General features: G+C 40.8%; 4 protein-coding genes, 1 long non-coding RNA gene and 1 other non-coding gene across 14 annotated transcripts; 2 read left to right on the top strand and 4 right to left on the bottom strand.

Moving 5' to 3' along the window:
• Nucleotides 1–42311: 42311 nt before the first annotated feature.
• On the top strand, nucleotides 42312–190061 carry SRGAP1 (SLIT-ROBO Rho GTPase activating protein 1). Of its 3 annotated transcripts, none has more exons than XM_027682219.1 (22): nucleotides 42312–42979; nucleotides 116259–116454; nucleotides 120235–120397; nucleotides 126574–126636; nucleotides 136336–136518; nucleotides 136907–137035; nucleotides 143939–144160; nucleotides 144940–145041; nucleotides 146527–146724; nucleotides 146844–146928; nucleotides 151025–151052; nucleotides 154196–154298; nucleotides 157984–158044; nucleotides 158191–158268; nucleotides 159298–159432; nucleotides 169659–169764; nucleotides 173123–173347; nucleotides 174434–174513; nucleotides 183855–184035; nucleotides 184597–184731; nucleotides 184852–185197; nucleotides 186972–190061. In XM_027682219.1, exons 1-22 carry the CDS (start codon nucleotides 42913–42915, stop codon nucleotides 187347–187349), a joined length of 3264 nt encoding a protein of 1087 aa, XP_027538020.1. In that variant the 5' UTR covers nucleotides 42312–42912; the 3' UTR covers nucleotides 187350–190061. The 3 variants fall into 3 exon arrangements, 2 of the variants coding, with proteins under 2 accessions (XP_027538020.1, XP_027538019.1); XM_027682218.1 differs by lacking the exon at nucleotides 154196–154298 and adding an exon at nucleotides 154816–154849 and having other exon boundaries at nucleotides 42313–42979; XR_003534043.1 differs by lacking the exons at nucleotides 154196–154298; nucleotides 169659–169764; nucleotides 173123–173347; ... (3 more) ...; nucleotides 184852–185197; nucleotides 186972–190061 and having other exon boundaries at nucleotides 159298–159335.
• A 15437-nt stretch (nucleotides 190062–205498) lies between these two features.
• LOC113966994 lies at nucleotides 205499–212509 on the bottom strand. Its single transcript, XR_003534042.1, has 2 exons — nucleotides 207286–212509; nucleotides 205499–206820 (listed from the first exon to the last, which is right to left on the bottom strand). It is a non-coding gene; the product is annotated as an uncharacterized LOC113966994 (long non-coding RNA).
• A 384-nt stretch (nucleotides 212510–212893) lies between these two features.
• Nucleotides 212894–221493, bottom strand: CUNH12orf66 (chromosome unknown C12orf66 homolog). 3 transcript variants are annotated; one of them, XM_027682207.1, is made up of 4 exons: nucleotides 221223–221493; nucleotides 219094–219167; nucleotides 218879–219015; nucleotides 212894–214209 (listed from the first exon to the last, which is right to left on the bottom strand). In XM_027682207.1, exons 1-4 carry the CDS (start codon nucleotides 221455–221457, stop codon nucleotides 213393–213395), a joined length of 1263 nt encoding a protein of 420 aa, XP_027538008.1. In that variant the 5' UTR covers nucleotides 221458–221493; the 3' UTR covers nucleotides 212894–213392. The 3 variants fall into 3 exon arrangements, with proteins under 3 accessions (XP_027538008.1, XP_027538009.1, XP_027538007.1); XM_027682208.1 differs by having other exon boundaries at nucleotides 218879–218997; XM_027682206.1 differs by having other exon boundaries at nucleotides 218879–219167.
• A 1564-nt stretch (nucleotides 221494–223057) lies between these two features.
• Nucleotides 223058–226631, bottom strand: RPL18A (ribosomal protein L18a). Its single transcript, XM_027682147.1, has 5 exons — nucleotides 226513–226631; nucleotides 225909–226088; nucleotides 225215–225344; nucleotides 223626–223735; nucleotides 223058–223203 (listed from the first exon to the last, which is right to left on the bottom strand). Exons 1-5 carry the CDS (start codon nucleotides 226528–226530, stop codon nucleotides 223111–223113), a joined length of 531 nt encoding a protein of 176 aa, XP_027537948.1. The 5' UTR covers nucleotides 226531–226631; the 3' UTR covers nucleotides 223058–223110.
• Nucleotides 224473–224604, bottom strand: LOC113967052. The gene has a single exon (XR_003534076.1). It is a non-coding gene; the product is annotated as a small nucleolar RNA SNORA68 (small nucleolar RNA).
• An 18-nt stretch (nucleotides 226632–226649) lies between the features above and the next one.
• XPOT (exportin for tRNA) lies at nucleotides 226650–256137 on the top strand. Of its 5 annotated transcripts, XM_027682144.1 has the most exons (26): nucleotides 227677–227800; nucleotides 230114–230226; nucleotides 231185–231317; nucleotides 232961–233043; nucleotides 234177–234233; nucleotides 235772–235841; nucleotides 236996–237214; nucleotides 237780–237964; nucleotides 238307–238475; nucleotides 240150–240386; nucleotides 240667–240705; nucleotides 243828–243890; nucleotides 244881–245005; nucleotides 245867–246011; nucleotides 246164–246283; nucleotides 246456–246550; nucleotides 247313–247382; nucleotides 247680–247918; nucleotides 248418–248703; nucleotides 250491–250680; nucleotides 251817–251933; nucleotides 252019–252134; nucleotides 252614–252661; nucleotides 254523–254594; nucleotides 255128–255184; nucleotides 255661–256137. In XM_027682144.1, the coding sequence occupies exons 3-26, from the start codon at nucleotides 231258–231260 to the stop codon at nucleotides 255685–255687; spliced, it is 2889 nt and encodes a 962-aa protein (XP_027537945.1). In that variant the 5' UTR covers nucleotides 227677–227800; nucleotides 230114–230226; nucleotides 231185–231257; the 3' UTR covers nucleotides 255688–256137. The 5 variants fall into 5 exon arrangements, with proteins under 5 accessions (XP_027537946.1, XP_027537944.1, XP_027537943.1 ...); XM_027682145.1 differs by lacking the exons at nucleotides 227677–227800; nucleotides 230114–230226 and adding an exon at nucleotides 226650–226695; XM_027682143.1 differs by lacking the exons at nucleotides 227677–227800; nucleotides 230114–230226 and adding an exon at nucleotides 226717–226820.
• The last annotated feature ends 2781 nt before the right edge of the window (nucleotides 256138–258918 follow it).

The following is a 258918-nucleotide window of genomic DNA, read 5'->3' as shown; positions in this document are numbered from 1 at the left end:
AAGCTCCAACAGAAACTCCGTGACATCCAGAACAAGTGGTGGACCGATCTAGCTGCAAAAACTCAACTATGTGCAGATACAGGGGATCACAAAGGATTCTATGAGGCCCTGAAAACAGCATGCGGGCCTACATACCAAGTCCAAAGCCCATTACTCAGTGCAGATGGTCAAACACTTCTGACAGATAAAACCTCCATTCTGAATAGATGGTCTGAACACTTTCAGACTATTTTCGGTACCAACCGTGTAGTACAAGACTCAGCAATTCAGTCCATCACACAACAACCGGTGAAACACGAATTGGATACTGCCCCCACTTTAGGAGAAACCCTCAAGGCCATACAGCAGGTGAAAATCGGCAAGGCAGCTGGGGTTGATGGAATTCCACCCGAAGTCTGGAAACATGGGGGCCTTGCACTCCATGCTAAATTTCATGAGCTTGTGGTGCGCTGTTGGGAACTAGGCAAACTACCTTCAGACCTTCGTGATGCAGTCATCATCACCTTGTATAAGAAGAAAGGTACCAAATCAGACTGTTCAAATTACTGTGGTATTACTCTGCTCCCCATTGCTGGCAAAATCCTGGCAAGAATACTCCTGAACAGACTAATACCTGCTATAGCAGAAGGAATTCTACCTGAAAGTCAGTGTGGCTTCAGAGCCAACAGGAGCACCACAGACATGATATTTGTTCTCAGACAACTGCAAGAGAAGTGTAGGGAACAGAACAGAGGTCTCTATGTAACCTTTGTCGACCTCACCAAGGCTTTCGATACTGTGAGCAGAAAAGGTCTTTGGCAGATTTTGGAACGTTTAGGTTGTCCCCCCAAGTTCCTTAAAATGATCATCTCACTTCATGAGGATCAGCACGGCCAAGTCAGATATGGCAACACACTTTCTGAGCCCTTTCTAATAAAGAACGGTGTGAAACAAGGCTGCGTTCTCGCTCCTACTCTATTCACAGTCTTTTTCAGCATGATGCTCCAAAGGGCCACGGCAGACCTCGATGATCAGGACGGTATCTACATACGATATCATACTGACGGAAGCCTATTCAACCTAAGGCGACTGAAGGCCCACTCCAAGACCCTAAACTATCTTGTCCGGGAGCTGCTTTACGCTGATGACGCCGCCCTTGTTGCCCACACAGAAGCAGCTCTGCAGCGTTTAACATCCTGCTTTGCAGACACTGCTGAGCTCTTTGGGCTGGAAGTCAGCTTAAAGAAGACAGAAGTTCTCTATCAACCCGCACCTCAGGAAGTCCCCCATCATCCCCACATCACCATCAGCCAATCAGTGCTCAAATCAGTCCAGCAGTTTAATTACCTAGGCAGCCTCATCTCCTCGGACGGTAAGATTGACAGGGAGATAGATAACAGGTTAGCAAAGGCATATAGTGCTTTTGGAAAGCTTCATAAAAGAGTCTGGCGAAATAAACACTTGAAGAAAAGTACCAAGATCAGTGTTTACAGAGCCATAGTGCTGTCTACTCTTTTATATGGATCTGAATCATGGGTCATCTACCGCCACCACCTGCGTCTCCTAGAACGCTTCCATCAACGCTGTCTCCGCACAATCCTAAACATCCACTGGTCAGACTACGTGACCAATACATCTGTTCTTGAACAGGCAGCAATCACAAGTATTGAGGCCATGTTGCTGAGAACACAGCTGCGTTGGGCTGGGCACGTCTCAAGGATGAAGGACCACCGCCTCCCCAAGATCCTGCTTTACGGTGAACTTGCCACTGGCTGCCGCAAGAGAGGAGCCCCAAAGAAAAGATACAAAGACTCCCTGAAGCAACAACTCAGCCTTGGCCATATTGATCACCATAACTGGTCTACTCTGCCTCCAATCGGGAGGCCTAGAGACAAACCATTTATAACGCTGCTGATGCTTTTGAGAAAGCACGCAGGATCACCCTTGAGGAGAAAAGACAACGCAGAAAGAATCGAGCCTTACAGAATATACCACCTAAGGAGTCTTTCTGCTGTGTCTTTTGCAACCAGACATGCCTTTCTCGTATTGGCCTTTTTAGCCACCAACGCGCTTGCAAGAAACGGGGGTAGAGCCCTTCCCAAATCTTCGTTCGCGAAGCCTAGCCATGACAAAACTGCAGAGCAATGATCTAGAACAGTATTTTTCAGCTTGTCAGCAGATCCTTCGGCACTCCTCCAGGATTTCAAGGAACTGCAGAAAAAAACTCCGAGAGGGAAGTCTTAACCAGTCAGCTGAGATTCTTATAAAAAAGGCTGCAGCTCCTAAAAAACAGTGGTATGCAGGTTCAAGTCTGAAAAACAGTTCAGTGTGTTACTTGGTCATCAATAGAAGAAACATGCTGCCACTCATGCATTCATTTCTAAGTAAATGTGTGAGTTTTTCTTAAGGGAGGCCAAGATGCATCAAAGTTTTCACAGAATTTCACATTGCAGCTGTTTGCCTACTTTGGGAGTTCAAAGGGAAATGATTGGCACTTACCTGACTCAAATTCATGTTCTTCAGACCAACAGGAATTAGCACCAGAAGGAAGTTTTTTGTGTTGTATTTTCAGTGCTAATGGAACAAAGAGAGCAAAACATCTTGAAGCCAAGGGAGGGTTTGTAATACATTAGGCAGGTTGTGAGTATTTTGTTTTCTTATTCCACTGTCCAATTTGAGGGAGAGATTGTAGTTCTCCTGTTTTTATTCCCTGATACTTACTCATTGGAAAAATTGTCTACTCTGTGCTCTGTTTGGATCCAGAGATGAGAAAGACAACAAAACGGACTATGGGAAAGAAAATGTGAGACTGAGAGAGGAAAGACACCAAGGAGTGGAAGAAATCAGACAGGATGTGTTATCAGTGATAGACGAAACTGATTGAAGAGAAGCGGTTAAGCCACTGGCAAAAAAAAGATGGCACAACACGTCCATGTAGGAGTAGATAGTATCTGCTGTCAGTGGGAAGACGGTAAGTAAGTTCAGTTGTTTAATACTAAGAGGAGAATGTATGCTCTGTTTTTGCAGTTAGCACTCTGGTTCAAGTCTGGGATGGTGAAGCACAGCTTTTCCAGAGCACAAAACAATGCCTCATAGCTGTCCATGGCATCTCTTGGAGAGAGACTTCTGCAAGAACTGAGCCTGCCTGGAGTCAAGAATGCCATTTGTAGCATCAAATGTTACACAGATTGTTAACTATGCGGTGTTTTGCATCATGCTTAGATTTGTATGTGGAATCTATAACTACCAGTTTTGTTTTCTGAAGTATTTCCTGCTGGTGAAGACTTTAAGCTGGATTACCTTGCTATGAGAAGAAACAGATCCAGCTTGTCCCAATTTAGTGTAACTCTCTCTCCTACATTATTTGGAACTCATTAAGAGTGGCTGCGAACATGTGGTGTAAACAATTTAAAAGATCATCTTCTAGAGAGCAATATGTTTTCAAAGAAACTTAACCAGTCTTCACAACTGTTTGTAATACTGTAGATAAGGAAGGGGCTTGCAAAGGATCTGGCTGCCATTTGCTTACCATTCTTGGATATTTGAGTGTATTTCAATAGTTAGGTTTTCTGATATTTTTGGATATCATCCTTCCATGACTGAAACTTACATAAGGAGTGATAAAACTAAGAGTTTTCTAGAAGCCTTTTTCACAGCAATTACTAAGTGTGAATTAGGAATACCGTGTGCCGGAATCACCAGTTTCTCTCTTGGCTTACTGCTCTCACCAAAACACTTGCAAAACCACAGAAATAAAATCCTGTTACTTCTTGACAAACTCTGCATGTTAGTAATAACCAATAAGAGCTGGGCAAACTCAGGAGCAGCTTCCATGGTAGTGAGTCCTGAAATATTTCCAGGAATTGTTCTTACTGTGATTGGAAAGGTGAAGGATGATTGAACAAAATTTTGCTTATTTTGGACTGTTCATAAAGACTGACGCTGGGAGAGGCAAAAGTATTTCAAATGCAGTTTTAACTGTGCCATAAGAAACTGTTGCTTCCAAGAAAATTGCTGCCATAAGGCATGTTGGGCCATTTCCCAGTAGCTAAGGAGTTTAATGCTTATGTAGTGCTGTGAATCCTGCACAAAGGATTTGAAGAGTCAGACAAAAAGAAAAGAGCTGACCTGATGAAAAAGTGCCTGAAAAGGTAATATACAGTCTGCATGGTTTACCAGGACTTCGTGTTGGTCGAGTTTTTTGCTCTCTGAATTCACAAAGGTGAATTAAGTAGTTTGTACAATAAGCCCTTCTGGGATCACTTCAAAGTGATGCTATAAAAACCATGCCATGCAGCAAAAGCAATAGTGGTTCTAAACTCTTCTAATTCCAGCAGCTTATGCCATTAGAAAGAATTACATGGATTTCTTACTCCTCACCAATCCATAAATCATGTCTGATAATCCTCTGATAAAGAAATAGCTGCAAAAGGTTATGTTACTGATTGATATTTAAACTCTTTGGATGGGTCAAATTTCAGGATTTCTTCAGCATCTCCTGAACAATAAAAACTAGTAAATGGTTGTCAATATATCTTACGAATCTAATTTTTGTTCACATCTTTACTACTAATATGAACATGGAAGACTGCTTTGAGTGTTAAAATCTCTCATGTGACTCTAGTTTTAAAGAATGTAAAAGCTGAAAAGGCCCTAGAGGTAAAATCTGAAGGTCAAGAGGAATGCTAAAGAGAAAAAGATTGATGCCTACATACATTTTGGATTTATTTAATTCAAGGTTTTTAAGAAAAAATCCGTTTGAGGACTGTAACTACATGGCAGTAAAATGGTGAAGCAAAGAGTTTCAAAACATGAAACATCAGTCCCCTAGGGTCTAGTGGCTAGTTTGAGTGATACTTTAAGTGTCTTTGATTCAAGGTCCCATAAAAAGGCCTGGGTCTTCAGAAGAAACTGCTACACATGTTGAGAATCAAGACCCTGTTAAGATCGCTGTAGTTCAGTGCCGAAAAGTCAGTGCCTGCTGTTGAGAAGCTGGCCACACAGCCAGGTATTTATTTGTACAGTACCATCTCTTGCTTCCTAATTGTGTTGAGTGCCTTCCTGCATTGCTATTTACATTTTTTTCTCTGAACACCCTTGGTATCTGAGTGCAACTACGTGAGTGCTGTTATAGTAGAATACAAGATATTTCTGATCCGTATTCTCACAAGACAGATTTGTCAAGCATGCCATGATATAACATTACTCGTGCTCTTAGCCAGACTTACACCAGCTTAATCACACAAGGATAGGTTTAGGTAAGTATCCTCAAATTGCTTCCCATATTCAGCACAGTCCCATTTGACAGTGCAAAATTTCTGGATTTCACATGATACCATTCACCACTATGGTCTTCATTTTTTTCATCTTCAGGAGTATATAATTAGTAGCTTGGGCTGCATTTTGAAACAAACAGAACTGAAGTACTATACAGTGTTTCCATTAAATGTGTGCTTTCAGAAGATATGAGATGCAAAATGAATGCATCAAGCAGAAATGACTTATTCACTAAGATCCAGATGAAGACACAACCTACTGAAAGACGGCAAGTTGTGCAGGTGGCCACAAATAAAAAAAAATAAATCTCTGAATGACTGAAATTAGCCTGGTTCTTTCAGATGAAGTTATTCAAACAGCATCAGTATATCTAACAGAGTTAGTCATATTTTGAAGTTTACTATATCAAAGGGGTTTTTTTCAGGGCCTAAAATGCAAAGTTTCTCCGTAAGTGTTTTCTTTCTTTTCATGTTTTTCCCTCTGCAGTGGAGTTCTTTTCTGAAGAATAAAGGTAGTCCATGGCCATGAGTAGAGATCCACTCCAATATGAGATGCTGAAACATCTTCCTCTGTGGCTGCTTATTAATTATATTTTAGTATTTGTGACAACCCTTGTCACTAATGGTCAGCAATGGGGCTACTATGGTGCTATATCTTAATGCACAAACTACTCTGGGATGCGAGATACCCACGTTCAAGCCTTTGGTCCAGCTTGGACATGGACACTGCCACTGCACAGCTGCAATTCAGAAACAAAACCACTGGGAATTTCTGTTGAATCTCTTTGTTCCTACCTTTGACAGGGGGCGGGGAAGGATGGAAAGGAACAGTAATAGGCTACTGGGGTATTGTCATTCTCTCTGAATATGGAAATGGAGAATTAAGGACAGCTCTGTTTTCCACAAGGCTAAATGGAGTGTACTGATTAATTGTTGTAGGAATTTAAATGGTCCTTTACACTTCCCTTTAATGTTAGTATCATCATCATCATGGCTAGGCTTCGCGAACGAAGATTTGGGAAGGGCTCTACCCACGTTTCTTGCAAGCGCGTTGGTGGCTAAAAAGGCCAATACGAGATAGACACGTCAGGTTGCAAAAGACACAGCAGAAAGACTCCTTAGGTGGTATATTCTGCAAGGCTCGATTCTTTCTGCATTGTCTTTTCTCCTCAAGAGTGATCCTGCGTGCTTTCTCAAAAGCATCAGCAGCGTTATAAATGGTCTGTCTCCAGGCCTCCCGATTAGAGGCCAGAGTAGACCAGTTATGGTGATCAATATGCCCGAGGCTGAGTTGTTGCTTCAGGGAGTCCTTGTATCTTTTCTTCGGAGCTCCTCTCTTGCAACAGCCAGTGGCAAGTTCACCATAGAGCAGGATCTTAGGGAGGCGGTGGTCCTTCATCCTGGAGACGTGCCCTGCCCATCGCAGTTGCGTTCTCAGTAGCATGGCCTCAATACTTGTGATTGCTGCCTGTTCAAGAACAGATGTATTGGTCACGTAGTCTGACCAGTGGATGTTTAGGATTGTGCGGAGACAGCGTTGATGGAAGCGTTCTAGGAGACGCAGGTGGTGGCGGTAGATGACCCATGATTCAGATCCATATAAAAGAGTAGACAGCACTATGGCTCTGTAAACACTGATCTTGGTACTTTTCTTCAAGTGTTTATTTCGCCAGACTCTTTTATGGAGCTTTCCAAAGGCACTATATGCCTTTGCTAACCTATTGTCTATCTCCCCGTCGATCTTACCGTCCGAGGAGATGAGGCTGCCTAAATAATTAAACTGTTGGACTGATTTGAGTTCTGACTGGCCGATGGTGATGTGGGGATGATGGAGGACTTCCTGAGGTGCAGGTTGATGGAGAACTTCTGTCTTCTTTAAGCTGACTTTAACATCTGCAAAGCAGGATGTTAAACGCTGCAGAGCTGCTTCTGTGTGGGCAACAAGGGCAGTGTCATCAGTATAAAGCAGCTCCCGGACAAGATGGTTTAGGGTCTTGGAGTGGGCCTTCAGTCGCCTTAGGTTGAATAGGCTTCCATCAGTACGATATCGAATGTAAATACCGTCCTGATCATCGAGGTCTGCCATGGCCCTTTGGAGCATCATGCTGAAAAAGACTGGTGGCCTAGTGGTTAGCATGCGGGACTCTCACTGCTGCGACCCAGGTTCGAATCCCAGTCCCCCAGGCAGATGGAGCCCATTAGCCCTGTGAGGCCATCCATCTATGAGAAGGTCACTCTAAACAAACCTACATCCTGAGGACCTCACTGCCATTGTCCAAGCTCGCTTGGCCCCGGCAGATGAACCTTAGGATTAAAGGGTGGGCTCAGTTCAGCGCATGCTGTGTCTCACCTAAAAAATCCATTGCACAGGCTGGAAAGGTAAAAGACCTTTCCCAAAATCTTCGTTCGCGAAGACTGGCCATTATTTAATGCTAGTATAGCTTTAAGACAACCAGTGATGTGTGTTCTCTGGTATGGAGTCTTTAATTGCATATCCCGTTTTGCTGGAAAGTTCAGTTTAATAATTTAATAGTGTTTTATCAATGTCTGTCAATGCAGCCCTTGGTGGTGATTGTGGAGTATCATGAGTGTTTTACAATGAAAACTAAATAGTCTTACTAATGCTAAAATTGAAGACAATACTCCATCTGATGAGTACACAAGCGGGGATCTGCACATTATGCCATGTTGTACCAATTTTCCTTCCTTCCCCTGCTTAATCAGACTGATTGATTCTTCTTGTGTGTCTCTTTTCTTTGCTGACCTTCTTTTCACATTGTTATTTTCAGATTATAGCAAATTACTTTCTATCTGGTAGGGATATAATTTCCTTGTCCCCATGGAGAACTTCCACCGACTACCCAATCTCAGTATAGATGTAATTAGGCTTTTGCTGAATTTCTGTTATAGCAAAACTCATGCTGGTTCACAACATGCTGCCAAAACATCTCTCTGTGGGCTATTATGTCATTTGAATGCTTGTTTCTTAAACATTTAGTCTGTTGTTTAAGATTTTTGACTGACCGTATTAAGAGTTCAATGAAAAGGATTATGTATGTAGGAGAGTATAGAGGAGTAACTTCAAACATGTCTTTGCCTTCCATTTTACAGCAAGGAATGTTCCTCATTCCCTGAATGAAACTTCACATGTAAGTATAGATATCTAATCACAGCTTATAGTGTTTGACACCAGTTTTAGACATTGGTTCATGACTTTTGGAATCTGAATTCAGTTCCACACAAGTAACCAAGGGCCAAATGCACCAGAGGGTATTCACATCCAGTATAAAGCCTAGGGCAGATCATTTCTGCATAGATTCACTGTCCAAAGGACCAGTCCTTTCAACTGCTGCTAAGACAGCCTGTGGTGCTTGGCCTGCTGGTGAGCTGTGGAACACCACAAAGTGGTCGTTAAAACTGTAGCTTTTATTGTTTCTCAATAGCTAATGCACATTCCTCACAGGCATATAAACAAGAAGTTCCCTTGCTGCCAGTGTGAAACAAGATCGCTTCCTTTGCTGTTGGTTTTCATTAAAGAATTTACAAACCCGACATACAACTTTATTAAAAAATTATCTATCTGGAAAGCATTTTGCTGTTATTTCCTCCATCATCAAAAAGTATGATGTAAGGTGGAGGATAGGCTCTCCCTCTGCTGTGCAGCTGTGTGCTCCTTTAAAACCTATTGGTTATTCCAGAGGTCCCAACTCTCACCAGTGGAAACCTCCTTACTTTTTGTGCCTCCACATGCCCTGAGTCCCCTGGTCTGGTCAGGGCTGAACAAATCCTTGCTTTTCTCCATCCAGCTGTCACTCCTCAGACTATGCATTCTTGTGTTCATTTCCCTCAGAGCCCTTACACATGGCCACAGCATGCCTAATGCACACCTTTTGGGTTGGGTTCTGCAAAAAGGAAAGGCAGTTGGTTTGGTTCAAAAAGCAGTACCTCTCCAAAGGACGGGATTGTGCCTGTTCTTTCATATCACTGTTCAGGCATGAGAGCACTTCCCCAAGGCATGTGGGCTTGCTTCCCTTCTCCACCTCTGAAAACTTGAACCCACACATTCCAGCTCACAGAATGAAAAATGCACCAGGTGTCATCATAGACTGGAGTTGGTCTTTCTCCATTTAAAGTCACCCCACTCTTCACAAAACATTCCAGTACTCACTGGAATAGCAAATTGTAGTGGGTTGGCCTTTGGATTTTTCAGGCCTTCCTTAGCAACAGGGGTCAGGAATCTAAGGAAGTATTCCATATCATCCCTTTCTGTAACACAACATATAAAAAGGCGCAGATAAGAGAGCTCACTCTCTTCTCTCTTCCGGTGGCTGAAGGCGACAGGTCTCTCCCGCAGACGGTCTTGGCTTGTATAGGCCAGGGCCTGACTGCCGTTATCTCTGGTCCCTGCGGGAGGCGTGGGGGAGTTAGTTGGTGCTTCACACAGTTCTGCTGCCTCGTTCAGGGAAGTATTTAATTCAGGGTTTGTATTTATTCGCTAGCTCTCTATTAATGGGTATATTTGGAGGATATTTGTTTTTAGTTGTTTTTATCCCTGTTTCCCCCTCCCTTTTCCCCTGTTTTCCCCTTGGGAGCTCCCTATTGTGTGTACAATATATTCAAATTGTATATATAATTGTAAATATCTATTTTTGCTATAGCTTTGGCTGTTCAGGTTTTTTTCCTTCCCTCTCTGGGGAGTAGGCTTTTTCGCTGGGTCTTGGCAATTTGGCGGAGAGCCAGCTCCAAACTTACATACAAATACACATGTATTTGTTATGGCATCCACCTAGAGGACAGGCATCCCAGGTTCCCGTCTCTGTTCCAGATATTCATGTATTTCACATAGGATAATCATTAGACAACACCACTTTTCCATCACTTATTGCTTCCCCCCCCCCGTACTTTGTACGGCAACTCAGTCCTTCAGGGACTGAGACACATAACTCAGTACTGGGAGCTGCAGATCACACACATAAGCTGAACACCACAACACTGAGCGTGACACCACAGCAATGTCCTGGCCAAACCCAACCCAGCACACCTCTTTGCCTCTCATCCAGTATGAGCAAGGGACACTACACCTATACAGCATAAACCAGGGCAAGGCTATAAGCTTAGATCTGAAAGCTGTAACACTACCTCCCTTGTGCATCCAAATGCGTCATGTGCACAAGCCTCTCAGGTTCACAAGGAGCAGCAGCACGATGTGCACAGCAGTCCCTCGGATATCATGCCTCTGGCTCCTGTTCTTGCAACATGCCCACAATGGCAATGTAAATGTGTAGTCAAATAATGTTAATAAAAATGGGCTTATAAACATTTTAGAAAGAAACAGAGCAGCAGGAGGACTGTACCTAAATAGCAACTTACAAACTCCTGAGTTTAGTTCTGGCTCCACAAAACCCTCTCTGCCAGTTTTCCTGTTTATAGAAAAGTAGTATCTCCCCCACTTACCATGGATGCAGCTGCTGTGAAGCTGTACTGATCTGCTGATGTTTGGTCACTAGGCCAACGATCCAGAGTGTTGTACAAATCTGTACATGCAATCCTTGTGTTGGACAACTACAGATTTTGAAACTTGGGGAGTTTGAGCGTGCCTCTCTATCACTGTCCCAGCAATTGGTTAGTATTGTACTTGGTTAGTATTTTCTGATTGTGATTTTATATATGGTTCACAAATGCATATAAAACAATTTTTCTTAAACAGAGATGACAACTGGATATAGTACTTTTCTGTTTAATACTTAAATCAAGCACTTTAACTTGCTTCTGGGTCTATAATCAATAAGACATTTCTGCTGCAACTACCAATCTCCCCCTTTTCCTCTGTTGACTTTGAGTATTTCAGTTATTGACTGAACCTCCTTCGCACAACATTAAATTGTGTTATCAAAGGAGCATAGCTTTTCCCTGTTGAATTCACAACTACCAGTAACACCCTTCCCTCCAGCATCTTGATTGCTCTGATCTTTCATTAGAGGCGGTTCTTCTCCTTCAGGGCTTTGACTAATTTTACTTCCTCAGACTGCAAAGTCATACTGCAGGTCTACCCATGATCATGGCTATCCTTCTGCTACCTTCTGCTACAAATAGAGGTAACAGATGATACTGAAGAGAGGCATGATTCTGTTATGATCCAAAGTCTTGGAATGACCACACATCTTTTTGATATACCTAATCTCAGTATGAGAAGTAAAAATCTCTCAAAAACTTTGCTTAACGTAGCAAGTGTAACATAATGTTCACATGAAGGATGTGTTAGACAGCTGACTTACAATAGTTCAGGAGGTGGAAAAGAGAGAGAGAGACATGCACTCACTGTATATTTTATGAACTTGCAGCAATACTTTGACAAGGAAACATTTAAGTTGCTAAGAAAAAAATACTACTGCACCAAAACAAATATGAAGCTTTCACCCTTATGTTTTCTAATCACCCGCAGTCAAATAGCAGTCTGAGTTTTGGTGACCTTGTTGATAATGTTTTGTAGCTTGCATTTCACATGGATGGGATTAGGGGATAAGACTGAAGGAACAGAAGGACAGAAACCTGAGGCCACAACAGCATGGGAGAAATGAGGCCTGGGGATAGAAGTAGCAAGCTCTGCTTTGAATATCTTCAAGCACTGCCCAAGACAGTAGCTTCACTTCCACTCTAAGAAATTTGGCAGCATGGAATTTTTACTAGCCACATTAAGTGGGGACCACTATTTCTATAGTCACAGGTGAAGTGACTCAATAATATGGTGTACTAGAGACAAAAGACTGCCATTTGAGTAGATTTTACCTGGGTTTATCCCAGACATGCTTGAACTCCTGTGTTGGCCTGGCTGAAAGGTAGGTACATAGGCTCTGAAGGGAAGGTAAGCATTCACCAGCACTCCCTGATACATCTGCATAAAGAGAACCACAGACATGGACAGTTGTTGTGGGTTGACAGCAGCTAAGCACCCACAGAACCCCTCCTCAGGACAGGGGAGAGAAACGGAGGAGTCAAAGCGAGAACACTCATACGTTGAGATAAGAACAACTTAAAAAGTAAAGGAAGAAGAAAAAAAAAGTAATGCAACAGCATTCATTCACTGCCCCCTACAAGCTGACCAATACTGGGCCAGTCACAGAGCAACAGCTGCTTTGGAAGAAAAATGCCCCATTTTTCAGTGTTGAGCATGGCATCATCTCAAAGGAAATATCTTTATGGCCAGTTTGGGTTAGGTGTGGGACCAGATTTCTTACCCAACCCCATCCTACTCACTGCAGGGGAGGGAACAAAGCAAGAAAGAGAGACGGCATCAACCCTGTGCAAGCGCTGCTCAGTAACAGAAAAATGTTGGTGGTGTCAAGTCTGGTTTAGTTGCAAACCCAAACCACAGCATCACAGGGGCTGCTATGCAGAGTGTTAACTTATCCCAGCCAGAGCCAGTACGATATCTTCTGCTGTCTGTCTTCCCTGAGCATTCTCCTTTCCTAAAATGATCACTGGTAGCTTTTCATGGCTGACTGCAATTCATATAAAATCAGGTGGAGGAAGTCAATTTTGCTTCAATGCAGTTATCTCATGAATTTCACCTCTGCCAGATGTAATTTCCAAGAGACTTTGGAGAGAAGCCATATTGGAATAATTACAAAAGTGTCTCTATTCATTGCAGTAGAAAAAGACTAGTTTTATGAAGTCATCCCTTGCTGTTCACTGAAAACTGAGTCCACTGAGGCTGCAGTGAACATAATGGTATTTACAGAAGGCCAGTGATCCAGAACAGGCATTACTAACTTATCTTAATACCCCATGTACAAATGCCTTTGACTCAACTCATCAAGAAGTGCTTCCACATCACAGGTCCACTGGTAAGTCTTCTACAGTTTAAACATCCCTGGCAAACAACACTTGGAACAACAAAGGAAAAGTTGGACATTTCACAGCATGAGATCTTTGTGGACTCCAAACTAATCAGTCCAGATTATCAGTAGGTACATCGAACAAATAGACAGTTTGTCACATGGGCAGCACCATAGACATTACATGCTTGTCTGTCCTTCACAGCAAGTATCTGAGGGAGCAATGTGAACTCAAAGAAGATACCAGCTGTGCTCCTACATCCATTCCCTGTTTATCATCCAAGCTTGTTGTTCTTGTTGTACTTATGGCTGGTAATTCTGGTTTGTGCTTCTCCTGATAAAAGCTGAATCAGGAATGAGGAAAAAATTCTCACAGGTTTCTTGTTTAAAGTCACACTTAATTCCTTTAATTGAAAGTAGATGAACTCTTGCTCACCCTTTTTTTCCCCACAGACTTTTCACGGAAAGAACTGCTTTGCTCGAGAAACTGAATAAAAACAAATTGCAGAGAGCAGAGCTTTAATTTAAGCAATAAAAAAAGCAATACTGCAATCCTTAATTAAAGGAAGTTTGAGACAACTATGTGGTTTAATGGTCTGGTGGAAGCCTTGTATTCCAAGAAGAGCTACATTTGTCAAGAAAGGAACAATCAGGTAAATATATCTAGTTTATCTCACAGAACCACTATTATCTCCTGAAAATAGCAGAGTTCTCCATTTAAAAAAGTCCATTTAGATTTAGCTTTCCCAGTTCCCTCTGAAAAATGCCCATGGGGATTTTATACAAGAAGACATCACCTGTCTGGGAGCATCTATTCTCCTTCGTCACCTCATCCCAGTTAAGTTAGCCGTGCAAGATAATAAATTGCAGCACTGTGGAAGAGTATTGCAAAGAGCACTTGGCAATTCTGATTTACTATTCTGTGTAGTTACAGAACTGTTTCTCCAACCCTCCTTCGCTCAGCTCTCTTCAGCTCCTGATCCCCCCAGGGCATACATGTATGAGCTGCTTCTACACAGCAAGATGTCCTCTGTCTCCACACTGGTAACATATTCTCTATCTCGGGTCCATGATCTTTCCTCGATAGCAACTTGCCTACGAATGGCAATGGGAAGGGACTTGTAGAAAAGCACTCATATTCTGCTTTAGAGATGTTCCCCTGCAATGCCCTGAGCAGCTCTGATTAGCCAGAGCAATATTATGCTCCATTATGTCACAGACATGTGACAACTATAGCAACAACTTGTGTTCTTTAAGATTGTTTTGTCCTAGAAGAGGATTGAATTTCTCTCTTACTTTTTGGTAAGCAAAATGCCTTTCTCAAAGCAGCAGGTGGCTGGAACTATTTACTCAGGTTGTAATTTTCCTCTGATGATCACATTTACTAATGTCTAACTCCTGGGAAGCTAATGGGACACATGCTCGTGTATTAAGAGTGCTCCACAAAACATTGGGAGATATGTTTTCTGCCTTCATTTTTTTAAGGAACAGAAACAGATGCAGCCCTGCCAATTGGCTTACTCCTGGAACCACTCTAGTTCATGAGGAATATTTTAAGAACTGTTTTATGAATAGTATCTATAAAGATCATGAAATACACACCAGGAGAGGATTTTTTTGTACTATCCTTGTCTTTTTGGGAATCCCCATAACTGCTAGGATATTGGACTACAGGTTTTTATATGTAGCATAAGTAGAAAAGACATCCTTTCAGATGTTACAGAAAAAAATGCTGGTATCAATTGGGAATATTGAAGTTGCTCTGGGTTTCTTTTCATCCCCAAATTATTTAGCATAATTGTGTGTAGCCAGGCCAGTTTTTATACAACACCTTTTCACCAGAGGGAAATAGCACTTTATGATATGGCACTTTTCAACAGAAATTTTATGTGTCTTTTTCTGGAAATCCTCTCTCCCTACATATTTTGATGTAAACCTCATTTATCTAATGCTTATTTACATAACAAATTCGAGCTGTTTATTTCAGCTAATAAATGGCTGAATAAATTAGCTGAAGGCTCTCGCAGATATCGACTCATCCACACAGTGGAATAAAAAGACCTGTGCAGACCAAATGTAGCAGATCTGATGGGTGTCTCAATAAGGTCCGAGATTACCCTTCATACCTGTTAGATTAAACCAAACAACAGTAAGGCTGGACACTGGCTGTACTGTTGACCAGGTACACTCATGAAGTGGGACATAATGAGCCATGATGAGAGGAGAGTAGAAGATCCGCCTTGCCAGATGCACACGGGATGTCCAGCATGGATAGTGGAGCAGGACATCCTTTGTGAGGCTTGTCTGAGGGCAGCTGCCAGTCAAGCAGGAGAGCTCTCCTGGGGTATGTGTTCTGCTAGAAAGAGCAAAGCAGATCATCTCATATGGGATGAGCAGATAGCAGGAGGGTGCTGAGGGGTTCCCGGAGCTGGCTAAGGCAGTGCTGAATGCAATTTGAGCTGAGAAAGTGAGGCTGCGCTGATGGCCGTGTGCCATGGCCTCCTGCACAGCCCATGCCCTCAGAGAAGTGTAGAAAGCAGAGGAATATTGAGACCACTTTGAAGCTTCCTCTGTGCCTCTGTCATCAGAAGAAGATTAAATTATTTCATAGTCACTCCCGATGTGATGGAAATTGTTGGTGCAGGCACAGCCAGTGTTGGGGACACTCCTGACTTCTGACTCTCCTGCCCCAGTTCCCACTGCATCCTGTCAAAAACATAAAAATGAGCACTGATTTCACCTGAACTCAGGATGTCAAGAACAAGAACTGATGTAGGTACTAAAGAATATAAAGGAAAGAAAGAAAGAAATTGCAAGAGGAATTAGAGCTCTTCCTTTAAGAACATAAATTCTGGCTCCTTGGTGTTTTTGAGACCTGTAGGATGATTCAGACCTCGATGATCAGGACAGTATCTACATCTGATATCGTACTGATGGAAGCCTATTCAACCTAAGGTGACTGAAGGCCCATACTAAAACCTTAAATTATCTTGTCCGGGAGCTGCTTTATGCTGATGACACCGCCCTCGTCGCCCACACAGAAGCAGCTCTGCAGCGTTTAACATCCTGATTTGCTGACGCTGCTGAGCTCTTTGGGCTGGAAGTCAGCTTAAAGAAGACAGAAGTTCTCTATCAACCCGCACCTCAGGAAGTCTTCCATCATCCCCATATCACCATTGGCCAATCAGTGCTCAAATCAGTCCAGCAGTTTAATTACCTAGGCAGCCTCATCTCCTCGGACGGTAAGATTGACGGAGAGATAGACAACAGGTTAGCAAAGGCATATAGTGCCTTCGGAAGGCTTTATAAAAGAGTTTGGTATAATAAACACTTGAAGAAAAGTACAAAGATCAGTGTTTACAGAGCTATAGTGCTGTCTACTTTCTTATATGAATCCGAATCATGGGTCATCTACCGCCACCACCTGCATCTCCTAGAACGCTTCCATCAACGCTGTCTCCGTACAATCCTAAACATCCACTGGTCAGATTATGTGACTAACACATCTGTTCTAGAACAAGCAGCAGTCACAAATATTGAGGCCATGTTGCTGAGAACACAGGTGCGTTGGGCAGGACAGGTCTCAAGGATGAAGGACCACCACCTGCCTAAGATCCTGCTTTACGGTGAACTTGCCACCGGTTGCCGCAAGAGAGGAGCCCCGAAGAGAAGATACAAAGACTCCCTGAAACAACAACTCAGCCTTGGCCATATTGATCAACATGACTGGTCTACTCTGGCCTCCAATTGGGAGGTCTGGAGACACATCATCTATAACGCTGCTGATGCTTTTGGGAACGGACGCAGGATCACTCTTGAGGAGAAAAGACAACACACAAAGAATCGTGCCTTGCAGAATATACCACCTAAGGAGTCCTTCTGCTGTGCCTTTTGCAACCAGACGTGCCTATCTCGTATTGGCCTTTTTATCCACCAGCGCGCTTGTAACAAACGTGGGTAGAGCCCTTCCCAAATCTTCGTTCGCAAAGCCTAGCCATGATGATGATGATGATGAGGATGATTCAGACGATTAGAGTATTAAAACAACGTCTTACAGCCTGCTGAAGAAATACAGAGAAGGCAAAAGGGAAAATGGAGTAGGTCTCTGTGTCTAACATAGAATCACAGAATGCGCTGAGTTGGAAGGGACCCACAAGGATCATGGAGTCCAACTCTTAGCCCTGTACACAGGACACCCCCAAGAGTCACACAACGTGCCTGAGAACATATCACCATTTCTCTCAAAGTCACTAACAACTTGAAAATAAATTGCCATGGTTACACTGGATTGGTGCTCTGTGAAGGCAGAAAGAGCCTTGTATGTTGGTATTTGCCACAGACCATCATATCACTTTGGTAAACACAACCACCATCACATAAACAGCTGTAAGATGCAGGGAGAAAAACCAGCATTACTGTGAGTAATATAAACAAAAGACTCATAAAGACAGAATGAAATATCCTTGCAATTCTTCAGCATTGTAAATGATGATTTGCTAACTAGCAAAATACTGCAACCACTATCAGGGGATTCTAGTCTTGTAAAAACTTCATCCTGCAAAAGAAAGGAAAAAAGACTGTACAACAAAAAAGCAATAGTTGTTTAGGTTACACTGTTTTGGTTACACTGTTTAGGTTACAGTGTTTTGGCCATAAACAGCCTGTTTGCTGTGGAGCAGAATCTCAGCCAGCCCTGCAGACTTTGGTGATTGCCCCCCAGAAAAAAACTCTGTCTGGGTTTGGGGGTGTTCCAGCACTGCAAGTATTTAAACCAAGATCGGAGCCTTTTGTGAAAAATATGTTCTGTTCCAGTCTGAACTACTGGACCTGAAGCAGCCATTAACTCCTGAAATCTCATGCTCTTTATAATGCAGCAGATCAGCCCAGGAGATCCATGGTGACTTCTTAGTAACTCAGACTTAATAACTATGAGCATTAATGTAGGCAAGTGTCATAATTTACTGGTGATGCCATGTGCCCGAGCACTTTATATTCTCAGTGGAAACACTATAAGCTAAACTTTACAAATGCAGTTTAATTGTAATGTTTGAGATTCTTTATATACCTTTACCTTTAGTAGGAGGCGCTCAGTTTATATTTTGCTATATAGGCTATATTCTACTTGGACAGAGATCAGCAGTCTTTTCTAACACCCAGATGATGTGAAGTATCATGGTAAGCATAATGAGAATTATTTTCATACAAGTAAGACTAAAGAAGGGAATTATCATCCAGGGAGTCAATACTCTATTGATAAGTAATCCTCAGGGACCATGAGCCAGCATGTTTACAAAAATAAAGGAGGAACCAGCACAGTGTCAAGCCACTCTAGAACCTACACTCATCTGTCACTTGCTTTTCATTGTCTTCTTTTGACAGCTTTAATTTTTTTATTCCTAGGCAAGACAAAATGTCAGGTCCTCAGAGCTTTAACCACATATTTAGAAACTATGCACTCTTAAAAAAATCGAACAACTTTAGTCTGACATTGTAGGTTCAGCATTGTGAGGATGAACTAGTTACATTCTGGCTTAGCATTGAGATGCCTAGATTTTATAGAATATGATTAAATCAACATGTGAGCTTTATAATAATAATAATGGCCAGTCTTCACAAACGAAGATTTGGGGAAAGGTCTTTTTACCTTTCCAGCCTGCACAATGGATTTTTTAGGTGAGACACAGCACACGCTGAACTGAGCCCACCCTTTAATCCTAAGGTTCATCTGCCGGAGCCAAGCAAGCTTGGACAATGGCAGTGAGGTCCTCAGGATGTAGGTTTGTTTAGAGTGACCTTCTCATAGATGGATGGCCTCACAGGGCTAACAGACTCCATCTGCCCGGGGGACTGGCTGGATTTGAACCTGGGTCGCAGAGGTGAGAGTCCTGCATGCTAACCACTAGGCCACCAGGGGTCCCCTTGTGAGCTTTACTGTTACAGATGAATACCAAAAAGGAGCTTGAAAGGTTAGTAGAGCTGGCAAAACAGGGTCCTTTGTCTATCAATCGACTAGATCAGCTAATCAAAACTCCAAATGGTCTTTTATTTCTCTGTAACTTTTGAATCATTCTTTTAGAAGATACTATTACACTACTCAGTGCTGTCAGAAATACTGCCTTGACTCTTGTAAAAACAACATATTCTATATTTCTCATCAACTGTACTTCCTAATGCATTTTTATTTTAATCAGTCACAGGAAAAAATTAGCATAAAATTTTATATAAAACATCCAGTTTGAGCCATTTTGAAATAAGCAGGACCATGCTGATAACGATATAAAGAAAGTGAGCTCTAAGAAAGCACTGAATAGTATTCAAACTCTATTCTTCCTTAGCAGGGTCTCTTAAATTACATTCATGGGAGGAAAAGTCAAGTCACCCTGAAGTGGAAGAAAAAGATTATGTCTTTTCTGGGAGAAACACTCTTCAGAAGCATTTCTTGTATCTTAGCGATATACAGATATTCCTCATGTGTATTCTTTAGAGATTAATGTTCTAACCCCACTGTAAATTATGAGAGGCTATCTGTAATCTACCACTGACACACCTCAATGCTTAAAAGTCTTTGGCCTCCAGCCGTGGGCATATCAAGAACCAAGTTTGTTTTTCTTTGATCATCCTGATCACTCCCTCACAGCTCAGTGCTCAAGGGCCGAAATCTGCCCCCACTGAAGTGGAAGGCAAAGCTCCAACCTTAATCAGTGTTTGCAGAAGTTTAAGCCTTTTGGCAATCAAGACTTTTTTGTTTCACAAGCACAAGGTCAAATTAAGCACAGGGAAGGGTCTCATATCACTTTATGAAAACAATTGGGATGGTGGAGAGAAACCCAGACCTGATGACAGTTTGTGGTACTGCCAACGGGTCTCCATAACTTACATGTACCAAGTACAGCTACACTGTTAATCCAAGCCTAAGCTGGCTTGCTGTAGCTGCTCAATTGTGCCAGCTCTCTCTCAGCTTCTTTTTTCAAGACAGCTAAATTTGCATTTACACTATAGATGTTGTTTCACGGCACAACTTTCCACATGGCAGGTGATTTTCTAGTAAGATGACATTTTGTTCTAGAGAGATGACATTTTGTTCCTAATTAACGTATGCAGTTCTTCGCTCAGGCTAGGTGATCAAAACAAGTCCTGCCAAGAAGAAAGGAAAAAGGAATTCACAACTTGAACACTAGACCAGCATTCCTAACTGTTTCAGGCAATTAGTTCTGAAGATGATTAAAATGCATCCTTCCTTCCTGTTCCTCTTACATCTCTTAAAATATGATTATATTGCCTTCCTCAAGATAATGGGCAAGGTGAGACCATTGGAGAGCGAGATGGTCTGGGTGATCTAAAAGGAGAGGAAACCTCTCTGTTCTTCCTTTTCTTCCTCAGTGAATTTTCATTCTTGTATAATGAATATGAATGCTGAGCTGCTGTGTATCAGCAGAGAATTTACAAGTCCATCCATGGAAAGGAGATCTTGAAAGAGGATAACCTTTCCAAGTTCATGATCCCTTTTGAACGATGGAAACCAGAAGACAGTAGGTGGCAATAGGTGTTGGCTAAATCAGTGGGCTCTGGAAAACCACTGGAAACAAGGTCTGCGTCTTTTAGAAGTTGGGAAAGGAAAATTGGTGGAACATTTTGTTTACTAAATCCTGGTTTCCAACTTTGACTTTTAGATGACCACTGCATGGCTGGGAGATGTTCCTGCTTAGCACCACACCTGTAAAACCCACTGCAGGTTGGTCATCATGAGCAGTAGGTCAATTTTCTTGCCAGAAGTTCATGTTCTAGAAGGCAAGCTGGAAATGGCCTTATGTTATGGTATATCTTGAGACTGAAGTGCAAATTAGACTACATGTGTGGAGACTAAGCCATTATTCACATGTGAGTGTGCAACATGACTGATTCAGCCTGTCTCCAAGTTTGTCATGAAGGAAAAGCCAAACATCAATGCAGGACAAAGGTATCCTCACAGCATGCATGCAGCCAGCTGTGCCAGGTACAGTACAGGCTAGTAAATCATTTGACCCACGCTCAGCTTTGAGTACAGCAAGGACGTTACAGCCAGGCTGACAGGTCCTTGGTCCAGACAGAAAGCACGTAGTGACAGCTTGGTGTCTTCCTGAGGCCAAAGCACTAACTAAACAGAAGACATGACTTCTGTGTCTCTGGTCGCTGTTCTTAAATGGAGCATTGCAGAACTTGTCTCTCCTCGCCAGGCCTTGGCAAGGACTGCCACTGAAAGAGCTTCAGATGCTCAGGAGGTGCTGTGGTAATGGCTGTGTAAGTACCACAGACACAAAGTACCTCCATTGCTCCTTATATTCAAAGGTTTGTTGCTTCCTCTGAACTGTTTTCTTGAATGTGCAGTTTGCTTTAGTCACCTGGTTAGCGCCATCCTTGATCAGTAAAGAGGGATGAGCATGTGCTACCTGCTCTGCCCTCTGATGACCAAAGCCTGTGCCACTGTGCCCCAAGGCTTGTAATTCCTAGCCAGACACTTGGGGGATGCTTTGGGTACATCTGCATTGTCATCTTAGCTCAGAGCATCAGCTTGCAGCCAGCCAAAACTCCCTGCTTCCTACCATGCTCTGCTTCACTCTGTGCCATTGTCTGGTGAAAGCCAACTGCTGCAACCCTTCATGCAACTCAGGTAGCCCAGCAGAAAGTGGCACTGGCCCAAGGGTGTATTCAACCCCCCTGGATGCAGTAATGGCAGCTGTTTCGGTGATGGGTACAACTTAGTGCAATTAGCAGGAAACCTCATTTGCCTCTAGAAAGTGGAACATGCTTCCTTCCCTCCTAGGGCAGGATGGTCCTTTGTAACACCTAGTGAATGAAGAGGACAAGGTAGGTGTGTGGTGGGTCATATACAGGCCAGAAAGGGTCAGAAGAGGGATTGAGCTGACTTTACAGACCTAGTGACTTGGGCTTACCACATACCTGGAGAGGTAAAGTGGCAGGTGTGTGCCCATGGAGGCACAAATACCCATAAAAGGGAAAATAAACAGAAGAGAGAGTAGCACAGAACAAAAGTGAAACAGATTCTTCAGATGAAGAGGAACTATTATTCATCTAACACTAGAGCCTCTCCTCAAAGGGTTTTTTCTTTAATTGCTCCCACTACAGAAGGAAGTTATTAAAATATGAAAAGATGCTGTGATAAAGCACATACATCAGTGTGTGCTCAATTTAAAAAATCTACACCAATATCCTAATCAACTTTTAGCTAAGGCACAGCAGTCTCTTCTGCTTACCTGGTACTGTGAGGAAAATGATCTTATTTGTCCTCCCAGAATGATTCATCTACAAAAAAGGAGATTATTGGGTGTTTGCCATTATTAATGGCACCCACATAGAATGAGACTTTTGCCCCCTCTGTGAGCTAAAGCTTAACTTGCAGAAGGATCCTTTTGAACACAGTGGTGCTAAACTTATTGGTGGCTGAGTACAAAGCATTTTCATATTGCTTTGAAGCTGTTTATGAGGGTCTTTCAGTAACTCAGAAAAAAGTTACCTTTCTCTCCTATGTGCTCCTTCATTAAAAGTTCCCCAAGGATCATGGAGAAGCAAGGAAAATAATAAATATTCATTTCAAAAAGTCCAGTTAAAACTTGTGCATGAAGACTTTCAGTGGGCTTATACAAAAGCACATTGGAGACTTTGCTGTGTGTCTGTACATAAAGCCCAGAATATCAACAACTCAGAAACAGTCATGGCTCTCTCTTTTTCTAAATCATATTGCAAGACCTTATTCCTCATCTACTTCATCTTTTTATCATCAGACAGCTTTTATCTTGAGAAGATTACAGGGTACAGTGGACTAAATATGACATGCAATAATCCTTAAAAGTTTTGACATAGGACTATGAGTAAAACTGCCTCTCTTTAATTATTTTTATACCTTGAGAAATTCCTTCTTTAAAGCATACGTGTTTTCTTTTTTATTAAAGTTAGTAACCATGCTGAATCACATTGCTTGGTTTTGGTCATATATTATGCAGAGTAGATTTTTTAAAATGTGACTTTACTTCCCATTTAATGCCTCACATGCCCGAGTTCGGTTCAAGTGCCTGGGCAGTACAACCTTTATTCTTTGCTTTCTTTTCAAAGCCAACTCTAGTTTCCTCCTTTTGAGGACTAAAAAAAAAAAAGGAACAAGATCACAGGATTTGGTATTTTTTAACTTTTTCTTATTACTTTCAGTAATAAAGGACCTCCAGTTTTCATCATCTAAGCCACTATGGCACTGCAACACTTCAGACAGCACAGTATTTTGACCTGGGCCTCCATGACATGCCTTCTCCCACCACCACCACCCCCATCCTTATGTGTGACGTGGCTCCTCAGGCAATGGAGCTTCCGGATGTCTCCAGCTGGAATCCAGCCATTTGGCATCCAGCCCTTTGTTTTTCCAGCACCCAAACATGCAAGAGCCCTGTCCCTGGATGATTTGAGGGAAGAGGGGTCTGTGAATACAGTGTGTCTGTGTGACAGACTACAGGCAGGAATCCAGAGGGATAGAGAAATTGACTCCAGCTTGGTGATGGGGTAATTTCTTGGGGGCACAGTGTGACAGGAAGGTTTAAAGGTAATGTGACATTTGCAAAAGCCCTAGAGGTGCAGCAAAGTGGGGATGGAACACTCTCTCTCAATGAGGCAGAATGCTAGTGCCAAGATTGGTAGAAATCCCACTTATGGGCTCTTCTCCTGAGAGGGTAGTGTTGGGGGCAAGAAGGGAGAAGGATCAGGGTTATGAGAGCTACCTCCTGCCTTCTCTTCCTGGTCACCCTAGGAGTCATCTCCAGTGAGGAAGTGCAGTGCTGGGAAGACAGGAATCTGTGTCCTACTTCTCATTTTGTCTTACCAGAAATTCAGTCATCTTGAAAAACAAGAATTAAAAAGGCTTACTACTTAGTCTGATATAAGATGAAAGAAAATATACTTTCTGGCTGGCATATAAGAATCAGACTTTGAAAAGATTTGAACAATCCTGAAGAGCAATGTGAAAGCTGTAGTGTTGTGACAGGACACAGCGATTGAGAATGAGATGAGGTCTCAGGTAACTGAACTGAAGCTAAATGGAACAAGGGCCCTGATCCAGCAAAGCCACCTGACACAGGCACTGCAGTTCCCGTGCTCTGTTCTAACAGTGAGGTTTGGCTGGGATGTTGTGATTACTATTTAATGTCTCATTTAATATCTTAGTGAATGAGCTACTGATGGCATAGCTGAAGATGGAAATATGGTTTTCCCAGCAAAGAGAATAGAGAATATTGACAAATAGAGAACTGCTCTCACCAGAGTGTAATTTTCTCTTCACCTTTGAGCCTGCTTTCTGTAAAAGGCATTAGCTTCATACTCCCTTGGCAAAAGTCAACAAACATCCCCAGTTTGAGCTGTGCAATATAGGAACTCCAAAATGTTCATTTTCAGTGTAGTTATTTCACACTCACAATTTCAGTTGCCATGTTCAAAAATGTTAATGAGATTTCTGGCAGTGAAAGAAGCATTTTGGATAAAATGCTTTCTAAACATTAGATATAGACATTGTATTCCTTTCTAAAAACGAATATCAAACCTTTTCTTCTCAGTTCAAGTTGTAGTCACACTTTCAGAGAATTTTTGGGTTGACTTAAGATATCTTAACATAGAAACTGCTAAAAAGAAAAGTGACAGAGGGTTTTCTCACTATCTCTGTTTTTTTAAAAGAGCTAATGGAAAATAAGCTGGTGAAAATTCTGTTTGCCTGAGGCAGTCAGCTTTTTTGATGTGTGTGTAAGGTATGATTATTTTTTCATCATAGTAAATATAGGGTGAGTTGGACTGTGTGCCTAGGCTTGCAAGTTTTCATGACAGCTTTGCGTACTGAAATGATTCATGTAATGAAATAATGCCGGAAATTTAAAAAATAAATGCATCTTCTCCTGTCATCCAGATACTCACCAAGATACAGCCTCTTGAAGTCAGTAAAATTATTTTAAATCAGTTCAGCAGCTTTGGAATACACATATAAAGACCAATTCAAATTTTCCTTCCATGTTGGTACCTGCTTTGTGTGATTACTTATCCAGGGCATTGTTCTAGCAAAAGGAAAGTAAAATACTTGTTTAACACTAAAGATAAATTAATCACTCCTGTTTTTCATTAGCAAAATAATGAAAATTCAGAAAAAGAGACAGCCTACCTCTAAATTCCAATCTGGACAGAGTCCTGTCCTAGAAGAGGATTAAACAATTGGCCAGACACTTAACCTTGCTGCATATACACTTGTCTGCCTGACCTAACAGTCCCCTTCATTCCTGCTTTTGGACACACAGAGCATTTGACTCATTTGAGCAGCAAAATAAGTGTTCTGGACCTGTAATAAAACAGATCCAGAAAATACAGGCTGCTTACTCAGAGAAAGGAGAAGAGGAAACAGAAGGTTTAATGTCTACAATTTATACAATGAGTTCAAACTTATGCACTGCGGAGCTCAGTGTAGGATGTCTGGGCCCCAAAACAGAGTCCAGGAGCCTCTACTACAGCTTCATATTGAATGCTCAGAGTTAGTCAGGCATCCCATTTCCTACTGGCTACTACTATGTTGTCCTACTCACACATTGGTTTTATAGTTCTCCAGCCTGATATAATTCATTCTGCATAGACACTGCATATGTGTTCGTACAAACTTGGGAGATGCCTGTCACAAGCCTGTTTTGCACCCCAAATACTTCAAGGCCAGTACATTATCTGACTCAGCAGCACTCAAGTCCTCTCTTGAATTCAGCTGAAGGAAGTAGCAGTTGAAATCCATGAAACAGAAAATTGGACTTGAGAAGAAAAGGAAAATTTTAGCTGCATGGATAAATGTCAATATGCTGTGGGGCCTTTGGGGAAGACGCAGCTGCAGTTGCTGATGTTCTTGAGGGATCAGCAAAAGCTGGAGCTCTGCAAAATGAACCTGATTTAACTCATTCCCTGTGGCTCCCAGAATTGAGTCATACTGTTAAGTATGTCCAGCTTTGGTACAAAACCTGTTCATTACATCACCTCCAGGTCAACTATGCAAGTAAAACGGACATGACACACATTTTTAACTTGCAATGATTGTTTTTGCTAACTTTTCCTAATTAGTGCAGATTCTCACTGCGCCCTATTTTCAGGAAGCGAGCAGTTCAGTCAGGCCTGGATGATAAGAGCCTGTATTTTTACTTCTACAAAATAATGGAAAGCTGATCAAGTTTCCATTTAGATGTTGCTGCTGCTGCTGCAAAAACAAGTTATAGGTACAAAACAGGACACTTATTTTCAAGGTTAAACCTTGAAAGCCCTCGAAGTCCTCAGCACTGCAGACATTTTTAATCAGATCATCTCTTCTCTATTTCATCTCCATATATCTATATAGAGCAGATGTGACTCCTCCACCTCAGTTTCTCACCAGACTTGCTGCAGAGTAATGCTTGCTCTCATTTTCTTTCTCTTGTGGTCCTGCTAGTTTCTTCTTCAGTGAATCTTCTTATCCTGTCTGAGCAGCCACACAACTTTAACAGGTGCACCAGAAACTACTTCCCTGGACACAATTGCCTACAGTCTGGTGTTTCTAGTTACTTTCTTGGGCAGTAAGAAATGTGCCCGTGACTCCCCCAGGTTACGGCAGGGACTTTCTAAGGGAGGACTTGCACTCCCATGCTGGAGAGCTGAGGAGGGATTCCAGGCTTACTCCCATGCCTATGTCTTCTGGTCCACACAAGGCAGCTCCCACACAGCACACAGGATTTTCTGGGCAGTCGCTTCTCCCCACACACTACGAAAGGGGAGTGAACCACTAGGACTGCATTTGGCATTAGGCATTTCAGTACTTGAGTTGTAAGGAATAAAATCTTACACTGGGCCAATTTGACATATATGAAAGACAACTTCTGAAGTGCGCTGATAATCTTATATCTCTGCTTCATAGTTTTCTTTATGAAAAGAGATATAAAGTCCTCCCAGTCTAACACAATTTCAAACAACAAGAAATTTTCCAACAACAAAAAAAATAATCTTGTGCTAGGTGGTTCTATCTTGCTCTGTCCTGACTGCTCAGGGATGCATCAGCTGCTAGTCCCACAGCTTAGTGTGACTTTGGGACCTGGCCATAAGGCTCTGGATTTAAGAACTGGCTTTTCGCTCTGCTCCACAGACTGAACTTGCCATGTCATGTCCTATTGTTTGGGTTTTGAGATGGATTTCTTTTTTCTCTGTAAGTACTTTCAAGTTAGCCTAGAAGGTTTTGGAGGAAGGGAGAGAAAGAGGCAGATAGTAATGGGGTCTTCTGATCAGATTCCCTTCACTATATGTTTCAGAGAAAAACAGAATGGTTGAGGTTCTAAGGGACCTCCGGAATCATCTGGTCCAACCCCCCTGCTCAAGCAGGGACACCTACAGCTGGTTGCTCAGGACCATGTCCAAACATTTTCTTATTATCTCTAAGGATAGAGACTCCACAACCTCCCTGGGCAACCTGTGCCAGTGCTGAGTTTAATAAAGTATATGTTCATATTTATACTAAGTTGAGTGCATTTCTTACACTTTATAAAATTAGGTGAGGACTACATGCACATAGAATAAAAAAGAAAAAAAAAAAGTAATATGAAATTAGTGTTCAATATTCTGAATGAGAAGCAACAGTGTCTTACAAAATCTGGTCTTTGTTCTTATGTTACCATACAGTGAAAAAGCTGTACAGAACCGAGTATGATATGAGTGGGTACTCTTAATGCCATCCTCTCTTAGATGGTCTCCCAGGGCTATTTTTTTTAGAAGGAGTGATCTACCACTCAGTTATTTCTCAAAGGTTTCTTAATAGACAATTAGGTGTAAAAACACCAAAAGAGCACAGCCTCAATAGGGCCCATATATAAAATAAATTAACAAAATAAAATAGGGTTTTGATAAAATATAGAAATAGGGTAGAACTGAATACCTACGTCCAAAAACTCAATTCAAAGAACACTGCAGCAGCTGGTTAGTAATCCTGAAAGGTCCTTGCTTCACTAGAAACCTGCCCATGCACCTTGAAAATTTTTGTTTGGTGTAGCTCTATTTTCCCATTTTAGCAGAAGGAATTCTACCTGAAAGTCAGTGTGGTTTCAGAGCCAACAGCAGTACCACAGACATGGTATTTGTTCTCAGACAACTGCAAGAGAAGTGTAGGGAACAGAACAAAGGTCTCTATGTAACCTTTGTTGATCTCACCAAGGCTTTCAATACTGTGAGCAGAAAAGTCTATGGCAAATTTTGGAACATTTAGGATATCCCCCCAAGTCCCTTAAAATGATTATCTTACTTCATGAGGATCAGTGTGGCCAAGTCAGATATGGTGATGCACTTTCTGAGCCCTTTCTAATAATGAATGGTGTGAAACAAGGTTATGTTCTTGCACCAACCCTATTCACAATCTTTTTCAGCATGATGCTCCAAAGGGCCATGGCAAACCTTGATGATCAGGACAGTATCTACATTCGATATCGTACTGATGGAAGCCTATTCAACCTAAGGAGACTGAAGGCCCACATTAAGACCTTAAATCATCTTATCTGGGAGCTGCTTTATGCTGATGCCGCCACCCTCATCGCTCACACAGAAGCAGCTCTGCAGCGTTTAACATCCTGATTTGCAGACGCTGCTGAGCTCTTTGGGCTGGAAGTCAGCTTAAAGAAGACAGAAGTTCTCTATCAACCCGCACCTCAGGAAGTCTTCCATCATCCCCATATCACCATCAGCCAATCAGAGCTCAAATCAGTCCAGCAGTTTAATTACCTAGGCAGCCTCATCTCCTCGGACGGTAAGATTGACGGAGAGATAGACAACAGGTTAGCAAAGGCATATAGTGCTTTTCGAAAACTCCATAAAAGAGTTTGGCGAAATAAACACCTGAAGAAAAGTACAAAGATCAGTGTTTACAAAGCTATAGTGCTGTCTACTCTTTTATATGGATCTGAATCATGGGTCATTTACCGCCACCACCTGCGACTCTTAGAACGCTTCCATCAATGCTGTCTCCGTACAATCCTAAACATCCACTGGTCAGATTATGTGACTAACACATCTGTTCTAGAACAAGCAGCAGTTACAAGTATTGAGGCCACGTTGCTGAGAACACAGGTGCGTTGGGCAGGACAGGTCTCCAGGATGAAGGACCACCGCCTCCCTAAGATCCTGCTTTACGGTGAACTTGCCACCGGCTGCCGCAGGAGAGGAGCCCCGAAGAGGAGATACAAGGACTCCCTGAAACAACATCTCAGCCTTGGCCATATTGATCAACATGACTGGTCTACTCTGGCCTCCAATTGGGAGGTGTGGAGACACACCATCTATAACGCTGCTGATGCTTTTGAGAACGCATGCAGGATCACTCTTGAGGAGAAAAGACAACGCAGAAAGAATCGTGTCTTGCAGAATATACCACCTAAGGAGTCCTTCTGCTGTGCCTTTTGCAACCGGACTTGTCTATCTCACATTGGCCTTTTTAGCCACCAGCGCGCTTGTAGCAAATGTGGGTAGAGCCCTTCCCAAATCTTCGTTTGCGAAGCCTAGCCATGGATTTTCCCATGCATCTGGGATTTCTTGCCTATAAGCAACTAAGCATCTCTTGAAGTCTCTTAATAGGTCAGTCCAAATGGCTGTCTCAGAGTCTATTTAAGGCCCTAATATAAGCAGGAGTCCACAAAACAGAGATGTGAAATTGTGACACCTTTTCTATGACCCACCTTCTGGTTAGAGTATTCACCTCTATAATAGAAGAGCTATTCCTAATTCAGTTCATCAAAGTGGGTTTGAATAGAGAGGTGACTCCCATGTTGCAGGGTGTTCCATACAATGTGCTTCAGGGAATTGTTGACTTCTTTCCTGCTGAAGCTTGATCTGCAAAGATTGATGATATTTTACAATTTCTTCTCTAGGTATATTCTTCAAAAAGGCTAGTGCACTGAAGACTGTGGATTAGACCGTGCATGAGCTCAATGATTTTGTAAAGTGTTTTACTAATGTGTTCCACCCTCAGTATTTTTAAAATACAATGCAGGAGTTATAGTTTACAGAAACCTGGGAATATAGTATATATGGGATATCATTTTTTAGATGTACTTAGCTTACCTAAATCTAGATGAAGGGTATTGTAAACTACTGATATGTGCCAAGACGGTCTGCAAATTAGTGGCTTTCCTTACACAAGGTAAAGTCCAAGCCATATGAGAGCAAAATAGCCCCACTTTCTTGTCTCTGTGAGTAGAGAGATGTAAGAATATACTGATAGAGAAAAAAGAAGGAACAGTATTCCATGACTACATGAAGGATGCTTTATAAATTCTATAAATCCTGAAATATTCAGAGAAAAGAAAACAGCTTCTGCATAATTATTCTTGAACTGCAATACTGTAATCTGTATTCAGGAACAATACCAGAAACACAAAATGCTTGATTGAGGCAAGGCATATTGATGATTGGGAAAAGGAGCTTTATTTTTTAATAAATATAATTTTAAAAGCAATCAGGCAGAGCCAGTGTTCTTAATTCTACGGTCATACAGTATCACAGGGACATAATTAAAAACAGTTACTTTGCCAAGCTGAGAGACCTGTAGTTGCCAGGCAACATATTATATGCCTTGAGAACGTATAACACTGCACATGATTTATTTAGCGCTGCTGCTGTGTCTCCAGATGCTGATACAATTGTATCTAATGCAGATTCTCATAGACTAAGCCACCACCTATCTATAACCGTCATGCTGAAACTATTCCTTGGTTTGCCAGCACCATCCACCAGCTGCAAGCCCATTTGTAAACCTACAGCTTGAATCACTGCTGAACATAGTCAGTAATGTGAACAGAAGTTGATTGGGATGGAGCAGTAATGAACTGCATTAAACTCCTTTCATTACTTTTCTTTTAATATGAAATTATCCATCCAAAAATTATTAATATAGGTTGTGGGTTTTATTGTATTTGTGAAAATTAAAATATTTTTTAAATGCTTATATCACAAGACATCATCTCCCCAGAAGCCAGATTCATGGGATATGAAAGTCACACAAAAAATGACACCCAGATCTCTCAAAATAATTGTTCTGTGTTTTCAGGTTTCTTGGAAAGAAAGAACACATTTCCATTCTGGATCTGTTAGCTTGGGCTAGACTTTGTCATTCACATGGACATGACTTCATCCACTGTCACACTTGAAAACTCATAAAAGAAGGCATCAGCTCCTGTAAAAGTTCAAAAATACCAGTAATCCATGTTATGAAAGCAAACTACATCGAGTTACATAGGTTCAAATGAATGATGTCATTTGTGTTGGATTTGTTGCAGTTGTTTGATGTTGGAGAATGATACTTGCATGATGTAAATATAGGCAACATTCCTTATCTTATTACATCTCGGGCATTGTGATTTCATAGGTCATGCCACCCAACTCCACATGAACAACTGTATTTACATGGCAGTCAACAGGAAATAATTGGTTTGAGTCTTCACGAAAACCTGATCCATGTATGTTAATTTTCTCAGATTTTATACAAATCTTTGCTTCAAATATTTTTACAATGTGAAGAGAGAAGAGAGAATCAGGTACTGCATTCAGGGGGGGAAATAAAATTAAATTTAAAAAAAAGTGGTATGAATATTTTCTGTTTAAGGTTTGGAAGCTTTGGGTTGGTGTCTGCAGTGGCAGTAGCCTGCTGCCCACTTCATCCCACTGGAGGGAGCTGTGACATCTGAAATACATCAACAGCCTCGGCAGGAAACTGCCCTGGAGGCCCCCAGGAAGGATTTTCTACACCTTTTGTCTTACGCACTTTTTAAAACTATAAATCATCTTCAACAAATATTATCTTTGGTCAAAATGAACTTTTGAAGCAGTCAATGTTAACAGAAAGCTTTTTGTTATATGCATGTGTTGAGATATTTTTACAGACTCTGTAAAAATAATTATTCATTTGGAAACAAGCACCTTTGTGTAGTTTGTGATATTTGCCCACCCAATTATTGTGACATTGGGCTGCTGAACAGAAATAACAAAAGGAAGCTATGACTAAGAAACATTCAATCACATGCCAAAAATGAAAGAAAAATTGCTCTTGAACTCCTTACTGATTTTCTTCTGTGTGGGACACATATTCTTGGACACTGGAACAAAAGCTTAAAAGCTTTACTTTGAAGCCACAGTTGTGAGGCTGAGACCATTATATTTTACCTTTGAACTATTGTGTGTCTCCTGTTGATGAGAGCCAGCAGCCCAAGGGAGTAGAGAGGGTCTGCTGCAACTTGAGGATATGACAGAAAGCCAGATCTAACAATGGACATGGGTACCCACAGTATTGCCTGCCTCCCAGCCCCGGTGACTCCAGGAATCATGGTTTGAAAAGGCCCAAAATCCCATTCCTGATTCCTAGCCCCCCTCCCACATCTCGACCCCATGTGAGATGGGTTTTCCAGACAAAAACACAAGACTCAATATGGGGGAAAAGGAATATATTACAGGACTGTACAAATAAATAAATACTTATACTATAATACATTACATATAATCTTAACTCTATTTCTATCTCTACCATGACAATAATATTTACAGTGGGCCAAATCTCTTCTCCCTCCAAATAAAAGTCCAGGAGAGAAGAAGAAGAAAAGACCCCTTCCAGTCTCTGAGCAGCAGGTCTCTCTCGGCAGCAGGCTCTCTGTGTCTTTCATGAAGCAGTTGCAGCTGGATCCTTGCCAATGCACACAAGGGGGGTCTCCAAGCCCCTCTCGGCCCCTCGACGCCAAACGAAGGGTCTTTCCGTGGGCTGCTTCACCCCAGACAAGGTTGCGTCACCACGGTCATATCACGAAGCACAGGGGTCTTCGTGACGGTCTGGTATCCTCAGGGGAAATCAAGCCCCTTCACAGAGCTCCCATGCTCTGACTCAAAGATGGCTGCCAGCTTCTCTGAAGCCTGGCAGCAGTGGGGGGAGCCAAGGTCACCCCACACACACACATTCCTTTGGCCGTCCTGGCTTTAGCTCTCAGGAGGCCATGAGCTTCTTGCTCCTCTCTGCAGTGCTTGCTGCACTCCAGGACTCCTCTCAGGTGGGAGTCCAATCATCCTCCTCTCTCTCAGAGGAGTCTCCAGTAAGTTTGGGGAGTTTGGGGGTTTTGGTTATTTAGTTCTTACCCCAACAAACTCTGTCCCTGCTGCTGGCTCGGTTCTCTTCCTGCTGCTGCTTTTCCTTCTCCTCAGACAACTCTGTGTCTTCCATGCAGCATACCGGCTTCTGTTGCTTCTCTGGTTCTTATCTGTTGGCTCTTTGCCACTGCTCTCGGACGCTGCTGTCCCTGCTGCTCTGTCTGCCCACTCGTAGTGGAGCAAACTCCTCCAACTTCTCAGCCACAGGCACTTAGTTCAGTTCAACACCATTCCAAGTCCACATAGCCCCCCAGCCGGGGGCTGGGGGGGGCCAAAGCCGCCAAGGGGCTCCTCGTGGCCTCACCACAACATGGCCACCTCTTCTTCTAACAAGTACCACACCTTCTTTTCCAGTGGAGAGATATGTTTATATTTTGCAGGAGCACTGATTGGGTCAAACCCCAAGGGTCACCACCCCCTGGGGGTTACCACTTTCTGAGTTTCAGGGGGAAAAAACCTGACTCAAACCACTACAGCACCTCAAGATTCAACCGGAGAGGAAAACTGCAGCAAGGAGTGCCTTCCCGGTACAGAATCACACTAGCACCAAATCTTTAAAAGAACAGCTTTCATGTTAATCCTTGTCTTTTAAAAATCCAGTGGCAGGGGAAGGACATTGGCATGTCTTTTAATAGAGGGGGACAGCAGGCCAAGAAGCAGGTCTGGATTCAATTCCTTCAGCAGCCTGAAATCATTCCAGCTGATACCACCCAGCTCACCCTGGAGTGCTCTTGGGCCATGCTAGCAGATGGGATTTTGAGTGAAGTTAAACTGGTATTAAGCAAAATGTAGAAATACTGGGCCTCCCCAGGCCCAGTTTGGTGCCTGTATCCCTTCCTACCTCTATTTGCCGAGGTATCACCACCTTTAGCTGTCTGGCACCCCTCCTGCATAAGTCTGGTTTGTCTTTTTGCCACTGAGAAGGCAAAAGTAGCAGAGGAGAAAAAAAAGAACTCAGGAAAGCAGCATCATGCTACTATCAATAATCAAAAAATAACATGCTACAGAAATAGGCTTTCTTTTTCCACTCTTGCTCCTCTCCACATATGCCTTTCTCTCTGGCAAGGGATCAGCCAGAGGGTAGACCAAGGGACTGAATCAGAGAAATGGCAGCATGCTGGGTAGACCATTAATAGCCAGGCACCTTTTGAGCCAGATAGGCTGCAGCTGTTTCCACCCCTCTAGCCACATTAATGAATAAGCAGACTATCTGGATGCTTCTGAGAAAAAGAACAAGGCTGACATTTGAAGTGTCATTGCTGGGCTTCAAAATTAATGCCCTTTTGAGATAAATGGGGGCAATTCACAACCTTTAAACTACTGGCACAGACTGAAAGCAGAGATTCCTGGATGGGAAATCTGGATGGCCCATGAAGGCCATAAAAGGATAGCAAGACCAGGAGTTGCATTCCCCTATCTAAGTCCCAAGGGTAAAATCCAGCAGCCTTATTCATAGAAGCATTCCAATTAAAATCAGATAACAGCAGCCTGATGAAGTACATAGGACTGATTTTTAAAAATGTGATGTTCTTAATTATCTGATGCTGCTTCAAGCAATTTCTTCTCCTTTTAAACTGAACCCAGCTTCTAATGTTCTCCATTCAAAGCCATTAGCATGAGAAGGTCAGGAGTAATGAAGTAGCAGAAGTATTTTGTTTTTAGATGAGAACGGATGGAACAAACACAAACAACGCAAGTGGAAAACTAAATCCAAGTTTTGAAACTAAAAGCTGTTTATCAGAGTTGCAATTATCTGCTCATCAAAGACTTTAAATACCACTAACATAGACCCTTAGGTTCACTTTGAAGAGTCAGTGTTGCCGACTCACTGGTGTTGCCTCACCAGGCTTGGAAAGAAAACCCAAATCAAAATTAATCTTAATGCCTCCCTGGACAATATAGCTCTTAATAGTAAGATAAAGATCCAGAATAATGCTAGTGCATGTAAAGTGGCAGGTGTAAGGCACATACCACTATCTAAATTTAGGTGTGTGAAGCTTACAAATTAAGCATTCAGCATATTATGTTCAGAAGCAGAACACCAGAGTCTCAAAGGCTACCAACAGAACAAAAGTAGGCCCACAAAGAACACAAACCCTGCAGTGAGGATGTAATGACTTCTATATTTCTTCTCCTTCAAAATGGCAAGACTGCCTCGGTCTCTTCTCATTAAGTGAGAGAGTTATTACTCGGAATTCATTACGCTTTGTAATTACTAATTGGGAAGTGAATAGCAACACCACATAAAGAAAGGATAACATTCTTAACAGTAGAAGATGTAAAGCAGCCTCATCACTTTCTATATGTTAGTTGTGTCATTAGTCCTATTAGCATTGCTCAGAATGAACAAGTTAACAAGGAAACATTAAAATGCACTTCGCAACTGTAAAGCCAAATGACTAAATATTGACATATCAATTATTAATTTCTTCAAACAAAATAGCAATTAAACTAATGTGGGAAGGTTTGGGTTTAGTGCTTTTCTTTCTGCTTTAGAAGAAACACAATGCTTATTCATGTTGCAGACTCTCTCGGTCCTCCAGGGCTGAAATCTTACCTTATTGAGCCAGAAGGATCTCTTAGCATTTCAAGTCAGTGATTTTGCTTGGAAGATTCTTTTTTTCCTGTGATTTGAACAATTCTCCACTGGATTCATATGTATTTCATGCTGAGAGAGCTATTGCATGCATTTGAGCCCTGAGATTAGCTCAGTTGATTAGAGCATGGTGCTAATAATGTCAAGGTGGTGGGTTCAATCCCTGTAGGGGCCAGTCACTTAAGAGTTGGACTTGATGATCCTTGTGGGTTCCTCCCAACTCAGAATATTCTGTGAACGTGGCAAACTGGCTGTATACACACATGAATGCACACACATAGATAAAAAAGGTTACCGAGTGGTTGTTTTCCTGAATCCTCCTTCAGATCACAGGCCAACAGGATTACTTTCCTACATAACTGCAATTAGTAAATGACCAAATGCAGTGTGCATACTCTTAGCTGTGCATTTTATTCAGAAGCAAAGGACTATAAATATTCCTAATAGACAGTTGTTAACATTCAGCATATTACATTCAGGTTTTATGAAGAGGATATAATTCCTGTCTTATATGACCTCTGGTTATGATAGTAAGGAAAATGGGAAGAAAATCCATTCTAAACAAAGTGTCTAAAATAAGTGAATTTCAAATGCCCACTTCTTTTGAAGGAGGTTAAATGACTTGGTTAAATCACAGGATGGGTAAGATTGGAAGAGACCACTGGAGAGCATCTAGTCCAACCTCCATGTTCTAGGAGGGTCCCCTAGAACATGTTACTGAGGATTGTGTCCAGACAGCTAGTTTTTTATTATCTCCAGAGAAGGAGACTGCACAACCTCTCTGGGCAACCTGTTCCATGGCTCAGTCACTCTCACAGTAAAGAAGTTCTTCCACTCAGGTGGAACTTCCTGTGCATCAGTTTCTGTCTGTTAACTCTTGTCCTATTGCTGGGCACTATCGAGAAGAGCCTGGCTCCATCCTCTTGGCATTCTCCCTTCAGATACTTATATACATTGATGAGGTCTCCTCTCAGTTGTCTCTCCTTGAGGCTTAACAGGCCTAACTCTCTCAGTTTCTCCTTGTAAAAGAGATGCTCCAGTCCCCTAACCATCTTTGTAGCCCTCCACTGGACTCACTCCAGGAGCTCCATGGCTTTCTTCTACTGAGGAGCCCTCATTTGAATTGGGCATATGACTTCAGTTGCCTAAATTAAGGTGTGTAATTATGTCCAAAAGAAACTCAGTTCAACAGACAAAAAAAAGCAACCTGAAGGGTACATAGTAAAGTCTATGGCTTGAAAATGGTCATGGACCCTGGCATAGCATGAATTTAAAGCATATTATCGATTCTATATACTCCACCTGTAGACACTTACTGTGAAGTAAGAATGCCTTCTCTTCCTTTATTCTGATTCTGGAAGAAATTGTGTCCATGTGTCCTTACAATCAATACGCTTGTGTCAGTGTGCTGGTTTAAAGGTAAACCGGCGGGGGAAATGAACCCAACTCAAAAGACATTATAAGTCAGAATTATAATTTAATAAAAATAATACAATAAATACAATTATACAGATGAACAATTGGTTTTAGCCCACAAAAACCCAGATGTATAACCCGGCACCCTGGGCCATGAACAGAGTGGTGTTCGTTGGCCCCATGCTGAGCCCCACATGGTCCCCTGAGTACAAAATTAAAAGGAAAGGAAAAAACCTGTTGGTGCGAGTGATGGTTGCAATCTGGTTGAGAGTAGTGGTCGCAGTCTGGTCAAGGTTCTGGTCCTCCTCTGGATCCCACAAGTGGTACCAGAAGTCCCAAGACCCCAAGATTGTATACTCTCAGGTTCAGGCAGGAATGCCCAGTACCTCCCCCAGGGCAGGGAGTTCCACAGTGGGTGATTGTGGGTCATGGGTGTGAGGACAAGAGCATCCTCCTATCTCACAGGCCTCTTAACACCCAGCTTATAGCCTGAGGGGTCAGGTGTGCTCTGGGCAGCTGCTGCAAATGCCCTATTATTAACAGTTTCTGGGAAATGACATAGAGGGTGTAGAATACACAGTTTGGGTTACACCCACACAGTGATGAACTAGTCCCAGCTATTCTAACTAGGACAGTCAGTGGTCAGAGTACTATTCCTGGAAATTAAAGGTGAGTGACAGCTTAGGCTCACAAACGCAGGTGAGGGAAACATCTCTCCTGAACTACTGAAGTTTGGGCAGCTTGCAATCCTCATTTCATTGCTGTGAAGGTCCATCTGAATGCTTTAGAGCCACTCACTTCTAGGTCAGCCAGGGTGAGGTCCCGGCTCTTCTGCAGCCTGTGACAAACCCCATAAGCCCAGATTTCATCTCCATGTTTCAGGAGTTTATAAGCATAGAGCAGCATTAAGTGCTGCACTGGTTGGGGGTAGGGGAGAGAAAAAAAGCCTCACTGGTTTTACATTGTAGATAAGCAACTGTATTTGCCAAACTAATCTCATTCCAGAGCAAATAGTTTTGATTCTATAGAAATGTGCATCTTATCAGTGACAAACATTTGAACAAGCCCTTTCAATGATGCCTCTAACTGATTTTTCAATAATAATCAAATGTTTCATTGTTTCAATTAAAGCTTGGTCTTTCACTTAGAGACTTACTGTCCAATTTTAAAATTACTAACTGACTGCAATTATAAAAAAAGATTAATTATTTCTGTCTTTTCTTCAGACTACAGAAAATTGGTGTAGGGTTTTATTGTTTAAGGGGGTTCATGCGTTTCATTATGTGCTCACAGAGAACAGCTTGGTGATATTCCAGCAGCCAGCTGTATGGACTATTTTTATTAGCAGCACAAGAAAGCAAATACTGCACAGCTCATCAGGCTGTGTAAATGAAATGCAATAGTGAAGTTCTCAAGCAAGCAGAATGCCCGCATTATTCCCTTTTTGCAGTAAGTGTATGAAGTATTGCAGGAACTGCTCTCTGTTTAAATACATCTCTGTTCTATCATACATAATTCAGGTTTTCCAATTCCCCAGTGGAGTAGATTATCTAACTCCATACGCTGAGGTACGGTCCACAAACCCTGCACCAGTATTGTATCACAACAGTACTGTACCACACTGCATTATTGATACAACTCTGTCTCTTGCAAGAACATATGTGCCCTCAATCAGCTTTATCTTAATACTTTTTAAATGTCTATCACATCCTCCCTGCCAAGACCTGAATATGCTCTACAAGAAATAAGTTAGAGTTCACAGAACAACACTGGATAAACATGACTTCTCAAGCATTATCCACGAGTGCACAGGGGTTCACATAACAAGACTGTTCCACAGCTCTAGCACTGGCTGCTCTTGAAATTGATGGGAACTCTGTGGGGACCTCTTCAGGAACAGGTCTCAAATGACAAGTATTTCTATAATAATATTCTATATCCTGTAAGTCACCTCAAACATGGCATTGCAGAGCCCAGGCAGGGTCTGTTCCTCTGCAATCACCATTCTCACAATGGGATTGCAGGCTGTGTAAATCAGTGCGGAATTGAGTCCGGAGACTTGAGCTGCCATGAACATCTTAAAAGAAGATTACACGCATGTAATAATGCACAATCCTTTGCCAATCCCTAAAGAAGGATGGGGGGTGGGAAGGGGAGGGCTGGGGGGAGGATAGGGACAGGGGGATGGAATCAGATTTCTCAGCCAGCTCAATCCTGGTTGTCCTGGAGTCCAACTCTAACTCAGGGATCCAGGATCTGTGCAGCTTTGAGCCCTGCACACGCAAGCCGGGGTCACTGGTCCATCCTTGCTCGGCGGTCCTGCCACGGACACAGCCCTGAGCCAAGCAACTGAATGCAGGGCGATCAATCTCCAGAGCCAAAAGATGATTTCTGCATCTTCACAGGCAATTGCCTTTGCAGAGTAACAGAATTGCTCCATCTGCAGCCTCGGGTTTGGCTCTGTGGAGCCAGGCCCATCCTCTGGCTACATGATCATGGTGTAGGCATTGGTGTTCAGCCTTCCTCTGCACCCTTCTCCTGGGCAGTCTTTCCCAGCATAGGCTCAGTGGCAAGAGGGGGCTGTGTCCTTCAGTGCCCAGGAGAGGAGGAGGGTGGTCTACACATCCAGCCACATCTTGAGCAAGCATGGTTTACATGCCCAGGTCCTGAGCAAAGGAGAAAGGGACTGGCCTGGCTGCAGGTGCCAGCCTGCACAGCCTCATGCAGGGACCTGATCACTGTTCCCTGTCTTCACTGTTTGCAAAAACATTGTGCTCTGACAGACCAGGCAAGACTCAGAGCTAACCTCCAGTTAGTGCAATGTCTCCAGGGACCATGTCCTACTGTCTTGCAAATCAGCCAGTCCCCAGCCAAAAAGATGAACTGGAACATCCAAGATGCAAGATGTTGGGATCAAAGGCTGAAACAAAAATGAGAGTGGTTGGGATTATGGAGATAACTGCTCTTTTGAGGCTGGGCCTTTTATTCAAGGGATGTAATTTGACCATCCAACTTGGAGTTAAATTGGTTTCAGACAATAACCCCCTGTACTAAGATTGCTTTAGGTGGTCTGAACTGGGATCACCACCGGAAGAAGATTGTGCTGGGAGGGCAAGAGGAAGAAATGTAATAAAACTACAGAGAACACCACATGAAGAGGGAAAGGGGAACAGGAATCCTGTTACCCTGATCCTGTAGCAGGGAGAGCATGGTACCTAATAAAACTGAAAGACGAGCTTTAAAGTACAGATGTACACCTACTGCTGAAATGCAGAGGAGTGGAAGTGAGTGACTGCAACACCAAGTCAACGGGTTTATAAGAATTAAATATAAACACAAGCAAGAATGTCTTCATGAGTACAGTTAACTGTGCCATTGCCCTCCGAGTGCCAGGTCCCCACAGCACTCAAGCTCAAATCCAGCCAAATTACTGAGTAGCTGGCTTGAACTTTCCCAGTATCAGATGATCCCACCATTCCCTCTTGTTTGTCTTGAAGAGTCAGGTCCTGGCAGTGCCAGGACTAGCTGTCCAGGATAGGATCTCTGGGCATTTTCACCACACAAATCATACAGGAGTTATCTTTGGAAACTCCTTATGAATAGCGTGCAACTTTGTTTAATCACTCCTAGACATACCTGACATCAGTGAAGCTCTCTGTGCCTCCAGAAAGTCCACTGCCTGCCTTTAACATCCTCAGAGCTGACCTGCCTGCAGCCCAAAGTCTGCAGCTGTGGCCTTGGGGTTTGGTTTTTGGCTTTGACCCATGAGTGACAGCCACATTCTTTGCTCATCACCAGCCAGCAGCATCCATCACTCTGCTTTTTCAATGTTTTTTTTAGAAAACTCTTCTCTGGCTACGGCTTATGCAATCTGAGTCACATCTGATCCCTTTTGCATGGGATTCCCAAGCTTAGAGCCAGGGACCTTGGAGAAGTGTGGCTACCATCCCTGTGAACCACTGTGCTCGACTCCTGGCACGCATGGCCTCAACTGCACCTGCAGAGCTGGCAGCCAGTTCTCATCCTCTGCAGCTTCCAAGGGGTGAGCCAGGTTCCAGCTCTGCAGGCAGAGGAGGCTGTCCCCACCGCTGCTGGAGGCACTCAGGAGAAAAGGCATGCCTGGGTCACCTATGCCTTTTGGCAACTCGCCCCACGCTCCCATTTTCCGCTATTCCTGCCCTTCAGGACCACCTTTTCCTTTTTCACAGCCCCAGCTTTGTAGCGAGGGCTGCACACCATCCCTTGCTGGGCTGGAGTCCTTGTAATGCCCTGTCAGATAGGGTCAGCCTTTGATGGGTGCCATGCACAACAGTTCAGCAGAACAGTATTTTAGGTGGCCTCCCGTCTTGCTTTGCTTGTTTCCCATAGGAGCTTGTGGGGAGTGCACCACATAGGCACGCTGGCACTGCTACCCTCGACAACAAGCTGCGTGCGAAGGGGAGCTCCATGCGATCAAGGACGGTGGAGGCGGCTGTGCTGAGGGTGCAGCTCTCCCCTCGGTGCTGCTATGCGCTGGGTCCTGGTCCTCAGGCACGCCGGTGCAGCCGCGGTCCCGCCCGCCCAGCACAGCCATGCCCTGCCTCCGGAGACACCGGGGAAGAACACGGGATCCCCAAACGACACATGTCCCCTCCGGCCTCCCCCCTCCCCGCGTGGTTTGGCGCTGAAGGCAGCAGGTTACTTCAACTTTCCACGCCGCATCAAAGGCCTTCTGTCACCGTACCGCGACCTTACATCCCCGTTCCCTGAGGGGGCCCGGCCACCATATGCCCAATGCGGGTGGTGGGGCGGGGATCTCCCTCCTCCCGCCCCCGCCCGAGCCCGAGCCCCCCGGGCCTCCCGCCGCGGACCGGCCAGGGCAGGCAGGCGCTGAGCCCGCGGGGCCGGCCCGCGGCGCCCGGCGGCTGCCAACGGGGGGGAGGCGGAGCGGGCGGACACAGCGAGCGAGGAGCAGAGGCGGGCGGGCAGGCAGGAAGGGAGGAGACAACGGCGTGAGGGCGGGGAGAAGTTTATTCCCGGAGACACCTCTCCAGGGCGCGGCGGCGGAGTCTTCTCGAGTAGGCGGCTGCTCGGTCTGTGGGCTTGGGACATGCGCTGCGGCGCTGCCGGCCGGGGTTAGTCACGGCAGGGTGCCGGTCCTGAATTCCCACCCAGGCCAGCGCGGCGGCAGCAGTAACTAGTGCCTCTGGCGTACGGACCGAGCGCGGCCGCCTCCCGCCCACCGCCCTCTCCCTGCTTCCCTTCCCCTCTCCCGGGCGCGTGAGGAGAGATAACAATGGTGGGGCGCAGCCGCCGGGCCCCCGCCCTCGCCTAGTGGAAGCTGGTGCCCCGCGGCAACTGCTCCGCCGCCCCGCCCTGCGGCGGCCCCGGGCCGCGGACCGCGTTGCTGCCGGCGACGGTGCCGGGAGGCGATGGTGCCCGCGCCGGGGTTAGTCTGATCGCCGCTCCCCGCCTCGCCGCCTCCGGTGCCGGCGGCGCTCCCGCGAGGCCAGCGCCCGCCGCCGCCCCGGCCGCGCTCCTCGGGCTTGCGGCCGTCTGACCCAACTTGGGAGCTCCTCCAGAAAAGGAAGAGTAATTAGTGATAATAATAATTTAAAACAAGGGAAGAAGCAGAAGAAGCGAGTGGATAATGTCAACCCCGAGCAGATTCAAAAAGGACAAAGAGATTATAGCGGAGTATGAAAGTCAAGTGAAAGGTAAGCGCGGGGCGGCGGCGGGAGAGCCCCCGCGGGAGTGGGGCGTCCTGCCAACCCCTTCCCCGGTCCGCCGGCCGAGCCCCCAGCGCCGCCCAGGCGGCCGGTCCCAGCTGCCCGAACTTCGTGGCGGAAGGAAGCGGGGAGGGGGCGGCGGGCACTGCCCTCCGAGCGCCGCCAGTGGGTGCGAGGGGCCGGGCGGCAGCGGTGGCGGCTTGTCCGCTGCCCAGCTCCGGCCGAGCACCTTCTCTTCCTCCACCGACTTCGGTAATAGGAGGGTGGGGGGAAGGGGAGGACAAAAAAAAAAGGCTTGGCAATTACTGAAGCGAGAGACAATAGTAAGCCATACCCCTTTCTTGAGGCACATGGCTGGTGTCCCCCACCCTCCCCTCAGGGCTGTAGTTTCTATGCTGGGCTGTAAGATGGCTAATAAAGAATTATCCTTGATTATTGAATGAGCCCATTCAGCCACCCCAGAAGTATTTCAGCCTCGTATCTCCCGGCTGTATTGCGTCCAACTGTTGTGCCAAGGACAGCGTCGGTAGATCCTGGCTTGAACTACCGGCGCTTCCAGACCCTCGAGTTTCCTCGCCTGTCGTTTTCCCTCTGCCGGTGGCTTGGGCGAAACAGAGACTGGGGAAGTAGCGACATGGGCAGTTGGGTGTGGGTCTCTTGGTGCTCGTCCTTTTTTTCTGGGTGCTCTCGGGGAAAATATTGCATAATACACAAATTGCAGTAAATCCGAGGATGCAAGCAAACCTTAAATGCAGTGTTTAAAAAGCTATGCTACACCTGAGCTCTGTTTATTAAAATGATGCGGGTGTGCTCTTCACATAGGGTGTTTCCTCCTTGATGCTTCCCACGGTCTGCGATGTGCAGAGATAGAGCGTGCCCTCACGCAGGTCCACGGACTTCGGAAACAGCCTTCGTGCGCCATGCAGGCAGGGGCTGCGGACCTTCTAAACGAGGCATCTGAAACAGTATGGGAGGGACCACTCCTCAGCTGTTCAGATGTTTATTGACTTTGTATAATTGCACAATATTTTTCCTCTTACTTGATCCTGTGAGATGAATTTTTCAAGACAATTCTTGGAGTTTTGTTGGGGTTTTTCCTCTTAAAAGGAAAGAGGTAATTTTGAGGCTTTTTTCTTCCGAAGCTTAACTTTTTGTGAAAAATACCTGTCACCTGTCGTTTTTGGTCCAGGAAAGGATCTAGGCTTGAAATAAGAGACCTGTCAGACAGGTGGGCAGTGAGGGGTCTTCTCTGAGCTGGCAGGTAGGCCATGCTTCAAGTGTCTATCTGATATGGGCAAGACCAAGACAGCTCTGGCATAGCTGGTGGGTTCACTACCATCGAACCCTTGGAGGATTGGTGCTTTTGCCTCTCTGTGGAGATGGTGTAGATTTGTCTTGATCACTGATCAGAAAAAATGTTCAAGATCTTAAGCTTGTTCCAGAGTGTGCAGACTGTTCTTTGCCTCCTCCTAACTTGATTGTTACAGGCTGAGCCTTTATTTTCTGCAGCCAGTTGCTATGTAAGTCATTCTTCTCTTTTGAATAATGAAGAAAAAATACCATCCCTTCAGCTACATAGATCATCTCAAAAGACATCGAAGATTAAGGTTTAAAGTACCTTTGATAACTTGGCTCTCCTTTGGTGTCATGGTCCCCCATCATAATTGCAGAGGGAGGTGATGTTTGTAATTGTAGTTTATAGAAATTTTAACTTGCTTTACTCCTTTGTGGTGGTCTGGGGTGTGTTCAGTCTGGTCCCAACTGTCTCACCTGAATTGTTGATTAGCAGCTGTTTGAAAAAGTGTGCTCGGCTAGCAACTGTAGCCAGAGATGATTTTTCTTTAACCAGTATCACAACAATTGTATTTCAGGTGGTATGAACTGTTTGTACTAAGACATTTCTGCTTGAGACCAGCTCGGTGATACTGTAAAAAAGTAGTGATACCACTGTGTGATACCTTGAAAATATTTTTTATATTGAGGGGTTCAAGGGCTGAGGAATCAGCCCTAATTAGCCAGCAAGGTAACTTTAAGGGAATGTAAATGCAGGAAAGTCAGGTCCCTATATACCGCTTGGAATTTCCTATATTAAGATAGGAGAGAGGGTGTGGCCAGACCACTTTTGCTGCTTATGATTTATGGTGCTTACAATGGCTAGCTGATTTCTCACTGCTGATGTGTTTAGTTGCCTGAAGGATGTGCACAATTCGTCAGCAAACTGACCATTTGAGGTCCTCTGGACAGGCGTGCACTCCCTTACCTTGTTGTGGGAGTGCATTCAGCTCAGCTTGCTGAACATCAGCCTTTATGGATTCAGAAACTGACACTGATGTGTGCATTTGTAAATCCTGTCCTAAGATGTCTGAATATTGATACTGGAGGAAGAGGGGGCCATAACATACATGGCCTATAGGGTATGTATATGGTGCCATATTTGGAAATGACCATTTAACATTGCCATTCTTCACATAGCTTTTCTGTTCTTAACCCCTCAAATAGGAAGCAGTAACAGATGTTAATTGTTCTGCCTGGTTCCTGAGTGGTGTAAACTGATATCTGCTCTTTGGATTTTTAGCAGTATTACTAGATTGGCTCTTGCTTTAGTGGAGGTCATACAGGAACGGTAGAAAGCCTGCAAATGTTACCTGTTTGTCAAACTGAAGTGGACAAAGTACTTCTGACTTGCTGGGCAGAACATTTTATTGCATATTTTTTGCAACATCCCTGTTCTTCAGCCTAACTTCTGTCAGGAACTGTCCCAATTGTAGCAGTAAGGTAATTATGTTCACTTCCCTGCACGTGGTATAGAAAGCACGATATTTCTTATGAATGTCTTAATACTGAAGTTAGATCTGTCTAGCTGAATACCTATACCTGTTGTTTTGGGGGATGTAAGAATATTATGGTGCCATAGGTACCTTACTTTGTAGACATAAAGGTGCCTGGGAAGTAAAATAATTAATAAAATATCCCTGATGATTCAAAATATCAGTTGTATTCTGTTTGTTTTTCTGAAGGATGTGATAATTTTACAGGCCCTCTAAAGTCATTAGAGGTAGTTTTAGCAATCTTGCAACTGGGGTGGGTGATGGAACTAGAGCTAGAAGGTGGACAAATACTTTTTAGATGAGCAACAGACTGATGATATAGTTCTGAGCCAAGTATTAACTTTCTGCTATATGACCCTACTTAGGTTAATACACAACATTCCTTAACTCTAAGCTCAATTGACTATAGTAGCCTATTATTGTACCTTTTGTATTCTGAGGATCAGCTGCTCCTTGGTACTGCTAATAATGTCAAGTTGTGTCTGTTGATAAAGTTACTGAGCAGTCCACAGCAGTGAAGAAATACTAGAGCATCCTCTGATGGCTGTGTGGGTGTCTTGAGTATGGTAAAGGGTGTGCTAGTGAGATCTTGAATACCTGTCTCACTTCAGAAATTTATCCCTCTGAAGAAGAAATCTGTTGTAGTAGTGGAGGATTGGGGATGTACTGCTTCATAGCTTTATGATCATTCAAGCGTTAAACTGACATTTACCTTCTTAAGACTTGTAACTGGCCTTCCATGCACAGGATAAATGTTCTTTGACTAGGCAAACATTGTACTGACTAATTATCTGGGCCTGTCTATTCAGTGAGATCCTCTGTATGGTTTGAACTGTTGAGAATCTTTGGAGTTTAACAGTCTTTTGACCTTCTTATGCAACAGGATCTCCAACTGCAGTGGGCTGAGGGAAGAGCTACTTAGATGCTTCCTTTTTCTGCCTTCATTTTATACATGGAATTGGCTAGTAAATACAAGCCCAAAAGCAGTTTGGGAAAGAAGACATTTCCCTAAGATCAATATTTTTGTGGTCTTCTTTGGAACAAAATACTCCTATTTTTCCATCAGAAACAACTTGATAGCAGTCTGTATTATGTTGCCTAATTAATTTTCATGGAAAATGAAAATTCTGAATTGTGAACCGAATTTCAACTTCACATTAAAAACAACACTAGAAGCCTCTCTGAGAAAATGCTGAGTTCTGAAGTACAAATTGGGTTGTCATTTTAGTAAACTGATAGCTATTTTGAAAATAATCTTTGTAATGAAACATTTGGTACCTTGGACAATGCCAGAATTCCTGAGGTTTATTTCAAAAAGAATCTGGTGAATAGATGCCAGTTTCCAAAGTTCAAGTTTATCGTGTGGTTTAGCAGAAATTTTTCTGGTCCAAGATCTTGACCACACACAGAACTTTGTCTGATACAGAACGGATATTGTTCTCTATGCTGTTTTTCAATTGGAGTTACATACTGTGTAATGAAGGCTAGTTCTTTACCTTTTTCAGCCATCACATTCTTCCTGCTCTCTGATCCTTCCTTGCAGAGTACAGACTTCAGTTGTCTAGGTAAATGTTAATGAGTTTGTAGTTGACTATGTAGCTGAAAGGGTTGTCTGCAGGTTTAGATAGTTCAGTCATAAACCAACCGGGGGGTTTCTCTGGTTGGTTGGGTTGGAGTTTGAGTTTTGTTTTTTTTTTTTTGTTAACCAACATCTTCAGTACTCTTACTATTCTCACAGCTTTCTTGGAATGGAAACTAAGGAACTTGGTTTAGTACAACACTGTGCACCAAATTATTTAGAGCATGGGGGAGCCCTACAAAAAGCCTGCTTCCCAAAGGTCATGATTGAGGAACTTGAGATGTTTTGGTTTTGTAGTCTTTCTGTATAATTAAAGAAAAAATGCCTTTTCTTGATACCATTTGAAAATATGGCTAAGAGTCAGGAAAGTATGCTTTCTTTTTCCTGGTTTGACCACACAGCTGGTATGTCCCTGCACCACAGTGAAGCCACATGTATTGTTTTACTTCAATTTAAAGGTGAATAAAGTCTTGATGGCTATAGCACACATGAAAAGGTAAGCACTGAATAGATTGTCTGAAGAGTGTTTCTTTCTGGCAGTATGGCAATTCTTATGCATACTCAATGTGTATGTTTTGTGCATCCTTGCATATTTTTGTTAGTCTCTAAGAAAGTTTTAGTTCACCTTTGACTCTGAAGCAGTTTGGAAACTTTTTAGGATCACTTCTCTGAGGCTTTATTTTTTCCTTTCCAAATGTACTTTCAGTGCAGTTTTGCTGTTGCAGAGCAATGCTCTAAGTCACGCAAAGGTTCATTGAATTTCCTGCATTATCTTTTATTGGTCACTTTTTTATGAACTGAAGTTCTAGTTGCTAATAAAATTAAACTTATAACTTTGAAGTGGTTGCAGTAAGGCAGAATGGGATCCAAATTTCTTCCCATTCTCTGCCTCAGATTTCACTTGGGTTAGGTTTTGCCTTTTGTGAAAACTGCTCTTCTTGTCAGTCAGAGGTGATGGATGGTAGTGCTGGAAAAAAGTGGGTCAGTGCTTTTGAGACTGGATAAGAAATCCCCTGCTGACCATTACACAGCCTGTTAGAAATCACTGACCATGACTTGACAGAGCAGCCTGTTTAATCTCTGTTTTGGACAGGGATGGACATGGGGGAGAGCTCAAACGGAGCCAGGCAGATGTCAATGAAAGATCCTATGGTGCTTGTTCTTCCCTTTACCTTTTTTTTTCAAGCCCTTGTTACATCTGCCTGTCATGCTATCCCACATCTAACCTTTCTGGTCTCCCTAGTGGAAACCGCTGCTACCTTAGCCTGTATTAATCCCTATTAGAGTCTAATCTACTCTTACTGCTCGGCTTTCACAGAGTAAAATAGGCTTTGGAGTGTGGAGGTTTGTTTTAGTGTGTGAGTGACTAGGCTAAATGTGTACCAGGGCTTCCTGTGTTCTGGGTGCTGCCCCCTCTGCTTCCTGCAGGTTTTTGCCTCATGGCAGCATTTCCTCTGTGACTGGCTTCTCCCACCTTGCCATGTACTGACCCAACCCTTTCCAGGGATCTGCCCTGTGCTCTCTGCTCTGAGCTATCTGGGCTGATGTGAACAAGTGCTGACTGTCTCTGAGGCAAGTCTGGCTGACCTTGCTCTGTGCTGGTCAGTCTGGGAGCTGTGAGTCATGAATGGCCTGTTGTGCCTGAAATGATTTTGTCTTTTCCTTCCCCACTTTTTGTTTCTCAGACACAATGCCACACACTCTGAGGTTCAAGAGATTGTGGGGGTATGTGCGTCTGTAGATATGTATGCATGTGGAAGAAGAGCAACAGCTGAAAACTGGAGGCAGTGATTGAAGGTGCAATGACTGGCATCACTGCTCGTGTACCACTAACAGGGATGAGGCTGGTGGGCTAAGCAATGCCAGATACTTGGGATGAAGCAGAGAGGACCATAGCTGATGGGACCATCTCTTGGGTAAGAGGCAGAGCTATCTGCACAGGAAGACTGCTTGTTGCATGTCTTTTACATTACCAAGGCTATATCTGGCACCAAATCCAAAGGAGTTGGTTATCACTGCTTTTTCCTTTGTTTCCAAGACTTAAACAACTGCAAACTATTCTGGCCATTTGTGTGGTGGCTTGGTCCTATGGGAGTGCTCTAAGACAAAAAATTCACTTTGATCTGTTGTACTGGAGCCATAATCCTGAGGCACTAGTTCCTCTGGAATCTAGTGTTTTCTGCAGCTTGTTGAAGTTATCGTCTAGTAGACATTGCAGTGTGTCACAAGTCAGTTACAGCCACCTTGTAGGCTAAAGGTAGTGTATTACATTTTACCTATGCTCTGCCTGCTAATCCATCTTGTCCAGACAAAGCACTCATATTCTCAAGCCATTTTCTGTTAGCTTTAGCTTAGTAACTGATCAAGGAAAATCTCTTCCAGAACTTCTTCCATCCCCTCTGTTCATGTCACTACTTCTCAGACATATAGATATATGAATTTCAAGATGCAGTGTTCAGTCTTGCATCATACAACCCACTGGACCTCGATTTTACCTGGAGCTTACTCTTTGATAAATCCTGAGATTGAGATGCAATCTCATTATGGAAAATGATGAATGTTTTGGAAATAACCCCAAGCAAATCTAATGTTCTGTTTCTAAGAACTGTAAGAATTAGTTTGTATATGGGCATGACTATGACTTCATATTGCTCTCTCCAGTCAGTGAATGCAAACATTATGATGAACAGTTTGTCTTCTCTAGAAGGGTTACATGCTTGTTTTAGTTCATGGTTGGCACAATAAAATAATCCTGGCTTTAGGTGCACGTTAATGAGGTAGGAAGGGAAAAAACACTAAATGCTCTCACAAAATGCTGAGGAGAAAGTCTGTGATTATGATTTGAGTCTGTAATAATCATGTCTGTGAAATGAGTTAAAGATGACCTGTGTCATTTACTTCAAACTCTATCCAGTGCAGGACAGTGCAGTTGATCTGACTTTAATGAAGTCCCCCCTAAGGCATGTGGGTTCTTTACCTGTGTTTACCTTGATCATAGCATTTGGGGGGTTGATTTTAATTAGAGTGGTGAGAAAGGCGAAAAAAAAATTTCTTTGTCTATTTATCCAGAAGAAGTTTCAGTAGAACTTGCTTAAAAGTGTGATCATGGATTCATCAGTTAGAATACTTCTATTAACTTTGTTATGTTATCTATTATTGACTGATAAAAAACCTGCTTGAGTTTCAGTTGCAACCTCCCGAGACTTCCCGTTATAGATGTACCAGAGCTGACAAGGGAAATGTATTAGCATATTAACCAAAACATTCTCAAAATACACTAGACATAAGGGTTTTTTTGTTGCGAAATAGAAGTTACAAAGAGTAAATTAGAACACAGTGCAGTATTTCTTATTAGCTATATTGGGAATAAAAAACAAATGCAGCTGGCTTACCGGATGATGACTTCCAGGAAGTAATGATTGTAACCCTTTACATAATTAGCTGTTGTGGGAAACATAACTGACTACTGCAGATTCATGTAAACTATCCAGACTCCGTAACTGACTCAGTGCTTATTCATCTGAATTACACTGTGTGTAGAATCTGTTAGCAGTTTGTTGGTCCTATCTTACTTGGGGATTATTCAAGATGCTGCTTGTTTCTCTTAGGGTTTCAGAAGTGGGGTGGTGCACACCTTTGGCTTTTCTCTGTATGTTAAACTAAATAAGGAGACGTGCTGATCCCCTTTCACTTTCCAGTGTACATTCTTTCATATGGTAAAAGAAACCAGTCTCTACTGTTCTAGCCAGTTCCATAGTGTCTGCTTTCTGAAAATTAGAGGAATCTGCTTGTGTTTACAAACCACAGAGTACAGCAGAAGTCTAATAAGATTCAGTGATAGCTCTTATATGGCTCTGTTCTTTCAACAACCTGTCTTCTTTCAAGCCTTGCTGTTCTCTGCTTTTCCCCTCTGATTCTTTTTTTAAGAGAAGAGAGGATAAACAATCTAAAGCATCAGTTCAGAGGGAAGATAAAATAAGTGTTCATTCAGTACCAAAATAAGCAGGCATCTGAACTGAAACTTTCTAACTCAACAATTAAGTTACTGTTTTATACAATAATAGAGTAACTGAAATATTACCAGCCACTTAATTGCAGTTTTTATATTATAGAATAAGATTATCTGCTATTCTACTTGTTCTACTAAAAAAAACCACCAACCCACAGTTTAGCCTTTCATCATACACTTCAGTACGAGCCTGGGTACCAAAACATGCTGTGACTAAGTTGCTAGGCATAAACTTACTCTTACTCCTTTGACAGTATTTATGCAGGCATTCCAAAGGTATACTAAAAAGAAAAAAGTTTTTACTCTTATTGTAGGATACTTAACACACCAAGGTTGTTACAAGTGTTTAGACAATACAGCAAGCTCTACCTCTTGCAAATCACTAATTTGATGATGAATAGAGATAAAAGTGGATAAATTCTTGTTCATAGGTGCCTTGTGTATATGGCAAATTGCTGTCTGCATTCTTGGCATAAATAATGCAAATTCAAGCTGCGTAACAGAAAACTAGCGCTTGTGTGTGTTGTGTTGCAAATGGATAACTGGTATGTGTAAGAATTTGACTGAAGTTTAAGAACTTGACAACTATGCTGTTTTTGCTGTCCAGCGGACTATTTGAGGAGAAGACCAATGTAATAGGGTTGTGTGCATTATATGCCTTATTTTAAGGCTGCCTTCATGTATTTGTGCTTTCCTAATTTTCAAGTAACAGTGCATAAAATTAGTGAGATTCTTAATGTCATGACAGAAAATAGAACCAAAGTCTTAATACCTTTGTATTGAAGTCACAACCACATGGAGAGTGGGAGAAGGTTCCCCTGTGCGGAATGATGAGAGATGAGGGAGCCCACTGACGGTAGCAGGTCCTCACCTGTTAGGGGCTCCTGTCCTCCCAGGGTGCCATGGAGGAGCCCAATGACAGCGAGCGCTATCACTTCTTCCCTGGCAGCCTGCGATGAGCAGTCTGTGTGCATCTGCAGCTGAGCTCATCGGATTATCGTTGAGTGTATTGTAATCCGTTAATTGCCAGCCACTTCTGATGACATGATATTGTAGTTGTGGGTCAAATCCCCTGCTTCTTAAGCAGTATTCCCACTGCCATCTTTAATTTTGCCTGTGGGATGGTAAAATACACCATACCTCGTGAACTTGATCATGTGGCCTTAACGAGATAAAAAGCAACCAGGAACATACTGTTTCTTGTAGCTCATTGCAATCTAGACAGACAACTATCAACAAACTTGTTTAAGCTAGAACATATAAATTGGGAATATGTAATAAAACGTTACTTTTTGAGGTTTCTTTGGGGTCTGAGAGGTTATAGGGTATGAGAATTTGGGGCTTTATTGTGTTTCCTACAATCATCCTGTGAGACTTCTTCCCACTTCAGGTGCCTTCTGCTAAGGTTTTAATGCATTATCATAACCGTTCTGAATAAAGGCATCTGAGGAAGGTATGATATCTGGCTTTTTGGAGATGTCTCTGGTACTTTAAGTAAAGAAAAATATGAAAATGTTAATGGAAAAACCGTGGACAAGAAAAATAGTCTGTATTTGAGCAGGAATCTAGTGCTGCATCTACCTGCTAACATATCAGAACAAAGGGAGGTGAATACTGAATTATGCGTGGCTTCGGCTGACTGTACGTACATACAGAAAATTGGAACACATTTTCCTTATGAGACTGCATTTATGTCTAAAAATACCTGGTGAAGTATATGTATATTACACTGGGCTGCAATGAGGCATGCAGTACTGAGAGCCTGGTGAAAGGACAAGGATGACTCTTAACTGCCAAAGACCAAGTAGTTAATGTGCGTAAAATTTGCTTTGCAGCTTTTGCCTGTCTTTCAGAACATAGAATGCTTTGGACTGGAAGGGACCTTAAATGATCATCTAGTTCTGACCTATGTCATGGGCAGTGATACCTTGCAGTAGACCAGATTGCTTAAAGCCCTATCCAACCTGGCCTTGAACACTTCCAAGGATGGGACACGCTCAACTTTTCTGGGCAACCTGTTCCTGTGCCTCACCACCCTCACAGTGAAGAATTTCTTCCTTATATCTGATTTAAACCTATTCTCTTTCAGTTTGAAGTCATTACCCCTTTTTCCTATGACTACATACGTTTGTAAAAATTCCCTCCCCAGCTCTGTTGTAGGCTCCTTTTAGGTACTGGAAGGCTGCTCTGAGGTCTCCCTGGAGCATTCTCCAGGCTGGAGAGCGCCAACTCTCAGCCTGTCTTCATAGGAGAGATGCTCCAGCCCTCTAGTCATCTTTGTGGCCCTGGTTTGGACTTGCTCTAGCAGGTCCACATGTTCACATCCTTCTTATGTTGGGGCGCCCAGAGCTGTGATTCAGCGTTCCTGGTGGAGTCTCATGAGAGCAGAGTGGAGGGGGAGAATTCCCTCCCTCAGCCTGCTGGCCACACTACTTTTGATGCAGCCTAGGATGTGGTTGGCTTTCTGTGCTGCAAGTGCACATTGCCAGGTCACTTTGAGCTTCTTGTCAATCAGCACCGGCAAGTAGTTCTCAGGGCTGCTCTCAATCCACTCTCTGCCCAGTCTGCACTTGTGCTTGGGATTATCCTGACCCACCTTCAGGACCTTATACTTGGCCTTGTTGAACTTCATGAGGTTTGCACAGGCCCCCCTCTCAAGCCTGTTAAGGTCCCTCTGGATGCCATCCCTTCCTTCCAGTGTGTTAACCGCACAGCTTAGTGTCATTTGCAAACTGGCTGAGGGTTTGCAAACTTGCACTCAATCATATTGTCCGTGTCGCCAGCAATGATGTAAAAAAGCCCTGTTCCCAATACTGACCCCTGAGGAACACCACTAGTCACTGGTTTCTGTGTGGGTATCAAGTGGTTGACCGCAACTCTTTGAGTGAGACCATCCAGCCAATTACTTATCCACCAAGTGGTCTATCTATCAAATCCATGTGTCTCCAGTTTGGAGACAAGGATGTCGTATAAGACAGTGTCAAATACTTTGCACAAGTCAAGGTAGGTGACATCAGCTGCTCTCTTTTCTACTAGTGCTGTAACCGTCATAGAATACCACCAACTTTCTCAGGCACAATTTGCCCTTATTAAAGTCATGTTGGCTGTCACCAATCACAGTATTTTCCCTGTGCTTTAGCATAGTTTCCAGGAGGATCTGCTCCATGGTCTTGCCAAGCACCGAGGTGAGACTCACATCTTTGGGATAATCATAATGTTCAAATGCTTCCTGAATTCTGTCAGGCTTGGTGCTGTGACCTCTTCAGTGGGGAGTCCATTCCAGTGCAAAAACACCCTCTGGATGAAGAATCTTTCTAATATTCAACCTAAACCTCCCCTGACACAACTTCAGGCCATTCCCTCAGGTTCTGTCACTCATCACCACAGAGAAAACATCAGTGTCTGCCCCTCCTCTTCCCCTCACAAGGAAGTTGTAGACTGCAATGAGGTCTCCCCTCAGTCTCCTCCAGGCTGAACAGACCAAGTGACCTCAGCAGCTCCTCATATGGCTTCCCCTCAAGGCCCTTCACCATCTTTAATGCCCTCCTTTGGATGCTCTCTAATACCTTAATATCTTTCTTATATTGTGGTGCCCAAAACTGCACACAGTATTCAAGGTGAGGCCACACCAGTGCAGAGCAGAGCAGGACAGTCCCCTCCCTTGACCAGCTGGCGATGTTGATGCCCCCCAGAACACAGTTGGCCCTCCTGGCTGCCAGGGGACTGCTGACTCCTATTCAACTTGCCATCAACCAGGACCCCCAGATCCCTTTCCGTGGCACTGCTTTTCCACATCTCATTCCGCAGCCTGTATAAACATCCAGGGTTGTCCCATCCCAGGTGCAGAATCCGGCATTTTCCCTTATTGAACTTCAAATAGTTGGTGATTGCCCAGTCCTGTGATTTGTCGAGATCTCTCTGCAGGGCCTCCCTGCCTTTGAGGGAGTCAACAGCTTCTCCCCCTCCCAGTTTGTGTCATTTGCAAACTTGCTTAGTATCCCCTCCAGTCCGGCATCCAGGTCGTTTGTGAACATGTTGAAGAGCACAGGGCCCAAGATGGAGTCCTCTGGAACCCCACTAGTAACAGGTCACCAGTCTGATGTTACCCCATTCACTATTGCCGTCTGTGCTCAACCCAAGAGCCAATCGTTCACCCACCACATGATGTGTTTATCCAGCTGTGTGCTGGACATTTTGTCCAGGAGGATCCTGTGAGTGACACTATCGAAAACTTTACTGAAATCCAAAAAGATTACATCAACTGGCTTCCCTTGGATCAGCTAGGCGGGTTACTTTGTCATAGAAGGAAATCAGGTTGGATAAGCAGGAATTTCCTCTCATGAAGTTGTCCTGGGTGTGACCAATGACTGCATTTCAGGTGTTTTTGAATACCTCATAGAAAATCTCTGTAACTTTACCAGGCACTGAAGTGAGACTGACAGGCCTGTAGTTTCTGGGGTCCTCCTTCTTGCCCGTCTTGAAAACTGGGACAACATTTGGCAACTTCCAGTCAGCTGGGACCTCTCTGGATTCCCAAGACCGCTCAAAAATATTTGAGGGAGGTTTTACAATAACTTCAGCCAGCTCTGTGAGGATTCTGGGATGAATCTCATCAGGCTCCATAGATTTATAAGGATACAGCTGGAGCAGATCCTGCACAATTTCAGGGTTGACTGGGAGTTGATCATTCTCACAGTCATGGTCCTCCAGCTCAGGGCACTGTGACTCCCTTGGTCCATTATCTGTGTTGAAGACAGAGGCAAAGAATGCATTAGGCACCTCTGCCTTATCTCTATCCCTGTTTGTGAGGTGACCATCCTCATTCTGGAACGGGCCAGTGATATTTCTGTTCTTCCTTTTGCCATTAATGTATTTGAAAAAACTCTTTGTATTGTCCCCCACGTTTCTGGCCAGCTTAAACTCCAGCTCAGCTTTGGCCACACAAACATTCTCCCTACAGCAGCAAGCAGCATCTGTGAATTCTTCTCATGTTCTTGACCTTACTTCCACTGGGCATACACCTTCCTTTTTTTGCCTTATCTCCAAGAGAAGATTCCTGTTCAGCCAAGCCGGCCTTCTGCCTCACCTGCTTGACATACGACATTGGGAATTGCCTGCTCCTGTGCCCTTAGGAGATGATGTTTAAAAAGTGACCAGCACTGATAGACTCTGGCACCTGCAAAAACATTTTTCTTAAGCGAGAAATACCCTCTTTTGCATATCAAAAGGGTAAAAATTAATGAAAATAAGAGCCAAAGTATAATTCCTCCAATATATATACCACCCTGACTAGCAAAGTAGTGGGTTACTGGTGAGAGGGGATGGGTTGTCAGATGGTTGGCTCAAGGGGATTCCAAGCACATGCTTTCCTAGTGCAAAGCAACTTCTGGGCAGTTCAGTATAGCTCTGTCTTGTTTCCTTGTGGTTCCAGGATGGACTGTGTACGCAGGGGAGGTCTCTGCTCATGCTTAAGAGGACAGACTTTCAGGCTACAGTAGCAGTTTTCAGTCTTTGATGAGGGCTGAAAGAGGCTTAGGGTGAAAAATATCCCATGGAATTAAATCCATAAAAGAACTCTAGCTCCTGTCTTTGCCTTTCAGATACCACATTTAGTTCCCCTTTGGCTGCTGCCTCACTTCGGAGGCGTCTGTGGGTATGTTTATGTGACTGCATATACTGGCTTACATGTTTATTCTGCAGTATAATTTTGACACACCGCATCTCTAACATTGTTCCCTTATTTATAGACCAGAAACTGCCTTGCCTCCAGCTGGCAGAGACAAAAGTGCCAGCCTCGTCCATGCTGGTGTCATCTGAGTTGCCACCAGAGTAGACTTAAAAATGTTAGCTTCTGCTGAACCATGTGAAAATTTGTATGAAATTAAGGAATCAGGAATCTGAGGAATTCATCCTTCCTAGTGATCAGAGCATTTGCATGAGGAGTTTGGTTTCACACCTTCATCTTACTCAAAACTGAGTTTTGAATACAGCTCACTCACGCTGCAGATGGTTGGTCTGAGAACTAAGGAACTGAGTATTCTGGTACAAATCTCCCTGATTTCTTGTTTGCTGAAGCTCTTCTGCTTTTTCCCAGACTTAATGAATATTTAATTATTTACAGAGTGATTATGAATCGATTACCTGGTAGTTAAAGCAGTCACCTGAGAGATATGGCTCTTGCTATGTATTCCAGCCAGAGTGCGTTCCTGTTCTACTTGTTTTATTTAAAGAAATGGAAAAGGAGGAGGACTGTAGAATTGAGATATTTGTGTGACCATTCTAATTTACGAATACTTTATCAATCTGGAGGGGGAACTATTCATAGGATACCTTAGTTATTCATTGCATATGGTATACAGTATACAGAAAAAAACCCCAACCCTTTCCTATGTAATGATTTTTAATCTTAATGCCCTGCCAGCATTTATGGTAATTTTTGGCAGATTGTCAGCAAAACTAGAGACAATCTGTGAAGAAAATGTTTGCTCAGAGTTGTTTGAAAGGTTCACAAGTGAATGTCTGTTTGTTTGAACCTTTGCTTCAATGACTCTTCCTGCAACATTCCCTCCATACAGCATAGTCAGTCCTCTCTGTCCCATGGCAGTTCTGCTCCCCAGGTTGCAGATTCACAAACAGCTTTTTTTGCAGCCACCAGAAACTTACTCTGCAAATATTCCTGAGTTACTTCGTATCTGTGAAGAGCAGGAATTTGTTTAGGGTTTTTTTTGAGGGCAGAAAAATTGCCTCAACTGATGTTTAAGGAGGAAAGAAGGGCAATGGGTCTGCAAATATTACTGAGGCAATTCTGCAGTTGTTAGTCAAATAGCAGTGAATGTTTTGGGGTTTAGAGACTAGAGGTGAATGTTTACAGTGCATTAATATAGCTGTAAGGAGGAACTCTGAAGAACAACTGAAGAACTCTTTACCAGTCATGACAGTTGATCAGGTTATTTCCTTTGCAGAACTGTATTGTAGGGCAGCAAACAGTCCTTCAAGAAGCCAAGGTACTTGTTATTGATTTGGGGCTTTACTTGAGTGTATTAACATGCCTATTCTTTACTTGTACTGCTGCAGCTGTATGTGGTGAAGTCAGATTGTGTGAACAGCCGTATGCAAAGTACTGTAGCTGAGAATCAGGCAAGAAGATGGAAATGTCCAAATTCTTTTTAACCTAATTTAAAAGGGGATTCAAGACGACCCGTCAGGTATGCTTCTGAACTTGTACACTGGCATGTTTTGCATTGGAAAGAACAGTTTGCTCTTATTTCTGTTCTGCACTTCACTTGGTTATCCAATAATTTATCTCACTAATTCATTTGATGGTTGTTTTTTTTTAAATTATAATTGACTGTTGGATAAAATGAATAGCTGATACATCCTGAATCAGAAGTAGTTCCTACTGGATAAGAATATGCTTATAAGCTTCAGAGATACTGTAAATAAGGAGATAGCATATATGTGAAGACTTAATAGAAACTTCAGATCCCTAAGTAAGTATTTATATGTAATATGTTGTTTTTTCAGTTGTAATATCTGACTTGCAGAGACATGCTGTTTACATTAGGTGGCTTTGTTTTTGCTTAGCATTGCTTATGTTAGGATATTTGAAAGTTAATTTAAATACTTTTTTATTATGTCTCTGTAATTAGTTTTTTTTCTTAGTTTGTAAGATACCAGTAGTATGTGAGATCATGGGATTAGCTATGATCACTGAAAACTCCACCTTACTTGTAGGTCTGTTTGCAAGATACTCTGAGAAAGAGCTTTTTAGGTTGCAGCTTGAACATTGTATAGTGCAGTGGGGATTCAGACCTGTTACTAGGATCATAGGAGCCATTATTCCTGTTACAGTGTGTTTATAACCTTGGAATTACCCCTTTGAATCTCATCTCAAGAGTCTGTGATTCTAGGAAAACATACCTCTTCTGTAGTTCTTGTGCAAACAAACCTGACTTAGTGGAAAAAAAACCCCAAACATCTTTGGTCTCTTCTAAGTCAGACTGATCTAACTTGAGCAAGAGGACTTAATTTAAAGAGACATATTAATTTCAGGGGACTGAATGGACTGATAAGAGTCTCCTTAAGTTGACTGAAGGTAGATGTACTTGCATCAAAAAATGAGTACCAAGTTCCTTGTAATTTGATACAGACTTTACAACATTAAATGAGTATTGATGAAACTGATGTTTTTCTTTGTGAATTTTATTTTTCCTGTGATGGCTAAGATTTTTGCCAGCATCTGATATTTAGGTAGTTTTCCAAGTGATGAGGTGGGCCTTGCTGAAGCAGTGCTCCACATAGATGAGGTGGAGCTGGAGCCCTTAAGTGCTGAGGAGACTTCTTAACTGTGTATAGACATGTTAGCATTCTCTATTGAGCCTGGACTACAGGAAAAGCTTGAGACCCACTGCAGTAAAATTTCAGTCAGTTAAAGCATTAGGCTTTGAATGTATTCAGTGCTTTGAATAGTTGCTAACTAATGCAGGACTGGAGGGACTAATGAAGTGGTACTGCTTTTACAAGCAGAATAGTAGCTGCTGTGTTTCCTGTTATGCATAGCCTTGTTTACTTCACACACATGAATTTGTTGACCTCACTAGAGCTCTTAACCTTCCTAGGGCTACTAATCTCCATAATGTCTGCAGGATTGGGCTTAATTTTGTCGTGGGAATATGCAAAAACAAATGAATCGAACTATGAGTCATCATTTTTTACAGTAAAACATTCAGACCTAGTCCCACAGTTATGTGTGTGGCTGATCCTTTCTTGAGAGCTTGTAGGATCTAATCCATGCTTTGGGAATCCTGACTTCTTAATTGCAGCAGAGACTATTCTGAAACAAAGGAAATGTAATGCAGAATATACTGGAGCAAAGCAAGAGCTGTCACTTGACTCAGATGCAACTTCCAAAATAAAATCAGTGTAAGTAGTGGACAGGATTGTACAGACGTTGTAGAACATTTCAGTAGTACTCAATATGCCTTGTAAAAACTGTAGTGGTGATGTTTTCAGTTTGCTGACTCTTACTTCCTTTTTGCATATAGCTTAACTAAAACATGGTTTAATAAAATAAACTTGCTTTTAAAATTTATTGGCAGCACTGAATTGTGGAGGTAATGGAGAATGATGTGAATGTCACTTTCATGTCTGCACTATGAAATGCAAAAGCACAAATGTAGTAACCACAAGGTCCTTTTTGATGTTTTAATCTTTTAAACCTTTGAAATGTTGGTGTGCTTGAAAGGGCTTCTAAATCCATTGGTTAGTCTGCTCTGTCTCGTATTGTGTTCAAAATCATAGCAGATAAAGAAAGAGTGATCTGAAAGCTTAATGTAGTCAGAGCGTCACGACCTGTTATGTAAAGCAGCATTTGGCAGGGCCTTCCCAGCTGCTGTAAATGAATGTTAACAGCGTTTTATCATCTGCTTTCACTGTCTTTATTACATAATCTGAATATTTATGACCCTATTAATATGTTTAGCTGTGAAATTGCAATATTGATGGAATGGATGTTCCATAGAATATTGAATAAGAACAATTTTTGCCTCCTGAACAAAAGTTGTGTTAATATTAAACAACTTTGAGTTTGTATTTCAAATAAGTTTGCTGAGTTGCTTTACAGGTGTATCATTAATTCCCTAAATTATTTATTTTTCTAAACATTGTCATAGGAAAAGTATTTTGGTGACAGGATCATGTTGCTGAACATTGCCTGTGTATAAAATACATAACACTAACCAGAAAGTGATGATTTTTTTTACTTGTAATGCAAGGCCTTGAATCCATAGTGATGATACTCTGTAGCCTTGAACAAACATAGCCAACCTAGACTAGATCCAGGCTATCAGAATCACCTCCATCCAGAGAGCTGCTCCAGGTAGGATTCTGGGGCAAGCTGTGGGCCAACTTATTACAATGTGTGGGGGGGGTGGTTGTGGTTGTTTTGTTTGTTTTGTTAGTTTGGTTTTTTTTGTTGTTGTTTTTGTGTAACCAGATTCTTACTTTGTCTGCCACAGTTACTCACAAACCTACATGTCTTCCTTCTGTTATAACTACCTTTACTGTTGTCTTCTGACCTGAGATGCATATCACGTAATTGAGGCATGCGTGCACCACATTAGGTGGTTGGGGACTGGTTACAGATGCTGTTCCACTACTGAATGTGCACTTGCCTATATCATGATCAAACTTGGAATTACATGTAAGAAGGTAATATGCTTGGTCAAGAGATGAATGAGAAACTGTAAGGCATTTCCCTTGTGAGCCTCTTAGATTATATTATGTCCCCAAACAGAACTGAACACCACCATTTCAGTAGTCATCTGCAAATTTCTAACAAGATGTGTTCAGCAGGTTGACACTGTTGTGGTCAGTGGCTCCCACCTATGGCATTTACGAGTGGTATTGGTATTGTGGTTCTTTATCATCCTGCAGGCTAAATAGCTCAGTTAGCTGCATGCTCATATTTGCAGGTTACCTACAAAAAGCAAAGCTGGGAAAGTAAGTTTTGCACTTCTTTTGAGTGGGGTGAACTTTTTGGTCACTTTTACCTTTGAGTGCAAAATCTATAGCCTGTCTGAAAGCTGCTGTCCTAAATGTCTTGCTGCTCATTGCCAGGGCTAGAGTTTGAGATATGCAGCTGTTTGTGGAGATCCCTTTTGTTTCCAAAAGTCTCGTGGGTGGTAGTGCAAATTCTGTGGTGTGTTCTGACGCTGACATGTGTCTAATTCTGAGTAACTCTGTCTTATAATGGTCTGTACGTCCACCCTCTCCACAGTTCAAACCTTGCAAGCTGGTACAGGAGGCAGCTGCACATGACTGTAAGTGTACAAAATCTTAGAAGTGTAAAGATCAGTGGGTGTGGAGTGTTAGAGTTGGGAAGAAAGTTTAGATTAACACATTTTTTAATAGTATTTTGTCCCCAGGCAAGGTTGTTATAGTTACTGCAGAACTCCAAATGGACTCTCTTCCCTTGTGGGGATTAGAGATTTAAATATGTATTGTTCTTCTGGGCAATATTATTGAACAGTCAAGTAAGGTTCATAATAGAACAAGGAAATCTTTAATTAGGACAGGAGTTTCAATTGCATTCTTTTTTGCTTTGTGTAAGAGAAACTTGTGTTAAATCAGATAAATAAAACAATGGATGGGGTGAAGGAAGTTTGGAAGAAGCAAGTCTGTTTACAAAGTTAAGTGCTGAGTTTACAATAAACCAGTAATTTTTACTTGGGAAGCTCTTAAAATAAGATTTACCTTGTCCCCATCCCTGAGCATCTGAGTCAAGATATTTTACAGTGTTATTCAGTGTTTTGGCTTGTGGTTTTCTTGCTCACTTTAATTTTTCATGTAGGAAATACCTTTATTGCAATGTAAAATTAATAGGAGTGTTTAAATTGTTATAATATTTTGGGTTTAGGTTGGCACATACATTGTAATTGCATTCTTCCGTTGCTCATCTTTATACTTAGTTTGTGTAATCTAAATACAATGCAGTATTTCCTTTAAATATGAAGAATGACAATAAATCTTTTCTGGTGTGTTCTGGGGTGTACATTGCTCTGTTTTGTTGAGGTCTTGAAGTCAATAACCTTCTGTACAGTCTCAGCAAGTTGCCAGTGAGCAATAAATTTTAAAACTGGCATCTTTAAGGAATAATACATAGTAGTTTCAAGGGTTCCTTAATTTGTCTATGAAATTACCTTCGGCAAAAAATCTTAACTATAGTCTCCGCTTCCCAACAGATACTGGTAAGAGGAAGCCTAGCAGATTTGAAGCTGATTTTCTTTTGCACTGGCTTGTCTAATGTTTACTGGCTTATTATGTGTGATGAGACAATTGAATAATCTCCTGTCTTAAATGAGTTCTTTAAAGGAACACCTCAAAAAGATGGTTGTGCTTAAGCATTGGCCATCTGTCCTATGCTTGTCCTCTGCAGTTTAAACGCCAAATCCAACAATGACAAAAGACTGCTGTTGTCTGGGAAACGATTGATTCTACTCCTTGTTTGGGTAGAAGAGCTCTCAGACATGGCTTGAGATAGTTCATTTCCCTAATTATCTATCTCTGGGTGTTTTACTGCCTTCTGCTCTTTCCTATGAAGAGAGTACTTTCCAGAGCAAAATTCATGTCCCTTTAAAGGACCTAACAAAACTCTTAAATTCAGAAGAAAGCAGCTATTGATTTCATTGGACTTTTGGTCAGACTTTTGAAAAAGAAGGGCATAGCCTTTTATGTTAAATAACTGATGTGATCTTTGTTGCTCAAAACTTTATTTTGTGGACTGTTCTAGAAATATAACATTCCATTTTTACGGTGTGAGCAGCAAACTCCATTTAAGTGCAGAACACAGTGCATCTTAGTTGCAGACGTGTAAAGGATACTTCATAGTAGCAGTGTACTTGAAACTTATTTAAATCTCCTGCTCTGACCCACATCTTGCATCCCCTTTACTGCATCCCAAATGAGTAATATATTTGCCAAAGAAAGCTATTGTCCTCCGTCCCCTTGGAACAACCTCAGCTGGCATGTGGGATTCTTTACCAGGAAGGAGAGGCAGGGACATTGTGTTGCATTTATAGAATGTGCGACTAAATGGCTCTTCCTGTTGCTTGACTTGATCATGGCTGGTTCTTGTTTGTCACAAGGATTGGTACAATAATCTCATGTAAGGGAGATATTAGTAACTTGATAGTGGAAATTAGAAAGGTCTTTTTTTCCCCCGAATATCAATTAATGCATGTTGCATCTTGTTCTTTCCATAGGCATCACTGAGAAGTGTTTGGCTCCATCTTCTCTCTTCCTTCCCTCTGTCCCCCACTATATGTTTTTGCTTATTGTTAAGATCCACCTTGAACCTTTTCTTCAGAATGAATAATGGTCTAGTGCTTTAATAATTTTTGTGGTCCTTTGCTGAACTCACTCTCGTGTGCCCATTGTACTGGGAATCCCAGAATTGGACATAGCACTGCAGATAAGATCTCAGCAGTTCTGAGCAGAGACAAAAAATCGCCTTCCTCGACCTGCTGGCAGTGCCTTCCTAGTGACAGCACAACCATATGGTGTATCAACGTGCTCTTCTAAGTTTTGTATTATCAGTAGGCTTGCTAAGGATGCACTCTGACCAATCCTCCAGGTCATTAATGAAGATGTTATAGAGTACTGGCCCCAGTATCAGCTGCTGGAGTATGCCACTGATCACTGGCCTGCAGCTGAACTTCAGACTGCTGATCATAAACCTTTGAGGTTGACAGTTCAGTCTGTTTTCAATCCACCCCAGTTTTTGTTGATCTAGCCCATACTTCTGTCTGCTTTTCCATGAGGTTATTGTAGGGGAACAGTGCTGAAAGCCTTACTAAAGTCAAGATAGACAGTATCCACTGTTCTTCCCTCATCTGCCTAGGCAGTCATCTCATTGTAGAATGTTATCAGTTTAGTCAAGCCTGATTTTCTTTCATAATTGCATACTGACTACTCGAAATCACCTTCTTGTCCTTAACATGTTTGGAAACTATTTCCAGAATTACTTTCTCCTTCACCTTCCTTGGGATCCTGTTGAAACTGGCAGAACTGTAGTTCATGGATCTTTCTCCTTTTCCTTCTTGAGATTAGGAGTTGCATTTGCTTTTTTCTAGTCCTGAGTAACCTCTCAATAGTTGTGACCTTTTGAAGATAATCAAGAGTTGCCTTGTAGTGGCATTAAGCAGCTTTCAGCATTCATGGATGTGGCCCATCAGGTCTAGTGGATTTAGGTACATCCAGTTTGCGTGTTTGCTAGACTAATTCACTTGTACCAAGGGTAAGTCTTGGTTGCTCCTGACTTTCCCTTAGGTCTCAGGAACCTGAGAATGCCGAAGGGAAATCTTGCCACTCAAATCTGAAGTGAAGATGTCATCAAACATCTCTGTGTTTTCGCTGTCCTTTGTCGCCATGTTCACTGCTCCATTCAGCAGTGGCCTCACATTTTTCCCTCATCTTCTTTTTGTTGTTGATACACTTGTAGAAGCCCTTCTTGTTGTCCTTCATGTCCCTAGCAAGATGCAACACCAGACAGGCTTTGGCTTTCTTAACTTCCTCCTTGCATGCCTGGATGGTGTCTTTGTATTCTTCCTGGGTCACCTGTCCCTGTTGCCTCCCCTCATATGCCTTCTTACATTTGAGTTTTGCCAAGTTTTGACAAGAGCTCCTTATTCATCTGTTTAGGCCTCCTGCCACTCTTGCTTGACTTTCTGCTCATCAGGGCAGACCATTCTTGAGCTTGGACAAGGTGATCCTTGAAAACCAAGCAGCTGTCCTAGACCCTCTTCTCTCCAGGACAGTGTTCTGTGAGCTGCTAGCAGGTCCCTGAACAGACCAAAGTCTGTTCTGAGGTCCAGAGCTGTTGTCCTGCTATTTGTCTCGTTCCCTCCTCATATGATCCTGAACTCCATCACCTCATGATCATTGCAGCCATGACCACTCCAGCCTTCACATTCCTGACCAGTTTTTTCTGATTTGTAAGTATGAGGTCGAACACAGCATCTCTCGTTAATTGACCCCTTGATCACCCGTGTCAGGAGGTTATATCCGGGTGGTCCACAGACTTCCTGGATTGCATGTGCTTACCCTTCCAGCTGCCTGTACTAGCACTGCAGCCTCCCTCCAACCGTTGACTCTCCAGAGCTCCAAAGTGCTGACTCTCCAACTATTCTTGCCAGGTTTTCCAGGCATGGGGGAGGCAAACTATGTTGAAGGGTGGCCTGTGGCCACATGTCTGTCCTGTGGCCACATGTGTTTTTTCCATCTGCCATCTCAGTTTGGTCCAGTGGATGGGACTTGGGAAGTTCCCCCTCGTTGATTGGTTTAACCCAGGTTTATCAGTATTGTTATTGGCATTCTTCTTGGTAAAAAAATATTTTTTCAGTTTCATCTGGGCTTATTTGGTCTCTCTGTTGGAGAAACCAAGGGTACTGTATCCGAGGGAGGAGACTTCTGTCCAAGGTCTCCACCCCTCCAAATTGTCTCAAATCTAGACACTGACCTTGAACACTTCCAGGGATGGGGCAGCCACAACTTCTCTGGGCAACCTGTGCCTCAGTATCTTCACAGTAAAGAATTTCTTCCTTATATCTACTCTAAACTTACATTCTTTCAGTTTGAAGCCATTGAACCTTGTCCTGTCATTACCTTGTAGCAAGTCTCTCTCCATCTTCCTTGTAGACTCCCTTCTGGTAGTGGAAGGTTGCAATAAGGTCATCTCGAAGCTTTTAATTCTCCAGGATGAGCAATCCCAATTATTTTAGCCTTCCCTCATAGGAGAGGTGCTCCATCCCTCTGGTGGCCATCCTCTGGACTCGCTCCAACAGGCTGATGTCCTTCCTGTGCTGAGGACCCCAGAGCTGGATGCAGTCCTCCAGATGGGGTCTCATCAGAGTGGAGTAGAGAGGCTGAATCCCCTCACTCGACCTTCTGGCCACCTGCTGCTTTCGATGCAGCCCAGAATACCATTGGCTTTCTGGGCTGTAGGCAGACATTGCTGGCTTATGTCCATCCTCTCATTCACCAGCACCCTAAGCCTTCTTGGCAGTGCTGCCCTCGATCTGTTCATCCCCCGGCCTGTATTGATACCGGAGATTGCCCTGACCCAGGTGGGTCTTGTGACTGCTCTTCAAGTATCTGTGTAGATTAGGAGATTTTGTTTGTTTGCCTATTTTTCCCCAGCTCCAATATAAATCAGTTTCTCACCTTGATCCAAATGGGACAGATCGCATGGTGAGGATGTACTGGCAGTGAATGTGTGCTTATGATGGATGGATTTATGCAGCTAATTAACAAAATTTCATACAACTTAGATTACATAATTAAATCAAGCAGGAAAATACTAGTACATAGCTGTTAAAGCTATATACTGCACTGATTCTAAAGATTTTGTGAATTAACCTTTTTGTTTAAGCGGTAATATTTCTCCCTAAACTTTTTAAACCAACCTTGCACTGAGTAATTTTCGAATAAATTCTTCAGGCTGCATTTAGTATAAGAATGTTCCTAGGTCAGTGACACATGCTGATTATAGTCTTTGCAAGAATTTATGAACAACTGGGGGGAAAAAAAAGTGCATCTTCCATCTTAATTGAACCCTTGAAATTCATGCCTACAAACCAAATGAAAATGGAAACTAGACGTCTTGTCAGCAAATTGCAAGCTATCAGTCACAGCTATGGATGAAAGCTAACACGACCTACATCTGTCGTGTTGCTACAATGGTGCTGGCATTACAGTTCCATTGTTTAGGTTTAGGGTCAAGCCTGTTGAGACCTCTTTTTATTCAGCTTTGAATGTATCCATTTTCATTAAGTGTTTCAAAGCCATATGAAAGGCTCAGCAGGGCAAGATGTGGCGATGCCGAACCTAAGTTAGTCTTGCAACTATCAAACTGTCTCATAGTTGCAGATGGTCACTGCGATTGTCCACACCAATCTACCACCAGAGCTGCTATTGAAAGGGCACAAAACTGATGGTACAAAGGGACGCCTTTTTTCCCACCAGTAGATGAAGCAAGCGTTGCTCTGAGCCGGCATTGTCAGAGGTTTTGTGCAGGAGAGGAGTGGTTGTTGACAAACGAGTTTCCTTGCTGAAAAATGCTACTCTTGTTCCCTAAACTCAGAGATCTTTCCTTGGTAAACTCTGACTAATATTGGACTGGCATTTTGCAAACTATTTTCGTTGATTATTTGTATGATGGCTGTACTGGGAGGTCTAATGCTGACAGCAGTAAAGGCAAGCTTGTTAGTATGCCTAAAGAAGACACACTTCTGATTTGTAATTCCATTAGAAGAAAATCTCTTTGACTGTACACTGATAAAATGTTGGAAGTTTTAATTGCCACATTTCTGTTTTCAATCCTCAAATGTTAGTATCCTTACATAGATTAAAGAAGCTTGGCCAGTTGTCACTCTGAGTTATGTAACTTGGTTAACCAAGTACCAAATATCTTGCTTTTCATGTTATAAAAATGTAAGGTTTTGGAGCTAGGAAGTGAATCTTCCAAGTGTTTCTTATTGGCAATGTGAATGTGCTCTTTGTTTTGTTTTTCTTTAAACAGAACTGCTTTTTCCATTTTCCTACTACCATTTTCTAAGTATCATTTTCTTTCTTTTCTGGTACAATGGGGTGAAAGGCTCTGCACAAATGACCCGCCTGTTTGTTAACAGCCTAGAGAAAGTTCTGGTGAGATTAAAATAGTTCTTGCCTGAAAGAACAATAAAAAGCAATAAAGCTGCTTCCTATTTTATGGGATCCTTTTACCACTGGCAGAGGAACTCTTAAAATTCAAGCGGCCACAGTGATGAAATGCATGTTTGTTCCTGAATGCAAAATATCAAGCCTCTGTGGACACCAGTTGAATTATTCACCCCATAAAGTTTAGAAATTATACTTTAATTATTAGGGTATGGGGGGTTTGGGTGGGTTTTGTTTGTTTTGGTCCCCCCCATATTCCACTGAAGCTGCCCACCGGTTAGCCTCCTGTGCTGTAGTGGACTTTTTCAGCCCCCCCAAGGCCCTCAGTAATTTCTGAGTGGCCTGTTGCCCCAGGAATTTCATATCTCTCTGAGTACACGAATGTTTGTTTGTTTGGTTGTGTCCCTTCCTCTGGCCTGGCAGTCTGTAGCGACATGAAATGCCTTAGCCAGACAGGTATAAGTTACAGAAGAGTATATTTCTGCATGTGACAGGTAATGAACCTGGTAATGTACTTCAGTTTGCAGTCACTAGAATGAAATACTTCAGTGCCGAAGATGGAACTGAAAAATAGGAATATTTTTCCCATAAGATGAAAATCACCTGCATAGAGATTGATTTGACTGTTCCAGAAAGAAACTTTCAACTTTCTTCTGCCTTGATTATTCTGTTAACAAGGTAATCTAAAGAATGAGACTTTTTGCCAGGAAAGGGATGAATACTGATGATATTCAGATTTTGTAAGAACTGAAAGGAATTTGACACTGACCTTAAGCTGAGTCACTTGTGTAACTAGTCCTTCTTAATGACTTTGGTCAATATGTCCTCACATCTATGATCATGCTTTCTGCTGCCTTGCTTGCTCCCAGCTCTGGTATTATTTTCCCATTTCTGCCTTACAGTATACTGCCTGCAAATAATTCCTTAAACAAATGTGATGTAAATTATTAGAATTTCTCAACAGTGACTTCCTGGAAGCTGTGTCCTGTTGGAGAGGCGGTTTCTAGGCTTGTGGTTTCCTTTCTCATAGCTAGTATGTGTTTATTGGGATGTCAGTGTAGCTTATGCTGTGTATTTTTTCAGGCAGAAGCTTTTTCCTATTGTTTCTGATGTAACAGGTGCTGGTAGAGTAAGCAGTAAATGTGCTTGGGCCAAATAGTACAAATTTCACAAATTGAAAGCCTTGTGCAAAAACAAGTCCGCCTCTGCAGGCCATGGACTGCAGAGCTCTGAGGGATGGGAGCGGGCAATGCTAGGTATGACACTTGGATGATGTGATCCCAGAGCCTGGCCCCTCCAAAGCAAGGTCGAACCAGCTGTAGCTGCTTCAGCAGCCTCTGTGCTCACCTCCTGCACGTACCTGATATGTGAAAGGGCTTTTCTGACTCCAGCTGGTTCTGTGTTCTGGGACCCTGCCAGGTATGGATAAACAACCTATCAGTGAACTGATCAGGTTTAATTACTAGTTTGAGTAATACTGAAGAAGAACTGGTTTGGATTTTTCATAGTCGCTGTCAGAACAGAAATGGCACTTCAGCCTGCCTTTTCAGCTTCAGTCCATGAGTTGCACCAACACAAGTACTTACTGCATTTCATTTCAAGATGTTGTTTTCTGGCTTTGCACACAGAGTCAGATTTCTAAGAATAATCAAAAAACTCTGGAGTACAGAATGCTCTGGTGAGGGAGTAGTTCTGCTACATCTGGACTGGTTGTGCCTTCTGTGTCTGGTTTCCAATACAGCTGTAAGTTAGGTGGAACAGCAAATCCAGATAAACTGTTAGAAGATCTAAGGGGTCAGGTGTGGTTTGGGTCATAGTATTTTCTTTTTAGCCTTACATTGCAATAGAGGAAAATCTGTCCTATTAGTTATCTCGCAGATGTTAAGGTATTAAATAAATTGTACTGGCTGCATAAATTATATTGAGGTTTAAGAGAACAGCAGTATCTTGGAAAAAAAAAAAAGAGGATTAAGGTTTGGATGCCTGAAGAGAACTCTTCCTCCTTTGTGAGGAATTACTGCTCTGCTCTTAGAGCAAAACCAATGTGGTGCTGTTCACACTGCAAAATTAAGCACATTTACATTGTCCCAGTGTCATAGGAATATTCTACCAATTACCTACTTAAATGCTCAAAGAGATTATGTTTGCACTTCCTTACTGTTCTAGTGGGTTTTATTAAAATGTTACTTTCTTATCCCGTGCCATTTCTTTTAGAAGTTACTTGTAAAATCAAGTTTGTGATTCCACATACAGCAGACTCTATGGTAACTTTTTTGTAGATTGTAAAATAGCTTCTGGATGTTCATGAACCCCAGAACGGTATGGGATTTTTTACCTTATCTGATGAGATAGCTAAAGCCCCTGCAGCACCTTAAGAGAGGTATTACGTTCTACAACAGATTTAAAATGTCTGTTAAGTGTTCTGTCTGCTGATTATTACCAATGTCATTTCCTTCAAAACACCAATTTCCAATAACCTCTCCTGCATTATGACTTTTCTTTGGAAGAAAAGGAGAGATTGTACTCCAGGTAATTGCGTTCACCCAGACCGTTTTCATACTGTCTAGGAGCCAGAGGGATGTTTTAGCATTCCAGCCTAGCAGGAAAATACAAGATCCTAGACCTCATAAGCTTGGGGCTGTTGCTACATGAGCGCTTTCAATGTGAGGACACTTGGGACTTCATGAACTACTTGTAAGGGGATCTGCAGCCAGAAAACTAGGAAGACAAAGCTGTTGATAACAGGTTTATATTTGCTGTTTTTATGTACCTTTTCTGCAAAATACTTGTGGAGTTGCTCAGCTCAAATGGGACTGAAATGCAGGGCAGCCAGGGTACTGCATATTTCTATATGCCTCAGCCTAGAATATATTTTAACTGCTAGGACCGTTTCTCACTGTTCTGTGATGCCTCCTTTCTTTTATGTTCACTCCTTCTGCATGCTGTGTCTCAGAGGTGGCTATTGCTACCCTTTTGCCTGAGAAATGCTGGCAGAGTCTCACCTCTGAGCTCCTCCATCCAAATCCTTCATCAAAGAGTCTGCAGTGTGAGAGCAAGCATGCTGTCTCTGTGTCTCCTCTGTCAAGAGCACTGAGTTGATGTGAATGGACGATGCCTACTCTGTCTCTTTGGCCACAGAGGGGTTAAGTGTCTTAGTTTTAAATGTGTTCCTGTGGTTTTGGGGCGTCTGCTATTGGTTATCACTAGTTAGATAGTTCTGTGTGACAAACTGCCACTACTTTTAAACCTGTCTTCCCTCCATCCCTTGACTTCCTTTCAAAAATACGCAAAAAATAAATGCAAATCTTTCAGGTGCTGTTGTTGTTAGCAATGCAAACCTTTCAAGGCATTCTCCTGAGGGAAATTAGCAACACCTTATTCATCAATGTACTTGACAGTAGTCTCACTGGCACAGGGGAAAACTGCATGTTTTATGAGTGGTTTATATCAGGAAAAACTGGAATTTGCTTTCACTCTTTAGGCAGGTAATTCCTGCATAAATTGCTTATTAAGTTAAATGATTAATTACAGCTGGAGCCTTACATAAAACTGAGGAGTTGTTGAGAGTAAGAAACTTACAGTAAGACCTTGAAAGCAATACATTGCACCTTGAAAGTGGTACATTGCAATGGGAGCTGGAATTGAGCCCCATGCTTCCCGAAGAGGTGGCCAAACCTCAGTGCTTTAATTTTGTCAGCCTTGCTGTGTGGTGCTGTTTGAAAGTAGTTGGAAGTTTGATTTTTTTAATTTTTTTTTAAGGTGGAGTTTAAAGTTGCTCAGTACATTTTAAAAAAAAATATTTTTTGAAAGTGTGTGATATAACATCTCAAAATGAAAAAGCACAAAGGAACTTCTAACTGCTTGAGCTGCATATGCTTAAAGTTTATGAAAAGAGGTATTCAGGGGCAGGGTGCAGCGTTGTGTCTCGCATCCTCAACGCAGCTGCTTAGCAGCGATAAGGAAGCAATGCTCTATTCATGCTGACCTTGTTTCCAAAGAAGCCTTATCCTATGAACTACTGAAAATAAGGAAGAATTTCCTGTGACATGCTGCTCATGTTGGCTTTTTAAAGGGGAGTAGAATAAAATCTCTGAGCACGACACATACTGTATCTAACCACACAGGATTTCCTGTGCTGGAATGGAAGCTTAGTGGAAGCCACATTTTTCTCTTCCTCTTAATTCATTCAGAAAAACAGAGGTCAGCGTCATGAATTGATATGGCTATAGTCGCTGCTAAAAGCTAAAATCATCAATTGCTAATGGACACATTGTGATGCCACGATGACTGCAAGGCAAATTTTTTTCCCTTTAACACAATAAGGCCCATACATAACCTGGTTACACTTTTAAACTCTCATAAAAGAAGAGTTGTGCAATTAAAAATTCCACCTTACTGAAGGTGAGAAAAATAATACATATATTGCATTAGACTTTAGTGACTTTTGGTCGTAGGCTTTTTGCTTGATTCAGAATTAATAGATATGAGTTTGGAAAGACACGGAACAACACTTGGATTTTGCCTCTAAAAACACGGCTGAATCTGAAGAGGATTGAAAATATTTATTTTTCCTTAAATTTAGCTTCATTTTATAACACTTTAGTTAAATAAAATTCCCAGTGTTTTTCTTGTCTGCTGCTCATTTGCAACGTTATCTTCCTGGTAGTGTTTCATTGGGTTTGACTGGTAAAATCAGGGCTTCCTGCCATAACTGCAGTGAAGGTTGGAATTATGCAATGGATTTTATTAGGACAGAGTGCATATATTTTTACTCCTAGTTAAAATCACCTAACATTACAGTAGATCTTCAGAGACTGAGCTAACAACCTGTACCTTTTCCTCATGTCCTGCCTGTGCTTAATGGCAAGTCATCCAGATGTGCTCACGCTGTGTCGTGGCACCATGCAGACTTGCTTTTCTCCAGAGCCAAGCTGACCAAGCAGCCTTCTGGACTATGCTGTCTTAATGGTCAAACCCAGGCCTCCTTGGTACGTCTTGGCTTGGGTTCAGTGCTTTTAAGTTAACACATTTTTATCCTTCCTTTAGTCCAAATTGTGGTCTGCTGTCATCATGAAATATAGGTAAGAGTGTTTTTACTGACTCAAGTTGCTGGTGTGTACTCTCTTACTGTAAGTCTTCTGCTCAACTACGGCGTTCACAGTGGAGAGTGATTAATTCCTCTATAGTTTTTACTTTTACTCCAAGTGATATTATTTGTATTACTTTATTGTCATTTGGATTTACTTGGGCTCATGCCCATGCATTTTTTTTTTTTGTCTAAGAAGCAAAAGTTTTTTTACACCTGGAATAGTTCTGCTTCTCTCTGGCAATTCTGAGACACCATAGCTTAAAGAGCTCTTTTTCGAAGGGGAAGAAGTCATCTCATGGCACACCTACAGCAGTTCTGCTTGGTAGAGTCTCTGTGCTTCTTCATTTTCTTCCAGAGTATTCATAGCCTAGTACTGCAGGCCCCCAACGTCATGAGAGCCAACAGATGGTATATGCAAAAGGCCTGTATGGATGGACTCAACCTGCTTTATAGCACACACCCTTTTGCCATGTTTTCGTGTTACACATACCAGCCTGGCACACAGCTGTTTCTGTATGATGTCTTTGCAGTTCAGTCTTTACTTGAGTTGGGATTTTCATTTGTATGTTACTGAGGGGATACTTGAATCTTGTATGTCTCATTTAATTGATTGAATATTTTAATATCAAAGCAAAATCATAAGAGGCAAAGCATTAAGGAATTTTTCTGTATGTTTTACATGAGGACTTCCTTCTGTGCTGCTTTACATATATTTCAATTGTGTACCTATCTTGAAAAAATAGAATGATATTCTGGAGTCACTACAGACAGATGGGTCTGTAAACAGTTTGCAGAAGCAAATAGAACTTGTAGCTGAGAATGTTTCCACTGAATTGAATGATCTGTTAAATAAGGCAGAATTTAAAGGCACTTCTAAACAAAATGAGATACAGTTTTTCCCCTCTTGCTCTCTTGCTTGCTCTCACTCTCTTTCCACAATCCCCAGATTGTCCCTGGATAATCATTTGAAAAAGTGTTGTTCTACTTGTTACTGGAGTTGGGTAGTTGCAGAGGGAATTTTATCTTTTTTATTTTGAGTTCACTATAACATAGATATATACATAGATATACATATATGCAACTATTTGGAGTTGCATAGAGAAAAGTAGTATAGATTTTAAAAATATATCTTACTTGGAACACAAGGTATCACAGGCTTTTAAAGTGACAATAACTTAAAAGTACTGTATATCTTGCAGCACATTTGAGAATAGAGGTAATGTCTTTCAACTTTTCCTCCAAAGAATTTTTCACCTTTGGTTTTTATATCGTACTGTGTGTTGTACTCTGGGTGAGGATAGTAGCGTACACTGTTTAGCAAGACTGTAGGTGTGTTGGCCCAGCAGGAATTGTTTGGCAACTTATGATAAGTCCTAGAAGTACTTCATTGAGAGGAATAAAGTTTTCTCAACCTTTCCAAGGGTCTTACTAGCTTGGGTACCATTTCCGTGCTTCCTGTTTCTTTGGTCTCTAGACATGCCTGTTCACCAGGTGAATATCCTTTTCTAAACAGTATTTATCGATTTGCACAGCACAACCAAAACTAAAATCCAGTATTTATGGGTCTGCCAAGCACTGCTTGTCTCAGGTTACAATTTCTCTTACTTGCCAGTCATTTATAATAATGCAGCTAAATTTGAGCAACTGGTTGTACCCGGTCTGTGAGAAAGCACCTAGTGCACGTATGCTGTATTTTCTGAACCTTTCCATTTAACTAAAACTTAGCTGTGCTAAGAAGATACAAGTAGCCTGTGTTTCCATTTACAGCTCCTGGGCTTCTGACTGACAATTCTTTTGAAATTCTGCAAGCAGTGCCAGGCACAGCTTGGCATACTCTCATCTGAACTACAATTTGACTTTAGTGTAAAGTTTTGCAACTATGTACTAAAATAGTGTGATAATTATGCTCTGTACCTGCCTTTAAGGAATTAAAAGTAGTTTTAAAGTGACAATTTGCCATTAGCAACAATGAGATCAGGTTTTATCAACTCCATGACCTTAAGTGAGATATCTGAAACTACACAGTGTGTATAAGTCTGTGTGTGTCCTACTGGCTTAAAGGGAAGTTCTGCTATTTACTGTTTACCACATGCACTGAATTTGTGTAAAACATCAGCACTTATTATGCTGGTTGATGACCTTTCTTTCAGTACTGCTTAATGAATGAGTTGTGAAGAATGGCTTTGCATCTGCAGGTTGTGAATTAAACATTGGATTCCATATTACCATGGTGGCCTTCCTGTGTGGCATTTAGTTGCTCAGAAACAGTAGCCACAATTTCTTTTGATACTTAATACATGCATTCCTTTGTGTGTGTGATTTTATATATATATATATATATGAGATTTGTAGTATGATGATTTCTTTTGATACTTGATACATACATTCCTTTGTGTGTGTGATTTTATATATATATATATATATATATGAGATTTGTAGTATGATGATGGCATTTTAAATATATGGTTTTCTTTTACTGTGTTTGTGGTAACCCAGAAAACCAGTAAAAAAAATAATCTAGTGTACTTGGGATTCATATGGTAAGCCTGCTGTATCAGCATTTATTTGACATCATTTGTGTGGATTCCTGCTGAAGGCTGCATGCCCAAAGGTTGTGAAGGGCAATGTGGGACATGTGATGGCCTTTCTGGGTATCAGACCAACTGTTACTGGGCAATTATGTTTAATGTTTGCTGTGAAGATGCTGAAGGGCAGATACTGAATATTATTCCAGCTCACCTTTCTTTGTATTTTTTCCTCACTTGTTTGAAGACAAAATAAATCTTGGTGGAAGCCCAAGAAGCCGGTCTGACAGTGACTTCTCTTCTTGCTTGTTAAACAGTTTATCACTGTTGCCCATCTGGGAAAGGTACACTAGCACAGTTATCTGCAAAGGAAAGAGACACTTATCAACACTGTAGAATAGACACAGTGGAAAGAAGACAATAAATATTTTAAATTTAATTTGAAGCCTTTTCAATTTGAAAATGTAAAATCATTATTTTTACTTTGTAGTGGCAGTGATTGATTCATGTTGCTTGTAAACAGAAAAATTAATAAACATGTCAGTCTATTAGCAGTTGCATTTGTGTTTTCTGCAGGTACTTACATATGATAAATGGAAGACAAGAAAATATCCCTGTATTGCCATATAGGGATCAGTAAGGACATACTGCCAAAATTAAAACTGGAGAATATTTTGTTGAGTAATAGATGAAGTGAGGAAGGAGAAGTATTTTTGTGTATCCACTGTGATGTGTGTGCTGTATTATGTGTTACTGAACAGGAAATCTTTGATGTGGGAGCACCTGATAAGGATTTCATTGCTTCTTTGGGATAATACTTTGTATTTTCTTTGCATTTTTACTGAGTTGTTATTGCTACTGTCAATGAAAACAATTGCTAATCAGCCTAGAGAGTCAGTAGTTTCATTTTTTTTTTAAGTAGACCAGGATCATCCTCTTATACCCATTTCCAATTTCACCATTGGGTGCCCCAGTAAATTCTGCAAGGTCCTACACACACACACTTTAATAAATAACAAATGGCAGGTGCAGCTGGTCACAGATGTTACCAGGTTTGTCTGTCTGGTCAGATTGATGATGTTATGTTGAAGCCATGACACAGAGTAAAGTGTTCCCTGGTGCCTGTCAGGTGCCAAAACATCTTTGGCAGGCTGGAGTCACAAGGTACATGTGGACTCCTTGGAGAAGAGAAAGTTTTAATTATATTCAGGGAGGACAACATCTTCTGGTAGATTGCTTGGTTAAAAGAGATGCAAAACTTTCTTCTAGAAATGCTCTGGTTTAGGAGTTGTCATTTTACCAAAGCAATAATTCCTAGAGTCCACAGCTTGCATCTTTCACCTTCTCTTTTGGACCACGTGGGAGGGTAGGCTGCAGGCCACAGTTAATTGTCACAGATGACACTGTGGTTCCTTCTGTCCCAGGGGACCTGTTTCCCTTCTGCTGCCACCAGAATGCTAAGGCTCTGCCATCATGTGCCAAATACGCATCCTATCACAGAGGCAGATATATGTGCAAGACACCTGCATTTGGGCAGATGGTAATTACAAGCAACATACAGTTGTATGCCCGACTGCACCTCCTGCCACCTCCTGGGTACAGGAATGCCTACAAGCTATGAACTTAACACTTCTTTCTCCAGAAGGTTTTCTCTACTGGAGGAATATCTAGAGCGCCACTACTATAGGCAAAAAGTTGAAAGTATCCTGGAAACATACCAGAAATAGTGTGGCCAGCTGGACTAGGGCAGTGATCGTCCCTCTGAACTTGGCACTGGTGAGGCTGCACCTCGAATCCTGTGTTCAGTTCTGGGCCCTTTGCTACAAGAAGGACATTGAGGTGCTGAAGCGTGTCCAGAGAACAGCAACAAAGCTGGTGAAGAGTCTGGAGCACAAGTATTATGAAGAGTGGGTGGGGGAGCGGGGATTGTTTAGCCTGGAGAAAAGGAGGCTCAGAGGGAACCTTATATTTCCCTACAACTACCTGACAGGAGGATGTAGCAAGGCAGAGGTCAGTCGCTTCTCCCAAGTAACAAGCAATAGGACAAGAGGAAACCAAGTTGCTCCAGGGGAGGTTTAGATTGGATATCAGGAAAAATTTCACCACCAGAAGGGTTTTCAAGCATTTGAACAGGCTTCTCAGGGAAGCGGTGGAAGTGCCATGCCTGGAAGTGTTCAAAAAATATGTGGATGTGGCACTTGAGGTCATGCTTTAGTGGTGAACATGGCAATGCTGGATTAATGGTTGGACTTGATGATTTTAGAGGTCTTTTCCAACCTTAATGATTTTATGATTCTATGGAAAAGAAAATTATTGTTACACAAGTGTTCATTTTCTTTTCATTATACATTACTTGTAGCTACCTCAATTTTTAAGAAACTTTGAAGAACAGAAGTCACAGAAGCTATTTCAGTATCATGTTTAAATTTCATATATATTTATATAAATGTAGGTAAAATATATATTTTATATATATATAAAAACCTATCACAGGCTTTTAATGTCTTCCAGCCTTGAATTCTTTTTATCTGACCTTTAGACTCTGGTCTAGTTTCTCATCTTAAAAATGATTAAGATACCTAATACAGTCTCTTGAATAAACAGAATCAGGATTAAAAAGAGGAACCCCAAACAAAACAGTGGTAGGAACTTTAATAGATCAGAAAGGTGAAGAGGACCTACTGAATTTGGAATTTTACCTTAACTCATGTTACTAAAATACCATTGCATACTATTATTTATTATTTTTAACACTAAGATAGGATGGAAATTATGTTCTCTGTTTTTTAATGAGGACTATAAAACCATAATGACATTCTTCAAAATATCTGGCTTTGCTTTTTGAATCAAATCATAGGAGATAAATACATGTTCTTTGCACTTGAGAAGTAACTATTGGTAAACTATTTTATTCATTCTACACGTTACAAGAGTTCACAAAAGTTCTGTGTGTTTTTAGTTCAGAAGTGCAATTAGTTTTAATCAGAAATGTAGCAGATCTGGGCATGGCTATTATTGCCTCCAGCTGAAGAGGCTCGATATCATAGTTCCCTTACCTAATGAGGATGCCCTCATCATCAGACAAAAGCCTGTTGGGGTGAGAGCCTTTTGCCTTTCTTCTGGCAGCACTTAGCTTTCCATGGATTCCTTGTAATTGTTAGAGTCTGTTCTCCCTTTAGGGAGAATGACCTCTTTTTTAAATTATGACTTTTCAGTGGGAATTTTTTTACAAGCCTCTTACCTATAAAGAGGGACCTTACCTATATATATTTTTTGGCAAAGGCTAGGTGTGACCACTAGACTGTGGTCACTGATGGGCTTTTTCTCCTGGTCTCTTGAGAATCTCTGACTCTCTGAACACAGGCAGCATGAAGCAAGACGTCTCAGTATAGATTTTAGGACAAACTGACTCCCATTTCTTTCAGACAGGAGAATTTCAATGTAGACTGGGTCATACTTGGTGACCAGTTTTCCCAACAGGCTTTTGAATACCATCTCATTTTGTCTGCTTCTCTTAGAGTTAGAAGTTTGAATTCTCTCTCGAAGTGAACACCTGCAGTATCTATCTCAATGCAGGTTGCTGTTTCTGAGCCTCAGATACAGGCTGCCAAGCCCCTTCTGTACCACAGTGGATGCAAAAATCTTCATTGTGGAGTCTGGAAGCACTGTAATTGCATTTGCATGATACTGTGTTGGAGCAAGTAACTCTTACTTCTCTACCCAGTCCTCTCTCAACCTAAAGACTTGAAAAAAATAAAACAATGCAAACTACTGTGTACTTTTGGATGCAAACAACTGTGTACTTTCCTATGGTAGAAAATGAAAAAGAAATTCTCTGGGATGAACGGGTAGAAGTGTTATCAGGTTTTATCAAGAAAAAATCTGACAGTTTTACTTAAACAGAGCACATAAAAACAGATAATCAAACCAAGACTGAGTCTGCAAGTGCTTCTGTACAAGCCTCTGTCAAACACTTAAAAGCTAATACAAATGGATTGGTGTGTCTGAATTTCATTTAGGATACTTTCACAGTGAATATTCCAGACTTGTAATATTGGTTTATATGTCATAATAGAAGTGGGTTACAACATAAGAATAATGGCTTTGTGCTTTAAGGACAGTGAAACTGGATAGTATTTATAGACCAAATGTCACCAACAGGTGACTCAGTCCATGTGGATAGAAGTTGGATGAATATATAGCAATTATCCTGGAAATATACCAGCAGTTGTAACACAAAATGGTGATCATGATGCAGAATATGGAGGAAAGTGAGGATTGCTGTGACATTAGAAAATAATAATGTCCAGAGAATTCAGTTACTTCTCCATGTATTAGGAAGAAGTTACAAAAGGTATGATGTGGAAAAAATAGTCAAGTATCAATGATTTCATTGGAGAACCCACAAGAAAAATTCTGATTTTGTCCTGGGGCTTCATTCATTCATTCACAATTTATATGCTGAAGAGTTATAATAGATGATGTAGTGTGTTTTAATTCAGTTTTCTCATTAAAAAATGAAAAGGCCTCCCAAAAAACCCCTCATTTCCCACTATAATATTTCAGAAAGGAAGTAGATAAAAATGAGGAAACAATCAAAGGCATGTTAAAAGGAGCAACGGAAAGGGTAAAATACATAATAGACTATGAATTAAACCATGGATTATGCTATTAAACTATGGCTCTGGTTTAATGTGTTTTCTGTAAGCGTTCCAGGTTTAATAGTATGCTACGTATCAGAAAGAGTTTGCTATATAAACCAAGGTGCAGAACTTCTTGAATGCTGTATATGATTGTAGTCTCTCTATCTCATAATGAAGGTGGCATAACTCAAACTGTTCAAAAGAAGTGGAATCACTTTGGTGTGAAGGTGATTCCAGATAACCTGGGAACAAGCGGCTGGGGAGGGAAATGGGAAAATGTGTGTAGCTGAAGTCAGCAATTGAGATCATGTAGAAGGAATGACTGAAGTGGCATCCATTCTTCCTGGACGTTTTAAGTATGGAGCATGCATGGGATTCGGAGGGAATCAGACAATTATTAGCCCTCGTTAGAAGTGTCCAGTGTGAACAGTGGTGATCTGTAACATGGGAAGCATCTGCCAACTCGCAAGTTCTTCAGCCACCAACTGAAAAAAAATGTGTGCGCCCTATGAATGTTAAATAGTTCTGACGTGCTGTGTTTAATTCCTTACTAAGAAGAGAATGTTCAGTTCAAGGATGAAAACAGGTATTTGAAATGCTGGAAAGCCTTTTACTGTGAAAAATGTCACCAATTCAAAAGCTAAATTTTAATTTTTTTCAAGAGAGCATGTTTTCTAAGTGTTTCTGTACTTCGGTAAGGTCACTTGCTTGACAAGTTTCTTAAAACTACTTTTCTTGGTGGTGTTAGCATTTGAGCAAATTACCTGAAAATACTGCTTTATAATAGAAATGGGAAGGACCTGGTTCTGGACCTCTTTGGATAGATCTTCAGGGAGCAGTTGGACTTTCCTTTTAACATTTTTTTCCTCTAAATTGGCCTCCCATTAAGTAATTTTGCTGGTATATGCAGTATGTTGATTACATACTAGAATAGTAAAACTTAGAATACATATTACTTTAATATGAATGCATTCACATTTTTATTCCGGAAGAATTTTCTTCCTAAATCCTAAAACTGTCCTGCATTCCTGCACAAACCTTTCTACATGGACAGAGGCAAAGATTTTTACCTTGAGTTTTGTTAGGATGATCTGATTATGCTTGTGTTTTTGGATAACACTTCTTCCAAAGGGTAATACACGTAGCAGCATAAGTCGGTGGCTGTTGACCTTGTCAATATTAAAAATGTTCGAAAAAGCTTTTAATATGCCCCAGTGCATTTCAAGTAAGCATAGTTAACAGTTACTGCCTTTACAGAACTCTCAGGGAGGTCTAGATGTCCTCCTGATACGGGCAAATTGTGCGCACAGCAATATTGAGCATTTTTATTTTGAGAATTATTTTTCTTCTTTCCAAATGAGTTTAGCATATGATTTTGTTCATTTGAACAAAATTCCTACTTGTCTAGGACACTGTCTACAATCCAAGGAAGAGTTCAGTCCAGTTAATTTTATTTTGACTGTGATTGTGTAGCAAAATTATTTACTGAGAAGTACGTGTATGTGGAGAAGTTGTGTGTACACTTTGCTTGTGAACAGGCTGTTTATTTCTCAGTCCCTGTATAGAATTGTGGTATAATTTAGGTTGGGAGCTATGTCTGGAGGCCATCTAGTCCTGCGTGTTCCTAGAAGCCCCTTAGATGAGATTCCTCAAGGCTGCTTGCACTTGAGCTTTACAGATGTCCAAGAATGGAGATTTCACTATCTCTCTGGGCAACATGTTCCCTTGTTTGACCACCGTCACAGAGAAAACTTTTTCCTTGCAGCTAATCAGAATTTTCTGTCATGCGGTTTGTGTCTACTGGCTCTCCCCCGTCACTCTGCACCTCTGGGAATACCAGAGCCTGCCTTCTGTATGTATGCCTTCCCATTAGGCAGCTGAGGATAACACTAGTGTCTTCCCTTGTTTTCTAGTCCGCAGCGTGAAAGAGAAAAAACATTCAAGTTGCCATTTGGTTCTCCTGTAGGAATTGAAGTGTATCCCAGTTGAAGTTGTCCATTAGACAATAGTGGAAAGCACAAAGCACTTGAATTACAGTTCTTTGAGAATTACAGTTCCATTTTAAATCCAGATATTTTCAGCTTGAAGTGTCAGATTTTTTTCAGGGTCTCTTCCAACAAAGAAGATTGTATTTAAACCAATCTTTTACAGGAAGAACTTGAGCTTTACCACTCAATATAAAATTTGGTTTTGACTTAAGTTTGCCGGAAAGCTTTTAAACACATGTCTAATGCATCTTAATACAGCTGAATGCATTTCTACTGCTGCCAGAGGAATTGTACCCTAGTGTTTTTTGAACATTATGACCTTAATCATGTTTCCCAAGCCCTCTGAAAGTTCATCTTTTGTGTATTTGCGTCAGTTTCTGATGTTCCAACCAATTTTGATTAGGTTGCATTTGTTGACTGTTTTCAATAACCAGCTAATTTTTCTTTACTAGCACACCAAGAAGCATAAATGAGTGTAGTTTTTGTGTGCTTTTCAAGTATTAAACTTGAACTTTCTTTGGAATATCCAGGAGATAAAGCAAAACAAAAAAGAAGGGGAGATTGTTATATTGAACTGCAGTGTTTGTTTTTGTCAAATGGATTCAAACAGGTTTAACTGCTCAAAACATACCATGCATAAGTATACACACTGCGCTACTTTGACAACAGGACCTTACTACCTTGGTATTACAGAGCAAACATTAAATAAGATGGTTTTATCTTCTAAGGTTTATAAAGAAGCATTTTGTTTGCGTGTTGGATGACTATATGACTTAAAACATAGAAAATGCTGGTATTTCAAATGAGTAAAAGGAAAGAGAATCCAATATGATTTATTGTGGTCCCTCACACAGTGAAATTCAACTTGTTCATATTCATAAAATATAATGAGTTTCTTAGGGCCCAGTATTTGAGGCTGATGAATATGGCTCCATGGCTTTAGTTTACTTTGCATCATACCTAGTTGTGTTTTACCTGGTTTGAGCCTTTTAAGAGGACAAGACACTTTCATCTTTTCAAGTTCGTTCCATGGAGCGCAAGTTTTGAAAAAGTCTTTTCATCTTGAAGGGTTTTAAAATGGCTCGTTGTGGCAGGAGGAGGCAAACCCTGTGCAGTGCTTGGATTCCCAAAGGAATGAGAGCAAACATTAGAAGAATTTTACAACTTATTTTTTATGGATAACAACACTGATAAAAGTAAATACAGCTAAGGTTAGAAGGACTGTGTGAAAGCAGTGAAAATTTCTTTTCAAGTATTTCTCATGACACACACTGAAAGTGCTCATAGCAACTATCACCAGGGAGACCAGTGAAATCCTGAAAAACCCTAAAGTCAGATGTGAGCACCAAGAGACATTCCATCTCGATTAACTGGGCTTTGGACCAAACAATCCCTTTCCCCCCCATTTCAATGTTTTTTTTAAATGGTTGAAGAACACTGTGCCTTAGAATAAAGTAATTCTTCACTGCTGAAAAAGGTTACACAGATACAGACAGTATTACGTAAGGCTAGCATGGGGCTGGCATCGTAATGATCTCAGACTTCAGAGTAAGCTGTCAGGATATCAAATGGCTATGAAAATTAGCTGTAATGGACATAGTTAATGCATATTAGGCACAAGTCCACAGTCTAACAGCTTGCAGCTTCTTTTTTAACATATAATGGCCACCTCCTGCGGGCACCGACTTTTTTTTTTTTTAAATTTAATGGGAAATTTTAAGCAACATCAGCAAATTTCTGTTTGGGGTACCATGACACAGAGTTGTTAAATGAAAAGCCTGGAAATATGCTGAAGAATTTGTTGTTTGTGTTTGTTTTAATCTTAGCTTGTAAATTAGGAGGAAGTATTGCGCAACACTCTCATGAATATTAAGTAAAAAATTATGTTAGAAATTCAAAATGTGTAATTGGCAAATCCTGAGACCATTTTTTCATGATTTTTGAAAGGGTGACTGCTGGATCCAAATGCCCTTTTTCTCTGTAAACTTTTAAACAGTGTGTATGACATTCTTGGTGGTATTGTCAGAGATTTTTATTTTCTTTTGGTACATTCTTGAAAGAGAGTGCCTTTGCATCTTTTCCTTCATACCTTTTAGTTGCCTTCTTTTTTTAAAGTTTATTTTGCTTTGTCCAGGGCTTCACTGTATTTCATTGCAAAAAGTCTTATGTATATTACTGACTTGAGGTTTATCTGTAGCTTTTGCCAATTTTATACTTGAGTTCTGGGAAATGCACAGTGATGGACGTCATGCTCTGGCTCATTCTCCAGCTGGTCGCCATCCTCCACTCATCCGACACATCTTTTGTTTTGTGGCCTTTTTATTGCTGCTTTTTAAATTGAGAGCAATAAATAGGCCAACTGGCATAAAAAGTGGGGATAGCTCTTTTCTGCTATTGATTAACTTACGCATGACCACACTTTTTAATTTGTGTGGATAAACAAAAATGAAGCAGCCGGGCCAGCAGCTCATTTCTTACGTAACCTTGCCAAATGAGTCTCTTTGGGCTGCAGCCTAGATCAGTCGGTCTGGCCTGTATTGATGAAACTTAGCAGTAGTGGAAAGACGTGGCAGCTGTTAGTGTTGTCACTGGCTTCACGGATCTGTGGCCTGATGAGCTCTATGTAAAACAAACAAGTAGAAAAGTCATTGCAATTTGTTCTGTGGTGGGGGTATCCTTTCCATTCAGGAATAAATCAGATCTCACTGTAGTGACTGCTATATTTAAGTTTTTGCTAAGAGGGTCTTCAAGGTGACCTGTGCCACTGTTAACAAGAGGTTGCAGAGCATGCTCTTTGAATGCCGATGCCCTTCTGCTGCTGCCTTCCTGATCCCCCATAAATGCCCTGACAAGCTGACAGGGTTTTGCAGTTTTTGGGGAGCAGTTGCCAAGCAGCTGTGCTGCTGCAGCCCAGCTGAACCCATGGCAGACATGGAGAGCAGGCCTCCAGTGGGGACTTGATGCTTTGTGCGGGGGTCACCTGTCCAAGTGAGGCCAACCCAACCAGGAACCCTGATGAGGCTGGCAAATGGAAGGCAAAACAAGTGAAGGCCTGTGTTCCTAAAGGGCTGGGATAGATCTACTTTCCTTGGGATGGTGTTTATAAGAAGAAAACATAGAAGGAAAGCAGAATGCATTCTTAAAGAATGGACCAGATCTGTGTCTTAGTGTTGTATCACTTTCCAGTGTCAGGATGAAGTGTAACACTAGAGAGATTTTTATGCCTATAGTTGCAGGGTAAGTACCAAAGGATTTATGGCATTTTCCACTAGATTTAATGTGCTTATACTTCTAAATTATTCAACTTTGGTATACAAAAAACTCAGTATAGTTCAGAGCTATAAATGTCTACAAGGGATGTCTTAGTCAAACTACCCCTGATATTTTAGATTTTGCCTTAAAACTCAGGTGGCTTTCAGGGGGCACCATCGTAATTGTGTTATGTGATATCCCCAGCTGCCTTTGTGCTGATCTTCGTTTCAGCTTAGAAAAAGGTTGAAACTTCTCATTGAAGTTAATGATGCTCTTACATATACACCTTAATTCAAGCCTAATAAGGGATTGTAGTTTTCAAGGAAAGAATTGATTTTGTTGTGAAAATATTTTTAATACTGATCTTTCCTGCTGCATGAAAGAACAAACTGACTTGACCTTAAATTTTATTTATGTAAAACAAAAAAGAAAAAAAAAATCTGAATTTTAATACCTCTTATGTCATTTGCAAAGCTTTGGGGTTTCGTCAAAGGGGATGGATGGTTCACCTTGGGTATTCATAGTAGAAGAACAAAACACAGGAGTAGGATATAGCTTTTTATTAGACTTCTATAAATGCCTATGGTATGCCTTTTTTAATGGTATACCTGCCCATTCTAATCAAATAAATATCATGACATTTGCTGAGAAATACATCTTGTACCATTTAATATTTTAGCTTTATAACAAAATGCTCATGAAAAGAATGCATAGTTGCATAAGAATATGTTGTTTGCTCTCAATAATAGGAGGAAGTGCTTGTGACTTAATAGACATTTTTTATTTTACTGATGGTGATGGTGGAAGTATGTTCTGTGAGATAGATTACAGTCTTCTCGAAGAACATAGGAAAATAAATCTTGCATTTCACTAACTTGCTCATAAGCCATCATCAGTTTGCTTGTCAGGGTTATAAGATTCAGTGAATTGGGTTGGTTTGTTAACTTTGCCTTTTAAGTATTAGATTGTTTTCTGCCGTGATTCTTAATGAGGAGAACATGATAACTGTACAATTAAAAAGGACTGGGCTGGCACTGTCACGTTATTGGTTAATTTATAATCATTATAAATTACTGAATTAATTGCATAGATGATCTATGTGTTCTCAATTCTGATGACAGCAGGGATGGTTATGACTTTGGAGGATTGCTTTTGTTTGGATTTATAAACTGCATCTCAAGCATTCTTCACATGGGTTTAGACTGAATCTTGCTAGTTGGTTCACCTGCACACATATTCATAGCAGACTTCGTTCCTGTTGAATGCTCATTTTGCTTGCCTCAAATGATACTGTATGGTGCAGGGACCACCACAAAACACACATCCCAAAAAATCTTGATTGCTGGGTGGGCAGCAGCCTGCCTGTGACTTCCTGGCGTCTCCAGTTGTACCTTGTCTGAGCAGGAGACCTTGAACCCTGCCCAGCTCCAGGAGGAAGCCTACAACTCTCCCACGTTTAGGCAGGACCCTGCGTTTCAGTCCTTCAATGATAGGTTCTGGTTTCCTCACCAAGCCTAATTTATTCCCTAGACTGTGTAATTTTGTTCTTTTTTGGAGCAAGGACACACCGGATTTAGAACAAAACCTGTACAAAATAAGCTTCGGCTTCAAAAAGGGTAAAATTGTTTAAATGCAGTGCATGTTTAGTAAATGTTTAGCCAGCACTGGATGAACTCGGATCCTTCTTTGGAGCTCCCCTCTTTGCTACCTTGTTTCTTGGAGGGCTGACACCTTTGGGAACCCCTGGCAACTCATCCAGTCTTTGTGGCAAAGGTGCTTTTTGTCCTGTAGGGTAAGCCTTTGGTCTGCTGATGCCAGCTCTTCCCAAGCAACATTTGCACCTAACTGGAGACAGAGAAAATGAATTCCTTGAAGCAGCTTGGCCAGGAGCACGCTTAAATGTTCTTATCCAGGAACCCATTCTGTTGCTTCCGTGTTTGCTCTTCCCACAGCCCCATTGAATTTCAGCATTTAAGACATACAATAACTGGTGTATTAGACTGCTGAGTTAAGGGAGTCTCAACAACTGACTTACGGTGCAATGCCTTAACTATTTTTTCCATAGCAGCTTTCTTAGTACACATAGCTTTATTGTGTATTCTTAGCTGTATTGTGTATCAGTTCTGTTTCACAGTTTGTGTCATCCCTCGTTTGAATCATGGCCGATTAACTGATACATTTGTTACTCCAGGGGCAGAATATGATTCTGTCATGACATTTCTAATAAGTATGCTGGACTCAAACAACACAGTATGTTTTTCTTTATGACTAGTTTGCAAAATGTGTCGTATTTCTGTCTTTGTAAAAGCAAAGACTGATCTCTGCCCTGCATCTACTGGAATTTATTGAGACCTATCTCTGCTGGTAAACTGCTTTCATCATCTCCAATAAAATGGACATTAGTAATCATTACAATAAGCCACTCAGAACAAAAGCTTAAACAGTTGCAATTAGAACAGAAAATGACAAAATGACAGTGAAATGTATATGTTAATAGTAAGTATGGCAGGGGCAGGGGGAAAGAGGAAAGTGGGCTGGCAATACAAGGTGAAAAGGGGCGAAGGAGGTCATACTTTGTGAGAGTTGCTAGAGCACTCACTGAGGGAAGACCTCAGTTTCATCCTGACCGTGGCTGGAGATTGTGGTTAAATCCATTGTATCAGGTCTCTGTAGATGTGGATTTCTTTCTCATCTTACCTGCGTGGCTTGAACAATATAAAGTACTTTCTTTCCCTTTTGCTGATGGTAAACTTTGGGAGAATGTCATGTGTTACTCTCTATTTGCTCATTGTTTAGTACAGTGGTGTTTCTTCTCAGCTGGAGTTTCTGGGGGCTTTTATGCTAAAGGCATAAAATAATTTTATTTACTTCAATTATTAAACCATGCACATCTTCAAAAAAATTAAGATGACAGCTAGCTTTTCTTGTGCCATGGAAAAAAACTTAATACACTTAGCTTATTTAAATATACACTAGATACTGAAGAACATTATCCTTGAATGGAAATATCCCACCAAATCTTTTACACTCAAAACCTGCTTTGAAAGAAAGAGTTTTTAGTCCTCTAATGTGGAAAGAGGCTATTAAATTATATTCATGAATCTCATTAAAAAAATACATCAAGACGCTGTCGGTATCGGTGCATTCTAAAAGTATTCACATTGAAGATGTTCTTTGCAGGGGGCACTGACTAATCAGGTGAGCTGTAGCTTTTTCCAATTGACAGAACTGGGCAAAACCTTCTAATTACAGAGTGCAATAGAAATCTTCCAGAGGATTAGAGTGAAATCAAGCTTCTCATGTAAGTATCAACATCCTCTAGAAAAAGCCTCTTGCTGATTTGCATCAAGAAACCCCAGTTCTGCTTGTGTGTAATAATGGGATATCAAGCCGGTGTGTTGTACAGTACAGCAGAAGTCTTGTATCTTCTTCGTGAGGTTGCTGTGGTATATTCTCCTCTACCCACTTTCTAAGAATCATGCTGGGAGCATAGTGCAGGTTAGATTAGCTACTCCAATAAAAGCAACCAACTCTGTCTCCATCATGTAACAGAAATGAAGATGGTCCTTGTGCAGCATTGCCATTTATAAAATCACAGAATATTCTGAGTTGGAAGGGACCCATGAGAATCACTGAGTCTAACTCAAGATTCCACACAGGGCAACCTAAAGGTTAAACCATTTATCTCAGTGTATTGTCCAAAGGCTACTTGACCACTGACAGGCCTGGGGCCATGACCGTTTCCTTGTGGAGCTTGCTAGAGTGCTTGACCACCCTCTGACCTGAACTTCTTCTAGTGTCATGACGATACAGAAGATAAAGGAACCATGCATGCTTCAGGAAAGAAGGTGATGAGCAACACATTTCCATGAAAACTGCCGATAACTGCAGGACACTCGGGAAAAACAGCCACTGGGAGGCAGCTACATAAATTACTCTGTTGGCAACAGGCTGTTTATGCCCAAACTTCCTCCTGAAGCTCTCCAGCTCTGAGCAGCCTTGAGCCCCTGTGACATCCAGAAGCTATCTGAGTCTCCTTCTTCTTCTGGTTTTAATATCTCTGATTGTATTCAACAGTTGTCCCTGAGGTGCCTGTGGCTGTGCTGCTTCCTCATATGTGAGGTAGCAGCCACAGGAATAGGGCTGTTGTTTATATGATTTTTTTCCAGTTGCTGATGAGAGATGACAAATTTAAACAGTTCAACTCACATTTATTAGATGGCAAATATTCAGGTGTAAAGTGTATTCTGTCTCCTAACAAGTTTCGAAGAGCATACTGTTGGTTGATAGTAACTGGTGTGTTCACATCTATAATTCTGGATCTCCTTTCTTGTCACTTTTTGTCTAGGAAAAAGAAAGATAATGATGATTGTTGTGTTGATGGCCAGAGGCAAGACCTAGTTCTGGGTGTTACTAGACTTTAAATTTGTGTTGCTACAAGATGTGAAGATGAAGAACCATGAGTGGGGACTTGATGCTTCCTTCTTCAGCAGAGGCAGCAGTAGAACTTGCTTTGGTTTCATTGATGCAAAACTGTATCTTAAGTGAACAGTAGTCTCTTCATTCTTCCATGTTTGTCTTGGCTTTAGTTTTCATTGTTTTCTGAACTGAAAAATTTTAAGTTCTAATTAATATTAATTCATAGAACTGTTCAAAAAAAAAGCATCAAAACAGAGTGAGAACTATCCTTGAAATATTGAAGGAACTGTGCACTGGATTTGTACTGAACTGTCAGTAGTGCCTCTGCAAGACTGTGTTGTGTCTCTGAATTGCTTATCTTGAATCTTAGATGTGTTTCTTCCTACATGAAAACTGAGATGCTTAGGTGATCTATGTGAGATTAACTAAATTCCAATGCATGGAAAAATTTCCTAAAGGTAAACTTTCAACAAAATAAACCATTATAATTTTATTATTCTTGTTTTATTTACTCGATTTTTTTAATGTAAGAATGTAAATATAGTGCTGCCTGGGGCACTTGGAAGTGTGGATCTTTCTGCTCTCGTTGCGTCATACAAACTAGTTAAATCTGTTAAAACTCAAATATTTCTATTTGCAGTCTGGAGCACCCACTTCTTGCACTGGATTTGGGGAGCAAATTTTTGTGGGGGTCAGACTTTCCTGAGTCATTGACCAACTGAACAGTGAGCATATGTTTCCCTGCATGTGCCTGTAGCCCCACTGCTGCCAACATAGTTGTGTTATTCATGCTGTATGAATGCTGTATGAACCATGTATGGTTCTTCACAGGGTCATGGCTGTGTAAGAAATTTTTATATTATGTGTGAAAGTTTTTGTGTGGTAACTGCCAGTGGATTTTGATGACACTACTGCTATGAGCATCAGAAGTAAATTATGGTTTAGAAAATTGGATCACTTTAGAGTTTAAGTTCATACTTGCTTTTCTGACTTCCTCAAATTGTACAAACACAATTATGCTGGCATTTTGAGAAGCTCTCTTAATATTTTCAGTTTTTAAATATGCAAAGCTAACCATCAGCATTTCAGTTTACCTCTCTTAAAGCCAGTTCCCATTTTCCTCTTACAAGCTTCAGATGATGATTTGTTTTCTCTTAGTATAAGAGGGACTTGCCTGTTTATATTCCTTTATCCTTCAGATTTTTAACATGTTTTCCCAAGAAAATAGGTACCATGAGATCCTGCTGTGTCCATCCTTCTGACTTGCTGCCCTTCTCTCTCCAGCACCTTTTCAGCTTGTGGGCAGATGGGTCAGAGGGTCAGCAGTCTGAGAGACAGGATGCCCCTTAGAGCTTTTGCAATATGCATAGGTGTCTGTAGGAGGGAAGTTTTATTCCTGTTCCAGCTGAGGGGTGTGCTAATTAGCTCATCTTTCATTAGCTATCAAGAGACAGAAGCAAACAGGTTACATCACTTCTGCTTTTATTTTTCCTTTTCCTCTGCCCTTGCCTATACTTTTTGCTGTTTATTTCCCCTCTCCGAACAATGCTGCTCTCATGGGAGATCCTGTTGTTTGTCATCCTGTTATTTTGACAATAGTCTTGTCTTCGCTCCACAGCTGCTTATCTTTTGAACTTTGCTTACCTAAAAATTATTGAAGATGCTGCAGGGAAACCAGCTGGGAGTCAGAAAAGCCATCGGAGCTGTGAGGTCTGTCAGGAAACAGGAAACCCAAGTTGCACTGTGGGGGTTCTCTGCTGCAAGGCTGCAACCAGTGGAAAGTCTAATCCTGCCATCCTTTAGTCAAGTGACTAATCCTAGAGTGCTCAGGCTCTGAGAAGTCAACAGAAGCTATCTGTGTTTGTAAAGAGTTGCTGGACCAAATCCTTATTTTGAAAGGCAGATCAGTTGTTTCTTGTCTTTGAAACTGGTGCCAGCAGGAGCAGTCTGTGCACGCTGAGAAAAAAGATGTACTTCCTTGAGCTAATCGCTTGAATGTTCAACAAATGGCTAAGTGGTAAACTTTAAGCAGATTATGTTACACTGATTGTTTTCCCTGTTTGTTTTTTTTTTAATGTCAAATATATCACAATGTAATTTATGAAGACATGCCTTCGAGTAGAACCACAAACACTTATAGGGACACTTGCTTCAGACAACATATGGCACATCCTATGAATTATGCACAGCTGACATACGGAGAATGGAGACAGCCTAAGGAAATGATTAGACCTGTTATTGTAGCAGTAACTGTATATTATTTTCACTTGACTGGGAAAAATGAAAATTTACTCCAAGACTGTTACTTCCAGGTGCAATATATTAACAATGCATAGGGATATTTCTAGGAAATGTGGTGGTTTAGTTTTGGCTACAGCTTTAGATCATTGAAAACCTAATTTTCTTCTATGCTGAACTGGGTGTTTCTGATGTAGCTGTTACAGTCTTGTTGCAAGAGTAGCAGCATAAAAATAGATCTTAACTTTTGTAAGTGTATTATTGTAAAACATTAGGTTATATACCAGCAAATACTGCACTCCAGATGGGTGGCTTTCAGCAAGTTTGCATTTACCGATTCCTGCTTTTCTTGTTCTGAAAAGTAGATTTTACGTTTTTACTCTCACGTTAATTACATTGTTCCACCAACAGGATCCTCCAGCGGAAATGCTGTTAGTAAAATGCTGATAATGCAGAGTTTGGACTGTTTCTGGGGTGAAAGGCCCAAAGGTTTTTAATTTAAATCCTGGCTCTGCTTCTGAGGGTTGTCAGATGTCTTCCGTAGCATCTACTTCCTGAAAAAATCACCTAAAACTGGCTTGTTACACTACAGCCTAGCCCACCGTGCTTCCCTGCAACTGTAGAAGTCCCCAGGGGTGACTGGGCACCCAGGACATTTGAGACAGCTATAGAAGTCAGTACTGGGTGGCCTTGCTACTCCCAAAATTTCTACTACAGTTGAGAAAGAAATTCAGAGGTGACATTTTAAGTTTAGATGGTTCCAGTTTGCATTGCAGAAGTGAAAACCTTCTGAAACTTTATCTGTGTGATTCAAGGATTGCAAAACCAAATAAACAAAAGTCATAGAAAAGAATGACTGTCTTTTGCACCTCAGGGTTTCCAGCCAGACTTGCTATGCACTGGGAACCTGACAGAAATTTGAGCACCAGACTGCTGCTCACAAGCCTATCTGAAAAGCACTTGTGCCATCCATTATTGCCTCTTTTCTGATAGCATTAGCCATTTAATTCTTCCCAGCTGACTGATAGTTAAATAGGTGTTCTTCAGCCTCTTAATTAGATGTTTTCCATCACACTTTCTCCAGCCTCCTAGGAAGTGCTACGTGCTGATAACGAGCTAAATCAGAATCCTTACTCCGTGTTAACCGTCTTACTTCTGTCACTGTCGTTTTCAGCACTCTGTATATTAGGCATGTGAACATATGTTGACGAAAGACAATAAAGCATCTAGTTTTTACACGCTGTGTATCCATAAAACTCATGTGATTCCAAAACACTGGTGATGCATTCTGGCTTTACTTTTCCTGAAGACATCTGTCAGAGCACAATATAATAGCTTTCACAATGAATAATTCACAGGTGCTTCACAACATTTATTTGCAAAAAATTTATGGAAAAGCTTTTACCTCTTCTGTGGAGGAAGAAGAGTAAAGGGCAGGAAGTGTCTCAGTCAAATGATGAACATTACTATTTTTGGAAGGGGAAATTTATAAGTAAAACTTCATGTCCTTGTGTCTAGGCCATATGGTAAAAGATATAATCTGATTGATTCTCCTTCAAAAAATTCAGGGCACCTTCCTTTAGGAGAAGTTGGAGTGAACATGACTCTTCTCCTTTTGAAATTATCAAGAGTAAGAGCAGTGCTGCCTTGCTCTGCATAGGTGCATGTTAAGGCATGTGTGCCCGTAACGATGTTCAAGATTTGGATGTCACATATGCAGCTGTAGATGATGTAACTCTTAAAAGATGTTGAATTTATTCAGTGTGATGCCTCTAAAAATTGAGATCCTAGTTTTACTACAAATCTGGATGTTTTCAGAGTTTTACTACAAATCCGGAGTCTGGGATTCTGTACGTTTTTTTATTATTATTCATCATGTCAGCATCTATAGAAATTATTATCCACACTGCAGGAAGATCAGAAATTCTGCCTTGCAGTGTATTAAAGAAGATCTTTTTATAGTTAGTCAAAATTCAGCATAACATTTGAATGGTTTAAAATCAGGACAGAATATTTTGATAATGTCTTTTAAAAAGCTCTGACTGAAACACCCTTCTCCTGTGTTGTGTTTAGTGAGGTCGAGATTTTCTAAGAGAAAATTTATTTCAATGTCTTCAATCACTTTGTTTTTTTCTGTTGCTCTGACACTCCTGCTGAGCTTGGACTAGCCTTAAGTTCTGGATCTCTTGATAAAAATAAAATTTCTAAGATGGGATTATGCTTTTATGGTAATATTTCTTACTGATTATCTTGATCATTGGAAAAATACATTAGGATATTAATGTGAAAAATTGGAAAAATTAGGATTAGAGATGCAATGGACTTGAAAGTAAGTGAACAGGAAGGTTATTTGTTCAATGGCACTCTTACTAAGAGGCACAGTGGCCTAGGAGCTAACCCTGCAGCTCTGCTGCCTGCTACAGTGCAAGTCACCAGGCAGGCTTGTAATCAGAAAAACATCCTTTTGCTTTTGAAGCAAATATGGTTTTTCCTCTATAGGAGGCAGTGAGAATATCACCGTACATTTTAGATGTGCATTTTGATTGAGAGTCACAGAAGGCTTTATTTCTGTGAGTCTAAGGATTTGAACTTTTAACTTGGGGATTTTCCACAATACCTTCTCTGCTCTGAAAAATGCAGTCACCTTGCTGAGTTTCTTCAATCAAATTGAAAACCTTCAGGAGGACAGTTTAATAATAAATTTTATTTGTAAATCAGATTTGTCTTTAACTGCCGCTTTTCATTTCACTAATGTATGCATCCACTCCTTTCCAGATCAGATAGTATTTTTCAGACTGGAAGCAGAAAATGGTAAGGCAACTTCTTACTATTCAAAAGCACCATTTGAATATCTAGTTAGCATTTTAGACTTGCACCCAAGACAATACAGAATAACTACAACTTCATTTTGGAGCCTTCAAAGATGAGTAAAGTTGTGAGTTATGAGCAAATCATATTATAAGTGTAGATTGGTTGAAATGTTGTCTCACAATTTACTGAGGATCTTTTTACATGACTGTTGTCTAGTTGTGTAGTTCCTTTTTTTTTCCTTTCTTTCTTTCTTTCTTTCTTGTTTTCAGGCTATTTGTCATCTGTACTGGAACCTCTTGCACTCTCCTCAAAGGTAGCACTTATTTCCTCTTGTAGCCCCAGCTGCTGAAAGTAGAGGTGTAGAGAGCTGTAGGGCTCTCCTACCTTTGAACTTGGACAATTAACTGCTTGTGACTATGCAGATGTTTGTTTTGTACACTGAAGGCAGCATTGCACACAATTTCCTCTCTTCATCCTGCAGATGTCTGCATATTTGAATTGTAGAAATGGGCTTCTTGACACTCAGAACAAAATGTTTCCCTTAAGAAGCAGGAGGAAGTTATTAGTATTCAAACCCGCATCTGAGCTTTCAAGTGAGATGTTTCAGAAGTACTAGTATGCAGGTAAACGTCTCATATTCTCTCTCTGACCAAATTGTTCACTCCTCCTGGATTTCTTTTGCTGTCAATGCTAGGCAGTTTGTCTGTCAGCATGCTGTGGGGCCAAGCCTGTATTTGGCAGGAGAAGGTGGTTTTGGTGTCAGAACTGCTCTCGTTCACAGCTTCCTGTGCTGCTACTCAGCTATTTCTTCACTGTTGTGCCCTCAATTCCTCAGGTGGGACATCAGACAAGTCCTCTTGCCCATGGCTGCCTTAGTTCTCCAGGCACTGCACCAGCATACCAATAGCTGCCTCACTTTATACAGTGCTTTGTTAGAGATGGTGCAGAAGTTTACTGTGATATTAACTGTATGTTGTTTTAATAAGGGCTACCTCTGTGAGTCACAGCAGATGAGCACCTGTAGCTTGGGGGCTCGTGTTAACTGCAGGAGACTAGAATAGAGTCATGGTGGAGGGGAGCAGCTGATGAAGGGGAACTGATTGCAAACTCTGACAATGAGATGCACCGTGATCTCTGTAGCTCTTAGGTCCCTTGTACCCATCTTCATTAAGGTCAGGACAAGGAAACAAGATACTCTGATCGTCTCAACACCTTTTCTCCTCTACTGCAGTGTGTGTGGGGTGACAAAACCACTCTTTCCTCCTCAGTATATGATGGCACCAAGAGGAAAGAGACTGTGTCATCTCTTTTTTACTCCCTGGCAGCAGGCAGAGAGGAAGAGATGAGATGTGTAAGCCTTCTCCCACACGGTCTCCATGTCCAGTAGCATGAGAAAAGCCAAGGAAAAAATTAAGGGGACAGAAGCATAAGGGACTGAAAATGAGCTTTCAAGATAGACAGCTGTGTCTTTGGACCACAAAAGGCAGAGGACATGAGGGACAGGAAGAGTAACACTTGAGACCAGCAGTGTAACACTGTCTGGCACTTGGCTGTGTGTAATATGGTAGCTCTGAGCCAGGGGTCCATCACATGCTCTGCTTTGATGACCAGCAGCTGGTGCATGGTCATGACAGACACCTGGAAACAGCAGCAGTGAATCCTCGAGGGAAACACTTAGCTCAGAAGGTTAGAGGGTGCAATGCTTTTCAGTCTCTTGGCTTTTGATCCCTGTGCATTTCGCACCTAGTTAGTTTTCTCTTTTCATTTATAGCATTGATTCCCCAGGAGTTTTTTCATTTTTTGTTGGGGAGTATGTTTTTAACGTGTCAGCAAAAACCCAAAAAACCCATAAAGTTCAGGTCACAGATCTTAGCCTGGGTGACTCCTTCTGATGGCTTGGAGATTGACTGAGTTGAAGTTGGTGGTGTTCCTTTAAGGTTGGAAATGATGAAGGAAATCAAGCCAGGCCAGCTGAGCTCTGTGGTGAGGCAATTCTGGGAAGATTATCAGCCCATTAGAGCTTCTTATTCTGCCATAGTTAGGGTCTTGTTATTACTGTGGTTTTCTAGCTATCCTCTTACACCTGGAAAGCATTAACACACAATTCAGTTCCATGTAGAATCCCCTCAAATATGTCTGTTTGTGAAAGTAAGTTATCTGTTGCATTTGATGTGACATAATAATTATAATTCCTTTCTCCTTGTTTTGTTCTTGTGGATGTTTTTTTGCTACAGCAATTCCTTTCTGATATATTTGTTTTATAGTTTTAAGTCCCTTTGAACAAAGAGATACTTGGTTTTGTTCCTTATTTAATTGCCATAGTTACACTCTTTCCTGACTGGTATGTTTGTAGGCATTCATAACTTCTTTTGTGTTAACATTCCAACATCTGGACTTAGAGGTCCTTGATAAGTGCCTCTGATCCATAATAAGTGCTGGCTGTCATCTACCATGGAGCTGTTACTTAAGCAGTTGCCTTAGGACATCAAATATTGCCTTCTGTCTTCCTTACAGAGGAAAAAACAGATTTGGAAGGACCAGTAGCAATAAGGGAAGTGTTACTGTAGTTAAAAAAAGTATCCCACTGGTGTGGGAGAGGTTGTCTCCAGTCAGTGTGCTTTGGCACACAGCAAGGAGGCATGTTTCTACTTCTTCAGAAAAGATCAGTATGTGTCCCTGTCTGGCATGTCTGTTATCCAGCTAATGACCTAGCCAAGCTCCTGCTTGACAAATCTGTCCTTTTCAAACATTGATACATGGGCTAATCGTGTACCCAGCTGTTCACTAGAGGGAGATGCCCCGAGCAATGCTATAAATCAATGTCCTACCTCTCTGGGACTAGCTTTTTCAGAGAGCCAACTCGTGTAATGGGAGTCTTTTCTCCCTCTCCAATAGAAATAACTAGACATACAGGATAAGGTTATTTCCTTTTCCCGACACTGAATAACATCCTGACACCTCCATGCCTCAGGCTTAACGCACACATGAAGCAATTATATGACTGACCATTTCCTCCCTGGCTTCCATGATGCAATTGTTTCACATTCCCATGTCCTCTCAGCACTGGTTGACCTGTCCCTTGTTACAGGTGTCCCAAGACCCTCAGGACTGGTAACATGCAGAAAGGTGGTGGAGGAGGTATTCACTCTGGGCATTGTACCTACTCTGAATTCCCCGGAGGAGAATTTCTTTCATAGTTGACTGCATGAGGAATAATTAATTGCGTTCCTGAACTAGGCACTGCTATCTTAACACAGGTGCTTTCCTTTTTGAGGCACAGCATCCTGTGGATTGCTGCTCTGTACCACTGCAAACCCAATAGCAAGATGGGTGAGCTAGATGATGGTCTGATCCACAAAACCAAAAGGAAATTCTTCCACAGTAAGTAAGGTGAAATATGTGGTTGTACCTGCTGCAGGCTTTAGGCAAGAGAGTCATTTATCAAGGAGGAAGCTGTATCATCCTTCATGTTAATGCTTTACACGTGCATTTTTACTCAAGTGCTTGATGATATGCGTTGTACTTTATGGCTGACAGTAATAGAAATCACCCCTGTGCTGTAGGATTTGGACTGGAAGACAGTGAGCCCTTGGCATTAGTGCCAGTATTCTTGCCAAGGCATTGGAGTGTCACTTTTAGGGAAATGTATCCTTGCAAGTACTTCATTGGAGTGTCTAATACACACCTGACAGGTAAGACAATGCCTGTGCCAGGCACTGCCAGAAATGGCAGAGCACATGATCAAATTACAGTGTATTGTGCAGGGCAAAGAGGACTTTTCTTGACCCTTTTTTTCTGACATGCAGCTGCATATCTGAATAATTTGGGTGAATTTTCATCTGTATGCTGCTGTGCCTGTGTTCAGTTGTTCTTTCTGCTCCTCCCTGACTCACTGGTATGGGGGGCTGCCACTTGCTGTTTCAGGTGCTATTTCCCAATGCAAAAAAGTGGATTATATGGAGATTAGTGGTTTGTAGTCATCAAATCTTTTTGGAAAGGGGCTGGTTTATCTGGGTTCCCTCAGTCCTCAATGTAAAGAGGAGTAGCTCTCCCACAGAGCAGACCAGAGCACATGGTACTTGGCTGCTGCTCTGAATCAGTGGCTGAAAGAGAAGCAGGGTGAAAGATGAACTCTTCTAGGACAGAATGAAAATGTAATGCTTTTATAAGGGAACCCGCATGGATGGAAAACAAACCTTACCTTCTGTACCCTCACCTGATTTTTTTTCTGGTTGCATTCAGGCCTTGATCTAACAGATCATGCAGCCCACATATGTCTTACCTCTGAAGGGTCTAGAAGGAAAGAGAAGGGGTGAGCAACCACGGAGAGAAGGGAAGGAGGGCCCATATATTTCCTTAACAGCGCACACTCAATCAGCTAACAGAGATCAGCCAAAGCTTCAGTCTTCAGCACTTTAGGTCCATGACTGATCTGGTTTGCAGTAGCCTTCTTAGCCCCTGTCATATGTTCTTGCCTTTTCCTTCATCTCACAGTGGTATTGAGAGCTGATATGAAGGATAATCTTTTTTACCTCGTTAATTTTTAGCGAGATCAACATCCTAAGCAGGCATAACACGTTAGCACAGATGCGTTGCTCTAGATCCAGCTTAGGTCAGCTTAAGTTGCACCACTGCAGTGTGCAAAGGGCAGTCAGATGGAGATTGTTGTTTAAGAGCAAGTGCAAAAATAGGCAGTAAGGTTTCACCTCTCTCATAACACCAGATTTGCTATAATATTACTAACAGTTCTGCTTTTGATAGTGCTTGTGGCAAATAGGATGGCTGCTGGATTTTTGTTCTGATGGATTTCCTTTTTTCCTCAAAGAATCACATAGGTCTTGTTTCTAGAACACAAAGGTGAACTCATCCTTCCCCTTCATTACTTTCTCTGAATGTCAGAGCTGGGGTTTGCCTCCCTGCTGCTGTCTGAGGTCAGCTGAATTTTGAGTGGCCCATGGTAGAGAAAGCATGACCAAATACAGTCCTGTCAAACTGAAGAGTTTTGCTTTTATTCACAATGACCAATCTTAGATGCCTTCATCTTGAGCTAATACTCCTTCATTTAAAATTGCTTTTTTAAAAAAGTACTTCAGGTTCTTTGTAACAATCAAACCTTGTACTGAAATGCCCTTCTTCTTACTTAAACAACTCACTTCTTTTTTTTTCTGGTTTTTTTTTCAAGAAATTTAAAAATTGAGAGTACAAAAAAAATTTGAAAAGGGTGGATAAATTACAGGGCCACTGTGAATTCAGTCCCAGAAGAAAATAAGACATATTCTCCTTAGATCACACAAGAATTTAGTGAAAGCTGAGAATAAAATCCCCATTTCCCAGGTGTTGTGTTTGTATATCGTCTTCACCCTCATCCAGGCAGCTTCTGTCTTTTGTGCATGGGTTCTGGCATGGGATACTTAATGCCACATGAAAAACACATTGCTCCTGTATGTGGAGCATTTGTTAAACAGTGGTTTGAAATTTAGATGGACATGGTTGATAGAAAGGTCACCATTCTGTACTGCACAAGAATGAGCACGACTGCGCATCCATTGAATACAGCTGCTGTTGAGAGCTGTAAATGGCTTCCTAGACCAGACCTTAACAATAGATGTCTCGTATTGAAGAGGGTGCAATATTCTATATTTTTATGAAGAAAAGGTACAGTTTTCTGAGCTAACCTGACCTTTACTGTATTTTTTTCTTAAATAGCCTACCAGTGTTCAGATGTTTATATCTATAGTCTTTAATAAGGAATGCCATTAATGTCACAAAACTTTGTTCCGTATTTTTGCAGAAGAGTTTGTCAGTCTTTCAGTTAAAAATCTCATGTAGTCATCACATAGATTTGTCTGTCCTCTTCTGCTTATCCAAATGTTTCCTATTTAAGCTGTCTGCAATGGAACAAATGATTCTGCTTCTCTGAATTTATTTTTTAAAAACCCCCAAAGCAGGTGGGGAATACAGAGGGAGCATATGCCTGCTAAGTAAAACACCTTGGTAAATAGAGAGGAGCATCCTGCAAACCAGAGTGTTGTACGTGGCTATCTAGTGCCTGTGTAAAAAGATAATGAAAGGATTTCATTTTGCCCTCAAACAATTAAGATTTTTGCTGTTTCTCCTTCCCCACATTCAGAGAGCATCAACAGAGGCTCTTGAGCGATGGCAGAAGGTGTTGGGATGTCCGTATAGGGCTGGGGGAATATAGTGAAGGCATCCAAAAACCCATTTTCAAAAGGAGACCTGAAACTGTTACCAGGGTGATGTTGGATTCATTTGCTTGGGAGCACCATCCTGAAGACACCCTTGCACAGAGGAGTTCAGAGGAAGGATGTAGGTGGTGGTGAATCCAGCGCAAATCAGAGGCAGATGTATTTGGCATTATACAAGCAGTGACTGGCCAGACAGTGTGTTCTCTTGCATAGCTAATGAGTACAGGTTTCTAATAAGACCGGGTGCCTGAGACAGGCCACACTGCTGAGCTAATGGAGTATGCGCTGCATGGCAGCACAAGGAACAAGGACAGCACTTTTTCTTGTTATATTTCAGTGAAGAAATACATAGATCTGAAGGTGCAAATTGGAAAAAGTCTGGCACTCAAGAGAATGCTTGTCAAGTATTCCACTTTCAGATGCAGCCTCTGCAAGGCTCCCTATTCTCCTGGATCTGGTATTGTTGTGTCATCGGAAGCTTTCATTTCTTACCTTAAATTTCCTTTGGCAGCAGTTGTTTAGGTCTTTTTACTTGGAGATTTAAATCATAAAATTTCTGTCTAAATCATACTGAACGTTAAAAAAAAATCAGGATTTCCCTCCTGAAGGAAATGGCAATGTTTGGAACTTTAGTTTACATTGTAATTACAAGGTTTTAATAAATCAAAAGACTGAAACTTTGCAGAGGAGAGAAGTTTTAATTAAAAGCATTAGGTGCTTTAGAACTGAAATGTGTTTGTTCTCCTTCATTAAATGGGAATGCTTAAGGGCTTTCCTCATTTGTTTAGATTTATTTTTTTTAAATCACCTCTGTCTGCACTGTCCATGCATCCTCCTGGGTTGAGATATGCTTTGAAAGTATCTTTCATGTTCTTTCACAACCGTGGTGGATCTGCAGCTCTGGCAATGATACTGTCTGCAGAAGTGAGCACTGTGCAGGCAGAGCCCAGAAGTCAGGATCTCCATATTGGCGTTCCTAGCAAAACACCTGAGGGATGGAGGCAGGTCAAGGTGAGTGACACCCTTGATAGGACAGCAACAAGAAGGTTTTTTTGAGAGGAAGGATCCTTTTTTGGAAGTTTTAAGTGTCCTACCCTGAAATTGAAATCTGATACATTTCTATCAAAATGCAGTTTTTACATCTAGCCTTAATGGTGATTCAAGAAACAAGTAATTATTCAGAAGAGTTAAAATGTTGCAGATGTACTTCTCACTCAAGGATGATAGTTCTCCAGTCGCCATCTTCTCATGTTGCTTCTATCAGAGACTACACTAATTCTGGGTGGCTTTTTTGCCCTCTCTGTGGAGCTCAGGCAGCTTGTTCGGCTTGAACGTGAACTGCTTGTAGGTCTGCTGGCAAACTTTTTCCTAGGAAGCTGGCTTACAGCCAGCTTTTTCTGTTCAGGCTGCTGGATTTTCTGATCTGAATCTCTCCATCAAGAGTGATATATACCTGTGTGATTAGGGGACTCTCTCTATGGAAAGTGAGAAAAGCTTGCTTGGCTCAGTGGGAAAAGGAGGCTGAGCTCAACAGCCTGTCTGGATGTCGTGTGGAATGATATTCCAGACCAAGGGAGGCTTTTGCCAACTCGTGTCTCTCAAGCAATCTTGTAAATATGGATCAAGGGGGAAAAATATGCCTAGTTATAACTTCTCATTAAACTTCTGTTATATTTACAAGCAGTTTCAGTGTGATTGACACAGTTTTGGGCAGGATTGGTTGTTCTCCAAGCGAATTCACTGTTGTTTGGAAGTTAAGAGAGCTTCTTGGTGAGGTTAACTGTGCTCATCTGCAGCAGGATCTGGGTATTACAGTTCTGTTGTTTTCTGACAAGCCTTTCATCACAGCTGGAGTTTTTTATTTTCTCAAAATTTGACCTCATTGGTCAAAACCAGTGCTAATTTGGGGTGAAACTGGGTTTTATGGGCAAGGAAAGACCAATTACCTGGAACACCATGTCAGCAAGACTTGACTTGCAGAACTCTTTAATACTTTTTTGCTTTTCATTCTAGGTAAAAAGTTCTTTCTTTTTTTTTTCCTCCTATCAGCATTTTATTCCTTCAAAGTAGATAAAAGCAAATGATACTCAAAACCCTTTCACGGCATCTCCTCGCTATCCTACTGCAAATAGCAAGGTCCAAAAGACTGAAGTCAAAAGGCAAGTTACAAATTCTAAACAAGTAATGTCATCAAAAAGCTTGGAGATGTATTTTTATATATGTTTACACAGATGTTCAGGTTATGAGGAACAAGAGTAGGATAGCGTTTAGAAATACAGTGTGACACCAGGATCACATAATTTCCAGCCCTGCATGAAGGTAGAACAAAATTTACTGTAATAGTCTTGTACCATTCTGAGCAGTATTTGTGCACATGCTCCCAAACAAGTCATGGCACTGCCTACAGTCTCATCTGAGTTTGGCACTTTGTTCAGCACTGAGTGGGTATACAGTAAGTTGGATGTAGAAGCTGTGTTATAGATGACTGTCCTGAGGAAGGTGCAGCTAATTGTGAAATGGTTGTTGTTGGATAGAGAAGCCACAGAGGAGGTCTTTCAGATAATACCCAGTTTGGACATGATAATCTACAGTTTTCAACTGAGTCAGCCAGGACGACTTCCCCTTTGTGTGAATGTAGTCTTCATTTCTTTGTTATGTTCACATGACAGAATTATGACAGATTACCACCAAAGTGACAAAGCAATAGATTAGCACTAAGATGAAAATGTATATCCAGGTAGAGAGGACAGGACTGATACTTCAGTAAACACTCTCTGTACTGATAGATTAGGTGCAGGACGGAAGCTGCGGCCAAAATGCAGGTTTTGCCAAAACTGGAAAAATTAAATACTTTTTAACTGGTTTATCTGTATTTTTGTGCCCTTTAAGGTTTGTTGATAGATTTGAAATGGGACAGGAATAGAATAATTTGAGACAAAGGACTGCAGGTAACTCGAAACTGAAGGTCAGCTGAGCTTAAGTTATCCACTATCTGTTGATGAGCTCAAGTAATTCTAATGGCTTGCCACTGTACAGTTTTCTTTTCCAGGAACTGCCCTAGTTTCTCCTTATCTCTCTACCTAGTTTTGTTTTATAAATATTTCTGGTGAGAGTTTCAGTAATTTACTTGATGCAGAAATAGCAATTTACTTACCTAGAACACACTGGCATCTCTCTCTGCTCGCCTTCAGCCTTTCCAGGAGGAAAGGTTCTCCTCCAGTTCTTTGATCACAGCAACCACTTTCAGGGAAAGGGAATATATTCTTGTCACCAGTTTGGCCACTGCACCTCTGGCTTCATCCAGGCGGAGTAGGTGTGCACTGCCCACACCTCACGATCAGTTAATCTTAGTTAATCTTTCTGTTTCAACTCTTTTCCCAGTACTCCTGAGTAACTCTAACTCATCTTTGTTTTAAAAGAAAAGAGCACCCCTAAGGTAAACATCTGGAAATATAGCACCATTGTAAAAACCAGTATCAGGAGTATTTAGAGTATTCCTGATTAAGAAAACCTAACTGAGGATAAAGCCCCCTTTAGCTAATTGTCAGAAGCCTGTGAAACTTGTATTGTTTGCTGGCGTGTCTGGTTTGTCCATCTGACTACCCTTGCTTTTTTCCCTGATTGGTATCTGTGTTTACTGCATATATTCTTTCCAAAAAGTTTCCCTAGTATTTTGCTTATGTCTGGCGGATGGGCTACTTACAGGATGGAGATTACTCCGTTGTAGATGTCTCATCTTTGATTTCTTCACTGAGTTGTGCACCGCTTTCTGTGAATTACCCATGTTTTTTCCCAGAATAATGAATAATTATTTCTGCAGGTTACCACTTTCCCATCCAGCTGCTGTGGCTGCTGATGTGCTTCTCAGAGCTAGCACTTTATACTTACAAAAATCAAGATTCAATTTCAGTTTAGCCCTGCAAGGGGCCTAGGAGCTACAGATCCTGCCCTGTCCATTGCAACTCTTCTTCTTTACCCACTCCAGCAGGGCTTTTGCTACAAGAATGCCTGCTTCCAAGTGGAGCTAGGCTAAAAACATAGGCAATAATAGGATTTTTATGGCCTTATTTTATAAAGGAATCCTGAACTAAGTATTAGCATGTGAAGCATTCGTCCCTTTGCCATTCAGTGAAGGTGCCTTAAGTGGCACATCTGTTTCCTACAGCCGTTCTTGGTGTCTTTGCTTCCATAGAGCAGCCATCAGAGCCCTGCTGGAAACCCTAACCACCCTTGTGTCTGTGGGAGAGAAACATTTGCAGAATAGACAAACCAGGGAATTAATATAGGAAGACGATGCAGATACTGGGTTCTACAAATCATCAACTTCAAATTTTGTTGGTTCTGATATTTCATTTTGTTAAAGAAATATGATTTTTTTCTTTTTTGTAAAACTTCTAACAGATTGAAGACTGTTTCCAGGGGACCAGGAAATATGCAAATATTTTAGTCCAAAAGTTCATTTACCAGCAGATACTATTCTTCATCTTACTATTGAGTGAGTGAGCAACAGTTACCTACAGTCTCACAGGGTATATTTTTTTCTATTCCCATTACCAGGAACCTTGGGTGGTGAGAGCTTTCTTCTCCTGTAACAACTGAAGATCAATTTAATTAAATGTGGTCCACAACTGAATTTATACTTCCTCGTAGCAGGAAGAATCTGCTCTGTGACACTGAAGGATTTGTTTTTTTCCCAGATGCTGCTAGTGGAATTTGAGGCTCTGAGTAATTGGGTTCAAATTTGTCAGAAAACCTTCCTTTGAGGTAGGCATTTTATTTCCTCGCTTAGAAATTACACCTTTTACCAAATCAGATCAGTACATGTATTAAAATACATTCAAATACATACATGTATTTGAAGCGTGGAAGAATTTATATCATCTTATTAGTTAGGTGCTATATAAGAACACCTGTCTGTTACAGCTACTCGTTTGATAGTTATAATCAACCAGCATGGTGATTATCTTTTTTACATTTGTTAGGACTCCCACAGATGGAAAAAGTTATCCCATCATTACAGGAGTTATTCTTTTGTTTAATTATTAAAAGTACAGACTTCTACTGCTCAAAGTTTGGCATACAGACCTTTTTTTTCCCATTCCCATAATGCGATGTTGTCCTGTTTCTTAAATCATCTATTTAGTCAAATTCAGTATTATTTGCTATGTGAAAATGAGACAAGACACTGAGATTTATTTTTTTGATAATGTCATAGTCGTGCTCAGAAGACCAGTAATCCCACACTGGGAGTTTTGCAGTTTTGCAGACTCAGTCAAGTCTCTGCTAAAAAATTATGCAGATCGAGGTCCATCTGATCTGACAGACATATTCCCCAGCAAGACTAGCATTTTTACATTTAAATCTGTACAAGAAGTATGAAGTGTGGTGATATGATTTAGTTCAAATATTTGCTGTGTGCTAGACACCATGCTTCTGAGTGAGGGAGGAGCTCTAATCCCCCACTGCCACAGGGATACCTCACCAATGCAGGGCGATGGGGACAGTCCCTGGTCCGTGCTGCTGGCAAGGAGGGTGCTTATGGGCAGGGAGTAATGCTCTGCCCAGAAGTGTGACAGTAACCAAACCAGACTGCAGCTCTGGTGTGTTGCCCAAGACAGTGTCTTTGCCCCCTTGATTGGCTAGGGTCAACAGGACCTTAAGTAACTATGTGAATGTCCTCAGGTGAGTAATTAGCATGGGATGTGGACACAAAGTTTTAAAACTGGTATTGATGGCATCTCAGTGGCATAGCTGTTTGTCTCAGTGAAAAAGAGAAGCATCTGAATGGATCTGTTGCAGCAAAAAAAATACAAATTAGTTTAAGAGGAAAAACACGAAGGTGCTCAATATATTAAGTTTGTAGGGTTTAGGAGTTAAATGTGTCGAAGCTAAATGAGCAATAGTGATGGTGTATGTTAGACAGGTTGGACTGAAAAGGGAAGTGCGTAAAATCCTGGCACACAGCATAGATTACAGTTTCCTTTTTGTCTTTAACTGGACTGTTACTTCACCTTGGGACTTAAAGAGCTGTCATTGAAAGTCGTGGCTGGGTCAAATGCATGCTCTTATTTATGATATGCAGCAGGATGTGTGTGTCCTAAAAATGTTTTCTTGACCTCTTAATGATGTGCCACGCATGGAGAAACATTTTCACAGGATGTAGGGAGGGCATTTTCTCTAGTTATTAATTCCTGAGTCTTATTGCAGTGATAATCATCAACGTACAGGAGATACCGTATCTGATTGATGGCTTTCTTCTCGTCCTGCTGCTCAGAAGTTCCTGCCCTGCACTACTACCAGCATAACTCTCATTTTAAGAACTATGTCACCTGCCAGAGGTTCAGAATAATTAAATTTTTGTCAAGACAAGACACATCTCTCAACACTTAATTTCTAGAAAAAGCCTTCAGACACTTGTCAGCTGGTATCGCAGGTAGACACCTGCGATATTAAGAAGGAAGGAAGGGTTTTGTTGTGACAGAGCTTAGCAAAATGAAATGGTGCTGGTCTGGATGCAACCATGCAGCGTGGTCTAGGATGACCCTGCTTGAGCAGGGAGGTCGGAGATGAGCCACTGTGGTTCCTTCCAACCTTATCCATCCTGTGATTCTGTGCTCACATCTGTGTGATAGGGAGGTTTCTGCTTCTCTGGAGGTAAAGGATGTGTGCCAGTACTAAGCCTGGAGTTATTTCAGGGTAGTGTCGGTGGACGAGTGATGCATTGTCTGTTGCAGAGTGGATACTGCTGCTGTCTAGAAGCAGCTCCATCCTCAACCTTGCAGCATCTGAGGCAGGATCTTAACCTGATTTCACCCAGTTTACAAGTAGGGAAGCTAATTAAGCACATTAGGGTTTTATTACTGTTCAGATTGTGACAAAATGGGTTTTCTTCCCTACTGAACACCCTGGTTGGGTTTTTGATTTTCTCGTAGAGTGCTCATGTCAACCCAGCATTCCAGATATTTTGCAAAGAATGATTCAGAGGAGAACCGTGAGTCATTTTTCTGTTCTACTGGCAGATACCTCACTGGTGAGACGATAAGAAAGATTTGGGCATGCTGAGTTTCTTTTTCATTTTCTCTTGTGCCGAAAATTTAAGTCTGCAAGGAAAGGCTCATGGTATCTTTAACAAACATTAAAAAAAGGGATGATCGAAGATCTTCAGAAGCTTCAGAGTAAGTTTTCGCATAGGTCTTGACAGTTTAGATGCCCTAAATGGGTTGTTAGACACCTACTTAATGATCACCTGTCTACTTGGAAGACAGATGTATGGACGGCCTCTCTCTCTCCCTCTCCTTTTATTTCCTATGACAGGATACAGACCTTTGCCATGAACACCACTGTTGGGGTAGTTTCTGCTTTCTTTTGTTCCTACATGTGTTCTGGAGCTTATTTGTTGGTGTGCTGGTGGTTTGCAGAGCTAATTTGCTCATCTAGAGGTCAGGCCGTTGTATCTGCTCCAGCAGCAGGGGGAGAGGGCTGGGTCACACTGGTGGAAGACCTTACATCGGAGCATTGAGGCAGAGGAGGCATCTTGCCCTTTGCTCTCTGCTTTTCTGGTTGGTGCTGTTGTGAGATGAGCTGAGGTTTCACTGTTGGGCAAAACAAAGTTCTCTCTCCTCTGATGGACAGAAGTTTTTGTCCTTAGAGTCCCAGCTCCTGTGACCCCAGGGACAGAGTAGGCAGTGCTCAATATTTGGTAGGACATATTGCCAGCACTTAGTTATGTGTGCAAAGGAGCAGTTGCCGCAAAAGCAGTGGCACTCAAAATGTGGTGCAGGCAGACTGCCTGCTTAAATCCACAGTGCTTGGCAGTAACACTGTGGCAAAAGTGTCGTGCCAAGTCACAAGCTGGCACACTGCCCTCCATTTAGACTTGGACTGTAGGCAGCCAAGTGACCAGCAGCTGTGGCTGTGAATAGCAGGAGGGCGTTAGTCCAAGAACAACAAGAAGAAAAGTTTCTTCAGCTACATCTAGAGGTTTTCTTGGCTCTTCCAGACATGTCTTCCCATTTCAAAGGGAGCTGGAAAGTGGAAGGTGCCCTAATGCAGCTGCCCCTTTTGAATCCTGTCCACAGGGATCCCCCAGTTACAGATTCTGTTTGGGGACATGTTGCTCAGTCTGTGACTGAGCAGTAGATAGGAGTGTGTTTGCTTGAAGGTATAGAATGAAATTTGCAGCTGCAAGGAGAGAGCTTGTTGTTTCTGTGCTCTCTTTATTTCAGCACGACAACTGAAGTGACCTGTAAACAATTGTCTGCTTCCTGCAAATGGCTTCTACATGAGATTTCCTGCTAATGGCTGCACAAGGGCTGTTTATATCTTAAAGCATGCCAAAGTGCTTGAATGAACGTGGTTTACAGTTTTTAAAGGGGTTGACAGATGTCAACAGGGGCTTCAGATTCCTGAACAGCCCTTCACATACTGGGCATGATCCTCACTCCCCATCTATTTCTACGCTACAGCCTGAAGACATGTTCTGTCATAGGCAACCTCAGCCACATACTCTAAAACCCCAAAACAAACAAAAAATCTGAAATTAATTCTCTGGGAAATAGCACAAAGTCAGACATTAACTTTAGTGCTGGAATGTGCATTGCAGAGGTCACACTTAAAGTGAGGACATGTATAAAGCTTTATGCTCCATGTACTAAGTGAAGTTGTCAGGGGTCAGGGTAGAAAAAAGTCCATAAAAGCCCTGCCTTTGGAAGCTGAAGGGCATCACTGTCTCTGCAGCCACACTTCTAGCATGCTTAATACAGGGAAGTGACTTTCAGTGGTCTGTCATAGAAGGTTAATGTTGTGGTACATGCTCGTGATCTATTTAAAGGCATTTCTGCAGCAGCCTGTGAGACCCTCACCCCAGCATCTCACATCTTCTCTCTGCTGTCTGGTGGAATTTCCCGGCTTTTGAAGTGGATTTTCCTGCTTGTGGTCAAGGAAAATGCCAGCAAGGACCTGGGAGAGAGCGTGAGCCAAACCCCATACTGACCACAGAGCTTCCCTCTCCATTTGTCATAGAAATATTTAAAAAGCTTTCTAACCGTGGCTCTGAGAAATAAAGACTTGCTCAGCACTAGTAGCTTTAGGTTGTGTATCTCAGAGAGAAGTAACAACAGCTGGGTCTCAGCACCCACCATGGGTCTGATACCTCTCATCATCTTTATCTTCTTATCTGTTGAGAGGAAGGATAATGTCCCTGAGAGGTGTGGGAGCACTGATCTTAGGGGTGACATGGTATTAAGGATTACTAGCTGTACACAGGAACACCTCCAGTCCTCTCTCAGTGATTCCTGATGCGGTTTCTCTGCTGGCAGCATCCCTGGTGGGCTGGACATAAGTGCTTTCCTGAAACAAAACCTAAACTGCAGATGTTGGCCAGCTGCATGCAGCTGGACCAAAGCTCTGCTCATCTTGGCAGAGAAGACGAAAGCAAGTCTGCATAAAGGCAATGGCCATGATGAAATGGGAATGATCAGTCCCCCCATGCAGCACCCCAGCTTCTAGCAGCAGGCGCAGACATGAGCAATTATTAATGCTAAATAACTGAGGCTCAATGAGAGGCATGTAAGACTCAGGTGTCTTCAAGAAGGAACTGCAAGATGATTAATGCTCCAGTAGCTACTTAATTACGAGTGCATGTCGGTCACCAGATGATATCTAGGCTGAAATTGAGGTCTGAATTTTTTTGTATGATCTGAATATCGTAAGCATGACAATGAGGGATATGTGTGTTGATAGCTCACTGGGGTAAAAAAACCCTACTAAGTCTAATGGTTTGGAAATACAAAGTCTAAGATACCATATATTGTTTTTAGTGCATTTGATGAGACATTTTTGAGTGTTTTAAAACTAACTTTTTTCTTTAATTTTTTGTGAAGGAGGTATTTGAAGAAAGATAGGAGGTGATACGGCTTTGTCTGTTTACCTGAGCAGACAAAACCTGCAAACATAACTATGCCTTGTGAGAGCCTCTTTGTACTCTCAAATCATTCTGACGAGTTGCTTGCTTTTGTAATCTTTTGCAGAGTGAGGCTCTGAGGCTGTTTGTATTATTTCAGTAATACTACTAGATTAATGTGTCTGCATAGTTTGTATATTGTAATCATGACTTAAATGTAGCTCCTTGCCAGGCAGGATGAGGCAGCAGGTGGGAGGCTTGCAGTGCAGCCGAGGGGGTGACCAGGGAGATGCATCCAGCTCTGTGACACCTTCCAGAGATTTTAGCAAACACCAAAACCCATGCCAGGGCTGCTTTGCAAGCACAAAAGTTAGTTCCACTTAAATGGGAGCTAAGGGTGACAGGGCTACAACAGCTCATGTTGGGGCTTGGGCAGGAAGCATCTTGCAGCAGGCAAGCACCATGAAGCGTTCATTAGAGTTGCTTTACTCAGTAGAGTTGGTAATGAGAGTTCATGGTGTCTGAAAGGTCTCCAAGGTCTGAAAGACTAGACATACACTAGTGCAGCATGGCCAGAGCACTGCAGTACCGCAGGGCAGGGATGCCAGTGGGCCTTGCAGTGGGGAGTTCTGCAGCGGGGTGGCAGTCTGCGTGCCAGGGGTTGGTCTGTCAATGGGTTAATTTGGTTAATACTGTTAATACTGTGTGCATTTATGAGTTGTGCTGTTGCCGAGGTCAGGAGGGGTTTTCCTGTGACTTTTTGGAATGCTTGATGGAGCCTGGTGTTTTTTTGTGTGTGGAAGTGAAGGTGAAGAACTTTGTTCCGTGTGGGTGTGTACCCAGCATCATTGTATGTCACATGGTAATGTATCTCCCCACAGGTTCCTTAAGGTGAGGCACTAGCCTATAAGTGGTTACACATATCTTCTCCAGGGTAATACGGTGCGTTACTGCAGTGCTATGTAAGTCGTTATTTGTGATACTGTACTGTGTGCAAAGAGGTAACCTTGATGAGTTATTTCTGGTAATGATTGGGTGATGTCAATAGTTCAGCTTCATCCGCCCTGACTTAACTTTCAAAACAGCTATAATCTTGTCTCATTTTGCTTTCCATGGTGCATGGATTTAATCTCTTGTCAGAAGAAAATAAAGATTTGTTGAAAGGTTAGTTACATCTTCAAGACTGGTACAAACAAAACCTAATTTGACACTTAATGCAGTAATTCTGGAGGATGGTGTAAATGAGGGCATAACTGAAATAATTTTTAACATGAAAATCTTTAGATAAAACTTTACTCAGAGTTTACTGATTTAATTGCTTTCTTGCTTTGGTCTTGTGTTTAAATCTTGGGCAAAGGGTGTGGGTGGGCTTTTTCCACTTGATGTGATTTCACTTTGTTCAAGGTGCAGTAGAAATGGATGGGATTCCTTTTGAACCAGCCCCTGGCCAGAAAACCAGTGAGTATGACTCAAAGCTCCTAAGAGGATGAATAAGTTGTTAACTCATCCAGGGTTTAAATGGGCCTGTTCCTGGCACAAAATAGCCTGGCAATTTGACATCAGCCACCCTGCAGAACAGAATAGGACAATGTCATTGTCCATTACAGCTGATACCAATTCAATTTTGAATTTAAATGTGCCAGCAAAATAGAATAAAGACAGGCACCCTTCTGTTGCCTGCTGCACTCGTCTCTGTATCTATGGAGTTCAGAGTCTACTGCTTTATAACTTGGTACCTTCTTGTATTGGGTATTTGTTTCTTTGAATATAGTGCAGCAATTTTCCATGCCACTCTTTGTAGCCCTAGGGAAATCACACATGTGAACTCGATGCATTTTGCAATAGCAGTAGATAATGGGTAGTCTTATGTTAGTCAGTAGTGCTTGGACAGTTGTGATTTTGCCATACACAGCCACTTAGGCTGCCTGGATGTTTTGCCAATGTTTGTTGGGGGGTTTTGATAGTTGCTAGGGTTTTTTTAAATCCATGGCTCTCTCTCATCAGAAAATGGAAATCACAACATTTGTTGATCTGATTTCTTATTCATTGCCATCTCCTCAGCTTGCCAGTATGACATTACACATTACTAGTAAAAGAAGAATTAGAAAGTGCAGGAGCAGAATGACCTGAAAGACTAGAAGGAGAACTGCTATTGAAGTCACTTCTGGACTGACTGTGGTCAGCTGGCATGAGTGAAATATGCATCTCCCCTTTTTCTCCTCCAGCAGGAGGCCAGAGGCTCAGCCTGTCGGAACCAACATGTTCTTCATCTTTGCCGAGATACAAATAGCCAGAAATTTTAAATCTTTTTTTCATAAAGCTGCAGTCCCCCTATACCCCAGCTTACCACCTTACTCAGAGCTTGTACATCTCTATCAGCTTTCAGAGATCATGCTTCAATTTTGTTTTCTAATACTCAAGTTTGAAGGAAGCCACTATTGTCCACTGGAAATCCTGACAGCATCAAAAACCTAATGCAGTTTCTCTTATTCTATCTGTTGTCCCTTGTTCATTGTTTCTTGTATTTCTGTTCATATATTCCTGTTTCTAAAATCTTTCTCTTTCCTGTTGCTATGGTAAAAGCCTGCCTAAAAAGGAAGAATTATAGCAGCAAGATACACTGACCTACAAAATAATCAGAACATAGTTGTTCCATATAGAGCTTTGCTTTTGAAATAACTGCTAGAAAATCTGTAGTGGGAAAGGGAGATGGCCAAAGTATAGGGACCATGTACATGGATCTTAGTAAAAACTCCAGCTTATGGACAAAATTGCTGCTTTTGATCAGTGAATTTGTACAATTGGTTTCCCATACGCTGGAATTTTCGATGATTGCAATATTAACAGTAGTGGACACCCAAAAAAGTGGTTTTTGAGGTTTTGTTTCTGTTGTTAACCTTCCAGCTCCAATATGGTTTCCTCCTCCATGTGGAAGAATGTCATTGATATAGTGTTGTATTACAGTGGCTCATCCTTGCTGGAGGCATGGTTTCTCTTCCAACAAACTGATTTGAAATGAAGTGAAAAGCAAACCTGAATTTTTTGGTTCACCTCCCAGACTATAAAAATGGATGGTCTCATTAATGATTGACACAGCAGCTGGTAGCTCAAAGGAGATCTGGAAGAAAACACTGCAGTGTCTCTCTCCTCCAGTAAATATATTGGCTGAACAGTTTTCTGTGCTCATATTACTTTATTTCGGTATACACATTTGAATCCCAGCAGGGTGGATCTCTGCCTTCATACCTGTTTTAAGATCAGTAAGGATGCATTACATCCTAGTTGCATCAGATCATTTTTGGCAATGTTATTACTACTTACTGGTTGGCAGTTCCATATGATGTTAGCATGATTTCTAGAACACTCTTCTATTTCAAACTGTGCTGCGGGCATCTAAGATTTCTAACATCTTCTAGCCCACAGCATGGTTACATCATTAAGAATCAAATAAAAGTTCACAATAATTTTGCATTTACTTGGACATTACTTCTGGTTGGTTTGCTATCAATAGGTCCTTGTTATAGCATTAAACTGTTTAAAATATATACATACATTATTGCCACAAAATGTGTACTCCCATGTTTACTCCAAAGTATTGGGCTATGCTGTTCCTGGGCAGCTGACAAAACTGTAATGAACCCTAAAAAACTGCAGGAATGTTTCTAGACTAAGTGTTCTCAAAATGAGATTAACTGCTTAGCACTCAGGAAATAAAAGTGCTAATAACAAAAACAAAACCCCAAAATGAAACCCGTACCACATAGTAATTGTGCATTTGGCCAACAGTGGTAAGAAATCTGGAGGCTTTTCCCTATTGCTCCAGCAGAGAACTGTGAGCGTATATTCTCTTCTAAATTTGTTTAATGTTAAAAAATATACCATGGTCTCTGGGACCTTGTACAAATTTTCAAGTAGTTATCTCCGAATATAAATACACTTTTTCCTCTATATTTGCTATAAAATATTGGTGAATTAATGTATACTATATCAGTTCCCTCCCTGGCAGAGATGGAGCAGATATGGAAGCTCACCTGTGCAGAGTTACAGTGGATAATGGCTCCAGAGTTTATCACAGGGTTGTTTCCATGATGTGCATGATGATACCAACAAGCACTGTCCACCTGGCAGTCAGCAAGCTGATCCTAGCCCAAACAGTGCATCTTTATCCTGCCATTTATCAGGGCGGTATAAGGAGCTGCTGCTCAAATGGTTGCACACCATCTCCTGCAAGGAGATCACTCCCAGCTGAATATTGTGCTAATGCCAGGAGCCTGGAAGAGGATGGAAAGTGGAGCTGGTCTTCTGCTTACCTGAGCCCAGCAGAGTCCTGAGCCCCTGCCATAGCTATTTGTGAGACAGACAGCAAGTGGAGGATGCTGGGCATAAGCATGTGGTGGCAGAAGTGAGAGCTGCCACTGCTGCATTCCACCACAGGACCTGAAATCCATATCCGGCTGGTGTAGCTGTGAGGCTGAAGTGTGCTGGAGCGTTTGTAATTTTGGTTGGTAACTCTCAATTCTCATTTGCTTTCACTGACCTGACTGGTTCTGTGTTTCGTTCATTAGAGATCCGAGCTCAACTTGTTGAGCAGCAGAAATGCCTGGAGCAGCAGACTGAAATGAGAGTGCAACTTCTTCAGGATCTGCAGGATTTCTTCCGCAAGAAGTCAGAAATAGAGATGGAGTATTCCCGAAACCTGGAAAAACTGGCAGAGAGGTTCATGGCAAAAACAAGAAGTACAAAGGATCATCAACAGTACAAGTAAGAGAGATTTGCTTCCCTGTCGCCCCCATGTTAGCTGTTGCTACAGTGCTGCACCACTCTGCTTCTGCTGGTTTGGACTACTGCTAGGTTTGAGCCCAGGTTCAAAAGCCTATTTAAAATTCCCACTCGTGTTTAGCAGTGTAGCAGTTCTCACTGCAGTCAAAGGTAGATGAGTGCCTAAATACTGTTGTTGATTTGGCCCTTTGCAGTTATTCATATAAGCTTCTGACAAGTGGTTTCAGTTTGTTAAAAAGTCATCATCATGGCTAGGCTTTGCGAACGAAGATTTGGGAAAGGCTCTACCCACGTTTGTTACACGCGTGCTGGTGGCTAAAAAGGCCAATACGCGATAGACATATCCGATTGCAAAAGGCGCAACAGAAAGACTCCTTAGGTGGTATATTCTGCAAGACACGATTCTTTCTGCGTTGTCTTTTCTCTTCAAGGGTGATCCTGCGTGCGTTCTCAAAGGAAGCAGCAGCGTTATAGATGGTGTGTCTCCAGACCTCCTGATTGGAGGCCAGAGTAGACCAGTCATGTTGATCAATATGGCCAAGGCTGAGATGTTGTTTCAGGGAGTCCTTGTATCTCCTCTTCGGGGCTCCTCTCCTGCGGCAGCCGGTGGCAAGTTCACCATAAAGCAGGATCTTAGGGAGGCGGTGGTCCTTCATCCTTGAGACCTGTCCTGCCCAACGCACCTGTGTTCTCAGCAACGTGGCCTCAATACTTGTAACTGCTGCTTGTTCTAGAACAGATGTGTTAGTCACATAATCTGACCAGTGGATGTTTAGGATTGTACAGAGACAGCGTTGATGGAAGCGTTCTAGGAGACGCAGGTGGTGGCAGTAGATGACCCATGATTCGGATCCATATAAAAGAGTAGGCAGCACAATGGCTCTGTAAACACTGATCTTTGTACTTTTCTTCAGGTGTTTATTATACCAAACTCTTTTATGGAGTTTTCCAAAAGCACTATATGCCTTTGCTAACCTGTTGTCTGTCTCTCCGTCAATCTTACCGTCCGAGGAGATGAGGCTGCCTAGGTAATTAAACTGCTGGACTGACTTGAGCTCTGATTGGCCAATGGTGATATGGGGATGATGGAAGACTTCCTGAGGTGCAGGTTGATAGAGAACTTGTGTCTTCTTTAAACTGACTTCCAGCCCAAAGAGCTCAGCAGCGTCTGCAAATCAGGATGTTAAACGCTGCAGAGCTGCTTCTGTGTGGGCGACGAGGGCGGTGTCATCAGCATAAAGCAGCTCCCGGACAAGATGATTTAAGGTCTTGGTGTGGGCCTTCAGTCACCTTAGGTTGAATAGGCTTCCATCAGTACGGTATCGAATGTAGATACCATCCTGATCATCGAGGTCTGCCGTGGCCCTTTAAAGCATCATGCTGAAAAAGATTGTGAGTAGGGTTGGTGCAAGAACGCAGCCTTGTTTTACACCATTGGTAATTAGAATTCATATAAGCTTCTGATGAGTGGTTTCAGTTTGTTAAGAAGTTGCACATATATTATCCCTAACCTACCATATGGATTTTAAACCACCCAAAATACAGCCAATATCTAGAAGAGATGCAGAGCCCCAGAAGTGCTTGAAAGCTGTATACTGATCTGTACTGGAGTTGATAAAATTTTTGAAATGTCTAAATGAAGGTCAGTCAACATTGCAACAAAGGAAGACGATTTTGGCCAAAAAAGACATTAAGAAAGAAAACTGTTTTGATTTGTTATTGCATGTGAACTTTGCTGCCTCTTGACCCCTCTGATTCATGGAAATTAGGATGGTGTGAATTTTATGCCTTGCTTATGATTTAATGTATCCCCTTTCATGGCATAGTATCTTTTGTGCAGAACAGAAACGGTCAGGTCTGGCTAAACCTGTATACGGTATGTTTTCTGAAGTATTTCAGGTGCATTACTTGCTGACATAGCTCAAGTCAGGAAAATAACCAGATGAGACTGATTACTGAATGCATTTGTCTGGCCCTGTTACGCTTAGGAGTATAAAACAATATTTTACTGTTTGTAAAATTGAAAAATAAGTACCTTTTTCCACTGTTCACTCAGTGCTGTGCTAGAGATAGAGCAGTTGTTTCAGGACAAAAGTCTTTTCCAAATACATCTGGCAAAGGAAAGGTTAATCCAGATACAGCTTGTACAGTTCAAAGAGCATTAACATGTATTTCTTGAAATTCATTTAAGTGACTCAATGATTCTCTGAAATAACCAACCTGTGCATATGTCACCACTTCAAAGAGGGCCCTGGCTTCTGTTCTGCTTGTGGCAAAATCTTTTCTCCTTGTGCATACAAACATCTTTACTTGTTCTTAAACATGTGAAATCTAGACTGGCAGTTGTGCACGGGGGTTATGACTGGAGTCCTGCCTTTGGCTTTGTTCTGCAATTCTCTGCTTTGAGAAGAGGTTACTGCAAAAATCACTTTAGCTGTTGGTCCCCAGAGCTGTTCCCACCATTCCCTCCAGAAGAATCAGTCTGTGGAATTGGCTTTGGGACATGCAGAAGCAATAAGGACCAAGTAATATCAACATGGTCCTTTGGGAGCGCTCATGTTGGCTGACCTGGCTGACAAAACCCTGAAGCTCCTTGCTATGATTAACACTGTTAAGATGTCCATCTCAAATGGAGGATGTTTCCTTAACTCACTTCTGATTGATAGCAAAGAAAACACTAATGATTAAGAAAAGACTTTTGTCTGTCAATTATTTGTTGCTGCTTTGATTCTGAGGGTGAGAGCTAAAAGTAGACAATTAGATAGGAATTTAAGGACATATTTCTAACAGTGAGAATAGTTAATTATTAGAACAATTTACCAAGAGCTGAAGGAGTTTCAGTTCATCACCACCTCTACCTGTTTTATCTTCACATACTTGATAGTTTTGACTATAGGATAATCCCTATATAAGAAGAAAAAAAAAGAGGAGCAAGTTTCTAGAGCAGTTAGTTGAAAGGCAAACTTGATAATAAAATTTCAGCAAAATCATAAGACGTGTTACAAATAGTTTTTTGTTGTCCGTGAAACAGTTGTTGAACTACCTGTATTTTTATTCTGCTTTATGTGAAAGAAATGAGAAGTCATTTGTGATTTCACTTTTCACTGTATGAAAGCTTGGAGTGGGCCTACATTGCAAAAAGTCTGTCACAGGAATTCAGAACTGGATGACTGTGGAAAAAGTCCAGTCCTGCTGTTTGTCTTGTAATTGACCTCTCTAGGGCTAGCAGTAGCAGTGTATTTATGAATGCTGATCACAGAATATGGATACTTGTGACATTTTCTTCTGCTTTTACAGCAGTTATACAAATCCAGTGTAGGGAAACAGCTACGCCTGCAGTTTTACTCATGAAGGATTTGGGATGTGCTATCCAGTGCTTGTTTATTTCTAGTGTCAAAAATTAATTACTGTTACTCTTTTGGCAGTGACCTTTATTGATTTTGAATATTTACATGGAGTTCATCTGTAAACAACTGTAAGCTTTGTGGCAAGATATTTTTATACTTTCAGGTGACTTGCAGTGTTCTAAATTCTTATACTTTTTCTATATTTTTGTATCCATGCCTCATGAGACTTGTAGAATGCATTTTAAAAGTAATCTGAGGTTTGCCTAACCCGAGTTATCCCAAAAATTGATTGACTGTTCAGAAGCAGCTATTTTTACATAACAAGTTATGACTGTAAATGTCAGTGAGATGTTTGTGTTAATAATGTAACTTTCTCATTTCTATACATAATACATGTGTGCATCTCCTTTCTTAGGAAAGACCAGAACCTCTTGTCACCAGTGAATTGCTGGTACTTACTCCTGAACCAAGTGAGAAGAGAAAGCAAAGACCATGCAACGTTGAGCGATATCTACCTGAACAATGTGATCATGAGGTTCATGCAGATAAGTGAAGACTCCACCAGAATGTTCAAGAAGGTAATATCTCTCCTGCAGTCCTCCATCCGGGCTTGTAAGATGCATGAGGGAGGCAAAAGTGTCCTAATAGGTAGCCTTTGAGGAGAAGATTCAGCACACATAGCATAAAATCTGTTTTAGCATACATATAAATTGTTCATGACTGTTCTCACAAACCAAATCCTTAGCACTAAAATGCCTGGGATCCTGCTGTATATATGCTGGTGACCTTAAGAGCTGAATTACAGATATCCAAAAGGCAGGGAAAAAAGCCTGTCCTTCTCTCAAAAGCACACTTGCCTACCCATGCAGAAAGGAAACAGTTTTCACTTAGGACTCCAAAAATAGTAATGCTCTATTAATGAATTATTTGTAAAAACAGTATTTCATTGTGAGTGAAACAGATTGAAGCCAGAGCAAGGGTTTGCTGTGTAGTGCCTTGACATAAAGATGGTAGCATATGCTGCAATTCTCCTAAGTGTTCCCTTTCCTTCCTAATAGTAAATATGGGCATACACTTTCGATAACATAACTACTATTAGATCATTAAAGCATTGTTTCTGTATATGTTTGTCCTTGTCCATGCCTGTTATGTATTTTCATAACACATACAATGTGTAAATCCCTCATGTGCTAAGCAAGCACTCTAGGCAACCTTAGCTCAAGATCTACATAATGTATTTGCAGTCATTGTTGTTATAATATTCAGAAAGAAAAAACAGATTATAAATGCATATCTGTTAGTCACGGTGGCATACTGGTAGGCAAGTGTCACACAAAAGAGTTCAAAAAGAATAAAAGTTAAAAAACATAAAGTGTGTTACTAAATGATAGCAAAGGTACCATGTTAATGTTTTCAAAAGAGAAAACTGATTGAAGTTTATAGTTTCTCAATCAGTAGTGGTCTGTTTGTATAGTATGTCATATTATATGTTCATATAATACATATAACTATAATTCAATAACCACTAAACTTAGTAATGTGAAAGATTATTATAGAAGTTGAACAGATAAAGGGAAAAGTGATTTGAACGTACTGCAGTACTGTCTATGTAGAGAGATCTCAGAGTTGCAAACCAGTAGAGGTTTTTCTGGTATTGAATCTGGAATAGTTTTTCAATCACTTATGCCCTAGCTCAGAAATATCTTCTTCACTAGGTGTGCATTATTACATTAGCCTGTTTGCTTTCGGTGTAGTTCAGTTCTTTGTCACTGGAAATCCAGGAGGATGAGACTTCACATTCTGCTTCTCAGTGTTAGCTGTTACTGGCTTTTTCCATCTTGCTGGTGGCTCATGTTTGTTCTCAAATGAAACTTTTCCATGAAGTGAGCACAACATTTTCTAGAGGGATGTGGTTTGAATTCTGTCTTGAGATTGGCTCCGGCTTGAATTGTAGTAGTGAAAAAAATCAAACAATTTCCTCATTTCCTGGCCATGCTTACCACTAGAGTATTGTTTTGTTCCCTCTCCTGTGTGGGATAAAGCACAAGTCATAAGTCTGTAGCAACCCCTTTCTCTACTCCTGTAAAAGGTGTGTGCAGTACCCAATGAGGTATCTATGAAATGTAGTGATAGGGTGTCTGTAGCCCTTAGTCTTTGTACCTTTTCCTTGTCTCACTCTCTGTTCTTCCTCATTCTGGTTCTTCCTTTTGTGTGCATCTATACCTCTGTCTCAACATTTGGATTCCTTTGGGGAAATGGTCCCTACTGGTTCTAGCTTACATGTTCTGATGAGACAGGATATGTTGTATTCAGATACTTGATTGTACAAGGCTTTGCTGTCTAGTCTGGCCTACTTAACATGTAGATAGTCATTATTTTTGTTCTCCCAGGAGCTATTTGTCATTCCTTTTTTTCCAGGGGTCAGGAACTGGCATCTGTTTAAATGTACTAAATGTAGGACAAAGATAGGATCTAGTTCAGGGATTTTGTAGCATTTATATGAAGACATTATGTCAGGTCTCATGCTTTCAGATAGGCACTTAAGCTCTTCTTTGTTTTAGTTGCTGGCGTATAAAAGCAGTACATATTGCTGTTCATGCCTGACCTTCATGCTGCACGTAAAATTACAAAAATAAAGTAGCAGAGTTCAAACCTTGCATGCTTGTGTGTTTCTTCAGGCAGATGGGGTAGCTGGCCTCATGGGGACAATTAAAGAATAAAGTAATAAGGAAAAATGTCAAGCAGAAGGGAAAAGTATTATGCAAAACATTTCGTGCAGTGATTCTGGTTACCCCAGCATTAATAATCAACTGTATAAACACATACCCACAAAATCCTTGAGCACATTTGTATATTTATAATTTATAAACATGTATTTTCTTTGGACAGAAATCTAAATGAGCCAAGATGAACATATCTTCCAATCTTTGCAGTTAAAGATGCTGGAGAAGCCAAGCACAATAAATATTTTAGTTCCATAATCTGCCTATTAACAAGGAATATGACTACCTGCTGCCTCTATTTGATGTTATAAAGATTGTGGCATACATAGAGATTTTTTGCTTCATTTTCTTAAACATTTGAATGTTTAAAGGATAACAAAGCTGTTTGTTTGCTATAGACTGGCAAATCTGGGACAAAATTTTGCTACCAGTTGGTTCTGTCAGTGTCACCACAGCTTATGAAAACTCCTCAAAAGAAGGGTTCTCACTTCCACTAGGAACCAGTAGCAGACTCATTTAAAATTAATAGTCGCAGAATATTTTCCCTAAATGATGTAACTGAGATTAGCATTGTGCATGCTAAATACAAACACTAAAGAGTTCCAGGAAGAACTGAACTGACTCTTAAATTTTAGTTAAAATAGACAAAGAAGTAAAGTTTGAGTGCCAAATTATGCTCTAACTGAAATGGATGGAAAAATTCTAGCAGACTTCAATGAAAATGTATTAATGTGGAATAAAAATTTAAGTTTCTCAGACATATAAATCTCAATAACACCAGTAGGACCACTGATGTGCTGAAAGTTGAGCACATACTGAAAGGGGGGTTTAGATGCAGTTGTCTGTTGCATGGCTGCAATCAGGTAAAAAAATACACTACTGTCTCTTATTGCCCTTGAACCGGATTAGTAGCATATATAATATTTTTAGCAGGAATTTGCATGTGCTCTAACATTTTTGTGTTCTTTGTTCTTTTGCTTAATAGGTGCTCGCCCATTTCTCTAGGACATAGTGAATAAAGAAGCACTTCAGTGATTGTTTGTCAGGTTTTAATAGCCTGATTAGAGTTATCAACTCAGCGCCAAGAAAATGAGTGCTGCATCTTACATTCTGTTGTTTGGCTACCCTGAGTACAGGCTCCTAGAGGAGCATGCCATTCAGACATGCTGAACTACTGCAGGGAGTAGGTAGCATAAAAAAGAAATAGGAGAGTCATTAACCACTGAAAATAAATGCACTTCTTATCTGGTGCTCTAACGCACTGTATATTACACACTAAAACCTGTATTGCTTGCCTCTCAAGTCAGTTTTTCTTTATCTTGAATGCTAATGTAAAATGTGTTGGTTCTTGAAAATTAATCCCTTTTATACTGCTGAGGTTAACCAAATTTCCTGATTTTTTTTGACTACAAAATCTTTCATCAGAAAAATGCAACAACTTGTTATCCATCACTACAGGCACCCTTTGTAGGTTGGAGTCCACTGATGAACTGGTGAAAGGATGATTCTTCTATGATTGCGTGGCATTGCTAGGCTGTCTCTTTTCAATTTTTACTCTTTTTGCTGATCACCTCCCTCCTTCTCTTTTTGCTTCCCATTTTAAAGCCTATTGTCCTTTTCTAAAGCATCTTCCTCTTTCTCTACAGTGATCTATTCTGTTCGCTTTTAAATTAACCATTGATCACTGTGTTGCCCTGGAAAAGTCTGTGTGTGCATGTTGGCCAGTAAATCCTGAGCAAATTGAGGGCTGGACCGCTTGTGTTTCAGTGCTGGACAAAGCTCTAAAGGAGCAAAGAGAAGAAACGGGCCTACTAAATAGTGATCATTCACTAAATCCTCGACTCATCTGGTGTCTATTTGCATTAAGGTGTAACTGCATTAAGAGCAGAAAAGGAGGGTGCCTCCTCCAGTGAACTGCTGTGTGCTTACAACAAAATTTGCAAGGGATAAAGAGAAAACTGGTTTGGTGTTTTCTGTCTCACTTTCTCAGACTTTTGCACTACCAGGTTAAGGCATCTTGCCTTAGAATCACTGTTACTGTATTTGGTGCTTGACTTCTCACAGCCTCGAGATGGCTGTGACCAACAGTTGAAAGGGATAAATTGATTGAAGCTAGAGTTCATTTAGAGTTTCCTCCCACACGTGTATGCTTTCATCTTAATGTCAAACATCTTATTTGTATGTTTTGCCCTTCTTTCTTCTAAAGTAATTTAAAAAACAGACCACTCATACTCAGCACTATAGAAGCAACTATCCAAGAAAAAGCAGGTGGCCTCTACTTGGAGCTTTGAGGAGGTGTGTAAGCTGTGTTAGAGCTGTGCTACTGACTTTTAAAGGCAGGGTGCCAATGTAAAGTAATGAAAAGCAATTCAGAATTTTTGCTAAAGCTTTTAGTGCATTTCCCTACAGCAACTTGCAAATCTGCAGTCCTTTTCCAATTCTTCACAAGCACTCTGTGTGCTGTTACTTATATGAAGTTTTGTGCTTAATATTAGATTAAAATAATCTGATATACGCAAAGAAATGGAAGTAGTAAGCCTTTTGTTCTAGGCATTTCAGTAGTAATGCATACCTCATGAAGAATACCAGACTTTGAAAAGTATAAACAATAAGGAAAGTTTCATAGTAATTCCGTGTAACTCAGCTTCAGATCAACCGCCTTACTGTGCCTTAGCTACTACTGCGAATGCCCTTGGGAATACAAGAATTTCATTGAAGTGGTTTTTATATTGTATTCTTAGCTTCTTGTCAGTGAAAAATTATCTTGCATATAAGGATTGAGTGAGTACTGCTAAGTGATAAGACAGGTGCCTTAAAATACTGCCCAAAGTTAGAATATGTCAGTAGAAATAGGAGGGAAAAAAAACCCACAAAATTTTCTGTTCGAGCTACTGTATGTGTCTGTTTCATCCTGCTGGAAGACACAGTGGGTGGGATGTGTGGTGTGGTTCTTCCTCGTGCGTGGGCGTTGTGCTGGAAATTCTCATTCAGAAACCATTATTCCTGCAGGTGTTTTAGTGATGGCCAAGTATGTGTTAGCGGCTTTGGAGATGAGTCGTCCCTGAGGATTTTCCTTTGGCTTCTGTGCAAATGCAAAGTATTTCTCATAGCTAAGGCCATTGTCTATCATGGAGGTGGAGTTTTTAGAAGCCAGACTAATTATCAATTCATTCACAGAAAAAAAAAATCTGATGTTTTCATCATGGATGTGACAATGCTGAGCATAACAGAAAAAATTGTAGCCAGGCTGTTTGCCAAGTCCTGTAGCTCTATTCTATAACTGTTTTCCAAAGGCTATGATACAAACATCTTCAACTCTTGCACAGTTGCCACAATTTTCATCAGATTGAACTGCTGTGGACAACTAACAAAGGAATATATTTGAATGAGACTCCAGTTAAAGACTCTTGTTTTGACATATTTGCTTTGTTAATAACTACTGCTAAGTATTTCTTTTTTTTTTCTGGGTCAGAATGAAAATAAAGACACAGTCCAGAAAAGCTAAACAAAGCTGGTTCAGCAACCCACTCTGTGGAATATTGTGCAGATGGATGTCTGTTTCAAAGAGGAGCCACGATTATTTCTTGCATAAATATTTAGATAGTTGCATGTATTGAGAAACAAAGACTATCCTAGATGTAAAATTGGGTGGGATGTCCTTCTAGAATATCACATTCTGCATGGTTTAGGATTTGTATGTATCATAGCAGTTATAAAACAGTACACAGTTTCTTCCATTAAAAACATTAATCTTGAACTTTACCCTTTCTGTTGGCACCTAATTTCCTGATGCTTTATGGGAAAAACATCTCAAATTACTTCTGGGTTTCCTTTTAGCCTCTGTCCAGATATTATCTGTCTACCTCTGCATCTCTGAATCACTCTTTTTAGTGCACTGTAATTCTGTCAGAATGGTCTTTGTGAGCAAAATTGCATTCACTGTCTAGGATGAATGATGAGTACGAATATCAAGAAACAAATGTATGCTGCAGTTTTTACGTGACTTTTTCTAATTTTTTTTTTAATTACAGAGCAAAGAGATTTCATTTCAGCTTCATGAAGACTTAATGAAAGTACTTAATGAGCTTTACACAGTAAGTACAATTACTTACTTAGCTTATCTTATAAAAATGCCATATCAAACTACTTCTGTAAGCTTTAAGTCGCCTTTTATCGAGTAAGTTACCCCCCAGTGGAGATGTTTATTTTTGTCTTTTACACAAGTCTAAACTAGATTTTTGGGAAGACTACTCACTTTTTTAGAATACCTATGCTAACGCTTTCAGGATTACTCTTTACTTTCAACCCTTTTTTCCACCCAGACTCTGCTAAGCCAGTTTAAGTTTTGTTGACTATTAATGAGACATTTCTACTCCGAGGTTACCAGAGCAAAGCTTCTTTCTTTTCTGCCTTGTTTTTGTCCATGCTGCCATCTGCTTGGTTTGACTCGTGGACTACAGTCAGTAAAAAATCATAGGTGTTTGCAGATCCAGTGCTGTGCTGTCTAAATGTTACTTATGTGCCCTCCCCCGTCCTTGACTGGGATAAGTAAATAATGAAAAGAAAAACAGAGGGGTTTATAGGCTTTCCGTACCATTTAGAGAGGTCAAGAAAAAACCACTGTGAGCATTCTGGCAAACTGCTGCTAACCCAGAGGAAAATCTGAGAGAACTTAGGTCTGGACCTGTTTTCTTGTTTGAAACCATTCTACACCACTCGTTACTGCAAAATGATGTTTTGTCTACTAATAACTATTTCCCCATGTATTTTTTGAGGGGACATGTTCTGATAAAGAAAAAAAGCAAGAAGTACTTTTTTTTTTAAACATAGCTTTAGAATGAAGAGGAACTAATGATATCCACCTCTTATTAAAGCATGTTGATTCCTGCTGTTTGAGGAAGTTGTGCATCCAGATTCTCTTTTGGAAGAGCTTGAAACATGTTCCTCAGTACCCTGCATAACAATCTCTAGACTGCTCCCTTTTCCATCCTCAGGATTTGGAGGACTATAAAAAGAACTCACAATATTTATATCAAGGAACAATTTGTGACCTTAAGGAAGTTTAGGAACTCCACAGGCAGAGCTCAAACATTACTTTTGTGCATCTTGACAGTTTTTCTTTTGACCTAGGGAAAATAGTGCACCCGTAAGTAGATGGGTTGAAAAATATTTGAACTCAGGAGCAACTTAGGTGGCAAAAAGGAGATCCAAAGAAAATTAGTCTTGTCCTACTGCCTTGAGTTCTTTTGAGTTGTAGTTACGGGCACAGATTCCTAAAGCCTACCTAAACTACCACTTTTTTTTCTGAGGGATTTTCTTTGGGGCTTTTTTATCTGAAACCACCACTGATTTTGTAGGGTACTGTACTGCAAAACCCTATTGGCTCAGGCCTGTTGTCGGTGAAGTATGCTGGGATCAGCTTCTGCAAAGTAGCGATAGCCACAGGCAAATTCACACAGCTGCTGGGGATCAGCAACTGTAGGAGCCATTGCACAAGTGGGACTTCAACAGTGAATAGGCGCTGAAGATACAATCTTGTTTCAGTTAAACAGTTGCCTGATGAGGCTCGGGATTAGTGTCTGTGCTCCCAGGGTAGGGAAACGGTGAAGCATGTGCTGAAACACTTTTCTGAATCACTAGTGAAAATCTTCAGGACTGGCCTTCAATATTTTCACTCTTTTTCTTCACACTAGTGCTACGTCTTCCCGCTGATGGTTACAGATTTGTTCAGGTATTAACTTCCATATTATGGCTTCCAGTGAATGCTAATTCCTTCCTCAGAATTTAAGATAGTTTAAAATGGGAATATTTTGGATGTTAATAAAAATTCCGAACTTGTGCACAATTTGAGTCAGGCTACTGTTGCAAGATGGTTTCTTGGGATGGAATTTACTTCACCTGATTTTCAGACACCTGCAGTATAGATACAAATATCTTAGCTTGCTATCTGGGTTCCAGTTATAGTCACTGGAGATCTAATATGGGGAGATGAGACCCCTTTAGTCAGATGCAAGAATCTGCTTCAGATTAAATGATCTATATTGTTAACTCCATTGTCCGGCTTTTCATTGTTTGCAAAGGACTTGGTCAGCTGTGCATGTCCATATTTAGCTAGACACAACCCACACAGTAAAGTGACAATGTGGTACAGAATAGCATCTGTTTCACCACTTGCATGTTTAGAATGTTCATCAGCATATCTGTCTATTATATCTGCTCGTGTACATAAAGATAGAACAATATCTAGACAGATGGAAACCCCATGCACAGGTTTTTAATTCTGTATGACATTAACTGTTTACAGGACAAGATCATAGTGGCCTTAACCAAAATTAGTATCTACAGTTCTAATCTCCAGCAGGCACATTTTTCAGTCACTTACAAAACAGAGACATCATCTTCTTGTTAGCCCCATGATTTATAGAGGGGAAAAAAGTAAAAGAATTCAGTCTTACTATTGTGAGATAAATTTTGTGTTCAAAAAAAAAAAAAAAGCAAATTAATTTCAAGTCTGCGAGTGATATACTAATAGTGAAATCTCTCCCTACTACTTTCTGGTTTTTTGAAAGGAATGGTGCCTTCATGAAGTATAACTTAAAATGTGAAGCCTTATTGGAATTTAACTACCTCTAAAGCCTTTGAGTGAGGGGCAAGTAGCAGAGCTTTTAATGTGTATGAAGAGGGTTTTATAATCTGGTTATTTCTTATCATCATTCCTTATCTTACAAGAAAGGTCTGTAAATTGTGGCCTTTGCGCAGAATTAAAAACCACAGGGTTGTGCACAAAAGTGTGTTAATGAGAGAACAGAATGAAAATTACTAAGAGCTGAAGTAGTAGGAGGTGCTTGTTCTGAGGCACAGGTATGTGGTCAATGTAAAGAAATTGCACGTTTTATTTGTTACTCTGAATTTCTCAGTTAAAGATTGTACCTATTAGGCACACATATTCAGAGGTTATATGCCTGGATTTCTCTAATGCTGTGGGACTAAGGGCTGAATTAAATGCTTGTTTCAAACCCAAGTGATGAAAAGCTCTACCTCCTGCCTCTAACATGCCTCCCATCTCTAGCATGCCAGTCAGATCTGAGGCCTCAACAAACCTACTTGCAGACTTCTTAAGCACCAGATATCTCAAAACCAGTTTATCTAGAATGATGTGGAATAAATGAGGTGTTTAAAGGAATTGCCACTGATTTACTCCAAATATTTTTAACGGATAGGTTCAAATGTAAGCTACCAAGTATCAGTAGTAACTGACTTTTCTTCTGTGAAAATGTTTTTATCAAGTGTCCTAATCTTCTGTATCATAGCAAGTGCCAGAAAAAACAGGTGACTTTGGGACCCGTCTCTGAATATCTAGCATTGCACTTTTGCCTCAGAAAATCCTTTTTAACCTGTTTATAGGGCCAGATCTAAAACCTGCTGTAGTTAGGGAGTTATGTCCATTGATTTTGACAGGGTTGAAATCAAAGTAGTCAATAAGCAGTGCTGTAGACTTTGCAAAGAAGAAACTGCTCTAAGAGAAGAAAACAAGAAATCGCTGAGAAGTCTAAGAGACATGCCAACTTCCACTAAGAGTGCATTATGAAGATTTTCAATTAAAAAGACTTTCTGCTCAAAGATATTTTTTCACTTGTGAAAGTATGACCCTCTGCCTTTTGAGAAAGAGACTAGAAATTTTAGCTATTTATTTAATGTAGAAAGGCTCAGAGCTGCAATGAAGTGTCAAAAAAATCAGTAACTTTGCAGTATTAGATGCCTATTGTACTTTAAAAATGCACAGTAATAAGAGACCTTTCTCCATGCTTACACTTTATATAATTAGTTTCTTTTCCCATTTTTGCTACCAGGAGTTATCATGGAAATTGGAGATTTGTACCATAGGTCTTCATTTACTCCCTGGAGTAGCTTAGCTTTTGTTGACTTTGGCCTGTGACATCCTCATTAAAACTACACATCATGTACATGATTGTTGAAAAAATAAGAACAGAAACAGGTGAACCACAACTTCAGAAGATTTTCTTAGAACCTATGAGCAAAGCAGGCTTTGTGTTAGGGAAACCACAGTTTTTCATTTTCCATCTCTTTTATGTAAAGGTTTTCTTAAATGTTACATTACGTATTTGTATGTTTTCTAAATGTTTTATGACTAGTGAAAATGGATTTTAAGACTCTGTATTTTCAATTCTCAGTATTTTATGTACTGATTTTAAAATTATGACTGAAAACATCATGGTAAAAACAATTGAATAGCTAAGCTTCATTCTGTATCTTTGCAAGTTCAGTAAACTATGAGTGGCAAGTACTTTTTAATTATGCATGACTTCTCCCTGGCTGTACCAGCCAGTCAGTATTTTCAGATTTGCAACATTCCCAATTCCTAGCAGCTGCACTCCTGTCTTACTCCTCTCCCTACTACGCTTTCAGCCAGTGTAGGCTAGTAATTAGTCCCATGTTTTACATAAGGATATAAGCTATTGAAACTGCGGTGAGGTGTATTTTTGAGTGAGGGCAGATAGGGAAAGAGGAGCCCAGTTAGTTGTGTGGAGTCACAGATCGGAGTTTTTCCTGGCAATTACAGTGAGAAAAGATGGTCAAACTGAAAGCTATAGGAGGTTTGGGTTGGTGTTTTCTGTGAACTGACTGACTTAGAAGTCTTCTTACGTGTTGACTTAAAGAGGCAACGGATTATTGATTTTACAATAGATCATCTTTGCAACAGAGAAAGCTCCCCAGTGAAACTCTTCTTCTATTTCTCTGGAAAGCTAGAACACCTTGCATTGTCAGATCAGATACTGGAATATAGCAGTAGCATCTGAGTGATTGGGAATGGTAGGAAACAGAAGGTAGGCAGACTCTTTTCTTGTATTGGAGGGGGGTCTCCACTGGATTTATTTAGGGGTTAGGACATATTCATAAATGTCCTCTAAAAGAGTCAGGGAGGTCACAAGTTTGCTAAAAATATGGAGCTGTTCCAGTAGTAAGACTGAGGGAAAACGGTGGAGAAAAGTGATGCACATCATAAAAATACATCTTCATGTCTCCCACTTGGCTTTCCAAATTAATCCTACTGGCATCACACTTTTCACAAGCAACACAAATATAAAAGTCTCAGAAAAATGAAAAAGTAGGGACAGTCCAAAGCAAATTTAATATTAAATAGGACAGGGTTGCTGTGCCACTTGCATTTTCCACTGCTTTATCTTACTTTTTAAAAATCTTGGCTGTTTAATTTCTCAAGGTAGTTGCTGCCAGATTTTCCCTTTTCTTTCCTGAAATAACACAGAATCTGGATTCTCTGTAGAAAAGTAAAGTTTAGTTTACTGTAGCACATCAGAGATCTGCGAAGGTGAAATCAGTAATTTTCTCTTGGTAGTAATATATCAGTGACAATTCCTAAAACTACATCAGAATTTAGCTTGGAAGGGAACAGGATGCTGATAGCAGCTGACACTGAGCCTACTTAACTGCTAGAGGCCACTGATTTGGTGAAATTGGCATAAGATGTTACTTATTTCTTGTGTAGAGTACTAAGTAACCCAATTTAGTGAAACGCTTGTGACTCCACCTTCTGATAAGAACTAACAGCTTAGCAGAGACAATTCTGAAACAATTCAAACATGGTAATTGCACCAGGGATGCGCTACTGTTCCGAGAATGCCTGTTTCCTGAGAAACAATACTAAAAAGCTCCTAATTTTGCAGTTGTATTATAAAAGTAAAGCACATGGAAACACACGGTAATTCCAATATTTTTTAACTTTGTAGCATTCAGTCTTACGTTGGGTTAAGAAGTTTTCTAGGAAAGAAGTATGCATGCAGAAAAAGAAAACCAGTGCCTTGCTATGGGCACATTCCTCTCTTGAAACTCACAGAAGTACAGCGCTAATTACTGACTTTTTGGTGGATTTGTCCAGATAACAATCATTGGTTTAAATAAAATAATTACTTAAGGTTGTACTCTGATGTGCCCTTCCCTGTGATGAGTGCTGTCTTCTGCCCTAAGCCTACTTGCTGAGCTCTCCTGAATGATGCTGATACTTTGGCACGCAAAACGAGATGTTTATACCACTGAGTGAACAGTCTGTCACCTACAGGTGTGTGAGTATGTAGTTAGAGCAGCATAATCTTTTTCATCTGCTTGTAGTCTGACACAGTCATCTGACAGAAATCTGTGTTTTACATCACTGGATCTGCAGAATAAACCTGCAAAATTAATAGGATATAAACCTTGAAGTTTAATTTTAGAAAGGTACTAGTATGCATTTAACAATGCTTGTTCACTACAGCAGAGAAGTGCAGCATATGTCATGATGGCAGTTCAGCATCTGCAAAATTACAACCTTGCTCTCTCTTTTCAGTGCATACTTGATGGCTGATCAATAAGTACTTTGGGGACTAATTAAAGTCAGTTCAGTGATGGATACTCTCACAGGATAGTCTATCAGTTCAACAGTTAGGTGGACATTTGAGAAGCATTATTGGTTATTTCATCAGATTATTTGTAGTTTGAATAACATCTATGGATCTCTTGGATACTCACAGATACTCATATAATAAGTCTATTTACAAGAATTAAGCCTGTTACTGTGTTTAACAATATCTAACAGTCTTAGAAACTTCAAGGTGAAAAGATGGTATAGTGTTAAGGGAAAGAATCATATATGCAACTTAGCATGCAAATTCTAAGCTGATTTGTTGAGGAAGTATGCCCTGAAATACTTGGAAGCCAACTCCTTAGCTTGTTCCCATTTATTTTTCTTTAAGTGTCTCTCTAATGCTTTCTCAAGTAAAGTTTTGCTGCTGAAATATCAGCTCTTAAAAGAACAACATTGACAAATCATGAAAAAGGCTGACAAATTATGAAAAAGGCTGACAAATCATGAAAAAGCTTTCCCCAGAGGCTTGCGAAATAATGATGTCACTAGTGCATGAGATAAGCAGTGCTATCAATATAACAAACTGGACAGGAGTCAAATGCATGGGCTGATCACTGCTCTGTAGGGAGTCTGTGTTGATTTCTAAGCCAGTGAGTCTCAGGTAGGACAGACTAACTGTTGTCCAGCCTGAGTACTGCCAAAGAGAGGGCTGCTTTTTCAATTCTAGTTATCTAGGGAATCATTTGTACCAATAACTCATGTAGAGTTTGTTGTGGGAGTATGGATTTCAAGTAGACATGAGTTCCATGTAGTTTTCCCACAAAACTTGCCATTCAATCAGTGTAGAGTGAGACACCTGGATTTGGTGTCTTGTGCTGTAAGCAAGCAGTGAGAGGAAGAAATACTCTTCAGTGATGTGAAGTTAGTGGAGTCAGCGTGGAGACATTGGTGAGAACAGGTAGTGATACACTTGTACTCCTTCAAGGAATATTTCCTCCAACAAGGAAGCAGGCTGAAATGTCAGAGCCACTGCAGAAGGACATTTATGCCTAGTCCACTAAGAACTTAGAGAAATTGTTTAAAAATCTTCAATGCTTACTGCTTGTTTCACCACTTAGGTGCTTTGAGATGCAGTTAGAAAACTCTGAGATATTATTGTTCCATCTGGAGGCAGAGTATAAAAGAAAATAACTTTTCTAGATGGTAAGATATGTGAGTTAGCCTTGTCCCACAAAAACTAGAAAGTCTCTAGAGCTGACATAGAACGAAAGATAAAAAATAAAAGCAAAGACCTATGCCCTTATGTGAAGAAACACTTAAAAATTTAATAGAAATGCCAGAAGAGAAGGGCACAACCTTGCTTTTAATTTCCTCTCCCCATCATTTTTAATCAGAGCCATATCACTTTCTGTGCTTCTCTGTTTTATTCTATAAACCATTTCTTTAAGAAGTGCATTTCTTCTCTTTGCAGTAACTCTTATTTCCATGTGGCCATATGAGTTAGATTCCCTGGGCATTGATTATCGACAACTTTAGGAGCAAGTGCCTTTGGAACAGTGCAGGATACAGGAGACTGAATGTGCTGTTTGGTTAAGCTGGGAACCTTGCAGATCTTGACTCTGTGGGCTTACCTTTTCTTCCTAGCCCAGCTTTGTCTGTCTTTGGGTTTTTGCGTCATCCACGCAGACTGTGAGCTGCTGGGGCAGCAGCTGTTCGCAGTGGGTGTAGGCAGTGTTCAGGCAGGGAGCTCTGCGCTCTGGTCAGGCGTTGGAGCACAACTGTGCTATAAAGGAGCACCAGCAATAGCATTAAGTTGCGCTCCAGGCAGTTTGGTTTTTTTCACCACAGAGCTGTAAATATATGTTTCTAAAAATAAAAACAGGGCCACTTTTTAATGCCTATCTCCAACCATTTTATCTTACTACAGGAAGTTAGTGAAGAGTTGCCTGTTTCATGTTTAATACCAATGCTATTTCAGTTTTTATCAGCAGCATGGCATCAGTATTAAGTAGTGGCATACATAGTTAGGTGTATAATGTCCATGGGTTACTCAATATTGCAGCTCTCTAAAAGTGTGTTGTCTTTCTGTTGCACAAGACTTCAAATACACATCAGTTCAGCCACCCACTGACATGGTGCAGTTGGTTTGTGTCAATTCATGCTAAGACATGCTGCAGTGAATTTGCAATATCTAACTTTAGTGTTCCCTGTGTTGCCACTCTATGGATGCTCCTTAGGCTGACCTAACTACTCAGTCACAAAAAGTATGCCTCTCCCAAGGGAATATTTCAATGCAGCTTCCCAAACCAACTGTCTCCTCCATGGGTCACGTGAACAGCCGGTTTGATTCCTCCCTGGCTGTGCTCCTTGGAGGAGATGTGAATGGTTTGCATGGCCTCCACCCAAAGATAACATCTGCTGGCTAGAGCTCTGGCACCCCATGAAGAAGAGTGTCGGCCACCAGCTGCCTGAGGATGCCTTCCTGCTTTGTTCAGTGCTTGAAACTTAAGACAATAAGGCAAAAAAACAAAAACAAAAAAGAGCTGGGAAAGGTGGAAAGAAGCTTTCTTTGCTGAAAGTGGACAGACAGCCCTCCCCAGCAGAGGTGGGGGGGTTGTGGTTGCTTGCTGCCCACTACACAACATTCAAGTTGAGGTTTTTCTTGCTTGAAGAAGGAAGGGAGGACTGGGCTAAACAAGTCCATGTCCCTCTTGGTGGTCTGTGCAAGCATGTATTTACATGCTGGCAGCCAAAGCTCTTTTGTCTGCAGAACCAGCATGTGTGTAGAGGGAAGATAATGGTATTGACTGTAGGGCTGTGATGAAAACATCTTCACAAATTATTTATCAGGGAGCTCTTCTTCAGCTTTCATCTGGTTTTACGTTGCACCTAATCTGCTGGCTCTGCAGTTGACATCCTCTTCTTTCCAGGCCTTGGAGCTAGCTGTGGATGTGCCATCCAGCTAGCTGTGGGTGTGCTCCCAGACTGAAGCTTCCTGTTTCCTCTGCTTTATTCCCCTTTCCCCAGTGCTGAAGGGATCCTTCTGCTTTCAAACATTCAATGTCCACAGCCAAGCTGTTAACTTAGCCCTGAAGATAGTAATATATGATAGATATGGCACTGATATAGATTTAGGGCTTTTTGTTCATTATTTCATTGAAAGACAAGAATTCTAAAGTTTAATAAGAATGATTTTTGGTCTTTCCTATCCGCAATGAAAGAAAAAATGCCTGTTGGGATACTATTAAATGGATCAGAAAAGAAAAATGTAACCAGAAGTCCTCAATCTCTGTTGGCAAGGAAATTTACCTAATGTTTATAAGACAACATCTTGCTTAAAGAGCCTGTGATTTTTCTGTAGATACCTTTATATTTTCATTTTCTCTGACTTTCCTTTGACTCTTGTCTTTTGCAGGTCATGAAAACATACCACATGTATCATGCAGAGAGCATCAGTGCAGAAAGCAAACTGAAGGAGGCAGAGAAGCAAGAAGAAAAACAGATTGGGAGGTCAGGAGACCCTGTTTTTCATATTCGACTAGAGGAAAGGCACCAGAGACGGAGCTCTGTGAAAAAGATTGAAAAAATGAAGGAAAAAGTAAATAGTCCTTTTATTTAGCTTCATTTGAAGTAAATTCAGTGCATTTCTGACATCCTTTAGCACGGTATTAGACAGAGAAGTCCAGCTGGGAAATAAAATTAAATAAGGTGCACATAATAAACTATCAGTGGGTTATAGATAACTTGACATAACTGCAGTTCAAAGAGGGGAATACTTTATTCCCAATGTAATTCTTACTATATGTTTTGTCACATTTGAAACAAAATACTAAGTTTTCACTTTGTATTGCATTTGTTACATGTGTAACAGGCTGGCAATTAAGATTCTTTCTTGTTAGTAGGAATGTGTGCTTGAATGTTACCATTTTTTCTGCATACCAAAAATGAAGTAATTAAAATACATTAATATGCAACATCTTTCCTAGCGTCAAGCAAAATATTCTGAAAACAAGCTGAAATCTATTAAGGCCCGTAATGAGTACCTGCTCACCCTTGAAGCAACCAATGCTTCTGTTTTCAAATATTATATTCATGACCTTTCGGATTTAATCGATGTAAGTATTGTCACATTTGGTTTTATGTTCATTCTGTTCAGAAATAATACTTTCTTTCATTTTTAAAGGGAATACACTAGTCATATGGGTTGCCTATAGTACGCTTATTATTTATAATATTGTATGATATAATCAGCAGATTTTCCCTTTAACTTTTATGTTTCACAAAATAAAATGCCAATAAGATGCTGAACTCATACCTTTAAAGTTAGAACATTGTGTTTTCTCCCCTTTCAATAGAAAATATGACAGGAACACCACGAAAAAAATAGACATTTCCATTTTGTACTATTAAAGAATTTCTGGACTATAAATATTTTTTTATTTATTAATAAGCTTCTTAAGTGATCATCTGATGGTATTAAAGTCAAAAGAAGCCATTTCTTCCACATTTTCAAAATTGTTTAGTTACGTTCATTTAGTCATTGAATCATATATACAGTGGCTTATTTCATGTAGTTTGAAGAACAGACACAATCAATCCTGTAATCTATACTGTCAACAATCTTGTTACTGATTTTCATTAAGTTATTCCTGTGAGAACATACTAGAAGAATGATTTTATACACTGATGTTGACTTGTGCCAGTATTTGGTCTCCAGCACCTATATTACTGATATTTTTACATGATGAGGAGGGGGCATCCTGCACTGTATCATGTCCCACCCTCCTCATAAGCTGACTGCATATGTGATAGAAAAAATATGGAGACAACAAATACAAGCTCAAGAATATTCATTCACTAGCAATGTGGGGTTAACTAGGTTAGTGGGTATGGCCCTGTGGCCCATATGAAATCCTAGATATTTGAATACACTTTCTACTGCAACAGTAACATATGTTACTTACAGTAGCAAACAACATTTACATACACCTCTGGTTTCTAATGTAGCATAAATTAATGCAGGATTTGGCAAGGTTACTCATTTCTACTGACTGGGAAAGAAAGCTTCATAGAGAAAGGGAAAAATGTTTTTTGTGAGATGAACAGACTAAAATAGCTGCATGTATGTGTTTTATTATATGTCACCTAAATACTGATTGTTTTCTTTGTCATTTCTGGGTTTTCTTTATTTTATAAAATCTTACCTGATTTTGTTAGAACTCTTTCCTTTTCCCTTTCAACTTTTTTTCCTGCTAGCCTGCCCAGGCAATGAAAACATTTACCAGGATCCCAATGATCAGGGCAAAAAACTAAGAACAAGCAGTGTACCTGCTAGGGTACCACCCACGTGAGAAGTTGACCCTACCCAATGGATGATTTTCCTGCCAGTGCTTAAAGGATGATGCATTTTTGGCCTCCTTAAACTTTATGAGTTCTTCTTGTTTGCTGGAAGAAAGGAAAGGCCCCTTTCATTTTGTTCCCAGCACCCCCACCCCTTCAGAAGATGGAAGGATGCTCATTTTGTCATCTCTCCAGCCTTCCTTTTCAGAGCTCACATTTCTCAGTGAATGTCTCCAGTGTGTGTTTCTACTTGGTCAAAACCATATCAGGTTGGAAAACACATCTGATTCTTAACCGTTTCATCGATGTCCATAGAGGTTGCTGTAGCAGTGAAAACTGAGGGAAGGAACAGTGGACCTGGAGCTTTACAAAGAGTTGTGAGGGGAGAAGAAGTGAAACTCTCTGTGCATACACATGCAAAGACAGCACTCTTTGAAGTTAGTGTATCTAAAGGTATTTACACAACCGTGAAGACTAAAGCTTCCTAACTGTTAGTTTTTAATAAAAACAGACATTCTACAATATTTAGTAATGCAGGAAAATTATATCTACTTTGCGTGGCTTTTTCAAAGCCATGGACCAGTGTACACAATAACATTCTTTTGGCAAAATGGCTTTAGAAACTGCTCTTCCCTAAGGAATTTAGACAGAAAGTCTAGCTGCCCTTTACATCACTGTTTTATAAGAGTAGGCTGTAAATATGTGCTACCAGAATTTGCTTCAGAGCCAATTTAATCCAATTGTGAGCTTATTTAAATGAAGTGTCTTTCAGACATTTGTATTTAAGCAGAATATGCTGTGAAAGCACCGGTATTTAGACAGCATGTTTGCCACTTGACAAAGGAAAGTTTTTGTAAATGCAAGAGTCTTGGCAAGATTTTGGAGTTATATCATTGGAATGTGAGACATGCTTCCCAGTGGCCATATGTTGCAACAGTCCAGACTATCTCATTCTATAAATCTCTTAATGTCGTGGTACGATTTGGAGTTTTCAGAGCAGTGATGGCAATTTCATTCCTTGCCTTCTCTATTTTGTCCCCCTTTGCCTGCCTGATTTACCATGCTTCCCTGAACTCTCTTTGCCTGTACAGAAGGGGATTACCTCTCCTCTGTGTCTGAGTTCCAGTTAACATGGAAAGAATTTAGATCTCCCCGAGCTGTTGGTGTTGCCCATAAATGAAACTGAATGTTTTCCTATGTTACTGAAGAATACATCTAATAAAAATGGGGTAAATATATGAAGGAATGCAGTAATTTTGTTTGTACCAAGATTGGGGAGGCTTGTGGAACTATTCTTTTTTACCAAAAAATACCACTTTTTCATTTGGCTTCCACTCCATTTTCCATTTATGAGGCTGATGTGGAAAATCCTAAATTACAGTTCCTCATCTGAACTCACTCTGAACTATTCAACTCCTTCATTTCATCAACAAAGCTCAGGGCTTCTGACTTAAAATGATGAAGCATTGCTCATCTTAAGCTCTTGTGATAAAAGCAATATAAAAATACTGTTGGAGTCTTAACTGGATGATTTAGTGCATTTAGTGAGTTAAGGGGTGAAATCAGCATTTGTGAAGAAGTAGAGAGATAAACAGGATTTGATATGCACAGTGTTTCTGTCCTCTGCATGTTGTACTGAGGAATTTGAATTTTCTGTTGAATATTTCTTCTCTGCTGACTAGATTGGTATCTAGTTCAAGTGGAGGACAGAATGAGTTGTTTCTTTATTTGTATCTTGTAAAAAGCAGTAAAGATTACTTTTTAGCTAAATTAAATAAGCTTCACCTAGTATGTGGCTTTTATTCTAAGATTTTGAGTTTCTGAGGCGCGACAGAGTACACACTGCGGCTAATCTGGTTGTTAGTACCAGCATCTGTCCATATGGCACATACTTTTATTCATTTACTTGAAGATTTCCGTTTAATTGAGTTCGTTAAATTTATCTGGGTATAAGAGGAAGGTAGAGACATTTTTTCAGACTTACCATACACTTGCATGATCTGGAGATAGATGCTAGGAAATAGTGATCAAAACAATTTGACTGTAGTTCAGCTGCTGGAATAAATAAAATATTCATGTGTTGGTCTTTCTTAAAATGGAGTTTCTGAGTCTCTAATGGCAGTCTGCATGCTTTGGATGGTGAAGAAGTTAGGGAACATTTAGCTATTGTGAACTTAATTTATTCTGTAAAGGTTCTGTATTAATCATTCATAGAACCAAGTTTAAAACTAGGGTAGAGTGTGTGCAGCTCACTATCTTTATTACATAAGTCCTCATAAATATGTTATGTACAGCCAGAGCCCTTTGATTTGAATGTGGATGTCTGTGTAACAGGATGTTTAGAAAGTGACTTATTCAGAGGTTAAGGCTTTTTTTATGAATTCTTCTCTCCACTGGCATTAGAATTTCATTACTATTCCTGAAATGAATTGAAATTAAATGAAGAGCAGCTTGGTTTGGTTGAAGCTCTGTGCTAAGCACTGCAGTTTGTTTTGTTCAAGCCTAAATATACTCTGGGGTGCAATAAAGACAGGAAATGCTCTTGAGACTGCTTCCGATTTAATTCCAAATAAGAATAAAATGCAAATTCCAAAATTAATTTTTCATACATATCCCAAATGTATCACTCATCTCCCTCCACTTCGCCCAACCAAGAGTCTTTATGAATCCAGAAATGCAATCAAACTCATAGTCTATGACTTTATTCTCTTATTTTTCATTTTCATGTCATACTGCACAACTGACATCTCATATCTCTAGCCCATAGATAGACAGCAGATCTCATTAGCCATCCTGGCTGTAGCCTTGGTGTGCTGATTAGTGAACCTCTAAGACACATATTTATTTTGGCTAACGGTGTGGTTGCTCGCTTGAGCTTTACAAATCTACAGATTTTTCCTGAAAATCATGTAAATTTGCATGCATATCTGTGTGTGAGTCTGCATAGAAATATACTTTTTTGCAGCACCAGCAGGGCTGGTGATTAATTTTTCCAAGCATGGTGAGAGAGGGTGGTGAGGGTGGCAGTTTAGTGGCAGTACCTTAAATTTTTACCCTCAGTAATGTGCTGTTTCCATTATAGACAAGTCTCTTTCTAAACCATCACTAGTACTAGCAGATTAAAGCAGTATGTTTCATTCTGCATAGCTCTGAGTTGATACTGTGACAGAGCCATTCCCCTGTTAAAATGATCTTCACCTTCAAATTTTGGAGAAAGTGGACTATAGTCTGGCAGAAGTAAGAGTTGTGATGTCTGAGCGTTTAGTTTTGCTTTTAAAAATAACTTTACTCATACAAATTCAATTTTTACATAAATCATTGAAGCAAAATTCCAAATTCAGATGTTTTTAATTCCATTCAAAGAGCCACTGGTCACATAGCGCTAGTTCAGGTTCTGCATTTAATTCTTGTTTGCTCTGCTGGCATTGGCATTGCAAGAAAATGCCTTAGTCTGGCAGGATGCTGTGCTTCTCTTGAAGAATCCTTCTTATTGTCTGAGAGGCCGTATTTGTTACCCTGTTCAGCTGTCATCACTTGCCAAAGATGATCGTGGTGATAGTGACTGAGTATCTTAAGAGTTAAACAATGAAGTTATGTCACAGCATAAAGGCTGCAATATTATATTCCAGCTTGCAAAAAAGCTGCATCAGAAACTCACACAGCTCTAATTGTAAATCAATAAGCTTTCTAGTAATACTCAGATTAATCCACTGGAGCCAAAATTCAGGCTGTGGTTTTGTAACACATGGGTAGTTGGCAATGCTAAACCTGGCATTGCCCTCTATTTCTAATTTCCTTTCAGTTTAATCTTCCATGAGGTTTCTCTGAAAGTAATGCACATGAAATGAAACAGCTGTCCCAATCCACTTTCTTATCAGCACTTTTAGTCTGTCTTTTTCATCCATGATAGTGAATTAAATATGAGATCTGATTTGACATAGAACAAGAGAAAAACACCAAGAGACGTTTCCTTTTAGAAACCATATTTTTAGGCTGGAGGTCTTTGAAATATGGATGCACTTTAGTATAAAAGTTGGGTGGCTGTTTTAGTAAATGTAACACAAATTTCCAGTGTATAAGTGCAAAAGAGAGACGTTAACAATATGTGTGTTTGATTGAACATGACATCTTTTGTTCATTTTCAGCAACTGTTTTTTTGGAGATCCACTGCCCTATCTGCAGTTACTACCTGGAGTACTTGCTAGAACCGAAAGCTTAGTCTTTCTGGAAGCTTTGTTTGAATAAAACAGCTTTATATTGTTGAATTTCAGAGAGCAGTTTGATCACTAGTCATTATGGCACTTAAGGCAAGGTGTGAAGGGTTTCTTTCCCTTCTACACACGGGTTTTGGTATGGTAAATAGATTGAAAGCTCTTTCCCATGCAGTGTGTACCTCTGTATCTCTGTCTCCCCCTCTATCTTTTTCTCTCCTTTTTCAAATAAGTAAGAAGAAAGAGAGTCATGATCCCATGACTCCTAAGGGTTTGTAATAGCTGTGAGGGAGGTACTCATGTAAACAGTGCATATATGCATACAGTGGACTGAATTCAAATTGCTTCTTTACCCAACTCCATATGTTAACTTGCAGGGACAGACACCCAGGATGAGTGGCTGAGGGCTGAGGGATACCCTAAAGCAGAGTGCTCTCTGACTGCCCTGGCCAGCCATTGGCCTCTGGGACAAAACTCACCTGTGCACCAAATAAGGAGCATTACTTTGTATGCAACTCTTAGCAGACTGACATTGCCATTGTTGAGGTGACAGAGAGGTTTGCAATACATATTCCCTTACCTGGAGGCTCATTGAGCAGACACTGAGGATATTTACTGTGTGATGTTGGGAAAACATTAAGGAAACAATCTGTTGATTTGCTACCGATGTGACATTTTTAAAATATATTCAGCTGTTCTCTGAAATATTAACCAAACATGAATAATGCAAACTGGGGATGTTTAAAATTCAAGAACAAACACAACTTTAAGTTTTACTAGTTAGGTTTCAATTACATTCCATTTTGTAGAAAAAAAGAAAGACAAAAATTATGACTTCCTGCATTTAGTAATGTGATGTACATTGCTGGCTCTGTATGAGCATGGGAAATAGGATGTTTACATTAAATGCATGTTCACTCAGGGGAAAGGATATCAAACCATTCTTGTTGCATCAGAAAGCATTTTAGATGGATTGCTTATCCTCAAGTCATTGTGTAGTTTTTTGTTTGGACAAAGACATGGTAAGCCGGAGTTGCTTTGTGTTCAATTTGGTGCTCACATTAATTTAGAGTTTTGTCAGGGTGAGTTTATATATATGATTTGAGGCTTACAGATGATATTAATACTGAAAAGTCCACTTGTGTGTGGAGTCCCAGACCTTTTCCATGTAAATATGGTACCTGCATGTCTGTATCTGATAAGGAAACTGTCTTACATGTACACTTGATCTCTTTTCTAAAACTGTTCTTCAATCTTTGCAACAGAATGAAGATACTAAATACTTACTGTCTTGACCCCCGTAGTGTATTTTAATTTAGGAGATATTTTGTTAAATACTTCAGAGACAGAAAAATGTTAGGACAGAAAATTTTAATGATAATTTCAGGATTGGGATATTGGAATGGTGTTCCTCCTTTTAAATTTGTTTTCTTTTCCTTTTATTGTTTTTGTTGGGTTTTTTTTTAGTGTTGCGATCTTGGATACCATGCTAGTCTGAACAGAGCCCTAAGAACATACCTTTCTGCAGAGTATAACCTTGAAACTTCCAGGCATGAGGGATTAGACATCATTGAAAATGCAGTTGACAGCTTGGAGCCACGAAGTGACAAGCAGAGATTCATGGAAATGTACCCCACTGCTTTTTGTCCACCAATGAAATTTGAGTTCCAGTCTCATATGGGTGATGAGGTCTGTACACTGACAAATATCCCCACGGTGACTGTTTCTGTATATCAGGATAGAGAATTTATCCTCTTTTACACATAACAAAAAGCTGTTATTGCTACCCCAAAGCCAGTGGATCAGCAATAACATTTTGCAAAACTGGCAGCACTGTTCAAAGTTCTCATGTAAAAACTGCTATGTTATTATATTCTGTATCACACATAATAACATGGATGTGAATTTGCTGGCCGACCACTGCTCAGCCAGCACCAGTGTAAGGAGTGACTTCATGACTTTACTACCTGCCTCACTCAGAACACAGTTTGTGAGTGCTATTTGAGAGCAGCTGGAGAGCTGCTGCAAATTATTCATGCTGCAATGCAGCCTTTTTCCCCTTCTTCCTCCCCCATTTTATCATCTGGAGATCTCAAGCATACAGAGTACCCCAGCTACACCTGTGCCCTGTCTGCTACACCAAGGCCTGTAGGAAAGCAGAATGCAGAATCACCTGTGTACATCTGTTTTTTCTGAAGGTAACTCCAGGGTTTGCATTTCTGTGTGATAGAGAAGCGATACAGAACAGCCATACAACAAGGCTGTGCTCTGTAGTTATAAGATGTGGTACGTAGTTCCACGCCTTGTAACACACAAATACTTTAAATTTAGATGAACATGTTTTGTCTACTTAATGAAGTTTTAATAGCTTCAGTAGGAATTCACCTTGTTTTAAGGAGAGCAACCAAAGACTATTGACTGGTTTTTTAATTACTTGCATCTTACACCCCTTTTTGATTCTTTGTTAGGTTTGCCAGATCACTGCCCAGCAACCTGTGCAAGCAGAGCTTATGCTTAGGTATCAACAACTACAGTCACGACTGGCTACACTCAAAATCGAAAATGAGGAGGTAAGACCTATGTCTACAAGAGCTAAGCATTGAACACCATTTTCAGGAAGGTGTGGTGTTTTCTGCCTTGTCAAAAGCACATAAATGACCCTGAAATAGCTCTCATCTGTATAAGCAGTTTTATTTTTAAAAATCAAATACTGACAAATATGCTAAGGTAGATTTTATAGTTCAAAACTTTCATTTTTTGCCTGTCCATACATTCACATTACTGAGTTCTGTGTTTTGCAGATGCTTCAGTGTAAACTTGTTAGATCACATATTTTTTAATTCTTGTGGCAGAAAGCCACTGAGAACAGTTATTGTCTTCTGGGACCACTCTCTGTCCAGTCCTCAAATTGCTACTTCTGTAGTACAAAGGAATTTGAACTGTCTTTTGTGGTAGCTGAGTCAAGATGTCTTATGCTCTCAGCTACAGCTATTTATAAACACAAGTAATGAATGCCTATGATGGGAACAGCTCACCTGGCAAAATAAAATGCATTTTTTTTGTAAAATACAAAAAAACTGTGCTGTTCTTTTTGCCTGCTCTGGCAACAAAGAAAGGCCTCCCAGTGGGAATAAACTGCACTTTTATCATAGTTAAGGCAATGTTGAAGTTCTTCAGTTTAATTGCTAATCTGTTCCTAAATGAAAACATAGGACTAATTTAATTTCTTCATGTACTTTACTGATAAGTTTTCAGGATCCAGTTTTTCTCATTCTAGGTTATATGTTGAATGTCTATAACAAAGTGTTAATGTCCATGACACATGTACAGTAGTCTTTAAAAAAAAACACCTGCATTCAGAAAGTATCTCAAGGTAACAAAGACAAAAGGAAGGAGAAAGATGATTTCTTTCAATGAAGTGCAAGGGCATAGGGGTGCTCCACAAGTCATAGGAAGTGCTGTGAGGCTGGTGTAAATTGTTCTTGCTCCAGCACTGTCTTTCAGCTATGTATTCCACTTATGCAGTCTAAACATTGCTGTGCTCCTCATGATAGCACTTCACAGAATAGAGTAACAGATTTTTTTTTTTTCTTGGAAGAATGTGTTGTTCTGGCAGCCAGATCCCTGAATGTACACATTCAATATAACACATTCACCACATTTAGGAGAGCTGACCCTCCAAAGTTCTGTGTTGTCTCTATTGCCTCCCAGATTAGGGTTCATAATGAAATCATGTCAGGTTTCAATTCCAATTTCAGGGAACAAATGTTTGAGTGCACTACAAAGCCAACACAAGAGTATGTTTATGTTTGTGGGATGGACCATGGCAAAACAGAGAACTAGATAGGAAACCTAATCATGTCATTCTTCTGTTACTTAGATAGCTGTTATAGTGACTTTTCACATTTACACACCAGTTTGTTTGAAGGGAATGTGCCAGAGAATTACCGTGAGTAATAAGCTTCCCTTCTAAGCTGCTCCTATATATACTTATCTTCTAAGCTGTTCTATATATATTTATATTGCATTTGGCAAATTGTGCTTTTTAATACCAGGTTAAGAAAACAACAGAGGCTACCCTTCAGACAATACAAGATATGGTCACCATTGAAGATTATGATGTGTCAGAGTGTTTCCAGCACAGTCGCTCAACAGAGTCTGTGAAGTCAACAGTCTCTGAGACATACCTGAGTAAGCCAAGCATTGCAAAAAGAAGAGCTAACCAGCAGGAAACAGAGCAATTCTATTTCATGGTATGTTAGTTGCTTCCTCATTCATGTGATACAGACCAAACACCTGAAGTAAACATTATGCAGAAGTTCCCAGAATATATGTGTCATACATAGTAATAGATTTATCTGCATCTCTACAGAAATTCAGAGAATATCTGGAAGGTAGTAATCTCATCACAAAACTTCAGGCAAAACATGACTTGCTGCAGAGAACACTCGGAGAAGGTAAATATCACACAATAAACTGAAAAGTGATTCCAGACTATATAGTGCCCACTGAAACGCTAAAGGTACGCAGGAAAAGCATTACAGAACTTAAAGCTTAATTGTCCAGTAAACATAGATTTGATTTTTACTAGTCATAGTTTTGATGCAGTGGTAAGAGTACACACAAGAAATCGGTTTTATTTCTTCAGCAGATACTTATTTCCGCTGCACACATGTTTAAACAAGTGAGTATATTTGGAAACAGAACTGTTGAATGAAAAATCTCATGTCTGAAAGGAGAACTGACACAGTCTGATTTAAGAAGTGTGAAAAATGTACTTCTGCGTCCTAACGATTTCTGTTGACTTGAGGTTTTTTTAAGAGTTGGGGGACAGTGATTTTTTTAAGCATACAGAATTATCCAGGATGCATCAGTTATAATGGTCGCACTAATGCAGCATTTCTAACACATGAACATGAATGTCCTTGCAACCTAAGAACTCAGTGGAGCATTTATGAAAGATAAAAAGTGAAATCCTGATCCCGCTGATGTCAGAAGGGAGATTGTTGTGGACTTAATGTTTGATTTTCTACCAAGTATTTGCATATTGTAAACTGAAATGAATGAAAACTAAATCAATAGCTCTATACCTGCTGATTATCATTACTGCATATAAGATTATTGCATTACAAATTATGATAGCAGAGAATTATCTGTTGTCCTGAACAGTCTCCACAGTTTTTAAAAATACATCTTAAAATCTAAACCAAGTCAGCAGCCGTCCATGATCAAATGAAATAAAGCTGAATTAGGGCAGTAATCAGGCACTATGCACAGCTCCAGCCCTCCCAACAGGCACTTCCTCTTGGACCAAAGGGAAAAGGGGAATTGCAGTACAAGCCTTGAGGGCTAGCCCCCCAGTGTTACATTCTTGAGAGAAAGTGAGATTACACCACAAAGAGTAAAAATCCTCTCCTGAAGGTTAAAGACTGTAATTTAAAGTTTAGACTCAAGAAAGGAGACCTGTCCTCTAGAGAGTGTCTCTAAAAGATGTATCAATTTATTTTCTTTTTACTGCCACGTGTCTGTTGTTAATCACATCTCTTCTTGTTTTTAATGCAAAAGCCTAGTTCACAAATCCAGTTGTGGAGGTGCCTAAAGAGCTATTAGCAGTTCAGTGGCTGTGGCCCAAACAAAGCCCCTGTCCAGAGAGTGACTGTGGTTGGGGGTAGAAAATAAGAGGCATTTTCTTGCAAGGCTGGACTGTAGAAGATGGTAGCTGGTTTTAGACAACTAATTATGTTATCTTCTTTCTCGTGGAAGTTTTCATTTAATAGGATTTTTATTTTGAATGTGTGCGTTGAGCAGTTTATTCATACAAAACAATGTGCAGCTGACGTCAGTCAAAAAAAAGGGGAAATTTTTCCTCTGAAAGTTCACAGAAAATGTATTTGGAAAAAGAAAGGGAGAAAGATCAAAGGAAACAATCTGTTGCCTAATACGTGTTGGAAAAAAATAAGGAAAGAATTATTTGAAAAGAAACTAAAGAAAAACGTCTCAGCAGGGTGATCTAAATGGTAGATTGCCCTTAGGTTTTGGGCCATTCTGCCATGCTCAGGCATGCTTGGATGGTTCTGTTTGAAGAGATCCCTTCTACCCACCAGCTGTAACCCCCAAGTAGTTAATCCATGTTGCCCACAGTGTTTTGGCACATATTTGTTGTCCCATCATCATTGCATAGCACATACAAATAGTACCTCAAACATACACATTTACATTCAAAGTTGATATTTGGAGCAAAAGCCATCATTTTTACAGGTGAAAAAGTTCAAGTACTCCCTTCAGTTGAGGCATGCCCTGCATTACAGTGCACGTGCCTGGGAAGGAGGACTTGGATTCTGAAAGTTCCTTGAATGTGGATGATTGAAAGGATCAAATTACAGTGATATTATGAATGTTATTGCTGTAGCTAATATAGAAATGAATTTGTAGGAAGTTAACTGCTCCCCTGCTCCCCTCAAACTGCCTTTTCTGGGAACTTTCATGTCAGCAAGACTGCAGACAAATAACAAGAGTGTGCTGTGTTAAATAATGCAGGGGAGAATGGGGGGAGAAGGAGAGGATTGTCTGAACTGTAAGTTTTCCTTTGGCACCCTTTCTTGCTTTTATTCGAACCTATACAGTGTAAGGACATAGGCTGAATAAATCCAGATTCCCATCTGGTGTCCACAACATTGATAGCATTTGGCTTCTGTTCCAGTTTATCACCTGCCTGCTACAGTCTACTGCTGTTTATGGACACAGCAGATATATATTTGTGATCTGCGCAGCAGAGATAGATGGAGTGCTCTGTGCTGAGTCTGCATCTGCAAATTTGGAAAGTAAATGAGAAATGCTCAAATGAAATTGATACTAAACATAGGAAGCACACTGATACTCATATTAATCCTAACCCTAACCTTCATCTATTGAAAGAACAAATTAACAAAGCAAAGGGAAATGCAAGAAAGAAAATGATGAGTTGTAAAAGAAATTGCCCTTGTGGCCCAGATACTTTTTTCACTCTTTTTCTATGATAGGTTATATTTCATACTCTTCTTTCATCTCTCTTTTTCACCTATCTAAAATGGATGGCAACAAGATTTACATGTCTTGATATCGGAGATTTTTCCCAGAGCTTATTCTTTGTGCCACCTTCATGGGATCCACACTCTTCTGGTACTGCAAAATATATTTTCAGATTAGGGGTTTCAGTACTGTGCAGTACTTTGGGTGCATCTGGACGTTGGCACATAATATAATGTTTTTCATATCACTGTTTTTCATTCTTTCTGGAGTCTGACAAGCTTTTTCTGGTGTTACTTTTGAATTGAGCAGTGTACTTAGACCTAGCCCAAGTGATGCTCAGAGTGATTTTCAGAGTCATACCCGTAGTTCTGTTCACTGCATAGGTGTTTAATTCTTCCCTAATACCTTACTTGAACCTGTTAATAGTGAATTTCATTTGCCACTTTGTACTCTTTAAGTCTTTTGAAGGGCTTCACACTTTTGTCAGGACTTGACACAGAAGTATTTCAATCATCTGCACAATGTTCTGCCTCCTTATGATTTCTCCAAGACATTAATAAATGCCTTACATATTGCATAAGTGGTCCTAATGGGAAGGCTTGAGTAAATGGCTGTTACATTTTTTGTCGTGATGAAAAGAGACCATTTAAGTCCACTCAGTTTCCCTTTTCTTCCCTGGTTTTTGATCAGCAAGAATATTTTGCCACTTGAACCATGGTTATTTAGTTGCTTTAGTCACCTCTTGGGAAGAAAGTTATCAGGGGCCTTTCAAAGTCTAAATAAATTAATTGAACTGATTCTCCTTTATCCAGTATTTTACTGTCACGTTCAAAGATTTCTAATAAATTAATAGGGCACAATCTCCCTTTGGCAAAACTGGGCTCATTGGAACTCATCATGCCATGGCCTTTGTTCTGTTTCATTATTTTGCTTTTCATTCTGATGAATTGACATGATGCATATGCCTGACTTACTGGTCTGCTGATCTGCAAAGGTTACGCGGGAACCTTTCTGGAATATGGTATTTGCTTCTTTACAATTCCCTGCAGTTCTCTGTGGTGTTTCTCAGTGGTAGTGTTGTATTTTTTCTTGCAATGCACAGACAAAAGAGAGGAGGGACTCTTTTCAATAGCTACTGGTGTCTAGAGCCCTGTATTTTCAGCACTGACCAGGTTTAGGCACAAGGCACAGGGGGAGTTGTTATCTAATCTTGGCGCAGCTCTATTTCCATACTGATTTAGCCACTAAAACACATGAGCACAAACAATAGACATTGTTTGGAATTTTACTTGAAATTATTTACAGTATCAAGTGACTCTTTAATCTGTGGGCAGGCTTCTTAAAAATTGTTCCATAACATTGGTTGTATTTGTATTTTAAATGGAACTATGGAGATAGTAGATAACTGTTTGTTATGTAATTGTATATCTTTTGCTGGTAACATGAAAGTTAGGGTCAAAAATAATTAGCTAAGTGTAATTTAGATATAAAAATTTTTCCCTAAAATGTACAAATGATTGTTTCCTGTTTATTGAACTTTTCTAGGTCACAGGGCTGAATACATGACAACAAGGTAAGATATTTTTATCTGACTTGGTTTAGAGTTAAAAATAAGGTAAAATCTAGAACTTACAGATTTTAGACTAACTTTGTAATGGTTTATAACATTGTTGCTGTTGTTACATAAATTATGTACAGACCATGTGTGTTTTAACTTTCAGCATTCCTGTTTCAGCGTGCTGATGGATGAAGGACCAGACTCTTCATCCTCCTTATTCTTGTGAGCAGCTTAGGCCAGTGTCAAGGATGCGACAAGCTGGGAGATCCTTAAAAATAATTGTGAATCACATATCAAATTTGGAAGTTGCAGGGGGCACTTTGGTGCCAGTTGTCAGAGATCCTTGCCTCTCACAGTTTGTGATTGTATTAGGGAGGAGGGGGAGGTTCGAAGATACACTGAAGCTTGAAACCATGACACCGTTGAAAGCTTAACAAAAACCAAGATTTATTACTGAGAGAGTGGCCAACAAAACGAACAAACCCAAAAGGGAGGAAGGAGGAGGGAAATAAGCCTCAGTTACCCAGCTGTTGCCCATAACGTTATCTTACCGACCTAGCGTGCCTATAATTACCCATAGCAGAAGCTGCATCCTTGGAGAGTCAGTAAGTTCTCAAACTGGGAGGTGTCCCCGTCGAAAGGCAACGTTGTCCTTGGTGTGAAGTTAGCTCCCCTCCAAGAAAGCACTATCTACTTTTATACAATTAACTGAGTGACCACAACCTCCCAGGTGTGGCCAGCACCGCCCAGCCAGAGGCCCTCAGTCCCACCTCCCGGTTATGTAAGTGCATCTCTTCTGCGCATGCGTGAGGACTTTGGAAATCCCCTCACGCAGGCGCAGTATGTTTTGGGGGTCTTTCTTAATTGAGTCTGGGGGTGAGCCTTCCTCCCCTCCTCATCACTTTGTCCTCCAACTGCCCTTGACGAGCAATTGACCAATCACAACAGACCAATTAAAACAGTTTACACAGAAGTTCTCCCTCCAAGGCCAAGTTCACTGCTTTATCAGAGCACTTGGCAGGAGAAAAACGTCAACTTCTGCAGGTGGCTAGGGCCAAACACAGACCAAAAAAAAAAAAAAAATAACATCCCAACTTCGTCCCGATACAGTGATTCACTTGGTCAGGATGCACAGTTCAGAAGAACCTGGTAGGAAGATCAGTTTAGGCAATAGGCTATGTCTTTGGTAACCTATGTCTGGGCATGAATACGTGCCTCCCCCAGCATCCATGTGTTTGATGCTTAAATGGGTCTGTATATTCACAGAAGAGAAGGGATACAGTGTTAGATCTCCCTGCTTTGTGCTGCACATACTTTTTGAGTTGTGGAGTGCCATACCTTTGAAGCCACCTCCAGAGACAAACCCAGATGAGCACTGCAGCCCTCAGGGTATTGAGACTGGGGGGGGGCCATGGCAACTGTTTGGATTTGCAGCTGCCACTTGTATGTATCACTGCTACAGGCAGTGTGTCCAGGTGACAGCAGGAACATCCAGCCCAACTTTCTTGGTCTCACTCTTCCCTTCCCTTTCCATGCCTTGCTCAATGCTTTCTCTTTCTCCTTCTTGCTTCCTGGACAAGAACCATCTTGTCTGGTCCCCATGTTCCTGGGGGCATCCCTACAGACTTTACACAAGGTTTTCTCCTACCACTCCATGGTGTTTTCTAGCTCTGTAAAGTCGGACTCGCTCACCTACTTTCATTACATGACATCAGTTGAAAAGGAGTAACAAATCAGAGCATTCTTCCCAATTGCTGACATTAATTCTGACAACTGTACCTTTAACTCTGCTCCCAGATGCTACCATTCCAGGAATGCACGGAAATCAACAAATTTATGTCTAATAAGAAAAACCTTCTTTCTTGACTCCAAAGCAGGTGATTCATTAGACTCACATCATCCTAAATTCCCTACTGTGCAAGCAGCTGAAAGAAGATGGAGGAGTTAGGCAATGATTTTATCTTAGTTAAATGGGGGAGCAGCTTGAATCCATCTTACATCATATCTTCTCTAAATGACCGTTGGTCATTTAGAGAAATAAATTCTGAGGAGTAGAGGCTGCCAATCCATTCCTCAGCACCAGCTCCTGGGCTCTGGCTGGGAACTGCCTATTGCCCCAAGGTTCAGTTAAGTTTCCAGAATGTGAGACATGTCACAGGTCAAAGTTAAATTGTAGAAGGGAAGAGATATCTTTAAAGATGAATTTAAAACAGCAGGTAGTACTCCAACAGACCAAAGTCCCACCACTGAACGCACTGTGCCTTATTGTTCCTCACTGGTTCTCCAAAAACATTTGATTTTTTGCTAATTCCCAAAAAACCTATAGAAACATTGGACCACTGGTGCATAGGAACTAAGGAAGCTGTTGGCATGTAGCTGTTGGCATGACATTCACAAAATAGTTTGTGACCTAGAGAACAATATTTATTTCCTGTAATCTCTTTCAGTTGTAGTCATCACATGTGTAACACACTAGGTAAACATTTTGCAGACCAAAGTTTTGTGTGTTCTTCCATTTCTTTTTTTTTTGTGTTATGCTGCTTTTATTTATTTGTTTCTAGTTGATATTCTTTTAATTCCTTTAGCTAATTAGCAAGGTGGGTTTTTTCGTGTGTGAAGTTGTTGATGGTTGGGTGTGGAGAGCTAAAACTATTTAACCTTCCTGGCTCTACTTGAAAATGCAGACAGTTTGGTTTTGAAGCATCTTAGGAGTGTGATGAGCAGCTTTAATTTGCATTTGAAGCTTCTTCAGCATGAAGCAACTTTTCAGCTTGATAAGAGGTTCTTTGAGTGGCCTGTGTTCTGCCACAACTGGCAGGATGAATTCCAGTGGTTGCTGCACATTTTATGCATGACCGCAACAAAAAAGGCCATTCCAGTTGTGCAGTGTTTGGAATAAATGTATGTGGTAAAACCACAAAACAGAGATTCATAAAGAATGTCATTATTTATCCATAAGTAATGCATTTTTAATGGGGGAGTTCTCCACTCTTTAATCACTGTTACACTTAAATTTGATGGAAAGTCTTTATTTGATAAGTACTGTGTTTATTTCTCCCATTATAATGTGCTGTTGTTTTGCCATGAGCGTACAGACATTTAATTTTATTGTGTGACTTAATTCTGCCTTGCTCAGTAATCATATTCCCTTCCCTTAGGCCTCCAAATCTTCCCCCTAAGCCCCAGAAACACAGGAAGCCCAGACCCCGATCACATTATAGTGCTAAGTTGTTTAATGGTGATTTGGAGTCGTTCATCAAGGTACTGGCACCAGCCACCCCAGTGGCTGATATCAACACTTCTTACTGTAATGGTCACCACCTCACAGAAGCTGAGGCAGATCATTATGTTTAAGTCTGTCCTGGGGCTCTTTTCTTTCCCAGTTGATCAATATAATACTTCCTGAAGTCAAAGGGAAAGAGGGGGATTCGTTTCTCATGTTAGCCTCCCCACAGTTTTGTTAATCAAGTAGGAATAGTATTGGCAGCCTGCTTTTATTAGGAAACTTAGCATCATGCAGAAGATAGGATGTAGTGGTGCATCCCACAACTTAGCACAATTTCCTACTTGCCACTTTCACTACATTCAGCGTTCAAAGTCTGTGGAAAAGGGAGAAGCAGTTTTACCCTGGGTTTGATATCCAGCTTTTGATTTCCTGTGACTTTAGGAATTTATTATATTGTGTGAAACTGTGACCATGGCTATTCTGGATCTTGTATCTTTGCTGTATTTACTATCTTCCTCTTTCTCATACTTTTATTTCTAATAATGCTTCTAGCCGAGGCCGAAGGAACTCTCACACAAGACATCAGGTATAGTTCTGGTGACAAGAGAACCGGCTCTGCCTCGCACTCGGGTTGCATTCATGCCTGGCTCTAAATTAGTTCTTTCAAAGACCTGGAGGGATAAGTTTGCATTAAGAAATGAGTGTATGAGTACAGCAGGCAAAACTAAATCAGAGCACAATACTTGGAGGGATTGTAGTCTTAAATGATGGATATTTGCTTATTCATTTTCAAGCACCTGCCCATCACAGTTAGTGCCTCTGGACAGTAGCTGACACAGCTAAGGAAAAGAAATCTTTAAAAAAATTGTAAAAATACATTTATAAATGCAGTGGATAAAATTCCTGACTGCAAACTCTGTGAATTGGGTTTGCATGTTACAGGGATTTTTTTTTCTTCTTGTTCAATATAGCTATTGGCAAACGTTTTGCAGAACAAATTCTGTGCTCAGTGGCACCATACCAGTTTAGCTTCTTTGAATCAAGCTTTCAGCGATCTTCAATACAACTATAGGGAAAACTATTATTATTGTTATGCAGGAGGTGCTGTGAAGTGCAAAGACTTTCAGAAATCATCACATGGTGAAAGATATGAGTATCATGAACAGATTCTTGCTCAAAGATGAAAGTAAGCAAAAAAGCAGAAATTCTCAACAATGAAAGTCCCTGAATCAGAGAAGCAGAGAGCAAATCAGGAGAAATGGTACCCCATAATTTTCCTTCACAGAGAAAGGGGTTATAATACATGGCAGAGTGGGTGACAGGAATTATTTGCAAGTGGGAGTCAAAATGGAAGAGGTCAAGAAAGCTGGTAACCTTATGACAGATTTGCCAGTGTGGGAGCTACCCTAGAACAGCATCTCTGCCCAATGACCATGTCATTCCTGATAGGGATGAGTCATTTTGACAGTCACGAAAGGATTACAGCTAATGAAATACAGTATCTCACCAAATTGCTTTTTGTTGGAGTTTTGCATCATAAGAAATTATAATTAGTCCCAAACATACATTCACTGACTACACATATCAGATTAAATTCACAGCAGCAGTAGGGTCACTGTTCTTGACATGCACCAACACAGATTGTTACTTCAAATTATTTTCCTTTCATTAGATCCAAAAGCCAAAGCTGTTAGTTTAGATTATTTCAGGGAATTACTTAAGTATAAAGTTCTGTGTGGCTCTGAACAGATTCTCCAAAACCAGGTATGAAAGTAATTTGTTGGTTGGGGTTTTTTTTGTCATTTCTTACTGCAAACACTATCTTTTCCTGGACTTTACATTCTTTGCATGAACCAATGTACTAACAGGAGATATGGGTGCATGTTGTGCATGTTTTCTAATACTCTGCTTTTTTGGACAGCCAGGCTGCTCAGTATTGGTGAAGATGACAGCATTCCTGGGTTTAGTGACCTGTTCAATGGGGTTTTTTTGCTTAGCTGTTACTGAACACAAGTCAGAGAGATAATGCTTGTCCAGACATTAGTGGTTCTTGGCTAGCCAGTCTTTGCTAGGTTTTAAATAAAAAGACAAACAAGCCACAATTTAAATAGCATAATTAGTGACACGGTCTTTTGTAAGCCCCACTAAAACAGCATGGAGTACACAGAAGATCAGGTTTAGGTTACCTTAGAAGTGCAATGTTTCATTGCATCATTGTGTTATTTTTCAAACTATTTTAGTAGTTGGCTTTTATTCTACTTGAGCTCAATTCATAAACATCCCGTTATTGTAATTTAGCATGAAAATGAAGGACTAGTTTGTAAGAGGAAATGTGTATTCTGAGTTGCAGGGTGCTTTTGAATTCATGGTTTTATAATACAGACTGATTTTATACTAAACTTTCAGATAAATTAGTCAGTTCTCTGAGCACTTACGTATTTGAAATTCATTTGGGAAAAAAATTATAGCTTCCAAGACAAGAAATTTTAAAATTATTTATGAGGCAGTAATTCTTCCACCATAAGCACCAACTTTTCCAAATAATTTTTAATCATATGATTTATGTCATTAGTAGATATTTGATGACTTGTAGTCACTAACATGCTTGGGTTAAAACATCCGTTTTTGAAAATGCCAGAACAGAAGGACTCCAATGGTTCTTTTGGAAAAAGGCAGTTTAAAAGAAAAAGGCAAGTAACTCACTGAAAATTAGTGGATAATCATCTTCTCCCCCTCCCATCAAAACTGTTTTATATCTTTTATTAAAACATCTCTGTGTAACTGAAAATGTAGCTACAGACCTGCTGCTGTACCATTGCTGAGACGAGGAGCTATGATTCCTGAACTCTGCCAGTGGCAGGTGGAGAGGTATGGGCTGTGACCTCCCTTTCCCTGTAACTTTGTGCCTACAGAAGAGACAGCTGAACCACATGCTCAGCTCAGAGTAGCTCCAATTCACTATCCAGGGCCTACCAGCCATGTAGAGCAACCAGAAACAATATGCCAGGCCATCATCTGCCCTATGTTAGGACATGCAAATCATCAGAGCGCACAGAGGTGCTCTCAGGTCAGGAGGGAGACATTTTGGTACCCCTGTGCAGTGTCATTTGGTGGCTCTTTTCCAAGATCATTTCTTATAGTCCAACAAGTTCAGAAAAGCCTTTTGTTTGCAATAGACTTTTTTTACCAAAAAACCAAACAAAACAAACCCACCCAAACAACAAAAAAACCCCACCTTGAGGAATTAGGTCCTGTGTAATTAGGTCCATGTAGGATTTTCTCCACCAGGAAAAGAAAGGTAAGTTAATTGGATGCAGAGAGATCATCTTCATCATGAATTGTTGTTCTTAATAATAAGCTTTTTAAAAGGCGAATTCACTGCTTTAACTCATTTTGCTTCGAAAATCAAAAATGCATGCGTGAGCTTACATGTCGCATACAGTGTTAGCCAGATACAGTGGCAGAGGTAGAGAATGAAGCCTGAATTTCCCAGTTGAATAATTTTAAGAACCATAATCCTTCCTCTTCATCTGTTCCTTTCCCTCCCTCCCTAAATGGAAAGAGAGTTCTCTTAGAGGTGATGTTTTTTCTTAGGTGTTTTTTTGCCAGCACTGTATGGCCATCTGGATTGACCAAGAAAGTGCATTTTTGCATTCAGACCATAGTAGGGAGGTTTCCTCTTTCCGATCTGCAGTTCACTCTTTCTGCTTGTTTTTGCAGGATTCAGGGCAAGTCATTCCTCTTATTGTGGAAAGCTGTATCAGATTTATAAATTTATATGGTAAGCTCTGAAAAAAACTGTGTCATTTCATTATTGCCTTGACTTTTTGGTATGCATTTAGCACCACAGCTTTGATTTTAAAATAGAGATTAAAGTATTTTAAAAAAATATTAATTTTTTACCACTGTCTCCCATCTTTGCTGCAGGTCTTCAGCATCAGGGAATTTTTAGAGTGTCTGGTTCCCAGGTGGAAGTCAATGATATTAAAAATTCATTTGAGAGAGGTAATTTCATTTTCATTTACTCAAGCACCTTAATATCTAACATTTAAAAATCTTTTAAATTCTAATTATTTTCTTATCTGTTTAAGCAGTTTGTATGTACTTTGTGTACTGCACCTTTTTTTTAAACATCTTACATTCTTTTTTCCTGAGTCTTGAAAGCTGTTTTTTTAATTTCCAGGAAATAAAAAAACTTTTGCAGATCCTCTGCTAATGAAAAAAACCTTTGAGCAAAAAGTCTTGTGACTAAAAGCATGAAAAACTATGCACAGTATTTCTCTCCCCAGGATTTGTTATATATCTTGTTAAACCTGATTTTGGTTTTGACAAGATATGTAAAGCAGATGTTAAACCTGATTTTGGTTTTGACAAGATATGTAAAGCAGATGTTTTTACTAGCTAACTGAAGTCACATCCCTCCATTCTGCAGCTTTTAAATCTGCCTTATTCTTAACTGCTTCTCCTAGGTAGTGTTATCCTGGAAAATACATACATTTTAAAGTGTTTAAAAATAAAGATTAAGTCTTTAAAATTGCATAAATAAAATAGGTCAGTCATGGCTGAAGCTTAAGTTAGGGTTTCAACAAAATGATTGCACATATTCCTGAATGTTTTAATATTTCAGAATGAAGACACATTTCCAATTCAAAGGGTGATCTAACTTCGTATGCTTTTATGTAAGGTCCCAAAGAAAAGTCTGAGAAATCCTATTCAGTCAAAAACATTTGGCTTTTTAGTTTTACGAACTGTAAATCACAACATATCCATAAATACCTAGCTGGAAGTTCAGGACCTAAGAGATCACTAGGTTATGTAATTTTAAGGAAGCTGTATTTAGGCTGCCATTTTTAGTTTAATCATAGCCTGGGATTTCTACATCAGTGTTTATTATCTTACTTCAATGCTTGCATTGCCACCTCCCACGCACTAAAAACAAACAAAAAGAAAACCAAAATGTCACTCACTTATAAAAATGTTCTATGCAAGAATGCTCCTGCATGTGTGTTTCATTCACTTTATTTACTTTTTAAGGTGAAAATCCTTTGGCAGATGACCAAAGTAATCATGACATTAACTCAGTTGCTGGAGTACTGAAGCTCTATTTCCGAGGGCTGGAAAATCCTGTCTTTCCTAAGGAAAGATTTAATGATCTTATTTCTTGTATCAGTAAGTAGAAATTTCTGTTTCTTTCTCAAGAGAATTTTACTTTTAGATACACAGTGGTAGCCTGAAGAAAGAGCTAACTTCACACATTTTCCTAAGGCAATTTTTTTGCCATCTGTAGCAGTCTGGGTCAGTTATTAGTCATACTGGCAGCTGTAGTTGTTCCCTTTTTCCACTGGGATTAATGTACAGTACAACTCTTTGTTTAATAGGGCAGGAAGAATATCTTTCAGTATACAAGGGATAGTTAAATTTAAATGCATTATTATTATTTTCCTCTGTGCACTGGAGCGGACAGAAGGGGATGCAGCCACAACCGTGCAAAGAGAGTGTTACTTTTCACAAAAATTTTCATACCCCACAGCTTGGAGTCAGCACTGATAAATAAGTAACCAACTGCTCAACATTGTGTGATTCTGGACCTTTATTGTGCTCGGCTTAAAACCCGTGGTCCAACCAGGAAAACCCTTCAGCATGGGGATGGAGGGGAGCAGCTGAGTGTTATCTGTGGGAGAGCCTGGTTTGCCTTCACACGCACAAGTTGTAATGGAAGGCCTTGGAAGAGCATTGCATGGATCTGTGCACTGCTGCTGTTTGTAGCCAGACACAGAGAGGTTGTGGTAATTTAGGAAGTACTCAGTGGATGAGTGAATTGCTCTGACATGCACGAAACCTCTTCCAGTTCATGGATCTATGCAGATGTTGAGGAGGGGCGACGCAAAGCCAACCATCGGTAGGCTTGCTGTTCCCTGTGGGTACATTTGAAGTGGTCAGAGTTGCTAGCTTTGGGGAAGAATTTCCTTCTTTCTACCCTTTATAACTTGCCTTCTTTAACCAAATGGAGAAAAAGGCAGTTTCACAGGTAACAACAGCCAGTCCTTTGGGATATTAATTAGGTCAGGTTCTCTCCAAACTGTTATTTTAGCAGAGGTCTCAGCCCAGCAGGCAGGACCACTGATTGATGTGTCCTGGGCTGGTGATCAGGTGTGTTTTTCAGCTCCCTACTTGGTGAACACATGTGTGGTTTGCTTCCCACATAGGGAGGATTGCAGTAATTCCTCCTGGAGGTTACAAATACGTGGATCACGCACATGCGACCACGTCTATGTGCGATATTTTGTGTTTCTTTTTTTTTTCAGGGTTTTGTGCAGCTGTTGCTTTTTACAGACTTGGTGGTACTAAGGAGTCCTAAAGGATCTCAAAACCTCAGTTTCTCAGTCTGATCCTTGATGCTGAGGAGAGCGTTGTCTCTTTAGCAAGCATGATCTCTGTTCTGCCTGAGTTCAGCTTTCGCTAACTGTGGTGCAACAGCCCAGAAAATGTCTGCGAGTCATAGAAATTGAAATCTAAAAAAGGATCATTTTGACTGAGTGATTTTCTGTGTGACAGGAATGATAGAACTTTACCTAATAATCCTGTGCCGATTTCCATAATTTGGATGAATTAAAGCACGTCTGCTGGAAAAATGTACTGATTTAGTGGCTTCAGTTTACAGAAAATCTACTACATTCTTGGATACAGTGTTCAAATTATTGATCACTTTCATCGTTAAACATTTGTACCAGATTTCTTTTTCAAAGTTTCTGCTGTCAGATTCTGTGCACTGGATCTCTTTATGTCTTCATTATTTTGACTAAGCATTAAGAAAAATATAAATGGTGGTTCTTATATATGGAGATGGTATTGCAGTCTGCTATGTTGCAGAGCTTTAAATACAATTGTAAAATAAATTGCGAAATACCAAGAATGAGTGTTCCGTTTACAGAGATTATACAAGTGAATGCTCAGGCAATGCAAATATACTTGCCCAAAACAGTCTTTTAAATGTGTTCCAAGAAAAGGAACTTGGATGATTTTAAAGGGTTTCCATTCACCACTGAAGGTTCTGAAAGGAGGACGGGGTATTTGGAAAGAGGGGTAGAACTTCAATGAACTGATCAGGTAGATGTACATGGCACCTGCACAGGCAGGAAAGATTTACCAACCTCTAGAGCATCACTGTCTGAGAGAGTTCCAGTTCAGTTATCCCAGAAAGGTATTTATTTTGTTATTAAGAATTTCAAGAAAAAAGGCCATGAACACTAGATCCCTAGTGTTAGGTCTTGGTTTCTATAGAGAATGTCCAATTGTTGCATGTTCCAACTCTTTCTTGTGAAAGAGTTGACAACCTTTTCTTTGAATAGAAGTATCATCCAGCAGAGCTGAAATCAGTAACAACCAATAGCCTGGAACAAAGTCACTGCTTTTGGCAGCAACATTTTCAAATGTTTATTGAGAAAGAGGTGTTGCCCTCTGAACCTGGTTTAGTCTGAGTGTTCTCTGAGGGTGTCATAAATCTGGATTATCATTCAAAATGGGGCATAATTACTGAGTAGTTCTGCTTGGTTTGATGTTTGCTATTGCTGTTATAGAAGAAAGCAAAGGATTTTCTTCCTGATAATGTACTGTAAGAGTCCAAGATCTGTTTTCTGGCAGGTTTTGGAGGAAGCATGGGGAGGATGATTTTGTTGTTTGGTTTGGTTTTCACAAGGTTATCATTAGGGGCACTTGAAATGGCATGTGAATGCTTTCAGCAGAGGGAGGAGAGGTAAGTGCAGACCATGATAGGACAAAGCGGGTTTTCTCTCTGAGCACACTGGAGTGAGTTTACTTTGTGTTTTCACAGTGAGGGGAATTTGAATATGGTATGAGGAAAGAAAGAAACAGCTCTTGTGCCTTACACCCAAGCCGGCCCCAGAACCATACGCTGGGAACAGGGGGCTGTGTGTCTACATTTTCTGATTATCTGAGAAGCCTGAGGCGGAGTGTTTTTACAGCTGGGTACCTATTCTATGTACTTTGTTGAGTGGTGCACTACTTCCAGGGAATAAGATGCCTTTTTTTGAAAAACAACAAACAAAACAAAATATCCAGCAAGCATTTCAAAATATACTACCTGTCACGGTTTAGTTTACAAAGCACCTCTATGGTACATGCTGTCATAAACTGTTAGTAAAAAATACCATTTCCATTGCTATATTTTAACCTTAATGCTTTGGATATCTTGCAAAAAGTAAAGCAACCTAGGCAAGATTTTTCTTCCATTTCAGACTTTGAACCAGTCATAGTTTTCTGTGCTCACTTATTATGTATCTTAGTTTTCCTGTTAATGGAAGCAGGGCCAGAGTCTCTTTCCTCTGTGAGAACACAGGTTGCTGTAACTTCTTTAGATTACAGTTGATACATAAAGTCCAGAAAACTTTGATATTTTAATTAAAAGGGTTTAAATGCTCTTAATTCAAACTGCATTCACTGTCTGAAAAACAATGAGGAAAGGAATAAACATTATGTTGTTTTCAAATAGTTTTTGAAGATAAATGTCAGTGTGATTTCTTAATCTTTGGCAGAAATGGTTACAATAGGGAGGAGGGAGAAAGCAAATTCATAAAGTTAATGTTCACATAAAACTGTAAAACGGCAGAATGTCACACATTTTATATGGAAATGTAATGTTGTCAGTGAAAAAACCCTTGAAAATGAAGTAGTTATTTATGGATGTCAAGCATAATTGAGGCTACAGCTGCAGAATGAACCTTTCCTCAGTATAGCCACTGAGGAATTCCTTTGCATTTATGCATATATTTCCAAATGAAATAGAGTATTGTGAGTTAATGCTTTCCATTTTGTAAATACAGTGGAAACAGTGCAAAATTACTGTGACTTTTATGGCAATTTGTATTAATTAGACTCATGAGAACAGTGTTGTTCTGTTTGGGCTTATGATCTGATTTAGATAAAATTTAGACCAAATTATATGCTTTGGGTGGGAGCAAGCATAAAAGATAAAACAGAATGTAAAGCATCCATCTGATTATGGGCCATAATTCTGCATTCTCAGCATAAGGAGTGTCTACGGTTGGTCCTAGCAGCATTCTGTAACGTAGAGGGCAATCCAGCGTTGGAGTGGAAAGGTGGAGACGTTGCACTGCACTTCTTCTCTGCCCTTTGTAGTAACAGGTTGGGCCAAAGACAAGCAAAGTATTTGTAACAGGAGTTACATGGAGGCAGAGGGTGCTGAAGCTGTGCTTAGGGCCAGCTGTAACTCACCTTCACTGCTGGGGACTGCAGTTCCTCTCCTGGTGTGAGCTCTTATACACGTGACTTACAGCTCCATTTTGCATACATAGCTGTGCCCTGCAGCAGCAGACACACCTCAGCTATTCAGACTGCTTAGCTCCTGTGCAGAGCATTGTAATTCTTCATGGTTTCATCTCCCTTGCCTTAAATTTCATATATGAAGACGGCAGGATGGATGAAAACTTACATCTTTTTTCCTTCTGATTTTATTGAGTCCCTTGCTGCCAGCAGTGCCCATTTACCTAAAGGCATAAATGTTATGAAGGGAAATTATTTTATTGTTTTTCCAAACTATTGCCCATTACTTAAAAAGTAAAAAACTATTCTGAATAGTCAACTCCTCCTGGAAAAGTTTCAACAAAACAGCAAGTGTTTCCCTCCCTAAGTGACAGTGGAGACTGCTGAGTTTGTTCTCCTGTAATGCCTTCTTAAATAGGTCTGAAGGAGCTGTAAGTGGCATTGCTAAGTTAATATATACATATCTTTGAGCTGGATTGGACTCATCTACCAAAGTGAAAAGAGGCACAAATTGTTAACTTCAGCACTAATACATATGCATGTAGATAACTTGTCAGCTGCAAATTGACCATAAAAATTACATCTGCGAGTGTAACTCAGTCCCATTTGACATTCACGGGGTGTGTAAAATATGCATTAGGCATTCACGCTGTTACTAGTAGGCACTGCACTAAGGGGAAGTAGCAAGTAACCCCCCCACAGAGATATCACATTAGATTTTAACCTTCAAAACAGTGGTCCTAAAGGAGAGAAACATTTTACATTACCATTGTTTGCTTTCTTCTTTCTCCTTTATGCTACCCTTGCCTGTGAAATATGCTTACCTTGCACAGCACTGGGTGTTAGTTGTAGCACAGTTCATTAGTTGCTGACACCAGGTTTCTCCTTCCATATGTTCTGATCAATAATATCTTCCCTTTGCCAGATCTTTGCAATCCTGTTGTTCCTTCTGAGATTGGGCCGTGGAGGCTGGCTACTAACAGAGGGTGGTAGAACATAGACAATCCAGAACTCACGTTTCTGAGCTCTGCTCCCAGCCTGAACCTTCTTGTTTGGTAACCATGTCTCACCTCCAGTGTAGGAGAGGGCATGTGTAGGACCAAGACCAGGAAAAGTGCAGTGCTTCTTTAGCATTTTTAACAAAACCCAAGTAGCATGCAGCTGTCCAGTTGTCCCAAAATACTTGAAAACCACCAGCAATTGTTCTCTTGCAAAAGTCTTTTGTTCTCCATCACTGCATCTATATATTTGAATATTTACTGCCTTTTATATGCTCCACTACTTCAGGATTATTGCTTAATTAAACTTTAATTTACATTTCTTAATGTTATTTAGGATGAATGTATGCCTGTATTCATTTGTAATTTAGTTTTGGTTTATTTGTGTCTGGGGGCTTTTGTTAGTAATTGTGTTTTCTCCCCTCTCAGGTTTCCTTTAGTCTTCTGAGGCAGATTGTTCACTTCTATCTGTTTCACTTTAGAGTCTACCTTTGCAAAAACCTCATCAAGACTGACCAGGTGGTTAAAATGGGTTATTTCTCATGAAAGAGAAAAGTAGACATTCATTGTTTCTGTGCGTCTCTGCAGTAAGCAAAGGTGATGCTGCCTCTCCAGAAGAGGTTCCAGTGATCTTGGAAGCTGCAGATCACACCTTTTAAGGCTTGAGTGCCTAGGATGTATGTCTCTCGCATGCTATTGAGAACCAGTCCTTAGTGCATGGCTGACAAAGAGGCAGCTAGCTGATAAGTAATTCTTTCATTTATGCAATGACATTAATCTCATCTGGATTCATTCATCCAGTTCAAGGACATGGAGTGTTTCCAGAGGAAGTCCATGGGAGATCAATAAATAAAATCTTCTCCAAGAACAATACAGGATTGCACCTCAGCAGATTTTCTTGTGGAACTTGTGATCTGCCGCCTTGAAGGATTTTATGGATAAGTTGGATAGACAGACACCTCTCAGAGGTGATTAAAGTGAAGTCAGAGGCTGACACTTAAATTACCTCTGAAGAGTCCTCCAAGCTCTCTGTTTTTCATTTTTTGTAGTGTCTGGTGGACATTCCTTAGATACCAAACACCTCTGATACTTAGATGCCTAGATAATTTTATGAATACACAGAAAACAAAGTTCCTTATATTATTAGGGTACTTTGTTCCACTATGGTATGATGAAAATACATTAAAAGTTCTGGGCACAGGTGCCCAGCTCTTCCAAAATATGCTGTAGTCATGAAACCCCAGAACGGGGCTTCTTCTCCTTCTCTATTCACCCCACAAATGTCTTCTGTGCTCTGGGCTGCACCGCAGCTTTGCTTTGGTAGAAGCACAGAGTTCCCACACCAAACAGCTTCTCATCTTGCTGTCAGGAAACTCCTGCTTGTGGATTTGACCCCCATGGCTGAGATAGGTCTGGAAGGCAGGTGTGTGAGACCAGAGCTCCAAAAGTTTTGCACTGCTATGAGAACTAAAAAATAACAGCCATTTCACTGTGTGATGTTTAGCTGACATAAGTCTTGATTTGCGGTTGATATTCCTGTGTCCTTCACAGAGATCTCTCTTCCCTGCCTCTCTCTTCACAGTAAGAAAAATCATGATAGTTCTCAGTGTGCTTGGCCTTGCCAGAGGCTTGTCCTCTTGCTTGTGTTTGGGAATGTGAGTCTCATCCTTAGAGTAATGAACCAGTTTTCAAATCCCCTGATTTCTATTTCAGCTTGGCAGCTAATTGCCTTATTTGGACAAGTCATGTAATATCAGCACTTCTGTTTTCTTAGCTGAAAAATGGGTAATACCTCATTGGGCACTCAGGTAGGGCTAATTACAGTTCTTGAAAATCAGAGTACTGAAAAGAAGGTCTCTAACAGAAGTACTGGGAGAGGGGAGAATGGCCAGCTTGCTCTAGTGTTGGGATTACCAGTGGTTCCTTGCAGCAACCAGCTTGTAGGTTGGATGGCCCTTTGCCCCAAGGCTCTCTACAGCAAAGCCAGCAGAGGCCAAGCAATGCTTTTCTCTTTCCTCTGCATGGGAAGCAGCAGAGCCACAAATTCTTTCTGCCTGGATGCAGAAAGATTGCTCTGTATTCATTCCATCTTTCCTGTGTACCCAAACGCTCATGTACTGCATACACACAAGCAACGATGAAATTCAGCTCCTCGTTAAAAGCAGTACGCAAATATTGCAAATATGCATAATTACCTAGCTCCTTCAAATCAGTGCTGGGAAATAAAAGCCTTTCAAAATAATGTGGAAAGCACATGAATTTACCACTGGGCAGTAGTTTGGATTTTAAATAAAGGGACTTTCACGGCAACTGGGTCTGGGTTACCAGGAGGGTATTGGAAATACATCATTCAGGTATGTATAACTTGTAACTGCTTCAGTAGAGATGGCATGCTTAGTACTGGTCATGCTCTTGGTAGGACAGCTGGGATAGCTCAACACATGGCTATACAGTCAAACTCTCTATACCTACTCTGCCATGTCCATGCTGCCTACTGGAGCCAGTTCCTAGGTCGTGCATCCTGTCAACCATGTGTAGGAACTGCTTGGAAGAGCTATGGTTGGCACAGACCACAAGCACATTGGAGAGTATGATAACTATTGAGTTGTAGCTACCTGCTGGTGTTCAAGACTGCCCCAGCCTGGTTTAGCTCACTCATTTGTACAGAGCTGTTGAATCCGTTATAGACAGCACACTGCTAGAAGGAGCCGCTGGACTCACCTGGGGTTCCAGCCAGTGCATTTCTCAGGACTGATTTGAATTCAGCAATGACTGAACCTGGCCCAGGGCTGGTCTCCAGAACTGGCTGGAAGAGGCAGGTCTGCAGCACAAGCCATTAGCCAGGAAAGGCTGTAATGCAGAAGACGAGTCCTGGTGTTGCATCACAACTTCTCTCCAGCTTCTCATATGCAGCACACGGTGCTGCCGAGGTGGTAGTGTTGAAAGATGTAACCAAAGTTCCTTTGGACCTTCCTCCCTCAGCCCCACTCCATAGAAAATCCACCTGCGCCCGTGCACAAAACCACCTAGACCTCTAACTCTGCATAGAGAGTTTCACAGACAGGCTTGTCAGGAGAAAAGTCAGGTGAACTGGAGACTCACAAGGCACCCTAGCTGTAACAGCAGCTGTTTTTGTTGAAAGAACGGGAACTGAAGATGCGGGCAGGCTTCTTCCACTGGGAGTGGCTAGATGAGGCAGGTGGAGAAAGGCCTTGCACTAAAGCTGGTGTCTGTGGGCTGTGCAGAACAGCAGTGTGGCACTGCATTGCAGAAGTGAGGGTGTACAGCATTGACATCCAAGATGTGGTCTGCACTGGAATGGGAAAGGAGAATTGTAGATGCTCTGTGCATCCTTACTAAGCAGGCAGCTCCTGGACTTAGTACATCCCTGCCATGGACTGCAGTTCTTAACCAGTAGTCCGAAATAATTCTTCTTGACTCATACAGTCCACATTTAACAGAAACATAAAAATAAGTTTCAAGTCCCATGCTCCACTTAAAAAAGTGTAACTGCTTGAACTGATTTTCGGCTAGCTTTTGGGTTCAGAGTGACTCATTAGGTTATAAATTATCCAACTTGTCAGCAGTCCTTTTCCCTACCAACTCTACGGCAGCTCACCAGAGACACTGGTCCAGCCTCCAGGGGCTCTGCTGGGGAATAGGTTTTTACTTCCTGCCAGAGTTTTTGCTATGCTGTTCCTGCACTAGATAACACGATCCAAATGGACTTCCTTCATGCAAGCAGTGATGCACTGTTCTCCTCCTGCAGAAACTCTCATGGAGCCCAGTTTCACCCCATCCCAGAATCTTCTGTTCCCAGCACACTAGTGGTGCTGAGCCAGTGGAATCTCCTGTAAACGCTGATGTGGGAGTAGATGTCACATCTATCTACTACACTGGCATTTCCTAATGAACTATAGTACTTCTGCATGGTAACCAGAAGTCTTGCTGCCAACATGCTCTGCTTATGCTTAGTTCTTGGTCCCAAAATACTAGTTGCTAGACACCAGTTGTTCTTCTAAGAAACATAAGTCAGCACACGTTTTGCATCTACTAATAAATGCTGATTGGTAAAAATAACCATACCAAAGAGCACATAAGTAACACACACCAATAACTCTATTTTCACTTGCATTTTTATGTAAGTGATTATTTTAATTGTGTACTCCTAAATACAACATTTTGTGGTACAGTTGACTTTTCAGCTATTGGAATCAGCTTCTGTTTCTGATTTCCAGATTTTTGAATATCCATTTCAGCGCCACAGGACAGGATTTCTCCTGTAGTCAGCTAAGATTTCCTCTAGATGTTCTTAATTCCAGCACTCTTTCTTGGCTGACATAAAAAAAGTTATTGAAATTTTAGGTTGTTTCCAACAGTGTCGTTTACATAGAAAACACACTGAGTTAAAAATTGTTTGAAAAACAGTTCAAGCTTTTATCCCATCATTGCCCCACTTGCAGCCACGTAATCTTTCTGACCAACATAGAAGATAGTGCATCCATGGTACAAGACATTAGGAACTGATGCTTTTATTAGCTGACTGTGTTTTTCCCGCTTCAGAAGAATTTTGGTGGAGTGCTATAAAATTGTTTGGGAAAAATGTGATCTTTGTGTTTCTTGCCTACCAAAAAATAGGAAGCCTTTCTCCTACTCTGCCAGTAAGAGAGTTATAGCTGCACATTTGATTAAGAAAACTTAATAGAGAAGCTCAATGATTGGAAGATTATATATCTGATGTGAACATTCAAATAAAGAGAATGTACCTGTATTTGAAACAGATAGCAAACATCTCTCCTTGGTTCTCTCAGCTTATTTATGTACTGATTTTGTGATTTTGTGAGCTGTCATGCTCAGCAAGTGGCCAGGGTTTGACTTAGGCAGATTTGTACCTTCTTCTAAAGACATTTTAAACTGTGCAGTTTTAATGAGAGGGGGAAGAACTTCTAGATCTTATTTTTCTAATAGGCCAAAATTAGACAATACCAACTAGGGGCATGTGATGATAAAGAGTCAAAGTAAATTGAGTGAATTGACTGAATATCATTTTAGACAATCATATGCAAGGGAACATAAAATATTTTCTTCTGTTTGCAGGAATAGACAATCTCTATGAGAGGGCTCTTCACATCCGCAAACTCCTTCTTACTTTGCCCAGGTCGGTCCTTATAGTGATGAGATACCTCTTTGCCTTCCTCAATCAGTAAGTGCTTGATAATTACCCAATGTTTCGTATTTTTATCTGCCTTCCTTTCCTGGCATTGAAGTTCTTTGGGTTTACTTATACTCTATGTAGAATTTACATTTAAGCTCCATTTAACACAAAAGATGGTCTTCTAATTGGCAATGAAAATAGAACGAAAACACTGGTTTTCATTCAAATTAAAATTTCATTTGTCTAAAACTGAACAAGGTTATACTTAGACAGATTAAAGTCTTGTCTGAAATGGGAAGTGCAGGCTACAGCATTAAAGCTGACAACAAAATAAGCTGATAAGAAAAATAGCAACTACTGTAACTACATTAAAAATAGTTTATGCAATTTAAAAAATTTTTTTTTTCCTTTTCTTAAGCTGACTTTTATCTCCTGATGGGAAAAAAGAACCCTGGTATATTCAAGCAACAAAGGCACTACAAACTACCTGTTTAATGCTAGACACTGCTAGGGTGAGACTTATTGTGGCTGCTTCTATTTTCTTATAACAGGGTATGAGTATAAAGAACATACATCTCCTGTGTATGCTTTGATATAAAGGAGCTTTGTTCTCACATTGCAAAACACAGGCTTGAAGAAGAGTTGTGTGAGAAAGGGAAAGTGGTGTTAGTGTCTTCATCATCCCAGAAAAAACTTCTTCATTCTGGAAGAGAAAATAAAAGACAAGTTGGGCAATTGCACTGTTTTTCCCTCCACTCTTGCACAGCCCTCTCTGGTTTTTGCTGACCCCCAGTGTTTTCACAGAAAAATATGCTTATGTGCACTTTGCCCTGATTCTAGCTTTTCTCTTTCTGCTGCCATATTGTCTGTTTCCTGTTAGATCTGTATTCATATCACCTTTTTCCTCTTTTTTTCCCCTAAATTTGCCCTTTGCTGATTCATTCTGTCTTTGCGACCTTCCCCATTTCATCCAGCCTGTCTGTTCCTATAGTAACAGGGCCTTTGCAGCTGGGTTATTTGTTCATGCCTGTATTCACAGCTGTTCCCATTTCCTTTCTTCTAGCAGTTTCTGAACCACTTTCAAGCAATATTGAAGAGAGGGGCAGAGATCTAAAGTTTTATGAAAATAACCATTTGAAACAGAATTCATCCCCCAAAAGTGACACCATGTAAATGTCTTAAGGGCTTTTATCACAGCTTCTCCTCTGCTTAAACATCCGGATTGACCAGAGCTGTATTGGGTTGTATTTGTTACACGGTCACATTTGCTACATCTGTGCTCTCCACAGGAATGCAATTTGGGAAGTAGACTTACTTCCTCCTTACTGGCTCCAAATTGCTCCTCGTGCATCCAGAGGAAAAACATTCCCATGATTTGACTTTCTGCAAATCTCATTCTGCTTTTTGCATATGCAGTTATGCCTGCTTGGCCACATGAAGTTATCAGATCTCATGGCAGACCTCACCTCATGTAGCCTACTTCTCAGAGCTTCTAAAGTTACATCAGGTTGCTCAAGGCTTTGTGCAGTCAAGAACCTCAGCGGGCAATGACTCCATAACTTCTCTAGGCAGTCAGTCCCAGTACTTGGTCACTCTTACAGTAAAGAAATTTTTTCCTGCTTTCAGTTGGAATATCCCTTGCTGTGTCTATTGCCTTTCATCCCTTTGCACCTGTGTCTGTCTTGCTCTTTTTTATAGTCTTGTATATAGTAGGAGATTGCAGCTAAATTCTCCAATAGCCTTTTCTTGCAAAGGCTGAACAAACCCAGTTCTCTCCACTTTAGTTCATAACCCATATGCTCCAGCTCCCCAGCTATCTCAGTAGTCCTTTTCTGGAATTGCACCAGTTTGCCAGTCTCTCAAAACTAGATACAGAAGTGTCATGTGCAGCTTCACGAGCACCAGGTGGAAGAGGAATAATCAGTTCCCTTGACCTGTTGGCTTTTCTCTTCCTAAGATAGCCTTCTTTGCAGGAGGATGCATTGCTGAATCACATCCAACTTCTTGTCCAAGTAGGGCTTTTCCCAATGTTTTTCCTTGGGAGCTGCTAACCAACAGTCAGCTCCAGACTAATAGTATGTGGAATTAGTCCATCCTGTAGGCAGGACTTTGCATTCATCCTTTTTGAGCTTGATGAAATTCCCATTTGTCCATTCCTCTGTCTTGTCAAGGTCCTTCTAAATGGTAATTCTGACCTTTATCATATTTACTGCACCCTCCCCAGTGTGGCATAATCTGTAAGCTGGCCGAGTGTGCACTCCATCCCCTCGGCTAGTCATTCATGAAGATGTTAAATAGCATCAGCCCCAGTATTGAGCCCTACATATTGCCAGCCATCAGCAGAACTTCACATTTCATGGTGATAGTTATAATGTTTTACAGAATTTTCACACATATAAAGGATGAACTACCTTATAAGTCGGTAGAACAAGATGTCTCCAATTTACATACAGGACAGGATAAAATGGCATAAAAAATGGGGAACATGATTAACTTTATGACGTAGTTATGAGGGAAGTAATTTAGAAGGTTTGCTTCATGCATTTATATAGTTTGTGTGTGGAAACCACTCTTTAAAATTCCCTTTCTAGGGGAAATATGATGCTGTATTTGAACAGAAGCAAACATCAGAGTGCAGAACAACATAGTATAGGGCATCCGAGCACTTCAGGTTCTGTTTGACTGGTCCTACATAGAACCACTCAAAATCCAGCATTTCCATTAGAAATGACAATGCTTTTAAAAAAGAGAATGCATAGCAACTCTTCATTCAAAACTTTTCAGTTGCATTTTCTGGAAGAAAGGAGAATTTGCAAAAATTGATTAATAAGAACAGTCAAAGCCTTTTGTTTGGACACTTCCATAATGAAACTATTGTAGGAGTTTGTTGGCAGAAGTTAAGGTTCTTAGGAATTTTAGGCTGTATGGTAAAAACAGAAACCTGAAGTCACAAGAGAATTTGCAAGATCCAGGAAATTAGTTGCTGCCAGAAGGCAATTCAGTCTGCCTAAGTTACATAGCCAGCTGAAGGGAGTGGTGCATCAAACACCGATGAGAAATGTATACCCACTTTGCATCCAGTTCACTTGGAGCTCCAAGGATAAGCGCTGATGAGATAGAAACAGCACCAGTTGATGCATTTTATATTAGCCCATTAAGTCAGTGTACACTAAACATGGTAGTGTGGGTACACATACATTTACATACATATATGTGGTATAAACTCACTTCATAAAGGGCATAACCTATGGAAGAAATCTTTTTTTGTTTTGTTACTTTATGTAGGATTTTCAATGAGAACAGGAAATCTCTAAGTTGTGATCGAACATAAAGTTTCCTCCAGTTTTCAGGTTAAGGTTAGTTGCAGTAGAAAAGTCAATTTTTCTTGATTTTTCTGTTATAACAGCCTTTCGCAGTACAGTGATGAAAACATGATGGATCCATACAACCTGGCCATTTGTTTTGGGCCAACCCTGATGCCTGTTCCAGACGTACAAGACCAAGTGTCTTGTCAGGCGCATGTGAATGAGATAATCAAAACTATCATCATCCATCATGAGGCTATTTTTCCAGATGTGAAGGAACTTGATGGACCTGTATATGAAAAATGCATGGCTGGAGATGACTACTGGTAAGGCGGAATATTGCCCTTCCTATCATCTTAACAAAATCATTAGGCTGTTGTCTGGATAATTCCTGTGATACAGAATTATTTTTGCACACAATAGGACTATGAAGATAAATGAGAAGAGCATTTAGGTTCACATAATAAAGCGTTAACTATAAAAAAGTGAAGCAAAGTCAATTATGATGAGGTTCCCTACAACATGTGTTCAGCCAGACACAGCCAGAATTCCAGGTGTACTGTGCAGAGTGCACAGACAGATAGGAAATTGTTACTCTGGCTGTGAACCACCTTATCAAATTTCAGCTTAGGATGCCTGCTCCTTTTTTCTATCATGGTTTAACCGGGTCAGTAGCTAAACACTACATAACCACTTGCTCACTCCCCCCACAGTGGGATGGGGGACAGAACTGGGGGGAAAAAGGTAAAATTCATGGATTGAAATTAAGACAGTTTAATAGGACAGAAAAGAAAGGGCAAATAGCAATAATAATTAGAATATACAAAGCAAGTGATGCACAATGCAGTTGCTCACCATCCATTAACTGATGCCTAGCCAGTCCCGGAGCAGCAGCCCCTGACCAGCTTTGCCCCAAGTTTATATACTGAGCATGACACCACATGGTCTGGAATATCCATTTGGTCATCTGGGGTCAGCTGTCCTGGCTGTGTCTCCTCACAGCTTCTCGTGCCCCCCAGCCCACTCACTGATGGGGTGGAGCGAGAAGCTGAAAAGTCCTTGACTCAGTGTAAGCGCTGCTCAGCAACAACTAAAACGTCAGTGTTGCCAACCTTATTCTCATCCTAAATGCAAAACCAGCTATTAGGCAGAAAATTAACTATATCCTAGCCAAAACCAGGACACTCCTTTGACAGCACACACACACACTTTTTATAAATAAAGGATTCAAATGTTCTGAGGACTTCTTAATACCTGAAGATCTTGTTTCAAGGAAGGGTGTGTAGGCTTCTTCCATAATGTTGCACATAACTTTGTAACATTATAAGAATAATTTTAAATAATCTCATGGGGGTGGCATATTTTTGATGTATGTAGTTTCACTCTCTGCTTAACCTTTTGTTTCCCTTCAGTGACAGCCCGTACAGCGAACATGGTACATTGGAGGAAGTGGACCAGGATGCCAGTACAGAGCCCCACACCAGTGAAGACGGTATGTCTGTTACATTACTGTGCTTTTGATGGGAGTAAGTTTTACAAGTGTTCCATGCAGGAGACTTTCTTCCTTTCCTAATTGTGTCTCATTTGAAAGAAGGAAATTTCAGTCCTGGTGTTCAGTAGTAAATCTTTAATCTTTCTTTGTGTGGTTTTGCACTCTTGATTCATCTGTGTTTGACCAGCTGTTTCCTTGTTCTCTCTCGATTTGCCCAGTCACAGGAAGGGCAAGAGAGAAACTATTTCAGTCAGCACATATTATTTTCTGACATAATGTTACATTTTTAGTGACTTTTTTGTCTGCAAAAACTAAACTCCTCAAAAGCTTACCTTTAAATATTTCAACTAAGGAATATTTGCCATTCAGGCTCTATTTGTATATGAATTTAAAAGCTGCTCTGTCTAAAGGATTTATAACGACCAAAAAACATGTGTGTACCCCCCACAGTGAAACTTTGGAACAGTAGTAATTTTCCGTAAATATCAGTCACACGTACTCTGACAGTTCTGGGTACAATAAATATCCATGAAAAAACTGATGCATCTCTATTACATTAATTCTTTTTAGCCACGTGTCATGAAGGTGTATTTGACTGCGACAGTTGAACCATCCTTCAGATGTCCCTCACAGTAACTTCTGCCTAGTGTCAAACAAATTGAACAGGTAGAAAGAAATCTCAAAATTGTTAAATAACTACCATTTTTGTGAGAATTAGTAGCCTGTTAGAGGTGAAGGATTCAGAATAACACTCCCTGTAGAGACGAGCAGCATATTGCAGTGTGAGCTCACTGCATATTAGACCAGCAGGCAACCCAGACAGAGCAACCAGCACACATGCAGTTAGCAGCAGCAGAAACAAAAGCTTCTTGTCCATTTCAGAGGATGTGTGGAAGGAGGAAGAGGAAAAGACAGAGGGGACAAAAGGGGAGGAAAAGAGTTACAGCAGAGAAGGAATTTCTTTTTCTTTTTTTAAAGAATGTCATAAGGGATACTGTTTAGGAGCTGGACAGTTGCCATAGGGAAGGGGAACCGGAAGATGTAGCTGTAGGAAACCTGGCTACAGTGGTCCCATTGCACACAGAACAATGTAAGCAATAGTTCCACTCTAGCTGTACCCATCTGCTTTGTCACGTACACAGGCTGTCAGTGACAGATTGTCTGTCTCTTCCACTTTGCCGAGGTGAGGAGGGGCAGGCAGAGTCTGTCAATGCAGCTGTTTGGAGAGGAGGGAGAGTTGTATAGGCAGGCATCACAGAAGGGCGAAAAACTGAGAATAGCAGAGAAATCAATCTTCTGCCTGGGGTGTATAGCCATGCTGTGCCCACAGTCAGGAATACCAACAGCTCTACTAGACAGCCTGTTTATGGGTTCCTCTTGACCAGCTCTGCAGGACTAAAACCCACCGTCTTTGTATAACTCATCTCTGCTAAATAGTGTGGACAAACTTGTAATTGCACTTTATTTTTCTGAGACAGTATAGCTTTACTTTAGAAGAGCTCCTTCTTCCACTGGAGGTATTAAGCAAGAGTGGAAGATGAGGAAGTCTGTCTGTCTGTCATTTAGAGCACAAATGAAGTAGTGAAATGCAGGTGACACAACAATTCAATAGGGGCCGACTTCAGGGTCCTCTGACCAAACTGAGAGATGAAGGTGTAAGCGGGCATGGAGACAGGTGCAGCTTTTCAGCAGCAATCAAAAGCAGTTACTTCAAAGCCATGCCTAGGAAGGATGAAAACATCAGCCGGATACAGAGGAGCAGGACCGTGACAACACGTGGTGCATCACCTGTGCCTCAATCATCATGGGCTCTGCCCCACCACTGTGTTGTTATAATACCAGTTTTACATTCCTGTCATAGCGTTACTTGTGTTACGTCTGTGTCATTGGTGGAGACAAACCCTGAAGAGAATAGCTGGTAACAGGACAGAGTTCTGTTAAAATATTTACCTGCTCAAGACATGGGTTTTTGTTCACCAGATCAGCCAGCAGTTTAATTCTTGCTGCCTCATCACACCTTTTTAATTAATTCAGTGCTGAAAGGAAGCGGACATTTGTGTTTATAGAGAAATAATTGTTAGCACAAATATATTTGTAAGCTTGGGAAATACTGCTGGAAAGATAAAGATTGGCAAGCCTGTATTGTATACAAAACAGTGTTGGTCTTCGATGCCCAGCCTGCAAGCTCCATGGATATGGCTTTCCATTGTAATAGCACATTTTTTTAATGTAGGTTACAAACTTTAAATTAAATGCACTCACCGTCTCTTTGCACATGCATTCATGTGTTTGTGCTTTGGACAATTCCTTTTAAAACTATTTTTTACTCCAGATATGAGAATAGCTGAGAATTTTTCAGTTTGCATATTGAACTTCGTCAAAGTCACTGATTGACATGTGGTGGATAAAAAAAAAAAAAGCTTTTGCTGAAAGGTCTGGAGTATTTTGGGGGTTTAATGTGATTGATTCATCGATTATATGCTGAATGCATCACTACCAGCTGTACGTGGAGAGAGAGAAAGGGAGGTGCAGCGTTGCTGCTGTATCGAGCAGACACGTGCTACTTACACATTTCCCTCTGTTAGGACATGGAAGAAGCAGATTCTATAAACGTGAAGGGTTTTTTTTCAGTGTTGAAAATCTGGTTAGTTTTATGCTAAAATGATAGGTATAAATGTATATATATGGAAGACCAAGCAGCTAACCCCACAGGAATTACAGGGTTATTGAAATATAATCCAGAGGCTATGATGAAAAGCGAAAGGATTTATTTTACTTACTGTTTTTCTAAAGTTAAACTACAAGTGACTCTTTCTGTGCCTACTAGAATAAATCCATCCTTAGAGGCTGTGGCAGTAGTGCTAGAAATGTTTAATTATAATTTAGAAAACAACCAGACTTTATGAAAATTGAAAATTGAATTATGTGTGCAGAGGTAAAATACAGTAGATTGGGGAAAAGAGAGCTGGAACTTATAACTGAGCATATAAATACTTCATAACTGCTTTATTTTAAACATACAAATTGCCTTTTTTTTTTCCTAAGGTTACTGATGTTCATACATTTCAGCTGATCACTGGAAAGGGAAGAGGGAAAGAAAAGGAGATGCATTTACTGTAGTATTTTCAGTCTTTTTTTAAATGTGCAGAAAGTATTCCATAAGGAAAACACAGAAGTTTTTTCTTTCTCCTAAATCTGGAAATGAAATTTAATTTGTGAAGTTCAGTACATTTGTACTTAAGCTGAGAAACCACATAAAAAAAATCTATCTGTAATTTTGCTGCAGACGAACCTTTATCTGAAAGTGCCTCTGCAGTAAAGATTCAAAGGACATTGTTTTGCTGAACCAGTTTTTAGCATATTTCCTTTACCTTCAAATTGCTGGAAATGTTTTATTCTTATTGGAGTCACATGGAAAAGGCTGACTAGATTTGTTTTCAAAGGAAGTAAGCATTTCCTGAGGAAGTTAAACAGATGGAGTTCTCCTAGGAAAACATACATGCAACTAATATCATATCTTCACAGATATGTCATAAATGTAGAGTAAAAATTTAGATGGTAGTTCTGCTGAAAACAAAAATTACAGGGACATGTCAGACTGTAAGTCGTTTTTGTGTCCCCAGCACATAGTCATTTTTTTGCTTTTCAGTAGTGCATGCTGTGATCAACACTTTGCCAAATTCTGCTTTGTCAACACCTTGCAATGTTTCTTTGATTTTGCTGTTGCCAGTGAGAGAGAACTGCTGTTCTGAGGACAGGACTCTGAAGTTGCAAAGCCACTCTATTCTCTGATGGGATGCAGAAGAGGATAAAGACTTTGGGGGGTAGAATTTTCCCAGGATGTTCAAGGACACACTTTTTTCCTGACACACAGCGTACACCTGGGAAAACTGAGGAAACACAGAGCAGAGCAACAGCAAACCCCCAAAATAAGTGCAGGAGATGGTCTCTCCTCCATTCTCTATCTCCTTGTGCCTTGAGGTGTAGAGGCAGCCAAGTGCCACTTTAGTGCTGTCACTTCTGTTGGGAGGTTAGTCCTACATCTGGCACTCCAATCCCAAAATTAAAATTAACACTTATGTTTCTTCCATCCTTTCTGCTCTTCCAAGCAGTGGAAGTTTTTCCCACAGTTCCTCAGTTTGTCCTAATTTTTCACTTCCGTAGCATTGCCTGATTCACTAGAGGTGATAGCTGGTGAGATCCTATATGTCATCAAATACTTCTTGCTGTTGCTGTTGCTGTTGCTGCCCCAGGTATGGACAGAGCAGTGCAATTACACTTTTCTCTCAGCTGTCAATTTTACTGTTAGATATTCAGTATCACACAGAATTTGAGTTACAGATCCCAATTTTAGCTTTCATCACCTTAACTTTTTGGAAATTTTTGTCTGTCATTCAGTAACCGTGTTATTAAGTGGCTTAACTTTCCAAAATGCATTTATTTCTAGGAGTAACTGTCATGGTACTTTGATTTCCACTATTAAGGCTTGACCTGTAACAAGGTGAATTACTATTTAAGTACAGTCTCAATACTGTTTGCTATAGGAAATTGTATCTCTGTTTCTTCTGCCTAAAAGCAACATTCAAGCAAAGAAAATGCCCCTTTCAACATAGTAAAAACTGTCTGAATTTATTTTTTGTCCTGTTAAGAAATCTGTGTGAAATCTCCTGGGCACTCCTTCCTGAGGAGGAGGGATTTGTTACCCAGGCAATCTGATCTACACATCCCAAAATTCACATCCATTTTGGGTACATTACCAGTTCATACAGCTGGTTCTGGTGGGACAACTTCCTTTCGACCTCTGAAAAAGTATGTGAGTCTTTCAGGCAGTGGAAGGATACAATAAGCAGATTCTCATTGTACACCATACTTAGATTAGCATAATTCCACTAAGGGAGATAGAACTTAATTTGTAAATAAAAAGATCTGTATACTCAAATATGGGACAGTGTATGGTCTGTTGAAGTCAGCTAAGAAATGGGAAATTCCATAGCTAATCTGTGTAGGGGTTTATCAATCAATCAATCCAGTACTCATGGCCATTACCACTTAACTTCGGAGAATGTCAAAGGAAAATATGTGCAGGAAATTTGGGATCTTAGGACTTATTGTAAAGTTTTTTTGTTTGGTAGAATTTTTTTTTTTTTTTCATTTTAAAGTACTACCCTTTAGTGAGTGACTGGCTCTCTGAAACCTGGGAAGATTTGTTTCTGAATTCTTGACTCCCTCTACTATAACCCATAACTTAGCTGCAGCCTGAGAACGATTTATACAAATGTCTGCTCCTTTTCAATCTTACCTGATTCCAGTAATACCTTGTTATAACAAATTCCTTAAGCAATACACATGATATGTGTAAAAACTGCGTTCTTTGGTCAGTGTTAAATGATTGCTGTTTGATTTCATATTGCCCTCTTAAAGATAAGGCAAGATAAAGGCATGTTTGGTTTTATTTCTTTTCATTTGGCAATAGTGTCTTTCTGTGCCTGTAGTTGCTTTGTCTTTTCAGGTAGTCTGTAGACAGAATATCTAGAAATGACAACAAGGTAGCGTATTAGAATATCACACCACCATTAAAGATTTCCCAGTTTTCCAGAATGTTTCTTTCTACGTCAATACATTTTCTTTGCTTAAAACCATGGAACCAAGAAACCTGTCAGCCCCCACCCACCCACCAAGGAATGCCTGTCAGCAAGCCATTGTGATGACCCATTGGTAGGAGCCATGATGTTCATTATAAATTCTCATCAGGCTGAAAAAAGACACCAGACACATGTCAGAGAACTCTTATGTTTTATTGTACAGTCTCCGTAACTTTGGCAACCAGTCCAATATTTAGACTCAAAAGGTATTGGCTAACACACCCTTAAATTTCCTACAATAGACTTCCACAAGAGTGGAGGTGAACAAACCCTTAATTTTGTACTGTACACTTCAGCGAGTTCTCAGCTCCCACAACAGACAAGCAAAGGTGCTGACTCACAAGCCACAACAAACCAATATTCAAGGGTGTTGGCTTATAAGCCACAAACACCTCCACAAGCTGCCCATTCCCACAACAAACTTCAAAATGGAGAATGGGGTAGGATATGATAGGCGTGCTTTGCCCAGGCAAAGCAAGGGAAGAAGACAAAGAATATCACCAGTCCTCAGATCCCGCGTTGGTGCTGCCACACGGATGGTCCGGAGCTGGGGTAGCAAGAAAAGAAAACAAAAGAGAAAGAGAGACAGAGAAAAGAGAGACAAAAAAGAGAGCAAGGGGGCCCAATCTGCTCCCTTTCGTAGTTCACCTGGTGCAGCCTGCTAGGTAAATTAGACTTCTTGTGCGTTTTGTTCACATGTGCACAGCCTGCCCTTCTCCAGGTGGTGAATTGGGTGGGGGGTACTGAGCATGAGTCTTGGGGTGGAGCAGGGAGTTGGCTCAACACAGCACTGCTGTCATGGCTTTAGAGCCCAAAATCCAATTCCTGATTCCTAGCCCCCCTCCCACATCTCAACTCAGTGTGAGATGGGTTTTCCAGACAAAAACACAAGACTCAATATGGGGGGAAGGGAATTATATTATAAGACTGTACACATAAATAAATAGTATAATACATTACATACAATCTTAACTCTATCTCTACCATGACATATAATATTTACAATGGGCCAAATCTCTTCTCCCTTCCAAATAAAAGTCCAGGAGGGAAGAAGAAGAAAAGACCCCTTCCAGTCTCTGAGCAGCAGGTCTCTCTAGAGCAGCAGTGTCTCTCTCTGTGTCTTTCATGAAGCAGTTGTTGGCTGAATCCTTGCCAATACACACGAGGGAGTCTCCAAGTCTCTCTCAGCCCTCCGTCACCAAACGAAGGGTCTTTCCGTGGGCTGCGTTACCCCAGACAAAGGTTGCTCCACCACGGTCATATCAATGAAGTGCAGAAGCCTTCATGACAGTCTGGTATCTTCAGGGGAGTCAAGCCCCTTTACAGAGCTTCTGTGCTCTGCCTCAAGATGGCTGCTAGCTCCTCTGAAGCTGCAGCGAGGGGGGGGGGCCAAGGTCACCCCACACACACACATTCCTTTGGCCGCCCTGGCTCAGCTCTCAGGACGGTCTGAGCTTCTTAAGCTCCTCTCTGCAGTGCATACTGCACTCCAAGACTCTTTCAAGTGAGTCTGATCATCCTCCTCTCTCTCGGAGGAGTCTCCAGGGAGTTTGGGGAGTTTTGGTTGTTCAATTCTTACCCAAACTCTCTCTCTGTCTCTCTCCATCAGAGATCTCTGTGTCTTCCTGCTCGGCAGCTCTGCTGCTTCTTCTTATCTGCTTGGCTCTTTGCCACTGCTCTTCGGACACTGGTGTCTCTGCTGCTGCTCCGTCTGCCCACTCACGGTGGAGAAAACTCCTTCAGCTTCTCAAGTCACAGACCTCAGTCCAGTCTAACACTGTTTCCAAGTTTCTATGACCCCAGCTGGGGGCTGGGGGGCTGTGGGCCCCCCAGAGGGGCTTCAAGCCCCTTCCTCGTGGCTTTCACAACATGGCCACTCTTCTTCAACAAGTACAACTCCTTTTCCGGTCTAGAGATATGTTTATATTTTGCAGGAGCACTGATTGGGTCAAACCCCAAGGGTCACCACCCCCTGGGGGTTACCACTTTTTTAGTTTCAGGGGGAAAACCTGGTTCAAACCACTACAACTGCCCTTCCTGCAATCACACCTTTCCTGTAGCAATACTCAGAACATTTGAGACAAAACATGCTTAGGTCTGGTCTTCCGTGGGTATCCAGTAGGGATGCATTTTGAGCAATTAATACTATTAGTGCTAGGTTCTTATTTGTATTTATGTAATTGAAGTAATTTCTGCCACCATACATTACTTTTGCGTTTGTAACAGTGAATTCCTCATCTCACTCTGTTCCATCTCTGGAAAGTTTCTGAGTTGGTAACTTCTAAACACTCTTCAGTTTGTCACTGACAGGAGCTCTTAGCGTGACTGCAGAAGCAGCAAACCACAAGATAGCCTTCCGCAGGCTCGACAAGTTATTAAAAAAATGAGCTGCAAACTATAACGTCAATAAGGTGCTAATGTTTTCATGCTGCAGCATGAAGTTAATTTTAAAAAAGACATTCCTGTGCAAAATGTTGTCCTAAAGGGACAGTGGCTTTCATTACCGGTCTGGTTCTTTGGGGAATTACAACCTCAGTGATATTAATTTGCACCAGACAGAAAGTTGCTATACTAGTCATTAGCCCAGATGTTAATTTCCATCTAAATATTGCTCTAATTATGTAAAGAAATTAGTCATTTAGGGGACTCTTGAGTTGTTGGAATCATCAAAGTGTGTGATTTTTAAAACTGTATTTTTTATGTTTGAGACTGTGATGACAAATTTTTATCTGTTTGAGCTCAGGTGCTTTCAGTTTTGTGTAGAAGAAACTAAAGGCTGTTTCCTTGATGCCCACACACAGCTCTCAAGATACCTACAGGGGTCCTGTGCTGACACCAGTAGGTTTCCGTCCCAGGCGTAGGTTACGAGGTGGAGTCCATTACCAGTGTGAGGCTGAATTTACCGACATACGGACAGAAGATTAGCCAGGACTGCTGTAGCCAATGGTTGGCTTCAGAAAACACCAGCCTCCCCTGCAGAAACCAGGGCAGCTTGGGATTTTGGAGCAAGCAGAGCTGCTTTAAGCAACTTGAGGCCACACAGGGTCTGCCCCTGTGGAGGGGTCATCCTTAGGTAGTCTGGAGCCGTCTGTCTCGCTCAAAAAGGGCTTTAAGGAAGCAGATTAAAGCACTAGGCTTTGACGTTGGGTAAAACATCAGCTTTTCACTAGGTCTGCTCATTTGTCACGTAAAAGAAGTCCCATAACCCAGTTATGCAGAGTATCCCTACTCATGCACAGGGTAATTTTGTCTTCCTTTCTTTGCCACTGCAGATATTAAAGGCACTCCCATTTACTTTTCCTTTATCACACTGGTTCCTCGGACCTTTGATTATTCATTTTATTTTTGGAGGTCTTCATTGGCTGGCCTCCATCCCACTCCCCAGGAATGCAGGAGCCCTTACAGCAAGAGGCAGAGAGGTCCCTCTCCCAGCAACAGTTGTTGTAACATTTGAGTATGCGGTTATGTTTTCTGCAGCTTGTGAAGCAAGCCAGATGTTTCTCACTTGGGTCACAGGTTGATTATCTTTCTTTGTAAGGGGCACATTACAACTACTGCCTGAAGTCTGCCTTAGTTCAGCTGATCTCTGTCAGCTCTGCTCAGAATGAGCACTGTGAAAATGCAAAAAATGGAGTTTATGAAAACAAAATGAGCAGATAAACCAGTGGAATCTGGTAGCTGTTCTTCTTCCCTCCACAGAGTGCGAGCCCATAGAAGCTATTGCCAAGTTTGACTACGTGGGAAGATCTGCACGAGAACTCTCTTTCAAGAAAGGAGCTTCCCTTCTGCTCTATCACCGAGCATCTGAAGACTGGTGGGAAGGAAGGCACAATGGAATTGATGGTCTTGTCCCTCACCAGTACATAGTGGTGCAGGATATGTAAGTAATGTCTGGTGTGACTAGGTTCTTGGTGGGATGTAAAATCTGAAGCATTTAGCAGTGTTTTCCAAATGGGTCAGTGGTGTGAAGGCTCAGATAGATTAAACATTTGCCTTCTAGGCAAGATGCCTCTGTCTTTATTGCCCTGAATTGACAGCTCAATCAAAAACTACTACTAGGCTAAGCTACTTTTATGGATATGTTCCCAGTATAAGAGACAGATGCTGCTGCACCTATTTTATTTTTAGTATCTCTTTGTAGCAATTGCTGACTTCAGAATAGCAAAAGCTGGAGAAATGCAACCTTGAACTCTTGTTTTACAGTAATAAGCATGTGTTTTGCCAAGGATGACGAAGTTCTTCTTTACAGAAAGGTTGCACTCAAAGTGTAAAGAGCTCAGTAAACAGGATTATAAGTAATTTTGGGAGACATACAAGGGCTTAGTGCATTGTAACGTGCCTGCCTGTAACGTGCCTAAGGGAATTAAAAGCTGGAAGTACCAAGGTGCTCTGTCACGCTTCAGTCACTGACTTCTCATCTCATCATGTGTGTTCTCTTCAGGGATGATACTTTCTCAGATACACTGAGCCAAAAAGCAGACAGTGAGGCCAGCAGTGGACCCATAACTGAGGATAAGTCATCATCAAAGGACATGAACTCTCCTACTGACCGTCACTCTGATGTTTATTTAGGAAGGTAAGCTTCAGCATAACATGTTTCAGTAGTATTGCTCACGGCTCAGGTAACACGTGCTCCTCCACGTGTTTATGGTGGATCGCTACAAGTTGTCCTATAACCACTTCTTCATTGGTGCAGGCAAAGAAAGAGATCAGAACCTCCACCTCCTCTAAGACGCCCCGGCAGGAGCAGTGACAGCCACTGCCCAGTACACCCACCTCACCCTCTCTCCAACTCAACCTTGGAGCTGGGTTCCCCCAGCCTGGCAGCTCACTGCAGTTCCAGAGCCCTCCTTCAAAATCGCAACCTCAATGCCGACAGCCCTGAAAGGCGACGCAGGCCTGGACACGGCAGTCTCACTAACATCAGCAGGCACGATTCTCTGAAGAAGATCGATAGCCCTCCAATTAGAAGGTCTACATCATCTGGTCAGTACACAGGTTTCAATGACCATAAACCACTGGACCCAGAGTCAATAGCTCAGGTTTGTGTCTTTCATTCTTTATGTCACTGTTTGATTTTCTGAGGAGCAAATCTCATTGAGTAGCACAGAGCACATGCACTGGTAGGAAGGTGTGTGCAGGGGAATATCTTACTTAGCTTTCAAAACAGAGTGTGTGTGAAAGAAGATGCATTAAGCAATCCTGAATAGAAGAAGCACGAGGGGGAGTAAAGATTGCAGAAGCAATAAAAAGAAATTGTTTCCCATTATACTGTAATGAAATTACCTGTGCCACACAGAATACTAAGACAGTGTATGATTACAACACTGTGTAGATCGCTGTGTGCTGTTGAAGGCTGGTCTATTCTGTCTTGCATGTAATTAGTGTTCAGTTATTTCTCAGTATTGTGGTAAGCAGAAAAGTGCTCTGACTGGCTAGTAGTGACCATTACCATTCAAAGCCCTGACTGACTGTCCAGCTTCCTGTGGATTTTACATAGTTTTCATATAGTTCATATATAGTTCATACTGTATGCTATTTTGGTGCCTGTAGTAGAACATAATATGCAAGGTGTCACACTTGTGTAAATCGTGGGCCATCTTATCCCTGTGTGAACACTCACCATTCTTATTCCTAGCGGTGGAGAGGTGAGAAGGATAGAATAGGGAGCACCCCAATCATCAGATTGGTCTGTTGTACTGAGCTAGTGACAGTTCTGGAGGAAATACATACCTCTGTCTTCAGAACTCACATTTTGTCTAGGTAGGATAACATGATTACTAGGGGCACCCTGAGGGTGCAGTATGATTGCAAACACATTTTACAATAATGCTGACATTCATATTTTAAAATTCAATGTACTGGTAATTCTTGCTTTCAAACTCTGCTTCCAGCAAGGAATAGAAGGAACTGTCATGCTTAGTCAGAAAACTGAACCATGTGTTAGGGTTAGAAACTGTAAATGTTGTTATTGTTTTATTTTATTATAAGTTATTTTTTTACTTTCCTGGAACTACATACAGTGGTGTTTGACTTACACTATCTGGTTTTTTATGCCTAGACTACTAATTTAGCAGTGAGAGAACCCAAACTTTGATTGAACTGTGTGAAAGTCACCACGAGCAGACAGGGAACACCAGATATTTTAACCTTAGTTGTATCTCAGTACCACCAAAAAGCAGTAAACCAGTGTCTTGGTGCATTCTTTTAGCATTCATGCCAGAAATCCTGATGAAAAAAATAGTTTTTCTTAGGCATGCATACTGAACAATATCTTGAAGTTTTTTCTGTTTAAAATTTAGCTCGTTGAAACTAAGGGAAACAAGAGCCGATAGGCACACAAGCTTTATTTTCTTAGAAAATCAGGTTTTATAATCCATGTGAGAGAATACAGATCCTGAACACCTGAAGCATTAGATGAGAGGAGCAGTTAGCTAAGAGTTAGCGAATGGACTAGAATCTTTACAGCTGTCAGTACCCAAGAGATGACAAAAATCTTCACCACTAAAACACTGCTAAGCAAATATTCATTGCCCTGACAGTCACTTAAAAAATGGCTTCCAGGTTTTAATATTTTTTTTATTCTCTCATGTAAACAGGTTAAATATTTATAATGTCCACCCAAAACTGCCGTCTTGTCAGTTGTGGTGTCTTTTAAAGAAGTCTGGTGGAAATTGGTTTTAGCACTATAATAATTATTAGAGGATGATTGGCAAATTAATTCATGCATTTTCCGCCCCCTCCCCTTGCTCCTCTGGGGCTCTGCATTCAGTAGCAATTGCAATGATGTGCCACTCTCTCTGTGCTCTGACCCAGGACATCGAGGAGACGATGAACACAGCACTGAACGAGCTCCGTGAGCTGGAGAGGCAGAGCTCAGCAAAACACGCCCCTGATGTCGTGTTGGACACCTTGGAACAAATGAAAAACACCCCCATCCCTGCCACCTCCACGGAGTCGCTCAGCCCTCTCCACAGCGTTGTTTTAAGGAGCTCCGAACCTCAGATCCGCCGTAGCACTAGTTCTTCCAGTGACACCATGAGTACTTTCAAGCCCATGGTGGCCCCTAGAATGGGAGTGCAGCTGAAACCTCCTGCTCTTAGGCCAAAACCTATTGTTCTTCCAAAAACAAATCCTAGCATAGGACCTTCCCCTCCTTCCCAGGGTCCAGCTGACAAATCTTGCACAATGTAGACAGCTCAGCCACCCATGGTGCCCAGCTGTGGTATGCTAGTGAAAGAGATGGATTAACAATAGAAGTCAGGGCTCCATAACATCATTTGTTCATGTTTGTAACTGGAGAGGCTTTGTTTTTCAGTGTTTTTGAATGTACTGTATGAAAGTAGCTACATTAACATGGGCATTTGTATTTTGTATGGTTTCAATTAAAAGAAAAACTGGACAACTGTGCATAGTTTTAAAAAACAAACATAGACTTACTTGAAAACTTGATGCTGCACCATTTGTAATAAAACCAACACAGATCACAAACAGCTTGCCACGTTGTACCATACTTCACAGTCTTACTGTAGCTATATAATAACAGATCCTGCACAAAACTAAGGGATGGGGGAGGTTCAGGAGAGGTGGGGCCTCTCATTTCTGGGTCACCAAATCTCAAGCAGGTTAGTAAGAACTGAAATCTAGCACGTGAGGATTAAGTGTCTGTATGGAATGTCTAAGTCATCTCAGGCCACATTTCTTAAATTTAAGACACACCAAAAAAAAAAAATCACCAAACCCTCACAACTCGTAATTGGCACCGAGTTTTATCTTTCTTGTTGGCAGTCTCACTATAGAGGCAAGCACTGGATGGAGCTGGAGTTCACATGGCTCTCACCGATACAAAGCAGCATTCCAGGACACAGCTGAAGCACATCTCCAGGATATTTCTAGAAAACAACTTTTGCTGCCCTCTGTAATAGTGTACCTTTTCCCATGAAGCTAGACCTTCATTCCCTGATAGCCACATTTTTCATGAAAGCTAAATTCATTTCAAGTTCATAGTTAAGCAAGCCAGGCTCTGGGGAGTGCACGAACCTGTTGGTCCATTAGGCAGGCTGATAGGCGATTAAAAGGATCAACTACACAGTAATTCAGAAAACTGTCCCACTGACTTTATTGCTCAATGTCCAATTAAAGACACGATTTGAGTTGTAATAGTCAGAGTTTCGAGCTGACCCAGCTGCGATGACTGCCTTGCACGGTGCAGTTGTGCTGATGGCAGCAAGGCAGGAACCCTGAAGAGGGACTACATCGTGCCAGTAGTGCAGGGGTCACTCACAGGACAGCTGAGTTTGTACCGCCTAGATTCAAGCTGACTAAAGTTTTCCATAACCTCTTTCCCCTCCCCTTCCCCTTTTTCTTAAATGACAGAAATCAATACCTTTCTTAGGTCTGCGTGAGTGACAGCTGTCAACTTTGCTTAGCGCTCTGTTAAACTTTGTTAGGCGTGAACTAAACATACAGCTCTTTTGCACATTGCAACAGTAAGCCATAATATTATTTCTGTGAATATATTTTCCAATATCCAATCCATAAAATAAGTTTCAGTGAAGAAAATGGGGAAAAAAAATCACATGTGGTCCACCTACAGGAGTACAACTGAATGTAATTAAGATCTGTCTTTCCACATATTCTGTAAGATCTCACTGTTGGAAAGCTTGAAGTTGTACCACTCACTATACATTAACAATTGAGTTTGGGGGGAGAAGAGTAGTGACAAACTTTGATAGACATAATTGCTGAGGTGACAGAAGTTAATTTCCTGTTGTTATTTAGGAGCATCTTATTCCTACTCTGATTTACACCCTCTAGACAGATGATGCAATACGAAGCCCCAGGTGTGAAAAGTACCCCATGAACCTCTGAGTCTCAAACTGCTGCTGGTATTTGCAAACCCTTTTCAACCGAGCCACAGACTTCACACATATCTAGGTTAAAGGCTAAGTCTTAAGCCACCAGAGTGGGCTGTGCAGCATCAGTCAGTGAACCTCCATCCTTCTCGACTGTACTGCCTAGTCCTAACACCAGGGCCAGAACCAAAGCCAGGCCAGCTGCAGACCACTCTAGTCTGTAGGGTCTGCTCACTTGGTTGGGACCAGAGATATTTTCAAGTATTTTCCCAGTTTACTAGACTCAGTGGAACAAAACTGGAATTTCAGCTTTCATTTACATGCAGTTTTAGTCTAGCATTTTTAAATTAACCCACCTGGCACAATTGAGATGGATACCTGTATCTTTAAATTGCATAGGGAATTTTATATGTTTAAATAACTATACTGGACTCCATAATGCTTATATTAGAAATTGTTTAGCAAAAGAAAATATTAGAAACAGTGCATTTAGTGAATGCATCCACTTAGTGCATTCACACAGTTAAATGTGTAGTTCGATGGTTATTATAGATACTTTAAAGTATAGTAAGTGGATATGTAACAGGAAAGACTGCTACAACTACAGGCGTACTAAAGGGTAACTCCTGCACACCTAATCCAGTCAGTATTGTCCTTTACTGTCAAGTTTGATGAATTGCAGTACTGGTAGCTTCCTGCTTGTTGACTGTTACCTACTTGTGTCAATGTACATCTGTAGTATGTACATGTGAAAGTGCCTTTAAATTTTAGAGGAGCTTTAGCTTTGCTCTTGTACTGTTGCATTTCCATTGCATCCTTTCCTGTTTCTGTATGGCTGCATTCCCATTGCATTCCTTCCACTCTTGAAGAACAAATAAAAACATGAAAAAATCACGGTTCTCAAAGAGAAATGTACTGTTAATCTGTTGTGACAATGCACTTTTATGTATAGTACTGTACATTTTTGGCATGTACCATTACAAGCTTCAGTATACATTCAAGTTTGTTCCTCATAGTGTATCTTTATAATAAAGAAAATAGTTCTGTCTGTATAGTGTTGCTGCCATGTCTTCCAACATGGATTGCCTGTCTACCTTTACCTCCCACATAAGGGGACAAAAGCAACCCCCAGCTACCAACACCCCACACTGCATCAAGTCACATCACCCTCTTGGCTGAAGAAGCATTTGTTCCCAGGCAGGCTCCTACCTAATTTGCTTTAAGTTGCTCCTACACCATTGCTTTAAGCTCACTCAAGTCCTTCTGTACCTGAAGAGCCCACACAAGGAGCCACCAACCTCACAGTTCTGCCTGAGCACCCATCAAGAGCAGCCAATCCCACTCCCACTGGCTGCAGGAACACCCTGCCACCCACTTAGCCAGCACCCTGCCACTCCCTCTCCTACTCCCTGCAGGAAAAATGGAGTGCAAAAGCCAATCCAGCGTACATATTTTAAAAACAGAATGAAAATAATAAAAAAAGTCTACCTGGGGACATTTCTTATGGCAGCAGAAGAGATGGCACAGTGGGGTCAGAGGGGAGTGCCACAGGTCAAGATTATCTTCAGTGACCTTATGTCCAAGAAATAGTGGCAATATACACACACCCTCCCAGCTGGCTCCAGGAACCAGGGGGTCTGTGACTGTCAGGCTGATGGATGCATAAGAGATATTCAGATGCTGGAAAGGACTATTCCTGGGCTTGGACTGCAGCTGCCCAGACTGGCTCACCATGCTTCCCAACTTACATGTGTTTAGGGGGAGAAGAGCTATTCGGAAATGCATTTTCAATCCTTGCTTAAAAAAAAAGTCATCTTTGGTTGTTGTTGAGGGTGACCATCTCTCTGAAGGAAAAGGAAACGGATGCCCCATCCCTGGAAGTGTTCAAGACCAGGTTGGATGGAGCTTTGAGCAATCTGATCTAGTGGAAGGTGTCCCTGCCCATGGCACGGAGGTTGGAACTGGATGATATTGAGGGTCCCTTCCAACACAAACCATTCTACGATTCTATGTCAGGCAGTGTAGGGTGGTATGGAGGAAGGGGCACAGCAGCCACCCGAGTCAGAGCAGGGCTTTCATTCTTCATGCTGAGAAAGCTGCCATAATGTGACTCCTCATCGATCAGTGGCTGGTGGCAGCCTTTGTGCCATAGTGTCCAGTGTAATACTTTAAGTATTTCTTCTTGGCCCCTACTGCACAAAAGCTGACTAAGGCATGCAAAGGTCATTCCTCATTCAAGATCCTGCACAGCTCAGAGGATGCATAATCAAATTTTCAGTCAGATCATACACTGATGAGGGGAGGGCCTTATATGATGGCTTTGAATCTGTTTTACAATAAACAAGAAAACACAAGAAGAGGGGTCTCTTCCTGTTTTGTAATGAGAAGTTTTGGTGTTGCACTGTGCTGACTTGCTATGTTCCTTCCAGTTTTTGTGGTGGAACGAAGTTCAGTTCTCACAGAGAAAGCCAAAGCTTTTGGCAGGCGATGGGGGAACAGCTGAGTCTATTCACACTCAAAAAGCAAAGGGGTGATGAGCTGTTTTGCTGAGAAAAGTGTGTTAGCTGAACAGAAAATGAGCAGCACTAGCAGCAGAGTGTTTAGCTCTCGGGCCACTGCTGCAAATCATTGTTTCAAGCCACATGCAGCTCCTGAACGTGGCACCGCCCCAGCCTGTACAAGCGCCTCCCCAACCAGCATAAAGAAAACACAGAGGATCCACCCAGTTTTAAGTTCTCCTTGGTAGAGACTCATTGTTTGTTACTTACTCTGTGGCTCACGTGGACTCACTCTGACCAGAAGGATCTGCGGTCACTCTGTTCAGTCACTGGTACCCCATGAGACAAGTTTTGAATTTGGTCTGGGTGGAACTGATACATTGGGAGCAACTGAAATCAGGAAAGTATTAACTAGTGATGCTACTTGATGAAAGTACCATTCTTGTAGGTAGGAATATTGCTTTTTCCATGAACTCGGCTTGCGAAGGAAAAAAAACCTCACTATAATATGTGAAAGCCCAAAGAGATCAACAGCTTAGCATCTTAAAATCCAGTTAGCTAAAACAGCTGAATTACTGTTTAAAAAAAAAACAAACTAACCACTAGTTCAGACACGCCACTGTAACTGCAGCTACTCCCTGTCTTTGTGTTTTACACAAGGGCATTTGCAGATCACACAGCTGGCAGCACCACCCTCACTATGGCTCCAGCAGACCCAGCATGAAGAAGTTTTCCTGCTGGGGAGCCACGATGGCAGAACCCTTATGACTCAGAGGTGCCACTCTCTCTGCCACAGTGCCATTGCAGCAGTCTCGGTCTTAACCCTGGTTCCCACCACCCCTCAGCCCTCCTCCTGGCACACAGTGCCGCTGGATACCCACCTCTCCCTTGCCCCAGCAGGGCTGTAGCCCTAGCAATGTTTTGGCTCCTCTCCTCCAGCTATCCCACTGATCAAGGCCAAAACCAGTGGAAAGGAAAACAGAAAATGGCAGGTGTCAGAGCAGCCCACCTGATGCAACGTCCCCACCAGATGGGAGAACAAAATTTGTGCAGTGGCACTAAGCCGGACTCAAGGGAGAGAAGGCTCTGTATTCCCTCACCTTCTCATGCAGGCAGCAGATATGGCAAGAGTCAACAGGCCCATGGGCTGGAAGGTGACACACAGAATTTGATACTGACTGAGGGATTAAATAGAATTAAATAACATGAACTGGGTCTGGCTGAATTGGACAGGTCAGCGAGTTTTCTCTCACCTTTCTCAACACATATTATATGCAAATGAAAAATGCGGGAATACATTTTTTACTGTGCCTCTGCAGTCAGCTGGGCCTCTGCCCCATGGCTGCAAAAGTATGGTGCATCCTGTGTTGATCTCTTCTGCCATGTAACAAGTGACTGGGCAGAAGGAAATGGCCTCAAGTTGTGCCAGGGAGGTTTCGATTGCATATTAGAAAAATTTTCTTCACCAAAAACGTTGTCAAGCACTGGAACAAGCTGCTCAGGGAAGTGGTTGAGTCACCATCCCTGGAGATATTTAAGAGCTGTGTAGATGTGGTGCTCAGAGACATAGTTTAGTGGTGGGCTTGGCAGTGCTGGGTTAACAGTTGGACTCAGTGATCTGAAAGGTCTTTTCCAACCTAAACAGTTCTGTGATTCTGTGATCCCCAGTTGTGTCACTGCCATATTCCAGCAGGGTTAGGCTACACCGATAACCACAGACACCCGAGAGCAGCTTTCTGATCCCGGGTTGGAGATTGTGAGTTTCTCTTTCTTTAATTAACAAACTGCATTGATTTTTTTTTCGAAGTAGCATAGTAATGGAATAAGAATGCAAAGTACAAAGCAAAACAAATTCAGTTGTAAAATGTAGGCAAGTTGTGCTGTACAAAGTAGGTCAAACACTTGTGGGACTGAAATCAATAGTAGCTGCACTCAGTGCAGCAGCGTGGATAAACCAAAACCAAACCCTGTCTGTTCTTATTTCCATAGAGCACATCATTCCTCCCTTAATATCTGCCACGTGCCTTTTCAGTAGTGTACACTGACATCTATAAACACTGACCAAACAACATAAAACAGTGATTTACATTTATTTGAATGAATTATGCTCCAGGAGGGAGAAATCACTGAGCCCAGCACTCTCTGAAGGGGAATGAGACACTCATTGAAATGGTCAGGCTTTTGGCAGTGACTTTTTCCTTGCAATGAAATGGCATTAACCTGGAGGTTGTTACCAGAATCATGAATAGAGAATTTAAATGTGCTAACAGTGGAAAAGGCCTAAAATCCTTCACAACTTTGACCTAGAACTGCTGAGTACCTTGAAACAACTCACTGCAACACATATTTTAATTGGGGTTTTTCCTGCCTACAATGTTTTCAGAGAGATACTTTACAGTGGCACATCAGCACCCATGGTAACCAGCACGGTTACCTGAATACAACAGGATTACCAACCAATAATCACAGGTTTAAGCGGAATTTCACTTGCACAATTTTCTCAGCTCTTTTAAGTGGGGTGTTTTTCCCGAATGCTACCACAAGAATGGGTCAAAAATTAATTTCAGACCATTTTTTAATTTGTCATACACATCGCAAGGCTTATTTTATAGCTAAGTCAAAGCTGTTCTGAACAAAATTGATTCACATACAAGGTTACAATTGGGGATAGAAACATGGCTAATCTGGGGCTGTCAAATCACATAGTTAATTCTGAATTCTCCTCCCTTTCCCTTCCAAAATTACAAATTAAAAACATGTATGCACATATCATTTCTTGAAAGCAGTGAGCTGGGGAGGTTGCAAAATTCCTGCTGCATGTTTTATTTCTGGTTAAGAAAACACAGTAATGTGGTCTGTGTTGGAGGCGGAAGCTGTCCCACCCCGCACGGTGACGGGCAGCCCTGTTGGAGGGACCCCCATTTTCACACACCCACAGGACCACCCTTGTGCACCCCCAGGCTGGCAGCACAGCAGGTCTTGCCCTTCCTCCAGCCAGACCCCGGGCAAGGTGTGCCTTGGTGCTTTCATTACACCTCAATCCTTCAAAATGTTCCCAGTATTAAAAATTAACTTTTTCAAACACTGGAAGTTTAGGAATAATATAATTTCTTATGTACTGTAGGTCTAAGTGCCATTTGTATCTCTCTACATCCGTGAGTTGCACACGTGAAAATATGCTCAGTGAAGCAGCAGCTGATTTACAAGCTTTTGTGTAGAAACTTGAATTTCTTCTGTACCTGCATTGTAATATTGGGTCTCTGGTTTGGCCTCTGTAGAAAAACCTTGATTTTCTGTTTAGGTGCCATGAGTTTGGGTGTTTTCTGTTTCATTGTTTTTACCTTTTCCTATTTTGGAGGCATACCAGCAGGCTCTGGTATTTCAGTGCAAGTTTTCTGTGCACTGCAGTTCCATCTCAAGTACCAGGTACATTTATTATTACCCTAAGGTAAACTCAATTTTTCCAGAGATCCATTAGCAATGCTAGTCATAGAATAATCCAGTTATGCTTAATGTGCTTTTCGTTCTTAGTTAAATAAAATCAATGGGAAGGCAATTACTGCAGAGAATTTAACTTTTCCCCAGTATTGCCCTTTCTTGGTGAAAAAATAGAGAGTATTGCTCAGGCCTTACAAATTTCCCAGCAGCTGCCGACTGACCCAGGCGTCAGCTGAGGAAGGAGCCCTGTTTGAGGGTGACTGTGCTGCGTGGCAGTGTTACCCTGGTCCCTGCACTGTGACCTCCAGGGTTCACCCCTGGTCATCACAACATCAGTGGGACGTTTTGCCCTCAGTTAACCTGAATAAGACTATGCATGGGAGTGTTCAAATCTATACATCTCTCCTACTATACTCTGAATCCCATGTGTCATGGATAAAATAAAGCAGCATTCAAATGCTGCAGGAGATAGTCCACACCTTGCTCACTTGGAGGAGAACTGGAGGCAAATGTGTCACCTGTGCCATCCCTACAAAGCTACCGAGTGTCAGACATCATCCCTAAGGCTCTTTGCCCTCTTTGCTAAAGCCAACACAAGCATCTCCAGTGCCTGTGGTGGGTCAGATTCTCCACTGTATCCAAGGCACCTGCTTTTTCAAAGCACTGGGAACGGTCATATCTCATCTGACTAAAGAAAGGACCCCTATATCAAATGAATCACATCGGGCAGGAGAAAGATATTTGTATGTGGCAGAAACACTCCAAAAATTAAGTGCTGCATTTCTGTGAAAGGAAATACATATCACTTTGGGGTTGTGCTTATGTGCAGGAATATTTTTCAGTGTTGCTTGCAGTACCCTGAGTAAAAGTCAGGGATAGTCAGGTATGTTCATAAATTCTGTCAAGATAGCGCTGATGAGAGATCGGTGCCTTTCTCTCCCCGGTCATTTGTAATTCAGACCCGATCTCCTGGAAATGTTGCTCAGAATGTTTCCTGGCTGTGCAGCCACTAGCCCTGGTGAGGAGGTGCTGGGTAGCTCCGTCCCAGATGCTGCACTCTTAAGGGCAGGGATCCCACTCCACTGGAGGCAGAGGTTGGACAGGGGAAGGACTTGAGTGCAGGATGTTCTTAAACTGGTCAGGAGACTATTCTGTGTTGGAGTGGCAAAAATATAGGACAAAACAATCAACCAAAGAGGCAATGGACCAATTTACTCTCATGTACCCAAGTGCTAGGACATATTTTGCTGCAGAGTGTCCTCTCTGTCAGGATGGGGTATGGAGGGGAAGGAAGCAGCAGAGCCTGGGAGAAATTACAGGACACTTCAAGCGCTGTTTTCTCTGACATTTCAACACTTAAAAGATCAAGAAGGAAAGAAAAAGGTCACTGTAATTCAGGTGAGAAGTAATGCTTGAGTTCCCATCGAGCTTCCTATCCCCCACAAGTAGTTTTTGTCTGCTACCTTGTTGCTGAAGGCAGGAGTGGCAGCCCATGGTGCAACTGGCCACCGAGGTTGTGCAAGGAATCTGGATCAAGCAGGAGGTGAGACACCAGACATGGACAGGCAATGAAAAGCACCACCAGATTTTCTGCCCAAACACAGATCTGGTATAATTCTGCCTCCCGGATGACTGTTTGTAATACTGTCCTATTTAATCCAAAGCAGAGAGTTCTTTGGAAATTTTATTTCCCTTCATGTATCACTACATGCACTACTCAGACTATAAAATATAAAGCAATTTATTTTAAGCTCAGCTTGTACCTTAGGTTAACTGAATATTAAAAATTCATGGTTCAGTTCATAGCAGTTTCTCATAATTTGTGTGGGTTTTCCATGGGGTTTACATTTTAAGGGGAGTTGAATGTGCATTTCATGGAGGGAGCATTGGCATTTGGCCTGTGGCCCTCAAGCAAGAGCCCAGTCACCAGCAAGTAAACCTGCACAGAAACATAGGACTTATTCTATTGGTTTGTGCTACAAAATACGCTGTTCAAAATTTTTAAAGGAAAAACCCTCTAAAAGGCCTAAACAAACTATCCACCAGTCCCTGAGTCTGGCTCTCTCTCCCCTCCCATGATATGGGGCAGCACCAGTCCTAGTTCCATTTCCATCTGAGGAACCATTTCTGATGGCTTGAGGTGGATAGGGAAGGGGTTACTCCAGCTCCAGGGGTTTCTTCGGGGTCCTGGACGCATGGAGGGGTTAGGTGCTCACCCCTCCCCCCACCCACGAGGTCCCATGGCAGCCGGAGAGAGACAGCACACACACGGCACTTGGAGAGGAGGGGAGAGAGAGAGTTTATTGTAGGTAGGGGTTTATAAAGCTCTTGGGAGGGTCAAAGGGAACCATGTAAGGTAAGGGGTGTTACAAAACACCAATCAGGCAGGGAACAGCCAAATAAGGAAGGGGTTAACAAGGTCCAATGAGAAGACTTCTTGATATCTTCTCAGGACATTCCTGAGACAGAGATAAGAACTGGCCATGGGGGATTTTGGGAAGAAGAAAGCACGAGCCAGCACAGGGACCACAGAAAGCCATTTTGAAATACACTCAAACCACAGCTTCCCATACAAGGCAGATTCACTGCTACACCTGAGTAGCTTCTGTTTAAGCCTGGCTATTTTACAAGTGACATGTTCTCTTCCAGACAAACACCGAGCCAGTGAGTTCCTCAGTCTTTTAAGAGACTCCAGAGCTAAAGTCAACTGCATCTCTCATTCTATATATTTGATATTAACTCTGCATTGCATCTTTATGAAGTATTGTATACCAAAGTTATAAATTTCAGAAGGCTGGACTGAAAAGATATCATACAGCAAATAAGTTTAAGCAGTCAAAAAGTCAACCACAAACAGAGAAAACATTAATTCTTCCACAGCTGTACATCTCATTAATACAAGGCATAAAACAAAGCAAAGCAGCACAGAGAGAGAAAACAGAGCTGGCTGTAATAAGATTTCCCCTTTCACAGCAAATTCTGCAAGCTTAAATATGTTTTCCATAATAAAGGTGGACAAAAGAGTCTCTGTAACTTGTTCCTAAATGAACATTTTATTGAAATGCTTTGCTGCATTTTTCATCCTTATAGGATAAATGCATTTCATTGTAACATCTTATATAAACCAACTCTGTTTTAACGTAAGTAAATATTTTTTGTTTGTTTGTTTTGCTCTTTCTAGAATGAAATATTGCTGAGAAGTATGTCTTCAGGAAATATCCTGGGTTTTACAACATGATATTTTGTGATGGAAGAAGGACTTACAGGAAAATTACAGGTCGGTTTTGGCCAACAGCTTTGGGATGTCTCGGCTCCCTCATGCAGAGAAAGCCCCAGGGGTACACAGAGAAACCTAAACTCCAAGTCAGGGCACTGGGGAGCAAATATTGCTATTAAAATAGTAATACTTAAGAATGCAAAGGAAAAGCTGTCAGACTAAGAACTTCTATTTGAGAAAGACAGATGAAAAATTTAGCAGCCTTGTGTTTTATTTAGGGAGTTCAGCTCAGCAATCTGAGGACACCAAAACCCAACTGCTTTCCCTCCCTTCAGCAGCACATGCTGCCCATGGCTCAGCAGGACCCCAAGGAGAAGTTCATGTATATTTATAAGTCATATAAATTGAGATTTTCCTAATATTTGGATTAGCAGCAAGTCTTTCCTCAAAATCAAGAGTCTCAGATCTTAGCTACCTAAAGCTCCTTTCTATCTTCTTTCCTTCAGTTGTGAGCACTACAGTTCAGTTCAGGGAGGATATTGAGGTGATGGAGCAGGTTCAGAGAAGAGCAATGAGGCTGGTGAAGGGACTCGAGCACAAGCCCTATGAGGAGAGGCTGAGGAAGCAGAGGTTGTTTAGCCTGGAGAAGAGGAGGCTCAGGGGAGACCTCATCACTCTCTACAACTACCTGAAAGAAAGTTGTAGCCAGTCAGTCTCTTCTCCCAGGCAACCAGCAGTAGGACAAGAGGGCACGATCTTAAGCTCTGCCAAGGGAGGTTTAGGTTAGATATTAGGAAGAAATTTTTTAGAGAGAGAGTAATCAGACATTGGAATAGGCTGCCCAGGAAAGTGGTGGATTCTCCATCCCTGGAGGTTTTTAAGATGAGACTGGATGTGGCACTTAGTGCCATGGTCTAGTAACCCTGGCAGTGTTGAATCAAGGGCCGGACTTTTCCAACCCGGTTGATTCTATGATTCTATTGATGAAAACTTGTGGCCTTTTAAACACCAGCTGTTAATCATTTATGGTTTGCAAATATCCTGCAGCCACTGACTTTTCAGAACCATTATTTTTTGACAGTACTTTCTTTTAAATGTATCTGTTAACATCAAGTGTCCCTTGGTGAGTTCTTAGTGTGTTTTACAGAGAAAGAATCCCCATATTTTTTTCAGCAGCCAATTGATTAAACTGCTACAACATAATTTTTCACTTCTCCCATTTATTGTGCAACCAATTACTTTTGTATCCCTGCAAGGACAAGATCAGTATCTCTTGGTTTCTCTTTCAAGTCCCCACTACACATGCACATGAACACACACACACAAATAGGCTACACATCCCTATCCCAAATCTGGAAAGCACTTGTTTCCTACTCCCAAGGCTTTGGGAAAATTCCCTAACATCTTTCCTCAGCCAAGACCCATCAAACAGGATAACATTCCTCAGGTGTTTTATGAATATACATATATTTACATATTTAGGAAGGCTGAAGGGGACAATGTCAAATGTTGAAATCATATTTGATGCAGCTCATGTGTTTTCCACCATCAAAACTAGTCCATAAGCAGCCCAGTTACTTTCACGTGGATGCCAACTTCTCCTCTCTCCTGGACTTCGCATTTTAACAAGCAGTGTTCTACAGTCCATTCATGGCAGAGCATCAAAAGCCTGTCATCTGTTGCTTGACTGTTCACAGAAGAAAAAAGATTGGGCCACACTGGGCCAATTTCTTTTGGTAGTTCTTTTTAGCATGTTGCAACATCTCATTAACACTCCTTGTCATGTAAAGAAGCAGCAATAAACATATCAGATGAGTCTCACTGCTGTTTAAAGCTGTCTCCACACATCTACTAACTGTAATTGTTGAACATCTTGGAAAAATCGATAGGACAAACATTCCCTCATCAGAGCTTCCTATTAAAATATTTGCAGCAATTTCATAAACTCTCCTCCTAGCAAGAGAACAAGTTTCTGAACCAATGCTGTCCCTGTAAATAAACACTTTTCCCAGAGATGAGAGGTTTTACTGTATCTAGTAGAGTTAGTTTAACATCATTGAAAAGTTCCCTTAGAGCTCATAAAACACAAATTTACTTATTAGCATACTTGCATATCCTCTAATCTTGTGAGCAGCCTCTGCTGTAAGAAGTCACTAATGTAACTTCAAAGAGTATCCTTCATCTCATCAACCTTCAAAGTTTTTCAGCAGCTGAACATAGTTAAATCCACCTCTCTCAAGATACAGGGACAGAAACCATGTCTTTCATTTGGGAGAGATTGGTGTGGGAGAAATCAACAAGTCTGGGCATAATCTTCTAATCTGTACCAGTGTAAGCCAAAGTTTACTCATGATTTCAAAAGTCAGTTTTCTTTTATCATCAGAAAGACTGATAAGGTAGAAAAAAAACCCACCACAGGTATGAGTTTTCTTGAGGTCACTCTCCAAAAGTCACACACAATAATATACCTGTAGAACAATAGCACAGTTTACAAAACTTTATTTATTTGCTGGCATCACCCAGCTGCATTCACATCACAGTTTATGCCTGAATAAATATCCAGATAAAGATCCTATGAAGTCTTTCATACTTCATTTATTTGCAATTGCCCCATGACCGCAGACTTGTATTAATCCAAACAAAAGTAGACTGAGCAGATCCCAGCAGAGAGCAGGGACAACCTGCTCTGAGATTTTGAATGGCTTCCAGGGCTGATGTAACACCCGAAGAATAAGATGGGCACTGCACAGGCCTCCCACTTTGCAATCATGTTTTTGTGTCAATGGGACAACCCAAAGACACTCTGGATTTAAGTCCAGCACTTGAAAGATTCAAGCAAGCAAAAGCTCAGAATATTTTGCATGAAAAGCAACAAATGGTAGGACAATGAGATAATACAACAGAGGTGTTACACCTGCCAGATCTTTAATAAGATGGAAACAATATTTTCCCAATATTTCACACAGCTTCTTGTAAAAGTAATGGCTCTGAGAAGCCTGTTAAGAAGCCAATCGAAGAAGGCTGCACCAGGTTCGACTACAGGTCCACTTAACTCTGTACCTAATCTCTAAGACAGACCCATGTTTGGAAAACCAGAACCAGCACACAGTGGTAGCTCAGCAACCTGCAGCTGAGAGTTTACTCACCCCGAGGCCTCACTTTTTCTTTTTTTTTTCTTTTTTTTAAATTAGTACATGGAAACCACACAGTTCAGTGAATTTCTGAAAACTTAGTTTCTTAGATTAATGAGTTTAACATCATTTATTGGGGTAATTATAAAGCTCCAAAGAAGGGGGAAAGTAAAAGAAAAAAAAACCCTAGCTTTGGTAGATGTCAACAGTGATGCTGTAAGAGTTGGGATTAGCTTAGAGGAACGAGCACTCCAGAGCATGTTGTGAACAGGAGCTCCTCACATTAGTCATATGTTGAAGCATGCAGCAATCAGAGCTTTTTAAAACAAAAAGGACTTAAAACATATCACTGCGATTACTTTCCTAAATCCAAAGTGATGCAGCCTCGAACATAACCCAGATTCCTACCCAGCACTATACAGATCCAAATCTCAAGATGTTTCTGAGCCGATACTGTTCCTATGCTCCCTGGCAATTAATACAGTTCTGCTGGTGCACCACAAATTTACCTGTTAAAAAGCACAGGACAAAATGAAATTGAGGACACTGATGAAATATCAGTGCTATTAAGTTGTACAACTCAAATTCAGATTTTCCTTTTCCCGGACTTCCTGGTGACTGCAAATGAGCGTTTATGAAAGCAGCACGTAAGCCCCCTTGTGAAACACCGCTACTGCCATTTATCAGGCTTCATTTTGAGGTGTGTGGTTTAGCACAGAAACTTACATGTAGTGAAGGGTTCAGGGATTTTCAAAAGCAGCTGATGAGCAGAACTACTCTTTTAAAATAGCCATCAGCTTAAGTCAAGCTGAATACATTTCTATCCTTACAAAACCAAATTGCTGGATGTGCTCTGCAGTCTAGGTTACTTTCTTGCACAATTGAAGAAACAGTTGGTTTCTATAGGCATAAAATAGGCATTACACCTGCTCTTCTAATGAAAGAACCACTCAAAGCAATATCATTTACATACAGTGCACTAGTCCAATTGATCACCTATATTAAAAAAGTCCTGACAAGGAGGAACTGATGTATACCTCATAAGTAAGGGAAAAAGATAGTGTACTGCTCTTAAAGCCCAAGAAGGAAGAGAAAGCAAAGGCAATTTAAATAAAACTGCAAAAAAAAGATGCATTTCCAAGGCAGCACATACACCATGTTGAACTATACAAAGTTCAATAAGGGGAAGTGCCAGATTCTGCACCTGGGATGGGGCAACCCTGGATGTATGTACAGACTGGGGAATGAGATGCTGGAAAGCAGTGCCATGGAAAGGGACCTGGGGTGGGGGTCTTGGTTGATGGCAAGTTGAATGTGAGTCAGAAGTGCCCTGACAGCCAGGAGGGCCAACCGTGTCCTGGGGGGCATCAGGCAAAGCATCGCCAGGTAGTCGAGGGAGGGGATTGTCCTGCTCTGCTCTGCACTGCAGCAGCCTCACCTTAAATATTGTGTGCAGTTTTGGGCACCACAATACAAGAAAGAAATTAAGCTGTTAGAGACTGTCCAAAGGAGGGCAATGAAGATGGGGAACGGCCTTGAGGAGGAGCCATATGAGGAGCTGCTGAGGTCACTTGGTCTGTTCAGCCTGGAGGAGACTGAGGGGAGATCTCATTGCAGTCTACAACTTCCTCATGAGAAGAAGAGGAGGGGCAGACACTGATATCTTCTCTGTGGTGCCAGTGACAGAACCTGAAAGAATGGCCTGAAGTCGTGTTAGGGGAGGTTTAGATTGGATATTAGAAAGAGGTTCTTCACCCAAGGGGTGGTTGGGTGCTAGAACAGGCTCCCCAGGCAAGTGGTCACAGCACGAAGCCTGACAGAGTTCAAGAAGTGTTTGGATGATATTCTCAGGCACATGGTGGGACTCTTGGGGGTGGTCCTGTGCAGGGTTAAGAGTTAGACTCGGTGATTCTTGTGGGTCCCTTCCAACTCAGCATATTCTCTGATTCTGTGGTTATTCTGTCCCAAATGGGTGTATTTGAAGCAAATTTACTTCAGACCAGCTTAAAATTATATTTGTTCAAATGGGCACCAATGTCCTATTGAGTCGTATCATGGGCAGACAGAGAGGTGAAGAAGATTAAGTGTCCAGAAACAGCCTTAGTAGCAGAAGTATGTTTTATTAACACACCTTGTATAATAATAGTGCACATAATTAGGTTAAGCTTAGCAATTTATGGTTTAACAGAGTGTTCTTAACTTTATAAATGTGAAAGAAGAATTTAGCACCAGGACATGGAAAATCAGGTAATGGTACTGGGAGGACACGTTCACTGACTGCAGCAGGTGCAAGTGTTTCTACCAAGGAAAAAGATATGAGGCAAATGGTCAAGTTCAGAGCCCCCAAAATGGCATCCATCACCTCCTGCAGGAACGTGATGAAAAATTCTGCTCCATCACCATGACAACTCATGCCACACCATTGCTATAGTAACTGGCTGAACATCATTAGTTTTTAACCATACACACAGTGGCCAACATGCAAAGGAGGAGGAGCCACTGGAACACTCAGCTCTGCCCTGCAGCCACTCCCACCCCAACCTATCTTTGCAGTTTAATCCAACCTCCTTCCATGTTCTCTCAGCCCCACACTGTCAGCCAAGCTCCCCACTACTGCCAGTTCTCCAAACCCAAGTCTGTCTCAACATCAGAAAACTAATTTAATGCATTTTACTGTTGGTTTTGGGGTTTTTTTCCCCTGAGTGATTTATCAGGCTAAGATTAAATGCAAGTAGAAAATTTCATCTTCCCAATGAGTCATTGAAAATCTGTTCCATTAATCCAGCTCGCCATGGGGTGGCTTTACATGTTGTATTTGCATCCTACGCATGCAGTCACAGTATCAGTTGAAGGACCGTCCTGTCCCCTGAAGAGCCATGATTTCAACATCGTCATGGTGCAAGAATGCGTTTACTGTGCACCACCAAAACCCACGTGATTATCATTTTAATACTCTAGCTCAGGCTAGGACACTGCCTCCCTGGCAGCGTAGTCATTGTGTGCAGTGATGTAAAACAGCAACAGGGAAACACACACTAATGCTTTTCAGATCACAGCAAAGCTCAAAAGTTTGCAGCTAGATAATGTCTTTCATCCAGCTACCTTCCAACATGGAAGAAGGAAAAATAAATACAATTATTACTGAGTTTTTACCCACTCTGGGGGCAGAAGGTGAAGCACAAGCTTGGCTGCCATCACAAAAGGATGCAACAGGTTTCGAGCAGTTTGTGGTGGTCTGGGGGCACTGTCCTGACATGACTCCCCGGCACAGCAAGCCCATGCCTGCACCAAATGCTGCAGGTACACGCTGTGTGTATAAATCATGCTGAAAGTGCCTCCTCTTGGAGAACAGATGGGAGAAGACAAGATCCCTATTGGCTGCTCCTTCTTTTACCCTTGTGTCCCCTCCACTTTCCCTTCATTTCTCACACCCCTCCTCTTCCTCCTGCAGGTTCTCCTTGGGGTTGATGCAGGCTGTAGCATTGGCAAAACTCCCCGTCTCCATGCCAAAGGGAAGCGATGGAGTGGCACAGGCACCTGCCCACAGACCTCGCGCCCAAGCACACCCAGCAGCATCTTGTGGGGCTTGTGAAAGGTGGAAGATGTTTCTGCCCATGGCAGGGGGTTGGAACTAGATTATCTTTAAGGTCCCTTCCAACACAAACCGTTCTATGGTTCTATGATAACCCAAAGCAGCACAACATTGGCCCCAGGGTCTGAGCCACCCATTCCTTGCACTGCCCCATCCCTGCACCTCAGCCTCTAATGCTCAGGGTTGGTGTGGTATAACCTCACTTTGGCTAGTACAGTATAACCATATATCAGACATATATGGTGATACCATATATATACATATATGGTTATACCATATTCCATACATATATATATATATATATACACAAACACACACTGTTATACCATATGTATATATATATATATAGTTATATACCACAGTAGCTCTGCCCACATTAGACTATCAAAATCCTATTACTTTGCATTAGGCTTAAATCCTAGCTTGATGCTCCCTACGTGGCCTTTAACAGGTCATACTGCACTGCCTTGGTAAACAAATAATTATGTAGTTCTCCCACTGTTTAGTAAGAAAAAGGCAAGGAAGGAAAAAAAACACTCCCTCTTTTCTAAAATGAAATTCAATTTTAAATGAAGGGCAGTTTTCAAAAATCACAAAAAAAATCACAAAAGCTCTTTTATAGCTTTTTCTTTGTAATTCAATAGAAAAGTTTCTCATAAAGAAGATGAAACAACACCATTTTAGTGTTCATATATACATTAAGGTATGAAACGAGATACCCGCTATTGCTGTTTACAGCTGAAACAGAACTATATAAATCACTCTATGGGGAAGAAAGCCAAAAAGATTCAAACAAATCTGACTAGAGCAGTAAAATCTATCCCATACTTATACATGCGTAGGAGAGTATAAATAATTTTATTCTGGAATGAGATTATAAATTACTTTTTTCTTTCTGTACTAACACCACCCTCTAGTGGTAGTTGTTTGGCTTTACTGAGGCAAAAATGTGATTTAGCATATTGATCATATGCATTACGAAATGGTACAAAAATTGCAAATAGGAATTTGTTTACCTGTGCTGAATTAAGTGCCCACACTCTGCAGTCTGTGAATCTCGCAGCTTTTGAAAAAGCTGTATCTGGCTCTTTTCAGGCATACCTTATTTTTATAAATGCTTAAGAAAATGCTAACATGAAAAGCATAAAACAATAAAGTCCTTTTAATGCACAGGTGCAGAATAACCTTCCAGACAGACAAGTCCCTCAGTGCTTGATGAGCAAATTACACTCTGAAGCATGAGCCTTACACTTTTAATATATTATTATCTTATCAGCCCCCTGAAGATACTTTGGTTGACAGCTTTAAAGGTAGATATGGCAAGAGCTTGTGATTATTCTGTCTCTGAACTTGCACCTCCTTCTTGGACATACTACAAACTCAACAGTAAGGTGGTGGCGGGATTTTTTTCACCATTCTCTTATAATTTCAGTCAGAAACAACTAGAATGAACCATTCCTAATGTAGCAGCCATTGTTTTAACAAATCATTCCCAAGTACAGATGAGCCTGAGGCATCCACAGCATATTTAGATATTGAGAACCTTACGTCTAAGGGGTATTTCAGTCTACAGGGACAGCAAGAAAAATTAGATAGTGCCACAAATCCCACTAGGCTGGACCAAGATTTATACCCATCTATTTTTACACCTGAGAGTGAGTAATGCACAACTTTGGAAATTTGCCTCCCACCTTTCCCACTGTGAGGTACAGTCAGCAGGTCAGCCAGCTTGAGGCAACTGCTGTGTTGGGAAAACTCAGCGTACAAAATTTTGGAGTCCTCCAAGCAAAGCGAGTCTGAGTGCAGAGTATAACTTCACTGTGGAGATAGTTCATCAGCTACATCCCACTGTATTGAATTTGCAGGTGAAATTGTAGATAAATTTCTTGGGAGGGTGGGGTGAAGACTTGATTCATTGCAGTAAGTCCTTGCTTCTGGAACGATAAATGAGGATCAGGTTTTTTCCAAAAAGCTATTATCCAATGACAGTTCAAAGTAATTTGCTCTTTCTCTCTCTGGACAGGGATGCATGAAGAAAAGGGAAAGATAGCTTTTACTCACTTTACACATCTTGCCTTCAGCAGAGCTCCAGGCACTTTACTCAGAGGCAAGCTCTACACCTAGAATGGGAATTAATCCACCAACTTTTTTAAACAGTTTGGACATCATCAGATTAAACACAGAAGGCTAAACCTGTTAGTGCTCCCAACCCCCCACCCCATTCCCTCTGATAAGAGCTGGCATCTCTCGGAGTGGGGACACGAGCCAGCTGTACTGCTGGAGGCAAAAGCAACCTCAGGTCTCCCACTACAAGTCTAATGTTGATCCCTCACATTAAATGCATGGTACCATAACCCAAGTTTTCATTCTTTAGGCCTTGTACATTCCTGGAGTTTTACCTCTAGGTGATATGGAGGTCTCAGGCAGTCACAGGCAGTCCTTGGTGAAGCATCACTACCAGTCCCTGAAGAATCAGAGCCAAGTGCACTGGGAGAATGTGCAACTCCAGGCTGCAGTCACTACCCTTGATCCTCTTGAAAGCAGGGTGGTCCTTTTGCTATTGTTCACTATTCACACAGTGATGACTGCACCCACCCACAAAGCAGATGAGTTTCTCCTCTTCAGACAATTTAACTTCTCATCTCCCATTTGCCAAGAGAATGATCCAGGGAGAGGAAGTTTGCTCCTCACCTGAGAAAGTAGGGGAAATACCTGGAGGCTCTGCTGAACATCTGCACAACCACACAGAAGAGTGAGAGGTTGACTTGGAATCTTCTAGTGAAAGACAACATTGAACTTGGATGAAGTAAATGCTTAAGAGACCATCAGGCCATTCTGTACTACAAGGCCCTCTGCTTGTGTTTCTAGAGAGGACTAACTCCAAGACAAATCAAAGGCTGGGAATTAGACACCTCCAGCCTCCCTTAGCATCTCTCACTGGCCCTCATTTTGCCGAAGATCATGTCATCCTTTCCCCAGGAAATTTACAATTTTTGGTTCCATATTGTGCATCCCAATACAGGATCATGGTGATGCTGGCTCTTTTTGGCTCTGATCTGAACAATTCAACTTTTACATACTAAAAAACCTCTCAGTACCTTTGTAGCAAATGAAGCATACATCACAGAGCCAAAAGTTTAGTGCCACTACATATTCTATCTTATCAGCAGTGACCTGCACAAATAAAGCACAATATTGCATTGCTCTGAAGCTTCAGATGTTCACTTATAGCATGGTAGCAGCATATCCCATCTAACAATGGGATACCACAAAGGCTGCCTTAATCACCTGCCCAAAAACAGCCGCTTTGCCAAGATTGTTGGTACCTAAAGATTAAACACCACCATCCTGGAAACAGTATAGTTATTTCAAAGAAGTCACATAAAACAAGCAGCTGCAACTGCAGGCGGGGTCTAGCATAGCTTTTCCAGGACATAAAATTTATATGGATTTCTGTGAAATTAGGCCACAATACAGAGGGGCCAACAAAAATCTTCTGCTCACAGTCCATCTACAATGCAGTCCTTCAGCATCTGTTTTCTCCCTGCCTGTCTGTCCCAGAGCTGTCACCCGCTCCAGCCCATCATGTAGTGACTTGTCTCCTCCCTTATTTTGCTATTCTCATGCTGCTATGTGTGGCCAGGGCACAGCCAGGTCCCAGCTGCAAGGTGGAGAACTTTGTTATCCGACCACAAACCCAGCAGCTGCAACGCAACGTTGAAAGTTAGGAGAGAACTGAACTCAGGCCTGCAAACTCTCCCAGAAAAGCCCCATAACAATTGCAAACTAAGTCAGGCAATATATTGAATACATTCACGCACAAGAGAGGGAAAGCGGCAGTTCCTGGAGGAAAATGATTGAATACCTAAAGCAATTTCATGGCAAAAATCTGATACCTTTATCCTCCAAACGAGACTTAATCTTTAAATCAGTCCTTTGCTAACAGGAAATCAAAGTCCAATTCCATCTTACATTTGACTTCTATATTGTTTCTGCCTGCTCTGCAAAGCATTATGCTATTGCTGTCCTTTGTCAGCATTCTCATTTCCAGAGCCTCTCCTGCTCTTCCCATAACGGCTCCTGCCTTTGCACAATCGCAGCCCGAAGGCCATCCCTGCTGAGCCACACAACAGCTGTCCCCAGCGGGCAGGACACTGACCTACTCCTCTTGAGGCTCAGGCAGAGCCCCAGCAAATAAGCAGTGCTTGGCCTCAGCTGCATCCACCTCAGCAGGGCTGGCTTACATCTCTCAGTCTGAAAACAGGACTTAGGGAGAAAACAGGGCAGAAACACCAAATTTTCTAGCCAACTAAGCTTAGTGCCAGCACTTCTGGAAGCAACCACAAAGCTGACCACAAGCCCAGGACAAGCCAAGCTGTGCTTACTGCAAGAGGAGGGGTTGTAGGCACCGGGCCAAAAAACAGGACTTGAGGAATGAAGTATAGCACACTGATTTTCTTAAGCAAAGCTTGGTTATGAGAAGATTAGGACCCAGTGCAGTAAAAGGCAGCAGCAGACTGACCTACACAAGGAATCCTCAGATAAATGATATCAAAGAACTACCAGTAGAATGATCACAAATGTTTCAAAAGGTTCGTATATGAAGAGCAGGTCAGAGCAATAACTAACTGTGTGAGTGCCATAAAATTGCTTCCAGTTATAGTGCAGACTTTCTTTTTAAAGTCAATTAGATAAACAATAAGTGTTAGTATTCAAATAGGTACCAGGAACTTACATTACCTTTAGATCATTAAAACCTGAATATTATGCATATGTTGCGGTCCTTTGCAGCACAATACAAAATATATTAATAGTTTCCACTCCCTGCACTCTCCATGCAAAGGCAGGAGAAAAGGAAAGATATTTTATTCAAGGAAAAAACCTGAACACCACATGTTGAAGAAAACAGCTTACAAGACATAAATATAAAACACCTAGGAGTTCTTAGAATACATTTGCTGTCAAAAATCACACTGCAGGCAAAAGGATATTAAATTAAATATTCTGCCAAAATCCTCATGGACTGAAGTAAGTGATGAGGTACATGCAAGATAAGCTTCACGCTGCTATTATAAGCAATCTGAGTGGCACTTGGAATATCAAATCTCAGTACCTGTTTTAAATATGTTTAAATATGTCTGGAAGTGATGGCTTTCAGTACACCATCATAAATATCTTTATATCTTGCATTTAAAGTAGTAATTTATGCAAGACTTTTAAAGCACATTAGCACATTTAATCTTGCTTAGCTACACTGGTGCAGAGGAAAAGCTGACAGGCAGGATATCACCCAGCTCAGCAAAAGTGTATTTGTTTTCCAGTTCTTACAGTAATGAATGTATTTTTTTTCAGTTACTGAGTTTCTGGTTCCTTTACTTACTCCACAGACATTTTCTCCCCCTCGCTTAATTATGCAGGTTTTCATTACTGGTCTAGCCAATTTTACATCATTGATATAGAATCATAGAATGGTTTGGATTGGAAGGGACCTTCAAGATCATCTAGTTCCAACCCCTTTACCATGGGCAGGGACACCTTGAACTAGACCAGGTTGCTAAAACCTCCATCCAACCTGGCCTTGAACACCAGTTCAAGTATGGCGTCCGTAACTTCTCTGGACAACCTGTTCCAGTGCCTCACCACCCTCACAGCAAAGAATTTCTTCCATATATCTAACCTAAATTTCCCCTCTTTCAGTTTGAACCCAACTCAGACTCCCAATTACCTCATTTGTAATTTAAAACAAACTCCTCAAAGCAACAAATACGAACTGTACCAGAATTTTTCATGGGTTTAACAAATCTATATTCATTCATCACACACACTCACACCACGCACACAGTTTTTGGTATAGCACACCTCAACTCTGCAAAACTATTTGATACTGATTCTAGTGTCACCTCTCTTCAGCTTCACCTGTTCTCATCCAAGCTACTTCCTACAGTCTCAATTTTCTGCTTCCCATCTTGTATTAATTTAAGGCTGAGATCTTAACAAGGAGAGTATCAGGGACAGGACTCTGAAACCCAGACAGCTCCACAAAAGTTTCTCCAGCACCCAATTCTCTGCACCGCCTGCACGTCTCTCCCATTCCCTCCCTTCCCACACCATGAGGGTAATGGTTCTGGCTCCCTTTGGTTCTTCATCAACCAAAATATTCAGAACTTCTTTCCCATGAGTCAGAAGGCCCCTCTGGCTGTTTCTCCAAGATTCTGTGAAGAAAACTGCAGCAAACCACTTCAGAACTGATAAGAGGCAAAGCAGGTCTCACCTCCTCCTGCACAGAAACATCACCTAACATCCCTTCCCTGTTCTGAGACACCACTTGCCAAACACAGTGGCAGGAGCATGGGAAGTGAACTATCAGGTCTGCTGAACAGTCACCTCCTTTTCCTCTCCCCATAAAAACCACTGGGAACAGCCTCTAGCCATTTCAACAACTGGTAAAAGTTGCTCCAAAGGGCAGCAGATCTCTCTTTCACTTCTTCCAACTCATACCCTGCAACTCAGAAATGAACAAGAAGGTGTCTGTACCACGTCTCTTTCCTGTTTTCTTTCCCCTTTTCCACAGATAGTTAGTATGACAGGGAAATATTGTGCAGGCAGACAGACTTTGTACAACACTTTATTACACTGCTGAAGACTGGGAATCAGTTCTGGCAACAGACTCTTGTTACTCAGGCTGAGGAAGTCAAAATTACAATGTTATTACAAGGTCACTGTCCCACGGAGGGAAGCACTCAAACTCTCTCAATACTATCATTTGCAACTTTGTCCTGTTAAGAGCAATTCAAGCTGCAAAGTGTAACGCTGTTACAAACAGGTACTCTCCAGTTTATATTTGCAACTCCGGTTATTTTCCAATGACAAAGAGCAGACTGAGCTTTTGAGAGTGATGCTGAAGTCAGACTGAGACTTCAGGTGAAAGGCAATAGCGCAGATATTCACAACAGTTATAGCAAAGCACGGAAGGCTCCATTTAGCACAAAGTGGCAAGTAAGAGCTTGCATTTTGAGAACAGAATGTGCTTATATGATTGTTAAAAAATCAGCACTTGCAGCCAGGCAAGACAAGTTACCAGAACTTTAAGTGGGAGAGAAAGGGAATCATTAAAAGACATGTTTGCAATGGTACCTTTCATATTTCAGTCTTAACAGAAACCAACATTTTGACCTAAACTCCCTTTTAAATTAAACCTGATGTTACACCTTACCAAGTGTCAACTAATGACTTAATTTTACTACACTTATATATGTACATAAGTGCTCCTGAATCCCCACAAAAGCATGTGCACAACTGCATAGCTAACAGTTAGAACCCTGCAATGTAAGGCTACAGGTACAGCCAAATTGACCCTTTTATTGTATTTGGAAATACTGATTTCCAAATTAAAGCACTTTCAGGGTAACTAGAAAATATACTTTTTCCAAACCTGCAGTCTAGAAGTGGTGAAAGAGACATTTTAGAATGAGGTAAACACACTGCATAGGCTATATATTTAAATCCAAATCCCCAGTGTTTTGGCTTAATTATTAAATTATTTAAAACTGAACAGATTGAAAAACTATGCATTTATAAAAATCTGAAAAGAAATCCAGGCTGAGATAAACAGCAAACTAGAAAATAAATCATTTACAAAGGGCATTTCCTACTGCTTTTCTTTGCTTCTCTTTTAACTTAGCCAGACAAAAGCACAATTTGAAAACAGCTTTACTGCTTTTTCCATGGAGCTGTTCCTTCTGGAACACCTGTGCAATTTCAGCTTGTCTCCTTCAGTTACTCTGAGCCAAGACTATTCCTGTACCCACACTGTCACAGCGCTCCAGTGAACACAGGCCTTCCAGCCCATGCTGCAGTTTTTCTTGCCCCAGTCCAAGTTCTAGAGCAATGACCAAGTTTTCTGACATAGGGCATCTAGAACTGAGACTGGTGCTTAACAGAGAGCATCAGAGACCTCAATTATCATTTTAAACCCTTTGAAAACTAAATTATAATCAACAATAGTGCTTTTCCTGATTCTCATATTTTTATTTAAAATGTATCCTTGAAGGTTCACTTTTTCTAATATTCCCTTGCATCAGCATTTAGTTCCCAGAAATCATTCCTGTCAGGCAATGCAGTTTTCTGAAAAGATACATCCTTACCACATTTTCAATAAACTCTGTAGAAGACAGTCAGTGATCAGACTAAGATAAAGTGCATATATTCCTTTCTGATACAGGCAACAAAATTGTGGACTGAAAAAATAAATCATACTGAATATTGAAAACCACACCAAAAAATCCCACCGTGGCTATTTAGTACCCCACAATTAAATTGCCCCAATGAGTACTGCCCAAAAATACTTTTCAAGTGTCTGCTAGCTTAAAAGAAAGGAACTTATAACATTAAAAAAAAAAGTTCCTTTTCAATTAGACTCTGAGAATCATGAATTTATGTAACTCTTGAAAGCTACAGCTCCCTCAAGGCTGACATTCTGCCTTGACAATTTGTAACAGTCTGTATTTCACCCTTTGGATCCAGGCTTCAAGCTTGCAAAAGCTTTGGAGTTCTTAAGGGAATGTGAAATTTCATTGAGAAAAGAAATAAAATGATAGTCCCTTTCTGACTTCTTGGACTCAAAAATAACTACAATGGTAAAGTGAGGTTCAGGGCGAGTCAGAAAGTACGTGCTTTGGACTTTGTCATCATAGAAGTGAACAACCTTCTCCAAGCTGTTGAGGTCAGAGGTTCTATCAGTCATAATCATGATCACATTGGGCCAGTGCATAACAGGTCTGTCACTGGGCAGAGACACCACCGCAGGGTACTGATCCACTCCTTTGGGGGCTTCCCTGTATGAATGGGGATGGTGATAACCATGTCCCTGGAAACTCTCTGATCCACGATTGTCAAAAATTAAGGAAACATTGACAGCATCATACTTCCGGATGAAGCTGGAAATTTTCCCAAAGTAATCAGGATTTGTTTTAGCAGTCAAAGTTTTCATTTCAGATGCTGTTGTCTGTCGACTAAGGGCCTCATGAAAGTAAAAGCTAAACTTGGCAAGGAGAATGTTTTTGAGCTTCATCAGCCAGAGGAAGAGGTGTGGAGGTTGTACAGCCTTCTGAGACTGCCCTCCAAACAGGTGCTTCTTGGTCTCTCGCTGTTTCTCAAAAATTTGACCCCAAGTCTGTAGTTTTGTGTGAGCACTGTGCAAGTTGACCAGGGACGGAAGGAACTTCCACTCTGAGATCTGAGTCTGAGCCTTTAAGAGATGAGCAAGCACATCTACTTCCAGCTGGAAACTGCTTTCAAGAGGACTGAGGATTGGATGATGAAATCTAGAAAACATAATTTTAGTCAAGACATGAGAACTGCTGTACACAACAATGAAATAATCAGATAGCATTTGCCAGTTAACAGACAGAAGATAGAACATGAAAGCAGAGCAAAGTATAAACTAAACAAAAATATTGTTAATTTTTTAAAGTTCTTTTTACATTATTAGGGTAAATATTTTCATGAACAAACAGCACTTCACATTTGACAAAAAACAGCCATCAGACATTTCTCTATCAAAGCAAGGGAGTTATATTTCATCAGTTCAAGAACAATCACTGTTTATCTTGATCCATTAACTACTATAACACCATGTCTCTTTAAATCCAGGTGGTCTTGTTCCAACATTAAATCCCTTCTTGCAAGAAAATGTCTTGATAGTTCTGGAATAGCAGTAAGACGTTAAGTTAAATCAAGGGAATTATGTTATAAATCTGTTGTTTGTACAGGAAAGCTATGAGGAAGCCAAGTTGAGCTTTTCTTTTCTTTTTTTTTTTTTGTTAAAGTCACAATAAAATTGCGACAGAAAATTAGTCAATGGAACCATAATTAACTGTATTTACCAACTAACCAAGTCTCAAACTTCAAACCTTGGTGTACTAAAAGCAATGAGTGGAAAAAACATTTGGCAGGATTCTATCATATCACAATGAAGACAGTGAAACAACCAATTTAGCTTACTAAAACCTCAGGTCAAAAATCAGCTCTCAATTTAAAAGATGTTAAAAAAAACCAAACAAAACCAACACCTCAACACACATCTTATTCATAAGAGCGATCCTGCTATTAGAACAAATCTTGATTAAATGGAATTTTAAAAATTCATTCTACAGCTTTCTCTTCTCATTTTATTTTTTCTAAACATCAGGAGGAAAAGAAAACAGATACAGCCTACCTCTCTTCCCATGATAGTCACATTACTTGTGAATTTATAAAATTATCGATAATAACATACTTAATTGAAATGGAAAAACTGTAATGTAAAATATGCAACTTCAGAAGAATGAGCCTTCAGCAAAGACAGAAGTGGCCTTTTTAGTAAATGGGTTCCCTCATTAGCATTTAGGACTCTTAAAGAGGTCTTCAACAAAGAAAAACCAATAGTTCAAAGATAAGACTTGATGAGGTTTCTGTTTAAGTAAAGACAGACTTATCCTCTCACTTCAGAAAAATATCTTGGGTCTTGTTATTGGTTTAAAACAAAGAAGTTCATATTGATTTTTTTCAACTTTTAACAGCTGATCTTCAGACAAAGCTAAAGCAATCCCATTACTCCCTTCAGCTTTCAGGACACAATACATACAACCCATTTTGGACATAGCTGGTTCAAAACCAAAACACTTCATTATGTTATGGAGCAGAAGATAGAACGAAAATTGCATGCTTTTCTTCCCCTCTCCCTTCATTATTTTTAATTTGACTTTCTATCGGGTTCTTGTCAAAACATTAATTCTTAGGCTTGTGAAAATTGTCTGACAATTCTGTCACTATTTTTAAGCAGTTCTTTTTTTGAAAGCCAAAATTTGAGTCTTGAAAGGATTTGTTATTAAGATGCAAGTCCAAATTTATTTGAAGAAAATGAAATATGAATATCATAAATCTGATGCACCACGTTGTGCAAACAGGTCAGGCTGGGTGACCAGCCATCTTCTGTACACAGCACACATCAGCAACCGCCAGATCAACCTGCTATAGCAGAGATAAGTGCTTACTGGCCACTCTGAGAAGTCCAGAGCATACTTGCATTTCTTTGGGAAATTGAACAAGAGTCAATTAAAAATAATATTTTGCTAACGGTCAACATTAAAGATCTCCAACGGTTTTGGTATTCACCAAACAAACCAGTTTTGTTGCTGTGTATTACGAGAGCGCAAAAAAGCATTATACAAGATTATTTGTTCCAGACAGTCCCTTTTACAGCACAGTGGTTTCAACACACTTGCAGTCAGACCAAGAAGATTATTCTTCAATCTAAAAAGCAGTTTAGAAATCTAAACTAACTAAGTACTGCTAAAGTCTCCTGGATTAACATTATGATGTACAGCTTCCCATTTCTGCTTTGCTTCATGGCTTTCTTAATGTTTCACTGCACAGCAGGATTTGCTAAACTGTTTTAATCCAAAAATACACACCTCAGCCACAGCTGAGAAGCTTGCAGAGTATTGTAATATGGTTGCAGAGTAAGCTAACAAGTTATGTACTAAATATATCTGCTGGTATATAATTGAGTTTTGTAACACAGAAGCATCTGAGCTCAGTATCATGCAAAACAGACATGTTTTTATGATATTTTAATAAGCCAGAGTGCTAAAAACTTTAAAAGACATTGGAAAATTTCCCCCCCCAATTATTCTTGGAAGTGGAGGGATGATAAAGTTTTGTTTTGCAGACTATGAAGAAGCCACACTTTTCTTTCTATTTCCATCCATATATCACACATTCACGCATGTATTTACAAAATGCTGACTGGATGAGGAACATTCAACACTTAAAAATTATTACATCAAAATAGGTTTTCTGGTTACTTATTCATTTTATACTAAGCTTTTAAAGGAACTTATTCCTGATGCTGTTTTAACTATTTCAGTTAAGATCCCACCCAAAACCAACAGTTAAAAATTTCACGAAAAGTTACTTCTCCAGCTGTATTCTAAAGAGAAATGGAGAGGAAAATGTCTAGTATTGGCTCTGTATAAGTCAGCAATAAGTAATAACAAAAAAATAGTAACAAAATAGTTTTAAACTACTTAATAACTAATGATTTTTCAAATACAGACAATATGACCTGTTAACAGTAAATTAATTCAACTGTTCCTTTATCAACAAGTATTTCTACACCATCTACACCATCTGAACAGCTATTTTTGCATGTAAAGGAAAGAAACAAAGGCCAGAACTTATCTAGAAAATACACGCCCTGTCTGGCCTTAGCATAGCTGGCTGAAATAATGGCAGACATCCTCAACAAGTGAGGAATATACTGACAGAGGAAAGAGACTGGGTAAGGATGAGTTTATTTGACCAGTACACATCAACATAACAGCTCCCAGAAACTGATCTGACATATGAAGAAACTGAAAGAAAGGATAAAAGGAAGATATCATTATGCCCACTTTTTTTCAGAAATATTCACTATGTGTCTGGGGAGGACCACACTGCAGCTACTGAATCAGCTCTAACAGCGTCTTATATTGCCTCCATCTTAGAATTGCTCATTAACTCAATGCAAAAACATCAGTATTTTTCCCAGGGAGACACTATTTTCTTTTAAGATGTTATTATACATATAATTATATAATGTATGTTATGTAAACACATTATATAATATATAACGAAGCCTTAGAAGTACAGAGGTGAAATTTATTTAAATAGAATAGTAAAACATTTTGTATGCAACAATCTCCAATCAATTCATCAAAGTATGAGTTTTGGTTTTCAGATTTTTAACAGTGCTGTTGATTCAGCACATGCTCAGAACAGATGGCGCTGGTTTGTGTACAACATAAATTAACTTTTCAAAAAAGCCCCCCCCAAACATGCTTCCCTTTCCTCCTTAATGTTTATCACACCAAGGAAAACATATGTAAGTTCAGCTTTTTATTGGGCTACCAGCCCTGACCCTCTGTAAGGGTTCACAAGCCAAGAACTGCAAAACATCACTAATAAGATCATATTAGAGTAGTTTTGATTTTCAGATTGCAAAATTATGTAGCAATTTGCTAAGGTTATTCCTAAAAAATAAGGAAGTCACCTGCAGTGTTTAAATTTGGAATATCAGAAAGTAGCACTAAATTATTTTGATTTTTCCTAGGTGAACCCTTTAAAAATCATAACTGAAAAAAAGTAAGACCTAAGAATATTCTCCCCAAACATCTTCTTAGACACTATTTCACCCATGAAGATTTGGTTTGATTTAAAATAAAGAGGTAGAATTTGAGTGTGTTGACAAGCATTCAAAAATTCTCTTGTTTTTTAACTGCCATCACTTTCAAGGCTCACATATGTCAGATGTGCAATACCCACCCCAGCATCATTTAGAAACATCCTGGGATTCTTTTAACAGGAACTATTAGATCTTAACTTCAACGCACAATAACGGGACCGAAGGCTCAGAGGTGCTTCTTCTCCTGGCTCCAAGACCTCTCAAGAGAAGCGGTTAACAGAGCACCATAAAACCCTCCCAGGTAGGCCAGATAGCTATGGTGCAGCTTTTAGAATTAAGCAGACATACATTCTGGCCTAAAAACTGTCATACAAGTATCTTGTTTTATTTATATGTCACTTTTACTGAAGTCCATATAGAATTAAGACTTGTTTGCTCTCCCCTCCCAAAGAAAAAGCGCAAGAGGCCTTGCACCTTATATACAACGAAAATCACTCATCCTCTCTGCTGAAAACAAATATGCTGTGTATTAAGGAATAGGGAGGAAGGCTCCTAGAACACCATGAGCAGAAACACTCTCCTTTTGTTATTTTTCTTCTTTGGAGGACTCATATTTTGGAACTTCATGCATCTGATGCTGCTGGCCAACACAAACTTATGCATTTGTGAAGGGGCTGTGCTGCTCAGCAGTCAAAGGACAGCAAAGTCTTTAGGCTTGCTTTGAACTTCAACATCAGTTGTTACAGATCACGTGTCTGAGTATGTACTGCCAGCAAACAAGCACTGACCTTGAGCTGTATTTCTTTAAGATGGATTCCAAAATGTTTACCAGTTCCTCAGAGTTAATGAACTTTTGGGTGCTGAGCGTGTACATTTTTTCATAGAAGTCAGCAATTTCCATCCGAGCCTGAACAAAAAAACAGAGCTGTTCAGACAGGTGAGAAAGCAGCTCTTCCAAGTGAGGAGCTGTTCCTCCTAGTGCATTGTGACCCGTCGCCACCACCTTCTTCAGCTCATTATGCAGAGATGTGTAGATGGTTCGGATGGAGTCCTTTCGGCTGAAGAATGACTGACCACCTGTTCAGATAAATATGGAGGTATTACCAAAATCCAGGGACAGCAAAGATAGACAGCAACACTGGAAAATTCTACATAACCATGCTTGTTCTCCTCTAGCTGTTCCTAAGTGTTGTTTGATCACAGTATTTCTTTTAACCAAAAACCAAAATTCAGCATGTTATTTTGTCACTGAATTACACAGAGCATATGCTCAGAAGCACTTTATGTAATTTCACACAAGCTACTCTTGTCCAATTTATATCTCAGCAGCCAGTGACTGCTGCAAAACTTCAGCTCCCTCAGTTATGGTGTGACTTTTCAGAAAACAAGGGTTCAGTTAAATTTGCTACTATGATACGTGACCTGCAAATACTGTCATCTGTGGGAGTCAGAAGAATCAAGTCATCATAATGTGACTGATCAAATTTTAATAGCCTCCATCAAATTAATTAATTCTAGATCTTTTGGGGAGAATTCCCCTAGCAACCCCTCTTCAATCACGAAGCACTCAAATTTGCAAAGCAACCTTAAAGCCAGAACCATGTGACATCTGTGTGTACCAATCAAATGTTCCTAGTCCCTACACAGTCTTAATAAAAACCAGAATTCAAAGGGAAAACAATCACACTTTATCTCAGTGAGACCACAGTGCAGGTTAATCCGTAACTAAAACCTGGGGTGAGGGGGATAAGGGGGAAGAAGTTGTCTGTGCTTCTTTCTACCCGCTCAACACTATGAGGAATTTAAAAAAGAAAAAAAGACAGAAGTAGAGAGTCAAAGTAAAGGATATTTAACTTTGACACTACCAAAAGACTGCACAAATGTACTAACCTTATTTCACACTTTGTATTTACAGAAGACCTTACGTGCCACTCTGGCACTCAACAGCTGCAGCAGAGCAAGGATCACAGGGATTGGGTTGGTGGAACTTTTAAAAATTCCAAATTTAGGTTCCATGTTGAAACTGCTTATAAATTTTGTAAGGGTGGATCCATTTTACATATATAATGTTCAAAAGTGACCTTAGCAATTTGAGGTAGAAAGACAGAGAACTGGATATCATTGTGAAACAGCTCCCTTCCTAAGCCATGAGCAGCCCTCATGCCATGGGCAGGATGAAGAATCATCTGTTGTAGTTGTTCATGAAGTATATAAACAAACAAAACTTTGTCCCTTCTGTTCTCAATTTTATCCTTTCTGCAAGCACCAAATTAACTTTTTAAAGTCAGTCTTATAGACAGTGCTGTCTGTAAAGACCTTCTTATAAAATAGTTCCAAGTCACCACTTAAACACCAAAGCAGAATTTTCTTGATGCTTTACTGTGTTACACATCAGACCCAAATCCCTTGATCCATTTTCCATGCTTGTCTGCAGTTCAAAGAGAAAACAAGCAGCCTTGCCCAGAGGGAAACATGACGACAGCTCATCCTGTGTCAGTTTGGGATTTTTCTATTCATGCACTGAGAAAGCAAGAAGTAGCCAAGATTGTGGCCAAACCTTCTTGAGATCCTGCAGAGTCTGCATGGGTAATAACTTTTAGGATGCTATCTCCAACCCCAAGTACTGGCACATACGCAGATCTAACATAAGCTTTAACCCTTTCGTCACCCCACTGAGCTCACCTTTGCCCAGATCTCAGCCAGAGAATCTCAGCACAGAAATTTCTCTGGCTAAATCTTGGGAAGGGGACGCAGGTAGCCTGCCGGCCAGCGAAGAGCTGCATCGATTGGCACAGGAGCCACCGTGCCACCTGCACTGCACCTGCATGCAGTCTTGTTTATTCTTTAGCCGCAGCACAAACAGCACAGCCGATTTCTCCCCGGGCCCAGGGACACTTGCTGACCCAGCACTTGTCTTTCAGATGCACAGGCACGCACCCGGCCGAGGCACAGACCTCAAGTCCCTCAGGTACCCAGCGCTGTGTACCCACGGGCTGACATGGCCTCACACCGCCCGCTTCCCCCCGCGGAGCCGCACCCGGGGCAGGCCCCCGGCTCGGGCGGGCCCGGAGCGGGGCGGGAGAGCCACGGCCCGAGACGGCGAGGCCAGTCCCTCCTCCCCCGGAAAGGTACCTAGCTTCTGTCCCAGGAAGGTCATGCTGTGATAGGCCTTCTCGGCCGCCGCCAGGTGCGCCAGCCCGGCCAGCAGCGCCAGCCAGCTGGACCCCGCGCTCTTGTTGGCCTCCCGCTCCTTCTCCACGTTGTCCTTGGCCTTGTCGTAGGAGAAGATGCCCAGGTGGGAGAAGAAGGTCTCCAGCACAGCCTGCTCCACCGGCACGGGCGCTCCCAGTGGGATCGACTCCCCCATCCCGCCCGGCGCCTCCGCAGCGGCTGCCACTTCCGGGGCCGGTGCCCGCGCGCGCGAGGGACCGCGCTCGCGCCCGCCCCTCGGCACGTGACAGGCAGGGCGGGCAGCGGACGGGTCGGGGTCACGTGACCGGCAGAGGCGCGCTGCACTCGTGGGCGGGGCAACGGAAAAACGGGGAGCGCCGAGCCCGGCGGTGTTCCAGCGGTGTCCGCGTTTGGAAAGACCCGGAGCGCCGAGCCCGGCGGTGTTCCAGCGGTGTTCCAGCGGTGTCCGCCTTCGGAAGACTCGGAAGCCCCAGAGGTCCGCCCGTACATACTGCGCGTTGATGTTTTCGGGCTGGACACACCGGCGCTGGTTCCTCCTTAGGTCTCCTCCACCCTGCCTGTTACATTTTGTGCTTTAACTCTGAAGCCCGTTTCCATGTTAAATCGTTCTTTCAGTTGAAACGTTCTAAAAACCAACGTCTTTCTGATGCCCTTATTCCCACTCTTTGAGTCCCACAGGACCCTCCAGCTACTTTGGGTTTATAGTTCCCCCCTCCCTCATGACTGGGAGGTAGTGGATTGCCCAAATTAATGCCATTTTTTTCAGTTCATGTTTTGGACAGATGAGCTCCCTGAACTGACTCCCTGTGGAGGGGATGAAAGGTGCAAAGCTGAGCCAGAGGGCTGTGAGGCTGTGGAAGGCAGGCTGCTGTGGCAGTAGTGACGGGTCCAAGGTCTGCAGAACAACCACGTGCCCTTACAAAGACAGTTCCCCTCCAGCTAACCCAGAATAAAAACGTTCCCAGGTTCCCCCCCTCAGCGCAGTACTTCCCTGCACTCTACTGGCACCAGCATTTGTTTTTAAGCAAACACCTAAAGCACAGCATCAGCTCTCTAACAACAGCAAGATCCAAGTACGAACTTAGGCGGCTGACTGCCTCTTGTTCAGGATATACTCCAAACACACCATCATTGAAAACAGGCATCAGATGCAAACGCCAGCCTTAGGTGTGAAAAAGCCTTAATTAACCTTAACTACGCAGAGCCTGCAAGTTTTTTACTATGGCATTATACATTAAGGATTGGGTTTGGATGTAAAAATTAATTTTCATAGTTTCCATTCATTCATCTAATAACAAAGATAAGTCTGCCTAGCCCTCTGTCACTTTTCATTTCCAGGCATCTCTGTATGCATACTTGAGTTAATTCTGAGTGGTGTGTAACATCCTTGAAAGAGTTCAGGTTAGAACTAAGATTTTGGCTTTAAATGCTTAAAACTGGAAGCAGCTTAAGTGAAGTTGACAAGTCTGAATTCTGCGTGCACCAAAAGCTGCCTTCTTCCTGAATTCAACTGTTTACTTAGTGTGCCAAAGAGACAAAATGTATGTAGGATTGTACAGCTGCTCAGTAAGACTTCTCTGACATGGTAAGTTGGTTATTAAAATTTGGTTTATTGATGGGATATTTTAGTAATTTAAATCAGCATGTGAAACATTCACCTGTTCAAGACAATCACAGCTGTAAATAGCAGGCTGCCAATGGTTTACAGAAAATAAAGAGTAGGAGGGGAGGACTCCTAAAGAGTCAGGACACTGTCTCCAAAAGACAACTGGGAGTCAAAGGTTCAAGTAAGACCTTTATTGCAACACAGAGTTGACAGCATGTTTTTTTAATAAAAAGTATTTGGTCTCTTGGTGGTGAAACGTGGTTTGTGCTGGCGACGCAGAACTCTGTGTGGCAGAGGGAACTTGATTTTAGAATCCTGCAAGAAAAAATGTTTCTATGTTAACTGAGCATTAGATAAACAACAGAAAACAGTTTGCAATAAATAGCCAAGCTGTATTCCATGAATAATTTACACAGAGAAGTAATGCATCCACAAATTAGATATACTTCATAGGCCTTAAGGGATGCCTTAATTTTGCATTTTTTAAAAGAAATACCCGTTAGAGGCACGTTTTCTGCACTGTAACACATATTCACTTTATTGTGACTTTCTTCCAAACAATTCTAGCTTTAGAAGCCTTGATCATAATATACCATAATTGTAAACCTCTTCATACAAGTTTGGTTCACTCCCTATTTCTGGCTGCAAGGCAAACCTGGACCAGACAAGATAGCTCCCCTCTTCCAGTCCAATGTTGGACCAGGACCCACCAGCCACTGCAGTGCTGGTTCACTTACATGGAACTGCTTGACAGCTGGTCTGCGGCACTTGCTGGCGGCGATTTCCTCAACCTTCATGATCTGAATAGAGTGAGCACGGGCACGGTGACGGGCTCCCATATCACGGTCTGGAACAAGAGAACTCTTTAAAAATGAATCTTAGTTCAAAAATCTTACAAATGCCTTTTCAGGAAATGTTCATAGTGCCACCTACAACTTTCTAAATTTCTGATCAACCCTAGTTAAAATCATACTAGATTTAATATGTAAAGTGATGGTACAAATATCACAGAACCAACAGGCAGCAGCAAATTCTTCGAATAATTCATTACCAAACTCCTCTCAGAAAGTGCCATCTTATTATTCTTGCCTGATTTCAAGAAAGCACACATGTATGGAAGAAATATATGTAAGACTATTTCATTTTTTGCACAAGAAAAAATCCGTGTGATTCAGAATTAACCGAAGCATGATGACTGGAAGGTGCAAGTAAAGGTAGGACCTGAGGATATCTTTACTTTTCTTGAAACTGACCAGTGATAGAATCTGATATTCAGCCCACATGCTTAGGCTTCCAGAACAGGAGGAAGCCATCCGTGCATGGGCTACCTGAAAATTCCTCCCTACAGCAGTGCAAATCACTGCCTTCAAATCAAGACGTCCATAGCCAGTTTCACAAGGTATGCCTGTTGAAATACTATTGTGCTTACAATGTTTCCCATGAAGACCTAACATACCTATTAAAAACTTACCTGTCACAAGTATTCTTGAACATAAAAGTATCAGTCACTGTATCACGATAAATAAGGTTCTCAGTCTCTTAAACAGTCCTTCGGTATGTTAAATAACGGGGATGATTGTAAGGTAATGTAGAACCTTAAATTTCACTTTCAACAGCACTTCAGCTTTTGAAAGGCGACAAGATACATTTAATATTTGCACACATGACAAGAATATCATTATTAAGAACAATATTCTTTGGGTTTTTATGTGCATTCTGTAGTGTTTAAAACACTGTGGAGTCAAATATCAACAGCATCAGCTATACAAATGGTCTATCCCTCAAGTACTTCACAAAACAGACTGAAATCAGGTCAACTTTTAATTCTCCCTGAACTGAGACAATGAGATCTTGGAGTAACAAAGACTATAGTTTTTTCCTGTGATTTTTTTTTTACTTGCTCTCCACAGGACAGATGCTAGTATTTTCTACATGATATCTGAAATATTCTCTCCACAAGACTTGGCAATATATATTCAATTATTATAAAACAATAAATATAGTGCAAAAATACATATAGCACCTAAAAGATCATTATACTCTCAGTTTGTATGGTAAAACTCATTACTAGAATTGTAGAAAGTCACACCACGATGAAGTGGGAATATTTTCAGTCAGTGACACTGTATAAAGACCAGTAACAAAAAAGATTCCGCATATACATACATAAACAACTATGGAATTATCTGACAACTCCCTACTTTATTTTTCCAGTGTTTTAGTTATCTTACCATGGATTAAGTCAGCATACTTTATGCTCAGTTTGAGATTCAATCTTCTGTTATATATTGATGCTATCATTTATACCTCACTTACAGATACTTACAGCACTGAGTGACAGCACCAGCTGTGGTCAAATCTCTGTACTCCCTGTACATGTTGTGGGTTCCACTACGAGAATCATAGCGCAACCAGATACCAAAATTTTTTACCCGCAGAGGGGACTTCTCATACACCTGGAATAACAAAAGAGCATGAAAGTGGTTAGAGACAATGCGCTATCACCACTTACACTTTTAAGAATAAATATTTTAGAGCTCTAACGAAATTACTGTTCAAAGTTTTACTGTCAAAAACAACTTTTTGCTCTCTTTCCTTCAAATAGGGATTTACGTCTGGGTAATTCAGACTGTAGAGGTTTAGTAATTCATCATGGAAAGAAAAATACAAGACTCCAGCTCTAAAGAATGTTCTTGAAGTAAGAAAAATCAAGGTAGAGGAGTATAAGCATACAAACATCTCCTCTCCCACTATTATGAATGTCCAGATGTCTCTTAAAAGGTATACTGGCCAATGAAGCAAAACCAAGAATAAGACAGCAGTACTGACTAGTGACATGGTTCTTAATTCTGAAGTGTTGGGAAGTTTCTATTTAGTTTACAGGACATATACCGCCACTTTCAAAAAAGAGATTTCTCACTTCTTTTCACAGCAACTAAAGGATAAGTGATTTCAGTCTCAGTCCCAATAACAGCAGTTCCTATATATTCCTTTCATATACACCAGCTGGAATCACACACCTGGCCACAGTACACAATCTCTCCAGAAGACTTCTTCATCTTCTTCAGCTGAGAGACGAAGTACCAGAACCGGGACTTGGCGACGACGTGGTTCGGAGCAAAGATCCGCATGCGGTACAGAGGAGGGGTCGTGCATTTCGGTGTAGGCAGGCACCGCCCAACCACCTTGTACTCCCGCAGCTGGGGGGACACGAAACACAGGCAGCCCGCAGACTGAGTGAGCCGCGGAGCCACTGCCGCGCCCGCCACACCCCGCCCGCCCTGAGCCGACCCCGCGGCGGGATCCGCGGCTCCACAGAAGAACAGCGCGCCGAGAACAGCTCAATCCAGGGGCAGAGAGAGCCCGCCGCACGGACGCATAGATCTCTCCGCGGATCTGCCCGCGGTGCCGCCGGTGATCCAGGCCCGCGCCGGGCGGGAGCGGCGCCGCCGCCATGTTGGGCCGCGCGTCGCTTCACGGGCCGGGCAGCGACGCTCGAGCAAGCACGCGTCGCTCTCGAGTGCCGCAACCCGGCGCCGCCGCCCTCCCCGCGGCTATCTCAGTGTCGGCCCCAGCCGCGACCCCTGTGCCGGCCGTGCCCTCTGCGCCCCGACCCGCACTCACGGTGCCCGACGCCTTCATGGCTCTCCTCCGCCGCGGCCCGCAGAAAAGGAAAGGGACGGCCGCGTGCGCCGCCGCCTCACGTCACTCACCCGCCTTCGGGCCCGCCCCCGGCCGTGCGCGCTGCCCATTGGCTGGGAGCAGAGCGCGATTGGAGGGCGCAGCTGTCAGTCTCCGCTGGTGGCGGTGGGTTCTGGGCCAGCGGATGCGCATGGCCCAACCCGGCCCGCGCTCGTTCTGCCGTGCGGCCTGCGGTGCTCCGGGCCCTCCTTCCGGCACCGTGCCCGCGGACCCGAATGGGCAGCCTGGCTGTGCGTGACTCCTTCTCCCGCTGGTTCTGCTCGCGTTGCCGCGGGGGACGTGGCAGGCAGGCTGCAGGCGGAGGCACCGCGCTCCTCTCGGGCCGGTAGCCGGGCGCGCAGGGCTGACCCCTGGGCTACCATGAGGTTGCCCCTGCGGATCTCTTCCCCCACTCAGTTCTATGGGATCTGTTTTGCGGCTGGTCCCGCCGCGTGCTCGGTCCCCAGCGCGCCGTGCGCGGGCAGCGGCTCTGCTGGGGGGAAGAGTGAGGGTCTTCGAGCGCTGTGCGCCTCACGGCTTAGGGAGCTGCGCTGCCGTAGCCGCGGGGCGGGAGTGGGTTTTGATACTGTTGAAAGATACTGTAACAGCAGCGGTGCTGGGACGGGTTGTAAATGACTGCAGCGTATTGCTGCAGTTGTTCCCGTTTAGGTCCCGGCCGTTTAAACCGAGTCCTTACGGACATGCGGGCGCCTGATCACGCCAAGTCCCGCACGCGCCGCTGCGTTGTTGAGCCCTTAGCGCAGGAGCCCGGTGCCACATGTGCAGACAGCTGCTGGATCGCTCCTCACGGACAAGCCCGCGCCAGCCCGGGCCCTTCCCCGTGCGCGTCCCCGAACAAGTCGCTCCGGTCGCGACTGCGGAGCTCGCACCGGCGGCTAGGCCCGGCCTCGCTGCTGCTGCTAACACAGCACGATTTGCAGAGCAGCCCCGGTTTATTCCGTCGGTGCGGTCGGTTTTACAGCAGTGCTGGCGGTACCGAAGAGGGAGGTGGGACTACGACTCCCAGAGAGCGGCGGGGCCGGGGCGGGGGCGCATCCCGGCGTGCGCCGCGCCCGGCCGGTTTGGCGACAGGGGCGGTCCCGCTCCTCCTCCTCCTCCCGCCGCTAGCTGAGGCGGCGCGGCCCGGCTCGGCCCGCTCCCTGTGCTCGTGGCGGCCGTGGAGCCGCAGGGGTGGGCGGGAGCCGGCGGTGATGGAGCACTGACCAGGAAGGTACGGGCGGGGGGCGCGGGCAGGACGCGACACGCGGCGCAGGTGACTCAGCCCGGCGGCGGCGGGGAAGGGGCGGTGTGGGCTGAGCTGGTGGCGCCCGCGGGCTCCCGCGAGTCCCCCGGCCGGCTCCCTCAGCCTGGCGCCGCCTCCCCCGCGGCCGAGAGGCTCCGGGGCGGGGGGGGAAGGAACCGCCGCCTCCGTGCCCACCCAGCCCCGCTGCTGGGGGGCGGCGGGGGCGCAGCCGACTGTTCCCCGCTGGGCCCACCCTCCGGGAGCCGCGAAAAAATATCGGTGTTTTTCTCCGCTAATATGCGCAGTAGCCTGCGGTGCGGTTCTGTTCCCGGGAGTTGCCGCCTCCGTGGCCGTCCCTCCGCTGTGGCTCTGGTGGGGGAAGGAAGAAATCGTAGGACCGTAGCGAGAGGGGAGGGAGGGACCTCCCCGCTCTTCCATGTTCCGCCCGTCCCGGCGTGGTGGGAGCGGTGGTTCCCCGCCGCGGGAGAGCCGAGTGCTTGGTCACTCGTAGCGGCCCCGGGACACGGGGCTGGAGGGGTTAATGCAGCCCCGGCGTCCGCGTCGCGGAGCTGGATGCCGCGATCGCCCTCCCCGGCCGGACTGCGGAGCCGCGTTTGGTTCTCCAGCCGCGGGAGACCGGGCTCCTGACCGAATTTGGGGCGGGGGCAAGGAGGCCTTGCTCCTCACGGGGAATTCCTGCCAGTCAGAATGTGCCTGAAATGAAGACCTAATGTGTCACTTACAGAAAGAAAAAGTTTCTAGACCGGTTGAAAAGTTCTCGAAGTAGCAATAGCTACACAGCTGTTCGCTCTAACCGCGTGTTAGGTCAGCGTGAAGGCTCTAGAACCCTAAGAGTCTGTAAATACGCTCAAGGTTTGCCGCAAGCAAAACAGAGCAAAAAAAATTGTTAAAGATTAATTTTGTTGTCTTTGTTTTATTAGAGAGAAAACTGAGGGAATTCAAATGAGGCATGTCACAGGCTCCCCCTATGCTATTACACTCTTGTAAATACCTAAAATGAGTGCTGCAAATGAAGTATGCTTTAATTGCTCCCGTGCTTAGCACCTGTAGTTAAAATGCTCTGAATTCTTTTATTATTGGGGCATGTCTGGACCGAAGTTACGCACCTTGACCACGTTTGCATTATTAACTGGGCAAAGTGAGTTGCCTTTTTTCTTTTTTTCCCCTGCTTTCCGATATGAAAACAGTCTCTACTAGCAAATGCATTTTTCAGTATTTAATAAGTGAAAGGGAATGAACTATCCTGATGAGACATACCTGTATGACTTCCTTGTTAAGGAACTGCACCCTCCTGATTGTAGTAAGATGAATTTGCCACCCAGCATGGTGTACTGCTTAACAAAAAAATCATCTCTAAGTAAAAAAGACAATACTATCTACACAGCTGCATATTATTGATTGTTTTTACAAATAAAACTTGCTTTAATGACATACTTGATGTTATAGCTGAGTGCATTTTGTAATGGATTTTGTGAATTGTGAGTACTATTAAAATCACAATTCAGTTTTGCTTTCAAAGTGTAACCGGCTGGTGAAATAGATTTGTGGTGGAAAGGCTGGCTGCTTAAGTAAAACCAGAGGCATGAAAAGTTATTTTATTAGGTTTCTCAAAAGGCTCATTCAGATAGTTTATCTCACTTGTCTTTCAGAGGTGGGTCATCGGGATGAAACTCTTTAGAAAAGGCTATATGGTAGAAATTAAAATTTTAAATATACTTGTGTAGCACTTATAAAATTAGTAGAACTGATTGGTATTGCTGTTAGTAATAACAGGTGAAGAGAATACGTGTTTGATAGATCATCTGTCCAAAAGGTAGTAGTGATAAAAAATGTAGTGATATCAGCAAATATGGAAAAAATGCTTCTGTATATTAAATAGTTTTACTTGCTGATTATTATTGATGAGTTGCTGTTGAAAAAAAAAAACCCGTTTTTTCTTTATTTTAATCTGGCTGGTCTGGATGTCGATTATGGGGAAAACAGATTGGGGGCTGGGGATGCAGAGGGAGAAGGCTTGGCAAAGCAACTTTAATCCATGAAGGTTCTGCCTGAGGGGGATCACTGTCTAAGGCAGTGTGTGAGGCTTCTTTTGCCACGAGTCATCTCTTTGTTCCAGACTTTCTGGTTTCTATGCTGCTGAAACCTGCAATTTATTTTTTTGTATCAACTCAGTTTTACTTATTAAGTTGCTTTTCATTATGCACTTTGGGGTAGTGTATTCTGTCTTGAGTTTTATAGAAAAGTCTGTCACCACATTAAATTTGGGGCTCTCCTTTTCAGTCCTGCTTGCTGTGAGTTGTCACTGCCACCTTTCTTCCCGTGGGGGAGGGTGAACAGTAGAGAGGGCGTGCAGAAGACACGCAATACTAAGAAATTAGAAGTACTACCTATGGGTATGTAGGCAGCTTCAAACCACAGACCTTTTGTACTTCATCTCTTCCTCTTGTCTCTTCCTTTCCCCTACCTCCTACATACTTACGTAACAAGGCCTGATTTCAGGCCTAATTAACTGTGTTACCATGGGGTGGAGGTGAGGCAGAGATTTGAAGAATAGATGGGATTTTGTCCCTCTTGTTGTCTAACAGCATCCTACAATTTGACAGAGGTTATTTTAAAATTTTTTTTAATTATCTGCGTTTCACCAGAGCATTGCAGAACAGCCTGAAGAGGCATGTCATCTTTAGAACATTTGCCTAGCTCGCTTGTTAATTTTACACTGAATTTTTTAAATAAAAATCATTGTTAGTAAATCAGCACTCATTAGTAGGAACAGAAAACTTTGTTAACAACTCAGTATGGTGTATTTTGTGGTTAATTTCTAAGACACTTCTGTTGTGTGTGCTTACTTTAGAAGAAAGACCTCCTAACAGCTTTGCCCCTCCAGGGGATTATGAGGCATCTTAACAATATTAGAGATGAGTAGAGATTTTTTTTGCAGTTAAGTTTGTGGTGGGGGAAAAAATACAGCTGAAAAAAAAGTAGCAGATTTATGTTTATGTCATATCTTGCTGAAACCTCTGCATGCTTGAAATTTGAGTTTAAGCCTTTAAGTTGAATAATACACATCATGCCATTTCTCTGTTAATTCAGATGATGTTAACTCTTTTCAAGAGAACTGAAATATATGGAAACTTAAAAATTGCCTTATTCAGTAAGAAATATAGTACTGTGAAAAGTTGATTAAAGGACTTAAAATTCTGATATCTGTATCAGAAGTATGTCCATTCATGTTCAGTTGGAGTACATACTGTGTGTTTGATGTTTGTGGGAAAACTTGTGTGATTGTTGCTGTCCTGCTTTTAATTGTTCCTGTTTTGCTGAGTAATACAATTTTTCTTTCTCTATTTGCAGATGATTGTAGTTTCCCCTCTAGAAGAAGTGGGCAAACCAGTTAGGAGCAGGAAACAAAGAGTATAGCAGTAAAATGGATGAACAAGCCCTTTTAGGGCTAAACCCAAATGCTGATGCAGACTTCAGGCAAAGAGTATGTAATTAACTTCCTTTTCTCTCTAGTAACTGGAGGTGCTGTTCCTGTGCAAAAGTTTCATGTTTTCTTGGTTTGGGGGGGTTGTGTTTTTTTTTTTCTGTTAACTAACGCATGGGATTTGTGGTGGCAAGTATAATACAAAGTCACGTTGCAAACATATAAGCTGACGGTTGTCTATTATCAATTCAGTGAAGTTACACTTAACATGCATAGAGTTTATTTTTCTGGACTCTGACTTTTTAAGTCTTTTCAATTCTTTGTACTTCTTGCTCAGCTCCTTATGTAGGTTCTCATTGAATAAAAAGCAGCATTGAATAAAAAGCCCTTTTGATTCTTATATGTGTTTTTTAGTTATTATTTTGATGGATTACCTAGCTTTAGTGTCTTTTTAATTAATGTGTGGTTTCAGCTGTAGTGCAGCTTGTATTGTCGTAGTTTAAGAAAATAGTCATGGTGTGTGGGTAACAGTTACTTACTATGAAAAGACATTACTATTTATATAACTATTGAGTAATTATCTCTGCTTACTGATTACCAAGTTGATTCAACTGTCTACAAGAGAATCTCCAGTAAAATATTCTGGAAATGGGTATGTTAATACCGTGGTTTTGTGTTCATAAAACAAATCCTGGAACATATAAGAAAGTTACAAATGTGGTTTGATGCAGTATTACTAAGCAGCCTATTACGTGTGTTCGTTCTGGGTATTTGTCCTTTTTGGGAGGATAGATATAGCTAATCTTTAGTGTTCTGTTAGTAGAATATCGCTAAAATTTGAAGCTTATAGATTTCTTGACCTTTTAACTATGCAGTCTGCCCAGTTTTGAAATATTTCATAGCAGAAGGGGACTTACCTTTTTGCTCATTATGTAAGATGTAACATAAAGGAAGTATCAAACCATTTCAAACTGTGAAGTTTAGGAAAATCACAAGTACTAACTACAGGAAGTGAATTCTTATTTTAGAACTTATTTCTGAATAATAATCTCTGTTTCATAACTTACTTTACTGTTTTGTATTACAAGGCACACTGGATCCTAAAGCAATTGAATCAAAGTAACTGTTGTCAAAAGCTATTTATAAGTTCTGATAAGCAACTTGATTATCTAAAATTTAGTAGAAGATTTTATCTGATTTCTGTAGTAGATTTCTAAACTGACAGTTGTCCAAGTGGCCAGTGTTTGAATGTTTCTTAAGCTTGGGGTGTTGGATACAGGCAAAGTGGTATAACAAAAATAATTGTTTTCAGTGAAAAATCTAAATCACCTTCTCTTTAGAATTTGTGGAAGGAATTTTAATTTGAACTTCCACCTAAATAGAAAGGCCCTGAGCAACTTTCTCTAGTCAACTGTCTTTGGAGGTTCCATCACACCTCAGCATTTCTGATTCTACAACTTCTCTATTTAAGTAACAAGAATATTTGTATTGAATGTGAAGTGCAAATGGGTACCTATGTTATTAGGTGAAAAAAACAGTCCTGTATTAAAAGTAATTAGGGAGCCATATAAATATTTGAATGTATCCAAATACTGCTGGTTTTTTGAAGGAGAGCTGTTTAAATATGAGGCCAGGTGTAAATTAATTCCTTGCTGTATGCTTTCTTCTTTTTTAAAATGAAACTTAAAGTTAATTTTTTGCAGGCACTAGCCTACTTTGAACAGCTTAAGATATCTCAGGACGCTTGGCAAGTCTGTGCAGAAGCGTTAGCTCAGAGTATATACAGGTAACGCAGTTAATAATTTCTTTATTTTCTTACTAATATGTGTGGCTGAGATTTAGCTGTGCAGCATATTAGGCAAACTGTAAATTGTTAAAAGTTAATGTGGTCTTCATACTATTTTTAGTATCATAGTTGATCTGTGGCCTTTGTATAATGCCTTTCAAGGAAGAACAGTGTATAAGTTAAACTCCATATTAATCTAGTAGCCTAAAGACTGCTGCTTTATGAAATCCAGGGGAAAAGAGTGCGCTATCTTATCCCCATAAGAAGGAGTGCTGAAAATTGCCCACTGGGAGACCATAGGTTTTATACGTAGTAATCCCATAAGCAGTTCTTGTCCCTGTTCTATGGAGTAGGCCATCCCATTTTTCAAGATGCAAAGAGCGTGTAGTCTCAGTTATTTTTGCACAAAGCTGTGTATTTACATAAAAAATACTAGGTTGTCGCTGTATTACGGAATAATTCAGGTTGGAAGGAAATTGAGGGGTGAATATCTCCTGAATAACAGCAGTAATTTATAGTGAATGCTTTTTTGTAAATGATTCATCAAAACTTCTGACTCCAACAGTGCAGTAATTAAAACCACACAATATTAGAAAACAGCATTTTATAGTCTTTTAAAAAAATACATTATGATAGTTAAAATGTTCAGATAATAAGATAAAGTCATATAGATTATATAGCATGCGTAATGTACCTTCCTAATGTATACCTCAGTTTGTCTTCACCTTTGCTTTTTGAGATGCAGTGTACAACTTGCACTTGGTGTACTAGTGGACCTCAAATATAGTATTTAAGCCTGGCAGATTTTTATAAAGGCAGGATACAATCGGTATTGTAGTTTTGTATGTTCATTACTGAAATCAAAGCATAGCAAATAGGTGGCTGTAGAAAAGAAAAGGCTAATATCGAGCGTAAATATTAGTTTAACAGTTGCTCATTTCTATCAGATTAACTGCTCAAGATTTTTCGGTTTTGCTCTGAAGTAACAGCAGCAGCTTTTTTTTTTTTTTTTTTTTGGTGCACAGTTATTCTTGATTTGCCAAAGGGGCAATCTTATTGTAATATTTGAGGAATGTTTTTCTTCCCAGGAAAGTGTACGATATTGTTGCCAGTAACGGAATTTTCTTTTCTAGTGATGATCACATCAAGTTCTTCTGCTTTCAAGTCCTGGAACATCAAATTAAGTTCAAGTGAGTAATCTTTCCTGATACTACCTATATACATCCATTTAATTTTCCCTTTTTATTCTGCTTGCAAATAAAATGGTGTCTGTTGTCTTGCCATGGTTGATGAGGTGGCTGTAATCTGGTCCAGAGGACTTTCTTGTATTTCTTCACCTTTTCCTGGGAGAGGTTTTAAGCAGCACACGCTACTCTTAGCTAGTCTAACACCTGTGTGTGGCCCAACACAGACCCAGTTACCAAGGATTTCTTGAAACTTACTTAGCCATTCCTTTCTGGAATTTCAAGCCTTATTCTGTACTCACTGATTTTTGCAGAAGAGAGTCCTGCAAGCAGCAGCCTTGCCCAGTACAGACTCCTGGACTTCAGACAAAGCCTTATTCATTCAATAACCATGGCAGAGATGTTAAGAGAAAATAGTCTTTTCACTGAGTGGTATTTTCATAGAATTGTAATTTTAGGGAAAAATACTTTGAAATAATATCAGTATCATTGCATGGAACTATATTTTTTTTTCACTTTGGGCTCCCTTCATCTGGACTGGAGCATCATGGCATCTTGGAATATCACCGTGACTGGTTGCAATACACCGAACATGTGGGTTGGGTTTAGATAGGAATAAGATGCATTTTGTGAACTGCTTTTTACAGTTCTGTTTGAGTGCAAATACTAAAGACTTAATTTTCTGTGACTTTATTTACCTTATTTTACCTTACTGTCCACCTTCCTCTGCTTGTTCCATTTTTGTCATCTGCTTCCTGCAGTATGTTTTCTCTTGTTTTCCTGCTGCTTATTTTCTTTGAGCATTTTCAGTGGGGTTACTTTTTTCTTCTCTTTAATGAATAGTTAGCTGTGAATAGGAACAGTGGAGTCCCATTCAGCAGTCATTCTTGCTAAGGACTTACAGACCTATAGCTAGCTGTATTGCAAAGAGAGTGTTCTCAGCTTTGCTTGTGTTGGGAAGGTGTTGTATGGCTAGCATTTGAGGTGGGCTGGATATAATGTCAAAATTTCCCCAAATGTATGTATGACATAAAGCAGAATTACCTGTTTGCTTGGGTTTTTGATATATGTCTGATAATAAATGTACTGTAGGTCAAATCAGTGAAGGACTTCCTTTTCACCGTTGACAGTCTTCCACGTGTAGTAAACAAATTTGAGCATATACAGATGTCTCTTCCTTCTCCCCATAGCGTATGGTCAAATGTGTATTTTTGTCAGGGTCATAAGTCCTGTTTAGAGCTGATAGAGCACCCTTCCTGTAAAGTTTCAAGTTCCTACTCCAATATAGGAGGCAGTAGTACCTCAAAATGTAATCCATTAATATGGATTTATAAAATAAATGCAATAAAATAAAAAAATAAATTTTTTCCGTATTTTTGTCTTTGATTCAAAATTTTAACATGCAAATAACTTTGTAAATTCATTTTCTAGGAACCTTCCATTTATGTTGATCTGCAGCATTATGTGCCATATTGAGAGTTTTTGCCTTACTTGGCACTTGTCATGAAGCTGTTGTATTTTGATCTCAGTGTGTTTTATTTCAGATACTCTGAACTTACTGAAGTCCAGCAGCAGCTAATTAGGGAAACGCTCATAACATGGCTGCAAGCACAGGTAAGTCTGTCCTTCACAGCAGTGTTACAGAGTAGGCTTTTAGTAGGCTAGCCTAAGGCATTGAGCGTGGGCTAAACGTTTAATCTGTTATTTGAGTTTAAAGATGGATTCCTGAAGATATTCGGTATCCGATGGTTAAAGGTTTGTGAGAAATTGTTTAAATCAAATGTTGTAAAGAAGTCTGTGCTTGAATTTAACGCTAAATATAATGACTGTGGTTTAATCAGTTGTGTGCGAAATGAGTATTAAAAGTTTCCCTTTAAAGAATTATAATACAGATTCCTGATGTTCCTGAGTGCCTGGAGGAGGAACAGTAATTCTAAGACCCTCCTGAGCAAACTCCTGTCGATTTAAAATGCTAGCAGATGTTTATGAATCAACAGCATCACCCCTCTGTTAGTATTGTGACAGAGTATGGACTACTCTTTTTTGTGGAATTAGTTAACAAAGCTGAACATGTAATATCAGTCTGACCCAGGAGTTTGCAGTGAGCAGAATCATCAGGTGGGCTTACACAAGTCTTTTTCTATACCTGCCATTATCTAGGTGTCATTCCACTTCTGCACTGGAGAATAACATGGTTGCTGTGTAGAGAACTTAATAGTAGGAAATGGAATATAGTACAACTCTTTAAAAAGAACAGATTATTGTGAAGTGAATTAAATTGCTTTTCTCGTTATGACAAACTGTTCCATTTAGGGGTTTATAAAAGAGGAAGGAGAGAGGTGAAGATTGGTAGTGACAGATTTTTTTCCCTTATGATCTTAGATTTAGGAACGTCCTTTACTATTCTTAAGGCGAACATCTAATACAGGCACAAGCTAGCTACAAGAAGACTAACTTGTTTCTGGAAGTTCTTGTTTACTCCTTTTACCAAACTGACAAATGACCTTTTAGTCTTTGAATAGTACACTTAATGTCTTGGTACTGAATGAAGAGCTCAGGACTGCATCACTCAGAGAGAATATTTTCTTTGTTGCATGATGACTTAGCCAAATTTTCTGCAAAATCCTTGGAAAAGTGAGACTTTTTATTGGTCTCAACCAGGAAGAGAGGTAGTACATTAATCACTATAGAGAAATCAACAAATATGTAAGACTCTTCTCTAATATAGTATAATTTAATATACGAATAAAATGTCTTGTTTCTACTAGATGCTGAATCCCCAGCCTGAGAAGACCTTTATTCGCAACAAAGCAGCACAAGTCTTTGCGTTGCTTTTTGTTACTGAATATCTCACAAAATGGCCCAAGTTTTTTTTTGACATTCTATCAGTAGTTGACCTTAATCCACGGGGTGTGGATATGTACCTCAGAATCCTGATGGCTGTTGATGCTGAGCTGGTGGACCGAGATGTTGTTCATACATCAGAGGCAAGTTATTGTTTTGCATTATTTGTTTTAAATTTCAAAAAAGTTCTTTTTCATTAGAGCAGAAGGTTTGCAGATATGGTCTTTTTCTGTGGCAGCTGTTCCTTAGAAACATTGGGTGGTTTAAATCCAAAAGCCGTATGTTGTTTAATGCCTTTTATGGCTTCATACTTTTCAGCTAATGAGGTTTTTTTGCTTGAAAAGCTAGCAAACAAAAACTAATGGACTGAGTTAGCCAATTTAATACTAGACTGACTAATTTTAAAATGTTAATTTCTTCTGGTGTGTGTTTCAAGGAGTCCTAACATCAGAAGTCCGTTTAATCATCTAGAGGGCCTTTTTTTCAGTGTTTGGGCATTGAGGTAAAAAAACCCAAACCAACAAACAAACCTAGGATATTTTTGTTTTATTTCTTGGAAAATAAAAAAAGCGTTCACTTTGGGTTTCTGGTTTGACTTACATATCTTGCTAGGACAAGTGGTGTGTGGTAGTGGATACAGAACTGCTACTAATTTAACTAGATGCTAATCCACAACAACACTGATTTATCCTTTTTCTGTATTGATAGGAGGCTCGTAGGAACACCTTATTAAAAGATACTATGAGGGAACAGTGCATTCCAAGTTTGGTGGAATCGTGGTACCAAATCTTACAGAACTATCAATATAATAACTCAGAGCTGACATGCCAGTGCCTTGAAGTAGTTGGAGCTTATGTATCCTGGATAGATTTGAACCTGATAGCCAATGAAAGGTAAGAGGGTTTTGATGGAAAAAGTTTGCAAAAACAATTGTGATAGTGTGCTGACTGTATTTCTATGAAACAGAATCAAAACTCATCTTGGAAGAAGGACTTCTATATATAAATCTTTGGAGTTTGGGGAATTTTAGTAAAGTGATTGTCTTTGCAAGCCAAGCTGATAAAATGACCAAACTAAACACTATTCAGTTTGCTGTGTTCTCCCTAAAATGTGTCAAATGCTGGGTTTAATCAGTACAATAGACTTCAAAACTATTTTATAAAAAGAAACACAGTATAAAGCTTCTATGCAATGCTACTTTGTACATATGAAAATAATTTTTTTTTTCTCTGAAGGTTTATAAATATGCTGCTAGGTCACATGTCTGTGGAAGTTCTCCGAGAAGAAGCCTGTGATTGTTTGTTTGAAATTGTAAATAAGGGAATGGACCCAATTGATAAAACAAAATTGGTTGAATCTTTATGTCAAGTATTGCAGTCTGCCGGCCTCTTCAGTATTGATCAGGTTTGTGTATTGATTTTTAACAATAGGAACGAGTCATAGGTTTCCAACAGTTCTTAAATAAGCAAATGTGCAGAAAACTATAAAACAGTCCACAGATTAGGCAGAAGTACTTATACTTCTGCATCGAAGCTAAGCACTTCTTATGGTTTTCTCATATTTAAACTAAGAGTGTGTTATTAATGTTAATTATTAATTTAAATGCAGCACTTCATTTTAGAAGCAAGGTATTATGTAACTCTGCTGTTCCTCTCCTAAAGCATGTTGTGCTTACTGTTAATGCTACTTCTGTGTTTCCTTGTCTCGAATCTTCTCTTCTGAATGATTCTGTAATAGGTCTTGTAGCCAAGGTAGAGTTTTTTAGGGTGAGACATTAGATCAGCTACGCATAATTAGGTAGGGGAAAGAGCTTTCTTAAGGACATGCATGCTGGTTTGCATGTCTGTACCATCAAGTGTCAGGCTTGAAATGCTTATAGATAAGCTGGAAAAGTATCATCATCATCATGGCTAGGCTTCGCGAACGAAGATTTGGGAAGGGCTCTACCCACATTTGTTGCAAACGCGTTGGTGGCTAAAAAGGCCAATACGAGATAGACACGTCCAGTTGCAAAAGGCGCAGCAGAAAGACTCCTTAGGTGGTATATTCTGCAAGGCACGATTCTTTCTGCGTTGTCTTTTCTCAAGAGTGATCCTACGTGCTTTCTCAAAGGCATCAGCAGCGTTATAGATGGTGTGTCTCCAGACCTCCTGATTGGAGGCCAGAGTAGACCAGTTATGTAGATCAATATGACAGTGGCTGAGATGTTGTTTCAGGGAGTCCTTGTATCTTCTCTCCAGGGCTCCGGGGCATCTCTCATGCAGTTGAAAAAGTATACCTACTAACTAAACAGACATTCCCTGGCAGTCATAGTGTTTAAGGTACAGCTGTTTGCTACCTGCCATGGAGAAGGAGCAACCACTTCTTATGAAGCTGTAGTCCTTAGATTGCAAGGCAGTTATCTCTTAATTTTTAAGTCTTTGTCAAATTTGTATTCCTACTAAAATGCAGAACATGTGCATTCATGAATTCAGAAGGTGTTCCTCTAAAAACTCTTACCTCAGTCTTTATGAGGTAGACTTGTTATTATTTAGCTTTTGCACAGTTATGGCAGGGAGCAAATCATCTGTTGGGGTGACTGGTCTAGGGTTATTTCTCAATTCTGATCAATGTATTTCAGCAAAAGCAAGCCATAGATATTTAATATTAACTCACTCTTACAGGCAGTACTGAAAGTTACTTTTTATCAGTATTTCTGAAGTGAGCTACAGCTGTTAATTCTTTGAAGTATTCCCATAAAAAGATTTTCCTCTTATACAGCCTAAAATTTATGGTAGGTATGTGCTGCTGCTTTTACTTTGAACCTGCTTCTTTCTGTAAAGTAAAAAGAGAAAAAAACTAATCTGAAAAGATGAAGCAAGCTACTGTTGTGTAATGGAGGACAGCCAAATCTGACATTGCTTTAATTTTTTTCTCTTTCCATTCCCAGGGGAAAAGGAACCAAGCAATTGTACTTTCTGTCTAGGAGACAAATGTTGGTTTTACTTCTATGTGTTAGATGTGTAGTACAGTCTGTGAGCTCATGCCATTTAAACATAAGCTCTGATAGTATTTTTAATTGGGTGTCTTTCCTTGCAGGAAGATGATGTGGATTTTCTGGCCAGATTTTCTAAGCTGGTCAATGGGATGGGGCAAGCATTAATAGCTAGTTGGACTAAACTGATAAAAAATGGTGATATGAAGAGTGCTCAAGACACTCTACAAGCTATTGAAGCAAAAGTGGCCCTGATGTTGCAACTGCTAATTCACGAAGATGATGACATCTCCTCTAACATCATTGGCTTTTGTTATGATTACCTTCACATCCTGAAACAAGTATGTCTGACTTCAGTTTAACATATGATTTCATTTGATATTTTTGTGAATATATAGATCTCATACTATGTGCAAACTGACTTGCAAAATAGGTTTTTACTAATAGCATTCAGTATCTTTAATGCCTGTGGTTGTGCTCCTTCTGAAGGAGTTTGAATCTTGTGTTAAGTGGAAAGAAGGCTTGCAAATCATTGGCTGTTAAAAACCAAGACTGTCTTTTCCCATTAGTAATAAAGAAGTTAGTATACAAAAAAAATAACACTTACATTTTATTTTACAGCTTTCTGCACTTTCAGACCAACAAAAAGCTAATGTAGAGGTAAGTATTTTCTTTTTACTGCAAATTCTATTCTTCAAGAACACATCGAATCAGAATGTTTCCTTTTGCTGAAACAAATCATGTTTCCTGTATATGCCTTGAAATATGTGTGTGACAATAATCAAAAGGGAAGACTTAAAAGTAAGGTCAGTGTGTTCCATCTTCTGCTAAGTAACTACATTTGTTTCTTAAATAGTAAACCTATATTGAATTGTGTATAAAGATGAAAGCTATTTTAGAGCTGGTCTTCCCAAACAACCCTTAAGAATGTGTTGGTAAGCTCCTGTACAGGCTGTACTGTTCACAGAATATTCTTAAATCAATACAGAAGAGTTGTTTTCTTGAAGTTTTGTATTTTTATTAAAACCTGCCCTAATTCCAAAGGATTGGAAGAAGTCTAGGAAGGGTTGTCATAAATAGAACCCCATGATAATATAAGTTAAACTTATGAAACAAGCAGCAATTCAGCTATAACAGTTGTAATTATAAGCAGCTATATATTAAACAATATGTTAAATACACATTTAGATCAAGTTTATATGCTTGAGTTGAGATAAACTTCAGTTTATATATAAAGCATAAAGTTTAATAAGTAAGGTTTATGTCCAGTTTTAGAAGTAATAAACTTTTATTTGAATTCTTCAGCCCAGTCCTTTTAATCTCTTTTCTCTATAGGACATCTATGTAGATGTCCTGATTTGGATGTTGAACTGGTTAGATTGCTGCAGGTATTTTGTAAGTTGATACAGCTGACAGGTGTGATTCCTTTTCCTTTACAAAGAAAACTGAATTATGTACCTGTCTAAGGTGAACTTTGATACTGTCACTGAATCTTTTTATTTTTGTTACTGAAATAAGTTTGCTAAAACTGCTTTCATACTGAAGATCCTCATGTTGCAATTATTTTTTAATTTTACTGAGCACTTTGTGAGGATTTGTGTTAAACTGAGAAGCAGTTGTACTGATGTTTTTTTTCTTTCATCCACCTCATAATAAGAAATTAATGAGAAATAGTCTAAAACTTATTGTTGTGTGTCTTAAGCTGTAAATTGTGTGCTTAGCAGCATTCCTTTAAAGTTTTGCACCTAAGTTCTCCCTTTTAACTTGTTTGTTATTTGAACAGGAAAACGGGGGGGGGTCTTGTTTATTTTGCCTTTAAAGTTCCAAAGTTTTTTTCTCATCAGCAGAATCACATTTTTAATTCTTAGAATGACAGGTCCTTCCAAATATCTTTGGCTACAAGCATATTGCATTAATGTTTTGCAATTATTTCAATTCTTTAATATCACTTCTTACACAGAAGCAGAGACTTCTCACAAGTGATGGTGACACTTGGTGTCAAAGTATCTATTTTTGCAATATCACTAAGAATTTCACCTCAGAAACCAAAGTTTAATTCATTGGTCCGTTTTGGTGTTAGGGAATTTCAGGTTTTGCAGTTAAAATGAAAAATGATAATTCATTTGTCAAAAGGTTTTTTTGTTGCTTGTTGTTGGGTTTTTGTTTGTGAGGGTTTTTTTGTGGTTTGATGTTTTTGTTTGGTTTTCTTGGGGGTTTTAATGTGCTTTGTTCGTTTATTATTTATCTGAAATTTGTGGCTATCTACATTCTGGAACCTTCCATATTGAAAGAAAATCACAAAATGCTAATCAAGGTCTTGCTGATATGATCAGCTGTTGGCTATTAAATTTAACCAATATGAAGAAAAAATGACTCAAGTTTGTGTTTTCACCTGGTAGTAGGTATAAGCATGAGGTGTTCTGTAATGCTGATTAAATACCTGATAAAATTCTACTGAGTCTTCTCCAACACTCAGTGAACCCATTCCTTGTAATAGGTATATGGATACATCCTGCCCTATTACTTGTTGCTACTTCATATTCTCGTGACTTCTAACACTTTATTGTTGTCATAGATATAAAAATGGTCTTCCTCTGACTCAGAGGAATTCAGAATAGGTTTCTGTCCATTTGGCATATTTTAGACTTAATGCAAGTTTTTGTAGGTTCCCCAGAATTAAAATATAGATTTTTACATACTTGTTTTAGCTCACTGTGTGTGTTAGTCTAATTTCTGTCCATTCTGTCAAGTACGAATGGAATTAAATACTCAATGTATTTTAAACATTAAATCAGAGTTATGAAAACCTGAACTAGTAAATGCTGAGTAATATCAAAGTGACATATTTAGAGTTTCAGACTTAAGTAGAGCTAAGATCAGGCCTTTATAGCTGCTTTAAGACATACCAGCAGTCCCTACTAAGGTGGAATTGCGCTTCAGCTGTGGACAAGGTTTATTAGAGAGACCCTCCTGTTGAGTCACGAGGTGCAGAAAGGACCCCCTTGCTTTCTAGACTCCTTCTCAGAGAGGAGTCTAGATGCAGTTGGATCCAGTCCTAGTCCCAGACTTAGTCTATGTTCATGTATAAAAGATTGTATAGGTGTAATTGAATCTTTGTGCTACTTTGTCCCGCAGGATTAAGGGTGGCAAACCAAATATATAAATGATTTATTCTATTTTATTGATTATGATGATGATAATGATTAGACTAAAATACTTCAATCAATAGTATTGACTATGTGCTACAGATAGTAGTTATAGCTACTATAGTGCACTGTTTCTTGAAGCAATATTGAAACAGCAAACAAAACCTAGCAAAACAATTATTGAGTAGAGATCGATGTTACTCACCCATCCCAATGACTGTGAGCTATTAGAGAAGTTGATGTTACAGCTGAGCTGACCTGTCCCTTTAAAATAGTATCTTGGACAACTGTTTAGCTTCCTCTGCCTAGTTCAGTCGTCTTGATTGTTGTCAGTGTGAACTGAACACAGATCACAAGCTGGGAATAAGGCCAGATAGTACTGTCAGAGACTGAGAGCTCCAAATCACCTATGCTGTGTATCTGGAATAGCATCTGTGTATTGCTTGGATATCATCCATCTGTTTTGATTTGGACTGTTAACTTCTGCTAAACCTCTGAAAATAATATTTCAAATGGGATTAAAAATATTTATAAACACATAATGCTTGCTTTCATGTGTTCTTTACTGTAGTAATTTTAACTGTTGGTTCTTATAACTTGTCTGCTTCTATGCTTACAGTTGTGTTTTTATCTTAGGCAATCATGTTGGCTGTAATGAAGAAGTTGACATATGATGAAGAATATAATTTTGAAAATGAGGTATTTTGTTATAGGAGTAAACAGACAAATGCCATTTAATTATATGTACTAAAACTTGCTCACACTTTTAAAATCCATATTTTTCTTAAACTAAAGATTTAAAGGTGGGAAGCAAAGGTCTGTAGGCTGATTTTTTTTTTTTTTCTTACATGGAAAGCTTTTTTAACTTCTGGATATGTCTGCATAGGACAAAACAACATAGTAAAGGAATATCCAAGCCAGTTCAGTTAACAGTGTTTCTGGCTGTGTTTGTGCAGAGATATTCCTAGACAAACACAGCTGTGCTGATACCTAAACATGGCTGTTAAGGTGGCTTGTTCAGTGCGAATTCGTGTGTTTCTACACATCACTTCTGTCTTGCAAAAAGACTTGAGAAATGTCGTGTAATGAAACTCTTTAAGAGATGCTGCTTGAGCTACTAGAGATGGTCAAACCTCTGCAAAAACAAGATAAAGGTGGAGTAAGTTCTCCTTTCATGGCTACATCTCTGTCAGCCAACAGTAATGATTGAGTTTGTTAGACAGACTTACTTTTGCTCCAGGCTGTTTGGAGAGCTGTAGTCTTAAAAAGGTTAACTTAAACTGTATGGAGTCCCTCATAAATGTTGCTGTGAGGTCCAATTTTAAAATTAAGACAGATGCTGAGAAAAAAAAAAACGTTTTTGGGGAGTGAGTCAATTTTCAAGAATTGGGTCAATAAGGCTTTGCCAAGAGCATTTTCTTTCTTGTACTTTTGGCCAGTTTTCAGTTTGGAAAGCCTTTTTAATATGCTTCTGGACTGAATGCAGTGTAGCTCAACATATTACAACCAGCCATAAAAGGAGCCTGCTGTTATGTTGCAAGAGTATAGGGTGAGCATTATTGAATTCTCTGAGCGTGCTAGACTGGTTTCGTATATACATGTTTTTTGGTTTAGGTGTCATTGTCTAAAATGGTTGTGGATGAATTTAAACATGAAAATATGGACTTTATTGATGTGAATGTTTTGTAGGGTGAAGATGAAGCAATGTTTGTGGAGTACAGAAAACAATTAAAATTGTTGCTGGACAGACTTGCTCAGGTTTCACCAGAATTACTGTTGGCGTCTGTCCGCAGAGTTTTTAACACTACGCTTCAGTAAGTTGGGGTTTTTGACTTGTTTTGCACAATGCCCTTTGGGAGTTTTTTGCCTTTTTTAAACTGTCAGAGTTAGTAATGAGTGTGATGCAGCAATATGAAGCCAATTGATAGAATGAGCTCGTTACAACTTAATGATAAATGTGACTTTCTATAATCTTTTACTCAACTCTTTAGAAAGAAAAAGCTTTCATTTTGTAACCTTAAATGATAGTGCTTCTTTCCTAGAGGTGTTCTTGATCTTTGTCATTTACCTACACAGCAACAGTCATTTGGACAGGTGTTCACTTTGCCACATCTCATGAGTTTCCTTGAGGTGTAAATATTATGCATTACTTTTATCAGAAAAACAAATGTTGGATAGGGTTAAAAATGTAAGTGAAGTATTTTTGTTAAAAAAAAACCCAATAGATCCAATTGTGGAAACTGCATGTAAGTAAAGAAATATGATTACTAATTGCCTGACTATGAGGACAATTATGTGTATACAAATAGAAATCCAGTATTGTTTATAGCTTCCTTGTACCTTGTTCTTTAGTAAGCCTCTGTTTGTGTGAGGCTGATTGGCTTGTCCACATGTCATAGTAGGTGGTTTTGTACTGAAGTAAGCACTTTAAGAAATCTGTAGCTTTCAAGATGAAACTGGTAAAAGAAAATTGGTAGTGCTCTGATGAAGAGGTGGTGTGTTAGTGGATAAAGTCTTTCAGAAGCATCCTAAAATAACTGTCTGGGCCTTACCGGTGTTTTTTGTAGTATAAATATGTTCTTTTGAGCCTTCCACAAATGCACAGCATAAAAAGAAAAGAACTGTGATTATTTCATAGGGTACTAAAGACTAACTTGTTGATATTCTTTCTCTAGGAACTGGCAGACTACGCGATTTATGGAAGTAGAAGTAGCAATAAGGCTGCTGTATATGTTGGCTGAAGCTCTTCCTGTATCTCATGGTGCTCACTTCTCTGGTGATGTTACTAAAGCTACGGCTTTACAAGACATGATGAGAACAGTAAGTGTGTGTTGAGAGCTATTTAAAAATGTAGAACACTTCAGTTTAAATGGCTCATGTTAATTACCAGCATTGTAATTACATTGTCACTTACATTGCAGTTAGTTTTATAAACAGCTAAAATACTGACTTGCTAATGCTTTTATTTGTAGCTGGTGACTTCTGGTGTTAGTGCCTATCAGCATACATCTGTGACTCTGGAATTCTTTGAAACAGTGGTTAGATATGAAAAATTCTTTGCTGTTGAACCTCAGCACATTCCAACTGTTCTGGTAAGTTTCACCTCATTTACATTTTTTTACTAGGTAAGACTAGGGAAGTTCTTTAGACTTAGGAAATTTTCCTATTTTCTGAAGGTCATTAAAGGAGCTGGATTTCTTAAACTGTTGGATTAGGTTCCCCCGGCTTTATTTAGGGATTCTGAGATGTTTTTCTTGATTGCAGATGGCATTTTTAGATCACCGTGGTCTTCGCCATACAAGTCCCAAAGTACGAAGTCGAACAGCTTACCTCTTTTCCAGATTTGTCAAGTCTCTTAAGTGAGTAAAATGTGTCCAAATGGCACTGAATTTACCATACACAGCCCTTCTGTAAGTCACAGTTGTCATTGAAACAGGCTGGGCTTCAAGTGGACTGCAGTGATGTAATAAACAGTGCTCTAGCAGGGTTGTCCTGTTGTGTAATGCTAAGGTAGCAATGGAAAAATTTGTAACATAAGTGGAAATACATATGCTTAGTTTATTTTGATTAGATGTCAAAGCTGATCAACAATGTACATGTCTGTTCTGGTTTTCCTCAGTGAGCAGAGCTGAGTGTGAGTGGAACTGCAGATTCACAAGAAGTAACTCTTCCCTATCCCTAATCAGATTTTGAGTATTTATGGTATTTATACTGATGAAGTTTACTCATTATATTAGAACCCTCCGAACAGTCCTGTCTTGTTGGTCTTATCTTGTATTTAATGTAGAGGTAGAAGAAGCTCAGAAATGGCTCAGATTTCAGCATGATCCTATTTTTCAACTGTTATTGAAACTATTTTGCTTAGATGATCCATGTTTTTGAAAAAATGAGGGAAAGAAAGAAATGTTTATTTCCTACTATGCCATGTATCTATTTGACCTACCACTAGCACCATATCCATAAGCCAGATTTTTCTGCAGCAGGGCTTTGATAGTTAACGGGGATTTCTACATTGAGAAGGTAGTTTAGTGTCTAGCTTTACAGCTTAAATAAAATATCAAGAAACTTGTAAAAATGCACGTGCTTCTAAATAGTGTTATGTACTTTGTGTTTTACTTCAGTAAGCAAATGAATCCCTTTATTGAAGATGTTCTGAATAGAATACAAGACCTGATGGAACTTTCTCCTCCTGTGAGTATTTGCAGCAGATTTTAGTAATGAATAAGGCTTGCACTTACTCATCTGTGTGTCTGAGTACTTGCTGAATTGTAAGCTTAGCACGCAAACATTTAAACACAAATAGTAATCCTAATTTTTTGTCTTGAGATCACTTGCATGTACCTTTTGTACTTAATTTTAATAATCTTGCTTATGTGGGTTTCTGGGAACATAGGATAGAGATGGGTATATATAAAAGGCTATAAACTTTGAGAAGACAGCCTTGATAAAGAACACTTAGTGAATTACACTTGTTATCTTCAATTTTAGGAAAATGGTTACCAGGCACTGTTAAGCAGTGATGATCAACTTTTCATTTATGAAACAGCTGGAGTGTTAATAGTTAACAGCGAATACTCTGCAGAACGAAAACAGGTTCTAATGAGAAATTTGTTGACTCCGCTGATGGAGAAGTTCAAAGTATTGTTAGAAAAACTGATGATGGCACAAGATGAGGACAGACAGATGGCACTGGCTGACTGCCTCAATCATGCTGTTGGGTTTGCTAGGTAGGTACAGCACAGTGACTCTGTGTACATTTCTGGTTTGAGTAAAAGGGAAATACAAAGGATTTATTGGGAGGAGGGCTGAGTTTTCTACCTGTCCTTCATTGACCTAGAAAATCATCAGTGGTTGTAGAATTTATGGCAGCCCAGAAAATGAGTTAAGTCCTTTAGAAAAGGCTGCTATGGATGTAGATACAGAGAATATTGAGCAAGTTTATAATGAATCAGCATCTATTCTGCTGCTCAAAGAATTGTATGGAGCTATTCTAATCATAATATTGTTTGTAAATTGTTAGAATTTAATTCTTGAAAACTGCCAAAGCAATTCTACTTCATATCAAATAATTCTGTTCATTACTTCCACTGTTTGGCTCTCATTTCATGAAATGGAATATTCTAGTTTAGTGCATGGGTTTTAAAGCATTTGTTGTTCTCAGTGTTACTGCTTCTTCATTATATTGGAACATGAGCTTATATAAAACTTGATGTACTGCTTTTACAGTCGAACCAGCAAGGCTTTCAGCAATAAGCAAACTGTAAAGCAATGTGGATGCTCAGAGGTTTATCTGGACTGCCTACAAACATTTCTGCCAGCTCTCAGTTGTCCGTTACAAAAGGAAGTTCTGAGAAGTGGTGTCCGCACTTTCCTTCACCGCATGATTATTTGCCTAGAGGAAGAAGTTCTTCCATTCATTCCTTCTGCCTCTGAACACATGCTTAAAGATTGTGAAGCAAAAGATCTTCAAGAATTCATTCCTCTTATAAACCAAATAACAGCTAAGTTTAAGGTATGATATTGCCTAAGCTTTTCAGGGTCAAAGTGTTGCTGATATCTTCTCTTTTCTCATTACAGAAAAACAGGTATCTGTTAGAACCTTACCTAAGAATTTATAAATCAGTATATTTTTCAGGCTGCTACTGGGAAGCATTGTCTTCCATCACGGTCCTTCATTGCTGGATTCACAGTGACTGAATGAGTGTTTTTTCTTTGATTATATTTATATTGTGTTTATTTTTTGAGTTTAATATTTTATAATAGTACTTGCAAATTTTTTTTGATTGATACAATTAGCTTCATGCCTTCCCTGAAGTGTTAAGCTAATGTTACAAACTATGCAAGCTCTCCAGTCAGTTTTCTCATTTCTTATAATGAGATTTCCAGAAGACAGAGATACAGAAATATGAGATGCAGGTATAGGGAGGAATAATGATTTACAAGATCTCTATCTAGTGGTGTTGCATAAAATGTACACCGAGGTTTAATGTATTGCAATTAAAAATACACGGACAAATATGGAGGTTTGGAAATGGCACACGTGAGATATGTAATAAACAGGAGTAGGACTGTCAACTAATAATCTGGCAAAAGCTCTTAAAGTGTAATCTTTGAGAGCTTCCTAGTTTCAAACAATTCAAATGTAAAGTCAGTGAAATAGATGAAGTTACTAACCTGTTAATTCCCTGGAGCTGCCACAGGAATATCACACTGTTATGAATGGCATGGGAAATTCATGGCTGTATGAGAAGGTTAAGAAGCCCTCTAAAAAGACTTGAATAAATTTTCCAGCAGAATGCAAAATAAAATTACTGCAAGTGAAGAGAGAGATGCATTTTGTGAGCAGTGGAACAGAGCTATAATATACGTGTGTGAATCTAGCATGTGGACGGACCGCTGTTTGGAGTATCCCATCTTCAGAGCAGAGAGGGAATTTTGAAAAATCAAGTATTTAAGAGATTAGGGAGGAAGACTCCTACTACTTTAGTCCTTTTAGCAAGTTATGCTAAAAGCAATCCAAGATAACAGTAGATAATTAAAAATAGTCAGTGAAAGGTGAGGAAAGTAAAAGAAAAAAAGTCACAGGAGCAAGACTGTACAAATACCATGTTTGTGTGAAATATTTAACTTTGTATTATACAGTACTATTATTATTATAACATGGTAAAGCAAAGATTCTATCTTCTTATAGTCTTGAATACTTTCAAGGTATAATAAAGAGAAGATTAAAGATAAAATCTTGCTTAAGCATTAGGAAATAAACATCTGAGTTGCCTCTTTATAGAATTATAAGACATGACTGAATAACACACACCTTCAGTTTTTCAGTTCATATGTGTTCAATTAATTTAGTGCCCTTCCATATATTTCTCACTTGCTTGTAAGTGACAAGTTTATTCTGTAACATCAGAAGCGTTTCAGCTTCTTTAGTAATCCTTAAAGAAAAGTTCTACAAAAGATGGCCTCAACATCTTAGGGATGGTATTTCAGGAAATTTGAAATAGTCTATCTGAACAGAAGGATGAAAAGTCCTGAAAAAGCTTCTGTTCCCACTCAGAATGAGACTAGGCAGGGCTAGTTTTTTTTTGTTCAAAAGGCTTCAAATAGTTGGTGTGTAAGTCAAGATCCAGTAATGTTCATGATGACCCTGATGCGGCTTGCTTTAAGTAGGTGGTACATGATATTACTAATATTAAAAGTGAATCCAAGCTGAGAATTGTAACAAGCCCTTAAGTTTTAACTTCTAAATGTTTGATTTCTCTAACTGTTTGAGTTGACACCCTCTTCTGATCTCCACAGACACAGGTTTCACCTTTTCTGCAACAGATGTTTATGCCACTACTTCATGCTATTTTTGAGGTGTTGCTCCTTCCAGCAGAAGAAAATGACCAGTCTGCTGCTTTAGAAAAACAAATGTTACGGAGGAGTTATTTTGCTTTTTTGCAGACAGTAACTGGTAGTGGAATGAGTGAAGTCATAGCTAATCAAGGTAATGAGTTCAGTTGCTCAAAAGATAATACTATGGTTATTCTCAGCTAGGTTTTATCTACTAAAATCATTAGCTTAGTTCTTGTCAAGTACCATTAACTATGATAAGGTAGAATGGATTTATGGAAATACAGTATTCAATTTGCCTGATTCAAATTACCTGTTGTACAGGAATTTGGGTTTGTGAAATCCAGCTGTAATAGGCATATTCTCCTTATTGATCTTTTCAGCTTAATGTGATCACTGTGTCTGTAAGGACAAGAATGGTATATCCATCCTCATGCATCATTGTATTTGTCTGGTGAATCAGAGATCATACATCCAACAGTGTTCAGACTGTTGGGCAAGACCACTCACAGCTGCCAGTATTCGTTGTGTTCATTTTCTGAAGGAGAGGCACATCAGTAACTTTTGCAAATTTTTATCACTACCACCTGATCTTGGTATCTGTGGTGGTGAAAGGCATCGTGTGACTTACTATATATGTAGTTACCAGGTTTTCCTCACCCTTAGTGGCCAGATGGAGATTACTTTTTTTCATGGTAGGAATTTCCAGTCAGATATCTAGTTGCCTGATTCTTTAAAGTGACTCAGCTGGTAGGAGCTCAGAGTTCCTTTGCCTTGCTAAATGGTGGTAATACCAGTGGGAAAGGAAAGCTTTCTTGAAAGAGGCTCTTGGTAGTTGCAGTGTGCCAAGAAATTTTTAAAGGAATCAAACAAATAAGCATAGATGCAGCACAGAAATTTTAAATGTGTAAAAAATATCTTGCCATATGTTGCAAGATAGGCTAACTGCTTCAGTGCCACTGAGTTTTAATTAAGTCTACCAGGTTTAGGTAAAGAGGAGAAAATTTGTGTTTGTAAGCAGGTCAAAGTACCCCCCCCTCACCTTTGTGTGTAATTAAGGGCCAGAAGAACAATTTAAATCTCCAAACGTAAAAAAAAATTATAACCTAAATAAGAGTTGTCTTGCATCGTAGGGGAAACTTTCCAAAAATATTTGAGATTTGTGCAAAAAAGAGCTATTTTGAAGTTGAAGCATGTCTTCCAGGTCAGTATTTATATAAAATAGTGTAACAGTATCAAAACATTTTAGGCTGCAAGTTGAAATGACAAGCTCATTTTAATGTGTTTAAGGTGCAGAGAATGTGGAGCGTGTGATGTTCACTGTCATTCAAGGAGCAGTGGATTACCCAGATCCTATTGCACAGAAGACTTGTTTTATTATTCTTTCTAAGTTGGTGGAGCTTTGGGGTAAGACTGCCTTTCCAGAATTCCTTTGCAGTTGCTATTATCTGTGAAGCAATAATAGAACTTGGAATGTTACTTTTCTTTTCAGGAGGAAAAGATGGACCAGTAGGTTTTGCAGACTTTGTCTACAAGCACATTGTTCCTGCATGTTTCTTAGCACCTTTGAAGCAAACATTTGACTTAGCAGATGCCCAGACAGTACTGGTGTGTATTATGGACTTTTTTTTTTTTTTTTTGCATTCATTCTTGTGGAGCAGATTCAAGCTAAGAAACCTAGAATGGTCATGTGGTATTAAAGATTATCATCTCACCCCATGGTTTTTTTTTTTTTAATTGTGGATACCTGAATGATTAATTACTGAATATCATGGTAGTGTATTCTGCAGTTTCCCTACATTCGAAATCAGTTGCAGATCTGAGTATTTAACATTGACCTGTATGTTCAGTGAAAGCGAACGTACACAGTTGACTGTTCTTTAGTTCATTTTGGATTCAGCTGTGCAGAAATTTTTCTGATTAGAGTGGAACAAAACTGGAAGGTCAAGACTCTGAACTGTGTGACGGGTAAATGAGGGAATAATAGCATGAATTAGCCCTTGTTTTGGTCCCTCTTAAGTTCTTTAGCTTTGAATACTTAACCAATAAACCAATGCAACAGTCTAATGTTATATATTACATTTCAGGCTTTATCAGAGTGTGCAGTGACGTTAAAAACAATTCATCTCAAAAGGGTAAGCTTCATCATACTTTACAGGGAATAACTGTTGCAAGTTTCTTTCTAGTGCTTTTATCAGTTTCTAAAAGTTAGATACTTACTACGCTGAATTCCTGCTGTACTGTTATATAAAATAACAGGATGACCATAATGCTGTGCAGGGATACAGGATCCAGTACTTCCACCTCTTGATAAATTACTGCAAAATATTGACTCTTCATCAAGAAGAAAAATCTGCTCACTTGGTTGGTACTGTGTTTAATTGATCAATTGGCATTCTTTCACTTTTCAGTGTAGTAATTAAACTGACACAAAAGATCATTAGTGATGTACTGTAGAGCACTTCTGTGTGAAAAACAAATGTGTATTTTGATGTGTAGGAGACTAGATTGAAAAACATGGAAAAAATAAATTTTGCATTGTTAATGCTTAAAACAGTGTAGTGTATTCCCATTTTTAATGGGAAATGAAACCCTTTCCATGTTCATGTTAGTTTCTTGCTACATCATTTAACTTACAGGCTAACTTTTCTGTCAAATGCAAGTTAAAGTCACAACTACACAAAAATTGTAAGAAGTTACAAACTGGCAGAAAAGAGATTGTGTTTTAATTGAAGAGACCTTCTGAGTTTGTTCCTTTTTTACCGAAATGCAATGAAGAGAGAAATCCATAGGAAATCAAGCTTTGGTAAAGGAAATAACTTGTTATTATGAATACCGTTTCTTTTAACACTGTTGTGGCTTAGGAATACTGTTCCCTAATTTAGTGTTCCCACTGCAACACTCCAAACCATGTCCTTGCTCGCTCACTCCCCCCTCTCCCTCCCTCTGCGGGTGGCTGGAGAGGAGAATTGGAGTCATGAAAGGTAGAGATTGTGGGTTGATGTAGGAACAATTTCCTGGAAACATCAATGAAATTAGAAACAAACAGTAACAATAATAATAAAAGGGTGTACAAGAAAAGCGAATGACTTACATGTGAAAAAAAAGCTCACCACACAGAAACCGGTATTACCCAAAGCACCATGGAACCACCAGGCTACCCAACAGTTGGTACAGAATAACTGCCCTTTCTGCAAAAATTACCCCAGCCTGGCAGGAACCAGGACAAATCAAGACAAATATGGGAAAATGATCTGAAATCTTTTCCCCTCATGTGTACTGTATACCATGTTCTAGTTCTAGGGTAACTTATGTGAACTAATAAAGTTGATTCACTTTCCCCAGGTAGATGTATTGAGTCATGTTTGTATTCTGACAGTGTAGAGTAATCCCTCCTGTGATGAGATAATCTGATAAATACAGTAAAAGAAACAAAAACTGAAGTATTAATCAAAAGGTTTGCATTGCTCAAAGGTTTGGAAGTTCCATTTTATTACTGCTTAGTCCACTGCAGATAACACAGTCAAAGTTGCAAGAAGAAAAATACTGTGTTTAGCTGCACTTGGCTACTAAATTTTGCAGTGGGAGTAGTATGGTAAAACAGTAGGCAGATACTAAAAGCCTTTTTTTTTTTTATTTCTTCCATATGTCAGATAGTGAAATTAGGGCTGCCTTCATACATAACTGACTTTTACAGTTGACATGTAACAAACCGATTGGTTTTATTGTAATTCTTATTTCAGTGCAATTTTCTGTGCATTCTTTTGCTGTGTAACAAAAGATACCAAATTGCAGTAGAATCCTTAATGCCAAGGTTGACAAATCTTTTTATTTGCTAACAGCTGAGAATAACATAAGCATTTGATATGCTTATTACTTCTCTATAATAGTCATATAAACCACCTGTTTTCAGTTTTCTGTACCATACAGTATAGGACTATGATTTTCCATTTGTAAAATATGTACTTTGAAAAATTGTGTACTGCTTTTCTCTAGGGTCCTGAGTGCATTCAGTATCTTCAGCAAGAGTATTTGCCTTCTTTGCAAGTAGCTCCTGAGATAATCCAGGTGGGAATTCCTAAAAGAACATTTGGAAAACTCTAACAATCATAAATGTTAAATGGGGAAAAAAATGGGTACTTACAAAGTTAATCTCCCCCAGCAATAAAACTTATTCAGTTATTGCATATCAGAATAGGATTAATTTAGCATAAGGAGTAAAGTTACTGCAAGCATACCTTGCAAAAACAAAAAAAAAAGTCCAGTGCATGTGACTGTCTAAGCAATCTTTGTTCTTGAATTCAAATTTTAACTTGAGGATATCCCTGTAGATGGTCCTGTTTGTCTACTCAGCTAAAAATGGATCTGATATCCTGTATTTGAAAAAAGCAAAAACAGTTTTTCACCCTGGAATGCACTTGGACTGTCATAGCCTTTTACAAGTTTTTATCCATAACATGCTTTTCTTTGGTTGTGCCTTAGGGAAAATATAAACTAATATCAATGGCTTTACATAAGAGGTATTTATATGCTCCTAATGTATCCCAGGTTGTCTTGTTGCTTCATTTAGTTACTTAATATTTCTTTATTCTCTCTTACAGGAATTCTGTCAAGCACTTCAGCAGCCTGATGCTAAAGTTTTTAAAAATTACTTAAAGGTATAAAGATTTTTTCTTTAAATAGCTTTTAGTTCCATTTGAGCTTTGTTATGCAATTCAGTCATAGTAGTGACTTGAAGTAAAATCAAAATATTAAATTATTTAGTGGTTTTTAGCTATAGGGAATCTCCAAATATTAAAACTAGTTATTTGGGAAAAACAATAAATCTATATCTATAAAGTTGTCACTTACTCTTAGCACCTTGCCATCTCCTCAATAGCTTGATGTTCTTGTGGCTTTTATTTAATAGCTGAAATAGCAAAAAGGTTATGCTATAATTGTAGAGAATGTCAGAATGCATCATTTTTGAGGGTGGGAGTGTAATCAAATAGCACAAGTCACATCCTTGTACCTGATGTGTTAACCGGTATGCTGAACATGAAAATGAGCTCTGTCAAACTAACTACCTTATACATCAACCATTCCATGTCTTGTATTTCCTTTGTTTTAATTTTTTTTAAATAATATTTCACAGGTATTTTTCCAGAGAGCCAAGCCCTAAGGAAAGTACTGGAATCTCATGTACCTGTTTCCATAATCCAGAACTCTAGTTGTTAATTTATAAAAATGCTAACTCTTGTGCCATTCAAACTGTTTTTAAGAAATGTTGCTTTGTGCTCACATCAGTACATACTTCAACCTTTTGCAAAAAAGAAATGCAATTTCCCCACCAGTGTCTCAAACACGAAGGTATGTGACAACATGAAAAATTACCTGTATACCTACACAAACTTTTATTATATATAGGATGATTTAAGCTTACACTGTACCACGTAAAGCAATGAAATGACACTTATTTTTTAAATTAAATGAATTAAATGTAAAAATCCCTTCAGACCATAGCAATGGTTATTAAAATGTGTACATTTTTGATACGGAGTAAAATGTTTTAATAAGACATAAAATTCATTTGTTCATGTATGGTGACATGAAAATAAAACAATCAAAGTCATTCTTGTAGATAGTCATTTATTGAATTTGTCTTAATGATAAAATATATATATACCTCCTATAAAACAGATTGGTGTAATAAATGATTTCACTTAAAAGTAGCATCTGGTTCTATCTTTTTTTATAAAAAAATAAAATTTTATCCAGTGAAACATTTAGTCTCTCTGAATCATTTTAGCTGAATCTTTCAAAGCTGCAGCATTCTTGAACCTTCTGGCTGTTACATTTGAGTAGAACCTGACAATTTTTTCTTATGCTTAGATGATAAATTAATTGTATTGCACCCTTGCATGTGGAAGATGCTGGCAGAAAGAAAGAATTGCATTCACTGCAGTATTTCAGTAGTGTCAATGGTCTGTACACACTGCTACTTTTTCAATTCTATAACATTACAGGTTTTTAGCTATTTCATAGGGGCAGGGTGAAGCTTGAGTATTGCTGTGCCTGGGCTTTAATACTTTCCTCGAGAACTAATGTCCACAGTAAAAAGCTGACTTACCTCTAGCATAATCAGATGAGCATTTTTTCTGGACTCTCTGGTGTTAGGTTCTTCATCCAATTTAAATGGAAAATAAATCATTTTTAGTGAATCAGAAACAGCAGCCAGGATTGGAGCGTGGTACTGTTTTGAGGATTCTCACTTCCATTCCCTCCCTTTTCCCTGAGGGCAGAAAGTAGAGGACACTTATCTTTACTACTCTTCAATTGGACAGTATCACTTCTGTAAGATTTTGTTCCTGATTTATATGTGTTTATAAAAGTTTCTTGTTACTTGATTTGTTGTATCACAGAGGTAAGTGCTTGTGGTGCTTTTCATATTTTCTGGTCCTATTTTGCTTCCCTTGGTTGCCATACCAATGCTAGAGGTCCCCTGGCTCCAACCTCTGTTTCATTTTCTCCCATAGCACCAGAAGCTTTCCCTATCTGACTTGGTGCTTTGCGTGTGCTGCTGTGCTCCTGCACCTCCTGGCTGCCCCTTCCCAGCACAAGGGGCTGCACCCCTGACACTGCAGCTATTGCTGAGTGTTTGCTGTCCATCTTCTGTGTCTGGCTTGGCCTCCTTCCCCTGCAGTTATGGCAACTACCACACAGAGGCAGATTACAAAGTGAACAATAAAGCTTTCATCTTTAGCAAAGCTTTTTGGGTTTAAGTCGCAGTGTAATGGAGTCACTTAGTTTTCATATATGATTTAGACTTTTGCTTTTTGAAGTAAGGGCAGTACTGCTGCCTTTAGTTCTGCGTCCAAGCAGGGAAAAAGCCTACACCTGTTAATTCCATTAGTATAATTGACTGTGTCGTTGGTCTAAAAGCATGACTTAGCTATTATCAAATTACACCCTCGAGAAAAACTGGCCACTGCCACAAGAGACTGCTCTATTTCCTCATCCCCACCATTGTCACCCCTCCCTCTGAGCCAAATCTGCTTGTCTATCCCCATAATCAAACCTGTCCAGGAAGGTGAAGTGGCAGAAACACTTCCCCTTCACAGCATCTTGCCTGCTGTGGTGGTGTCAGGTGAGAATGGATATAGAGCAGAGCGTGCTGAGTGTAAGGGTGAGCTGCATGTGGCACCCATTGGCCTACCTACCCTGCCCTCCTATCCATAACTGAGAGTATCCTGTACGATGAGTAGTCCAGATCTTCAGAGAGTGTAAGTTGGTTTATCCCAAAGAATTCAAAAAGGATTGTTGACTTTTGTATGCTTTGACTCTGTTCAATCAGCATAATGTCCTGTCAGGGCTTATACCAAGTGAGAACTGTAAAGCAGCATATGTGGGTTGGCTTCTGTATCTTTAACTAAACCTATAAATATGATTCTGGCTACTGGCAGGCTATTTTTTCTGTAATTTCCTTCAGGGGTACAGAGACTGCAGGTCTGCAGCTGGGTTATGTGGTCGGTATGCAGTGCCTAGGTACCCTCTTTTCAAGAAGCAAGGTTTAGAAAGGCAATTGCTGGGTTCTGTATCTTTGAAGAAATGGATTCCTGGCTTTGCACTTTTTTTTTAATCTGCAATGAAAAAGAAGTTCATTACTTATCTCCAAATAGAAATCTAGTGATGCAACACATTCAGAGTATGAACTAGATTCTTCAGGCAGCGTTTAGATACTCTGAACATAATATAAAAACTACTTCTTGGGGAGTAGAAGAGGAGGAAGAGAACAGATGAGAATACTCCACTGAGAAATTAGGTTTGACAATCACAATTTGTCCTTTTCCAGATGATGATGACCTGATTTAAAGGCTGAACCAAACACAACCACTTGCAGCTTTCCTGTATGACTTAACATTGCTGTGCATTGATCAAAATGCTCCTATTTAGACTGAAGATGCATAAAATGACCTTGGTGTTAACTCTTTTCATGCACAATGGAATTTTCTCCTGTAAGGTGTTTAAGTAGGAAACAGCTTCAAGTCTCAATTAAAGAGGCACCTTTTCCAGAGAGTTCACAAGCTAGTGTAATTGCTAAAAACTCATAAGCTTTTGGGCCAGCAAGCGCTTTTCCTGGTGTGGAGAGACAATGAGTTTCACACAAGCTGACAGGAGACAATTTTTTGGGGAATAACAATGCAGATAAGACATTTTAGCTAATTGCTGTCCAAAGAGGCAGTCTGCCCTTTTCCCCTCTGTACTGGTTTAAAAGTTAACCAGCAGGGGAAATGAAATCAATTCAAAAGAGAGATTTATAAGTCAGAATAACAATTTATTAAAATAATACAATAAGTACAATTATACAGACAGATAATTGGTTTTAACCCGCAAAACCCCAATGTATAACCCA

The sequence above is a fragment of the Neopelma chrysocephalum genome, unplaced genomic scaffold (genome assembly GCF_003984885.1).
Source record: "Neopelma chrysocephalum unplaced genomic scaffold, ASM398488v2 Primary Assembly neopelma1_62, whole genome shotgun sequence".
Taxonomy (NCBI): domain Eukaryota; kingdom Metazoa; phylum Chordata; class Aves; order Passeriformes; family Pipridae; genus Neopelma; species Neopelma chrysocephalum.
The sequence above is the reverse complement of the archived record's forward strand: the minus strand, read 5'-3'. Positions and strand labels throughout refer to the sequence as shown.

What these genes read in the sequence shown, in the direction of transcription:
- XPOT (XM_027682145.1), top strand. Translation starts at nt 231,258, where the DNA reads ATGGATGAACAAGCCCTTTTAGGGCTAAACCCAAATGCTGATGCAGAC. An exon ending in AACAAAAAGCTAATGTAGAG is followed by an intron (nt 240,706 to 243,827) that starts GTAAGTATTTTC and finishes TTTTTATCTTAG; the next exon opens with GCAATCATGTTGGCTGTAAT. An exon ending in TGAAGTCATAGCTAATCAAG is followed by an intron (nt 250,681 to 251,816) that starts GTAATGAGTTCA and finishes AATGTGTTTAAG; the next exon opens with GTGCAGAGAATGTGGAGCGT.
- RPL18A (XM_027682147.1), bottom strand. An exon ending in AGATTGTGTACTGTGGCCAG is followed by an intron (nt 225,345 to 225,908) that starts GTGTGTGATTCC and finishes TTGTTATTCCAG; the next exon opens with GTGTATGAGAAGTCCCCTCT. An exon ending in TGGTGCTGTCACTCAGTGCT is followed by an intron (nt 223,736 to 225,214) that starts GTAAGTATCTGT and finishes CTCTTGTTCCAG; the next exon opens with ACCGTGATATGGGAGCCCGT.
- SRGAP1 (XM_027682219.1), top strand. Translation starts at nt 42,913, where the DNA reads ATGTCAACCCCGAGCAGATTCAAAAAGGACAAAGAGATTATAGCGGAG. An exon ending in AAGGATCATCAACAGTACAA is followed by an intron (nt 116,455 to 120,234) that starts GTAAGAGAGATT and finishes CTCCTTTCTTAG; the next exon opens with GAAAGACCAGAACCTCTTGT. An exon ending in AGTCTCATATGGGTGATGAG is followed by an intron (nt 144,161 to 144,939) that starts GTCTGTACACTG and finishes ATTCTTTGTTAG; the next exon opens with GTTTGCCAGATCACTGCCCA.
- CUNH12orf66 (XM_027682206.1), bottom strand. Translation starts at nt 221,457, where the DNA reads ATGGGGGAGTCGATCCCACTGGGAGCGCCCGTGCCGGTGGAGCAGGCT. An exon ending in CTTCCTGGGACAGAAGCTAG is followed by an intron (nt 219,168 to 221,222) that starts GTACCTTTCCGG and finishes TTATCTGAACAG; the next exon opens with GTGGTCAGTCATTCTTCAGC. An exon ending in TTAAAGAAATACAGCTCAAG is followed by an intron (nt 214,210 to 218,878) that starts GTCAGTGCTTGT and finishes TATGTTTTCTAG; the next exon opens with ATTTCATCATCCAATCCTCA.